The sequence below is a fragment of the Monodelphis domestica genome, chromosome 7, assembly GCF_027887165.1.
Source record: "Monodelphis domestica isolate mMonDom1 chromosome 7, mMonDom1.pri, whole genome shotgun sequence".
NCBI classification, from domain to species: Eukaryota; Metazoa; Chordata; class Mammalia; order Didelphimorphia; family Didelphidae; genus Monodelphis; species Monodelphis domestica.
In genome coordinates this window covers 220017807-220306164 of record NC_077233.1, presented here as the reverse complement: position 1 = coordinate 220306164, position 288358 = coordinate 220017807, and the positions used below count along the sequence as shown (strand labels likewise).

Sequence of the window (288358 nt, the reverse complement as noted above, 5' to 3'; positions counted from 1 at the left end):
CCCTAAGGCTATTTATCCAGCCCCCACCACACTTCTAGAAAGGGCACCTCTTTCACTGGTGGTCAATGAGAGGAGCACTGTATGTGGTGGCGCCACTCATGTACAGTACTAACATAATCCTGTGCGCTGAGCCTTGTTCTGAGAGTAACTGAACAAGAACGAGGCGCCGTGCAAAGGATTATGTGGTTGCACAATGGAAGATGTCAGCGTAGTGAGCAGTGATCTGGGGGAGGGGATTCCGCACTGTGTATACTGCTGCCCGATATAGTGGTGGCAGTGATGGGCCTGTGCAAGGTGTGACAGGCCCATCACAGCCAGCACTGCAGCCTCTGCTATCCCAGACAGCAGTATATAGTGTCACAGGCCCAGCACCACCTCCAGTACTGCATACAGGCATTGGATAGCAGTGATCTGGCCTGTGACATCAGCGGTGGGCCTCTACTGTGAGAAGCTGACCACTGACGCTGGGTGTTTTATGACACCTCCTGTTTTGGGGGATCAAATTAATATAAGACAGTGTCTTATTTTGGGGGAAACACGGTAGTACAATGGCCCTCATACTCCCCCAGATGCACCCTGTTATAGGGGCCATTATGTTGTCAGTTTGTTGATTTAAATTTACTTGTTCTTTATTTTAAATATTGTATTTGTTCCAGTTTTGTTTTGTTTTTTACTTTAAAATAAGATATGTGCAATATGCATAGGGACTTGTTCATAGTTTTTTTTTTATAGGCCTGCCCTCCAACAGTCTGAGGGACAGTGAACTGTCCCCCTGTGTAAAAAGTTTGGGGACCCCTGGCCTAGACTTACATAACTAAGGACCACTTGAGGCTAGATTTGAACCCAGGACCACCCATCTCTAGGCCTGGCTCTTAAACCATTGGGCCACCTAGCTACCCCCTACATCTATTTTCTTATTTGATCCTCATGACTTCTCTGTGAAGTAGGTTGGGATAGAGATTATTATTCCCCACTCTCATACTCTCCATTCTAACCCATAATACAGATGAGAAAACTGGGACCAAGAGAAGTGAAGTAAATAAGCTTATATGGCTAATAAGTGGTAGAGCTAGGACTAATCTCATTGCTGAGTTCATCTTCTAGGGGCTTTGATTATCACCTTTGGGCCTGATGGGTATCACAGCATCATATTTTGTTAGAGTTGGAAGGAGCCTCAGGGACCATCTTGTTGACCTCACATTTTACAGATGGAGTCACTAAGTCACAACTCCCATTGCCTAGCCCTTATTGCTCTTCTGTCTTGGAACTGATATACAGAGTTATTTTTAAGACAAAAGGTAAGGTTATTTGAAAAAGTGAATTAACTTGCTCTAGAAATCATGCACTAAGTTAGAAGAGATCAGACCTCAGGTTCCCTAATGTGACACCTACTCATTTTTCTACTACATCCTTCTTGTTCTGTTTCACGATTGTAACTTCTCCTCAGTGAATACGGGGCAGGGGCCACACTGTATACTTCTCCTTTCTCTTCCCACTCCCTCCCCCAAGAATCTTAAGCACAGTTCTGGGCAAACAGCAACAATTTAACATGTGACTAACTGACAAGATGACATCAGAGGAGGCTCTTGGATGACATTTGATGCTTCTTTTCCACTCATTTTCATTGTACAAACCTGAATTGCATAAAACAGACCCAGTGTTGAAACATTGTGGGAAACAGCATTACACCAAAAGGGAATTTCCTGTCCTCAGTGATATCTAAGCCTACATGGGCACAGGTTAAAGGAGGAAAGCAATTCAGGCATCCTCTTATAATCATTTCCTCCTTTATTGATTTAGTAACTGTAAAGCTGTGCTTGGTTTCCTTAAAGTGGAACTTTTCTGTACTGTTTTTGACAACAGCCTTTTCCTTTCCCTCCACAGCCTAAATGAGTCATCAGAATTAAACGTTGAAAAGGTCTGGGAGGTCATTATTGCTTCCCTAAGTCTTCTGAGGCCACTGATGAGAGAAAAGAACAAAATAAAAAAGGAAAGCAGGAAGGAAGGAAGGAAGGAAGGAAGGAAGGAAGGAAGGAAGGAAGGAAGGAAGGAAGGAAGGAAGGAAGGAAGGAAGGAAGGAAGGAAGGAAGGAATAGAGAAAGAAGGAATGAAAGAAAGTAAAAGGATAGAAAGAGAAGAGGAAGCAGGAAGAAGGAAGGAAAATGGGGAAAATAAAGGAAAGGGAAGGAGAGAATGGAAGAGAAGAAGAGGAAAAGAGAAAGGGAGGGAGAAGTGAAAGAAAAGGAAGGAAAGGAGGGAGGAAGAAAGAAAGAGAGAAGAAGAATTGGGGAAACACTTAAATGCTAAGTGCCTGGGATAACACAAAAATAGTCTCTGTCTTCAAAGAAATTAATTTTCATAGGGGAGACAGCATGTAGTGGTGGAGTAGTACCTAGGAAGATCATTTTGGTTTAAAAGTTACACGGGTGATGAGTGGGGCCCTGGGGAGTAGACTGGCACACCTCACCCCACCCCACCCAGGAACCATGGAAACATTAATCAGATCATAGTTCCTGGTTCCACAAGTAGAGGGAATGGAGAAGCTTGGCTTTTGCCAAGGCTGTGGAAGAGCTGGCTGGAGAGGACTAGTAAACTGATCTGCAATAATAATCCAGGAGAAGCAAACACCAAGCGAGTGGGGCTCCAGGGCAGACCCTGTCTCTGTATGTAGGAAGGTGGTTGTCAAGACTGTGGGCATGACTCCGGAAGGGACGGTTTGGTGCTCCAAAAGGGCTGACATGGAGAATCCCACCTCCCGTATACTTGTTCTCCCCATAACACGGTTGGAGAAACCAAGGTAGCTCAGTGGCATAGTGCATAGAGTACTGGACCTGGAATTAGAAAGATCCGAGTTTGAATGTCGCCTCGGATCCCTCCTAGTTCTATGACCCTCTGCAAGTGCTTTAATCTCATTCTGCTCAGTTTCTTCACCTGCAAAATGGAAATGTGAGTAGCAGGTCCTGACAAGAGGGTGGACTCCTCTCATAAGCCTGTATAATGGAGTCAAAGGAAAAGAAAATCGAGTTAAGTTTCGCGTTCCTGGCTTATGCTCCTTTTCTCCACATCCAGGTCAGCAGAAGACCACGAGGAACACGTGACAGATTCGTCCTTTGGCTAACAGGTGAAGGTGCTTTCCTTGAACTGGTTAAACCCACGCGCATGGCTGGGGTTGTAAACTGTGCGGCGATTAGCCGGTCCCCCATTAGATTACAGCTCGGGCAGTGGTGCAGGAGGAGGAACCTGCGTGCCCCTCCCTCCCCCCCTCCTTGTTCTTGCCACTGGCTCGTGGCCACCCAGTTTCTGGAGGATGAAGTAAAATAGCCATTGCTACGTTAATTTTGGAGTAGGTGGTCATCCCTCTCAAGAAATAATAACAACAACAGCAGCAGCAGCACTTCTTCATTTGCAAGCTCCTTGAGAGCAGGGACTTTTAAAAAATTCATTATAAATTGTATTCCTGGTGCCTAACACAGGGCTTGGCATGTAGTAGATAGAATTCAAAGTGCAATGTGTTTTATTCTTAATAATCATTCTCAGAAGCTCTCAGGGAGAGGTTCTGCCCCCTTTCCTCAGCCCTGGGTTGGAAACATGGAATCATAGAGCTCTAACTAAACCATCATCACTGGGACTTTGTTCCAGAAAACAACAACTTTAAAGGTCACTAATAGCACTTACAGGCAGGGAGGTGGCACACTCAATAAAGCATCAGGTCTGCAGTCAGAAAAATTCAACTTTTGAGTTCAAATCAAGCCTCTGAACCTTGCTGTGTGACCCTGGGCAAGTCACTTCCCCCCGTTTGCCTCAGTTTCCTCATCTGTAAAATGAGCTGGAGAAAGTAATGGCAAACTACTCTAACCTAATATCTTTGCCAAGAAAACTCTGAATGGGGCCATTCACTATTAAAATGACTGAACAACAAAATAGTTCCTCCTCCGAAAGGACAGTCTTTCCTGCAGTCATCTCAGGGTCTCCAGCTCACCTGCATGTCCCCTCCCCACCCCTTGCCCAAAGGAATGGGCCTTTTACGTCCATTGCCCACCACGGAAGGTTTTTGGTGCTTGCCTTCGTCATAACAATTCCTAGTTATAACTCTGAGTAGATATTAAGACTTTTCTCCTACCTGTCGACAGAAATTTCTCCTCCTTCTACACTCTCTCAGACAGGGGATTATCTAGCCTCTGCTTGACTACTTCTTGGATTCCCTGTTTTCTGAATTATGTTCTCTCCCCATCTTCCCCTGTTGAGTTCCAGCCATCCTTTATAGCTCATCTTAAATAGTTCCTCCTCAAGCAAACCTTCCCTTATTCTCTCAGAGTCAGTAATAAATATCCTTCTACCTGGCGCCTCAGCCACCAATTTCTTTGGCTTCTTTCTAATCCATTTGTGCAAATATGGGCCATTCTTTTTTACCATTATTACTACTAAGAATAACTAGTATTAATGTAGTGCTTTTTTTTTTGCAATAACTTAATGCCTCCAGGGAATTTGTTTATCAGATTAATCTGCAGAGGCTGGAAAGAATGAGACACAGGTGAGGTCTTTAAGGGTGAGGAGACATGGTTCTGGAATCAGAGAATGGGTGCAAATTTTACCTTTGATACATGACCTTGGGCATGTCAGTTCTATAAACCCATGGCAGAGGGTGCCGTGAAGACTCATATAGCATGAACAGCCATCAACCCACACTTCTAGAAAGAAGAAGGTAGAATGTAAGCATAGCAGTTCCATTAGGGAGCTGGCCCTGGAGTAAGGAAGATAGGGGTTCGAATCCTCCCTCCAACACATATTGTAAGGCAAGTCACTTAACCCCTTGGTGTCCCAGGTAATACTATAAGTCAAAGAGAGGTTATTGGTATAGGGAGTGCCTTGCTGGGTTCTTCATTTGGTGTAATAATGAAATTACCCCAATAAAATAAATTATCCCAATAAAAACTTACTCCCAGTGTCCTCCATGTTTGTATTTTATCCCCCAACTGTACCATCAACTCCATGAGGACCAAGTCTATATCTTAACTGAAAACTTGTAATTCCTGAAACAGTCTTTTGTACACAACAGGTACTCAGATGAATGTTTTCTGTTGTTCTGGCAGTACAGAATTCATCCTCATAAGATGGCCCCACCCATTCTTTTTTTTTTTTTTAATCCTGACCTTCCATCTTAGAATCATACTGGGTATTGGTTCTAAGGCAGAAGAGCGGTAAGGGCTAGGCAATGGGGGTTAAGTGACTTGCCCAGGGTCACACAGCTAGGAGGTATCTGAGGTCGGATTTGAACCCAGGACCTCCCATCTCTGGGTCTGACTCTTAATCCACTGAGCCACCCAGCCCCACCCATTCTTGAACAATTCTAAATGTTAATAAGTTTTTTCTCTCTCTTTTTTATTGCATTTCAGATTTAAATTTTTTCATCTTATTTTTCTTGATGCCATTTGTTTTTATCATATATTTATATCCAAATACATCTCTCCCTACCCTTCTATTTGGTAAGCCATCTCCATAACAAAGATGGAAAAAAATAAACAAAGAATGAGGAAAGAAGGTGTTATAGATAGCAAACTATCATGCCCTGGAGAGGACTAGGACCTGCGGAAATTACTTTGGTCAGCTAAGGACTAGACCAGTTACCCCCAGCATGCTTTCCTCTAACAGTTAGAATGGGCTGTGTTTAGTGGGAGAATTGGGGGGTGGGGTGGGAATAGGCTAGTAGTATTTATATTTATATATATATATATTCATGCATATATAAAAGTACATATGTATATGTATATTTGTAGAGTAGGACCTTGTTTTATGTGAACTCAACACATGTGAATTTAGGTATACTTGAGAGGCAATGAAAAAATAAAGGCAGAAAAATACATAAAATAAAAATGTTTAATTACACGCTAAATCTATGCCATTTTCCCAAGTAGCATAAAATATGGCAGCAGGTCACCAATCGTGCTCATTTTCATTCTAAGAAGCATTAGAGTGAGTCATTGTGTTGCACCAAGCATTAGGTCTCCAATCAGTTTTTGTCCCGAGTTCTAGCCTGTGACAAGTCCTGTCCGCATCAGAGCCCAGCTTCTCTTTGTTTCATTAGCATTCTTTAGTTATTAATAATAGCCCCAAAGTATAAGAGTGATGATGCTGGTAGCTCTGATGAGCTAAGAAGAGCTGCAACGTGCCTAGATAAGTTCATATAAGAAATATTTATTAAATAATTAGGGGGTTACTATTATGTATAATTTTTAACTTAGAAGAAATGTCTTAGAATGTATTATGTAAAATGAGGGCATGTGTGTGTGTGTATAATGCTTTAAGACGTTAAGATTTACAATGTGCTGAATACAGTCTCATCTGATCCTCACAACTCTTGTGAGGTAGGTGCTATTGTTATCTCCATTTTACAGAAAGGGAAACTGAGGCTGAAACAAGTTAAGTGATCTGCCCACAGTCCCATGACTAGCAAGCATCTGTGGCAGGAATTGAACCTGCATCTTCCTAACTCCTGGGACCGGTGCTCTGACCCACTAAGAAGCAGTTTAGTAAAAGTAACCACAGGTAAACAAAATACAATGTTCCCTAGCTCCACAAAGTAAAGTAGAATGGTGCTGAGATTTCATCTGCTTCCTTGTAATCATCTCCCTCCAGCGGATGGTCTATGGATAAAGTCATGGGGCTGGGAAGGATAATTTGACACCGAATCATGTTGAAATTCTTCCATATTTTTGCTATGACATGAGACACGTGGGAGGTGGGATCACCCCACGGAAAGCTTCTAGCTTTCCATAAAAAGACTTTGGATTCAATCCCACCTTCCCTTTCACACTCATGAGCTCAGCAGACTTCCAAAACAATCCTATAAGATCAACAAAGCTGGGTGTGAGTTTAGTAGCTGATAAAATTTCTCCTTTGATCCTTAAAATGACCAAAAATTTATTAAGTGTTTAGTGGATATATATCAGGCACTGTGTTAGGCACTAGGGGAAATGGATTCTTGCCCTAATGGAGCTTCCAATCTCATAGATAAAACACAGGTCCAGATGCCTACAGTCTGCAGTATTATTTATGGGCATCAGAGGGGCTCTAGGAGGGACTGAAGGGGGAGAAACAAGCATTAATTAAACATCTACTATGATGAATACTATGATAATCACTTCACAAATATTGTCTCATTTTATCCCAATGAGAGGAAGATGCTATTATTATTCCCATTTTATTGTTGAGGAAGTGGCAGTAGTCCAAGGTCAGATTTAAACTCACATCTTCCTGTCTCTAAGCTGAACCACTCAACTGAAAGGAGGAGATTTTTTTCTTTTATGGATAAAGGAAGGTAAGAGAGATATGGGAAAGCTGCATGGAGGAGATACTATTTGACTTGGACTTTAAAAGATAAGTGTGAGTTTAACAAGCAAAAGAAGAAAGGGTGGTACAGGAAACAGGGTCAGCAAAATCTGGAAATCCTAGAGAATACTCAAGAGAAATAGACGTTTACTTTATGGACAGGAAGATTCAGGAAAACTGACATGCAGAAAAGGGCTGTCTGAGCTGGGCTTCTGAAGGAGAGGAGTTCATTAGGTAAAAGTGGGGAAAGGAGAGCATTCCTGGTAAAAGGAACATGATAAAGAAAGGCCTCAACTGATTTATGGTCAAAGATATCAACAGGCAGTTTTCAAACAAAGTAAAGATCTCTATAGTCGTGGACAAAAATGCTCTAAATCACTATTCATTAGAGAAATGCAAATTAAAGCAACTCTGAGGTACCACCTATCAGATTGGCTACTTTGACAGTAAAAGAAAGTGACAAATGTTGGAGGGGATGTGGGAAATTGGGACACTAATGCTTTGTTGGGGGACTTGTGAACTGATTTAACCATTCTGGAGATTAATTTGGACCTTTGCCCAAAGGACTATAAAGCAGTACATATCCTTTGACCCAGCAATGCCATTACTAGGTTTGTATCCCAAAGAGATAAAAAAAAAAAACAAAAAGAGGAAAGACTTATGTGTACAAAAATATTTAAAGTAGCTCTTTTTCAGGAGGGCAAAGAATTGGAAAGTGAAGGAAAACCCATCAACTGGGCAATGGCTGAGTAAATTATAGAATGATTGTAATGGAATACTATAGTGCTATAAGAAATGATGAGTAGGAGGAGCTCAGAAAAACCTGGGAAGACTTATATGAACTGAAGCAGGATGAAATGAGTAGAACCAGGAGAACGCTGTACACAGGGACAGGAATCCTTGTATGGGAATGACTTAGCTATTCTCAGCAATACAATGATCTAAAACTATCCCAAAGGACCCATGATAAAAAATGCCATCTACTTCCAGAGAAGGAACTGATGGAGTCTGTGTCCCTACCAAAGCAAACTTTTTTTCATTCTTCCTTAAATTTATGGAGTTTCCTTCCATAAAAGGATTACTATGAAGAATGTCTTATTTACATGTATTTACACATGTAAAGTCTGTATAACATTGCTTAACGTCCTACCTGAAGGGTGGGGAATTCAAGCCTCAGGATTTAAAAAAATTTTTTTCTGCCTTAGAATCAATGCTATGTATTGGCTCCAAGGCAGAAGAGTGGTAAGGGCTAGGCAATAGAGGTTAAGTGACTTGTCCAGGGTCACACAGCTAGCAAGTCCCTGAGCCTGGATTTGAGCTTAGCTCTTCCTGGCCCCTGGCCTGGTGCTCTATCCTGTACCATCTAGAGGCCTAGATAATCGGTGGTCCTTGTAGATTCCCGATCACTCCAAGGACATAGATAATACGTAGAGGAAAGTCCAGATCAAGCCTTGTCTCCTCCTAAACACCACTGCCATCACCCACTTAAGCGAGACTGACAGTAAAAAGAGTGACGGGGAACTGAAACGGGGCTGGAGGCTGGCTAAGGAACGGGAAGGGGAGGATAGGATCTCCCTAGCCCAGAAGGACTGTTGGGCAGATGCTCGGAGGTCGCTCATTGGAGGTCCGGCCATGTGGCTTTGAGACTCTGACCTCCTCCTTAAAAAACAACAAACAAAAACAAAGAGTGCTCCTTCCTGGAAAAACCACTGCTCTCCAGTTATTCCCGATCCTCCTTCTCTTCTCTCCTCCCATCCCTTTGAATTACCAGAAGCCATAATGTGGAGAGAAAGAACATCTGGGCCTTTTCTCCCACTCCAGTGACCAGAAGATTCTTGGAAGACACACAGATGGACAGAACGACACTTTCCACAGTACTTGGGCTGAGCCCAGGCTTTCCCGAGTCTTCACGGGTTTATTACAGATGAAAAACTAGCCCACCCCCCTGCCCCAGTGCTCCCAGGAAGCCCAGCCCGGTCCATGTCAGGGGAAGAGCTCACAAGAGTCGTTGGCTCCGTTCTCAGCTGGCATCTCACCTACATACCTCCCAGGGCAGGACAGCCACCACCCATGACGTCTTTCCTTGTCCCAGGCTCCTTTGGTCCCAGGCAGTTGGTGGCACAGGGGATAGAGCCCTGGGCCTAGAGTCAGGGAAGGCATGTGGCCAGGGCCCCGTAGTGAGCCGGTGACAAAACAGGGAAGAAAAAGACCCAATACTAAACCGCTTCTTTCTTGGTGAACCTGCTGGAGTTGTGGCCCAAATTTTTATTATTGCTTGGAGCTTAAAGTTCTCCCTTCCTTTTTGGTTTATCAAGCAGGCCTCGGGGTCCTCAAGGAATAAGGCATAGGACGAGTCAATTTAAGGATGAGGAGGAACATAGAAGATGAGAAATGGAAAGATGATGACCTGGGTTCAAATCTTGCCTTTGATACTTGTCTCTAGGATGCACGCGAGTGAGTTTTCCCTGGGCTTCAAGTTTCATCTGTAACAGAGGAGAAGGGGACTAGATGGCCTCTGAGGTTCTTTCAGCTCTTAGATGCATCTTCCTAAGGCAGGAAGGTCTGGAATCATGTCCTTACCTTCACAAGTGGATGTGGGGTCTGTTGTCCTCCAAGTTCTTGCCTCCTCAGATGCTACTTTCATGAACCCCAGCCACCTTCCTAGATACCCTTGTCTGGGATAGGGAGGGGTCAGGAAATGGTTCCTCCTTTCTTTGACAGACCTCCAACTTTCCTAGCATCCAACACTTACCATCACCCCCACCCATATGCTTTCCTTTCTAAAAAAAAAAAAAATCCTTACCTTCTGTCTTAGAATCAATACAGTAGATCAGTTCCAATACAGAAGAGCATTTAAGGGTAAGGTTAAGTGACTTGTCCAGGGTCACATTTGAACCCAGGACCTTCCATCTCCAGGTCTGGCTCTCTATCCACTGAGCCACTTAATTGCACCCAACATCTATTGAAATCTCAAACTCTTCTGCCAAAACTAAAGACCAGCCCTATTCTTAGGCATAGACTCATTGCTGTGAGTTCAAATCCTACCTCAGACACTAACTGTGTGAGCTGGGGCAAGTTTATTTATTTCAGTATCTTCATCTAAAAATGAGCTGATGGAGGGCAGGTCAAACCACTCCAGTATGTCTGCCAAGAAAACCCCAATCATGGCCAGGAAGAATCAACAGGCCTGAAATGACTGAACAACCAAAAACTCTTAAAAGAGAGTGGAAGCTTTTTAAAGCTGTGACCCCCCTCTAGTGGTCATGGATGGAAAGCATGGGTCTGACCCCAGAAAGCACCCGATGCTGCCCAGTCTGTGCTCCCAGGGCCTGGTAGATGCCAAGGGAAGGAGGCTTGGAACAGTGAATTGGGCTGCCTCTACTAGCCTGCCAAGCTACTTAGAATTCCACCATTAGAACCACTCCTTAGAGGCCATCCAGCAACATGGCGGTCGATGTGGGATAGTGGGATAGAATTATGATAACTATGATAATAATTAATAAATAAGAATCTGTATAGCGCTTTAAGGTCTGCACACTTTATCTTGTTTTATCTACACAACATCCCTGGGAGGTGTTGTTATTCAGTCATTCTCAGTCCTGACTCTTCGTGACCCCATTTGGGGTTTTCTTGGCATTTTGTGACTTTTCTGACTTATTTTACAAATGATGAAATTGAGGCAGAGTTAAGCAACTTGTCCAGGATTATGCAACTAGGAAGTATCTGAGGCTAGATTGGAAGTTAAGAAGACCCAACTCTCTATCCACTGCACCATCTAGTTTCCAGAGAGATAGTGTTTGTTTTTACAGATGAGGAAACTGAGGGATACAGAAAGTTTAAGTGCCCAGGTAGGATTTAAACTCAAGTTTTCTTGTCTCCAAATCCAAATCCTCTCTCCATTATGCCATCCTGGCTGCTTCTTTGTTGTTTAGTTGTTTTTTCAGAATGACTCTTCATGACGTCTTTTGGGGTTTTCTTGGCAAAGGCATTGGAGTCATTTGCTATTTCCTTCTCCAGCTTATTTGTCAAATGAGGACCCCAAGGCAAATAGGACTAAGTGACTTGCCCAAGGTCACACAGCTAATAAGTAGCTGAGGCTAGATAGAGGCCTGGCACTCTATCCATTGTGCTTTCTAGCTGCCCTACCAATTCTTTTTGTCAGAAAAATTCAGGATGCTCTCAGGTAGGAAGAGGAATGTCAGAGGGCCCTCAGGATAAGTCTGGCAGTTAGGGCACTGGCTGGACACTGTGAGGTGATAAGGAATCCCTTTTTGGTGAAGGAATCCTGCCCATCTCCTCAGAATCCCAGGAGGCTGGCCCCTTCCCCTTGAGCTCTCTTACTAGCAACAACTCCTGCTAGGAGTGTGAGCAATGCTGTGCTGATCTGGAATAAGTTAGGGGTGAGGGGGGGTGGGGGGGGGGACCCTGGTGGGCATAGGCACTCCAAGAGTGGCTAACCAGCCTGCACAGGACAGAAAAGCCCAGCAGTGATCCCTCATTCAGCCCATGCCAGGCAGGTGTGAAATGTAAACCTCCTCCTTACCTAGCATTCCTCTCCTGCCCATCACCTTTTTCTTCCGAAGCAAGAGCCCTCCCAGCTTTCTGTGCTCCTCCCAATTCCCTTCCCAGTTGAGCTATTTCTTCACTTCAAAGAAATTCTTCCAGCAATTAGCAGAATGATCCGAGAACACAGATTGAATTTCTCAGTAAATATTTCTGCTAATGCATTCTTAGCCCTGACCTGACAGCTCTTCCCCCTCAGGGCATCTCCTCACCACTGGGCAGGGTTGTTTGGCCCTCTCTTCTGGAGTCTTAGGGTTCCAGTACCTTGGAAGCCTTTGGGAAAAAAAAAGACCCATGGAGTAGGATGGTGGAACGGGTTCAAGAAAAGGGCAAAGGCTAGTATTCCCTTCTGTAGGGTGGGAAGGAAGTGATGGGGAGTGCAGGTTGGGAAACTATGGACTATTTCCCTAATCCTTACTTCTTCAACAGGGAATTGAAAAACTTGGTTCCAATCTGAGTTTGGCCAAGGAGATGCTGTGTGTCTTTGAGCAAATATCTTCACTTCTCTGTATCACGCTTTCATTCCCTATGGAATTCCTTTTTGGCACTGAAGGGCATTGCTTTCAGGGAGGTGATTAGTTAACATGCTCCTCTGCCCTCCTCAGCTGGAAGGTGTCCAGAGGAGAGCAACCAGGATGATAAAGGACCCTGAATCCACATGATATTGGCAGCTGTGATCCTTCATACTAGAAGAGCAGAATGGTATCCCTGGGTGGGAATCAATGTATGTGGCTGATCAGATAACATGGGCTTGGAAGGCTCTAGCACGGGTCGGGCACAAAGAGCCCATGTGAACATTTGGGACAGAGATGTCTCTAAATCCGAGTATCTCTTGTTCCTTTTGAGCTGATGCAATTCTGCTTTGCTCATAAAGCCTTCTTGATTTGGGTACACCATGCTGGATATTCCTATGTCAGTATCTTCCATGTCTCACGATCCGTACCATGGCTCTTCAGAGAGACCTTGAGAGTGTCCTTGTATCACTTCTTCTGATCTCCATGAGAGCACTGGGCTTGTGCGAGTTCTCTATAAAATAGTCTTTTTTTAAAACCCTCACCTTCTGACTTAGAATCAATACTGGGTTTTAGTTCCAAAGCAGAGGAGTAGTAAGGGCTAGGCAATGGGGGTTAAGTGACTTGCCCAAGGTCACACAGCTGGGAAGTGGCCAGATTTGAAACTAGGACCTCCCATCTCTAGGCCTCTCAATCCACTGAACCACCTAAGTGCCCCCAAAATAGTCTTTTAGGCAAACTTGAGTCTGGCATTTGAACAATGTAGCCAGACCATCAGAGGGATGCTCAAATCAGTTGAAGAAAAGGTGGATTTTTAGCCTAGAGAAGACTCAGGGAGGCTTTGATAACTGCCTCCAAATCTGGAATGGCTGTCTTGGGGAGCATTTGAATTGCTCTGGCTCTAAGAAGTATAACCAGGAGAAATGGGTTGGACTTTGCAAAGAGGTCAATTTAGACTTGTTGTTAGGAAACCCTAACGATTCAAACTGTCAGTAGGTTGGATGGTGGGCTCCCCCTTCCTTGGTGGTCTTTAAGCAGAGGCTGCAGGGGATTCTTTTTTGTGTATCAGTTGGACTTCATAACCATGGAATTCCTTTTTGACTCAAAACCTATCAAAGAAAACTTATGTTTTCCTTCATTACTTTACAGAGCTATTTTGAGGTCAAAGGAAAAAATATGGAGTTCTTCCTTCCTTCCTTTTTTTCTTTCTTTCTTTCATCCCATCCCTAACCCCTACCAGCAAGGACCTCTTGCTATAGCTCTTACCCTTCTCCTCCTACTCTTGTTCTCTCAAACTTAGTAGGAAAAAACCACTAGATTTTAAGTCAAAAGACCTCCATTTTGATTGACCTGCCTGTATAACTTTTAGCCCCTTTTCTAGACCTTCATAAAATAAGTGGGGTCGACTATATGATCTCTAAAGTTGCCTGCTCTCTCTCTCATGGTTTTTTCTTTCTTATTGCTTCCCCTCCCAGCTCTGCTCCTGATTCTCTGGACCTTTCCACATCCAGGAGCTTCCTTACCTTGGAAGATGACTCTACTTCTACAGCCCCTACCTCCCATTGGTTAAGTTCCTCCCAGAACCTCCATTTTGAGGTTCTGAGGTTCTGAGCCCAGAACAGCCAGGTTCCTTCCTTCATTTCCCTCCTGGCTTCTTGGACTTTTCCACCTAATTGTTTCTTCCTTTTCCCCTCCTCCCCTTCTGCTTTTCAGTTCCCATTTCTGTATCTTCTCCATTAGAATGTAGGTTTCTTGAAAGCAGTCTTTTTTGTTTGTATTTTGTATTTCTGGAGCCTACCTCAGTGCTTGGCTCATAATAAGTGCTAATTTAATGCATGCTGATTCAATTTTGCATCCCTTTCTATTTCTTCTTTCCTCCCTCCTTTTCTCTTACTCCCATCCCTTCCTACATCATCTTGGATCACTTTTCCCCTGGCCCTTCAAAATAGCTCTTTTCCTGATGCTCCTCTTCATCTAAAAAGAAATTCAGAGTTGTCTCTAGTTGGCCTCCACCAAGGGGGTCGGGTCTCTGACCAATCATCATCTCTAGATAACCTGTATTCCCTGGAATTTAGATCTGGAAAGATCACCAGTCCCAGGTAGGTTGTATTTCCTGCTCAAATGTGGAGGCAAGGAAGCAGGGCAGGAAGACGGGAGGAAACAATGATCTAGCTGCTTCTCACCTTCATCTGGAGAGAGAAACTGGGTCCTTGCTACTTCCTGGGCTCCTAGCTAGTCTGGGAAGCTCAGCTGGTATTTAATCTCCCATTTTTCTTATTCTGGAATCATGACTGATTTGCTTTCTGGAAAGATCACCAGCCCCAGGTAGGCTGTATTGTCTCCTCAAACTTCAGAGAGGTGAGGCAGGAAGGAGGAAGGAAAATGGGATCCATGGGGAGAATTTGCTAAATAAGAGGTCTCTCAACTTCTATTGCCCAACCAATCACAGAATTTGTAGGCTGGAAGGGATCTTGGAGATCATCTAGGGAGCCCCTTCATTTTACAGTTGAGAAAAGAAAAGCCCAGAGACAGGAAGTTGCCCAATGTAGCAGAGTTAATGGCAGAGGCAAACATTCCCAGTTTCTACAATATGGCAAATGGAGGGGTTACATTAGCCAGTCGCCAAGACCCTTTCGAATTCTGGTTTTATGACCTAAAGGCTTAATATTAGATTGTAGGATTTCGAAGGGACCTTAGAGGTCATCTGGTCCAACTCTCTCATTTTATGTAGGAGGAAAGAGAGGAGCAGAGGAGGGAACTAATTTACCCAAGGTCAGCCTATGAAAGCACTGAGGTTCATTCCCAGGTCTTCCAACTTCCCAAAGCCATACCATGCTACCAATCCTATTTGAAACATCCCTAAAGACAAAGGAGTTCTGACTGGAAATGGAGTCATTGGAATTTTGTACAAGCAGCTTTTGGGATCCCCATCCCTCCTGCCCCCCAAAAATATAATCCTTTTCTAAGGCAAATATCATACCAATCAGAACTACTTGCAGTAGGTATCAAATATGCTTGACCAAAGGTTTGGAGAAGCCTAGGCCTCTACTTTGCCACCCACTCCCATCCTGAGGGAATAATGTTAGAGAAGAATGAGATTCTTAGCTAGCATTCCAACTTGGCTCACGGGCAGTGGAGAAGGCCGATGAGGCCCCTGGCTTTAAAGGCACAGGCGCTTTGTGCCTGTTTCCAGTTCCCAGGGCCACAGAAGGCTTCCCAATGTAAGGGAATCATAGAATCTTAGAGTTGTAAGGGACTTTGGAGGTTGTCTGATCCAACTCCCTCACTTTTCAGATGAAGAAACTGAGAAGGTAGAGAGAGGATGAAAACAAAGCTCATTCTTTCATAAACTGTTCTAGAAACTATGTGAGGCTAAGTGGATGGACAAGTGGAACACAGGGGTAGAGAGGGAAATAGCCCCTCATCTCCTCCCTAGTCAACAGGGATCTTCTGATCTCCTTTTTAAAAAATTCTTATTTTCTGTCTTAGTAACAACCCTTGTTCAAAAGGGCAAGGGCTAGGCAATCAGGGCTAAGTGACTTGTTCAGGGTCACACAGCTAAAATGTGGTCCTCCCAACTCCAGGCCTAGTGCTCTATCCACTGAACCACAAATCTGCCCAGTGTTTTTTCTACCATTTGGAACAGTAGACTATAAGAACAGAAGAGTTAACTGCACAGTGGACCTGAAGTCAGGAAGATTCAAGTCCAAAGCCTACATCAGAAACCAGAACCTCCAAACTAAACCCCTTTATTTACCTGTAAAATATGACTAAACAGGAACATCTAGGTGGCTCAGTGATTGAGAGTCAGGCCTAGAGATGGGAGGTCCTGGGTTCAAATCTAGCCTGACATTTCCCAGCTGTGTGACCCTGGGAAAGTCACTTAACCCCCATTGCCTAGCCCTTACCACACTTCTGTCATAGAACCAATACACAGTATTGATTCTAAGATGGAAGGTAAGGGTTTAAATAACAATTTACTAAACCTTGCATCTATTACATCAACCTTATACAACTATTATTGAGAATCAGAAGAGAGAACTGTATGCAAAGTTCTTGGTAAACTATAAAACTCTTCATGTCCATTATATGACAATGAATTCGAGACCATCATGGTCACCCACCTCTTGGATTGTCATGAGACCTCATAAAATACAGAATGTAATTCCAGATGTGGCCTTGTTTGGGCAGAAGACAGAAGGATTACTAGGGCATCTTTTTTTAAAACTCTTACCTTCCATCTTGAAATCAATACAAATATTGGTTCCAAGGCAACAGAGTGGTAATAGATAGGTGACTGGGGTTAAAGTGACTTGTTCAGGGAAGTGTCTCGACACCAGATTTGAACCCAGAACCTCAGCCTATCTCTAGGCATAGCTCTCTCTACTGCACTACCTTGCTGCCCCTCATTTTAGATATTACTTTATACAGCCTAAAATCTCAGTAGAGGCAGCATGATGCCATGGAAAGAACTAAAAAAGCCCCTGGAAATCAAAAGATTTGGAGTGGAGACTTGGGTTCTATACCTGCTTTGCATACTTGCCAGTCAACCTCCAGTTCCCTCATCTGGAAAATGGGAAGAATACCTGTAATAGCACTTACCTCAAAAGGTTGTTGTGAAGATAGATCAAATAACAATGCATGGAAAGTGTTTGCACACCTTAAATCAATCTAGAAGGGTCAGCTGTGACTATTAGGTTCCAATCTAGGGCTCAGGAGGAATTGTTTAGTCTCCACTCAGTGGAGCCATGCCTCCATTCTTCTCGTTTATCTCCTCTCAAGAGAGATAGTCCCTCTCGTGTCCTCTCTTCTTCGATTTGGCCCAAGGCGACCAACTTTGTAAACTGATCACAGGGTCCTGACACACGTCCAGCAGGGAGTACTTTTCCCAAAGTACCAAATATCACAGTTTTTGCAACCTTCTTACTACAAGAAGGGGGCTCTCCCTCAGGAAAGTACTTACTGGAGCTGAAGCTCTTTTCAGCTTTAGCTTCCCTTAATTTATAATTAACAGTAATTGTTCAAGTGTCTTCATCTGTTACAAAGCAGACACTCTGGAAGGTGGGCGTATGTTGCATCATTAGCAACTGCTCTAATTGCTCTATTTAAAAGATCACATTGCAAATCTGCCTTGATCTAGTTAAGTCTGCAGATCTCTCACCCTCCTCCTTTCACCAAGGCCCCCTCCTCAATCCTCCCTACATCTGTGTTCTGAGAGTCAGAGGAACCTGGCTACAACCTTAACTAACACAGCCACCTAAGAGGCAAGGAGAGCCAGGGCAGCTGGGGCTCCTCCACCTCTGGCTGTGTCTGGGGCAGCCTGCTCTGAGGACATCTCATCAGAGGGACTGCAAGGGGCTGTCCCGTGGTGACCATGAACACTTCTCGGGTATCTAGCTGGGACAGTATAGGGAGGCTCCACTCTTTACTATTCCCCATTTCCCTCACTCATCTTCCTGATAAAATCATCTTCCCTGGGAGCCTTGACCCACTCCTGAAGCCGACCACTAGGATGGAAAGAGACCTGGTGCTGGAGTCAGGGTGCCTTGCCCTGATGCTTAATACCTATCTAACCTTTGGGACAAATTATTTAACCTCCTTAAGACTCAGTTTCCTCAAATGAGGGGGTTGGATTAGATGACTTCCAAGCTCCTTCCATCTCTCTATGAACCTTTTCATTTCTTTTCTTTACTATGGATTGAGTCCAAGGCAGAAGAGTAATAAGACCTAGGCAATGGGGGGTTGGGAGTCACACCACTAGGGTGAATCGTATAATTTCTGAAGTAACATGTACATTTTAAAAAAATCCTTACCATCTATCTGAGGCCACATTGGAACCCAGGGCCTGCCAACTCTAAGCCTGGTGCTCCTTGCACTGTGCTACTCAGCTGCTCCACATGTACATTCCTGTATTACTGAATATTATAAGCAGACATGCCCACACCTATCTAGCCCTCTCTCTAGGGGAGCACTTCCTTGTTATGGTACTGAGACAATTCTGAACTCTCAAAGGTTGAGGCCAGGGAAGTACAAGCCTCCCAAACTGGGAAAGCTTCAGGTACTGGTCTAGTGCTACACTTGTTTAGTCTTTTTTCAGTGGTATGTGACTCTTCATGACCTCTTTTAGGGTTCCTTGGCAAAGATACTGGAGTTTGCCATCTCATCCTCTGGTGAATTATGGCAAACAGTTAAATGACTTGCCAGGGTCATGCAGCTAGGATGTGTCTGAGACTAGACTTGAATTCTGGTCTTTCTGACCCCAGACCCAGCACTCTATCCACCTAGATGCCTTCTGGACTTTATGCCTATCCCCTAAGACCCAGCCTGCCTAGCTAACTTAGGGGAAGTTCAGCATCACTTCAGAAGGATGTTTTTTGGTCCCAGCAACTCCCCAAGATCATCACTGTTCCCATTTTTTGAGTGAGAGAAAAGTCCAGAGAGGTTTGGTGCTTTGTGTCATAACTCGGCAAATGGCAATGCTGGACACAGCCTTCAGGACTCCTTCCTGACTAAAGTCCTCAAGCTCTTTCCTTTCTTTGTCTGTAAGAAACTTAATAAATTCAAACAATACTTGGCATTTCAGAGTTCCTTAAAATGGCAAAGTGCTTTCCATATACTAGCTTATTTGAGCCTAACAACCCTTGAGGTAAGTCAGAGAAACTAACACCCCCATTCTACAGATGAGGAAGCTGAGGCTCACAGATAGCACCCGAAGTGAGATTCCTAGCAAGGTCACTGTGACTCCAGCTCATTCCCCAATCTATTGCTACTATGCCACACTATTCCTCAAGTTCACTCTCAATAGTTTGAGAGAAAGTGGTTCCCTCACAAAGGGAGAAGTCAAAGAGGAAGTCTAGGCAGGAGTACATTAGGCATTAGATTTAATTTAGAAAGTTGTAAATAAAAACAACCCACCCAACCCTATGTCCCTTTTGGTGTTGACTCGGAGACTGGCTTCTCCTTGTGGCTGTGACATCTGGTGTCCCAGCAGCATTCCAGTCTGATGGGATGGCAAACAGTGCTCTCTCCAAACTGAGCAATTGGCAAAAAAATTGATGCCCGGGTTACCCAACCCATAGAAACAGGGGAAAGAACCACAGATGGCCACTCTTCACTGCTTAAAAGCCTTGAGGGTCCCCAGTGGGAAGTGCTTGGAATGGGTCTCCTTCCCTTTCCTTTTCCCACATTTACATGGCACTATGTGTGTTTCTCCCCCAGGAGGAGGTCACAAATAGACTCTGAAACTCTTGGGGTCTGACTCCTTGGGCCATAGTTGAATGTCTTTAAACCAACAAAAGGTCTCATTCCTGACCAATCACATTACAGCTTCCATATGCAGAATCTTCAAGGCCTCAGAAATCTGGGGACTGGTGTCAATCTGTCCATACATCCCAACCAAAAAGGCCCGATGCAGCAATACAGCTGCATGCTCTGAAAAAGGAAGCAAAGAAATAAAAGTCGGTTAGCCTGCTTTGGTTCTGAGGCTGCCCCACCTGCCTCTTTGGGGCACCTCCAAAGATTCATCCTGGAATGAAATACAAGCACAGGCCTTGGGCTCTGCAGCACCACTCTCCAGGGAACACAGAAGGTGCTCAAACAGTGCAAAACCAGAGGAGAGCAATGCTGATCAGTTTGTCAGAGTATTATTTCCCAAAACAAAAATTCAGCTCCTCCAGACCTTAAACCTTTCCTTAAAGAAAGAACAAGGGACTCCCTAGGACCATCTACAACACAGGATCCAGGGTTCACAGTTTTGGTCCACAATCCTCTCCTCTGATTTGCAGAATGATGTCCACTCCCACCCACTTTAGGCTTACAGGCCACAATGGGAGCCTTCAGGGGCCAAAAAAATAAAGGGGGACCCAATGAAGATCATTGGATCATTGGATCAGCTGGATGAACCCTGGAAAGGAAACAGCTCACCTTGGCACAGAAGGGTATATTCAGGCAAGTTCTTCAGTGCTGTCTGCATTACCTCAAAGTCCCGACTTCCAAGGCAGTACATGAACGTGGGCAGAAAATCAGCAGCAATGCTATAACACATAAGCAGGCTCCCATCAGCACCTATGGTGACTGATCCTGCCTCAAGTTTATCCTAACCGGGAAGTCCTCAATGACCCATTTAGTGAGGAGCAGAGAATAGAGCCTTTACCATTTACAAAAAAAGAGGGAATAATTCCTGGCAGGTTTGGATTCTAATCATATTTTTTTTTCTTGTGAATCTATGATGAACTTCCACACACATTAATGGAAACAAAACACAAGTTTTTTAGGTAAATGGAAGCAGGAGAACTTTCCTAGGCCTCAATTTCATTCCATATGTAAAGAATGGGTCGTATGGTCTCTAAAATTCTATGATCTACTCAAACTATACTATAAAGCAGTGGTCATCAAAACAATTTGGTACTGGCTAAGAGACAGAAAGGAGGATCAGTGGAATAGACTTGGGGTAAATGACCTCAGCAAGACAGTCTATAATAAGCCCAAAGATCTCAGTTTTGGGGACCAAAACCCACTATTTGATAAAAAAAAAAACTGCTGGGAAAATTGGAAGACAGTATGGGAGAGATTAGGTTTGGATCAACATCTCACACCCAAACCAAGATAAACTCAGAATGGGTGAATGACCTGAATATAAAGAAGGAAACTATAAGCAAATTAGGTGAACAGGTTATAGTATACTTGTCAGATCTTTGGGAAAGGAAAGATTTCAAGACAAGCAAGAGTTGGAAAAAATCACAAAATGTAAAATCAATAATTTTGATTACATCAAATTAAAAAGTTTTTGTACAAACAAAACTAATGCATCCAAAATTAGAAGGGAAGCAACAAATTAGGAAACAAGCTTCATTACAAAAACCTCTGACAAAGGTCTAATTACTCAAATTTACAAAGAGCTAAACCAATTGTACAAAAAATCAAGCCATTCTCCAACTGATAAATGGGCAAGGGACATGAATAGGCAATTTTCAGTTAAAGAAACCGAAACTATTAATAAGTACATGAAAAAAGTGTTCTAAATCTCTTATAATCAGAGAAATGCAAATCAAAACAACTCTGAGGTACCACCTCACACCTAGCAAATTGGCTAACATGACAGCAAAGGAAAGCAATGAATGCTGGAGGGGATGTGGCAAAGTTGGGACATTAATGCACTGTTGGTGGAGTTGTGAATTGATCCAACCATTCTGGAAGGCAATTTGGAACTATGCCCAAAGGGTGCTAAAAGACTGTCGCCCTTTGATCCAGCCATAGCACTACTGGGTTTGTACCCCAAAGAGACAATAAGTAAAAAGACTTGTTCAAGAATATTCATAGCTGCGCTCTTTGTGGTGGCCAAAAATTGGAAAATGAGGGGATGCCCTTCAATTGGGGAATGGCTGAACAAATTGTGGTATATGTTGTTGATGGAATACTATTGTGCTCAAAGGAATAATAAAGTGGAGAAATTCCATGGGAACTGGAACAACCTCCAGGAATTGATGCAGAGTGAGAGGAGCAGAACCAGGAGAACATTGTATACAGAGACTGATACACTGTGGTACAATAATCGAATGTAATGGACTTCTCCATTAATGGCAATGCAGTGATCCCGAACAACTTGGAGGAATCTACGAGAAAAACCACTATCCACATTCAGAGGAAAAACTGTGGGAGTAAAAACACTGAAGAAAAACAACTGCTTGAATACATGGATCAAAGGGATATGATTGGGGATATAAACTCTAAATGAACATCCTAGTTTAAACATCAACAACATGGAAATAGGTTCTGATCAAGGACACAAGTAATACCCAATGAAATTGTGCATTGGCTTCAGGAAGGTGGAGGGGAAGGAGGGAAATAATGTGACTATTGTAACCAAGGAATAATGTTCTAAATTGACTAAATAAACTAATTCAAATGGGAAAAAAATAAAAAAATAAAAAAAAATAAAATTCTATGATCTAAACTTACTTCAGAATACACTTTAGAGCTTCTGATAAACTTCCAATTTCTCTTCTTTAGACCCTCACAATCTCGTGTCACAGTACCCCACTGACAAAACTCTGCTAATTTCACTTTTTTAGAGGTCAAGATGTAAAGTTTATTTTAAAATTGTGATACCCAGATGGGATGACTTCACGAGCTGTGCAATCTTCCTGGGTTCATCTTTGGCTTAGCTTCTGGTTGGGCTGTTAATAACTATGATCTATTACAAGTGTTTTTACATTGGCCTAACTCCAATCCTTCAGCAAAGGAAGTAATTTGTCAGCAATTTCATCAATAAAAGATGAGATAATAGTAGGTGCAGAGTGAAATGCTAGTGAACTATAATTGTCCCTCATTCTCACCTAGGATTGTTTTGTATTGAGCGCAGGGCGAGGTTGAAGGCCAGGTTCCTACAGGATTCCTCAGAAGCAGTCATCAGCCTCTGCAGGTTGGTCTAAGAAGGAATAAAGGAAGAGAGTCATTCCCTGGGTTCCTATTTCTGTATTGGGAGGTAGACCCCTATGCTCAGCAGGCAATAGGTGAGGAAAGGAGAATCTTGATTCATTTGGGGGAATGGGCCAGTATAGGAACCAGTGCTTGTGCCTGAGATTCACAGGTGAAGGGCAGCCTGGTCTGTCTTAGCTAAGACTCCAAAGGCTCCCAGTCTTACTTCCTAGCATTTAAGAAGGAATGAGGGCTCCTCTTGATGACTAAAGGGAAGTGAGTCCTCTCTGAGGCAATGAGAACCCTGGGCTTTGGTTGGAAGGGATTAAGAAGCAAAAGGAATGGGCTAGCTAGACTAGACATGAGAATTCCTTTCCATGGCACTTACAGAAAAGAAGGACAAGATTTCTGGCCTCCGCCGGGACATCTCATCTATGTCACTCAGAACTTCCAAGATATCTAAATAGAGAAGAAAGTAAGCTGAAGGTGTGATAGAAACAGAAAAAGACACAGAAAAACCCCACTCACATGTAATGGATAATCAACACTCTTAATTGAATTAACAGAGGGGGTAGCTACATGGCACAGTGACTAGAGCACCAGGCTTGGAATTGGTAGAACCTGGTTTCTAATCTGGCCTCAAACATGTCCTAGCTATGTGACCTTGGGCAAGTCACTTAATCTCATTTGCATAGCCCATACTGACCTGTCTTAGGGTTGTTTCTAAGAAAGTAAGGGTTTAAAAAAAAAAAGTGAACACACAGATACCAATGGAGGAACCTAGAGCTCTGTGTTGTATAATGTTTCTTCAAAAAGCTACATCCAATGCAGAATGAAATAAGTAGAACCAGGAAAACATTGTATACAGTAACAGTAATATTGTGGAATGATAACTGTGATAGACTTAACTATCCTCAGTAGTACAATGATCCAGGGCAATTCTGAAGGACTTCAGACAAAGAATACTCCCCACTGCCAGAGAAAGAACTGTTGGGAATCAGAATACAGATGAAAGCATACAATTCTTCCCTTGTTTATTTGGGTTTATGTTTTGGTGTTTTGGTTTTAATAAGATTACTCACTTACAAAAATGAATATATGGAAATGTTTTACATGATTATACATGTATAACCTAGATTAAATTGCCTGCCAGCACTAGAAGAGGGGGAGGAAGATAAATTCAATCCTATAACTTAGGAAAACTTGTATGGAAATTTGTTATAACATGTAATTAGTAATAAATAAAGGTGAGGAGAAAAGCCACATCCAAAAGATACACCATACATCCCCTACTTCTATCTCAGTGCTCAATAATCTTTCCTAAAATTCATGTCTCTCCATTTTATTTAAGACCAAAGGAATGTGGGAAATTGGGAGTATAAAAAATAGGGGAAGACTTTCAGGTCATTTTTGTTTAAGTTTCTGTGTTGAGCTCTTTGAACATTTAAATTCATTCCTTGTCTAACCCAATTGCAAAATTCCCTGAAGATGGATAGCTCTACATTTTGGTATTAGAGTTTGGCCCATTAAAACCTAACCCCTAGCATTTTACACCAAAACCTTGTCTGTTATTGGAAATGTCAGTATCTTTTATTGTGCCTATGATTGCGGGAGATAAAATTACTTCTTCACTTGCACAATAAGCCCTTACAAACACTTCTGGTTTTGAAATTACAACCTAATCTAATAGGATAGAAGCTTCCTGAGGACAGGGGTTAGGCAGGATTTTGTTGTTTGGTTTTTTGGGGGGTTTTTTTTGCCTCTGTATGATATCATTGGCAGGCATAGTGCATTTCACAAAGTGAGTACTTAAAAAATGTTTGATTTTGATTCTAATTGCTGCTTTCCCCAGCTTTTCTGAGCATACATCTCAGACTAAAGGCAAAAGGCAACTGTCACTTCATCTTGCTCATATCCTCTCTCTCTCTACCTGCTTATGCTTCTTTCTACTATGGGCCTTATACCAAATTCAAAATCTCCTTCCTCAGCTGGCATTTCACATATCTTTTCTCACTTCTGTGGCTGCTGCCCATGCCCATGAAGGAAGGCCTTAGAGCTTTTCTACAATGCACACTGTTCTAGAAATACAGACAGAATACTGCCCAGTCTAGGTTTTAACTAGGCTCTTCTTCTTCGATTACCTTCTACAGTTTGGCCCCTGGATAATCTCTTCATATAGGGAGTCATTTCAGCTGCTGTCAGAGGAGTGAAGAGAGAGACACTGACTAGAGGCAGGGAGCCAGCAGTACTGTCATCTAGAAGAAAAACAACCAAAATTACTGACACTTATATATACCTGGCAAAGCACTTTATACACTATCTCCTTAGAAAATCATTACAATCCTGTGAAGTAGGTACTACAGAAATTATTTTTTCCTTTACTTGCCTGTTTATTTGTTATTTTTATGAAGATATTTTATTTTTATCTATTACATGTAATAACAAATCTCTATATAAGTTTTCCAAAGTTTATGATCCAAACTGTTTTCCTTTCTCCCTTCCCTCCCTATTCCCGGAGCTGGTAAGCAATTTCATCTGGGTTATACATGTACTGCCATGCAAAACATATTTCCATATTATTCATTTTTTACTATGGGAATTATTACTCCCCATCTTATACATGGGGAAAATAATATTCAGAAAAGTTAACATGCCTGTGGTTATACACCCAAATAAGTAGCAGAAGCAGAATCTGAATCCAGGTCTTCCTGACTCCAGGTTCAGTATATGGTATAGTTAAAATAGCTGGTGATTGGGGCATATGACACTGGATAAGAGAGCCAGGCCTAGAGAGATGTGAGGATCTGAGTTCCAATCTGGCCACAGATACTTCGTAGTTGGATGACTCTGGGCAAGTTACAACCACAATTGCCTACGCCATATGAGAGTTATTACTAAAATAGAAAATTAGGACTTAAAAAAAAAAAAGGTTGGTCTGATCTGGTCACTTAACACCAGTCAATAATCATAATGTAACAAGTATAACATAAAAGTTGTTTTTTAAACATACCAGAAGTTAGAAATATAACTGAATGTTATTTCTTTCAAAATAGTCACTTATTCCTCTGTTCAATATATTCCTGTACTCTTCTGAAACTGCCTTCAGAAGAGAGGGCAGAATTTTCTGAAACAAGTGACATATACAGAAGCCAATGTTTAAGGGTCAGGATGGTGACATCAAGAGCAAAAGAAAGTGCCTGAAAGTAAATCACAGCATCCCTACCTGGAATTCATCCTAGAATATACTGGCACATATAGAAGAAAATGTGGCATCCTGAATGTGGAATAAAACATACCATTTTTCACTTTATTTCTTTTATTGAGTTTTTTCTTATATGTGACATGCTTCTTCTTTCACAGCATGAGGGATATAGAAATATGTATTACATGACACCTCTCATACCACCTAAATCAGATTATTTACTGTCAGGGATGGGGGAGAGGGAAAGGAGGAGAAGAATCTAGATTGCAACATGTCAGAAAACTGTTAAAAATTATTTCTACATGTAATTTAAAAAAAAGAGAAAATAGGGGGCAGCTGGGTAGCTCAGTGGATTGAGAGCCAGGCCTAGAGATGGGAGGTCCTAGGTTCAAATCTGGCCTCAGCCACTTCCCAGCTGTGTGACCCTGGGCAAGTCACTTGACTCCCATTGCCTAGCCCTTACCACTCTTCTGCCTTGGAGCCAATACACAGTATTGATTCCAAGATGGAAGGTAAGGGTTTAAAAAAAAAAGAGAGAGAGAATAGATAAGTTTAAAGAAAAAGGCATGTGTTGGCCCATAAGAGAGATGTGTTTTGCTGAGCAGCAACTCCTTAGATAGGATTTTCATCCTGCCATTCTATGATCCCTTTTCTGAACCCATTCTCCTGTGCTTAGAGCAAAGTTTTCAAACACAAAGTAGAATCTCCTTTTGGAACAGTGGTTATTTCCCATTGTACAGGTACCATATTTATCCCAAGCAGGAAATTTGGTTCACAACTGGCTAAATTTTGGGAAATGAAGCCATAAAGTAGGAATAAAATGTCCAAACAAACTGATGGTTTCTCACATCCCATGTCTTAGCAATAAGTTGTGTCCTGGATGTCTCTTTTTTCAATACATTCTAAAACCTTCCTCATAGAAGCTGATACTTAGTTCACCTCATAGAATTGTTCCCTGTGATAAGCCTTAGAAAGGAGAAATCCCTAAACTCACCATCCCTCTCTTCATCTGAGCCATGATCAGAAACACTATTCTTGCTGGGAAGACTCAGCCCCGCTAAGAGAGACTTCAGCATCACCAGGTCACCATTGTCTGAAGACAAGTCGCTGTAGAAAAAAGCAAACACCAGTTCTCAGCTCAATAAGATACTGTCAACAGGCAGAAGACTAGGTAAAAAAAAGTTGCAATTGTAAGGATTAGAAAAGGAAGAACAACAGATTGTACTAGGATGTCATGTAGGCAAACCAATGTACAGAGAAGAAAAACAGGTTAAGTAAGAATATCAATAACACATAAAGAGAGCTGGACTATCTCTAGAATGGCCATAGTGGGCAAAGAAACATCTGCTGCTCATGCTCTACAATCGAGGCCTGAAAATCTTGGCTAAGAGTTCCTTGTCCTCTATGTGGGCTAGACCCTATGGTTAACATCTTTTCTTTAACTACTCTTCAGTCTCAGACTTGCTAGTTACTGATTTGAAGAGTCCTCCTTTCCTTGCCAATCCATCCTCACTGAAACTAGTGTATCTGCTAGTTTGGGAAGCTAGCTCTCAGCTTTCCACAGTGAGCTTCTATTTGTCTGGAATGTAAATATTCAGACCCTCAAGAGTAGGTCCAGAAAAAGAAAAAGCTGGTGGAGGGGATACTTACTGGAGTGAATCAGAATGCTTCTGCAGGAAGGAGACTGCAGCTGGTGCATTGCATGTGATATACTTGTGAATAAGTTGGACGAACTTGCTGATGAAGGCAGCGAGGTGACGGGAGGATTTCCTATAATTCTGAAGAAAAGAACCCATGTGACTGGCCACAGCACATAGCCCACATTAAACAGAAACAATACTTTGGTAGCCTAAAATTCTGCAGACACAGCTGCCTAGCTATATATTCCTGCATACACAAAGTCTTCCTTAAAAGAGAACACAAACGGCATGTATTTGTATACATTATTTGTACCAAGCCCCCACCTCAGACAGGGGCCTTTAGGAAATGAGAAAGAAAAGAACAAATCACCTACCAGGAGCAGCCGGATGAAGGAGAGAAGACAGTCCCAAAGCGCCCTCTGGTGTTCGTCTTGGAACACCTGTGGCTGTAGCAGTTCTATGATCCCCAGAACATGAATGAAAAACGTCAGGTGATTCTGTTGACGAAACTCCTGGAAGTTGAGATGGGTTCGCCCATGAAGTAGGGCAGCAATCATGGCAAGGTGCCTATAAACATGGGGGTAAAAGACGTCATGTTCAGCCTCACTCCTACTGGGTCACTACATCCTGTCCCTGACTCAGGCTAGAAACCAGACAGATCCTCCTAGCTCCTTGAGACCACAGATTAAACTCTACAATGAGGAGAGGGAAAAGTAACCACCCTCCTTCTTAGAGATAAATGCAGAACTTCTCTAACCCATACCCCAAGCAGCAAAGAAGAAAATGACTATAGGACCTCAGCAGCAGGATAGGGTGTGCCACAGCCAACTTCCTACAAGCCATATTGGCATCTGCCACTCGGCCCTCAGAGGATCTGGAATCACTGGTGTCTGCGAGGAGGAGGATGAATCGATGAACCAGAGCATCAAGCTGAAAGGAAAATGAAAGATTTGAAACTACGAGGAGTATAGCATTACAGAAGCAAGTCATCACTGATTAATAACCTATCTCAAACAATGACCAAGAGGCTAGAGGGCAGAGAGTACAAAACAGTATGAGGTTTACAGACTTTATAATGAAGCTTACCCTCTTTCCTCAATAGACACAGAGTTCCTTTTCTTTTTTTTTTTAAACCTCACTTTCTATCTAGAATAAATACTGGGCATCGGTTCCAGGGCAGAATAGTGGTATGAACTAGGCAATGGGGGTTAAGTGACTTGCCCAGGGTCAAAAGGCTAGGAAATGTCCGAGGCCACATTTGAACTTAGGACCTCCCAGCTCCAGGCCTGGCTCTCATATCATTAAGCCATCTAGATGCCCCCTGCAGTTCCTTTTCTTAGAGAAAAAGTTCCCTTGGTGCCACTGAATTTTCCTTTTTGTTGGCATTTAGTGGGCAGACTAGCTTTCCAGTTTCCAGCAGATCAAGTTCCCTCTAATTAAGACTATACAGAAGTCAATTTCTTTGTTGGACTAAGCAGAATTAAGGACAGCAGATTCAAATAGCACTCAGAAAAAAACTAATTTGCATGGACATCCATCCTCATCAACCCAATAACCTGAAGACTGTAGAGAAAAGTATGCTTCAACAGTAAATTCAGTTACCATGCTAGTGAGGAAATTTATTACAAGAGAGCAATAATCAAGGTCCAAATTCTGTCTTCAGGAGATAGAGGTGAGAATAGGACCATAAGGACCCACATCAAGGCCCCTAATATGTTAATCTATTTTTTCCCCTAATCTAGGCAAATATATTCTCCACTTTGAAATAGAGGTTTCCAACTCTGGAAGAGCTGAAAAAAAAAAGTCATTTTTACTTAAATTACCCAGATAACTTAATAGCACCAAATTCAAGTGAAAATGAAGTTATCTGGATACCAGAATCTCTTACTACATGTACAATACACCTACCTTTCCTCAGCTACAGGAAAAGGAATGGCTATGCCTCAGACCTACTCACCTTGCAGGTGCTGCTACTGGTTGCTCCTTCACTGTTCAGCAGCGTCTCAGGCATGGGCACCAGGAGCTCTGGTAGCTGCAGATAGAGCTGGAGGAGAAGGTCTTGGCAGCGTTTTCCTAATAAGCTGAAAGAGAAAGTATCCTTTCAGGTTATATCATTCATCGAAAGGTGATATCTAGAAGCCTTAAGATCCTTAAGGATGTCTGAAAAGCTCAATGCAATATTGGTAGGTGTGTGGAAGACAACTAGGTGTTAAATCAAGGCAAGGCTAGTGCCCACCAATGTTCAACAGCCCAATCCAAGGTGTTTTTTCATGAAATACATCAAGCCCAACCCTAAGCTACAACCAAATGCAAAGATACAATAGCCTGGTCATGACTAGAGACATCAGTCCCTGAAGCTTGAGTGTGAATCACATTCAGACTAAAACTCTGGGGCTAAGAAGATGCATCTTCTGATCAGTGGTCATAGTTTAAAATAAGCAGTCAGGGTCAAACTACAAAAACCCAACAGCCTTTGCAAATGACGTCTGCTATCTAAACTACTGATATTCAAAAGCACAAAGACATCCAAAGAATATTTAGGGGTCCTCACCTCTCTCCCCACTGCTGGATGCTGCTTGTCAGGTACTCTGTTACTTTTTTGATACACTCCACATCTCCATGACAACAGCTAAGCAACAGAGGCAGGCGGGACTGGATAAGGTTACATGTGGCATCTTCGGTGCTCTGGCTTCTGGTTTCTGACTCGGCTAAGATCAGTTCGACCAAACTTATCAGTTCTGGAGTCTGGACTTGAAGCACAAATTCTTCTCGTCGTTTCTGTAACACAGCCCAGAGGGCAGTCAGCAAAGTCTCTATCCCAAAGGGCAGAAATCCAATTTACTGAAGGATGAGGACTAAGATACTAGATTCCAAACATGAAAACACTCAGTTACATTTCTCATTTGCTCGTCTTGAAAGGCATCATTCAGTACCTGAGGAGTCCGCTGATCCCTTCCCTGCCAGATGCGAGGAACATGAATACAAGCCCATAGGAAATCCAAAGCAGCAGATGGGTCAAATCTGAGGGGAAAAAAAAAGAGAATTCAGAACAGAAATACCATTTTAGCCTAAACACAGGAAGTCATCTTTAGGGAACTGAATATGAAAATGTAAGTAAGTGCAAAGATGAGAGGGAGAGGTGAAAGAAACTCACCTCTAAGCAAAGAGAAAGGGATAAAAGAGATTTCATCTAGTAGAAAAAACATGGGGCTTTCTCCTTGGGGGCAATTAGTGTTCCCAAGGGATTCTTTACTTCAGAAGACATGAGTTCTCTGAGGTAGTATGTAGTTTCTTTTCCCTTGTAAACAGATTTACAGGTCAAACCTCAAATTATCAAAGCCAAAGAAAGCTAAACACATTTTTCTTATTAAAGCTTTTTTTTAATTCTCTAGCAGAGTGAGAAATGGTAACTAAAAAAAAAAACCCACAAATAAGGATTCAGTGAAAATGAACCTGCCAAAAAGATGTACTGTTCTCTCTACAGAAAGGAATCTGTGGTCTCAAGAACACCTTCTATGTGGACCCACTTCACCATTCAGGAACACCAGTGTCAGAGACCACAACTATACTCCTACTGGGTCTGCTAGCCATATTCTGTAGATGGCATACACAATATGCTACACTTAGAACAAGATCATGTGCCATCTTTTCATTGATGAAGTCGGGTCTTCTACTTATTGACAAACATTCGACCCCAAAGAATCTATAAGGCTTTGTCAACAAAAAGGTATACGGAAGCCACATCTACTGTGATGATACAAATTACTCTGTTAGCAATATGTCTCAGGTTCCAATAAGGAAGGGGCAAAATTCATTTAAGGATGAGAGCATCTGCACTGATGAGATAAAGTCATACACCCAGGTTTCCACGGATATACAAAGAGTGCTCAACTCACCTTTGCTCCCGGTTTTTGCAAAGTAGGATGTGGATACACTGATGAAGTGTACTCCAATTAGACTGGTGGGTAAGGAGAGCCAAGAGGTAAGGACGGAAAGACAGCATCTGAGAGCCAGAATGATTTTTGGACTGTGGAGAAAGAAAATCCAGAAAAAGCATTTACTAGTCAGTCTTAACACTGGAAAACAAAGCCAATTTATAAGAACATTCTGTGGCTACACTGAATATGAAGCAAGAAACAAACTGTTTTCTTTGATAACTCTTCAAAAAGAGGACAAATAAACATGAACTGGGGGGAAAAATACAAATAAACATGAACTGGGGGGAAAAATACTATCAGTAAGATCAGTGGAGTTTTCTCAAAAGATAACCTAGTACATACTGTAGGAATGTTTAATATGCCTTTATCAGAGGAAAATCAAAATCAATTCCTCTCATCTTGCTGCCCATTCAGAAATGAAGACTGAAGGATTTACAATAGATAGCAGGAAACCACACAGGAAATAAATGCTATAAATGGGAAAAACAGGGTCAGATATTAAGTTCCTAATTAGTTGAAAATACAAAACCCTTTTTTCCTTCGAGAAATCCACCCTACTCCTCCTTTCTGTGTATATGTATGATAATAAAGTCCTTTCACATGCTTCTGTTAATAACCTTCAAAAAGAAATGAGATCTTCCTAGATTTAAGCTCATTCTGAGGCAGGGTCTCAAACCTTATTCCAAGAGAAAAGGAGCCTCTGTTGGAGATCAGGACAGCTGTTGATCACTTCAGGATCCAGCATCTCAAGCCAGTCAATCAGAAGTCCTGAGGATGGACCAAGCCAGGCAGTTTCAGTGACACTGGGGAAGACAAAATAATCCTAGTGTCATAGAAGGTACTGCTAGAACCAGAGAGGTTTAGAGAGGATTAATGTTTTCCCCTTCCCATAACTCACCTGCAGCTATCTAATTCCTTTTTCCCTGAGGCATCCTCTCTTTCCTGAAGTAGCAAGGAACTTACAACAGCAATAGGCTTAGTGGAAGGAAACTTGGAGGTAGTTTCTGGGGTAGTTGAGAAGAGGATGGCCAGGAACTCCTCGAGGTAGGGAGATCTCGTTTCAATCAGACCTTGAAGGACTAGAAATATTAAAGAAAAAATACAATCAGAAATGTTAGCAACCAACAGCATCACATTTCAACAGACCTTTGGAGAAAACATGGCTAGCTTTCTCAGAGGGCTAAAGAACAGGAATGGGTAGCTTTAATATAAACCATTCCCTCATGGCCAATTAAGTTTCTAATGCTTAATAGACCATTCCAAATTGTAAATTACCCAACCAGTGAATAACCATTTTTGTTAGAAAAAGAGTTAGGAATTTTTATTTTATGATATTGCTCTTTTTCAAACATATGTTGCAAAGTTAGGGAATTTCCATTGAAACACAAATATGCTGATAAACTTTTACTTTTCTGTAAGGATTCATCTGCTTTTCTTTTTTGTAGCCCTGGGACTTCTCGCTCCTTGAGAGACAGGATAGTATAGTAGAGAAAACATTAAGCTTAATAGTCAGAACACCTGGGTTCAAGTTCTGGCTTCACTGCTTACTAGATGACTGTGACAATGGGCAATTCATTCAATAACCATTTATTAAGTACCTCCTAGGTACAGAATATTGTCCTAGGCATTGAAGATAAACACCAAAGGAGACAGATTCCTTGCTCTTGCTGAGCCAGAAATGGAAGTGGCATTCTTGAGTGGTAACTAAGAATACTCTAGTTCCTGACATGGCTTATGTGTCAGCTACCACTGTCCAATGTCATTCCGTGACCACCCAGCACCTGAGTAGGAGTGTTTTTGTACTCTCTGTCTATTGACGGAGAAAGGAGAAGTATGTCCCAAAGATGACTTCAAAGCCCCAGGAATACTTCTCCTTTCTCCATAAGAGGACATAGGAAAGAGGGATTTCAGACGAATAACCTCTAATGGTTCCCTTAGCCTGAAGACTATTGCCACTTACAGAAGAAACTCTGGTGTGAGTCACCAAACCATCTAAAAAAAAAAATAATGCTATAGCTCTCTCTGGCCAAAAAGCATCCATGGATTGAATTTAGAGACCTTCTCAAACCAAAATCTCTCTTTGCCACCAGATGTACAGGTACTACATACCCATATACACTAAACTATCAGAAATAAGCAATAATGTCTCAGTTCTCTGTATTCATTGAACACCCCAGACTCCAGGCCTCCTAATGACTGGACCTCAGACACCAGGCCCAATCAGGCAATAAGTATATATTCTATGAGTAAGGATTTCAGGATCTATAGTATCTCATTTCACCTTAGGATGATGGAACCAAATGGCACATAGACTAAATTCAGTCAGACTCCTGAGAACCCAAACATGTTATTTGCTCACCCAGATTTCTGACTCATTTGAGCCCCAGTCAACTGACACTTCCCCATCCTATGACTAGCAAACTCCTGCGTCTTCCTCTCATTATAATTCAGCCAAAGTGGGATGTCCTTCTCCCCCCACTAACAATTCCTTACTCTCTTATCTCTACTCACCTCAATCCTATTGTTTACTGCTATGCCTCCTCCTATTGTATTCTTAGAACTACAGTTCTTTTGCTAAATTTCCTTCATCCTAGAACTCTTCTTGCACTCATGCTATTGCATGCCAGGAAATCTCGCTCCTTCCTGAAGACAATGTATTCCTCACCAACCTCTTCATTAATGGTTGTTCCTTCTCTCACGCCCCACTAATATGCTGGGTCAAGAGGATTATCCCATTGCCATCATTCACTTGGCAACTCAACTCTCCCCTTTTGAGGAATACTCCATTTGCCTGAATCAACCAACCAATCAACATTTATTAAGGGCCTTCTCCATGCCAGGCTAGAGACACTTCTCACCATCCATTCATCTACTGATCTCCAAGTTATTCTCCATCTTTTCTCCAGGATTCCCAATCTGTCTCTGTTTCCCTTTTTCTGCCCCATTTCCCTTCTCCCCCATACATTCAAATGCAGGGACTTCACTAGGTCTTAACATCCCCAATTGTATTCCCATGGTTTAATTCCCAGTCCCTCCTCTCAGATGCATTTACCTCAGCCTCACTCCGAAATCTATTCTTCCCTGCACCTTCCAGTCCCTCTGCTTCTCCCTGTTTACTCAGTGCCTGTGCTTTGGTATTACTGTCCTCTCTTTACTGTTGAGTCTATGGCTGATCCGTTCAACTACACCACCCCCTGCCCTTGACTCTCTTTACAGCTATGCCCTATCACTGCATGTCTTATCAAACGCAGGCAAGCCCCATCATCCTCCTTTTCTCCTTGGACCCAAAGGCACCACAAACTGATGTCTCATAATCTCAACTGGGCCCTCAATGAGACGTCACAGGCTTTTCATCCTCCAGAGCAGATACTCCACATTTTCTTTCCTCAAGTTTCAACATCTCCTAGCTCTTGTTTAACACAGTTTAACTTACTTACGATCACTATCTTCAGCCTCTGACACTTGGAGTCCCTCACCCTGGCTACTCCCTCCTTCCCTGGCTTCCATGATACTTTCTTCTAATTCTTCAACTCTCTAATCAAAGGATCTACATCTTTGCTATCACGCCCAAACATGGGTATCACTCCATCCTGTACCCCCTACTCCACTCCTCTCTATCCTCTTACCTTCCCAGTTCAAAGAGAAAATCCAAACACATGACTTCCCAGTTCCTCTATTTGGTCCTTTTCTATCTCCGGAACTCCAACCCTAAATCACAAAGCTTGCTCCAAATCCATTCCTTCTCTAAACTTACCAATTTTTGGGTTGAGGGTCTCAGCATCCTTGTAGTCACCCACATTCCTGATTTCTCCCTCTTTCTCATCACTAATCAGTTGCCAAGTCTGGTGAAACTTTACCTCAACAACATCTCAAATCCATCTCCTCCTTCCCACGTAAGAGGACAACTGCCTGAAGGCAGGCCTTAATCACCTCTTCCTTGGATTGCTGCAACATCCTTATAATCATACTCCCTGTTTTTATTTTCTTCCTTTCCAATCCATCCTCTCCACAGTAGCCAAGTAGATATTCCTAAGATCTATGACCAACCATGTCACTCCTCTGCACAAAAAATTTTCAGGTGTTACCTATTGCCTCTAGGACAAAATACAAACTCTTGAAGATGGCATCTAAAAAATTCTGCTAATTAGCTTTTAAAAGTAACTAAAGATATGTTAATTAATATATTAAAGTTAATTTAAAATTTAAACACTGTAAACCTTAAAATTTCTTAGACTTATAAATGTTGGAAATTTCACCATTGGGAAATTTCATATTTGGAAAATTTCTTACTGATAGTCTATTGGAATGTGAACCCCATTGGCAAGGGAGGTTCCTCCTCCTCCCTTCTTAAGATTACTTTATGACAGAAACCTTTTGCTGAACAATGGAAAGGGCTGCAGCATAGATCAAAATTTAATTATTCCAATCTCCACCCTACTCAGGGTAACAGGATTTAGGAAGGGCTGTAGCAAAGGATCAAGATTTAATTATTTGAGAATATGACCTTCAACAGACATGTGCAAAGCCACAGACCTCTGGGCGGTCCTGGGTTAAGCTAGAGCCACCATTGACACAAGGAAAACATGGACAGTGATTGGTAGATGTGAGAACTGAGGGGAGGGAACTTGGATGGTTTCCTTAAAGATAGCAGGGTCTGAGGACTGAGTGTTAGTTGGAGAGGTTGTGCTCTGAGAGGCTGTGCTCTGAGAAGCTTGCTCTGAAGGAAGCTGGAGGTGGAGGCCCCTGAGACTGTTTCTCCATTTTGGTCACGTGAGTGATAGGGACTGATCTCTTTTCTTTGCCTCAGCTATCTAAGGGCTTGGGCCTTTTGGCCCAGCCTAAACAGAAGGGGTATTTAAGCCCTATTCCCTTCTCTCCCCTTTCTCTCTCCCTCTCTCTCTCTATCTATAATACCTTTCTTCCTCCTGTTTGTAATTAAACTCCATAAAAGGTTGACTGCTGACTTGAGTTTTCATTTAGGAATTACATAGCTGAATTCCTCAGCGACCTTAAATTAGTATATATCAGTCTTTTAAAGTAATTTCCTTGTCACAACACTTAATTCCTATGATTCTCTTTAATATACTCTCAATTCTAACCAAATTGGATACTATTCCTAGAACTCCATGTGCTATCTTCTACCTCTGGGTCTTTGCACAGGTTGCCCCCATACCTGTAATAGATTGTTCTCCACCTCTTAGATTACCTAGTTTTCTTCAAGATTCATCTCCAGTGCCAGATGCCAGCTCCCATGAGAAAAATCGGCCTTATCACCCTAACTGTGAAGAATTTCGCCTTCCTCCAATTATATTTATTTGTGAACATGTTGGTTCCTCCTATTAGAATAAAAGTTCCTTGAGGGGAGGAACTGTTTTTTATTTTGTATTCATACATTTAAGTCACCTGGCACAATGCCTTAAATAACACAGAACCATAAAAGTTTTGTTGGAAGGGACCTCAGCAGGCACCTGGGTCAATCTGTGCCTTAAAATAATCCCTACTATAACATATTTGAAAAGTCAGCATCTAGTTTCTTCTTTTTTTTCTTTTTAAAGCCCTTATCTTCCATCTTAGAATCAATACTGTTTTGGTTCTAAGGCAGAAAAGAAGTAAGGACTAAGCAGTGGGAGTTGTGACTTGCCAAAGGTCACACAGCTAGAAGTGTCTGAAGCCAGATTTGATTTAGGACCTCTCATCTCTAGACCTGGCTCTCAATCCACTGAGCCACCCAGTTGCCCCCTAGAGTTTTTTCTTAATGGTCTCCAATGAGAAGGAACCTCCTGCCTTCAGAGACTACTCTTTCCACATTTGGGCAACTGATTGTTAAGAAGCCTTTGCTTGTCTCTGAAATTTCCTTCTGGTTCTGCCGGTTGGGGCCAACATGAACAAGGCTAATCTTCCTTTCACATGATAGCCCTTCAAATATTTGAAGAAAATTATTATGTTGAGGGTCTCAGCATCCTTCCTCATCCCTCAGCATGTGCCCCCCATATCCTCCCCACTGAATCTCCTCTTATCCAGGCTAAAGACACCCATTCTTAAAATCTATCCAATACCTCATTAAATCGGGGCTCTTTACTATCCTGGCTGCTCTCCTCTGGACACTATTCAACATCAATTTCCTTCTCAAACCCAGAACTGAAGAAAATATTCCTGATATGAATGACTAGGGCAAAATACAAAGAGACTATCATCCTGGAAACTTGCCTCTTTTTATAGCTCAAGATGATTGGCTTTTGGAGGTGACTGACTGCTGACTCACACTGATCTTGCATTCCACTAAAACCTGGGATCTTTTTCCCATAAACTGCCATTTAAAGTGCCTCCCCAATCTCTACCAATGATGTTAATTTTTTGCCTCTAAGAATAAGACTTTACATTTATTCCTACAGAATCTTATTTGACACTAAAGCATGTCAAGATCTTTTGGGATCCTGACTGAGAAGCATGCCATTTAAGATTTATCCAAGTCATTGCTAAAAGTGTTAAACAGCCCCAGGCCAAGGACTGATTCCCAAGGCACCAGTCTAGCGAGCTCTTGCCACAGAACTATTCACTACCCATAGTACTTCTTCATAGCCTTCTGAGTCTGGACTGTGCTATCTGTTAGGCTGTAGGTCTCCAATTTTCCCATAGGACTGGTATAAGAAATTTTATTTAATTCATTGCTAAAATCTATAAAAACTAGCTATGGCATTCCAGAATCTACTAGTTTAGTAACTCTGTTAAAAGAGGAAGTGAGATTATTCTGGCAAGAGCTGTTCTTGCTGATCCTTTGTAATTACTTCCTTATCTATTTGCTCTTTTTGTTGCTTAACTGTTTTTTCAATTGTGTCTCACTCTTTGTGACCCCATTTGGAGTTTTCTTGGCAAAAATACTGGAGCAGCATGCCAGTTCCTTCTCCAGTTCATTTTACAGATGAGGAAAATGAGGCAAATAAAGATGAGTAATTTGCCTAAAGTCACACAGCTAATAAGAGACTAAGGCCAGATTTGAACTCAGGAAGAGAAGTCTTCCTAACTCCAAGCCTGCTGCACTATCCATTTAGCCACCTAGCTACCCATCTATTTGTTCACTTATCTCTTTAATGCTCTTTTTGGGAAATTTACCAGGAATTAAAGCTCACTGGCTTATAATTTGTATTCTCTGTGTTCTTTCCTTTTTCTTGGGCCAATTATTCCTCTCAATTTTATGGTACCTCTCCTCAAAATCTTTCAAATGTTATCACATAGTAACATATTATAATTATAACAACAGAATTACAACTCTATAATATGTAATAACAATATAACATTAAATTATAATGAGTTTTTTCAATATCAGGATCACCTTACAAAAACTGCAACTGAGCATTTACTAACTCCTTACTTATGTGAGTGTTTATTAAATATTTGTTGAATTAAAAGCAAGTTAAACCTCTCTGAACCAATTTCATCTATAAAATAAGGATAAGGATGCCTATGTGGCACAGGATTTGAGGTCATTTATATAAAGTACTTTATAACTTCAAGCTATATAACACAATATATATGCCTACATATGCATACATATACGCATGTTCCTATACACATATGTGTATGTATTAGTATGTGTATTGGGGTCTGGGATTTCATTAGTAGAAGGAATGCCTAATGAGGAAACTTCCTCTGCCAATACACATTAGCATCTGCACCACAAATTATAGCCTTAGAAAGCTGCTTGGGACATCAAGAGTTTAAGTGACTGAACAGTATCAGGCACAGAACTTAAACTCATGATCTTCTTGACTCCTCAGTCTACTCACTGTAATAGGCTGCTTCTAAAATTGTCAAAAAAATGTCACCTGCTCATTATTGGGACAGTACATTCTCCTTGGAGTAGGGAGAGATATAGCTAATTAAAAACCAAAAAGCACAATGAAGGATATGGGCTTACCCTGCCCCCCATTTCAGGACCAGCTTGGAATATGTTCCCATCCCCAATAACTGAAGGATTCCTTCTGCAAGGGAGTCTTAAGACACCTGGCACTCCCTGAAAATCATAAGACTGTACCTTTGCCAATAAGTTCAGGCTCCACGTTGAATTTTTCCCCCGACTTCAGGGTGGCAATGATGGCACGAACTGTGGAGCCTATCACATCAGAATCCCGGTGGAAAGCCAATGTTTCAGCCAGGTGCAAGAATCCACCTCGCACTGCAAGAAAATTTCTCAGCATTATCACTCCAGCCACAGGTAGGAAATTCCATCCCCATTATCTCCCCACCCCCTACTCCTTAAGACTGGTTGTGGCTACCACCATTCACTCTTGACAGTCCATTCCATTCAGGGGAATTCCCCAAGGGGGAGTTACTACAACTATGTTGTCTGCACTCAAGAGATGTCCCCTCTATATCACACTGGCTCTTTATCCCCCAGCCAAGGAGACCAGCTCTAAAGGAAACTCTGTCATACTCTATACTCTTAAATTACAAAATCATTCAGTCACATCCTTATTAATGCCATTTCAAAAGACTGTAGACCACACATGCTTTGACAAATTCCCTTTACCTAATGAGAAAAATTATTTCCTCCATATAAGGTAGGGAGAAAAAAAAACAGGGAAAAAAAATCACATCAGAGATATTTTCTGCCCCATACTTTGCTCCTCCTGGGCCCTTATACCATCACTGATCCTATGTCGTGAAGAGTACTGGGCAGCAAACAATTTGAGCTGGGCCTGAAGAGGGCCTTCTTCCACTGCAGGATTTTCCAGCCACTGTAGCATCTGCATGAGGACTTTGAAGAACAGTGAAGAGAAGGTGGTGTCCTGTGGAACACAACGCTGTAGGCAGGTGAAGGACCAGGAATTAGGAGTATAACCAATAGCACCAGATACCAACAAAGCTATCCCAACCACAGAGACAAGGCCATAATGTCTTGTAATTAGTGTATAAAATGGTATAGTCACTGTGTCTACCCATTATCCTATAACAACATCCTATTTTTTTTTAAATGAGAACAAAAGTACTGCCACTACCCAAGCCCTTGCTCAAAATTATACAGGCATCCCTTGAACATCTCAACTTCCCCCAACATGGTTTCAATATGCCATGGGTAGGCATAAGAAATGGGAATTTTTAAGGAGTTTTGTGGAAGTCACCAACAACATACAAAGGCCAGCAGACAACACAGAAAAAGTTTAGAAATTCAGAAATGCTTATTAACCCAAAACTTACAATAAGGTACTGTAAAGGAAGCAGCTAGGTGGCTCAGTAGATTGAGAACCAGGCCTAGAGACAGGAGGTCCTAGGTTCAAATCTGACCTCAGACACTTCCTAGAAGGAAGGAGCTCAACAAAAAATGCTCCTCACCTTTAAGGAAACTATAACCTAATAGGGAAGATAAGGCATATGCACTAATATTTTATAATACAAATTCAAATATGATAAGCTCTTGGTATTTAGAGTCAGGACCTGGGTTGGAATCCCAATTCAGTCACATAGTCACCTTTGTGATTATGATTTCATCTCTCTGGGTCTCAGCTTTCTCATCTACATAAAAGGGAACTACACCAGATGATCATTAAAAGGTTGTTGAAAGCTTTTAGGAATGGCTGTGAAAAATGGAAAGAATGTCAATGGCTAGACATCTGTAGGGAGGGAATTTGGGTATTGGGAACCATGTGAGCAAAGTTATGGAGATAAGAAAAGGCAAGCAACAGCAATGAAATGGTCAATAACAGTTTTTCTGGATTGTAGACTGAAGAATCAAAGATTGTAGAAGAATCAAGGATAAGGCAAGAAAAATAGTCTGAAGTCAAATGTCTTTGAACATCAGCCTAGCATAAAAAACACACTTTATCCAATAGGTAATGGAGAGTCCCAGATTTGGACAGAGGAGTGACATGACCTATTCAATAAGAAGATTAAATTAGCAGTAGTAGGTAGAATAGACTGGGAAGTGAAGAAATTAGAGGCAGAGAGATAGCTCAGGAGGTAACTGAAATGATTCAAGTAAGAGGTAATGAAGGCCTGACACTAGTGTAAGGGGCAGAGGGAACAAACAATATAAGAGATGACTCAGTTGTAGAATCAACTGAATTTGGTGACTGAGGCAGTCACCAAAGATGAAATTAAGTGAGGAAGAAGGCAGAGTCCACAATGACTCTGAACCAAATTTCCAGTCAATAATCCATTTTTTACATTGGTTTTTGCACTAAAAACTTGTGGCTAACACCTTTTTATACTCTTATGACCTTACTCTGCTGATTTTCCTAAAAACTATATGATGCATCCCCTAAAAATGTCAACAACTGTTACTTCATAAAGCTACAGAATGATAAAAGTTGGAATAAATACTGGATGATTTTCTAAGCTAGCCCCCCTAAATTGGATCAACTTCCTCTCCTTTCTTGTGCAACTTTATTTCAGGAATTCTTTTCCATGTACCCTGTACTTCAACCACACTGACTACTATTCACTTTTCGCTTATTTCAATCCTGCCCTTTTTCCCCTTCGGTGTCTTGACACCCAACATCACCTGACCCTTCCTTTCCCTTTGTAGCCTCCTTCCACAAAGCCTTCATTGATCCTAGTTAGAAGTGAACCTTCCCATTATGAATCTCTTACATCACTGTTTGTCCTTTCTAAGCACTTAATCAGGGCAGCTATATGGTGCAGTGGATAGGGTACTAGTTCTGAAGTCAGGAAGACAACTTCTGGAGTTCAAATCTGGTCTCAGACACTTACTAGCTGTGTGAACCTGAATGAGGCACTTAACCCTGTTTGCCTCAGTTTCCTCATCTGTATAACAAATTGGAGAAGGAAAATGCAAACCACTCTAGGATCTTTGCCAAGAAAACCCCAAATGGGGTCACAAAGAGTTGGACATGACAGAAATGATTCAACAACAAAGTGCACTTAATAATTTCCTAACTTCAACTATAGTTATCTATGTATGTCACATCAGCCTAGCTAGATTTTAAGTTCCACAAGTCATGATGTTTCTCATCTTTCTATCCCCAGGACCAAGTATTATTTTGTATTGTCACAGGAGCTTAAATAACACTTGCTGAAATCAGAAATGCTTACCTGGTATTGGTACAGTTGTCGCATCAAAGGGCAAGAGATGAAGTGGTTCCGATGCATTGATATCACCAAGGGCCCACTGTGTGGGGAATTCAACAGTGCTGACACAGCCTGCAAGAGGCGAACTGCTATGCCTGTCACTTGAGGGTTTCCCTGGCGTACCTTTGCCAATTCCTGCCCCAAGGCTTGCTGAAGGGCCAAGGAGATAGGTCGGGGGTTTGAATTCTGCCATCGAGGATCAGGATTTAGTGTAAAGAGCTGGGATAGGAAAAAAGGGGAAAGAGAAGTTTTAGGATGAGAATATCCACAAAGCTAGGAAACACTTCTTTCCCTCAGCATATCAAGGAGATTGGGAGATGTTCTAGCATGAGAATTGAACTCCCTCATTCACACTAAGCATTTGATATAACCCCTTCACCTAGTTCTGGCTGCCTATGAACATTCATTCATGAGCTTAAGCTCATCCAACTCTATGAACTCACTCTACCTCCAAAAGAGTACATGTGCATATGAAAATACAAAATATGAGTAATAAGCAAGGTGAATCAGAGCTACTAAGAAAAAGAAGCAAACTGGCCTCACAGGCTTCACTAAGACTTGGTGAAATGAGGTCCATAGCTAGAATATGACTACAAGGATATAACTTATTCAAAAAGAATAGAAAAGATAAAAAGGGACAAGAGGAACAGAATAGTATTATATTATGAACAATTCTTATAAAGAAATACAGGAGCCAAATAAGGGAAGCACAGTGGAGAGCAATGAGCAACTATCAAAAGAGGCAAAAACAGAAGCAAAACTGTCACTGGAGTATATTGTACATCAACACAAAGAAAGAGATAATGAATGAAGACTATTGATCACAAACCTAGCACAAAGACTAGAGTTCTCCTTCTCTGTCCAAAACATAGCAACTAATAATTTCCTGTACTAATGATCCTTTAAAGATAATATGGGTCTGCTTTCTCACCAAAAAGGAAGAGGAATGATTGATGGGGGTAATTATGGGAAGAGGAATTTTAGAACAATCTGACATGTACTAAAGATTAAGGAAAAGATTTAAAAGGGTTTAGAAAAAGGACATATAATGAAAATAGGTCTTGATCAATGATATATGTAAAATGCAGTTGAACTGCTTATTGCCTAAGGGGGGATATGAATCATGTAACCATGGAAAAATATTCTTAATTAATTAAAATTTTGTAGGAAGACTTACAAGATTATATGGACTGGCATTCTCCTGAGGAAGTCAATCTAAGAGAGGTGAAAACTTCTTAAAAAATGAAATTCTGAAGACACAAAGTGAAACACTTCTAATAAAAAGACTGATGCTAAAGCACAAAGAACTTGCCAACAAACTCAGAATTTAAAAAGATGTGAATATAAGATGGAAGAGCAAGGTAATAAAGGATGCATAACGGAGTATAGCCTGGTCTGGAAAGAACAGATAGGTCTCCCAAAAGATCAGGAGATTTATAAACTCAATAGAGACCCAAAGAAGACGATGATAACCTCAAAAGCTAGCGTAATCTTATATTACATTGAGAGGCTCAGTGTCAGTCTAGGGAGGTGACAAGCTCTTCCTCATCTACTTTAGACTGACAATACCTGGAACAGTGTTGACTTCTGGCTGCCAAAGTTCTTGAAGTACAGTGATAAGCTAGAGGGTGCAGAGGAAGGTTATCAGTATGGTAAAGGCACTTGAGATCATGTCATATGAAGACTGGTTGAAGAAACTGAGGATGCTCAACCTCAAGAAGAGAAGATTTAGGAAGGGAATGGAGTGGACTTCAAATAAGTGAAGAGCTGCCAAATGCAATTTTATTCAACATTTATTAAATGTCTACTATACAGAAATGCTGTCCTAGGCTAGTGATAAACAGAAAACAAAAATAGTCCCTGCCTTCAATAAAAGTACATTCTCCTCAGGGAATAAAGATTTGCCTTGCAAGTCAGAGGCCAGAACTAGAAGCAATGGACAGAGGAAGCCAAGAAGCAAATGGAGACCGAATATGAAGAAAAACATCCTAATAATTTCTAAAAGTGGAACACACTACCTCAGGAAGTCATATGCTCTCTGTCACTAGAGGTCTTCCTCCAAAGGTCACATGGAACTTCTCAGGAATGCTGGAGAACAGGTCTCTGTTCAGTAACAGGTTGGACTAGGAACAGTGAACATCCCTTCCCACTGTGAAGATCTGTGATTGTGACCTCAATAAATACAGGCCTTCTAAGCTAGTACATGACAAAAACGATGAGCACATCCTGTTGCTCACAGCTCTGTGACTGAACCAATGTCAGAACCCTAAAGAGCTGGCCCTGACACTTATATAAAGATTTATAGCTAAAAAGATTCCAACTCAAATAGTACTGATCCAATAAATTCTCCAATTTGGAAAAAAGCAAAAGTGTGTGTCCTGTTGGATCCCAGAAACAATCTGATGATACTCATTCAGTACCACAGGCCTGGTGACAACACAGACTTGGCTACAAGGAGAAGAGCAAGCCTACCTCACCCACTGGAGGTGAGGAAAAGGAAAAATGTCTTTTTGTTGCTTTTTTAGGGAGTCTTCAGTCAATTAAACACATTTGACCAAGAGCAGTTCCCTGTAAATAAATGGTGACAGCTTGTTTCCAAAATTAATCTAGTCTTCCCAAGGGGTCAGTTAATTTGTAAACATATATATTTTCTATGCACTTACTATATGCCAGGCACTGGCTAGGCAAAGGACAGTTCTTATCCACAGCAAGCTCACAATTTAATGTGAAATAATATGCAAACAAATATATGAAAACAAGCTATATACATAAATAAGAAATAATGAAGGGAAGACACTAGAATTAAGATGGGTTGGGGAAGACTTCCTGTTGAAGGTGGGATTTTAACTGGGACTTAAAGGAAGCCAAGGATGCCAGGAGGTAGAGAAAAGGAGGAGAATGACAGAGAGAACTTCCAGAATGTCTTATTCATGGAACAGACAAGAAGCTAGTGTCACTGGATGGAACAACAAGTGTTGAAAAGCAGGATGAAAAAGGAGGGGGTAGATTATGATGGACTTTGAATGCCAAAGAGAACATTTTTGTATTTGCTCATAGAAAGAGATAGGAAGTCATTGGAGTTTATTGAGTGTTTTTTGGGAGGGAGGTGACCTGATCAGATCTATGCTTTAGGAAAATCACTTTAGTGGCTGAATGGAAGATGGGTTGAAGTAGGAAGAGCCTTGACACAGGCAGACCCACCAGCAGGCTTTTGTGGTAATCAAGACATGAGGTGATGAAGGCCTGTACTAAAGGGTTGGCAATGTCAGAAAAGAGAAGGGGGCATATCTGAGAGTTGTTGCAAAGATGAAATCAATGAGCCTTGGCAACAGTTTGAATATGGGAAGGTGAGAGATAGTAAGGGGTCCAGAATGACTTCTAGGTTGAGCAACTAGGAGAATAAAGTTGCCCACTCTAGCAACAGGGAAGATAGGAGGGGGGAGGGTTTGAAGGAAAAATACTGAGTTCTGTTTTGAACATGTTAAGAAGTAACAATTACTTGGCAGGCTTGGAATCTGATTCTACATTATGAACATGGCTTCTTAACTTTAAGAAAATTAGGACTCAGATTTATGCAGTAGAACAGAATCCTAGAAAGAGTCAGAGGACAAAATATTTATAAGCCCTCTCTCTCTCTCTCTCTCTGAAGAGGAGGGGCTTTTGCTCCTCTCTTTGATCTAATCACAATACCTGAAGGAACATGCTGGCCAAGTCGTCCTCAGGGCCCAGGACCCGGATCTGAGATATGGCTCGAATCCTTCCCTGGCCCTGTGAATGCTCTGGACTGGTTTTTGGTTTGGGTGCCTCTGTACTGTCTGGAGGAAGATAAAAACAAAGAGGTTCAAAAGACAATCAGCTTCCAAGGATGGAGGAAATCTTTTGAAAACAAAAGCATAATGAAAAGAACACTGAGATTAGAGTCAGAGCTGTGTGACCTTGGGCAAATTACTTTAGCTCCTCTCTTTTAAGTCTCACCTATAAATGGAGATAAATATTTATACTACCTACCTCACAAAATTTTTATAAAGTTCCCACGAGATATCAAATGTGAAAATCCTTTGTAACCATGAAAGCCCACATAAACATGAATTAGACAAAGGATGGCCAAAAATGGAGGATCACATTCAGGTTCCACTCCAGAGCCTTAAATAAAACCCCTTAGTAATCCATGTATTTGTCCTGGCCTGAATCAGGGTACATGTGATAGATACTCAAGGGATAGAGATTAAACAGGGAACAAGAATGCCAGTTCAAGAATACAAGGTAACAAGGGGAACAGCTATAAAAAGTCACATTTAAGATGTTCATACGAGGCTTAGAAAACTGAATTGTCCTGTTAATATAGGGAAAGGCTTGAGGCATATGTTGAACTCTTACCTCGTCGAGAAGGCAGAGAGGCAGTGAGCAGAGAGTGGAAGGTCTGGCCTCCTGTGGCTCCTCTTTCATGCTGAACTTCCACCAGATGAGCCATATAATCTGCAAAGCAATATATCAGCAACATAAATGTACAAGCATGAAGCACAGCCTTTTCTCACAGGCTGGAAGAGTCACTCTAAAGCTGGTTTCCAACAATGTTCACCAAAAGTTCTTTAAGACTTCTGGATCCTAGAGCAACTAGGTAGCATAGTGGATAGAACACCAAGCCTGCGTCAGAAGGTCCTGGGTTCAAATCTGATCTCAGACACATCCTAACTGTGTGACCCCAGGCAAGTCACTTAACTCCTACTGCCTAACCCTTACTGCTCTAGGGTTTCGGTATTGATTATCAGTCAGAGGATGAGGGGTTAAAAAAAAAGAGTCTTTGGAAACTGAGCTATGAGATGTTCCTTCAGCAAAGCCTCAGCTGGTAGGAGAGTATAACAAACACAGCACACTGATAACAACAGCTTTTGTCCCAAGAGTAGGTTACTCATTAACCTGTCTGGCCCACCTGACAGCTGGACCAATGAAGCTGGCAATCTGGTATCATAATAGCAACTTCAGCTCCAGAGACCAGATTCTCCTTCTGCAAACCTTGCCTGACTACTCCAGATCTCTCTGCTCCTTTTTTTGGAACACCTATTGTACTTAGAGCCAGTGCCACATACTTAAGTATTGTTATTTTTTAAAAGCCTTACCTTTTGCCTTCAAATCAATATTAAGCATTGATTCCAAGAGTGGTAAGGGTTATGCATTTGGGGTTAAGTGACTTACCCAGGGTCACACAGGTAGGAAGTAGCACTTAATTATTCACTAACTGCTTCATGTAAGTTGTCTCCCCAGCTAGACCATATGCTCCATAAGGGCTTTGGCTGCCCAGTGCATTGTTCATCATTCAGTGCATGGTAGGGAAATTGAACTGACTGACTGATTCTCTGGTTGGGTTATAAGATGTAGGTGAAACAGCTCTTACTCTTGTCCATGATGTTTTGCTCCAGGGTCTGGGGATCATGAGACACAGCCTGGTCCAAGTACTGCAGGAGTTTACTCATGCTGGAGACAGGAATTCCAAAAGACTGAACAAAGAGAAGCAGCTGCTGAGGCTCCAAGTCCTGTAAGGCTAGAATCAACAGGTTCACTAAGCAAACAGCAGAGGAGGGTGAAGGCTTGAGCAGAACTAGGTGACTGGGATGGGGTATAAGTAAGGGCAGGAGAGGAATTTGGGGGAGTTTTTGCCTGTAGCCAGAACTGTATTATATATAGCCCAACCTCTCCTGCCTCTGGTGACTGGAAGCAACTGCGCAATGATTCACACAGGGAGGGGAAAAGGGAGAAGAAAGCTTACTGTGGCAGCAAGGGCTAAATCCAAATACTTCAAAGCCTTAAAAGGTCTGTGATTTCATTGAGATGCAACCTTTCCATGTCTTAGTAGATCATTTCATGAGTTCTATAGCTAAAATAATTTATCATCTATTGGCCAATCTTCAGTTGATGAACCTCTCCAAACTTATCTAGGCCAGTTCCTTAGAAGATGCTCAACTGCTGAGGGCCATTCTCAAAGCATTTTTAAGGGTAATGGATTCTGTCAAAGCTTATGCTTTCTTGGCACAGCTCCAAAGAATCCAGGCTCACTTCCATGCCAGGAGCAAGGCATAAACCTGGGACTTAATTCCTCTCATAAACACAAAGCCAAACTTTCTTCTTCATACAGACCCTGTGGGCTACATGATACCTTTTTGTGGGTCCTATTCTCTCCAAGAATACCTGATGTTGGGGGGCAGCCGGGTGGCTCAGTGGATTGAGAGCCAGGCCTAGAGATGGGAGGTTCTAGATTAAAATCTGGCCTCAGACACTTCCCAGCTGTGTGACCCTGGGCTAGCCCTTCCCACTCTTCTGCCTTGGAACCAATACACAGTATTGATTCCAAGATGGAAGGTGAGGGTTAAAAAAAAAAGAATACCTGATATTAATTTTTCATTTATTTTTGCCTGGTTCCCCTACCCTCAAATTGTAAAATGCTTCACACAGTGTCTGGGACACAGTAGAGGCTATATAAATGCTTGTTCCTTTCTTCCCTTCCCAGTCACTATGACTTGTACCATATGTATCCTTTTAGGCTATAGGCTTGCTTTTGGCTCTAGAGCCCTTAGAGTAATATTTTAAATGAAGTTAGCTTTTTTTTTTTTTAACTTCCCTTTGGGGTAGGATCTTACTTTGGTTGTTTTGGTTTTTTGAACATCATTTTTGAGAATGTCAGTTGTGGCTTCTATAGGGTCAAAAAATAACTAATGAATTTACCAAAATTTTCAATCATCTATGTCTGCAAGGCTTCCACTGGTCATTACCCATATTTGATCCTAAAATTCCCATAACTCTCACCATGCTCACTCCCTTCCAAAACTGCAGCAAGTCCAAAGCAGAGTGACAAGGATGGTGGAGGGATTCAACACCATGTTAGGTTTGGGTTGAAAGAATGGAGGATGTTACTCCTGAAGAAAAGATATAGGGGAAATGTGCTATATTCAAATATGTGAAAGGCTGTCATATTAAAAAGGGGGGGGGGGGCACAACAGACCATATTCTTTAGCCCCAGAGGGTAGAACAAAGACCAAGTTACAAAGAGAAGATGTTGGCTTGATATAAGGAATATCTTCCTAATAATTAGAGTGATCCTAATAAGGAATGGGCTTTCTCATGATGTGGTAAGTTCCCTGACACTACAGGGCATAAATGAAGACTGTGTCTGTTGCCCTACTCAGAAATGGTTTAGTCTAGATGACACTCTGAAATCCCTTTTCAACTCTCAGATTCTATGAAATATTATTTTTTAAAGATATTTTATTTTACCAATTATATGTAATAACAAATTTCCACATAAATTTTCTAATTATATGATCCAAATTGTCTCCTTTCCCTCCCCCTTCCTGGAGTTGTCAAGTAATTTGATCTGGATTATATATGCATTATCATGCAAAATATATGTCAATATTTTTTATTTTTATAAGAAAATAATCATATGAAACCAAAACCCCAAAATAAAAAGCCAAATAAATAAACTAAAGTGAAAAATCATATGCTTTGATCTGCATTTTGACTCCAACAGTAGCTAAGCCTTTCTGTGAAATATTCTAAATCACTAATCAAAGAAAACATAAAACATGCCTATAACAATAATACTAAGAATTGCTCTAAGGGCACAAGATCCCAAAGAACTCAATCTAAGAACTTAAAAAAAAAAAAGGAAAACAGATCTTGGAAACAATTGTCCAACAGAGCAAAAGCTTTATTCACTATTCTTAAGATAGGGGAAAAAACTCCTAGGAATAGTCCAACAAGTGTTAAATTCATACTCATAAACTAAACATGTATTCTCTAGAAGATAAAGTACTAAGGGCTCCTTGGCCTCTCATCCTCCTCTTCTTTTAGACTTAAACAACTAGGAAGGGTTCAAGAGCACAAATGAGTCCAAGGTTTAATACCCGGAAACTCTGTGTTATCTACTCTTTCCAGTAAAAAGCTCCTGAGTCCAAGGCTGGAACAGAGTCTGACTTACCAGCATCCACCAGGCGAGGTACTTCTGAGCGGATCATTCGAAGCTTCAGCCAGTCAGGAAGTAGCAGGGCTTCCTCAGATGTATCCACAAGGAAAGCAGTTGGCAAGGGCTTTTTCTCTGGGAACCAGATGTCCAGTAAAGCATGGAACTCGACATCTCCAGCTTTAAAAGAGATCATAACAAAATAAGCATTGTGGTTTAAGTCAATTATTAAATATAGTTCAATATTTACACTGGTACTGGAAAAACAGAACTGCTTCTATTTCTTTTATACCCATTACATGGTTTCTTTTAGACTCTAGGCACATGATTCCATTTTCTATCTCCTAGTTTAACCATAGAGTAAAAGCAAAATCAGAGCAGGGATGCCAGATCCACCTCTTTGGTCAATGAAGAAAAAATTCAGTGGGCAGGTAGGTAGCTCAGAGGTTTGAGAGACAGGTTCTGATATGGGAGGTCCTGAGTTCAAACCTGGCCTCAGACAATGCCCAACTCTTACAGCTCTTCTGCCTTAGAGCCAATACATGGTATTGATTCTAAGAAGGAAGGTATGGGTTTAAAAAGCAAAAAAAGAAAAGAAAAGAAAAAAATCCAGGACTCAGGAGAGCATCTCCAGTAATTTATAAGCAAAAATGATGGAAGACAATAGTATAGACTGAAAACAGTCAAATTTCAAAAGAAATAAAGTTGACAAGTAGACATGATTAAAACGAGTCATAAATAAATAAATAAAATGATTCATGAACTCCACTTTTCTAGATGGGGGTGGGGAACACTATCTTAACTATTCAAAAAATGGTATTAAGGGTTCTAGAATCCTATTCTGCCTCTTTTCATGGATCTAAGCAGGAAGCACAGCTCAAGAGCTCACAACTCACCTTGTGGAGGTCCCAGTGTCAGGAGAATGACCATAGCATGGACTACAAGTATATGCATAGTGGCTGTTTCTCCACTGGTCCATCGAAGAAAGACCTGGTCCTGGGACTCTGACTAGAGGGTGTAAAGGTGAAGTCAAGTGACCAAAGGAGAAGCAGTTGGCCCATCCCCATTCTATGCTTTCAGTGTTAAGATGAAGGAACAGGGGGCAGCTGGGTGGCTCAGTGGATTAAGAGCCAGGCCTAGAGATGGGAGGTCCTAGGCTCAAATCTGACCTCAGACACTTTCTAGCTGTGTGACCCTGGGCCAGTCACTTGACTCCCATTGCCTAGCCCTTACCACTCTTCTGCCTTGGAACCAATGCATAGTATTGATTCCAAGATGGAAGGTGAGGGTTTAAAAAAAAAAAAGATGAAAGAACAAAGCTACAAGAAACTATGCACTTACCCAGCTATAGACCTCTTCCCCCTCTTTGCTCTTGCGCATCCGCCTCACATAACGTGAGAAGATAGAGAGCAAAGCCACTAGTACTGCATCAGACTCTGCGCTGTAGGAAAGTTTTGAAAAGAGGTGGGACATGATGGTGGAGCGCTCAACAATTAGCCGGGCCACATCCTGGGGGAGAGAAACAATGTTGCCAATTCTCCTTGAGAGTGACTGTCCATCGCCACACAACTAAAACTAGACTTGAACAAATGGAAAAACATTAACTGCTCATGGATAGGACGAGCCAATATAATAAAAATGACCATCCTACCCAAACTTATTTATCTATTTAGTGCCATACCCATTGAACTACCAAAATACTTCTTCACTGATTTAGAAAAAACCATAACAAAGTTCATTTGGAAGAACAAAAGATCAAGGATATCCAGGGAAATAATGAAAAAAAACACATATGATGGGGGCCTTGCAGTCCCTGACCTAAAACTATATTACAAAGCAGCAGTCATCAAAACAATTTGGTACTGGCTAAGAAACAGAAAGGAAGATCAGTGGAATAGACTGGGGGAAAGCGACCTCACCAAGACAGTATACGATAAACCCAAAGATCCCAGCTTTTGGGACAAAAACCCACTATTCGAGAAAAACTGCTGGGAAAATTGGAAGACAGTGTGGGAGAGACTAGGAATAGATCAACACCTCACACCCTACACCAAGATAAATTCAAAATGGGTGAGTGACTTAAACATAAAGAAGGAAACCATAAGTAAATTGGGTAAACACAGAATAGTATACATGTCAGACCTTTGGGAGGGGAAAGGCTTTAAAACCAAGCAAGATATAGAAAGAATCACAAAATGTAAAATAAATAATTTTGACTACATCAAACTAAAAAGCTTTTGTACAAACAAAACCAATGTAACTAAAATCAGAAGGGAAACAATAAATTGGGAAAAAATCTTCATAGAAACCTCTGACAAAGGTTTAATCACTCATATTTATAATGAGCTAAATCAATTGTACAAAAAATCAAGCCATTCTCCAATTGATAAATGGGCAAGGGAAATGGATAGGCAGTTCTCAGATAAAGAAATCAAAACTATTAACAAGCACATGAAGAAGTGTTCTAAATCTCTTATAATCAGAGAGATGCAAATAAAAACAACTCTGAGGTATCACCTCACACCTAGCAGATTGGCTAACATGACAGCAAAGGGAAGTAATGAATGCTGGAGGGGATGTGGCAAAGCAGGGACATTAATTCATTGCTGGTGGAGTTGTGAACTGATCCAACCATTCTGGAGGGCAATTTGGAACTATGCCCAAAGGGCGACAAAAGAATATCTACCCTTTGACCCAGCCATAGCACTGCTGGGTCTGTACCCCAAAGAGATAATGGACACAAAGACTTGTACAAAAATATTCATAGCTGCGCTCTTTGTGGTGGCCCAAAACTGGAAAACGAGGGGATGCCCATCAATTGGGGAATGGCTGAACAAACTGTGGTATATGTTGGTGATGGAATACTATTGTGCTAAAAGGAATAATAAAGTGGAGGAGTTCCATGGAGACTGGAACAACCTCCAGGAAGTGATGCAGAGCGAGAGGAGCAGAACCAGGAGAACATTGTACACAGAGACTAATACACTGTGGTATAATCGAACGTAATGGACTTCTCCATTAGTGGCGGTGTAATGTCCCTGAACAACTTGCAGGGATCCAGGAGAAAAAAACACCATTCATAAGCAAAGGATAAACTATGGGAGTGGAAACACCGAGAAAAAGCAACTGCCTGAATACAGAGGTTGAGGGGACATGACAGAGGATAGACTCTAAATGAACACTCTAATGCAAATATTATCAACAAAGCAATGGGTTCAAATCAAGAAAACATCTAATGCCCAGTGGACTTATGTGTCGGCTATGGGGGGTGGGGGGGAGGAAAAGAAAATGATTTATGTCTTTAACGAATAATGCTTGGAAATGATCAAATAAAATATATTTAAAAAAAAAAAGAGAGAGTGACTGTCCAATCTTTCCCCTGCATGCAGGTCAGCCTGCTTGATCTTGCAGCTCTGAGAATTCTCCCTCCCAGTCCAGTCTCATTAGTATAGAAGGTTTCCCCACCTCTGTTGCATCCCTCATGGGTATTTCTACATGTTCAAATGAGTGTCTGATTAAACTAAAGGAATCTAAAAGATCACTGAGAGCAGGGATGCCACACAAAGGGATAAAAGGACTTTAGCACAAAGGTTCTTAACCTAGCCCCCATGAACTTTTCTAGAGTTTTCGCCAGATTGCCAAAGGCTTTATCAGAATCCTTGTTTTAACAGATACAACACTTAACTTGTTTTGCACACTAACTTATGGCAATTGTAAAAGTAATTTTGGAAAAGGAAGGTAAGAGGGATGAGATGAAGTTTTAACATTACACATATCATTGTCAGAACTATGAAAGTTAGTTATATGCTGGCCCAAGGACTTTTAGTGAAAAATCTGAGACCCAGAGATAAGGGATTTGCCCAAAATTATATAACCAGTTACAAAAGACTTGATGGGAAAAGAAGAAAAGAACCTTAAATAGTGAGGCTCTGTGTAACATGGCAAAATAGTTCAGGCCACTCAAGGGTTTCCAACTGATCCCAAATTCAATATAATGGCCTCTGAGATCTCTTCCAACAACAGACCTATGACTCTACAACCAGCTGGCACTGATACAGGATATAAGATCATCTTTTGGGATGGGGTCTCATGTCCAGAACCCAACACCCATGAAGCTAAAACATTCATCATACCATATATTGTGAAGGATCAGTTTTGTTCCAAGTTTCCCTCCACTAGTGTCCCTCCTCTATTGCCTCACCATGGCATGCAAGTTGACCCTGAAAGCAAGGCCAACCTTATGGAAGCTCTGGCAGGTTCCTACATACAACAAAAATCTGATTCCAATCTCTTCTCACCAAAGCAAGATCATTGTGTTGTCCCTGCTCCTCCACTGGGGCATGCTGGGAAAGATACACGAGGTAGGCACTAATGGTCTGAGGGTCCGTTTCCATATGGATAGCCTAGAATGAGAGAGGATTTCCTTGAAACTATCAGGTGAAAAGAGAAACTTAATCCCTTAACAACAGTTACTGCTATTTTCTCTAGGCACCATCACAATTTCAAGAGTAAATAGCATGTTTCTTCCCCTGACATGCCTCTGCATACTCTTACCTGCTGCAGAGCCAAAGCAGTTGTGTTTCTGACACTGTCAAACAATGGTAATCTTGGCAGATCTCTTAATAGCCACTGGTATCCCTGAAGCATTTCTGAGTCACCTGAGTCTTCTTCCATGGGATGGTCTTTCTCCTCTCCATCACGAAGCCCACCTTCTGACAACACCAATGATAATCCCTGCAAGTATATAAATAAGAGAATTACAACTGAGAGTCCAGGAGGGTCTGGTCTTTAGCCAGATACAAGGCTTTTCTAACAACCCAGGAGCATGACATGAAATTCCCAAATAGGATTCTGGGGAAAAAGAAATTTGTGCCACAATTTTTCTGTAAACCTATGGAAAAAATTTTAGGGGAAAAAAACTATTCTCTATCAAACTACTAGTGTGGGATATATACAAGATTTATAAGACAAGAGGATTTTTAAAAGTTTACATTTTCCCTTTTCCTTTCTCATCTTACTAATGATATCACCCCTATAAAGGCTGGCTCTTAATTTCTTAGTACGCTTTTACAAGACTTCATTATAGAGAACTCTACTGTACTATCAACTATAGCAATCATGCTATTGTATCTTGGATAACTTCCTAGCATGCTATTAAATAGAAAGTCAAAGGCTTAATGTTGCTAGAGGACAGGGTAACATGTTCTGAAGAACACAAATTCCTTTCCCAATTAGTGTTCTCATGTGAGCTTTACCTTCATGGCTAATACCCTGGAAGCCACTTGGGAGGAACTAAGGCGCCGCAGAAAGTAGTCCAGCACCTCACAGGTGGTCTGTTCATCAGCTTTGGGGCCTAGCAGCAAGTCCTGCAAGCGTCCAAGCAGCTGTCGCTGCTTCTGCTGTCTCTGCAGAGACAGGAGAGGTTGCTTCTGATGAGATTGGAGTGGAGTGGCTCGGTTCAGAGCTGAGCTCCTGCCTGAGGGAGCACTGACCTGGCGTTTCTTGGCCCTCTGCTCTTTGCTCTCTCCCTCCTCCTCTTCCTCCCCTGAGGTGGCATCATCGGCAGCATCATGAAGCAGGAACTCACACAGACACTGTACCGGCAACACATCCAAGGAGCCCTCGCTGGATTGAACCAGGTCTGCTAACCAGGGCATGGACTGGGAGGAGGCCTGTGAATAGAAAAGGGAAAAATATTAACAAAAGGATTTATTGTCTTCTCCCTGCAGAACATGAACATATACTTTCTTTCTCTCTCTCTCTCTGTCAGAAAGGAGGCTTACAGAGTTAAGTTAAAGTCATATAAAATAGTACATTTGGTAAGAAATAAATATTAAAAAGAAACAAGATTTTTCTAAGTACATAGGATGACTCAATGACTACAGTTGAACAGAAAAAAATAATATCACAGAGCTCTCTTAATTCTTTAAATTTTGACTGAAAATGATTGAACCAAATCCTCTATTACCTTCTACATCCATAAAATTAAAGTGACTTGAATATTCTTGTAGCCATCTACCCATAAACTTCAGAATCTCTGTTCACGTACCTGCCTTTGGATGATGTCAAGGAGGAAGTCTGGATTTCGGCTCCTACATAAGAGGTGACCCAGACGGAGGGACTGATTAAGACCTTTCACTTGCTCCAAGATGTGAGGAGGGGGTCTTCGTGGGGAACCCCTACAAGGGAAAAAGTGAATTAACAAATCTTGGCACAATTATAAATGAATCATGATGTCCTATCTCTCAATACTGTATGAAATATTCATCTATTTGCTAAGTGTCCTTTTTCTGCCTCTTTATATTTTCTTTTTTTTTTCCTTCCAAAAAAATTCTTTTTTACAGGGTTGGCTCTAGGAGGAGGAAAGATATACAAGATATGTAAAGATAACTTGTTTATCTTTATATTCGTATAAAGATATACAAGATATCTAGGTAATGATAAAAACAAACTATCAATAAAGCTCTCCTTTAAATAAACAAAAAAGGCAATCCATCTAGGGTAAAGGAAAGGATATTTAGAGAGAGGTGCTAGAGAATCACAGGCCATTTATGAGTAAAATCTACAGAACAAAAATTCCTTCCCAAATACAGATCCTCTTCATTCTTTTTTCCTATATAAGTTACTAACAAATAATTGTTGGATTTTTCCTGTATCTTAGATACAATTTCAGACAGGCGATTAAATGTTAGAAGAAAGGACAGTGTAGGGGAAAGGTAAGAGGTGAAGGATTTGCTATGAAGACTGAGAAAAACAGCCCTAGGCAGAATATCTTACTGGGGATCCAAGCTGGTAAGCTGAGACAAGAGGAGGCTGCTGCTCTCAGTGATTGTTTGCTTGGTAGATGCAGCTGCTAGATGTCCCTCGAATGCCAGGATTTCCTGCTTCTCCCGCTGGGAAATCTGGAGCTCTCGATTAATCATCTCAGTCCGGGTTTCCTCATCCGTCAGGGTGCAAGGAGGATACGAATAATTACTAGGGACCAAATAAGAAGGAACTTGTTATCATGCCCTATGTCAAATGCTAAGTCCCATTAGACAGAACTGAAGGTCAAAAAGGGTCAAAACTCATAATGATATCACTTACTTGGCACACAGCTTGAGCTGTCATCATGAAAGCCCCAATGGAACTATCAAAAACACTGACAAAAGCTAACGCTTTTCTAAGATTGTTCAACCATAGAGTTGAACTTCAAAAAGCTTACTATTATCATTACCACTACTGAAGGGGATTTTTGTCTCCTTATTCTGGCCCAGTAAATGTCATTCAATAGCACTTCAGTAATCTCCTATGTGTGCCTTTCTCCATAATCAATACCACATTGAGGGAAAGGAGAATGGAGTACAAACAGGACTTCTGAACTTGAAAATTCAGGATCTAAGACATGGTTTTTTTAACCTGGAGCCCAGTGAAAATTTTTAAATTGTTTGATAACTGTATTTCAACATAATCAGGTTCCATTGTAATTCAATGTATTTTATGCATTTTAAAATATTATTCTCAGAAGAGGTCCACAAGTTTCACCAGACTTCCAAGAGGAGCCATGATATGCAAAAAATGTTCATTCTGATCTATAGTGAAGTTTAAAAGGGAAATTAGATTTCTTACTTTGTCATCACCATTTCCATGAGCATCTTAAGAGTAGGGTACTCTTCCCAAGCTGCCAAACCTAAAGGATAAACACACAGCATCAAAGAGCAGACAGTTGAAATATTAGACCAGGTTGTTTGCAATAATAATATTCATAAAACCAGCTAATAGGCACTTGTGAATACTGTGGTAGAAGGGTGAGGTTTCCATATAGACATTACTTGGTTTAGATTTTTCACCTGCTCCTCATCTCCAGTAGATAATTCCCCTGAAGTTAGACTGTAGTCCACATTCTATGAAGCTAACACTAATCCCTTAACATTCTGAGAAGCACCATAACAAGTAATAAGTATATTTACCAATATTTTCAGGATTAAATGCAGCTACCACTAGCAAAAGAGGCCATGCCTTCCAGTAGAGGGTTGAAATAGCAAGATTTGGAGGCTTGTACCTGAAATAACAGTGGAGAGTGGCAATCAGAGGATAGCTACTCTGAAAACAAATACAAAAGTAAGCATGTGGGGATGGGGTAGGGGGTGGTGGCAATTAGGTAGTACAGTGGATACAGTGCCAAGTCTGAAGTGTTCAGATGTGACTTCAGACGCTTCCTAGCTATATAACCCTGGACAAGTCACTTAACCCCCATTGCCTAACCCTTACCATTCTTCTCCCTTATAATCAATACTTAGTACTGATTCTAAGACAGAATGTAAGAGTTTTTTGTTTTGTTTGTTAAATAAGTTAAATAAGCACAGTCCAAAGGCAATCTGTGACCTTGAATACAAAACTACCAATGTCCCAAGGGCCTGATGCTGGAATCTGAACCAGAGAGTGATTTTAGAATGAAGTAATTCAGATATTGCTACAGAGAATCTTGTATATTCATATTGCAAATTCATTATTTGCAAAATGTGTTCACATATTTCAGAGCTATGTACTTCACACAATTTAATTTTTACCCTTTTCCTATTTACCAAATTTCATCAAAATTCACTACAAATTTCAGAAGGTTCATATGCTGTTGAAAGCCATAAATATAACTTCAGGCATATTTTGATAGCTTTTGAGGCAAATACAAGATTTGTGCAAAATTATTCTTCAAAAGCTAATAAGGAAAAAACAAGCACAAAATTGTCCATTTGAATTACTGAATAAAGTCAAGTCAGGCTATCTCTAGGTATTTTCCTTTGAAGAGGGGTCTAAAAGAATTATTATCATTTTAGATATATATATGAGAAGACTGAAGCAGAGAGATTAAGCAATTTGCCTAAAGAAACACAACATGGAATAAAATCAAAGACTATTCAATCTAACCATTAGTTGAGTAACAAGCAGCCCGTAGCACCTATTATGTGCTATTGCTAGGTACTGAGGACACAAAGACAAAAATGAAATACTTCCTGCACTCAAGGAATTATTCCATCTTTTATCCTGGGTCCATTTCTAAGGGAGAAACATGTACAACAGGATATAAATCCAAAATAAATACAAAGAAGCACAAAGGTACTTCTACTTCTGCAAAAAAAAGAAAGTCATGGTTCATCTATAATCTCATATTCCATTTTCTTTTTTAAAACCGTAACCTTCTGTTTTACAATCAGTTTTAAACTTATCAGTTTTAAGGCAGAAGAGCGAGAAAGTCTAGGCAACTAGGATTAAATGATTTGCCTAAGGTCATCTAACTACAAGGTATCTGAGGCCAGATTTGAATTCAGGATTCCCCTTCTCCAGGCCTTCTCTATTTGTGCCAAATATAGTCTAGAAAGGGAGGCATATTCTACCCAGAAACTGGTTGACTTTCAGGTGGGATTTATACCAGGAATGCAAGGATGGTTTAATATTAGGAAACCCATCCACATAATTGACCATATCAACAAGCAAATCAACAAAAATCATATGATTATCTCAACAGATGCAGAAAAAGCCTTTGACAAAAGACAATACCCAATCCTATTTTTCAATACTAGAAAGTATAGGAAGAGAAGGGCCTTTCCTAAAAATGATAATCAAAATATATCTAAACTATCAGAAAATATAATCTGCAATGGGGATAAATTAGAAGCCTTCCCAATAAGATCAAGAGTGAAATAAGGATGCGCATTATCACCTCTATTATTTAACATTGTACTAGAAACACTAGCAGTAGCAAATAGAAAAAAGAAATTGAAGGTATTAAAATTGGCAACGAAGAGACCAAGCTATCTCTCTTTACGGATGATATCATGGTCTACTTAAAGAATCCTAGAGAATCCACCAAAAAGCTAGTGAAAATAACCAACAACTTTAGCAAAGTTGCAGGATACAAAATAAACCCACATAAGTCATCAATATTTCTATATATTTCCAACACATCTCAGCAGCAAGTTAGAAAGAGAAATTCCATTTAAAACCACCCTAGACAGTATAAAAGACTTAGGAATCTATCTGCCAAGAAGACAAAAACAGGAACTATATGAACACAACTACAAAACACTCTCCACACAATTGAAACTAGATCTAAATAAGTGGAAAAACATTAATTGCTCATGGGTAGGACAAGCTAACATAATAAAAATGACAATCCTACCCAAATTAATTTACTTATTCCGTGCCATACCCATCAAACTACCAAAAAACTTTTTTAATGAATTAGAAAAAAACATAACAAAGTTCATTTGGAAGAACAAAAGATCAAGGATATCCAGGGAAATCATGAAAAAAAAATATGAAGGAAGGTGGCCTAATAGTACCAGATCTCAAAGTATACTATAAAGCAGTGGACATCAAAACAATATGGTACTGGCTAAGAGAAAGAATGATCAGTGGAATAGACTTGGGGTAAGTGACCTCAGCAAGATAGTCTATGATAAACCCAAAGATCCCAGCTTTTGGGACAAAAATCCACCATTTGATAAAAACTGCTGGGAAAATTGGAAGACAGTGTGGGAGAGACTGGGGTTGGATCAACATCTCACACCCTACACCAAGATAAATTCAGAATGGGTGAATGACTTGAATATAAAGAAGGAAACTAAGCAAATTAGGTGAACAGGTTATAGTATACTTGTCAGATCTTTGGGAAAGGAAAGATTTTAAGACCAAGCAAGAGTTGGAAAAAAAATTACAAAATGTAAAATAAATAATTTTGATTACATTAAATTAAAAAGGTTTTATACAAACAAAATCAATGCAACCAAAATTAGAAGGGAAGCAGCAAATTGGGGAAAAATCTTTATAACAAAAACCTCTGACAAAGGTCTAATTACTCAAATTTATTATAAAGAGTTAAATCAAATTGTACAAAAAAATCAAGCCATTCCCCAATTGATAAATGGGAAAGGGACATGAATAGGCAATTTTCAGATAAATAAAAACTATTAATAAGCACATGAAAAAGTGTTCTAAATCTCTTATAATCAGAGAAATGCAAATCAAAACAACTCTGAGGTACCACCTCACACCTAGCAGATTGGATAACATGAAAGCAAAAGAAAGTAATGAATGTTGGAGGGGATGTGGAAAAATTGGGACATGAATGCATTGCTGGTAGAGTTGTGAATTGATCCCAGAAATCTGGAGGGCAATTTGGAACTATGCCCAAAGGGTGCTAAAAGACTGTCTGCCCTTTGATCCAGCCATAGCACTGCTGGGTTTGTATCCCAAAGAGATAATAAGGGAAAAGACATATACAAGAATATTCATAAATGCACTCTTTGTGGTGGCAAAAAATTGGAAAATGAGGGGATGCCCTTCAATTGGGGAATAGCTGAACAAATTGTGGTATCTGTTGGTGATGTAATACTATTGTGCTCAAAGAAAGAATGAACTGGAGGAATTCCATGTAAACTGGAATGACATCCAGGAATTGATGCAGAGTGAAAGGAGCAGAACCAGGAGAACATTGTACACAGAGACTGATACACTGTGGCACAATCAAATGTAATGGACTTCTCCATTAGTGGCAATGCAGTGATCCCGAACAACTTGGAGGAATCTACGAGAAAAAACACTATCCACATTCAGAGGAAGAACTGTGGAAGTAGAAACACAAAAGAAAAACAATTGCTTGATTACATTGGTCGAGGGGGATAGGATTGGGGATGTAGACTCTAAATGACCACCCTAGTGCAATTATTAATAATATGGAAATAGGTCTTGATCAATTATACTTGTAAAACTCAGTGGAATTGTGCATTGGCTATGGGAAGGGGTGGGGGGAGGGAAGAGAAAGAATATGACTCTTGTAACCAAGGAATAATGTTCTAAATTGACTAATTAAATAAAATTTTAAAAAAAGAAAAGAAAAATGGTTGGCTTCAAGGTTGACCTCTGAACTTACCCAGGAGGGAGCTGGATATTCTCTGGATGATGGTAGGTGCACAGGTTCAAAACAGCATCAATCAACTGGATCCTCTCTACCCTTAAGACTTCCACATCTAAGGAGAAAAAAAAAAGAGTAATCTGTTCAAATGTATATAACAATCAGGAGTGCCTCAAAAATCCTTCAATGGTTTGCCAACAGTCCTAAAATATGGGTCTGCAAGGTGTGGCAATTAAACAATATCCACAGGTTAAGAACTTCCTTGCAAAAGAGGAGGGGAGTTAATAAAGGTCTTGGTCATTTGCCTGATCTATCTCAAACAAGGCAAGTAAAAAAATCACAGAATTACTGTGCTTTAGACCAAAGTCTAGAAGGACTATAAAACTGGGGTTAAAAACAAGAGTCATAGTGGGGAGGCAGGTTTTGTCAACAAATCAAAGAAGTTTTGTGATAGCCTCAACAGAACTTACCATCTGCCTGCACAGCTGCAGCTCGCTTTACCAAGTGGTCAGCAAGCTCCATGGCATCAGCAGGGCCCAGAGGGAGCTCTCTAGACAGTCCAATCACTAGGATTCGCATCAGTGTGTCCTCCAAGATGGGAACCTCTGAGCAGAGGCGAAGAAAGAAACTGGAATTGTAGAAGAGAGAGGTCATTTATGTTCTGGTATAATTTCCAAACTATATGGCTAGAGCAACTTCAACAATCTCCATTTGGGGAACCCCTCCCCCCAAACCCTAGGATGCCATCAGTACAAGGTATACATTTTTTTAATAGGGCCACTATGGGAATTTGTTCATTTGACTAAGCATATTTGTTAGGAGGGTTATAGGCTTTTTTTTCCCTTTTTTCCAAGGGATGGGGGTGAAGGGTATGACAGAGGGAGAGAATAAGTGCTTATTAAGTGCAAAAAAAAAAACTTTTTAAAAAATGGGGGGATGGGGGGATCAGGCTGAGCTGAGAGGGCAGAGTAAAGGCAGAAACTCGATGAGCTCTCCCAAATCCACCTCCAAACAACTTAAAAATAACACTTCAAAATTAATTGTGGAACAACAGAACCAACGAAAAGACAGGGTGAGACCATTCTCCATCCCAAGACAACTTAGAAGGCCAGCAGGAAAGGTCTGTCTCACTGGGGTGAGAGTGGAGCACAGTCCAGCGCAGGCAGCACCCCGGCAAGCCAGCGGCAGGCTTTCATGGCAACTGAATCAGCAGCAGCGGCTTCTGGAGCTCTCAGCCCACAGACTGTAAGGGGGTCGGACAACTGGTCAGAAGGAGATTACAAGGGCCCCTCTGCTGGGGTTGGGTGCAATACTCTGTTGCACTGCCCATGCTTGGTTCTGGGTCACAGTCTCAAGGTGGAGAAAAGCACTAGCACACTACACTGTGAGACCACAAGAGAGAGGAGACCCTGGTCATAGTTTCAAAGTGGAAAAAAGTGCTCATGGCTACACATAGACCAGAGCACAAGCCAAGCAAATAGTAAGCACACCTCTCCTTAGGTCAAACCACCTTGGAAGAAATGAAAACTGACAGACTTCTAGAACTAGCTGTGAAAATAGCAACATGAAAAAAATGAAGTTTTGGATAGTGCCCCCTCTAGTCCAGGAGTATAGCCCAGCTTTAACACCACATTAAGGCAAAGAAACAGGTCAGAAAAAACAAACACAAAATAATAACCTGACCATATAAAGTTAGTATGAAGACAGGGCAAATCAAACTCAGACTCAGAAGGCAACAAAGTCAAAACTTTTATAGTCAGATCCTCAAAGAAAAATGTGAGTTTGTCTCTGGCCCAAAAAGAATTTTTGGAAAAGCTCAAAAAGGATTTAAAAAATCAAATAAGAGAAGTAGAAGAAAACCTGGGAAAAGAAATTACAGTGATGCAAAAAAATCATGAAAAAATAATCAATTACTTGGTAAAGAAAGCACAAAAAAAAACACTTAAGAAAGTAACACTTTAAAAAACAGATTAGTCCAAGGATAGCTAGATGATGCAGTAGATAAGAGTTCAGGAACACCTGCTTTAGACACTGTGACCCTGATCATGTCAATTAATCCTATTTGTTAAAAAAAAATCCAAATAGTAAAGGAGGCACAAGAATCCACTGAAGAACTCCTTTAAAAAAACAGAATTGGCCAAATGAAAAAAGATGTACAAAAATTCAAAACACTTTTGAGGAGACACAGGGTGAAAGGAGAGAAAGAAGAATAAAAGGGGGGAAAAACATGCAAGGAAATATATAGTAACTATAACTGTGAAAAAAATTTTTATAGCAAGTTTCTCTGATAAAGGTCTCATTTCCCAAATATACAAAGAATTGAGTCAAACATAAGAATACGAGTCATTCTCCATCTGAAAATGTCAAAGAATATGAACAGGCACTCTTCAGATAAAAGAAATCAAAACTACCTCTATAATCATTTGAAAAATGCTCCAAAACACTACTGATTAAAGAAATGCAAATTAAAATAACTGTGAGGTATCTCCTTAGATTGGCTAGTATGACAGAAAAGAAAAGTGACAAATGTGAGAGGGGATGTTGGAAAATTAGGATACTAAAGAAATGATGGTGGAGTAATGGACTGATGCAACCATAATGGAGAGCAATTTAGAATCATGCATAACCTTTGACCCAGAAATACCACTACTAGGTCTATATGCCAAAGAGATTTTTTTAAAAGGGAAAGGACAAGCATAATGACAAGCATAGATGCTTTCAGAAAAATCTAGAAAGACTTACATGACTTGATACAAAATGAAGCGAGTGAAACAAGAGAACAGCGTACACAGTAATAACAATACTATATGATCAATTGTGAAGGATTGTCTATTCTTAGCAATATAATGATCTAAGATAATTCTGAAAGGCTTATGATGAAAAATGCTATCCAGCTCCAGAGAAAGAATTGAAGTCTGAACACAGATCACTTTTTATTTTTCTTAGGGTTTTTAAAATCTGTCTTTTCTTTTGCAACATGGCTAATACGGAATTTTTTTCTTTTGCAATATGGCTGACATGGAACTATGTTTTGTATGACTGCAAATGTATAATCTATATCTAATTGCTTGACTTCCAAGAAAGGAGAAGAAGGAGGAAAGAATTTGAAACTCAAAATTTTTTTAAAAGTTAAAAATTGTTTTTACATGTAACCAGAAAAATAAAATATTATAAACTTAAAAATAAAAAAAAGGAGCCAAGATAAGTCAAGACTGGAATTCTAGTTAGCATCAAGCAGTTCTAAATGAAATCCACATTCTACAGCCACCCCACAGAATGTCCCAAGCTGGAAAGTGGGAAACAGACTTACTTTCGGTCACTTTCTGGAGGCCAATTATCCCATTTGTAGTAGGTCTCTGGCTGTTCTGTAAAGAGCACTTTATGGAGGCTGCACAGAAGAATAAAGGAATTCAACATATAAGAAACTACTGTTGTAGGCCATTCCCAAAGTTTTAAGAGCTCTACTAACAAGGCATTGGTAGACAGCTGGCTGAGGAGTCTTGAAGACCCTAGACCCAACGCCCACTTCTGGCACATCCTAGCTATATATCCCTGAACAAGTCATTTATCTTCTCAGTGTCTCGAGCAATTCTCTGAGGCTATAAATTGCAGAGTAGTTGCTGACCTTCATTGATGATACTAGGAAATTAACATTTATGCAGCACTTTTAAGATAGGATAAGATAAGATTTAATCCTCACAACAACCCTGGTAAATAAGTGCAATTATTATCTCACTTCACAGATGAAGAAACTGAGGCTGAAAGATGTAACTGGAGTTGCCCAGGGCCCCACAGTTAAGTGTCTAAGGCAAGATTTTAATTCAATTCTTTGTGACTCCAGGTCTAGTTCTCTATTCACTAAGACACCAGCTACACCAGGGACGTTTCATCACCTGGAGCCTTTATACAATGAAATCATAGATCCCCAAATAGAATGAAGAGCTCTATTATGGGAATTTCTGGAGACTGTTCTCAGCTTACCAAGAAGCTTTTTTTTTTTTTTAACAGGTATCTCCTCAAGGGCAGGATTGAAGCTCTGGAGCTTCTCATGGTTGAACCCTTAACAGTATCACTCACACAATGCAGACTAAATAGAAGTTTCCAAGTATTGACTATTAAATGATATCTAAGTTTCATCTGATGTATCAGGGTCATATAAATATAATTTCAAATAAGACACAGAATATTCCCTCCTGCCCCTGGAAAAAGAATGAGCTGTAAGAGCCTCCCAGTGATAAAGGTGATTCTCATTTAGGGTAATGAGATCATTTAACTTTATTATCACTAGTAGCTCCTAAATACAAAGAATCAATGGAAAGGTTCTGTGAATGGTCAAACTCCTGCTCCTCTAATTTGAATCCCATCATCTGGCTCAAAGTGCTGATGAGATGACACAATATTTGGAAAAAACAGCAAAGGGAAAGTAGTTGCTTTTGCTTTCCAAAGGTGGTTTTAACAGAAAACCATCAGACTCATACCAATGTACATAGTCTTTGGGAGCCAGTTTGCTGATAGAGGGGACAACAGTGTGGAGCCACCAAACAGCATCACGCTGAATTGCAGCTATCTGGTTCTGGAATGATCGTAAAACTTCTAGATCTGGAAAACAAACAAACAATCATATGTAACTTTGTGGTAGCTTAAAGGGGAGATTGCAATGTGTGGCTATTTAATTTAATTTAGTAAACTTCACTAAGTGACAGTGAGCAAGACACTGTGAAGCCCTGGAAGATAGTTGAAGTTTAAATAAAACAGCTAATACTCTCATGGAGTTTAGTCTAGTAAGTTATATACTGCAAGCACACAATAAATATAGAGCAACATACTATGTAAAACTTGCATAGAGGAGATACAAACCAATTGCTCTATGAGGTCTAACTGTGGAAAATCATTACAAAGTCCAACAGAGAAATCAGGGAAGAACAAAAACATTAAGTAAAAACACAAAGGGGTACAGTTTCATGAAGCTAGTAGCTCTACATCAAGTCAAGATGTTGGTTTGAAATAAAGCTGTAGTTACTGAATGTGAATTAAGTAAGCCTTGAATGCCACAATGTAAACCTTAAAATTTCTTAGACTTATAAATGTTGGAAATTTCACCATTGGGAAATTTCATACTTGGAAAATTTCTTAGTGATAGTCTATTGGAATGTGAACCCCATTGGCATGGGAGGTTCCTCCTCCTCCCTTCTTAAGATTACTTTAGAACAGAAACCTTTTGCTGAACAATGGAAAGGGCTTTGACCTATGCTTAAGCATAGAACAGGAATTTCTTTGAGTCATCATTGATTTTAGAATTGATACAATGGAGATACTTGGAATCAATCTCCACCCTACTCAGTCCTAACAGGATTTAGGAAGGGCTGCAGCATAGATCAAAATTTAATTATTCTAATCTCTACCCTACTCAGGGTAACAGGATTTAGGAAGGGCTGTAGCAAAGGATCAAGATTTAATTATTTGAGAATATGACCTTCAACAGACATGTGCAAAGCCACAGACCTCTGGGCGGTCCTGGGTTAAGCTAGAGCCACCATTGACACAAGGAAAACATGGACAGTGATTGGTAGATGTGAGAACTGAGGGGAGGGAACTTGGATGGTTTCCTTAAAGATAGCAGGGTCTGAGGACTGAGTGTTGGTTGGAGAGGTTGTGCTCTGAGAGGCTGTGCTCTGAGAAGCTTGCTCTGAAGGAAGCTGGAGGTGGAGGCCCCTGAGACTGTTTCTCCATTTTGGTCACGTGAGTGATAGGGACTGATCTCTTTTCTTTGCCTCAGCTATCTAAGGGCTTGGGCCTTTTGGCCCAGCCTAAACAGAAGGGGTATTTAAGCTCTATTCCCTTCTCTCCCCTTTCTCTCTTTCTCTCTCTCTCTCTCTCTCTCTCTCTCTCTCTCTAATTCCTTTCTTCCTCCTGTTTGTAATTAAACTCTATAAAAGGCTGACGGCTGACTTGAGTTTTCATTTAGGAATTACATAGCTGAATTCCTTGGCGACCTTAAATTAATATATATCAGTCTTTTAAAGTGATTTCCTTGCCACAACAAACATGCAAGATGAGCCCTAACACTAAGACAAAGCATAGTGAAAAGAGTTAGACTCAGAGCCAAGAAGACTCAAATTCAAGTTCTACATTGACACATACTAGTGGCAAGTCATTTTACCTTTCCAGAGTGCTCTAGGCAACTCCCAAAGACTATAAATTACAGAGGTGTTGACTTACATTGGTAGAGGGAATTTCCTCACCAGAATTTCCTAGATCAATGATACCTATCTCTAACCTTATATTAAAATTACATAAAACCACTATTTCTGGCCTCCATTTGTTCATCTATAAAAATGAAAGCGTTGGACTAGATCAGTGATGTCGAACTCTAACAGCAAGAGATCTTTTTGAACAGCATAACAATTTAGAAAACCACAACATTAACATCATCATATCATACTCTATTCCTACTAATTTTGTTAAACATTTCCCAATTGCATTTTGATCTGATTCAGCATCCCAACAGCTTGAGACCATAGGCAACTAGTCTGGACAACTCTTGCCTAGATGATCTTTAAGGGACCTTCAAAATTCAAAAATGCTATGATCCAATGATCAAGGTAATAGAAACAAGTTTAAATAACTGAAATCTATGAATAACCAAGTAACAGTTTTCTCCTTAAAGCTTCTATTAGAATAACTAATCAACAGCCAACTGATTTAGATGTCACCCACCCCATTTCAATTCCCTTCCTAAATTCAGCTGAAGTACTCATAAAGGAAGAAACAACCAAAACAGGAGCAGTAAAAGAAGCCAAGCCTGAAATGCGTCCCACCAAAAGAATCCATAAATTCATAATCAAAAGGCTTATGTTAACATTCTCTAATTATACTGGTAGAAAAAGGAAAAAAAGAAATGCTCTCTTTAGTGTTCTTCTTTGCAAACAGGTCCCATCATGCTTCAACTCTGAGTATAACTAATCAGCTGAACCCCTTTATGTGCTAATAGATTCTGAATGCCACTTGCAACTAGGTCCCTTGCCACTGCCATTCTTGATTTTTCCCACCATCTGTTATTCCTGCCTGTCCTGTTTCCAAAAGAAGTCAGCTCTCTAAGACTTACTCTTCTTTTCTCCTTTATCCCATGCAATGCCAGCTTCCTTCACTTGAGCCGTTATGCCTAACATCATCGATACAGCCAATAGGTCAGTTATGTGGATCACAAACCGCTCCTAGAACCAAAATATAATACAAATTCGTATCAAAAGAGCTTCAAAAGGATTCTGTCAAGTTATTCAGCATATATAAAGGAAAATGGGAAAGTCAATTATGAAGAAAATGTATTCGGAAAATAAAATAATGAAAAGATAAGGCAAAGAATGATTAAGGAATTCATCTAGAACTAGGGGAGTTAAAAAAGTAGTAAAGAGTGACCAGTTATCTGGTATATATCAAAAAATAAGGAAAGTATTGCATGAACCAAATAAAAGACATCTGCATAAGAATTCCAGGGACAGAAGAAAAATTAAGAAGGTTGTTTCTCAAATCTTGCCAAGAAGCTGACCAAAAAAATCAGAATGTATGAATGTAGTAGCCAAACACAGAAGGCACCAAGAAAAGATGTAAGTACCTTGAATTCCATTTCTAAATACTGTGGTTCCTTGCGTTCCTGCATGAGCCCAAGGCAAAATGCCTGGAAATTAATCTCATGTTTGGTCTGTTTGATTATCTCTCGAAGCAGAGCCCGGGAAGCCCTCAGGTAATCATCTTTATTAGTCAACAGGTCCTGGAACACCATTGCTAGGAACTATGGCCAAAGTCATTCACAAAGAAAGTAAACACAATATTCTGTTAAGATCATACATAATCCAGCATCTTTAAAAGTTAAGTGTTAAGTCTATGGAAGTCAAACATAGGAAGATTCCAGGTGGTCTACAATCTTAACACTGTGCCATCTGCCAAAGATGACAGAGGTCAGATATAAGACCCAACATCTTCTACTGTAAAACTAGAGCTTTACTTTAGTCCTTTATGTCAATCTACCATTAATCATCAACAATTATTTTCCTAAGGCCCTCCTAAGTAATTCTCAGGAAGAACCCATGGACCCAAGGAATTACTTCAAGTATATTAACAAAGACTATCCAAAAGTCAAAAGGCCATAACACAAAAAGTCATGTGTCAGGGCTGTGAAAATTACCCTAGTGTGAGATGCTGATACATGCAGTTATTGCACTTTGCCAGTCTATTAACCAGTTTGAATATTCTACTCCTAATCAGAAGCTGGATCTCCTCCTCAAGCCAGCTAGTCCCTGATGTGAAAATGGTCTGGAATCAATCATGAAGGAAAGCTATCCAAGAAGACAGTTTCTTCATACCTTTGGGGCCAGCTCTGAGCTATGCTGTAGCACAGTGTATAGGATCTGCATGTTGTTTGGGTTTCGTGCATTTGAAAGTTCATTGAAAATCACAAACTTGACAGTAGTGCCCAGATTATCCCTGTGAGCATTTAGTAGTTCCCTGGAAACAAAACCAAAGACCAGAGCGAATGATTATTAGGGATATATATTAGGACCAAATTTTTTCTTGCCCTATATCCTTGCATCCTCTTCTCAAGATTCCTACCTGACACAAAGCATGTAGTGGTTGAGGAGGACTTTGGGCTTGAGTCGGATTTTTATCAGGCTGGAAATGACCTCCATGTCCTCTGAACCATGAGTGCCACAGTTCATGCAAACAGACATCAACAAGTCCTGGGCTGGCCTGGTCAACTGCAGGGATGAGAGATGAGTGATAATACTGAAAGACATAATCGCCTTTCTGGGTCCATGAAATACATTGTGGATTCCAAGGGGAGTCCCTTCCCTTGCTCCAGTACACTACTCACCTTAGGGTTTTGGAGCCACATCTCCAGCCTCTGCACAGCCATCAGCCGCACTTCTTTGTAGCCACAGGTTGCAGTCAGGAGCCGAAGGAGATTTCGGGAGACATTGTCCATAGGCTGTCGACGGTTCAACTGGTCCCGAAGCATGTCAAGGACATATTCTTCCACACTCTCAGCAAGATCCTCATACCTGAGGAAGAGCAGAGAAAGTAATTCCAAGTCGGTCAAGTCCAATTCTTCCTGTTTCGTTCCAATTAAGAGCACAGGACACTTTAACTGACGGGGGAAGCAATGGTCTCTATTCTCAGAAGCAGTGGTCAACCCTCCCCTGTTCTGAACCCTTTTTCTCTCTGAATCCCAGATTCACTGGATGCAGTAGTGATCATATTCCACATACCTGGGCATGAGTTGTCCCTCTTGCTCTGGGCTCAGCTTCTCCTCTGCAATCAGCAGTTCAGTCTGACTGTCTTCTTCTTCAGTAAGGGATGGATGAGGACTGTTGCCTAGAGAGAGAGATATACCAGTGCTACAAATTATTTTTATCTTAGATTCTGAAGCACCTACAACACAGTACCTTCCACTAGAAAGTAGCCCCTTTCCTCAATTCAGCCTTTATTAATTAACAATAAATATACAACATCAAATTCAGTGCATGAGGTGGAGACCCAAAGCTAATAACACAGGCTTTGCCCTTAAAGAATATAAATTCTAGGGTGCAGCTGGGTGGCTCAGTGGATTGAGAGCCAGGCCTAGAGATAGGAAGACCTAGGTTCAAATCTAGCCTCAGACACTTCCTAGCTGTGTGACCCTGGGCAAGTCACTTGATCCCCATTGCCTAGCCCTTACCACTCTTCTGCCTTGGAGCCAATACACAGTACTGACTCCAAGACAGAAAGTAAGGGTTATTTAAAAATATATATATATATAAGTTCTACTAGAGGGAGACAAGAAGGGAGATTGCATGTATACAAAAAAAGTAGGCTATCCAGGACAGTGGCAAAGGAGAGATCCAGGCAAAGTCCTATATAAAAAAATGAGTAGAAAGAAAACACTTCATGCTCCATGAGAGAAGTGGGTGAGGAACATTCTGAGATGAAAGCAAACTGGAAAGGAAGAATTGAAAAGGTGCTACCTGAACTGAACCATAAAGGACTAAGGATTCTCAAAGACCAAGTAAATGGTACTGAAGCTCTTACATACAACCACTAACTCCTACCCTTAGCAAACTCAGTCTCTTCTGGCATCTTACCAGCACTAAGGTCTCCTCCACTGCGCCCCATCTCTCCTTGTAACAACATGCTTTTGGGAGGCATCTTGGTGTTAAATGCTGTCTGGATATTGTCAACAAATGTCTTACAGTGAGGGCTGTCCACCCAGATCCGCTCCCCTAGGGAATCTTCAATGTAAACCTGTACAGAACAGCAAGACCAGAATAAAATAATAAGCAGACAGAAGAAGAGAAAGAGATAACCTACTTATGACTGGTCCCATATCATTAAATATTTTCTTGATTTTCTCTTTTAATTGCTTCAGGAATAAAGGGCTTAAGTCTCCAACTAAGGCCTGTACTAGATGTTGGGGACACACTGACACAGAAACAGACACAGATACAGAGAATTAAGAAATAGTACCTATCCTCATTATGGTACCCACAATCTAACTGAGGGATCTGATTCAAATATATAACTGGACAAATGTCAACATACAATAACTAAAAAGCAGCATCAACTATAAGAATAGTCTAAGAGAAGTAAAGCAGTGTAGTACAATAGAATATAAAGCCAGAAGATGTGAGTTCAAGTCCAACCTCTATAGCTTAATATTTGTATGACCTGGGATAAGAAACTTAATTTCTGGCCTCAGTTTCTTCCTAGAACCTCTGAACTCTCTCTCAGCTCCAATTCTATAAGTACCCAGTGCTGTGTGGGATTCAATCATTACAAATTAAGGGGACATGAGAGCTGGTTTCCTAAAATGAAGTGTCACTTAAGATATCAATAAGTGGAAACATGAGATTGCACTCTAGGCATAGGGAACAGTATTAGCAAATGCAAGGAGGTGAAAAAATGCCAAATATGTACAAGGAGCAACTAGAAATTCAACTTGTTTATAGTACAGTGTGTATGTAAGAGGCCAGTGAAAAAAAGGGTAGAGAGGCTAGGTTTCAGAGTTTTCTTAAAATAGAAAATCATGGAAAGAAGTTGGGTTCCCTTTTACTGCAGATCTTCAAGCAGAGGTCAGATGACCTATCAGGTAGGATGAAAAGGGGATGCAATCATTTTCAGGTATTGGTTGGACTAGACAGTCTCTAAGCTCCTTTCCAACTCTCTAAATGATGTTATAAAGATTGTGAAAGGCCTTGAATAACAGACTAAAGAAATCAAACTTTGTTCAACTGGCAATAAGGAATCATTGGAGGACTTTTTAGCAGTAAGGGCTGGATCTAGGTATTAATATGGAAGTAGTGTGAACAAAGGGTTGAACTGAGATTAAGAGAAGGAAAAACCAATTATGAGGCTTTTAAAGCAGCTGAAGCAGATAGAATTAAGGTCCAGGTTTAGGGCAAGATGAATGGAAGAGGTAAAACAAACAGAACTTAGTAACTGTCTGAATTTGAAAAATGAGAAGGGGACAGGGAATAAATATATAATACCTACTATGTGCCAGTACACTTTACTAAGCACTACAAAAATTCTCATTTGATCCTCACAACCACCCTAGGATGTACTGTTATGATCCTCATTTTACAGCTGAGGAATCTGAGGAAATGAAAGGTTAAGTGATTTGTCCAGGGTCATATAGCTAGTAAGCATCTAAAGCAAAGTTAAAGTCAAAGATTCAAACATATGTGAAAAATGGGTACATCTGTCCACTGACTGAAACAGGAAAGTCAAGAGGTCTTAAAGAGTTAATTTTGGAGGAAAGCTAGAAAATTTTGTTTTGGACTGACTGGGTTTGAGGTGCTACTGGAACATCAGCAGCATGCTGGACTTGGAAACAGGAAGATCTGGGTTCTTATGTGACTACAGACAGGTCATGTAATCTCTCAGGGCCTCAAATCCTCAGCTACAAAATGAGAAGGCTAGATTGGATAGTTTCTTAGGTGCCTTCCAACTATTTAAATCTGTGAGCCTGTGATATGTAAGTCTCCAGCTCAGAAGAATTCAAGACTAGGTGCAGAGACTTAGGAGTAATCTGTATAGAAAAAAACAGTACCAAGAGCAAGCAAAAAGAATGTAAGCTCTATAGGATAGATATCACACACTTCACTCATCTCCCAAGGTTCCTCGTTAAGGAGATAGTCAACAAATACTTAGTGAAATCAAAGAAATGACAGTGTAACTCAGAGGCAAGTAGAAAGATAGCTTGTAGGAAACATGCTCATTCAGCCTATTATTCCTCCTGGAGCAACCAGGACATCAATTTTCCTTCACCTTGGATACTCCTTTCATTACCTAAACAATGACTTCACATTTCCTAAAGGGCTCACCTTGACAAAGATCTCAGGCCAGTTCTCATCCTCTTCATATGCAGCCATTAGTAGGTTACAAGCTAACACAGAAACCAGGCTGTTTCCTTTGGCTTTGAAGTTAATGGAGGCATCCCTGCGAAGAAGGCTGCATAATGCCTGGAAGAGATCACCCAGAGGTCAAACACCATCATATCATAACAGAGGAGGGTGATAGTTAAGGGCCAAAGAGGGGAATTCTCATATATCTTGTCATTTTATATGTCTATTAAAATATACCATAATGTATCAATGTAACTTTAATCAAAGAATATATTAGAGGACGAACCTGAGAGGATGAAAGTGAGAACATGAGTTAAACTCCATTAAACACTCTGTCACATGTCTCTTACCTCAATAACTCCCTCTGTGGCAAATATATTGGGCTTGATTTTCGCCAAGTACATTAGGCTCAAGTACAGTGTGGTGTCTGGTTTGGCTCGAGTCATTTTAAGTTGCTTCACAGCTCCACACAACACTCCCTCAATTCTATCATCATTTCCCTCTGACTCTGAAGCTTCGATCTCATCCAGCAGGACTGTGGGCAGAACTGTCAAAAGCAATCAAGTGCTAAGTCACAGTGAGAAACCAAAAACAGGCACAAAGCTGAATATTTCTTTGGCCACTACTATCTCCTGAGTAATTCTAACTCACAATTCGCTTTTCACAGCACCTCAGTGAAAATCAATGACCTTATGATCAAGAACTTAGAATTGTTTAGCACTTTATTCTCTTAAAAACACTTTCACATATTTATACATTGTTTCATTTGGGTCCTTACTACTCTGCACTGTAAATAGGGCAGGTATTTCTCATAGTCATCTAAAAAAAAATTAACCCTTAACTTCTGCCTTAGAATTGGTACTAAGGAAAAATTCCAAAGCAAAACAGCAGCAAAGGCTAGACAATTGGGGCTAAGTGGCCTGCCCATAATCATACAGCTAGGAAGTGCCTTTGGTCACACTTGAAACCAAGACCTTTGTCTCCAGGCCTGGCTCTCTAGTCACTGAGCCACCTAATTGTCCCTTATTTCTCACTGAAAGCAGTGAAGAAAGACACAGGGAGCTAATACATTACATTATATCTATATATGCTTTTAATTTTCCCACCAATTACCTCATTTGTTTTTACATTACATAATCAGCATGGCATTTAACAACGATGAGCAGACTTACATTTATTTCACAGTACTCCCATTCACACATTTTGTCCTAGCCAAACAGGATTCCCTGAACACTGAACTGAACTACATCTCTCCTCTCAAAAGAGTAGTCTTGGAGGGATTCAAGGCTCAAGCCAGATGTGCCACCTCTTCCATGAAGCCTTCTCTAATCCCTTTCAGTTTTTAGCACTCTCTCCCCTCAATTTACTCTACTTTTACTAATTAATTTATATGCATACTTATCTAGATAGAAGTATGAATACTTGTCTTATTTGTATGTATGCTGTACCCCCAATGATAAGGATCATTTTGTTTCTGTCTCTATCCTTAATAACTTGCTCATAGTTAAGTGCTTAACAAACATTTGTTAAATTGAATGAATGCCATATATTTGTAAAGTATTGTAAGGTTTATGAAACATTTCATGGATACATTATATCACTTGCTCTACCTACAAAAACTCTATAAGATGAAGACACAAATTATCAAAGTGAGGGTCAACAGGGAGAAACAAAGATATACAGAAAGTAACAGGATCCCTGAGCTAGGAGTCAGGTCTTGACTCAGAATCCAATGCTCTTTTCCCCTTAAAAGCTACCCAAAAAGTATCTAGATAAAACCACAAAACTGTGCTGACTGGGTTCAACATGCTTTAATAAAAATCCTTTTCTTCTCCCTTTAACACTCTATGAGATGCCTTATAATTGCTATTCCAAAACATTTCTTCCAACTCCCAATCCCTTCTACCACCTCTTCTCTCAAGTGGGGAACATCCCATGGGAAGGCAGTATTTTCTCAGTAAAGCAGGTGTGGCTTTCCCCCCCAAGTCTTTATTCACTCATTTTTCCTTCCTTCCAGGCTTGAAGGATAAAGTGGATTTCCTATCTACCAACGTCAATCCTTCCACTTGTGCAGATCTCCTCTCATACTCTCCAGGACTGTTGGTTGGTCTGCTAATCTCTCTTAAATCTAACTTCCCCATCTCTATTGACTACTCCTCAGTTTCTAATCCCTTCATTTTAAGGATGAGGAAATTGATGCTTAAGGAAGTTAAGCAATTTACCCAGTCTTCACAATCCTGCAAGAGGGTATTATACTCATTTCATAATCAAGGCATCTTCTGACTCCAAGTCCAATTCATATTTCCAAAGCACCCACACCATCTCTCCAGTCCCACTGTGCAGACACTCAGAACTTGCTGAGCTGATTATCTGTATGACATGATGCCTGAGATAGTCTAGGGGAAATTATTTTACCTTCAATTGGTACCACAGAAGGTTCCTTGATAGATGGGGAAATGGCTCGTTTTTCGGCCACAGCTGCCTCAGCTAGGCGTCCCAGGGCACTGAGTGGAGGAGTAGAGGAAAGCTTGGGTCGTTTTGTGAGACCAGTCAGAGCTGAGGCTCCAGATAAAGCAGATGCAGCATCTCGCTTCCGTTCAGAAGGTAAACCTGAGGGAGCTGGCTTCAGCAATGCTACAGTAGCTTTTGATTCATTAGCTTGGCCTTTTGAGCCCAAGGCAATGAAATCCCCTGGAGGAGGGTGCCCTGTGGCAGAGAGAGAAAAAAAACAGAGAGAAACTATAGAATCCAAAAGCTAGAGGGTCTCTTGGAAATCAGCTAATCATTTATTACAGTCAAGAGGTAAAGTAGCTTTTCCATTAAGTAATACAGGTATTAAGTGAGTTGGAAGTGGAATTCATGCCTCCTAACCCTCAGTCCAGTATTCCTTCCACTTTATCATGCTTCTCCTATATATTAATGTGCACTTCTGATAGAAGTTATGCCACTCTTCCTCCTCAAACTGCAATCTGAGAACGTTTCACAAAACATTTTTGGACATCAGAGAAACTCTGGACTTTCCTTGGGTGGTTTCTTTTGGAGGTTCATTTTCTCCTGTCTAGACATTTAAGTAAATCCTAGTTTATAATGAGCACCATGTAATTCAGTTTTATTTAAAAACTAGGAAGTTGCCTCAGCAAATACTATAATTTGTATGTAATAATATAAATTGTTTTGAGTGCTTTAAAGCTTACAAAACACTTTACAAAGCCTTACCTCTACCTCATGCTAAATCTATTATATAAATATATGCTATTATGTACTGTGGAACTACTATCTCCATTTTACAGATGAGGAAACTGAGGTTGAGAAAGGGCAGATGACTGCCTATAGTGAAAAAAATCACTAAGTGTCACAGGCAGAGAATCAAAACAAAACCTAAGGTTTTCCTGCCTGAAAGTCCAAAGCTGTGTCTACTCTACAGGTGCTGAAAAAGTTTTAATCTTGCAGTTTTAATCTTGAAATTACACCAAGTCTCCGGGAAATTGTATCAAAGTGCTTTGGTGTGGATATAAGGTGGGAAGTTTTACATTCATAGAATGCTCTTAAAAGTCCAAGTCCAACCCTAAAACTGAGGCCCAAGGAGTACAGGGACTTGTCCAAGAGATCACAACGTGCCAGAATCCAATCCCAGAGAGCTTTCCATTGCCCCAAGGTGTCCGTCACAGGCCGTCACTCCCATTTCACAGATGGGGAAACTGAGACCCCGAGGAGTTGGGCCCCAAGAGTCTGAGTGGTTCTTTTGGAGGACGGGGGAAGGTCTGACGCTCACCAGAAGGCTTGGCCACGGCGCTGGGCCTGCGGACCGTGGTCGGCTTTGCTCGGTTCATCTTGCCCAGTTTGGCGTTCCCGGGGGCTGCGGGGTCGCCTGCAGAAACAACAGGTTGTTGGGAGGAGGGGGTTAGGAGGTCCGGAGCCCGGACGCGGTCCCAAGCAGACCGCGGCGGGGGGTCCCGACGCCCCTACGGTGGCTCCGAAGGCCATCGGGGGTAGGGGAGGGGGAGCGGGGACCGAGAGGGGGTAATGGGGGGGCGGGGGAGTTCAGCACAGCTAAAGGGGAGGTTCTCCCGAGATGGATTATGGGAAGGTGGGGGTGCGCGCCGTCTCAGGAAGAGGTAGCCGGGCGGGGCCTGGGGGGAGGTGACGTCTCGGGCCGGCGAAGAGATCCCGAGGTCCGAGCCCAGGCGGCGGGGTGTCCCGACGAATGCACCCAGCTCACCCACCTACAGCCCACAACACGGACCCTCAGTTTTGCCGCCACCGCCGCCGCCGCCGCCGCCGCCGCCTCCACCACCACCGCCGCGCCGGATCCGGAAACTCATCTGTCTTCTCTCGTTCCCTCGCTCTCTCCGTCTCTCTCTCTCTCTCTCTCTCTCTTTTTCTCTCCCTCTCGCTCTCTCTTCCTCTCTCTCTCCCTCTGTCCTCTCTCTTTCCCCCCACCTGGAGTTCCGCGCCGTCCCGGAACCAAAATAGCTCGGAGGAGCATGGGATTAAGACGGAGGCGGGGCAGGGAGGCTGGGCGGAGTCTGCGCAGTACCTACAGCGCCTCCCCGGAGTCACGCGGCTAGGAGGCGAAACTGCATGTAGCCTCTCTCTAGTCCGCTCCGCCCCTTCCACGGGAGCTATCTCCCTGCCTAGACTGTCCAAGCCCCAGGGATGCTGCAGCTGTCCGGTGGTGGTGCCTTCTGCTCATGAGCACGCTTCCAGCTTTTCTCTGCCCCTGTGCCTCTAAGAACTCCATGGACCCAGCAATACGTGCTTCTTCTCATGCTTCCCAGGACACCTCCAGCAGAAAGATAAGGACCAGGGGTGACTAGAGGCATCAATGAATTTTCTCTTGCCAGACTTGAAGCAAGAATATGCCTCTCCTTACCTCGCCCCCCATCACCCACCACCACCACCACTAAAAATGGAAAAGTTGCTCTGTTCAGTAGAGCATAGATACCTGTGAGATCACAGTATTCTGAGGAGCAGAGATATCTTTAGCAGGTAAAATAGGGTTACTAAAGCAAGTTACAAAAACTTTAGGAGACATTAGGTTGGTGTGCTTACCCAAACAGATTGTTGTTGCCCATTGTTCTGGGCAATATTCTATTAAAACCAGTTACTTATAGGGGAAAGGCAAAAGACAATTTTGTCTTTCCAAGGAGCTCAGTCTATTAGAAGAGAGACAATTTACAAGTAACTAATTCACAAATTAGCTATGTACAAGATTAATTGGACATAATCTTAAAAAAGAAGTCATTGGAATAAAGGGGGGGAGGGAAGACTTCCTGATGGAGGTGGGAATTTAGCTAGAACTCGAATGAAGCCAGGAACACCAGGAGTGGAAATTAGGAAGGAGAATATTCTGAACATGGGAGTGAAAACCAGAGAAAATGCCCAGAGTGAGGAATGTAGTGTTGGGAACAGCAAAAATTCAGGCAAGGAGTGGGGTATAAGATGCTAATGTGGTAGAGGATGGGGAAGGCAATGAAGAATGCTTTTGTTTGGTGGGGGGCAGGGTTTAACCCTTACCTTCTATCTTAATAACAAATCTAAGACAGAAGAATAAGGGCTATGCAAAACAGGTAAAGTGATTTGCCTAGTCATACAGCTAGGAAATATATGAGGTCACACTTGAACCCAGGACCTCTCATTTCTTAGGACTGGCTCTCAAATCAATGAGCTATCTAGCTGCCCCAAAGAAGGGTTTTGAATGCCAGAGGATGTTATATTTGATCCTGGAGGTGATAGGGAACCACTGAAGTTTGGAAAGAGGACAGACAAGTCAGTCACATCTGTGCTTTATTTAGAATGATCACTTTGACAGTTAAGTGAAGGATAGACCAAAGAGAGAATTATGGATGTAAACAAACTGAGGTGAAGAGGGCCTGCACCAAGGTCAGAATGTGGGCTCTGAAGAATTTTTCAATGTTAATCAAACTATCAAGCAGAAGGAAATAGTAGATAGAAAGCATTCTTCCCTTCCTCAATCAGGAATAAGGATTGGATTCAAGTCCTGGCTTAGGTGCATTCTGGGGAAAAAAAAGACATATTAGTTCTGTGACCTTGATTAAATTTCTTAATACTCTTTTTTTGCCTTCAAGAAAAACGGGTGAAAAACTTCAGTGAAAAACTGGATAACAAAATGTCTTTTTTTTACTATTAGAGTTCAGTTTCCTACACAGTTATATTTAAGATATTCACAACTATTGCTCCTAACAGTTGATAATTATTGATTTTCTTTCTAATTCTTTGGATTTATTTGCTATATTCCATAAATTGTGTAGTAAATAAATGATAGAGGAAAATAGGGTAAGAAAGTGATTAAAATAACAAATTTTTATTCCAGTGGCCTTTTTTTTTTTTAAGGCTGAGGTGCCAAGAGTGTTTAGTGTAGACTCAAAGAAAGATGAAGTTATTGAACAGAGTTAGAGTAGTCCTTTTAAGTATGGAAGGGAGGTCTGGATATTGCTAATTGTGACCAATTTAATGAGTTTTAAACTAGAAGAGTATAATCCAACTTATTACCAAGTGCCATTGCATCACAGAATTGAAATGTATTATAATTTGAAAAATTAGAACTTGTTACCAAGTTGCTTGAGTAAAGACTTTCTTATCTTCATTGAAGTATGAAATGTGTTAGTATATTCTAAGGTTAAAAAAACCTTACAGACTGGAATCAAACAGTTCCTTATATCACTTATGTCATAAATCAGCAACCACTCTGTCATCCTTACTCCCCCCCCCAAAAAAAGCAGACACACAATGCCAGAAATGCCCAAGTTCAGCAGAAATACCATTGGTTTTTGGAATTTAAAGAGATCAATTCTAGTCCACTGCCCTAATTCAAAGCTTTCATTATAGTTCTTCTGGACTGTTGTAATTGTCTCCTTATTCTCATTTCTTCTCTTCAGTTCATTCTTTGGGGTCTAATCCTATCACTCCACCATCTTCAGTGGCTCCCTCTTGCTTCTAGGATAAAATGTAAATGCCTTACCCTGTAATTCAAGGTCTTCCACTATCTTACTCCAAATTAATTTTCCATCCCTTCTATCTTTAACACAATCTATGTTCCAGACAAAACTACTAATGACTTTTCCATCTTATTCTACTTTCTGTAGCACATGCTTCATCCCTGGAATGAATTCCTCCTTCCCCATCTTTGCCTGTTGAAATCTTTCTATTTAATGTCTGGCTCAAATACTACCTCTTCTCTGAGGCCTTCTCTGATTCCCCTATCCCTTTAAATGATCTTTCCCTCTTCAAATCCCTCATGCTGCTTTGATCTCTCCTATACAATGATTATATTCTTATTTATATTAAAGCTATATGTATGTTTTTCATGCACCTTCTTTTAGCTTGAATATGGGAGAAGGGGTGCAATGAGAGTGAGGAGTAGAGGATGACATCTAGGTTTTGAGCCTGAGGGACTGGGAAGGTAGTGGTACCTTTGACAATAACAGAGAAGTTTAGAAGATTGGGGGTGGGGGGGAGGGCAGGTAATGAGTTCAGGTTGGGGCATGTCTGGTTTAAAATATCTACAACACATCTAATTCAAAATGTCACATAAGCAGTTGAAGATGTGAAACTGAAAGTCAGCAGAGGGATTAGGGCTGGATAAGTAGATTTAAGAATCACCAATGTAGAGATGGTAATTAAACCATTGGGGCAGCTCAGTAGCACAGTGGATAGAGTGTCAGGTACTGGAGTCAGGAAGGGACTCATCTTTCTGAGTTCAAATCTGTCCTCAGACAACTTAATATTTGTGTGACCCTAGGCAAGCCATTTAACCCTTTTGGTCTCAGTTTCTTTATCTGTAAAATGAGCTGGAGAAGAAAATGGCAAACCACTCCAGTATCTTTGCCAAGAAAACCCCAAATAGGTCATGAAGAGTCAGATATGACTGAAACAACTCAACAATAACAAATTAAACATGAGAACTGATGAGATCAACATTAAATGGAATCATATAACAAGAAAAGTAGGAGAGAGCTTTATGGGACACCTATGCTTATTAGCAGGCATGACCTAGATGAAGATCTGGCAAAGGAGACCCAAGAAGTAGTCAGAGATTCATTCAATAAACATTTATTAAATATCTACTGTATTTCAAGCATTGAAACAATGGGAATAAAAAAAAAACCCAAAAGTTGTTGCTCAATCCCCTTTCTCATTGTGTGATCTTGGGAAAGTCATGGCTTCTTTGGGTTTTAGTTTTCTTATCAAAAAAAGAGATTGGATAGAATATTCTTTCTCCTATTTCACAACATTTGTGACTCACATGTCCTGGGCTAAGCTGAATTCTTCAAATTATAGTCTTGTACTCTACTCTGCATTGCTGAGATCTGGTCCCCAGCATTCCCTCTGCATTGAACAGATGAGCAGATCTGAGCACAGAGTGCTGCAATGGCAAGAGAGAATAAAGTCATCATAGGAGAAGATAAATTGGGAAACAGCTTAGGAACGAGGACTTTATCTAGAAGGTGAAAGCTGGACATTAGCCAACTCAACTGACAATAGGTAAAATGGGCGAGAAAAAGTTAGCCTGGTAGAGTGGCTAGATTGTTATACTTCATCCTGGAGAAAAAAGCACTAAACCTGAAATCAGAGAAGCTGGAATTGGAATATTGGCAGCTACGTGATACAGTGGATAGAATCCTAGACCTAGAATCAAGAAGATCTCAGTTCAAATATGACCTCAGACACACTGGATGTTTGCTGCTGAGCAAGTCCTTTAACCCTGTTTGCCTCAGTTTCCTCATTGAAGGAAATGGCAAACTATTCTAGTATCTTTGCCAAGAAAACCCCAAATGGGGTCATAAAGAGTCAGACATAAATGAAACCACTGAACAACACCTGTGCTAGCTATGTGGTCTTACACTATTGATTTCATTACTTTCAGTCTCAATTTCTCCCTCTATAATAAGGCAGGAGATTGGACTATATAAAGGCTGAATCTAGTCTTGTGTTATGGATCTGTCAATCTGAGAAAGCCACTGGGGGGACCCCTTCTCAGAACAGTGCTTTTAATGAACTGAAAGGAATGCTGGGAGCAGTGAGAGAGAGAGACAGAGACAGAGAGAAAGAGAAGAGAAAAGAAAGGAAAGAAAGAAGGAAAGAAATGCTGTTTTTCAGCTAGAGGTTAGTGAAAATTTAGATGGAATTTTTTTCCCCATCCAAATTCCTGAACCCTTGGAAACCTATTCATGAACTTTGATGGCATCTATCTATGGACCCCAAGTTAAGAATCACAGTGCTAACTACTAGGTCTATATACCAAAGAGATTTTTTAAAAAGAAAGGAAAGGACACATACACACATTTATAGCAGTGCTTTTTGTAATGGCAAAAAAATTGGAAATTGAGGGGGTGCCCATCAATGGAGAATGGCTGAACAAATTATGGTTTATGATCATGAAGTAGTACGATTGTGTTATAAGAAATTATGTGCAGGATGATTTCACAAAAAAACTAGGAAGACTCATGAACTTTTTCAAAGTAAATTGACCAGAAACAGGAAATTGTACACAGTAAAAGCAATATTGTACAATGATCAACTGTGAGTGGCTTAGTTATTGTTTTGATTTTTAGGAAAGGGGGAAAGGAAAGTTACACAGAGGGAGAAGGCACTTGTAAATAAAATTGAATTTAATAACAGATAAGGAAAAGGGTTTGGGAATGGAATAAGGGGGAAAGTTTAGCATTTGACTCCAATCCCTCTATATTTAATTATATAATTAAGCTTACTCTGACTGCCTATCTAACTAAAGACTATAAAGACTAAATCCTACAGCAAACCCAAATCTCACACACAGAGTCAGTGGTTGATCAGATTTCAAGAATCCCAGGTAGGGTGTTCTCAGATGGTCTCAGCAAAGTAGAGTTCTGCTCTCCAGTAACTGTCCACCAGAAGACTGGAGATTTCCTCTCACCACAGCCAGTAGCTCCTCAAAGGTCAGTTGCTTGATGGATGGATTTCCAAGATGTCTCAGCTATACACCTTCCTTCTTCACCTTTCAGCTCCAGAGTGGCAGTTGGCAAGACTATTTCTTGGAACTCTGATTCAACCAGCTCAGGCAAGATTCTATGTCTCAAGACCTGTCAATCATTCTCTCCCTTGCTACAGTCCCCCCTTTGCACAAAGCCTAAATAGTGTTGAAAACACAATTTTGGCATTTGTGCACTAACTTAATTACATATTACCTAAACTAAAATATCCACCCAAAATAACAAAGCCTAAACACTATTTTGGCATTTGTGCATTAACTTAATTACATATTACCTAAACTAAAATATCCACCCAAAATAATAAACAACCTACACTCAACTATCTTAACCTATCTAATACTATCCTATTCTAGGGATTTTATCAAGGAAAGGGAAAAAGGGACTTAAATAATAAACAAGTACAAATTTCAAACAGATCAAACATGCAAAAACACAACAAGCAAATAACATCAAAAGCAAAAATAAACACAACTTTCATGCAAATATTAAACACATAAATACTACTCTTATCAACTAATACAGAACATTCTACTACTATTGTAATGCATTAACAGCAAACTTAGAAAAATGTTTTGAAAATTACAATAAACACATGGCATAAGTTTTACAAAGAAAGTAAACAAAAACATTAAACTCACTTATGCAAAATACTATTTACATAAAATTTACATATATACATATAATATATACAGGCAGCATATACATGTATGCTATACATATATACACTTCATATTTACACATATGATGCATGTCACATATATACATATACTATAATACAATTTATTTTACCATCCTAACTATTATACATACTATTTACATTTATATTTACAATTTTGTGTGATATGTGATATGTCATTTGTGTTATATAATATATATTGTTATGTATGTTGTAAGTCAGTATCTTACCTTATTTAATTTACTTTAATCCTAATATTTATCTAACTACATCCCTATCTTCAAAATTCTCCTGTCTGCCTATCTTCCTATCTAAACTAAGTATCTAACTATTTTTGTTAGTAACTAGCTAATTTATAACTAATTATAACATAGTTAGTACCCTAACTATACATTGTTTCACTCATTCAAATAGTGAATCAATGTAACCTAACCTTATTTATGTATTTGTGTTAATGTTTTGTTATGTTGTTATTTTTGCTATGTTATGTTGTTTTGCTAGTGTTATGTCAGTGTTACTGTTATGTTAGTGTTATGTTACTGTTGCATGCATTATACTTACCACTCCTTCAGATCTTTCCTTCTCTTCTCATTTTATCTCAATTGAAGAATTATTCTTCTCCAATACCATGGTAGTAAATATATTTATGAATGGTTGTTTGTGAATATGTTATATTGTTTTTGTGTTATAATACATTACCCCAATTTTCTTAATTCATTAGTCCATTAATCTTGTAATCTTCTTCATTATAAATTCCATTCAAAGTCATTATCCCAATATTTGTAAGTCCTTCCAGTCTATTAACAATGTCCATTAAGTTCCTGAATTCTCCTCTTTATCTTCATTGCCCTCTTCCAAATGTCCTCTTCCACTAGAATGGTCCTCTCCTTACTGATCTTTCTGACTGCAGACTCAATTTGCTTGATGATTCTCAGTTTCCACAATTTATTCTTCTTCAATTTCTTCTTCAGTGATTTGTGCATTTTCATTATTAATACCATGTGCTAATTTTATATGTGAACAATGATACCATGAATCTTTACCTAAAACATTTACTGAAGATGGAGAAACTAACACAGTGGTGTAAGGACCTACCCAACTCTCTTGTGTTGCTGATGTTTTAGCAAAAATTTTTACATATACCATATCTCCTGGTTTGAAATTATGGAGAGAATAATCCAATGGATCAGCTTGGATCAATATTCCCATATCATATAATTCTTTGAGTCATTGTTGTAAAGCACTTAATTATGAAGCAAGTTGACAATCTCCTCCTAAGAGAGATGTATAGACTGTCTTACAAGTGTTTGCCTGTAGTGGAGCATGTCCAGAGCATACATGTAAATCTGTTCTTGGTCCCATAGGTAGGTAAAACAAAGCTATGAGAAGAATATCCGGCCATTTTAGATGAGTTTCAGCACAGATTTTCCCCATCTTACTGATCTTGAGTCTTGAGTTCCCTATTTACAGGTTCCACTTGACCTGAACTTTGTGGATGATAAGGAACATGATATTTGGGTGTTATTCCTAGATTCTCAAAGACTCTTTTCAGGATATCCTGGATGAAATGAGATCCCTTATCAGAGTCTATGGTAAGTGGTACTCCAAATCTAGGAATAATTTCCTTAATCAACACTTTTACCACAAAGCTATTTGTGTATTTGCATTTGATGGAAACACCTCAGGCCACTTAGTTAATCTGTCCACAATTACCAGACAAAACTTGTATCTTCCAGTTTTTGGCATGCTGATGTAATCAATTTGCAGAATCTCAAATGAACAATATGCTAAAGGTCTACCACCTAAACTTTTCTGTCTGAATGCCCCTTGGTTGAATTTTTGGCAAACAGAACAGCTTGTACAAATCTTATTTGCTACAGTACTTATTCCAGGAACTACCCATTGCCTCTTTACAGAGTCTTACTACAGCTTGAGTACCAAAATGACCTTCTGTGTGGATGGCTTGACACAAATAGGTATACAAGTCTTTCGGTAACAATGATTTCCTAGTGTCTGCAATCCATATTCCATGGTCTTTCCTTGCTCCAAATTTCTCCTTCCACTTCTGAATTTCCGAGTCTACATAAGCTTTTTCTAGATCATCAGATTCAATAGTTGACAAATTCATTACATACACTGGAGCCTGACAGCAAATTTCACAGTTATATCAGCTCTATGATTTCCTTTAGAGACTGAATCTCTGCCGTAAGTATGACTTCTACAATGAATCACCACTAGCTGTTTAGGTTTTTGGATAGCCTCCAACAACTCAGTTATTATTTCTGCATGAGCAATTGGTTTTCCCGATGTAGTAATAAAACCTTGTTGTTTTCAGATCTGTCCTGTAGAATGACATACAGAAAATGCATAACGAGAGTCTGTATAAATGTTTGCACTTCTGCCATCAGCTAGAAGACATGCTTGCTTCAAAGCAATTCTGTTCCTTGAGCACTAAGGTTACTAGGTGATGATCCATACCACAGTGTCTCAAATTCTGTGACAACTGCAGCACCTATACATCTAATTCCATTACACAAATATGAAGAACCATCAGTGAATAACACCAAGTCTGGATTTTCAATAGGAATATCTTTCAAATCCATCCTAAGCATATCCACTAGAACTACTACTTCTACACATTCATGAAATGGTTCACCATTCTTTGGCAAATCAGGAAGAAGTGTAGCTGGATTTAATATGCCACACCTTCTCAACTGGATATTCTCACTACCTAAAAATACAATTTCATACTTAGATATTTGTTGATCAGAATAGAGTACAAAAGTTCCTCACTAGTGCTTTTATTTGATGTGAACAATATACAGTCAATGGACATCCCAAAACTAAATCTGCTAACTTCTGGACTAACACAGCTACAACTGCTACACCCCTTAGACAAGGAACTGTACTATCAGCTATTGGATCAAGCTGACAACTATAATATCCAATTGGATGATAACTCTGTCCTAAAGTCTATGTCAGTACACCAGAAGCAGTATCTTTTGTTTCATTGACAAATAGTTCTGTATAGTCTGGGATACCCAAAGCTGGGGCAGATAAAATGACTTTTTAAAGCTTACTTAAGGCTTACAGATGTTTTTCAGGTTTTAGCTTCAGAGGTTCTGGTTCTATTTCTGGTTAAATCTGTTAAACACTTTGTTAGTTCACTAGGACATACCTTGAGGAATATGGTGAACAATATGTATGGGATGTGCAGAACACACTCCCATAATTCTACCAAAAGATCCATTAACATATCCCCAGACATGTTTACATTAATAGTCAACAGTGTATAAACAAGTGAATTTGTATTGTTATAATCCACTGTTATTACCTTATTAATATACAAGTAAGGAAAGGGAAAAATTTTTTTCAAAAAAAATTCAATACGGCCACTTAGACCATGTAGCAGAAGGTTATTTAAAGATTAAATACCTCTCCCAGCTCATTTAGAGTCTTAGAGTTTCATTGGGCCCCACTGTGAACTATTCCATTTGCTGACTGCCAGATAGAATCTTCCAGTCTAACTGATTTTCCCTATATAAAATTTAACTATTTATCTATATACCCTAATTTCCTATGGTTTCTTAATCCTAGCTAACTTTGCCAAACTGTTATTATGATTTTTGGGAAAGGGGGAAAGGAAAGTTACACAGAGGGAGAAGGCACTTATAAAAACATTGAATTTATTAACAGGTAAGGAAAATGGTTTGGGAATGGAATAAGGGGGAAAGGTTAGCATCTGACTCTAATCCCTCTATATTTAATTATATAATTAAGCTTACTCTGACTGCCTATCTAACTAAAGACTATAAAGGCTAAATCCCACAGCAAACCCAAATCTCACACACAGAGTCAGTGGTCAATCAGATTTCAAGAATCCCAGGTAGGGTGTTCTCAGATGGTCTCAGCAAAGTAGAGTTCTGCTCTCCAGTAACTGTCCACCAGAAGACTGGAGATTTCCTCTCACCACAGCCAGTAGCTCCTCAAAGGTCAGTTGCTTGATGGATGGATTTCTAGGATGTCTCAGCTATACACCTTCCTTCTTCACCTTTCAGCTCCAGAGTGGCAGTTGGCAAAACTATTTCTTGGAACTCTGATTCAACCAGCTCAAGCAAGATTCTATGTCTCAAGACCTGTCAATCATTCTCTCCCTTGCTACACTATTCTCATCGATATGAAGGACAGTTCTAAAGAACTTAGGATGAAAAATGCTATCTACCTCCAAAGGAAGGTCTGATGGCATCTAAATGCAAATTGAAGGATAACTTTTTCACTTTATTTTTCTTGCTTTCTTTTTTTTTTTTGCAATATGGCTAATATGAAAATATGTTTTGTATAATTTCACATGTATAATTAATTGATATCACATTTCTTGCTTTCATGATGAGTTGTAAAATGATAGAAGGGAGGGAGAGAATTCGAACCTCAAAAAATATTTTTAATGTTAAAAATGAATAATAAATTGGAAAAAAAAACCCATGAGCTAGATAATCTTTAAAGTTCCTTCCAGCTCCTAATACCATTACCTAGGCTTTCCTTTCAAAGAAGTCTTCAGACTTGGGGTCCTGGTGGGAAGAACAAGAAAAGGCTAAATCTCTTACCCTAAGGTTCCAGAAGACACATTCTAAGATCTGAGGATTTGAGAACTGGTGGAAAAGACCTTCTCGAATACAGAATTGTTTAGTAGAACTAGCTATTTTGTAACTAAATTGTAACTAAAACCCCCATCGCCATGTGGAGCACTTGAAGCTATAGGAGAAAAGAGATCTCAAGGGGACAACAGGTAGTTCAGTAGACAGTGAGCAGGACTAGAGACGGGAGGTCCTGGATTCAAATGGGCCTCAAACACTTCCTAGTTGTATGACCTTGGTCAAACCACTTAACCCCCATTGCCAAGCCCTTACCTCTCTTCTGCCTTGAAACTAAGACACAATATTGATTCTAAGATAGAAGGTAAAGGTCTTTAAAAGAAAGAAAAGAAAAGAGATCTCAAATGGCTGAGATGTGAATAACCCTTCAAAGGGCTTTATTTTTATTAATTTTACAATGAACAATCAGAAGAATTACACAAGTATATTTACAGTATGTTTCAGACCACATGAAGATTCCTGGCCCCAAGTCTGGCTTCCTTTGTTGTCTGTGTTCCTCAACTTTTCTAGGGTTGCATAGACTTTCATAGCTAGACCCTGATAATGATAAGCCCCTCAGTACAATAGCAAGCCCATCTGCCAGCATCCAAGGGCTATCAAGGGGAAAGGACATCTTCTGTAGGGGATATATACAGGCATTACTGGGGAACAGTCTGTGAAATCAAGTCAAGAACCACTAGGATCGGATGATTTGTTCCCCATGAAATGCCGCCATTCCATTAAATCTCAGCAGCAGGAAAGAATAGCATTTCTGAGGTTCAGTGAGGAGCACACACCCCACCTGGTTGCAGGGAAGGACCTATGCTTGTGGGTAAAGTGCAAACAAGTTTTGAAATGAAAAACCCTGGTTGGGATCCTACAGGGAACCCATCCCAAATGTAGGATCTGAGATAATCACAGTTCTGGGCCATGAGGAGAGAAGGGTCTTGGGGAATTTAAAGCTTTTAGCAATTGTTGGACAGTTGCAGTGTCTGCTGTCTGGTTTGGAGAGGGAGAATTATTCCTGAGCTGCCACAGATAGGGAGACCTTCCCGGGGCTACATGATGTGAGGCACAGAAGACACTGCAGCTCCTAGATTAGACTCTTTCGTTACTCACACATACAAGCACACACACATACACATATATTTGCCCTTGGGGACATAGGAAGCAAGGTTTGGGCCATCTTCCCTAGCCTTAGGCACCGGTTCTGGGATCTCAAATCCATTTGATGGAGAAGGACCGATTGAGGTTCAAATTAAGGCCACTCATGCTGAGAACCTGTAGGATAAGAGAATTCATTTTGTTGAGTCACATTTCCTAGTAAACCTCCCTTTGGGGCCATCACCTGACTCCACAGCCAGGTATGACTGATATGACACCAGATTCAGCAATAGCAAACTATGGTTCTCCTTGGTCTTGTTGGGGAATACCGGCTATCCAACAACTAGGGGATGTGTGGAGGAAACAGGGCATCAAAAGTTACCAAGGAATGGAACTAGGATATGTCACTAGGCTACTTTCAATTAATCCATAAACATTTATTAATGTGCTGGGAACTGTGCTAAGCGCTAGGGATACTTTTGCTAGAGTAAAAGACAGTCCTTGCCCTCAAGGAGCTTACAGTCTAAAGGAGGAGACACTATCCAAACAAATACATACAAAGCAAGCTATACATAGGATAAATAGAAAATAATTAAAGGAGGAAGGCTCTGGAATTAATAAGGGTTAGTAAAGCCTTCTTGTAAAAGATAATATTTTAGTTGAGATTTGTAAAAGGCTGGAGATCTCAGTAGTTAGAGCAGGGAGAGCATTCTAGGGATGGGAGACAAATGCTGGCATTATTTGCTTTGCATGTATTTTGTATTACATGCATAAACTATTTCTTTTAATATATGCCAGCTCCAAAAAAGGCAGGCATATTTCACTTTTGTGTCAAGTGCCTTAATTGTTCTGAGGGATAGGGAGACAATGGAAGGCAAAAAACAGTTCTTCACCTCAAGGAGTTTACAATCTTGTGTGAAGGACTGTTTCCCTATTCAACCTCTATAGCTTGCTATTTACATATAATATATATATACACAATACAATTTTTGTGTTTATATTCCCAGCACCTTGTATGTAGAGGAAACTTAATAAATGCATGTTTTATGAATGAATCAATGCTCATTGCAGGACTAAGTTTTAAAACTAGAATTATGGTCCAATTCCCCAAACAAGACAACTGCTCTTCTTGAGGAAAAAAAGCCAAGGGAGAAGAAACTTCAGATCATATAACAGTTATTGTAATTCAGAGAGAGTCTGTTAGGTGATCAAAAAGCAGAGGCATAGGGGCAACGAGGTGGTTCAGCTAGGCCTGGAATTGGAAGGTACTGGGTTCAAATTTGGCTTCAGACACTTCCTAGCTATGTGACTCTGGGCAAGTCACTTAACTCCCATTGCCTAGCCCTTCCGGCTCTTCTACCTTAGAACCAATTCACTGTATTGATTCTAAGATGGAAGATAAGCCGGAGGAAGAAAATAAGGAAAAGAAGGAGAAGGAGATGAAGAAAGAGGAGGAGGAGGAGACTCCTGCAGGTCATTTGGGAATAGGTTTGCTCAAGATCATAGCAAGATAAAGGGAGAGAGGGATATAAGGGTTATAGGGATAGTGGAAGCTAGGGATGAGAACTGAAGAAAGAGAAGGAAATTGGGAATGAGTTAAAAAGTTGATCTTACCTGATTCTCCAGGTAGGAGAAGGGAATTTCTTGGCCATTGACAGTGACCACTTGAGGCTGTTTCTGTATTCCATAGACTGTCAGCCCATCCACAGTGATGTAAATGACTTCTACGTTGCTGTGAAGGACCGTGGATGTGAAAATATTCTGTGAATGAGACATGAGTAGCCATTGAAATAGCTGTCAGAAATGTGGGATACCTTCTCTCTTTCATATTGAGTGCATGAGCTTCTCTGTTTGACCCCTTTCCCCACCCTGGATTAATATAGCTTCCCCTAGGAATGATGATTCTCGAGTATCCAAAATATCAGTGTCTGCAACCTTTGCTTGCAGTCTTTAATCAGAATGTTTTTCTGGCCCATGCTCTCTCCTGCTCTAATCTATATCCTACAATTCTCTCAAAATTAATAAAAAATAAAAAATTAATTAAAAAGAAGTTTAGACAAAAACTATCTCATGAAGACCTTCATGAGGTCTGTACATTCTTTCTCTCTAAATTACCTTGTATTATAAAAATTAGATTTAATATAGATTTATTTTGTACACAAACACACTATACATATTATTTCCCAATATGGATTGTGAGTTCCCTGAGGATGGGAACTGTCATTTTGTCTTGGTATCTGTATTTTCACAATATCTGACACATCTTGGGCACTTAATAAATGTTTACTGATTAATTGATGGAGTGATTCGAGCCTCATCTGCTTGATAAAACCTCCTTTCTTTTTCTTTTCTCTTTCCCTGCTCCAAATTCTTTTTTTTTCTCCTTAATATTAATTTAAGACAGAAGAATGGCAAGGAGAAGGCAATAGGAGATAAGTGAGTTGCCAAGGGTCACATAGCTAGGTCTGATTTCTGTCAAATCTGAGGTCATATTTGAACTCAGGTCTTCCTGACTCCAGGTTTGGCTCACTGTACTACCTCGTGGACCCTCTTCTCCAAATTCTTGTTGTCCAAACTACACATAACAATGCCATTTGTCTCTTGTTCTAGATAACCAACATTTAGCAAAAGGAGTGTCTTCTACTGGCCATACAATACTTTAAAAAGGATTTGACACTACCTGTGAGACATTAAACACCACATAGGAATAGTTGCCTCTCTCAAAGGTGTTCAGGCTCTCTCCATCATCCCAGAAAAGGTCCCCCCAGGCCATGCCCTCCTGGGACAAGGCAACCACCAGAAGCAAGGGGTTCCCACTGCTCATCCAGCTGGTGATATCCGGTTTCTGAGATTAACAACGGGAAACAAAAGTCAGGACTTGTGCTGAGATCCCTAGTTCTGAGTATGGATGAGCATCAAGGTCAGACTGGTCATATAGGAACTGAGAATATAGGAGACTGAAGATCATAACTCTGTCATTGCCTGTGTGACCTTAGGTGAATAACTTAACCTCTCTGACCTTCATCTTCCTCATCCATAATATGAGGGGGGTGCACTAGACTCAAACAGGGATGGGTGCTACTAATTTGTCCATAAGGATCCCTGAAGACCACACAATTGAATTTAGTTTTAAAATGTAATATTATCTATGTTTTACTGAATTTGCATTTATTTTGTTAAATATTTTCCAATTACATTTTAATCTGGTTTGGGTAGCACCTGGGAATGTTGGGGGCCAAGTGTTTAACATCTCTGGACTAGATAATCTCTAAATCTCCTTAATAAGACTTACATTCTGTGACCCTGATATGTAAGAACACAAAGATTAATACTATGAGAATTGAAGGACCTGTGTATTAGAAGGAAAAGTTGATGAGTCTTAAAATTAATACAGAGCTCTTATAACAGAAAAGGGCCAAATGTTTTCATCTCTCCTGATAACAGGAGAGGAAATGTACTTAAAGCACAAATGATACAAGCTAGAAATATGGAAGAATTTCTTCACTACAAAAGTTGTTTTAATTACCAGTGGAAGTCATGAATCTCCTCAAGATTTTTTCATGTAATAGATGTTTCATCTGACCAACACAGTCCAAGGAAAGAGAATAGACGCAAGGAACTATTAGGTTCCTCTCAACTTTAGGACTCATGATTGGGGGCTTCTATCCCACAAGTATGAAAACCACTCCGGAGGGGTGCAGGGAAGATAGTCTATGGAACTCTCCAAGGTACCAGAATCCTACCTGGGTGGGGATAACAGCACCTTCACGGATGTGTACATTTATATGGTCAAGAGGAGCTGCCAACTTCACTCTTTCTCCTTGGCTTTGCAGAGATGAGCCCTAAATGGATACAGGCAGAAATAGCAACTTGAGGTATAAAAATTGGGAGTTTTTCAAAGGGACCTCTTATAGACCTGTCCCTGTCTCTGTCTTTGTCTGTCTCTGTCTCTCTTTCTCTGTCTTTTCTATTATCTCTGTCAGTCTGTCTGTCTCTCACTTGTGACCACAAACACATGCTTGGAAAGCAGAATCTGTATGTGATTATATGAAGAAACCACTTTATAACTGTTTTGAAACCATTCTGTTCTCTCCCCCATGCAGCTCATTCTTCAAACAGCTGCCAGATTAATTTTTTTTCTTTTTTAGTCACAGACACAATCATGTTACTCCTGTGCTCCATACACGTCAGTGGTTCCTGATTGCCTACCAAATAAAATCTAAAACTCCTTAACCTGATATTCAAAGCCCTTCAAGAGGCCCTTTTCAACTCCACCTTTCCAGTCTTATTTCATGATTCCCCTCCCTCTAAGCTATGCTATATCATTCCTTAAACTCTATTCTGTCAATTTTTCAAGCCTGAAAAAACTAGACAGCTGACCCACAATGTCACAGCCCAAGATTACACCCTACTTGTAAGTATTCATGTTGAAGGCAAAGGAATGAATGAATAACAAATTTAAGTCATTGCATCTTAAGAAGCAATAATCATCCTTTACATGGATGACTTTATAAACTCACATAGCCTATAAAGTGACAGGTAATACCACTGTGTATGAGCCCATCTGCCATTTGATGACAATCATGAACATCTGTATGATATTCCACCATGTTGTATTGAGGCCTTCTATCTGCCACAGAGATCAAGTGAGACTATTAAGGAAAAAGAGATACTAAACTTTCACTTTATCCTTTAATTCATAAGTCTATTGTCTTTCTTGATAGATGTCTGAGGAAGGAAGAAACCTGCCAAAGGCCTGTGGGAGAAGTTTAATTTACACATCAGCCTGTCCAGCCTGTCACCCATTTAAATCCCCATCTCTGCCCAATTCCATTTTAGCTAAGATCATCTAATTCTGCTACTTACCGTATAATAGTCATACCACAGCCCCCTGGGGAAGTAGCCAGTTACAGAATCTACACCTGATTCCAGCACAGGGGTCACCAAGAGATTTCGTCCCCATAAGAACTGCCGATCCAGGGCATAGGTATTGGTATCTTGTGGAAATCTAAAGAAAAAGTCATGCCTTCACATACCATATTGTTTATGTATAAATAGAAAATACTTATCTATTTGCATATATATATTTGTACATACATGCATATGTAAATATGCATATGTGTTTTGCAAGTATGTGTTACATACTATACTATATATAGACTTGAAAGGCTGAATTTTGCACTTCAGCTGCCCCGCCATCCTTCCCCCATAACCAGTTCCTGTCAAGTGCCAGTTCCCATTATCTGTGAACTAAAATAGTATTCTTCCCACAAACCCCAACCCTAACTCATTTAAGTCCCTTGACAATCCTGAGACTTTAAGTCACCAGCAAACTGTCTCTGTGCATCTTAGCCCTGTCCTCACTCAAAGAAGAGGGGCCTGGCCACAGTGTCACCCCAGTGGTGGGCATGGTGAAAGAGGGTATAGAGGTAGGGCAGCAGGGCATATCGGGTCATCAGGGCTTCCTTCATTGCTGTTCGAGCCATGGGGCTGAATGCGACTGGATCCTGGGCCTAAGGAAATAGAAGCAAATAGAAATAGAAAGCCAAGTCAGTAGGATAAGTTCCACCTTGAAGCACACAGAATTCTGAGTTTAAATACAACCATTCCTTCCACACAAATTCTCAGCTTTACAGCAAATCACAGTTGACCTGGGCATTCTCACTTCTGTATCTTGCTGGACCTAGCACCTACCCAAGCCTGCAATGGACACTCAGGAAAGGGCACACATGCTCTGGCAAAGACACCAACAGATGCAAGGGCGGCCCTGGCCTCTATCAAGACAGTTAAGATGGTTCAAAAGGTTTTCTTCCTTTGTATCTGCTGTTGTCCATCCCCCACTCCTTCCCATCAAGCTATGTGGTAGAGCGAGGTGGAGTCTGGCAATGCCAGTATCTCTGTGTAGGCATCTGACGGGGCAGAAGCTGTGGGCCACAGCCTGACTCTAGGAGTAGGCATGCCATAGAAGCAGAAGGGCAAATACAAGTTGGAAAGGACCTTATCAAGAACAAATTCTCATTTTACAGAAGAGGAAACTAAGGCCCAGCAAAGTTTGGTGAGTGACAGGAAGGATTTAAAACCCTTTATAACTTGGCTTCAATGTGCCTTACCAATTCTGTCATATATTACTCTCTTTCCCACACTAAAGATCTGCCAAAATGGGCTTCTTGTTCTTCCCCAAACTTGACACTCATGGGCAGCTGGGTGGCTCAGTGGATAGAGAGCTAGGCCTTTTAGAGATGGGTAATCCAGGCTTCAAACCTGGCCTCAGATCTCAAATCTCAAACACAGCTTGCTGATTGATTAGTGGCTCAATAAATATTTTTTTGACTGTTGATTGATTGAGAAGATATGAGATATTAGAAAGAGTCATTTATGTGTTCCTCTCAAAATGCTATTGTCAGGGCTATAAAACTATGCAAACCCTCCAATCTAGTGATAGCACTACTGGAAAAGAGATAGGGGAAAAGGACCTATCTTTACAAAAATATTTTAGCAGTTCTTTGTAGTGGCAAAGAATTGGAAACTGAGAAGACATCCACCAATTGGTAAATTGAACAAGCTGTGGTATATGGTTGTAATAGAAACTATCGCTCCATAAGAAATGTTAAACAGAATGAGTTCAGAAAAAACTGGAAAGACTTATATGAACTGATGCAAAGTGAAGTGAGCAGAACCAGGAGAACAGAATACACAGTAATAGAAATATTGTACAATGATCAACTGGGCAGTACTAAACTATTTTCAGCAAAACAATGTTCCAGGATAATCATAAGGGACTCATGCTAAAAAACAACAACAACAAAAACCACAAAAAAAAAACCACTATCCACAGCCAAAGAAGGAACTGTTAGAATATGATTGCTGATCAAAGCATGTCATCCTTTACTTTATTTCCTTTATGAAATTTTTATTGTATATGTGGTATGTGTCTTCTGTCCCAACATGAGAAATATGGAAACATCTATTGCATGAAGATGCTGACATAAACTGATGTAACCTATTATCAAATTTTATTACCTTGGGGAGTAGGCAAAGAAAGGAGGGAAAGAAACTGAATCACAAGATATCAGAAAACAATTGTCAAAAATTCTTTCCATATGTAATTAAAAACAAAATAAAATTCTATTTAAAAAATTCTATTTTTCAACCCTGAGCTCTTCCCAGTGTTACCTTCTCGCCTTTGGTATTGTGGTTTCGAGCAAAAGGATAAAAGGCTCCAAGCTGCATCCATCTAGTACATAGTTCCTCGGTTGTAGATCCTGAAAACCCACAGATATCAGCTCCAACCAAGGGAATCCCAAAAAGATTGAAATTTAGTAGGCCTGGGAATGGAAAGAATGAGATAACCCACAGTCAAGACAAATGAAAATTAAAACTGGACTTGAGTGGCAAGAGGGGAAAAAAGGAATTTGGAAAAGCTTGGAAAACACTAGGGACTCAGATTTGGAATCCCACCCATCTAACTGGATGACTCAGAGCAAATCACTGCTCCTCTCAGGGTGACATTTTCTTCTTCAGTAAAACAGAACACAATGCTAACCTTCCTTCTTCTAGCCCCCATAGAGCTGCTCTCAGGGATAATGAATAAAAATGAGTGAGAAACAGTTGGTATTTATTAGCCATAAAGAAAAAACTGATTTGGACAGAAAGGAGACAATCAAGGTGGTTTCCCAGAGCACCTCAGCCTCAGAAAATCTTTTCCCTTTGCTTGTAATGAGATTTGGGCAGGGTATCTTGGGTCACTCTGGGAAATGTTTTGTGGAACACAGACTGCCAGGGCTGGAAGTAGCCTTGGACCCAGTAGACTTTCAATTGAGTCTTACCTGGGATTGACCAGTACATGTCCTTCCACTCACTCCTGTTGTCCCCCAGCCAGTGCCCGGAGTAGCGGCCCTGACTAGGAAAAGTGGATCGGGAAATGACAAATGGGCGCTTCCCACGGATTGCAATCAGGGCACTGAAAGACAAGAAGGGATCAGACCACAAGCCATTGCATTCAGTGAATGGGTTCCTAGTCACAATCTCAGACACTAGAAATTTCAAGGACTGGAGAAAAGCGGGAAGAATCAATCTGTCATTAAACCCAAACCCTGCCACACTGTTCACCCCGCTGGGCATAAAGATGAGTCAAGTAAATGACCTCCAACTATGTGCCAGGCACTTTGCTAAGTGTGGGAAATAGAAAAAAAGGCAAGATCAGTCCATGTTCTCTAGAAGTTCACAGTCTAGTTGAGAAGACAACATGCAAACAATTATGAACTAACAAAATACCCATTGAAATTGCTTGTCAGCTCCAGGAGAGGGGAGGGAAACAAGGATCATATAACCATGGTAAAAAATAAAAATAAATGAAGAAATCAACTGAAAAAAAGAAGAGGTATCTGGATAAACAGAAGAAATGAGATTATTTTGTGGAAATAGCTTATTTGTAGCAAGAATGGTGGTAGATTTTATCAAAAAAGCTAGCCTGCATTTGGTTAGGTTGGGAAAGAACTCTCCTGGGTACATGGGATAGACAATGTGGAAGTTGGGATGGAGGCTCTAGGCCAGAGACACTCCATAACAGATGGCAGCACCAGTGGATAGGACAACACATGGGAAAAATGGTTAGGAGTCATCATCACAGAGGGAGTTTGTTTACAATTTAAGTCTGGCCTCTACTGTAAATGACCTTGGGATGCCTCAAGAAAAGATGAAAACAAAGAGGCTATTGCTTAGGAGAATAAGGAAAACAGTCTAGGATCACTCTTATTCAAAATTCTTTAGTTAACTGAACTGTGGGTACCTACATTAGAGAAGTGATATTCTGGATGTAGGAGTCATCTTTCAAATTTCTAGTTCAGGGTTTGGAAAAAAGGGGAGAAAGTATAGTGGATAAGGCCCTAGATATGGGATCAGAAAGCTTTGGTTTCAAATCCTGCCTTAGATACTTACAAGCTAGATGAGCCTGGCAAGTCACTTAACCTCTTAGTTTCCTCCTCAGTTAAATGAAGGTGTTGTATTCAATGGTCTTCAAGTTTTCAGGGGCCATTAGGACTCGACACCTTTCCCATCCTGCTGATGCCCTTTCTATCTTCCAAACCAGCCCTCCAGAGGCCATGTTCTGGAGAAGCTAATCCTCTCAGCTCTGAATTCCATGGGACCATCCTTATTCATTCCAGCCTCCCTTTTCCCACCTTTTTTTTTAACCCTCACTTTCTTTCTTAGTAACAAGCTCTAAGACAGAAGGGCAAGAACTAGACAGATGGAGTTAAGTGATTTGTCCAGGGACACACAGCTAGGAAGTGTCTGGGCCAGATTTTATCCTAGGTCCTCCTGATTCCAGTCCTGGCACTCTATCCACTCTGCTACTTCACTGCCCCTATTAACCTCTTTTTGAAGAAATAGAAGAAAACATTATCATTGCTTCTGGAAAGGAAATTTCATTTGGCATCCCTATTATTTAACCCCCAATCCCTGAGACTTACTAGGCCAAACACTCTTCCCTAATAATACTGATAATATTTATCATTTATTTAAGGTTGCAAAGTACTTTATAAATATTATCTCATTTTATGAGACACACTATTCTCTGATGTGTTACCTCTCTCATGAGATCCTAAGATGCTTGAGAAAAAGGTCTATCTCACTTTTGTATTCATATCCCCAAAGGCTTAGCACAGTACCTGATAAATAGCAAATGATAAATGATTTTGCATTCATTCATTCAATAAGGGTCACATGAAACAAAAAGGGATTAAATTAGATGGTGCCTAAGGATCTTTCCACTTGTAAATTTTTATGGAGGGTAGAAACCATCTATAATTTCCTCTTTAGGGTCCTCACCTCAGTACCATTGAGGGACTTAACAATATAATGTAATGTTAATCCTGATGAAGATAATGATAATGATGCTGAACCCAAATGTGATATAATTAAAAGGGGGAAGTAATAGTGTTCATAATAGTCTTAGCAGTTTCCATTGTCAATCAAAACATCCCCAAAAATCCACCTAAAGGAGAACTAACAAAACTCCAAAGTTCCCACTATTCTCTCTACCCTATGATACTTGTTTCCAATTTATTACTATCAATGATGTGAAAGAGCAGATTTCAGTCAGCTGACAACCTCAGAGCCAACAATGTACTCCCATATCCCATCACCAAAACACAGTCCCAGAGTCTCACCTGGCAGAGGCTTTGGCCTCCATCAGCCCATACAGGTTATGAAGGTTATAGTGGGAGGAGAGGCTTTGCTTTGCAGAGGTGCAGATTGTCTTGGCAAATAAGGTTCCTCCCAGCACCGCTACCAGAGAAACAGATGGTTTGGAGCTTATAATTTTGGAAAACATATGTTGAAAATTATTATTATATGTAATTGGGAAAATAAACTATCTTTGAATTGAAAAGGGAAGAAGGACTTGGCTGATGAGTATAAGTTCATGAGGGAGAAACATCCCTCCCTCCCATCCCACCCTTACCAGGTTTGTAAGGTGGATTATCCAGCTCTCCAGAGGTACAGCCATCCACTGAACCATCCTTGAAGTTAGACGGTTCATTCATGTCCTAGACAAAGGAGTAGACATTGTGGACTCATGGAAAATGAGTCCTACCTAGACAGGATCTTTTAAAATTCACTTTTTTTAAACCCTCACCTTCCATCTTAGAACTGAATGCTCTGTTGGTTCCAGGGCAGAAGAGTGGTAAGGGCTAGGCAATAGGGGTTACATGACTTGTTCAGAGTCAGCTAGAAAGTGTCTCAGGTCAGATTTGAACCCAGGACCTCCCATCCCTGGATCTGGCTCTCAATCCACTGAGCCAACTAGCTGCCCCCTTAACATTTCCTTTTTTTTTAAATTCAAATATATTTTATTTTCCCAACTACATGTAGTAATTTTCAACATATGTTTTCCAAAATTATAAGATCCAAACCATCTCCTTCCTCTCTTCCCTCCTCTCACTTGGAGATAGTAAGCAATTTTATCTGGGCAATACCTGTATCATCATGCAAAATACATGTCTATATTGGTCATTGTTTAAGAGCACACTCGTATAAAACCAAAATCCCCAAATAAAACTGTAAATACACTCATGTGAAAAATAGTCTGCTTTGATTTGCTTCTGGCACTAACAGTTCTTTCTTTGGAGGTGAATAGCATTCCCTGGCATAAGTCCTTCAGAATTGTCCTGGATGATTGCATTGCTGAGAGAAGCCAAGGGTTCACCATGGCTCATCTTACAATATTGCTGTCACTGTGTACAATGCCCTCCCGGTTCTGCTTATTTTGTTCTACATCAGTTTGTGTAGATCTTTCCAGCTTTTTCTCAAATCATCCTGCTTATTGTTTCTTATAACTAATAATTGCTTTGAACATTAGATAGTAGGAAACTCCAGTAGCAGAGCTGAAATGGGAGGGCTCTGTCCACAGAGGTCAGCCCCCTTGAGTTCTGTGGTTAGTTTCCTTTGACTCTGACATCTTAGGCTTCTTTGGGATGATGATGCTGGGTGAGGGACACAGAGATGCTTGCAGTCAACAAGGTATAAAACAATATAAGATATAAAGGTAGATAAAAATGGTTACATTCTAGAGATTCAAAGCTAAGGAGTATCTTAAGGAAATTTTATTCATTTATTCATTTGTTTTTAGTTGAAGGATTTCAAGTTAGACAAGTGAAGGCTAACAAAACAGTTATAAATCCTCCAAATTATTCAAAAGATATCCTTCCCCTGGCAGAAGCACTGTTATTTAACAATGATCAAGAATTAATAGACTACCAGTGTCTATATATAGAGAGAGATGAGGTCAGAATTCTTCCCCTGTAACCCTTTGGGCCTCTAAAAAGAAAAGAAACTTACAATCCACAGTCCATCAAAGGGAATTCTTGCATGGAATGCATTCAGGTTCTCTAGCCACCACTGATGAGTCTCCAAGTTTGAGAAGTCAGGGAATGCAGTGAGGCCTGGCCATACCTACCACATAAGCCCAAGAAACCAGGTGTAAGCAAGCATCTTCTTCCACACCCCCTAGCCTCTACCTTTTTTACCCCATTCCCTTCTTTCCTGAGGATAGGAGTACTCAAGATGGAATCTAGAAACTTTTTTAAAAATTCAATTAATTAATTAATTAATTTCTTATATATAATTATAACTATATGTAAACATATAATAAAATTTATTTTAAAACTTAAAATTAAACTTAAAAAAATTTAAACTACATTTTAATATAACTACCTCCCCTTTTCAACCCTACATATGCTATTTTATGCATTTGAAAACAATATTTTGAGAAGGGGTCCACAGACTTCACCAGACTGCCTAAGGGGTGAACACTATAAAAAAGGTTAAAAACCTTTGGGCTAGGGCTTAATCTTTTAGACCTAGACAGCCTTTAGGTACCTTTAGGACATATTGTTCCATCAAACTTAGAACTCTAGAAGCAGAAAGGGGAAGAAGGATGGACATTAAGTTACTTGCTATTATTTTTTGGGAAAGGCAGCTAGGTGGCGCCGTAGATAGAGCACCAGGCCCAGAGCCAGGAAAATCTGAGTTCAAATCCAACCTCAGGCACTTATTAGTTGGATGACCCTGGGCAAGTCACTTTGTCCTATTTGCCTCAGTTTCCTCCTCTGTTAAGTGAGCTAGAAAAGAAAATGGCAAAGCATTCCAGTGCTTCTTTGCCAAGAAAAGCCCCAAATGTTATCATGGAGTGTTGGATATGACTAAAACATCTTAAGAACAGCAACAATGCTTTTGGATAAATAGCACCAAACTATTCAAGTTTAACAGTGAAATCGCTAGGGGGCAGCTGGGTAGCACAGTGGATTGAGAACCAGTCCTAGAGACGGGAGGTCCTAGGTTCAAATCTGGCTTCAGCCACTTCCCAGCTGTGTGACCCTGGGCAAGTCACTTGACCCCCATTGCCTAGCCCTTACCACTCTTCTGCCTTGGAGCCAATACACAGTATTGACTCCAAGACGGAAGGTAAGGGTTTAAAAAAAAACAGTGAAATCCTGATATCTAAGGCAGCTAGGTTCTATCCCTTGACACTTTAGCCAGTTTCTGGAGCCTCTTTAATGACTCTGAGGCTTTCCATCTCACTGGAGCCACACTCCAGGACCCTACATAGATTTCTGAGAGGTGAAAGAGAGTGACCACCTCATGCCCTAAAGAAAAGGACTATAGCATCATTTCACTGGAACTACTTTTCTCCCTAACCATGCCCAGAATGCTCCAGCCAGTTCCCATCAGTCTGGGGCAGGTGCCCTTCTTAAATGTTACTAGTGCTGCATACTTATCAAACTCAACATTTCTCTTACCTCTCCAATCAATGGCTGTCCATGGGTGTTGTTAATGAAGATCCCCTTTCTTAAACCTTCATCATAAGGTGCATAAGAGCCAGGAGTCTGACTGCTGCTGATGGCAGGGTCCTGAAAAGACATTTGGTAAGGAGCATGTATGATTTGGGACAACATTTGGCAAAAATCTTGGCCCTAAAAAGGAATATTACAATTCCTTGGAAGTTTTAGTGAGCCCATTAGCTAATTCTCCTTATTTTGAGGAAGAAACAGCTCCCTTGATTTAAAAGAAAAATGAATTAAGGTGGGGAACATTATTTTTCAAAGTATCATTTGGTTTATTTTAATTTTTGTTCTCATCTCATCTTTTTCTTTTTTAAAAATCTTTGTTAAAAGATATGGTTCTACAATGATCCACTGTGAAAGACTGCTGCTCTCAGCAATACAATGATCCAGGAGAATTCTGAAGGACTTAGGACAAGGAATGCTATTCACCTCCAGAGAAAGAACTGCTGGAGTCAGATGCAGATCAAAGCATACTGTTTCTCACTTTAGTTGCTTTGGGTTTTTATTTTGGGGCTTTGGTTTTCTGTGAGTGTTTTCATTCAACAAAGACCAATATGGTTAGATGGTTTGCACGATAATACATGTATCACTCAGATCAAATTATTTATCATCTCTGAGGGGGAGTAAACAAGGGAGGGGGGAAGACTATTTGTATCTCATAATTTCAGAAAAATATACATTCAAAATTATTACACACAACTGGGGAAATAAATTATTTTTTAATGAAGAAGAAAAAGTGATGGTTCTCAGGGGCAGCTAGGTGGCTCAATGGATAGAGAGCCAGTCTTGGAGAAGGAAGATCAGAGGTTCAAATCTGAACTCAGATACTTCTTAGCTGTGTGACCCTGGGCAAGCCACTGAACCCCCATTGCCCTTACCCCTCTTCTGCCTTGGAACTGATATTTAGTATCAGTTCTAAAAATGAGGTAAAGATTTAAAAATAAATAAATAAATAGGTATAGCTTTCTAAGAAGAGGTAGGAATACAGAAGGGGAAATGAAATATATCAATAAAAACTCATTATATAAAAAATAAAGAATGCAATCACAAGTGTCTATGAGAATATCTTTATGTTTAAACACTTCCTCCCACAAAGCTCATGAAGGGGGGCAGTTATGTGGAATAACAGGAAAAGTCCTAGTTGCCCAAAGGAATAGGAACTGGGAAGAATTCTAATCTGGAAATGGCCCATTTTAAATCAATTATGAATTTCCAGCCCATGAATCCAGTTAACTTTGAGGTCATGAGAGCAGACTGCTCGGCCAGCACGTGGTTCTTTGTTTGGTGTTTGCTTCCTGTTACATGAGCCATTTAAGGCTTGGCTGGAATTCTGATTGTGCAAGAGGAATATTGAGTGTGTTTTCTTTTTGGAAAGTAGTATGCTGGGGAAATCCCTAAACCACCCAAACTGGCGTGTACTCTGGAGAGGTGAGCACGGAGTAAATGAAAAAGCAAGGAATGTACTGGACCTCCCTTGGGAAAACCCATAAAAAGAAACTGGTTATATCTTAGAGGTTCAAAGCCACAGGAGAGTTTATTTATTATAATTGAAGGATTTCAAATTAGACAAGCAAAGGAACCTTAAATTTAAAGAGAAAGACCTTTGATATCATCTGTGCTGTCCCCTTTTAGAGAGATGTGAAGTGATTTTCCCCAAGATCATGCAACTAATTAGTGAGAAAGCTTTTAAATCTATGATCCTATGAAGCCAAGGGCAATTCTACCTATATTAAAGTCATTAAAGTGGGGGCAAGATGGTTATTTCTGTGGATAAATCAGCCAAAGCTTCTCTTCACAAGAGAAATTTCCAACTAGTATTAAGATAGCCAAAATTGCTACTAGTAGTTAATATTGGGAGATACAATAGTAACAACATGGAATCTAGAAACTCCAAACTTGTGGCCTAGTGGGATCTGGTGAACCCCAGGTTTCAGGACTAGCTTGTAGGTTGGAGACCCCAAAGTTTGTACTTGTTCCCTGTTCCCCGGGAATCCACCCTGACGGGAATCCCAGACTAGCAGTTTCAGACTGAGTTGTGGACCCTCAGGTGTAGGACAATCCTAGTTAGGTGGGACTAAGCATATGCTAAGGACCCTCTTTGTTTTAGGTAGTCTCCGCCTTATATCAGAGACCTTTTCCCAAGAAGACCCACACCTGGGCAGGGACCACCCATTTAGTATCCAGTGTAAGTAGCCCCTTCTCTTACACCCCGCTTCTAGCTAGGATTCCTTTCCCAAGCTTGATTGTATCCAGTCAATGTAGTCTGAACACTCCCTTTTTCTTTGTAGCTATCGTGATGTCAATCATCTTTCCCTGCCTCTGGTTCCAACCCCCCCAAATGGTATATAGGTTCCTCAGGAATTGTCCAATCTAGTGTGTTTGGCTTTCCCAGGAGTCAGTGTCCAGAGTGGCCTGAGTTCAATCCTTAGACTCTATGCAGTCCTGTGATGCACAGCTCTGTGTTGAGGCCTACTATTGCATTGAACCCCTTTCCCCTGATTAAAGAGTAATATTTTATTATTTAAAAGTTCTGTGTTTTTCCAGTCAACAATAGTATAGTGGAAATTCCATTTCCTGACTCCAGAACTGATCCTAGAGTCAGGGGAGTGGAATACCAATCCTGCCTACGACACCTGCTACCTGTGTGGCCTCTGGTAAGTCACTTATTCTCCTTTGACCTCAGTTTTTCTCATCTGTAAAGTGAGGGTGTTGAATGAAATGGTCTCTGAAATTCCTTTAATCAACTAGTTAAGTAGCATAGTAGCTCCCATTTAATGGTTCCTTATGGGTTAATGACATAAACTTTTTATAGTTTTAAGAGGTTTGTGATAAAAATCCTTTAATGGTGCCTTCAGCAGTACATAATTACCCAATTTTGTTCCAAATATATTTTTCCTCTGTGCTAACATATATGTGCATGTTTGAAACATAGGTTTGTTTTTGCAATGATTTGAAACCATCTTTATCACACACAAAATTATTTTAGTGTTCATACAGTAGTTGTATCAAACTAATTCTGACTGCTTCTGACTCCATGAAAGAGTTCTTTCAGTTTCTCAATCTATCATCAAATTGTTTCCCAACTATCACAAGGGTTTAATATTTGAGTACAAAGTGATTCCCAACAGATGGTCAGATGATTGTGTACACCCTCCTTTATATATTCTATGTACTACGCAGAGTAGCTCCTTCATTCCCTTTTGTTACTCTGGTATCACCTCATTGCTTGTGTAAACATGGCATCAATACCTTATGAACATTTGCATTCTTGAAATAAAACTAAAGGCTGTTCCAAAGTATAATTGCTGGGCATGGACATTACAAGTCATTTTGAAACCATAATGAACCATCACAAACATTCTGCAGAAAGAAACCTTACAATGGCTTTTCATTGCAATATCAAGGCTATTTTCTCATTCAGATTTACTCTCTACATATTTTATAATTCTCTCTGGTGATTTTTCAAATGAATTGGTTGACAACACTGATTAGTCATTCCGTGAAGAAGTTTCTATGAGAATATAGCTGATGTGTCAGTGGTACAAAAGAGGAATATCATATCTAAAGAGATTCTTTCCTTACAAAGACTAGTTTATATTTGCTTATTGCATTGCTTAAAAATAAAGTAATGTGCAATTGATCATTCATTAACCAGGAGGAAAATAAAAATTTCAATCATAACTAGCCATTCATTTTTATCAACTGATGAGGTAGCTAAAATTTAAAAATAAATTTCCATCTCTCAATATGAGAGTCTGTAAAATTGTCCTGCCATCCACCACATATTTGTGCAAGAGAAAATTTTTACTTTTTTCTTGTTTTAACTCAAATTAAATAAACTCAATGTGAATCCAGATTTAAGACCATTTGTCTGATTTTGAGCCAAGGAGTGCAAACCTTTGTTAAAAAAATCCAACATAAAAATTATATTTATAAGTTATAACTTATTTCATTAAAATGTTATTTATATTCAATAAAACATGTAAAATAAAGAAATTTAATAAAGTCTTGCAGGTAATAGTAAGTAAATAAATTGGGTCTTACTTGATCACTTCTTTCAATTCTTATAAAATGTCTCAAAATATAATTATTAGATTTTTAGAATTTTATACATTTTCATCATTAAGAGTCAAATAAAATCTTATTTTTTAATAATTTTATAATATAGATTTTAATTTAGAGTTTTTGAAGACAAACATTATTCTAAGTAACATAATAAATTACCCTCAGAATTCACAACACATTTTATCAAAGTAAAAAAAGGTCCTGGAACAAAAAGAGCTGGGAACCATTTATTAACCACTTACTCTGTGCCAATCACTTCTAGCTGTAACTGTATGATCCCATGATCTCTTCTAGCTCTCAATTACAGAATTGATTTTTACTTTATCCAAGAGTAGATGTGACTATGTTTTTCCCTGACTGCCAATGGCATTATGCTATTTTTCTCACAAGGCTGAATGAAGTAGCTTGATCTTCGATTTGGATGGAGGTATCCTAAGCTCACTGAAGAGGAAGCAGCCCTGACTCTCACCACAAAAAGGTCAGAAGTTACCTTACCAGAATTAGGACATAATATTGCCCATGCTTGTGAAGGTCCATCACTAGCTGTGGGAGTGTGCTGAAATGCTCTGGATCAACTGTGAAATCCCGAGATCCTTCCATGTAGTCAATGTCATTCCACTGAGCATCCTACCAGAAAAAGTTACATTAGTACACTCCAAAAAAACCTGTCCATGCTCCCCTCAGTTCCTTATTGGATAGAACAAACAATTGTACTTTACTAAGATATTCACATTTTAAAATTTATTTTATAAATTTTACACATAATTTTTCATTTAGAAATAATTATTACTTATAAAGTTATTATGTATAGATTTATTACTTATAAATTATTACTTACAAAATTATTTATTATAAAATAAACATAAATTATTACTCATACATTTATAAAATTTTATTTCAACTAACAAACTTTTATTTTTTGTCCCTCTCACCCCATACCCATGGAAAAAAAGAAAGAAAAGAAAAAATCCACTAGGGTAGAGGTATCAAGGGCCACATATAGCTGCAACATCCCAGAGTTCTGACCAAATCAGATTAAAATGAAATTGGGAAATATTTAACAAAATAAATTAAAATGTAATAAAACAGAGAGATAACATTACTTTTTAAAACTATGTCAATAGTCCTCAGGTAGAGATCCTTCTGAAAGGATTAGTGGCTTCTATTTCTATTTGAGTTTGATATGACTGCACTAGGCTATTCTGGAAAAACTTATCCAGTATATACCTGGAAAGGCCACAAATTCAGGTTTGTATAGAATGAAAATCAGAACAAAATAACTTTGTCTTTTCTTTAAACCCTTATTTTCTGTCTCATCAATTCTAAGACAGAAGAATTCTAACCACTGGACTACCTAGCTTTCCCAATAACTTTGTCTTGATACAGGCTTTATTTCCCAACTTTTCTACTTTTTAACTCCTACTTTTTCCACTTCTTCCCTTTTTGGAACTCATCTCAAGCTTTACTGAGGAGGAAACTATCTGGTATGGGAAGTTGGCAGTGTAGTACCATGGAGAGCTCATTGGGTTGAGCAGTCCTTGCCAATGGGAGGTTAAGCCTTGGGGGGATACCTGAGCTGCAGGAGGGCTAAAGGCAATTGGTCTTCACCTGCTTGGGGCAGACATTCCCCTAACTCACCAATGGGTTTGAAGCTGTTGGTTACCCTCGACCTGGTTTAATCCATCTGCCAAGGCAGTTTTATCAGAGTATGACCACTGTGGAGCCAGAGGTGAGAGCTCAGTGACAGGTGATTACCAAAGGCGGATGAACAGCCTTGAAAAGGACTTGGCAAGCCCTCATTTCAGAGATGCTAGTCCTCCTTGAACATCCCAAACACCTTTATTAAAATATCTACAAGTTATATCTATAGTCCTTTCATGATTTACTTTTTAAGTAGGATTCAGAGACTAGACCTATGATTTCATTAGAATATGTAGCCTTCCGACCAGCAGGGGCTACAAAAAGAAATTTTTCCTTTGTGGGTTGGGACTCGAGAAGGAGCAAGGAGTCTGAGACTATGGGTGAAGAATGAGAGACACAGACAAGTCAGTATTTCTGAATAGGGAAGGCACGATCCCCTATGATATTCTCCTTCGTAGGAAAATATGAGAACTAATGGAACACGTGGAAATGAAAGAAAATAGGGTAAGTGTATCAAGAGTGAGAATGCAAAGCCCAAGAGAGGAAAGAGGACCAAGAGGAGAGATCACGGGGCCACCTTCCAAATTTATTTCAGTGTGGCTTGGGAGGTACTCAACGAATACCTAACAAAGCATAGATAATTCAGATTGGACAGGATGGTAATGATGACACCTTTTGGGTGTGTTGACTTCAACCCATGCTTTTACAAAGGAATTTGACTCTGCACCAAATGTTAATGAGTTTGCCTTGAACAAAGGCATCATGGCTAGGTCAAGAGTCCATCCACAAATATCAGAGTTCAAACCTTGTGTCTGAAGACACAATAACCATACATCATTTATATTTCTTAAATGTAAATATGCTTGGAATGCTACAGAATAGAAAATTCCCAAATTTTTAAGTAAATAGAAACTTACTCTACCTGTATAGATCAGCACCTTCTCTGTAATTTATAGTCAGACAGCTGCTATCTAGGGTTCTGGAAGGTTAATTGACTTGACTCAGGATCATGCAGACAGTGTGTGTCAGAGATAGGACTTGCACTTACTTCTTCCTACCTCCTGGGCCAGTTCTTTATTCACCCATGAGGCCATGCTACTTTGCACTAGTTTAGTAACCTTACCCAAAAAGGAACTATGTTAATTCTGGCATGACTCGTTCTTGATAAAGCCATACTGGCTTTCTGTAATCTGTTTCCTTTTTTAGATGCTCACTAACCATCTCTTTAATGACCCATTCTCAATTTTCCTTGGAACTGAAGTCTGGCGTCCTGGCCTATAGTTTGTAGATTGTGTTCTATTGCCTTTTTTGAAAATTGGAACAGCATATGCCCTTCTCTAGTCCTGTGGTACCACTCCATTTTTCCATCATCTTTCAACTATCACTCACAGGGATTTGTAATCACACTCACCAGTTATTTCATTACCTAAAAATTTAGTTCATAATGGCCAAGGGGCTTGAATTCATCCAGGGCAACTAGGTGTGTTCTCACTAACTCCTTACTTAGCTTAGGTCTCAACTCCATATTGACCTTTTTTAAAAATGTGTCATTTTCATTGCAAAGGATATGACAGGAAGTCAGAAGCAAAATAAAAAGGAAGCAGCTCCCCATTCACACCAAATAGCAGTCCTATCCATTCTTCAATTCCCTTCTTTCCCTACTATAACTAAAATGATCCTTTTTGTTGGCTCTTGCTTCGCCAGACAAGCTTAGCTCATCCTGGACTCTGGAACTCCTGATGTTCTTTCTATAGTATCAAGACATGTTCATATTTATCTAATGCTGCCTATCTTTGTTTCCTACTTCTAATAACTTGTACATATCTGTTTTTGCTTCCTACTTCCAGAGATAACTTTAAAAATCAAAACTGGTTAGTCAGTTCCCTATCTTTCCTCTTCACTGGAATTATTTTCCTTTGTGCTTCCAGAATTTCATTCTCAATTATTCCCATTCTGCCTGAGCTGATTCTTTTGTAGATGGTTAGTCAAAATGGGAGTCCACAGTTAAGATTTTCAAGGGATCCATGAACTTGGATGGAAAAAAAAATACATCTTTATTTTTATTATCCTTTGTAGTTCTCCATTACTTCCTTTTAATTGTTTAAAAATTTTATTCCAAGAAGTCCATAGCCTTTGCTAGACTGCCAAAGAGGTGAAGGATCTTTTCCCTGCACCTTTTGAAACTCACTTTTCCAAAATCTCAGATGTGTGTGTGACTAATGCCTAATTTCTGTCTCTAGCACAAGAAACTTCATCTCTCAACTCCAGGCATTTTCTTTGGCTCTCCCTTATGCCTAGAATTTTCTCTCCTTATCTTCACCTCCTGGCTTTCTTCAAGGCCCAACTAAAATCTCATCTTCTAAACTTTCCTCGCTCCCTGTTAATGCTAGTGCCTTCCCTCTGTTGACCATTTCTAATTTGTCACATGCATATCTTGTTCATATGTGGTTTTTGCATGATGTAATCCCCCATTGGGCTGTGAGCTCCTTGAGAACAGAGATTGTCTTTTTGTCTGTCTTTGTATCCTCGGTGCTTGGCAGAGTACTTGGCACAGAGGTGTTTATCGACTTATTGACTCTATCTAACCCTGAGAAGGTTTTGTGTTCCCATCATATTTTTCCTGGGGTCCAGTTCCTTCTTGTTAATAAAAATACCATTCAGTCCAATGTTCTCCCTTTCTTGGGTCCCTCTACCTTATATGTCATTAAGGAAAGTTTAAAAAAATTACTAGTTGTCATATAGTGTGTTCTCTGTTTATTCTGCTTTGCTGTCAACAGAGAGCTTCAGCAAGCATCTGGACAACTGAAGTTTCCCATCCATACCATAATTTCTGTCAGATTTGTGATCTGATTCCTAAACATTTCATCTCATTTCTCTTTCTGTCCAGGTAAGTTCATAGCAATGATATCACATTCAAATGGAAATGGATCCCTAAAACCACCTAGAAAACCACAAATTAACATTATCTATCTTGTATTATATTTTTATTTATTTTGTTAATTTGTTAATACACTTAAAAAAAAAAACCTTTACCTTCTGTCTTAGAATCAATATTGTGTATTGGTTCCAAGGCAGAAGATCAATAAGGGTTAGGCATTTGGGTCACCAACAGGGTCACCAACTAGGAAACCAATTACATTTTAATTTGATTGCCCCTTACCTGGGAGTTTTGTGGTTACCTGAGTTTGACACTGCTGGGCTATAGTATACTCTAATGACAAAATCGTTCTTTTTCTACCTCTGCTGATTTTTATACAAATTCTCTCCATTGTCATCCTTACTCTTATTGCTGAATTTCCTCACATGAGTCAACTTTTTTTAACATACTTTAGTCCTTTGTTTTTCAAGAAAAAAAAGGATAGTTTATTAATGAGTTAGTAAGAAGTTGAAAATAAATTATATTTGATTATTAGAAGAGTTGATCTGTATTGTAACTGATTAAACACACTTTCATGGGGAATTTTTAGTTCTTTGAAAGGGATGGATGTGTGCTTGGTCTGCTTTATGGGCTGCAAGTACTTCCTGAATTCTTTCATTGAAAAACTTAGTTGCCTCCAGCCCTGCTTCATACTCCGTCCTCTCTGCTAATTTTTCTGCATCTCACTTTTGATGCTGGTGTTCAATTTTTTTTTTTGAGATAGCAGTTGCATCCTATGGTCTATTCTCTCCTTTTGTTTTCTCAAAAAATTTTCTGTACTTGCCCGCTCAAGTTCTTCAAAACCTTTCATTATTAATTCACGATCAATATCTTTCTCTTTTGCTTCTCTTTCCAACTTTTCTATAACTTGTAGTTTTCTTGTACACAGGACATCATCCATTAATAGTTTTCTTGCATCTTTTTCAAGCATCAGTTGTGCCTCCTTCTTGGCTTTTATCTTTGCCACATCGGCTGCCTCGTCTTTTGTCTTTGTGATTTCTTTCAGCTTTCAGCTTCCTGAAGCTCTTTCAGATAGGCTCTTAGTGTCTTCTTTCTTTTGCCTCATTTCTTGAGCCTCATCTCATGTTTCTTGAAGAGCAATTTCTAAGAGCTTGTTGTCCATGTAAAAGTCCTTGGCTCTTTCCTGAGCCAGGCGCACATTCCTTTCTTGGAGGGCTTTCTGCAGGATGTCCCTGGTCTCAAGCATCTTCCACTTCTTCTCCTGCCTTGCTCTGTCCTCTTCTAGTTTCAGCTGAGCAACTCTCTTTTCCAGTAATAGAGCTTCTTCCATCTTTAGATGCCTGGCCTCTTCTTTCTGAGCATTCAGACTGGCCATCTGGGCATTGAGATATAAGACTATCTGCTCCTCTCTCTTTGCTTTTTCACCAGATTCCTTAGCTTCTTTCCTTTCCTTTGCTAATCTATCACTTTCCCAAAGTGCAATGAACATGTTATCTTCTATAATTTTTTGTTTTCATGGTTCCTCATTAAATGCTAGCTGTGCTTTTCGTTCTTCACACGCCTTCTGCTTATCTTGTAGGGACAAGAGGATACGCAGCTCTTCACACTGTTTCAGTGGGGAACAGGTCCTGACAAGATGGTGAACTTTTTTTTACCATACTTTAGTGTTACCCTTTCACATGCCCCCATTTCCTCTTTATCTAGTCTATTTACTTTTAAAAAGTATACTGATCAAGACATTATCCTGTCCCACTGAATTTCATCCCACTGAGAAGTTTCATTGTTCTCTATACACACCAGATGATAACTAACTAACTAACTAACTAACTAACTAACTAACTAACTAACTAACTATATATATATATATATATATATATATATATATATATATATATATATATATATGTCCTAAGTGTCTCTGTTTCTATGACCCCCAGGCACCCCGGTGCATCACTCTGGAACTCCCTCCCAGCTTTCCCTTTTCCTCACCCTCCACATAATAAAACCCTCCACAGTCAGCTGCCCATTCCTGTCCTGTATCCCTCCGAAGGTCTCTTGGATCTGGTTCCTCCTCTCTGCATCTAACTATGCTAGTTTGGGCTTCTCATCTCTGCTGGCCCAGAAGATTTTGCCAGTCTCATCAGGCATCTCTTGTCTGTACTCTCTCACTCCAATCTAGTCATCTTCACCATATTCTCTGAGTAACCTCCCTCGTGGCAACTATGTGGCAAAGCAGGCAGAGCACCGAGCATAAGGTCAGAGTGCATAACTGGCCTGAGACACCTACTCACTGGATGACCTTGGACCAGTCACTTCACCCTGTTGGCCTCAGTTTCTTCATCTGTACAATGAGTTAGAGAAGGAAATGGCAGACCATTTCAGGATCTTTGCCAAGAAAATCCTGAATGGAGTCCTGAAGATTTATACACAATTGAAATGACTCAACAACAAAAACTATAAGGGAGGTATTATTATGAGGCACCTAGATGGTGCAGGGGATAGAGTTTGGGGCCAAAAGTCAGGAAGATTCCTCTTCCTGAGTTCAAATATGGCCTCAGACACTTACTAGTTGGGTGATTCTGGGCAAATCACTTTACCCTATTGGTCTCAGTTTCCTCACCTGTCAAATGAGCTGGAGAAGGAAATGGCAAACCATTCTAGTATCTTTGCCAAGAAAACACTACGTAGGGCTATGAAGAGTCATAAAGGACTGAAGCATCTCAATAATAAACTTTTTCATTTTTAAATTTATTTATTTAATTAATTGATTAAGAGAATTTTTCCATGGTTACATGATTCATGTTCTTTCTCTCCCCTCTTTCCTCCCCCCTCCCATAGCCAATGTGTAATTCCACTGGATTTTACATGTGTCTCAATAATAATCTTCTTAATGTTCTGTTGTGATTATGTCACTTCTCTCCTCAAAATCCTTTCATGGCTTCTCATTTTTTATTGAATGATCCTGGCTCCCAAGACCCACTTCAACCTTCCTCTATTCTGCCTGCCCACCTTTCTCTCATATATTGCACTTTAATCAAGCCAAACAGGACCAAACTATTTCCTGTTCTCATCCTGCCAGTGCTTTTATATAGAAGTCCCCCATGTTCAGAAAAGACTTCTTCCAACAATTCATGAAGCATTTATTGAGTCTTTACTATATGTTATCACTCAGTATACACTGAGGAGGCATAAAGAAGATTGAATAGTCCCTGGAAGATATGTACATAAATGTTTATACAGAATAAATTAAAAATAAAAGTGAAATTTTTGAGGGGGAGCACTGGTAACTGGGAAAATGAAATGCATCATGCAGAAAATGTTGTTTGCACAGAATTTTGAAGGAAACAAGGAATTTCTAAGTGGTGGAAGGGAGGTAAGTGCATTCTGGACACCAGAGTGTGCCAGAGCAAAAGACACAGGGCCAGAGACCTAATGTTATATGAGAAGCTGTAAGAAGAGCAAAGTAGCTGGTCTGTAGGGTATAGGAAGGGGAGTGATGGTTCATAAGATTGGAAAGGTAACTGGAGGCAGCTTGTGAAGGGTTTTAAAAACTAAATGGACCCAGCTGTGTGACCCTGGGCAAGTCACTTGACCCCCATTGCCTAGCCCTTACCACTCTTCTGCCTTGGAACCAATACACAGTATTGACTCCAAGATGGAAGGTAAGGGCTTAAAAAAAAAAAAAACTAAATGGAGAGGCAGCTAGGTGGCTCAGTGGGTAGAGAATCAGGCCTGGAGATGGGAAGAAGTCCTAGGTTCAAATCTGACCTCAGATGTTTCCTAGTGGTGTGGCCCTGGACAAGTCACTTAACCTAATTTAACCTAATTTTTTAAATTGATCTAACTTTTCTAAGATAGAAAACAAAAGGGTTAAAAAAATACAACCCTAAATGGAAAGATAGATTACAACCACCACCATGGTTGTGTATAACTATTTAACACCTGGACATTTAAGTGTAATTTGCATTATTAACATTTTCTCCATCACTTTCTTAAGTCTAGACAACCCACAAAACAACAAATGAAGCCCTGATTTGGGAGGTGTAAATAGTCACACTAAAATTTTAACAGTAGTCTCTTCTCCTTGGAGCTGGCTACAGCATACCCCTAATTGCAATAAAAATGGAACAATATACAATTATAATAATCAGAAGAGAAGAGAGGAGAAAAAGAGACTTCTCTCTCTTCTTTGTAGAAGTGGAAAACGATGGGTGAGGAACATGCTACATAAACTGTCATTTGTTTTTCCGTTGTGCCCAACTCTTCATGACCCATTTAGGGTTTTCCTCGGCAAAGATACTGGAATGGTTTGCCATTCCTTCTCCAGTTCATTTGACAGATAAGAAAAATGAGGCAAACAGGGTAAAGTGACTTGTCCCAAGTCACATAGCTACTAAATGTCTAACATCAGTATTAAAGTCAGGAAGATGAGTCTTTTCTGATTCCAGGCTCAACACTCTATGCACTAGGGCAGCGCCTGTCTTATGGATAGCTCCATGGATAGTACAACCAATGGCACTTTAGAATCTAGATAGTAGGGCTCTTCATCCACTTAGCTCTTTCTATGTGGGTAGCTGAGGTATTACAGATCTCATGGAGAAGACTGCAATGATATGAAGTTTATTGCAAAAAATACAATGTTATCCACAAACATAGGTATATAATGGATCCCTACTAGAGAACCTTATCTCTATACAAGAATTCTTAACCTGGGGTTATGGACTCTCAAGGAAAATATTTCTGAAGGTCTATGAAATTGGATGAGGAAAATACAAATTTATTTCCACAAACTTGTAGCTGAAAATTAGCATTTCCTTCTACTATGAGTTAAAAAAAATTCTGAGAGGGCATCCAGAGTAGTGAATGACCTAAAACAGGTTAAGAACCACTGATTTATAAAGAATCCCTCTTCCATTTGGCCTCTTTGTAGGATAGACATTTTTCATGATAGTGGCAAATCCTTTTGGCAAGCATATACCTTCTTATTTTCTTCTCCACTTGAGCCCAGAGAAGCATTAAACAAAGTTATTTCTGTTGCTACATTTTTTAAGGAAGTCTTATATGATCCTAATTGAATGAAGCCACTTTACTTGGAAGAGAACCTTTAAGGTTGCATTTTTCTTCTACCCAATCAACCAAGTATAGTAGGATCTCAAATTTTCTAAATCTTTTAGGTCAATTGTTATGTTTGTTAAGATGTGGGTCTATTTACAAAACTTGCAAATGGAGTTTATTTTAAGTAAGTGGCACTGCAAATAGGATTAAAAATAGAAACATGTGAGCAATGGGATGTTGCTTTAGTTTTCTCATTCTAATTCTAGGTACTTTATTCTTTCTTGAAGAAATACATTTTTAGTATATAGACTGTAAAATGGCCTACAATGCAGAGTCAGAAACAAAGTTTACCAACTTTTCATATTTCTAACTGTTTTGACAAGTATATTAGAGAGCTGAGGTTACCGCTACTGACAAAGCCGGCTATTAAGAATCTAGAAAGCTACACATTGGCTCTGCTTGCCCAGGCCCAGCCTAGCTAAGTCCACAGAAGGGCCATCACTAGGACTGCAATTTTGTGATGAATTCTTTGACCATAGTAACCCATAAAACAAAAAAAAAAAATTTTAGCTCTTTGGAGCCTCCTATATTTTAATAGATGATGGAAGAAGTTTGCAAAAGGGTCCAGAGGATCAAGATTCACACAGGTTTTAGATAGAATCTATATTTCTTAAATATTTTATTAATATTTTTGCATTTTAAGTTAATTTTTTAACTCTTCCCTTCCATCTTAGAATCAATACTAAGTATTGGTTCAAAGGCAGAAGAGGGGTACTGATTAGGCAATAGGGATTAAGTGACTTGCCCAGGGTCACAAAGCTAGAAAGTGTCAGAGGTCAGATTTGAATCCAAGACTCCCATTTCTAGGCCTGTCTTTCTATCCATTGAATCACCAAGCTGCTCCTGATAATATGTTTTTACAGCACCATAATTTCCTTTAGTATCTTTCTCCCTTCTCCTAGGCAGCCATCCCATATAATAGTATTTTTAAAGATGAAAGAGAGAAGGGAAAAATTAGCATAAGTGGTCAATACGTAAAAAAGTCTGAAAATATTTTAATACTTTAATTCAGTGTTGGTGGAGCTATGAACTTGTCTGGAAAACAATTTGGAACTATGCCCAAAAAACAATTAAACTATGCATACCCTTTGACTCAGCAATACTGCTAATAGGTTGATCCCCTCAAAGAGATGAAAGAAAGAAAAGAACACATATATAGAAAAATATTTATAGTAATTTTTTAGGTTTCAAAGAATCAGAAACAAAATGTATTTCCATCAATAGGAAATGGCATACTACTGTGTTATAAGAAATGATAAAAAGTAGTTTCAGAAAAAATAATCACTTGTGAAAGAATTAGTAATTGACCAACACAATGACCAGACACAATTACAAGGGGCTTTTTATGAAACATGCTTTCTGACTCCAGATTGAGAAATGATCAATTCAGATTATAGGTTGAAGCATATTTCTCTTTTTTCTCCCCTTTTCTTTTCTTTCTTTTTTTTGGATGACTAATATGAATTTTTTTGTATGACTACATATTTGTAATGGGTTTGGGTTTGTTTTTTTACTTCTCAGAGGGAGGGAAGGGGGAGAGAATTAAGAATTGAAAATAAAGTGAGAAAATTTTAAATAAAATTAGATCAATAAATACCTTAATGATGAGATTTCAGTGCAAAGGTTTGTATAAGAGAAGAGAGCAAAGAATATGTTGGAAAATGTTTCATGAATGAGAAACAAGAGAAACTAAAGGCTTTTGAAAAATACAGAAATCCTCAGAAAGAACTGGAAAGATGTAGGTGAACTGATGCAGAGTGAAATAAGCAGAACCAGGAGAACATTATACACAGAAACTGAAATATTGTGGGACGATCAAATGTGATAGACAATGCTACTAATAGCAATACAATGATCCAGGACAATTCTGAGGGACTGATGAAAAAGAATCCACCTCTTAGGAAAGAACTGCTGGAGTAGAAGTACAGATGGGCATGAAGATTTGGGGTGTTGGTTTTATAAGATTACTATCTTACAAAAATGAATAATATGGAAATATGTTTTGAGTGATAATACATGTATAACCCAGCAGAACAGTTTGTCAACTCTGAGAGGGGGGAGAAAAGAGGGGAGGGAGACAACATGAATCATATAACTTTGGAAAACTTATATGTAAAGTTGTTATTGGAATAAAATAAAGATAAAATGAAAAATACAGAAATCATACACTTATCTATAATGAATACTTTCTTCAAGCAGGCAACTAGGAGTTAATGAAAACACTGAGCATCAAAGAACAATCACAAAAAAATAGAGGTTCATTATTTTAATAGACTGGAAATGACAGGTTAGTGAGGTGGGAATCTTTTCCAAGTCATCTATCTATGTATAGTCAGACCACTGACATGTCAGATCATGGATCAAAGCCAATTCCAAATTAAAAGAAAGAATAAAATTGACTCAGTGATTAAGAGCTTTGGATCCAGAGTCAGGAAGACCTGAATTCAAATCCTGCCTCCAACACTTCCTAGCGTGTGACCTTGGGCAAATCACTTAACCTCTGTATGCCTAGAAAGCACCTAGGCTCAGTGGATTGAGAACCAAGCCTAGAGAGGGGAATTCCTGGGTTCAAATATGGCCTCCAGCACTTTCTAGCTGGGTGACCCTGGGCAAGTCACTTGACTTCTGATGGCATGACAAAAAGATCCATCAGCTCCTCTGGAGAAGGAAATGGTAAAGCACTCCAGTATCCTTGCCAAGAAAATCCCATGGAGAGTTGTGATCCACATACATATATAAATATATAAAAATACACACACATATTCAATTCTTGTTTATATGCCAAATTAGCCAAGTTAGTAGGATCTATCCATAAGTTTTGCACTGCCTAACACCCTGGTCTCAGCTTCTCTGCTGCCTTATATCTCATGACCTCAACGTTCGCTACTCTTTGGCCATCCTTTAGCACATCACACTTTAGAGATCTCCATTTTACAGATGGAGACGTGAGAGTTAGAGATGCTACTAGACTTGGCCAAGGTCACAGACCCAAGAGAGTATCAACTTGGTTCTCGGGCATTTGTCAAACTGAAATATTATGACTCTGCATGTTAGGACTCTTATTTCTGGATTCTTCTCCTCCTCGTTCTTTCTTATCCTCAAAAGTGCTGTATATAGAAAACCCTGCCTGATTCTAGTTTAGATGCCTATTTGTCCTGTTCTAGCTTATATTTGCTACTCATTTCCTCCCGTCCTTTCTTCCTGATTCCATTTCTCTACCTGCATCTCTTTCCTTGAACTTTGAGACTAATTCCTCACCCTTCCAACCTGAGTTTTAGCCCAGGCTGTGCTCTAGATCTATACCCATGAGGCTTCCAGTTTTCTTGGTAGAGAGAGCTGAATGATCTCCTGAGAAAGCAAACAACTTTGTCTTCATTCTAGTCTAAGGAAGAAATTCTGGCTTCTATTCATCATCACTAATGCAGAAAAATGTACTACAAAGGAATGAGACATGCATCCAGGGCTGGAAATATAGTAGGGGAATTGCACTGGAGTCATTGGAGATCAAAGGCTTAGAAGTAGCAGGGATCCTAGAAGCCAACTAAACTAGCCCCATCTTTTTCCAGTTGAGAAAACTGAGGGCTATAGAAAAACTATTGCAGAGAAGTAAGACATATAGTTAGAACTAGGCAGTTAAGTGGCACAGAGGAGTCAGAAAGACTCAACTTTATGAATTCAAATCTTGACTCAGATACTTCCTAGCTAGGTGATCCTGGATAAGTCACTTAACCCTGTTAGCCTCAGTTGCCACTTTTAAAATTTGTCATATTTTTAAAAATCATATTTCAACTTTATTGCAAAATTATAAAACACTACTCTGTAACAAAAAATACACACTTCAGCTTGCTTTAATACTCATTAGAAGTGAAAGAAAATCTCAGTATCAGCTATTTCAAGTATTGGAACTTTCAAAAGACTTAAATTTACACACTGTACATAAAATAAAGCACTCATTTCCTTTACAGTTTTTTCTTGGTTTGGATCTATCTATACCACTAGTCTGTGAACCAGACAGGTTTCTAGAAGTCTCATTAACCAAAAATCTCATTGCATTCATATCAAAAGTAAAAAAAATATATTGGAAGGATAATTAGCCATTGCTGTGAAAATGAAATACCCAAGGATGTGGGAAATGAGGCAGGTGGTAATTCAAGAGTAAAATCAAATTTCTCATTTGGATGACATACATGAGGTCTTCAGACCTCCAACTTTACTTTTGTGTAACAGATGAGGAAATTGAGACAAATGGGCTAGCGAAGGAAATGCAAAACACTCCAGGATCTTTGGCAAGAAAATCTCAAATGGTGTCATGAAGAATGAGACACAATTGAAATAACTAAATGACAAAGGGAGAGTGGAGAAATCTCACAGAACACCAGGAATCTTTTTTGGAGACATGAGGGATCCTAAGTTTAGATCTGGCAGGGATCTTAGAAGTCCACTAGACTAGCCCACTTCACAAATGTATTTGTCCAAAGACACACAGGTAGCAGGGCTAGAATACAAACTCCAAATCCAAATGAGAGGATTTAAAGAACCTTTATAATTGCAGCATGCTAGAACTGAAAGGATCCCTTGAATTCAACTCAAGCAACTGCATCATTTGAAGATAAGGAAACTGAGGTCATGGCTAGACCAGAGGTCTCCTCACTCTCAGGCCAATGTTTGTTTTCTGTTAAGCCATATGAGACTGTCTGCTTTGTTCTGTTTCCTACTTGGCTGTCCTATAGCTTTTCCCTGCCATTTTCCCACTCCTCCTGTCTCTGAATCACAAGAAGATGAGCCAGAGAAGTCCAGATTGATGGGTCCCATGAAATGGAACCACTTCACGGGTTGGCCTTACCTGTGGGATGAGATAGTTCCTCATGTTCTTCACCGTCTGCCACGTCTCGTTACTGCTACCATAACCCCAGCGACAGAGATGGAAGCCAAGGCCCCAGAAAGGCGGCATGCTCGGGAAGCCTGAAATGATGATACCTTGTCAGGAGGGCGAGCATCCCAACTAGAAGCGCTCCTGATGGGACGGGAAGGAAATGAGACTCCATTGCTCCTGAGTAAAGGGGGCAGTTTAAAATTTAAAGGAATAATCAGCCTTCTGCATGCACCACTATGTTTCTATCAACACTTTTTTGTGGTAGCAAAGAATTGGAAGCAAATTAGATATCCATCACCTGGAAGCTGACTAAATAAATCATAGTACAGGAAGAGAATGGAAAACTGCTGTGCTCTAAGAAATGACTATGATAAATCTGGAGAAACACAGGAAGATTTCTGTGAATTCATATGAAGTAAAGTAAGTAGAATGAGGAAAACTATATCCAACATCTAGAATGATTGAAAGAATAACAACAATGCAAAAATAAAACTGAATGCTCTGAGAATGTATTGAACGGAGGCAACTAGGTAGCACAGTGGACAGAGAGCCTACCCTAGAATCTGGAGGTTCTGTGTTCAAATCTGGATTCATACACTTCCTGGCTGAGTGACCCTGGGCAAGTCACTTCAACCCCATTGCCTAGCCCTTCCTGCATTTTTGTCTTGGAGCCAGTATTTAGTATTGATTCTAAGATGAAGGTAAGGGTTTAAAATTAACAACAACAATAAAAAAAAGAGTTCATGGCTCTGCCTTCCAAAAGGTACTGATGAGATATGAGTATCAAGGCTGATTGAATCTTTAAAGATCATGAGATTTCCCAATGATAAGGTTCCTAGGGGCAGGAGGAGAAGTCAAAGAAGTCCAAATATCAGCTAACCTTTCCTGACTTTGGGAGTTAGGGAAAATGTGATGCTATAAACAAACAAATGGTCCTGGGAAATAATAGCAGTTGTCCAAAGAGTCTTCAGAGATCAAATGGATCTTCTCATCAAATAAACCACCTGGGTTCCAGTGTTCCTACCTTCTCTCCTGGGGATGGGAAGACTCATTCTCACAATAAAAAGAAAGCTGTTAACAGCACCCCGGAGACAAGACTTCTCTGGGGAACACTTCAAAATGCCAATGTTCCAAATTCTCTTTAAAATCCCTGGGGACATTCACACTGCAAGCATCCTATTTGAAAGTTAAATTATGGATCTTGTGAAGGGAGAAAACATGATACAGATTTAAAAAAAAAGGTAAAAGATTTGAAGTCTTAAGACCAAGTTTCAAATTCTTACTATTTGACCTTGGACAAGTCATTTTAATGCCTCTGGGTCTCAATATCTCAACTCTAAAATTAGGAAGCTGAGCTAGATGAGCTTCCAGCTTTAAATCTACGATCCTCTATCAAATTGCCTCACATTCGGATCTTCCTCATTCAGTCTCACCACCTCCAGACAGCACTATCTCTTTTTCAACTTTCCTTCCTCTTTTAATCACCACTAAGAATCACCACCCTAATCTCCAGGCCACTCCTCTTCTATTTTATCTACTTTATCTATTTTATCTATTCCAGTTTATCCACTTCATAGATTGTTACACCATAACCTTTGGAGTTCCTGCTCTCTTCTCAACAAATTCTCTTACATTCTTGAACTTTTCAAGCAATGTTTCTTCTACTTCCTTGCTTTCACTCAAATCTGAGCGTGCTCCTTCTCTTGGAATTCTCTTCCTAATTTGCTCCTCCTAATTCATGGGGGCTAGTTGTTCTTTGTCACATGTTCAGACCATTTTTCTACCATCATCTTTCTTTCTTTTTTTAAAAAAAAACCCTTACCTTCTTTCTTAGAATTGATACTAAGCTCTAAGGCAGAAGAGCATACATAAGTGGAAGCTAGACAAAATATTTGATTGGAAAAGATCTGGGGATTTAGTGAAATGCAAAACCAATATGAGTCAATAGTGTTACATAGAAGCCCAAAACAAAATAATAAAAAACAAGAACTTGGATTGAGGCTGCATCAGGAGCAGCATAATGTCCAGAAGGAGGGTGATAATCTCACAAAATGTCCTGGTCAGTAAGGATGACGTAGAAGGATGGTTGGAGGAACTTGAGATGTTTTACCTGGACAAGAAAAAACTTATAGGACATGAGACCTATTCTCTGGTATGGCAATGTGGAAGAAGGATTACACCTGCTCTGCCAGATACCATTGGGCAGAGCTCTTGGCAGAAAGACCTGGTATAAGTGCCATCCCTGCCTCAAACTGGCCGTGCCACTTCTCAATGTCCAAGGCACTGGCACAAGAGGGTCCTCACTGTGAAATCACAGCTACAGTCTCATCCCAACCCATCCCATATTGGAGAGTTAAAAAGCAAAGTGCTAAGTGAAGGCAGTGGGTAAAGCTTATTACTCATCTGGGTGGGAGGAAGAGAAAGAAAGTAGGGGAAGCCCTGAGGAAGGCTTCATGGAGGAGGAAGCATCTGAGATGCTTCCTGTGGATGTCTAGGAATTCAGCTGGGTGCAAAGAAGGGGTAAAAGCTCAGAGGGGAAGGGAGGGCACAGTGGTATGGTCTGAGACCACATGGAGAGCAGTACTATGAGATAAGATGGAAAAGAATGGAGGAGGATCCTGAAAGAAGGCAAAGGAACTGAACCTAACTGCATGCACTAGTGAGCCTCAGCAGGTTTTTGAGAAGAGGAATGCTGTGAACTGCTAGATGCATAATGAAGATTATTCTGGCAGCATGATATGAAGAGTAGCTAGGAGGGAAGAAAGGCCAGAGGCAAAAAAACTTATTAAAGAACTCTGATCAATGCAATGACCATGCTGCCCACCTCCTGACAAAGAGATAATAGGATTAGGGCACAAAATTAGGCTTTTTAAAAAATAACTCCTACCTTCTGTCTTAAAAGCAATACTAAATATTGATTCCAAGGCAGAAAAGTGGAAAGAATTAGTCAATAGAGGTTAAATGACTTGCCCAGGAACAGCTAGTAACTATATATTGCCAGAATTGAATCCAGGTCCTTAACAAAACTAAGCTGGCTCTATCCCCTGAGCCACCTAGCTGCCCCACATATATCGATGTGGGAAAAGACAGGAGGTCCTAGATTCAAATGTGGCCTCAAACACTTCCTAGCTATGTGACCCTGGGCAAGTAATTTAACCCCCATTGTCTTGCCCTTACTATTCTTCTACCTTGGAACCAGTACACAGTATTGATTCTAAGATAGGTGAGGGTTTTAAATAAATATATTTACATTAAATATATAAGTATTATATATTAAATTATATATAAATAGTAAGTATATAATATGTAAATATATATATAAAAATCAGTGCAGAAATTTGTTTTGCTTGACTATACCTATTTATTAAAGTCATTGCTATTGTTTTCCCTGTTGGGAGAGAAGTAGGAGGGAGAAAAAAGAGATTTTTGTTATCTAAACTTTGCAGTTCCCTCAACATCTAGTATAACGTGCTCATAAATGTTTGTTGACTAGATGAATGATGGAATGATTTCTCATTTTCTCATATCCCTCTATGGGCAAAAGCCCATGTTAGGCAGAGGGAAGCTAGGAGAACATTTTCATGTAGGATCATCCAAGGACATGCTTTCCAGACTCCTCATGCCCATGCCTGGGGTTTGTCCTCCACAGAGAAAAAACGAGCCAAAGATGCCAGTCTGCCAGCTGTCGTGCACTCCTGAAATACTACTTGAAGGGATAGCTAGCTCATCCTCTAGCTGCCCTCAAGAAACAGGGAGGGAGGTGCTCCCTTTGGCACCATATTCTAGGCTAAACTTGGAACAATACAGAAAGAATTAGCATGGCCTCTGCACAAGGATGGTGTACAAATTCGTGAATTGATCTGTATTAAAAAAGAAAAAGAAAGAGAGACTTCCTAGCTGGGGACCCTGGGCAAGTATCACTGAACCTCCACAGCCTAGACCTCAGCGCTCTTCTGCCTTGAACTGTTACACAGCATTGATTCTAAGGCAGAAAATAAGAGTTTTAAAAATAAGAAATACAAAATTGAAATATAGTGTCTTCATATTAGAAATATGTATTAGAATTTAGAATATGGAATATTCTGTAGAATATAGAATTAGAAAGTATTAGAATATTAGAAATAATTACTTGTAATATGAGAAATTAAAGTTATTAATTAGAAATAAAGTTAAGGGTGGCTGTATGAATAGACAGCCAGGCCTGGAGATGGGAAGTTCTGAGTTCAAATCTGGTCTCACTGATGTAGGCAAGTCACACAGCCCTCATTGCCTAGCTCTTACCACTCTTCTTCCTTGGAATCAATCCCTGAATTGTTTCTGAGATAGAAAGTAAGGATTTTGAAAGAAAAAAAAGGAAGGGAGACTAGACTCATTGAAGGTCAACTATGTAGGGGAAAGGGAATTGTTCTCCTGAATCTTTCACTTATATATTCAATTCTTTTCCCACACGCTTGACCTTCAATGAGTCCATATTGAGCCTAATGGACAAGGATGGAGTCCCTGCCTTTCTAGGGCCACTACATTGAAAGAGTTCAAGGGGCAACTAGATGGCTCAGTGGATAGAGGGCCAGGCCGAGATGGGAGGTCCTGGGTTTAAATCTGGCCTCAGATTCTTACTAGCTGGGTGACCCTGGACAAGTCACTTATTCTCCATTGCCTAGCCCTTATTACTCTTCTGCCTTGAACCCAATACACAGTACTGATTCTAAGACAGAAGGGAAGAATTTTTTTAAAAAGCATCTAGGTCACTGAGCAAACACCAAATTTCCTTTCAGGATGCTCTAACTTCTTAACTGTTTGGGAAAGTTTAGACTGTGCTCCAGGGTACTCTGCAGTCCCAATCAATGGGCCAGACAGCCCTCTGTCCTTAGAGCCCTGTTAGCTTCTTTCCAGCCACAGCTTGTAAACTGATCTGTAATCCACTTATTTCCTGAAAGATACCTGAATTGCCTCCTCTCCCTTCTCATTCCTCTTGTCTTCAGGATGGCTCCTAGCCAGCTTGGCATTTCTACAGTCACAACCACCTTGACAGGGCCAGGGAGAGAGTGAGCAAGCGATCCCAACAGTCTTGCTGGCAGCAGTGATGACGAGGAGAGAATCTGAAGAGGGTGACTGCATCGTGATGGATGACACTGAGGGCGGGCGCCAAGGACGCTCCAGGAAAGCTTTTAGGAAAAGGTGACCCTGAAGATGGGAACCAAAGGGAGGAGAGGCAGGCGGGGTGACTCACCTATGACCTGTTGGTATTGCTGGACCACAGAGCTTGGATCCGGCCCCAAAAAGACGTAAAAGTCCAGAATCCCCCCCACAGTCCTCCAGGTCAGGGCTGGAGCAGGCTGTAAAACCACCTCTTGAGAAACAAATAGAGAACAGGAGTTAGTATCATCTGACTACAGTTCAAACACCCAGAAAGTATACTATTCTTTCCATTTTAATTTAATTTAAGGAAGTGGACTAGACTAGTGATGGCAAATCTTTTAGAGACAGTGTGCCATGCCCCTCCCCCCATGCATTCCAGGTGTGCCCTGCCCCACCCTCACCCCCACACAGGAGAGGGAGGAAGCACTCCCATTGGCTAATGGGCAGAGGGGCAGGGGATGTGAAAAAAATGTCTTCAGGCAGCATGGAGAGGGGGAGGGGAGCATCTCTGCCCTAGTCCCTCTGCCTTTCTAGTAATGAGCTGTGGAAATTGGTGGGGGGAGGGTGGCTATATGCCCACAGACAGCACTCTGCATGCCATCTTTGGCACCTGTACCATAGGTTCACCATGATTTCACTTGAATAGGGCACTCACAAGTTGGCAGTTTTTCTACAAAATTTTCTCCAATTTATTCTCTAAATGGAGGGAGAGGAGGGGGTGCAGTTAAGTGACGCAACGGAGAGAGGGCCTAGCCTAGAATTAGAGACTCGAGTTCCAATCCAGTGTCAGATACTTACTAGCTGGGTCACCCTGGGGAAGTCACTTTACCCTGTTTGCCTCAGTTTCCTCATATGGAAAAAGGGCTGGAGAAGGAAATGGCAAAGAGTCTTTGTCAGTATCTTTGCCAAGAACACTCTAAATGGGTTCATGAAGAGTGAGACATACCTGGAAATGATGTGCCATTTCCTTCTCCAGCTATGTCAATATATTTGCCAAGAAAACCCCAAATAGCATCCCAGGGAGCTGTATATGACCAAACAAGAATGATGGCATCATCGGAGTGGGTTTCCTAGAGCACAGATGGGTAATGGATGGGCCCAGGGCCCCACAGTCAGCCTTCCCAGCTACGAGTGGACCATGGTGGCCCTGGCCCCCAGGAGATGAATCATGGATGTACCCTGGGCATGGCAGCCATCAGGGAGTGAGGAGGGCCAGGTGGGGAAGGGCTCAGAAGCCAGGCTGGAGGAGGAACAGCTAAAGGAACCAGGGACACCTGTCCTGGAGAGGAGAAGACTAGGAGGGGACAGGAGAATCGCTGCACCAAGGAGAGCCAGAATTGCCTTCATTTGGCCCCCAGTAGCAACAGTGAGAAGGGAACTCAAGCCAATATCAGACATCCTGCACAGGAGGGGACTGACCTCAGGTTTGTCTCTTAACCAAATATGGCTCAATTAGGAGATGACAAATGGGAAAGCACCAACTTTAGGGTCAAAAGTTAGACTCCTGACACTGGGAGTACTGGGTCGCAGGGTCAACTTTGCCAGTTGTTCATAGATCACTTAGTCTCTCCAGGCCTCGGTTTTCCCCATCTCTGAAATGGGAATAATAAACCTTGATCTCTCACTTAAATAGGCCAATTCTGAGGATATTTAGGATCCCGCAGTTATACTGGAAAGGGAACTGGATTAGGAGCCAAATCTAATTCTGGTTCTGCCACTAAATCAGAACCATACAATCTGGGCAAGTTACTTTCCTCCTGTTTCCTCATCTGTAAAATGGGTATATTAAGGGGCAGCTAGGTGGTACGATAGATAGAGTCAGACCTAGAGTTCAAATCTGGCCTCAGACACTTCCTAGTAGTATATCCCTGGATAAGTCACAACCCTGTTTGCCTAGCCCTTGCCACTCTTTTGCTTTTAATTGATACTAAGACAGAGGGCCAGCCAAGTGGCTCAGTGGATAGAGCACTAGACCTCTGACCTCAGTCACTTCCTAGCTGTCTAACTCTGGATAAGTCACTTAACCCTATTTGCCTAACCCTTATTGTTCTTCTGCATTGGAATTGATACTAGCAAGAGTGAGAAGAAAAGAAAAGAAAAGAAAAGAAAAGAAAAGAAAAGAAAAGAAAAGAAAAGAAAAGAAAAGAAAAGAAAAGAAAAGAAAGAAAACAAAAGAGAAGAGAAGAGAAGAGACTTGATACTAACCCCAAAGATAAGGAATTTTAAAAAAAGAAGAAAAGGGGGCAGCTGGGTAGCTCAGTGAATTGAGAGCTAGGCCTAGAGACAGGAGGTCCTAGGTTCAAATCTGACCTCAGACACTTCCCAGCTGTGTGACCCTGGGCAAGTCACTTGACCCCCATTGCCTAGCCCTGACCACTCTTCTGCCTTGGAACCAATACACAGTATTGATTACAAGATAGAAGGTAAAGGTTTTAAAAAGAAGAAGAAAGGGAGGGGGGGGAGGGAAGAAAAGAAAATGATCTTTGTTTCCAATAAATAATGTTTGGAAATGACCAAATAAAATTTTAAAAAAAGAAGAAGAAAAGAAAGTACCTGAGACAAGATTTGAATATGGTTCTTCCTGACTCCAACTCTAGTACCATATCCACTGCCCTGCCTAACCACCTACATGCATTCATTCTTTCCACAAGCATTTATTAAGAGCCTTATGAATAACAGGCACCATAGCCCTGTGAGGATCAAAAACAACAAGGTATCCCCCACTTTGGAGGAGCACCTTCTGGGGGTGGAAGGTAGAGCCCAGGAAGGCACAGAGCAGAAGGCCAGGCCTCATCTGTGGCCTCTTCTCTGTCGACCTAAGTCTGGGGGGTTTTACGGCAGGACACCTATTGGCTAGCAGGGCCGGGCCTGGGGGGCCAGAGACTCCTTCTCTGGAGAGGGGCTCCTCCGGGAGGGCCCCACTTGCCTCTTCCCAGGCCTGAGAATGGGTCTCCTCTGAGAAGAGGCGAGGGGGAGCACAGAGAGCCATGGGGAATTTTAAGCAAATGATTCAGCATTGTCCGTGTGGTTAAACTGCTCACCAATTGCCAAAGAACCGGGCCGGGCCAGGAAACAGATGTCTCCGCTCTCTGAGACAGCCGTGCAGCCCCCTTTGGGGCTTGGGTTATGTTCTCTTGTCCCAAATGGGCTCTGAAGATTCAGCCCCTTCTCTGACTGAATCCAGGCCAGAAGGCCTCTGCAGTGAGGGTGGCAGACCCTTGACCAGATCGATAAACACTGCTTTGGCTGGGACCCCTAACCAGCCTTTCTTTCAGCCTCCCCCACAAAGAACGTTCTCTCTCCCTCCCTTCGGCTCTCAGGCCTCTGTTTTCCTCCTCTGTGAAAGGGGACTCAGAAGCCTTTTCCTGCATACTGAACAGACCCATTCTGAGGATTTCATGGATTCCTTCACCCAAGAAGCATTTTATAACAGCTCTCTCCCTCAGGCTGCCCCCAGCCTAGCACAGGCCCTCATCCCCTCGAGCCCATCCATCCCCTGGCCTCAAGCCTCTCCCCCCTCCAGTCCACCTTTCCCCAGCTAATAATCTTCCTCAAGTGCTCACTGACCATCACTCCTCCTATTCAGTAACTTCCAAGGGCTCTCCATCCCCTTCAAAATCAAATATAAACTCTGTTGGCATTCAAAACTCTTCACAAAGTAACCCCCACCTTCTACTACCCACATACTCTCTAATTTTTTTTTTTTAATCCTTACTTGCTACCTTAGTAACAACTCTCAGACAGAAGAGCAAGGCTAGGCAGTTGGGGCTAAGTGACTTGCCCAAGGTCACACAATAAGAAGTATCTGAGGTCACATTTGAACCTAGGACCTTTTGTCTCTAAGCCTAGCTCTCTACCCACTAAGTCACCTAGCTGCCCCTATTTGGTTTCTTCTTAAAGACCACCATGGACAGAGAACTTACTACCCACCATAAGCAGCTCATTCCATTTCTGGATAGCTCTTAATTGTTAGGAACCCTTTCCTGTGCAATCTTCCACCCCCCTTCTTCCAGGTCCCCACACATAGGCCTCTGATTGATGCTTCTAATTCTGCCTTCTTGGGCCAAACGAAACAAGTCTAATCTCTTTCATGGAACCCAAGTTCTCTTCCACATAATCTAATTTCTCTTTCACCTATGTCTAATGGCATCTTTCATAACGTCTTGTATTGCTATGCAACTTTCCATGCATGTAGGCCTTAGTACCATCACCCAACCGGAAGCCTTGAGGGAAAGGAATCGATGTCAGCCCTTTGGTCTGGCTCATGGCTCACAGCGCCTTGTTGATCTGCTGCGATGGATTGCTGGAATGGTGGGGGAGCTGTCATCCTCTGAGGATTCGGCTTCCCTCGAGGAGTTGCTCCAGAGCAGTGGAAGTCCCCGCTTACCCATGGCATTGCTGTTCAGCAGGAAGACACCATGAGCAGATCCCGCCTCCTCCAAACTCAGGTAGAAGGGGTGCGCCCCATAAAGATTGTACGACTCCTGGGGATGAAATCAATTTGGTCAGAACACCTGCTTGCTTGTCTTTTACCCCGTCCCCAAAGTTATTCAAGAGTTTTGGAAGGAAATAATTAGGTCAAAAATTGCCAACAACATGCTTCTCAAAGCTCATTCAAGCCCCAGTTAACCCAGATAGAGACCCCAATTAAGATATCTGATTCTACCACTGAAGCGCAGGCAAAGGGAAAATATAATTCAGTCCTGGGGCTAGTGATCCAAAGGCAGGATTGAGTACAATGTGAGTTATTTCTTCTACAGGGAGTGGACATGGATATGGAATTGCTTTCAGGACTTAGATGGAAAAAGAGAGAGGAATGAGTTTAAAGGAGAGCAAGACAATGGAAAGAAAAGGAATGGAGAAAAGAGAAAGAGGAAGAAAAAGACAATCACTGGAGGAAATAGAATATACTGGAACCCAGGAAGGACTGTAGCTTCAATACATCCCAATTCTCTGGTGATCTTCCTTTTTCTAGGCTGGGTCTTTTTTCATCTACAAAATAGAGAGGCTATACTAAATGATCTCTAAGGTGCCTTCCAGCTCCAAAATTCTGTGACTATCCCAAAGGGGAATGTCAAAGAAGATTGTATGTGCCTATATTCTGAAAGATCCTTGATACTAAGAATGGATATGTATAACTATGGAATGGGATACAGGCCTGGAGATGTAGGAGCATAGCAAAGTATCCAGACTAGGAATGTCGAGAACCCAGGAAGGTTCTAGTATCATACTTCCAACTGGAGCACCAAATGCCTCTGGTTTTGAAAGACTCAAGAGACTTTGGGGAAACCAGAAAGCTACTTACCAGAAGCTCCCCTCAACTCCCTTAGACCACTAGAAGAAATACTGTCATCTTAGCTGAGAATTTCACATCCCCACACCAATACTGACCATATCCAAAATGCTCATTAGAAATAATCTCATCTGGGGGCAGTTAGGTGGCTCAGTGGATTGAGAGTCAGGCCTATAAATGGGAGGTCTTGGGTTCTAATATGAACTCAGACACTTCCTAGCTGTGTGACCCTGAGCAAGTCACTTAACTCCCATCACTCAGTCCTTAAGACTTTTCTGCCTTGGGACCAATACATAGTATTGATTCTAAGATGGAAGGAGAAAGAGAAAGAAAGAAAAAAAGAAAGAAAGAGAGAAAGAAAGAGAGAGAGAGAGAGGGAGAAAGAAAGAAAGAGAGAGAGAGAGAGAGAGAGAGAGAGAGAGAGAGAGAGAGAGAGAGAGAGAGAGAAATAGGGAGGGAGGGAGGGAGGGAGGGAGGGAGAAAAAGAAGAATCCCTTCCACCAAGAGGCCCTCTAGCTCACTACCTCTATCAAGGAGTATATAACCCAAGGGAGAGAGAGGTGGGAGGTTAGGGGGAGAGAAGAGGAATGGGGATAGAAATGGACAGTGGAAATGGCTACCGTAGGTGGGACATCCCGGGCCCAAAAACTCAAGGTGGTCCAGTCGAGGTGGTGAAGAAAGCCCCGGCGGTGCTCCCCCAGGCCATAGAGGAACTCAGATGGGAGAAGGGTAGATATTTGGAGGAACTGGTCAGCAAAGATTAATGGGGCCACAGTTGTGTTCAACCTGGAGAAGAAAGGTTTGAGGAGGTGGGGAAGGATGAGGGAGAAGGTGTGGAAGGGCATATGACAAAAGTTGGGGGAGTTGAGACAGAGAAAGCAAAAGACAGAACATGGGAGAAAGGGTTTTGGACAATCAAAAAATGTGGGAAGCACAGATGGGAGATGATGGAGGAAAGTGGGGTAGACAGGTAGGGGAGAGGGAAGAAAGTAAAGTGTGAATCTACCATTCCATAACACAGTATCTCAGTAAGCCTACTACATTTTCTGTAAGAAGAGCTACTGAGGGCAGCAAGCTGGCTCAGTGAATTGAAAGCCAGGTCTAGAAACAGGAGGTCCTGGGTTCAAATCTGACCTCAGACACTACCTAGTTGGATGACCCTAGGCAAGTGACTTAACCCCTATTACCTGGCCCTTATTGTTTTGCCTTGGAAACAATATTAATTCTAAGACAGAAGGTAGGGCTTTAAAAAAAAAAGAGCTACCACATTTCTTTTGCCAGTGTTTCCACCAATGGCTGGATGTTAACTATACTTAGTAAAGACTTCATCAATTGTTGAAAAACCAGCAGCCATCACTATTTGGGTTTCCAGCCTCTGACTCAGCAGTATTAGTAAGATTTGGACTTTCATGTTTAGAGGATTTGGGGGTGGGGAAAGATGGAGCTGACCCTAAAGCTAGAAAGCCTCAGGCCTAATCTCAAGTGGAAGTGTCAAATGTTTCCTCTAAAGTTTCTGTGGAAATGGGTTTTTAGTTGGAATTGTGATGACAGGAATTCCATTATCATGAGCCTAACTGGACACTCGTGGCTCTGGGGGAAAGATGGAGAAAGGGAAGGGGTGGGGCAAGGAAGGAAGAATATTGATTTCTAACAAGTCAATGCAAGAAGAAATTGATAAGAGGAAGCAGCTCGGTGACTCAGTGGATGGAGAGTCAGGCCTAGAGACAATCCTAGGTCTAAGCTTCAAATGTGGCCTCACTAGGCTCACACTCCCTAGCTGTGTGACTTCATTTCACCCCCCATTGCCTAACCTTTACTGTTCTTCTGCCTTGGAACTAATACACAGTATCAATTCTAAAATGGAAGATAAGGGATTAAAAAAAACGGAAACTGATATACAGAAAATAGAGGGGGAAAGTCAAGAGTTTTGTTTTCTGGGCTGATATTTCTGACAACTACCGGGGTGTGCTTTTGTCTTGGAGTGCCAGATGAGATGGTTCCCCAAAATGGAGGATCTTTTCAGGTAGTGGAGTTGGTTGGGATAAAAGAAGATTAGCCTGAAGTTAGCTTCCTGGAGAGAAGACATAGACATTGACAGAAAGTGTTCCCTTCCTTTCCAAACTACTAATAGCAAAGGGGAAAGATCACCAGACTGGAAGGAAGTCAGCAGACTTGGCTCCAAGAACCAGCTCTTCACCACTCAGCTGGGTGACCCTGAGCAAGCCATCTATTTCTCTGGGCTTCCATTTGTGCTGTAAAATTAGATAGGGGAACCCCACAGCCTCTGGGGGTCTTTCCTGGCCCCAACAGTCTGTGACTCTGATCTCTAAAGTCCCCTTCTACTCCAACTGATAATAAATAAAAGCTAGCATTTCTATGGCATTTTAAGGTTTACACAGCACATTACTGATATTATCTCATTTGATCCTCAGAATAACCCTGTAAAATCTATGCCATTGTTATTCCATTTTATAGATGAGGAAATCTTAGAAGTTAAGGGACTTATCCAGGATCATGCAACTAGCAAGTGTCTGAGGTAAGATTTGAACTCAGATTTTCCTGATTCACTATACTTATTGGCTGCAAAATTTTATGAAAGTAATTAGCCCTCCAGGTAGTAAAAGGCCTGTAGTGAACTTAGTCCATTGATGGAAAGCAAATGAGGTCTTCCATAAATTAACATAGTTCAAGAGAGAATGGGAGAGACATGCCCCCTAATGCATAGTTCTAAATGCCCCTAGAGCAGCATTGGTGAACTATTGGCCAACTGCTTCATTCCCTCTCTTCCCAGTGCCCAAGGATTTTTTTTGCATGACCTCTTGCCCAAAGCAAGCACTTCCTCCCTCCTCTCTCTCTCTTTCTTTCTTCCTTTCTTTCTCTCTCTCTCTCTCCCTACCCTCTCCTCCCTCTCTCCCCAACTTATCTCTCCCTTCCTCTTTCCCCCCTCTCTCACTTTCTCCACCCCTCCAGTTCTCAAGGGGGGTGGGGGGGCTCACACACAGCTTGAATTTGCCCTCTGGGCACTCAAACTGCCAACAGAACATCCATCCTGGATCACTTCATACTCTACTGCAATGGTGTCAAACTTGAATAGAAATAGCTCCCTGCAGGTTGTCTCATGGCTTAGAAAACCACAAATTAACATTATATATGTCTTACAGTATTTTTAAAATTCTTATAAACATGTCCCAATTCCATTTCGATCTAGTTTGGGTTTGGCATCTCTGCTGTAGAGTACATTGTGCTAACTGGGCAAGATGTGTCCAAGGCTGATAACAAACTAGTCCTCTCTTTTCAGGGGCATGCTCAAAACAGGTAGGTGGGGGCTGCAGGCCCCACCACGAATGGTGGAAGGAGAACATATGCAAACCCTTTCCAAAGGAGAAAGAAAAACCAAAGAGAAGTCTCACAGTACAACTCCTGACCCCCGACGTTTCACCAAAATCCCAAAGGGATCCCTGGAGAAATCAAGGCTGTAGAGGGGATTCTGGGCTTTTTTCGTGGCGTTTGGAACTTCCAGAGGTACCTCGTATCTGGGGTTGTTGGGGTCGGTGAGCTGCAACCAAGAGAAGGACAGCGGAAGTAAGTGGGCGGCATGCAGATGCTGAGGAAGGAAGGGGGCCAGGGAGAGAGCTTGCAGGAGGAGGCGGGTGGGGGAGAAGGGATCTGCTGAGTCTCTCTGGGAGGCAAACAGATGAATCACTCCCCACCTCGTCCCCTCTTCCCCAACGACCATCTCCTCTCAGCTATCTCCTGGGAACAGTCTTCCTGACATCCCCTTCTGAAAGTTGCCAGTCACCCTGGCAGTGTGGAGGGGGAGGTAGCTGAGGCCAGACACAAGGTTGTCTAAACTGCCAATTGTGGACAAAAGAAGTGGGGCCTCCTCAAAGCTCAAGGCTGTGCGGCCAAAGGCAAGAGAGTTCCTGAAGCTCCGAGTACCCCCACACACCTAACTCCAAGAGGACTAGACCAGTGGCCTGTCTATAGCAAGGAAGAGCCTTTCTAGGTGTCTCGGGCCCTGACGAAATCATGGGTGATCCCTTTGTCATTGGCCTCATCAGGAAGGGCCTGGGTTCAAGCTCTGACACACAGTGGCTTATAGGACCCCAGGCAAGTCATGGCGGGCCACGGAGTAATGAGACTAGAACGTGCATCGGTCAACAATGTACCTTCCTAGAGGGAATTTCCTCACCAGCTGTTCCTTGTTGTTGATGGTCAGTCCTGCTGGACTTTTCATGACCTCGTTTGAGGTTATCTTGGCAAAGATAGTGGTTTCCATTTCCTTCTCTAGCTCATTTTGCAGGAGAGGAAACAGAGACCATCAGGGATAAGTGACTTGCCCAGGGTTTCTCAACGAAGATGTATCAAATTTGAACTCAGGTCTTCCTGACTCTGGGGCTGGGGCTCTAGAGGCCTTGTGCAACCTTGGGCCTCAGTTTCCTTATCTTTAAAATGGGGGCATTGGACTAGATGGAGATCCCTGATACTCCTCCTGGCCCTGCATCCATGATCGGGCTCTCCTATGACCTGGAGAAGCCCAGGGTCCTCCCACCTTGATGTGCAGCCGGAAGTCTGTCTCCAGATCCACCTGCAACTGCAGCTCCAGCACATCCTTGGGGTAGTGGGCCTTTGTGGTCCTGGTCAGCACCCCCAGGAAGCCCAGGTCTGTACGGTTCAGAGTCGTCAAGGCATAGCTGGGAAAATCAGGGGGGTAGAAGCACCAGGGTGACCCTCCCTGGCTGCTCTGCAGGAAACAGCAGCCTCTCGCCCCACAGAGCTCCGGGGTCACCACCGTGTCTCGCTCCGGGTAGCAGTCAAATCTCTGGGCCTCAGGGACATCACATTTCTCCGGAGGCCCCGATGGAGGACTCTGGGCCCGGATGACCCAGAAGGTCCCCACTAACACAACGGCCCCCACTATCACGGCGGCCCCCAGCCACCGCTTCCCCAGAGACGGGGTCTTCCGGGCAGCCTCCAGGGCTGGTTCGTTTCCCTCATCTTCCTCTTCTTCCTCCTCCTCCCCATAAGGCCCAGGGGTGTGAGTCAGGCGGGTGGGCAGCTTGCGGTATGATTTCATGGTCTGTGTTGAGAATGGAGGAGAAGCCTAGGGAGCAGGGAAATTGGGGGAAAACATAAAAGGAAAATATCTTAGCTTCGCAGAAGTGCAATCAACAGAAATAGAAAACCATGATTGTTCGGGGACACTGTGTATTTCCTGTTGGTGATCCGAAAGTATGCTACCCTTAAAAAACAAACAAAACCGGGGGCCCTGCCCTCTCAGGACTGGAACACACATTGGCCTGGAGTCTAGACACTCTGCTTCTCCATCTCCTGGCCTGGGAGATGAGTGCACACAGGTCCCTCTTCTTCAAAAAGGGCTGCAAAGTGTCATTGGCCATAAGCATCCATGTATGCCTAGAAATAGCAAAGCAGGGGAATCTGCCACAATGTGTCCTGCAAACCCGAAACTCTGCCCCCAGGACCCATAGAATCAAGCTCCTCCGTATGGCCAGTAACATGGGAGAGGGGCAGGATGGAACTTGGGGCTTTCCAGCTCACCTAGAAAATTCATATTAGCCTTCCCCTGCCCCGGATTGGGACCGGCTGAGTTGCAGGTGGATGGGCTACAACTTGAGGCAGATTGTGAGCTGGTCACATAGATCTGCATCTCCTTTCTGTACAGGTCTCCCATCCACTTCATGCCTTTCCAAGGCAAGGGAGAGTGTATCTTTACATGCATTCAATGCAATTGAATCCTATTCCACAAATATTTATTAAGAAATTTCTACATCCAGACATTGTCCTCAGTGCCAGAGACATGAAACCAAAAGGAAAAAGAAAAGAAATAATCCTTATTCTCAAGGAACTCACACTTAAGACTGCCCCTTTGCCATTTCTTTTCCTCTTCAAGGCTGCCTTTGATATTTATTTGAACCTAATTTTTTTTTAACTCTCACCTTTTGTTTTAGAATCTTTACTAAGGGGGCAGGTGGGCAGCTCAGCAGATGGAGAGCCAGGCCTAGAGACAGGAGGTCCTGGATTCAAATCTAATAGACACTTTCCAGCTGTGTGACCCTAGGCAAGTCACTTCATCCCCATTGCCTAGCCCTTACATAGAATTGATTCTAAGGCAGAAGGTAAAGGTTTAAAAAAAAAAAGCAATCAATACTTAATCAATAACTCCAAGGCAGAAGAGAAGTAAGAGCTAGGCAGAAAGAGTTAAAGTGACTTGCCCAGCATCACACAGCTAGGAAGTATCTAAAGTCAATTTTTAACCCAGGTCCTCCAGATTCCAGGTCTGGTGCTCTATTCCAGGTCTGGTGCTCCATTCGCTGAGCCACTCAGCTGCCCCTCACAAGTTCTTTAACTCCAGGGTCAATGCTCCCTCCATTGCTCTGTATTCAGCCTCCTTGTGACAATGGGAATGTAACAAGGGCAGGTATTTCATTTTTGCTAAATAAACATTATCTTCTGTTTTAGAATCAAGGCAGAAGAATAGTCAAAAGGCTAGGCTGCCTTTGATGTTTATTTGAATCTGATCTTTTAAAAACTCTCATCTTCTGTCTAAGAAGCAATACTAAATAGAAGTTCTAAGGCAGAAGAGCAGTAAGGGCTAGGCAATTAGAGTTAAGGGACTTGCCCAGGGTCACACAGCTAAGAAGTATCTGGGGCAGCTTTGAACCTATGTCTTCCAGACTCCAGGTCTGGCTCTCTATCCACTGACCTACCTCTGAACCTGATTTTTACTGAAAAAAAGTGATAAGAGGTGGGTGAGGAGAAAACAAGTCATAATTTGAACCGGGTTCCCACTATTGAGAGGCTGCTTTGTAGAGGGGAATCAGAGGACTTGGGTTTTAATTCTGCCTCCAATAGTGCCTGTGTAACCAAAGAAATGTCACTGAATCTCTCTTGGCCTCAATTTCCTTATCTGAAAAATGAGGGGCTTGGATTCAATGACTTCTGAGACAAGTCTAGAGCCATGATGCTATGACCTCAGTGGGGTCCCATCTTGCCAGGGATGCTGGGTGAGTGCTATCAGGAAGATACATTCTGTAAACTGTATAAACCACATCTTCTATCCTTTTGCTGAATTCCCCATCAGTTAGGGCCAAGATACCCTCAGAGAATCTCACTCAGAGGCACTTCTGGGCTTCCCTGTTCATCTGAAGTTCTGTCGCTTCTCCCTGTTTCCCATGCCAGATTAAAGGATGTTCCTCCTGTGTGGGGCTGTCAGGGGACATTTGCTACCTGGGTGTGCTGGGCATCTTGTTCCCAAACAACAAGCCTTATCACTCCATTCACTCAGTCAAAAATAAGTCTTTGCTAATTGAATGAATCTTTTGTAGACAGAGAAACAAACTTCCATCCTCTCTCTCCCCACCTTCCAGACTGAGCTTGCAGTGTAGGGTTAGAGCTGTACCCTAACATCTGCCCTTCCCAAACTCAATCTTGATCTGTGGAAGAAGGAAAACATCCTGTGAACAACCATTTAGCCTGCCTAACAAGCTGGTACTTAACCCTGATGCAATGGACAATATGGTTTCAACAGTGGCTCCCAAACCCTGGAAAAGGGATGTGATGCTGGAGAAAGAGACACCTCCTCCTCCCTCAGATGACCAATGAGAAAAACCTCTAAAGAAGAAGGTGGAGAAATATCTTTTCCTGGGGCCTCATCTGACCTTCAGACATCCACTTCAAAGTCGGGTAAAGAGGGGAACTTGGGAAGAAATGAACATTCACTGAGATACCTAGAGTAGCTTCATTGGGAAGACAAGGTGAAGGAGGGAGTGGGAATAATTACAATTAGTACTGACGCAGCCCTCTAAAGTTTGTAAAATGCTTCACTCATGTGGTCTCATTTGATCGTCACAACAACCCTGGCAAGAAGGTGCTGTGATTATCTACATGTTACAGATGAGGAAACTGAGGCTGAGAGAGGTCCAAGGACTCACCCAGGATCACAAATCTAGTATGTGAAGTCAGTCACCATCAGTCAAACTCAGATATTTCTGACTTCTTGCCTAGTACTTTATCCTCTGAGCCAACTCACTGCCCTTTTATTCCTAAGGGGGAAAAATCCACTTTGGAATTCATATGTAAGGTTTTTGGCCCATTTGTTTAGTTTGGGAGATTTGTTGTCTTTGGGTTTCTTAAGTGACTGTCTCAAGGAGAACAGAATGGACCACAACAAGGAAGGAAATCTGACCAAGTCAGCCATACAACCATGGAATGTCTGAGTGGCAAAGGACCCCAGAGACCATCCAGTCCTGGATTTAGTTGTTTTGCTTTGTTTTTTAAAAGAGTACAAAATCCAGTCTACTGTCTGTTTTATATAAAAACTGACTACATGGGTTATTGAGCTAAGGATTAAAAAAAATTTTTTTAAATATCATAACATTTTTTAATGTAAAAAAAAACAGACACCAAAGGACCTGGGTTCAAATGTGACCTCAGGCTCTTCCTAGCTGCGTGACAAGGTACTTAACCCCCATCCCTTAACCCTTATTGTTTTTCCATCTTGGAACCAATAATGGTATTGCCTAAAATATTCATTTATTGACGAAGACACTGAGACCCAATGAAGATTCAGTGATTTTCTCAAGATCACCTGGTAGTAATTAATTATAAGAGTTACAAGAGAACTCTGGTCTTCTAACAACCAAGATGGCACACACTCTCTCTCCCGTGCCATGGCCTCCTCTCCTCATCCCCCTTTGCCACTTCTTGACCTGGAGGGTCGGTTCCATCAAGAGGTCTCTTTCTCTGTCCTAACTCCTCTCCCCTCTTTGAGTTTAAGCTCCTTTTCTGAAAATGCAGCTATCCCTGTTGGACTCAGGAAGAGAGTCAGAAAACCATCCTAGCTTTAGGTGCTTTATTTGAAAGTTTATTCTGTCGTCATCTGTTGGCCAGACTTGGCAAAAATGAAGTGATGTTCCATGTTTGTTAACTCCATAGGCTTCTCCATTGGGAACAAGCTTTAAAAACTTTGCAAGGCCAATTCAATCAGTAAATATGTGACCTGTATCTAAATGAACTATGATGTAAAACTCATTTAAGAAACATGAGGGATGGAGAAACTGGTGTGACTTTATAGATCTGTAACAGGCATTATTAAACAGGGGTTCTTCGCATGAAGTCTGTGAATTTTTTTTAATGTGTATTTTGATTGTAGTGGATGGAGAACCATATGTGTGTGTGTGTGTGTGTGTATTTTGATTGCTGTATTTCTTCAGTATTTTATTTTATGCATTTAAAAAAATTCTGGGATTCATAAGCTTCACCAGACTGCCAAAGTCCAGGACACACGAAAAGATTAAGAATTCCAGTATTAAAATAGTAACTAGCAGTTACAGAGGATTTCATAGTTTACAAAGCATTTGTGATATTGTAAGATTATCACATCCCATTTAATAGCTGAGGAAACTGAGATTCAGTTAGGGGAAGAGATTTGTTCCAGAGGAGAGGCTAGATTTGAACCCAGGTCTCCTAGCCTCCATAATTGTTGGAACTCCAGGTCTTTATCCATCCTGCCACACATCTCTACTCTAATTAGCAAACACTAATTTGTGCAAATTAAGTCCCTAAATTTATCTGAGCCTTTATTTCCTCATCTGTGAAATTGGTATAGAAATGCTTCTACGACATTCCTTACAGAGCTGCTGTAAAGGAAAGTATTTTGTTAACCTTAAAATCCTGTGAAAAAGGAAAGCTATTATTTGAGAGGGGAAATGGTTCATAAGGAGTGGAAGGAGACTGAGGAGAGTGAGCTGGGCAACCCAAAGTCCCTGCAGAGTCCCTCAATACAAAATCAAATGGAGCCAAACAAAAACTCTTCTTATTTCTTTTCTCCTTCCCAAAGCTTTCCCAACTCCTTTATTCCCCAGAATGAGGTGTTAAGTTTTCACTCTGACTGGAAAGGGATGGGGTGGGGATGTGGGAAGAGAAAGAGTCATTCAGTAATGCCTGGAAAACTTTGACTGGTTTAAACCAGAAAATGACTTTCAAACAATTTTCATAGAAAAAAAAAGTTAGGGATTGAAGTGGTAGACTTCAGTGGAAGAAAGCATACTAATTCTAGGAAAATAGCCCCAGTAGGAAATAGCTTCAAGCTTGTATTTCCTGTAGCTCTATGATCTGTGAGCTGGGATCCTTAATTCTCTCTTTTCTTGGTTTTCTCCTTCACTTTGCTTTGGGGCTAATAATAGGACAAATAATGGGAATTTGAGTTACAAGGGACTTTGGAAGCCATCTAGTCCCAAGGCAGCCGGGTAGCTCAGTGAGTTGAAAGCTAGGCCTAGAGACAGGAGGTCTTGGGTTCAAATATGGCCTCAGACACTTCCTAGCTGGGTGACTCTGGGCAAGTCATTAACCCCCATTGCCTAGTTCTTACCGTTTTTCTGCCTTGGAATCAATATACAGTGTTGATTCTAAGGTAGAAGGGTTAAAAAAAAAGTTATCTAGTCCAACCTGACATTTCCCAGGTGAGTAAATTTCATCCTGGAAAAGTGAAGTAATTTTCCCAAGCTCACCTAGTTAGCTGGTGTCATACTCTGCTTTTTAACCCTCTCCTGGAAAAATCTAGCACCATCTACAAAACTGTCTCCCATGAAGGGGAGTATTGTGAGATTTGGCTATAGGGAGGGATTGGTGCTAAGGTCTTGAATGCCAGGATCAGAACTTTATGTTTTGTAAAATGAGAAGGGTATCCCAGTGGATAGAGCATCACACCAAGAGTCAGGAAGAGACTCATCTTTATGAGTTCAAATCCAGTCTCAGACATTTACTGTGTGACCCTGGGAAAGTTACTTAGCTTTATTTGCCTCAGTTTCCTCATCTGTAAAATGAGATCTACTCTCTTGTCAGGAAAACCTCAAATCAGGTCATGATATACTGAATAACAAAATCAATATTTTGTAATCAAAAGGGAGCTATTTTTTTATTTAATTTAATTTTAAAATATTCTTTCCATGGTTACATGATTCTTGTTTTCTCCCTTCCCTCTTCCCTCCCTCCTCCTGGAACTGACAAGCAATTCCACTGGGTTATACATCTATTATTACTCGAATCCTATTTCCACATCATTCATTTTTGCAATAATCTTTTAAAACCAAAACCCCAAATCCTATACCCATATAAACAAGTGATAAATCATGCTTTCTTCTGGATTTATGCTCCCACAGTTCTTTCTCTAGCTGTGGATAACATTTCTTTCTCATCAGTCCCTCAGAATTGTCCTGGATCATTGCGTCACTGTTAGTAGCAAAGTCAATCACATTGGATCTTCCCACAGTTTCAGTTACTGTGTATAATGTTCTTAGGGAGCTATTTTTTAAAAGATAATAATAATAACTAACATCCTTAGAATGCAACGTTTGCAAAGTTCTTTTATAAACAGTGTTTCATTTTATCCTCAAAAGAACCCTGGGAAATTGGTGCTATCATTATCCCCACTTACAGATGAGGAAACTGAGGCAAGCAGAGGCTGAGTGCCCAGTATCACACAGCTAGCAAGTGGCTGGGGCATAATCTGAACTCAGGTGTTCCTTAGTCCCAGTCTACCACACTCTCTACTGTGCAGCCTAGAGGACTAGCACTATTAGAGAGATCTACTAGAAGAAAACAAAAATTGTCCCTTGTGCACCAGCCGCCTCTAACTTGGCCCAAGACCAAGGGATGATAAAACTACAATTAAAAAAGTGTTTCCTGGGGAACACATGAGAAAAGCAATTCTAGCTGGGAGGAAGGTCTCACATCCTTTAGATCCTAACCTCTCAGAGGTCCTAAACAGTAAGGACACATTCTATGTTTTCTGTAAGTACTCATTGAGGCTGCTGTTGATTACAAATGGAGGGGCAGCATCTAAGGACTCCTCCATGAGCTTGGGCATTTTTGTACCCAGGCTTTGTTATGGTTCAGTTGTTTCAGTCGTGCCTAGCTCTTTGTGACCCCATTAGGGGTTTTCTTGGCAAAGATACTGTAGCGGTTTGCCATTTCCTTCTCCAGCTCATTTGACAGAGGAGGAAATTGAGGCAAACAAGGTGAAGTGACTGGCTCAGGGTCACATGGCTAGGAAGTGCAGATTTGAACTCAGGAAGATGAGCCTCCCTGACTCCAAGTCTAGGACTCTATCCACTGCACCACCTACCAACCTAAGTGATCTTACGTTGAGGCATGTGTATGTATATATATACAAAGATAGGTCATATATATCTTTGCATTTATATAGTTTCATATATATTTTATGTGTCTTTGAATATATATTTGTATTTGTGTATATTAATTAAAATTTTCCCCAGTGGACTTTTTTAAAAAAACCCATACTTTTTGGTTTTAGAATTAATACCCAGCATTGGTTGGCTAGGCAATGAAAGTTAAATGACCTGCCCTGGGTCAAATTTGAACTCAGGACCTCCCTACTCTGGGCCTGACTCTCTATGCACTGAGCCACCTGGAGGATGCCCACCAGTGGATTCTTGAAAGAGCAGTCAGAATGTGCAAACCCCTTGGAAACAGCTAGATAAATGTTGTCACACTTACCATGTGGGAGGGTGCATGTTACAATTGCTAGCTCCTTTGTATCTCTTTCTATCTTTTAAAATGTAAAGAATTGTTGAATCATTAAAATAGCTTATTTCATCCGAGAGAGCAATTTAGAAATGCAAATGCCCAACTGAGGAAGCTTTAGAGCAGGACACTGCTCTTTTAAAACAACTGTAACTTTGGACAGTCACAAAATAAATTAATCTCAGAGCTGGGATGGATCTCAAAGACCATCTAGTCTGATCCATCCCTAAAGGAGAGCCTTCTCAGACAAGTGGCCAGCCAGTATCTCCTAGAAAACCTCCAGTGAAGAGCTCCTCCCAGGTATCCCAGATCCTAATTAAAATGATTTTTTTTTTCCTTCTAGCAAGGCTAAAACCAACTATGTGCAACTTTGCCCCCATTCTTCCTAGTTTTGTCAAGATGCTGTGGCCAGAGTGCCAGGCCTAGAATCAGAAAAACTCCTCTTCCTGAGTTCAAATCTAGCTCCAGATGCTTACTGGCTGTCTGACCCTGAACAAGTCACTTAACCCTGTTGGCCTCAGTTTTCTCATTAATAAAATGAGCTGGAGAAGGAAATGACAAACCGTTCCAGGATCTTTGCCAAGAAAACCCCAAGGGCGGGGGGACAAAAAAGTTGGACATGATGGAAATGACTGAACCACAACAGTGTAAGCCTAATTCTCTTTTGCATGATAGCTCTTCAGATACTTGAAGGCAGTGACACCTACCCTCTAAGTCTTGTCTTTGGACAAAACATTCCCAGTTCCTTCATAGGAGATAGAATACTTGAAAAAACGGGAAGATTTGAGTTCAAATCTTCATTTAAATAATGTATAGCTATGAGCCCCTGGACAAGTCACTTCAGAGGGAGGGCACTAGAATGAAGAGAAATCAGAAAAGATTTCTGCAGACAGTGGGACTTTAGCTGGGATTCTGAAGGATGTTGAGGAAGCCAGGAGGTAGAGATGAAGAGAGAGAGCGGTTCAGGTATGCACTGGTGAGTGTGGTGGGGAGACAGTGAAGATTCCCAGAGTTGGGAAATGGAGTGTCTTATTTGAAGGAGAACAAAGAAGTCACTGCTCCTGGGATCTCAGACTCCATGGGGTTTGGTGGGAGTGAGGTGTAAGAAGGCTCCGAAAGCTTCTGAACACCAAACATATGTGATCCTCCAGGAGGCAAGGATTGGATGGATCTTATTGCATAGGGGAGTGACAGGATCAGATGTAGGATTCAGGAAGATCTCTGTGATGGCCGACTGAAGTCAATACAATATTGATTCCAAGATGGAAGGTAAGGGTTATAATAATAATAATAAGGAACCTTGAGGAGAGCAGAAGGAGGAAGGGAGAGAATTTATATTACAAAATATTAGAAAAAAATATTACAAATTTTCCCTACCTGTAATTGGTGGAGGGGAATACAATAAAATATAAGATCTTAAACATTTTTTTTTAAAAACATACAGAAGTTAAGAAGAAGGAAGGGTTTTGAAAAAAAAAGATAATGCATTCAGTTTTGGACATGTTGAGTTTAAGATGTTTATAAGATACTCAGTTCAGAGATATTCAATAGGCAGTTAGAGATGTAAGAATGGAGGCCAGTAGAGAGGTTTGGGTTGGATAAGCAGATCTGAGAATGATCAGCATGAAGCAGATGAGATCACCAAGTGAAACAGTATAAAGGGAGAAGAGAAGAGAGCCTAGGACATTGCCCAGTGGGGCACCCAGGATTAATGGGCATGACCTGGATATAGATCTAGCAAAGGAGACTGAAGAGGAGTCAAAGAGATAGGAGGAGAACCAGGAAAAAGTAGTCACAAAAACATAGAGAATAGACAATATCAAGTGGAAAAAAATGATTGATATTGTCAAAGGCTGAAAAGAGGTCAAGAAGGATGAGAAATGAGAAAAAGTACATCAGATGATTTGGCAATTAAAAGTTTGTTGTTTTTTAACTTTGGAGGGGGTACAATTTCAGTGGAATGAAACTACTATGGAGTTAAGAAGGGAGCAAGAGGAAAGGAAATGGAATCATATACTCTAAATGATCTTCTCAAGGAGTTTAGCCACAAAAGGGAAGAGGGATATGGGACCATATCTGGTGGGGATGGATAGTGGATTTTTTCTGAGTATGAAGAAGGAGACATGGGTGTGTTGGTAGGCAGTAGAGAAGCAGTCTATAGCCAGAAAGAGCCTGAAAGTCAATAGAAGAGTAGGGATGATGGAGGAGACAATCTGCTGGAAAAGACTGTAGGGAACGAGATCCCTTGTGTATAGAGAGGAATTTGCCCTGGCAAAGAAGAATCTCATAGGTCTGGTTAATTTCTGCTAATATATATTGGTCATCCCTCCTTCTATATCTATTTTCCCAGACTTACTTTTCCTTCTTTATTCTCCACTTCCTTTCTCTTTTAATTTTCACACTCTTCTTCTTTCATTTTTCCTCTTAGAAAAATCATTTTTTAATTCAATCAATTTAATTAATGTCTTTTGTTTTTACATCATGGTCATTTCTGGAAATAATCTCTTCCCCCCTCCACAAATTGAGCCCCTGACCACTTCATAACAAAGAAAAACAGTTAAAGCAAAAACACTGGATACAATGACCCACTTCCAACAATATACGCAACATTCTGCCCTAATGATACTCATTATTCTTAAACAAAAAAAAACTTCACAACTAAAAACTGAATTAGCAGGTTTTTTCCTTCCCAGCTTTCTTCTGGTCTTTTCACTACCAGTACCTAATCTTCCTTATGAAAAGATTTGGTAATGACATTCCTTCCCCCCAAGTCTTTCAAGGTCTCCCATTGGCCCAGTGAGTCAAGTTCAAATTTCTTACCTTATTTTTCTCCAAAATCCTTGGCAGAATAGTTCAAACCAGATCTTTTCACTCTTTATAAAATCTCATGCTCTCCTTCTCTATGTTATTTTATTATCCAACAAACTGGACTATGTATAGTACCTGTTAAAGACCCTATATTCTACCCTCCTTATCTTTTCATGTTGTTCCTTTCCATCTTCCATTCTCCCTTTTTTTCAGCTCCGTTGAATTCTTAGCCATTCTTTGCAGCTAAACTGAAATATCACTTCCTTATGAAACTTTCGGACTAGATAGCTGTATGGATTTCCTTCTATGCCTTACTTATCGAATCTATTTTACTAATCAACTTTTATTTTTAACCTAACTTTTTATTCTAACTTTTCTCATTAAAAAAGTATTACTTTATAAAATAATTTGAGACAATATATTAAATTTCCTCCTTACCAACTTTTCTTGGTTATTTCCCTAAATATTTATGAACTATTTTTTGGGTTCCCCTGCATTTATTATTTTGTCTTATTATATAAAATATCAGTCAACCAATCAATCAACAAGCATTTGTATATGTGCCAAGAACTGTGTTAGAAATGAGGTGATCTTACATTCTAGGGAAGAAAATATATACATATTCATCTGCATAAACAACATATATATGTATATATATGTATAAAACTTAAAACCAAGGCAACTAATTACATTAGCTACTTGGGGAATGGAGGGATAGAAAAAAATCTCATGAAAGAGGCAGCATTTGAGTTGAGCTTTAAAGGAAATTATTGATCCATTTGGGACAATTGGGCCCAGAGAAGTGTAGATAATGATTCCCCAGAAGTGGCCTCACACATTCAAATTCAAAGTATTCAAATTCATAATTATGTAAAATATAGTTACAGTGATTAGCATAGCATTCACTCCTTACATTAATATGGATAGTCAGCCAGGTCATAAACATTGACTTTCTCCAATTATTTAGGTCATCCTTTATTTCAGTGAAAGTTGTTTATAGTTAGTTTTACTTAAGTCTCCAGTCCTGCCTGTACTTGGTAGGAATGAAGGACTTTCCAATTGCCCTTGGGCTTAAACAGTAACACTTTGCACATATGATGTGCATCCTTTAGATTGTAAATTTCTTAAGGACAGGAATTGTCTTTTGTCTCTTTTTGTATCCTCAGCACTTACCACCATCCCTGGCACATAGTGGGTGATTAATAAATACTGTTCCTTGAACACATACAACTCTTGACTACTAGACTAAAAACTTCATGAGTTCAAGATGGAGAGAACACAACAAGATGTAAAATAGATAGCTTTGACTACATTAAATTAAAAAGCTTTTACAACAAACAAAACCAATGCAACCAAGATTAGAAAGGGAAATTTTTTTTATAGCAAATTTCTCTAACAAAGGCCTCATTTCTCAAATGTATAGGGAACTGAGTAAAATTTATAAGAATACAAAGCATTCCCCGATTGACAAATGGTCAAAGGGTTTGAACGGGCAGTTTTCAGAAAAAGAGACAAAAGCTATGGATAGTCATATGAAAAAATGCTCCAAATTACTATCAATTAAGGAAATGCGAATTAAAACAACTCTGAAGTACCACTTCACACCTATCAGACTAGCTAATATGACAGCAAAGGAAAATGATAAATGTTGGAGGGAATGTGGGAAAAATCAGGACACTAATATACTGTTAATGGAGCTATGAACCCATACAACCATTCTGGAAACCAATCTGGAACCATGGCTATAAAACTGTGCATACCCTTTGACCCAGCAATACCACTATCAGGGCTGATATCCCAAAGAGATCAAAGATAGGGGAAAAGGACCTATGTGAACAAAAATATTTATGGAAGCAATTTTTGTAGTGGCAAAGAATGGGAAACTGAAGGAATGTCTGTCAGTTGGTGAATGGCTGAACAAGTTTGTGGGTGATTATAATGTAATACTATTGTGCCTTAAGAAATTATGAAAAAAACTGGAAAGACTTGTACGATCTGATGCAAAGTGAAGTGAGAAAAACTAGAACTTTCTACACAGTGACAGCAATGACATATGTGCTGAATGACAATTATTATCAGCAATTAAAGGATCCAAGTTAACTCCAAGAGACTAATGAAGAAAAAAGCTATTCACCATCATAGAAGGAACTGATGGAATCTAAAGGCAATTTGAAGCATACGATCCTGCACTTTATTTCCTCCATTAATTTTTCTCTAGTATAATGTATGTATCTTCTTTTACAACATAACGAACAAGGAATTATGTATTGCATGATAGCATATGTACTACCTATATCATATTACCTGTCATCTCAAGGAAGATGGAGAGGTGGGGGAAAGGGAGAGCACATGGATCTCAGAATGTCAGAAAATTATTATTAAAGTTGTATCTATTTGTAATCTAGAAAAAATGTAAAAAATAAGACATGCATTATAAAAAAACCTTTATAAGGCCTTTAACATATAACTTATCATATGTCATATAAAGTAAATATCCTAATACTATGCCTAATGCCTATTTCTCTGGTGCCTGATAGGTATTTAATAAGCCTTTCATAGATTTAGAACAGTAATATAAGATGGTTAACTCCAACACATTCATTTTATAGATGAGGCAACTAAGAAGTAGAAATTACCTGAATCACCGAACATCAAACAAATAAGTAGCCAAGTCCAGATTCAAACCCAGGTTCTCTGATTCCAAATCCAGTGTTTTTTTTCTGTATCATTTGACTTCCTTGGTCTATATACCTCTCCTACTTCAATGGAACCCCTATTCAGTCAAAAGACTTCCTTTAGAATCAGAAGACCTGGGTTCAGATTCTGTCTCTGATTCGTATGTGTCTTTAGGCAGGCCACTTAACTTTATTTTCTCATCTGTAAAGAGGTAGGATTGGACTACATTGCTTTTAAAGTCCCTTCCAGATGTAAATCTATAATCCTAAATATTTTCCTTTTCATATTTTTTTTAACAATCTTTAAAAAATGTTCTGGGGGCAGCTGGGTAACTCAGTGGATTGAGAGCCAGACCTAGAGGTGGGAGGTCCTTAGGTTCAAATCTGGCCTCAGACACTTCCCAGATGTGTGACCCTGGGCAAGTCACTTTACCCTCATTGCCTAGGCCTTACCACTCTTCTGCCTTGGAACCAATACACAGTATTGATTCCAGGACAGAAGGTAAGGGTTTAAAAAAAAATGTTGAGTTCCAAATTCTCCCCCTCCTCCACCTCTTGAAAAGGCAAGTAATACATCGATTTTTCATGTGAAGTCAGGCAAAACACTTCATATTAGCCATATTGCAAAAACCAACCACAACAAAAAGCAATAGGCATAAAATGAAAAAAAAAAATATGCTCCAGTTCTGAGCTCAGAGTTCATTAAGTCTCTCTCTGGAGGTGGATAGTCTTTTACATCAGGGACCTTTGGAACTGTCCTGGATCATTGTACTGCATAATCCCAAGTATTGAGGGAAAGTATGGTGTTAGAATAAGGAGTCCACCTTCAAACTAGGAGCCCTGGGCTGTATCCAGTCTTGAATACACACTGTGTGACCCTGGGCAGTTTTCTGTGGATGTCAGAGCAAGTGCTAACTAATCTCACATGGATGAGGGAGTTTCCTCAATCAGGAATTATCTGTTAGCAAAGAAGTGGCAGGTTCAGTTTTTACCCTAAATCTGTGATGGTGAACCTATAACACATGTGTCAGCACTGACATGCGTAGTCATTTTTGATGACATGTGTCCTTATGCTGACTCAGCATGCCTCAGGGCCCAGGAGCTGCTGGAGCAGCAGCCTGGGCTGCTCGACAAGCTAGAAAGGGGTTCCTACAGAGGCAGGGAGGAGGAAGAGCAGGCTGGCAGGCAGGCTGACAGTGAGCAGGAGGGGTGGGGTAGGGTGGGGCCAGGCCTGCAGAAGACTGGGCAGGGTTCCAGCCCACATGCAATAGAGGAGTGCCTGGAACCCATTACCAGACACTTTTAGCACACTGAAAAATATAGCAATGGCTTTACTCACAATTTTTCCCTCTATGTACCTTTGGGAGACCTTATTCTCAGCATTAAATAATATCAAAACCAACAAAAGAAAAAGACTGACAGATGACATTAGTAGCCCTTTCTTAGGCTTGAAGTGTACAAAATACCAACCTTCAATTGAAGATTTAGCCAATGAAATTCAGTAACAAAAAAGCCACTAATAGACAGGTTAGTTAAAGAATTTTCCCTCCCCCTCACTTATCTTAATTCACAGCACCCCACACAAGTTAAAGAATATCAAGACCAACAAAAGAAACTGACTGACAGATGAACAAAGAAGTCACTAAGCAGGTAAGTTAAATAATTAGTTTTTGGTTTATTAACTAGAGTTATATATTACAATTATACATTTTTGTTGTTTAAACTATAACTATCACAAAGTTATGTGTTTTTTTCTCAAAGTGACACACCACCCCAACTATGTTCGGTTTTTTGGCGAATTTTGACACACCAAGCTCAAAAGGTTGCCCATCACTGCCCTAAGTAGAGTGGAAACCAGAATGCCCAGGCTTCCCTAAGGAGATCTAAATTCCAGAACTGGCTCAGATACTCAGGCAAGCCATTTCTTGCCCAAGCCCCCCATTTCCCAGGGCTCAGTTTCCTCCTTTGTGAAATGGACATAACAGTAAGTAAGCCCTAGCTGTGAAGAAAGCACTTTGTGAACCATAAAGCCCTATAAGAATGCTGAGGTTTTTGTTATAACTTTATTATTGTAATAATAATCATGTACCTGGTCCTATGATGGGGTGGGGGCTGGGGCACCCCATATGGTGCTGGCCTTCCAGCGCCTTACACAGGTCTTTTCCCCTCCTAGCTCTTTTTCCCTTCTCTCCTCTCCCCCAACCCCGCCAGTCTGGACAAGACGGGCCCGGGAGGGCCCGGAGGGGGCGGGGTGTGAATGAATGGGGCGGGAGGCGCGAGGCGGGCGGTGTCCTCCTTCCCTCCCTCTGCGCTCGCCGTCTGGGTGAACCGGAGAGGGAGACTTGAGGGTGGGGAAAAGAGGAGACAAGGAGGCGTGGCCAGATGACGCGCACTGACGCGCGATCCCGGAAGCGGAGTGTCAGATGCTAGGGACTGGGGGGGTTGTTTTTATTCCTGAAGTCGGAGAAGGAGGAGGAGGCAAAGTGGGAAAGCGCGTCCCCGCGAGGAGCCGCCGGAGCCGCCGCTACCGCCGCGCGTCCCCGCCGCCGCCGCCCCCCGCCAGGCCCCGCCGCGTGCCCGCGCCCCAGGTAAGAAGGCGACTGCTGACGGTTGGGTTGGGAGAGCGGGGGGGAGGGGGGTTAACGGACAGACCGCTGGACTGTTGGGCAGGGGGGGGCGGGGCGCTTAGGGACGAGACCCGCCCCGATACAAGGCTGGTGGTGGCGGCGGCGACGGGGGCGTGGTGCCCCCCCCACACTCTCCTGGGTCTGGGGATGTGGGGCGACGGTGGCCCCTTCCCCCTTTCCAGCCCGACTCCCTGTCTCAGCTCTGCTCGTGCTGCCCGCACGTGCTGCCTCTGTCCTGCCCCGTCCCGCCTGGGCAGGGCCGGCGCCCCGCGAGCCCGAGGAGTGTCCCCACCCGCCCATCCCTCCTGCCCCGGGACCAACTCCTTCTCCACCCCCACCCCCCCCAACCCCCCAAATCGCTGAGTCATCCTTCTGGGGGAGACACGTGCCTGGACCAGGGGGCGGAGGGGGAGACACGTGCTGACCGCCCCGCGTAGAGACCCGGGACTTGCACGTGGCGCCCCCGGACCTGGGCTGGACGTGTAGGTGAGAGAGGTGTCAGAGACACCTCCAATTACCCCCAGGAATAGCCCAGGGTCAAGGAAAGCCCGCACCCCAAGAAAAGGGGAGCCAGGCGATGGAGAAGAAGGCGGGCAGGGTGGGGTTATGAAGGGGACGGGAAGAAAAACTACTGAACCACCTCCCCCCAATTCCGAGAGTAAAGGAAAGCAGAAAGGAATAGGCATTGGGCCATGCCAGAGAGTTGGGGTGAAAACAAGGGAGGCCGTCACCGGGGCAGGGAGCATGCATGGGAGCCGCCGGCTGGAGGGTTACCGCGGTGCTCCTGTGGGCAGACGGGGCGCTGTCAGAGGCAGTGGGGAATTTCTCAGCCTTAGTGACAGCTGAACTCAAGTCGGAATGCCACTGGGTTGTTTCTGTTGGGCTGGTTATAACCCATCCGGCTGGCCACCCCCCTGGATTCTTAACGAGTTAGGGGAGCCAGCTATCAACCAATCCAGCTGTATTTCCATATGCGCAAAGGCCTGGTGGTAGTACCCAAGCCAGGGCAGGACTAGGGCTGGAACTTAATAGGATCTTTTCTGGCCGGTTACCTGGGCTTTTTTGTTTGTTTGTTTAGTACAGCTTTTGCCTCTGTTTGACACACAAACTTCTTTTTAGAGATCTGATGGCAATTAATAACAGTAGTGTATGGAGGCTTCTCCCCATATTACATACATCTCTAGTGTCACCACCCTAAAAACTGCTGTTTGTCAAATGGTGAGGAGGTTCAGCTCAAGAACAAGTATTCATTTGAGTAATGTCTGTTGTCACTTGCTGCCTTAGTATAAGCAGTTGACCCAAATACAGTACCAAAAATTTATGCCTTCATTAGAGACCAATCTACATAGTTCTAATCTGTTTAGGATATTAAAAATGGTAGGCTGTGAATGGCAAGTTGAACTTCAGAGGCCTGTGCCTTGCACTTAAAGAGCTGCCACAAGATAAAAGTATGATGGCTTTAAGTACTAACAAGAAAGCTCCTTGGATTCTGAGGTGTTTCATTTCATTTCTTTATTTTTTTTTTAAACCCTTACCTTCTGTCTTAGAATCAGTAAGGTGCATTGGTTCCAAGGCTCAAGAAGGGTGCTGGCTAGGCAATGGGGAGTTAGGTGATTTGCTCAGGGTCACACAGTAAGTGTCTGAGGTCACATTTGAACCTAGAACCAACAGTCTCCAAGCTGGACTCTCAATCCACTGAGCTGCCCTCAGGTTTTAATTTAACAGTTTAGAAAAGTCTAGGTAGGCAGTTCCAGGTTTTTTTTTAAGTGTCTCAGAGCCCTGGTAATGTTTGTTTCTTTTCATTAACCACTTTTAAAGAAAGAAGTTGTCTTTTCTAAATATTCTCATGCAACCAGAGTGATCCATTAAGAAAATGGTTGTGCTGACAATCATTTGAAACCACTTTTGACTAATGTTTACTCTTAGAATCAGTCTGGGATATATGCTCAGACAGGAAAGGGTGGATTGAAATAGAATATTCATACAGATTTGTATTTGGGTGTTCTATGAGCTTAAAGAGATTTTAAAAAACTTAGTTTTTTAAGCATCACATTTTACAGATGGGGATACTGAGGCATAAAAAGTACATCAGTGGTGAGAAAAAGGAATTTCCAATTCCAGTCCTTTTATCAGAAGTCATTTCCCCCCCCAAAATGAGAGATTAGAAAACTGTCTCAGACAACATCTTCAAAATTAAATGTATTCATGTAAGCCTAGAAACAAAGCCCCAAACCTCACCATTTTAGGTACCGAACTAATGTTGCCATATATTTAGAAAAAGGGGTTTCTGTTGTGGGCTGACAACCCCGGAGACAGTCCAGCCTTTGAAAACCGGAAATAGACTCCATTACCTTCTTACCATTCAGACTAACCCTCCCGTCTCAGGTTAGCCCAGAGGCCAGATTTGCTCGGAGAGAGGCTTAATGAAAAATTAAGGGGAGTTGGCTCTCCTTCCATATCACCATGAAGCCTTTTGAGGTCGTGTGTATGTGTGAGGTTGGGTGTACCCCTCACCCCCAGAGCACTGGCAGCCTCCAGCCTGGCTTAGTATTTAATTTATTTACCTTGCTGCTTCCGCACTGAGGGAGCCGGTTCAACTTGTACACTCTCTTCCCTTGGTAATGCTGAAAAGCCTTCCTACCACAGTCACTTCCTACAAATGACTGGCATTGCTCCTGTCCAATGGCATTATACGACATCAGCTGGAGGAAAAGAGAATTTAACCCTGCTCTTACCAAAAGTCACACTGGAAGGGGAATGAAGTAAGTTTGGAAGGTATTGCTTCCATTGTTGGTTATTCATAAGTGTTTGAATCTTAGTACTTAACTTGATCTATGTGCTTTGAATTAAGGGCTTTGGATTGTTCCATTAGTATTCTAGGGTGACTACATTAAAAGTTCATAGGAGAGCAAATATGATCTTTCTCTTTCCTATCTGCTAAATCTTTGAAGGAAAGACATCCCTCTTAGTAAAGTTTATTCTTGAATGTCAGAAAGAGCAAGGCCAATAATGTTGCTATTCCTCTGGCATTTTATGCAGGATTTTCTTTATACAGATTAGCCAATTTTTTATTTGCCCATAATGGAGGTGGGGGATGGGGTAGGGAGCAGGTGACTTCATTTTGGAAAGACATGTATTGTGTGTAACTTGTAGTTTTAATTTTGTGATACTGCTTTGGTTGTTCTTGTGGGGTGGAGGGGTGGGGGGTTAATACTGCTTTTGGCAGCCAAGACAGAAACTAGGACATCCACTCTTTAATAGAAGGGGAGGTTCCATTCCTGTAAGCAGTGGATTTTTATGAGTGCATGCAATTTGCCTTATCCACTGTCCTTCCCTCCACCTTTGTTTGTCTGCCATAGTCCTACTTGTTGGCTTTTAGAGGGCTCTGCTTTATTGGGATCAGCTTTAAAGGACATCCTGCTACGTGCAGATGCAGCTTAATGTCACACCATGTTCAGCTCATTTCAAACCCAGTGATTTTTTTTTAGATAGGCTTGGTAAAAGATGACTGGATCTTTTTAAAAAAAGATCTGACCTAGTAACAACTCTGAAGGCAAGGGCTAGGCAAGGGGGATTACAATGACTTGCCCAGGTTCACATAGCTAGCTAGGAAGTATCAGAGGGACTGGATCTTTTTAAAAAAGAAAACACAAAACAACTTTAAAACATTGTCCATTTGGGGGGAAAGGGGAGAAAAGGGCATTTTATAGAGCTGTGTGAATGTATGCAAGTAGCTGGAGCAGCACCTGCAGCACATTGTCCTAGAAGGAAGAAAGAAGAAATGGCCCCTGCCATTTACAACATCTGTACCTCCCTGTCCACTTGCCATGCTCCCTTCCCTCCTGAGATTAAATAATAAAAAACTTTTCATTAAAATTTTAGAGGGAGTTTTATAAACTAAAACCAGAAATTCTCCCCAGAATGAAATTTGCCTTCTATACTTAAACACAGCATAAGCTTTAAGGGAATCATTCCAAGTATATATTGACTTACAAGATGGTTGCTAAAAATGGGAGTTGAACAGAGATTTTGGGGGGAAGGCAACATTTACTATGTGTCAAGATTTGCTGATTCCAATTTCTTTCTCTGACACTATTTGGGTCTTTGTCACAAGGCTTTTTCAAACCGTATTTTATCTACCGTAATTCTCACCTTAACTTTAAGTTCTCTGGTAACTCTGAGCTTGTATGCAAACTCAAATATGACTGTGATTATTTTCCAGATATTTATTAAAAAAAAGAAAAAGTCATGTTGATAAAGTTCCTGAGTCTGAGGGTTCCTGAAACCATCTTACTGGATTCAGGTTCTGGTCCATAAAGGAAATGGAAAGCTGGCCAGCTGAGAGAATGTTCTGCGTAGCTTCTCCTTGGAGCAGTAAACAGTGACTCACCCTTCTCTCTACTCCCCACCCTCCCTGTTCTGTTAATGGGAATTATGGCTTGATACTTACTCTTGCTTTCCATAATTCACAATGTTGTGTTTCCCCTTTATTGTTCTAGGAAATTAACAATTGTCTTGTCTTGGGGAAAAGAGGACACTTCTAAAAGAGCATAAGGTGAAGGTTCATGGGATCATAGATTTAGAGGCAGAGGAGTCCTTAGAGGTCATATAGTTAGTTCAATTCCCTTGTTTGGCAAATGAGGAAGCTGAGGCCTAGACATGGAGAACTTTATGATGGAGGTTTTTTCCTTATAGTAGTCAGAAAATAATGTGGCATGTCTTGGGAACAGAAAAATATTAGCATATAAGTGAACTGTTACCTCTCTCCTCCTCTGCCTAATGGTTAGTACATGCCTGTGCTGCATTAATTTCCTCTACATCCTGGGTGGGAGATTGGGCTGAATCTTGAGGATTTACCCAGGTCAAATTGAACTTTTAAATGAAATTACAGTGTAGGTGCTAAGGATGGAGCTTCAACCTTCTGACAGCAGTAGCAACCAGGCCTGCCTTTGGACTCAACTGAAATGCCATGCTGCTGTGACTGCAAATGCAAGGTGACCAAATTCAAGTAGACAGACATTTCTTGAAGGAGGGCAGGCAGTCAAAGCCTAATATCCAGGCTGCAAATAAGCTGGTCAAGGTGTTAAATGATAATGATGCTGGGGATAGACAAGACTCATCCCTAACATCCATTGTTGTAAGACTGAGGCAAAGCAGAAACAATTAGGACTTGACTGTTAAAGAATTTTTTTCCTACCTTTTATCCCAAAGGGTCATAGTAGTACCTTACTACTTACCTCACTTGGTAGTTCTTTGCTCAGTTTGTGGGGTTATTCCCAGTCAGTTGATATTTGTTGAATGTCTAGCATTTTTTGTATTAGATCGGTTTAAAGTATCTAAATCTCAACTTTTTATTGCTTGCTTATCTAAACACTTTGCAAGAGAAGAGTGTAACTCATCCATACTGATTTCATGTCTTAATTATTTGTAGCAAGTTACTGTTCCACATATCATCTGAGGCTTTGGCCCTAGTTTAAAAAAAATTTTTTTTAATTTTTATTTGGGGCCTTCTTGATTGTTAATGTTGTGTACATATCATTCTTAGATCAATACTTATTCTTCTCCAGTGTTTTATGCTTCCATCTGATACTTGTAATGATCAGAACAGCTTCTTTCCACTTCTAGTAAAGGGATTCAGAGTGATGTATGTGTATAGAGGGGTGCTAAATTGAAACTAAAAATGTATACATCAAAAATAAGATATTTTTAAGCCTTAAAAGTACATGGAACTTTCCTTTTCTCAAGTGGCTTCAGCATCTCACTATAGAACTTGAAGTATTAGAGACTATTGATGTATAATCAATTACTTGATTTTCTTTATAAGGAAAAATCCTAATTCTTTGAGCTTAGAAGGCAGAACCTTGTTTGTCAGAGTAATTGTCACAATAAGAGGTGGGACTATGTTTAAGATGTCTATATATAGTCTGCATAGTTTTCCATTGTAAATGTCCCTAAAACTAAGACTAGAAAGGTCACAGAAAGGCATCTATAGTAGCCATCTCCAGATTGGCAAGATTGTGCACTTAAATTACTGTAAGATGAGTTATCTGTCTTTAAGGGAAGGAAATTCCTTTTCTACTATGCTTTTCCTTTTTTGTGCACAAACACTTCTTTCCAGCCTTGTCCTTTATTATTAATTTCTAAACTGGCCCTCAGCTCCTTCAGACTTTACTAAAAGACCCCGAAGAGCATGCATGAAGCCTTCTTTTGGATCTCGCATTTATTTGAGTCTTTGTCACATAATGACCAGAGCTTGTGATTTCATCAAAGCCTATTTATGAGATCAAAGTCTGTTTATGAGGTCCCTTTTCTTCCAAAGCAAATTAATTGCCCTGTGAATACTTGTTGAATGTACAGTGACATTTAGATGCAGTTTCTGGCTTAAAATTAAAAACCCAGATTTCCTTCATGACCAACATTGAAAGATTTTCCTTGTTCAGAAACTAGTAGCATTCAGTTAATACATTATAGTAAAAGTATAAACCTTCACAAGGTTTGCTTCTGCAGAACTAGAAGATAAAGAGGCAGGTAAGCAACTCAGTGGATAGTAAGCCAGGCCTGGAGACAGGAAGTCCGAGGTTCAAATGTGGCCTCAGACACTTGGGTGGGTAGCTATGTGACTCTGGACAAGTCACTTAGCCCTTACTGCAGAAACTGATAGCATTGAGGGGGGGAGGAACTAGAGGGTAAATAAGCCCTCTTAGTTATTAGCTGCAAAGAAGAGAGAAAATGGCTTGCTTAAGTGCAGGAAGAATTAGAATTTTTAATTCCATGGTCCCCAACATGGTGATTATTCTAAAATATAATTCTAAAAAGAACTAAAATTCTCTGGCAACATCACTAAAATCCAAAAATATTTTCACACTTATGCTTATTCATGCTAAAATTTTGCCAGTAGATTTAAATTAGACACAATAATAGGACATTGATACTGCCAATAAGAGCTTTGGTATCTGTGAACAGTTGCTAATGCAGCAGTCCCTTATTTTAAACCAATGGTGAAAGGGAAAACACTTGTTTGAAGAATGTTGGCAATTTATAATATCCTGCCCTGCTTTGATTTAAATTCTTCAAAATGTTGACTCTAAAACCCTTTTTTTGAGTCCTAATTAATGCTCCTGTTATGTACCTCCCTGACATATGAGACCATTTATATGGCACTTCCCAAATGGCAGTGGTTTCCAAGTTCCATTTCAGGGATTTGCCATTGTGGCATTGTTCTCCATACTGATGTGGGATCATCGCCCCTCTGTACTGCACTTGGTCTTTGTGAATTGCTATGTCCAGAAAAATTTCATCTTTTGGTGGTCTGCCTCATGGTAATAATCCTCTCTGACCTTAAAGAATCTGGTCCTTAGCTGACTCAAAGCTTTTTGACAGACCCTCTACTCAAAATTATCCTAGGTTTAGTAACAGCTGTCAGAACCTGATCACCTTTTGAAAATCTTTGAGAACTGAGGTGAAAAGTAAGTGTAGGATTTAAGTGAAAAGACTTACAACCAAAGGAGGGAAAAGAAGTAAGCAAAAGAGGACTTTTTCAAGGCCCTATATTTGGAAACAGTACACTTTTGACTCCTTTAATGAGGAACTATTAGAAGAGAAGTATGAGAAGAATCATGGTTTGATTCTGGAGGGCAGGGAAAATAGATACTGTTGTGCATTTAATCCTTAAAAATAAATGCTGTCATCCTGATTTATTTCCCAAGATGAGTCTTACTTTCTTACTTTTTACATAGTTTTATATGGAAATTGAAAAATGGCATATTTGGATGACAAAATAAAGTAGAATGAAAATACCAAGAGAGAATCTGAAATTGGCAAATCCTCCCTAACTTTCACAAATCAAGGAGCCTATCTTTTCTATTTGCCATTCTGACAACATGATCCTAGATAAAAAATGATTTTCAACTTTTTCTTGAACTCTTATCTGGTCTATACAGGGTTAAGATAGTATAAGTCATTAATCAAGAGCTCTACTTTAAAACCTAGTTGCTGAGTTAGGTGAATAACAGTCTGGTTACTAGAAAAGCTAGAAATTGGTGTATTCTGCTGCAGCATTAAAAACCTTTCGGGAAAAATCTTTGCCCCATTTTAGTGTCTGCCCTGTCCAAGGAATCATGTCTTATCTATCTTGTTTTCTAAAAGTAAAATTTAACAAGGTGAAGGGAGAAGCTTGCAGGGGAGACATTTGTCTTTCCTTTAGACTTGGGATTTCTTAACCTTTTGTGTGTCATGGACCTCTTTGACCATCCAATGATATATGTGGGTCCCTTCTCAGAAGAATATTTTTATTTTTATTTATTATTTTAGTATAAATATATTTATTTGAATTTTTTTCATGGTTACATGATTCATGTTATTTCTCTCTCTCCCTCCTCCATCCCAAGCAATTCCACTGGATTTTACATGTATCATTGATCAAAACCTATTTCCATCTTATTAATATTTGCAATAATATCTTTAAATAACTGAAATTAATGCTCAATTTCAGATCGGTCCTAGTGAAAATATTTTTTTTTTCCATTTGGTTTCACATACCTTTCTGAAACCTATCCACAGACATCTTTGGGTGGTGGTGGGCAGGTATATGAGAGCAAGGTAAAAACAAAAAACATCATGTTTTAGACTCTGATTCCCAGTCCATTTACGTGACTCTTCTCTACTCTCACCTCACTTCATCTGGGCCCCCAGTGATGGCTTCAAGGCCCCAGATTCCTTTGTCTATGGACTTTGGGGTTCAGATTTTTTTCTTTCTCTTTTATGTTATGTTCAAATAGCCTGATCATCAAAGGACTTGAGTACTAGGTACTGTAGAAACAGAGATTGGTGCTTTTCATAGTAAATGGCTAGTTGACTAACCAGTGTTTAAAGGACATCATTAGGATATCATCGGCCCCTTGTGGGCCTAAGATCAATTTTGCCACTCAGGATGAAAGTAGCCCACATATATTGGAATATTTTAATCTCTTTCTTTATTACTACCTCCCAATAGTTTCTCTTTGTTGTGCAATTAATAAATTCCTTTGAATGAAATCAGTCCAGACACTGAGGGATATGAGCTGCAGTTCCAGTGTCCTCAGCATTGATAGAGACAACTAAGGAAGGGGCAGTAGATACTTAAATATCTTAGGTGCAAATTCCTCATAGGATAGCTAGTGCTTGGCAAAGGGAAGGACCATAGCCCTGTCATAGGATCACAAAGGACAACCTCAGATGCCAGCTAGTCCAGCCTCCTCATTTTATATAACAGGAAACTGAGGCTTAGGGTGGGTAAATAACTTGTTTGAATCCTCTGTCATCAGGATGAAAGGGAGATATATGTACTCTGTGTGTTCTCCACAGAGGCCTGTGGAAGGTGGGTCATCTTAGAGATAGAGAATTCACAGTGTGGACTAACCTATCCTTATACTGTCTACTTTCTATTTCTACTTCTTGTAACAAATATCCTGGCAATAAAATGTATTGTACCACATATTCAAAATTTATGGAGATATTGCTATATTGACCACATCTCTCAAGCTCCAAAGCAGCAAATCACATTTTCTGCTTTTTCATTGAACTCACAAGTCCAGTGAGTGAGAATAAAAACCTTTTTTGTGTATGTAATCTGTGGATTTAAATTGCATTCCCCTCCTCTTCACTTTGACTTTCCTTTTCCGGTTTACCTCTGCCAAGTGCAAGCAGTGGGGACTCAGCATGTGTATCCTTGTAGGGATGGGAGGGGTTTCTGGTTCTGTGGGAATGTGAGCTCTCAAACTCTGTAAACAGCTGGTGACTCATTGCATAGCTATGTCACAGACTGACTGCAGGGCCTTATGCTCTGACGGTGTGTGTGTGTGTGTGTGTGTGTGTGTGTGTGTGTGTGTGTGTGTGTGTGTGTGTGTGTGTGTGTGTGTTTGTTGAAGCCTGTTCCTTTTCGACATGGAAAAGTTTTTCATCACTTTCCCAGCTGCCAGGCTCTAGCAGGTCGGTCACTGGGGCACTTTGAGCAGTGCTGATTTCCTGAGTATTTTCTCTGAAGCCATTTTGACTTCTAGTACCAGGTGGGAGGGGGGAAAGGTCTCAGAAAAGCAATTATCAAGCCAAACTGATGGGGATAAATTTGAGGTCCCAGAACAGTTTTCTAATCATTTGTCAACAATCACTCCACTACATTTTTCCCATTTCATCCTTATATAGGCATATAATTGTATTTAATTTAAGTCCTTTCTGACCATATAAAAGTACCCCTAAGATGTCCATCTGAACCTTTATTGCGGTATGATTCTACTCATTTTCTAGTGGGTGTATGTCATTAGCATGCTCATAAAGAGAGCAGTCATGTTTTTATTAAGGGCTATTCTATTAGGGTTAGTTTTGTAGGTTCTTTTTATGAAGATCTGATTGAACCACTTTCTTTTCCCTATTTCTTTATAACTCCACAAAAGGGGAGTCCTCTGGTGATGAGGTGCAGAAAGGACAGATGGAGAAAGAGTAGAATGCAAGATCAGAGGGCAGAGGGTCCCAGGTGCTGCTGCAGCCAAGGGATTCTGTGCCAGGGGCTCATTTATCACAGCTTGTCTCCTGGCAGCCTGTGCTACAGGAACGAAAGTGAGACAGACGAAGAGAGATCAAAGCAGGCGGGGGAAATGGAAAATTACCCACCCTGTCTAGTCCATATCAAAAATAGGAGAGATTTCAATGTGGCCCTATCCTTTGGAGTTAAAGGATTCTCTCCATCTCCACCCTGCCTTCCTGTCTCTTTCTGTTTCTTCCATCACATTTTGTCTTGCATTTGGATGCAGGCGGGGAAGGTTAAGGGAGGGCGGTGGCATCTTGGTTAGTAGTTGTCAGGCTCAGGCAAAGCAGCTTGCAGTTAAGTCTAGTTCATACCTTTCTTCTTTATCCCCTGGCCCTCAGCCCCTTCCCCAGTTTTTTTGGGATGTGAATGAGTTTGTTTACTGTCTGTCGACCTCATGATGTCTTTGCACAGACATGACCCAAAGTCATTATTCCTTTTGGGCTTCTCTGTTTCCATGACTACCATCTCAGGGTTGGCTACTTTCCCAAGGTCACCATGGCAACTATCAGAGGGGAATCATGCTTGGGATGCTTTGGCTGGGTTTTTCATGAATGATTAGAATGTGTGACACAATGCAGACGTGAAAATGAGAAGGGAGGGTGGAGGGACTGGTTGGTGGGTGGCTGGGGGAAGAACTCCCGCCAGACACAGTCTGTGTGCTCCCTCCAAACACCCAGTGCTGCTGCTGCCCATCTCACTCTCCAGCTACAGGCTTCGAAATCCAGCTCATTGACTCCCTTGCTCATCAGGGACCACGGGGTAGTCTCAGCCGGAGTCCTTCCACGCTCTTCAGATCGTGGGGTCAGGATGTTGGGGGCAGCATAGGAGGAGGTGGTGATGTCACAACTGCAGTGCCCTTTTCCGCGGTAGGTACTTGATGGGCGGGCTCACCTGGCAGCATCGATGCTCTGGAGACAGGGTATCAGGAGGAGGGGCCCAGGGCTAGCTTTGGGATGAAGGTGTTACAAACCAGAGTTCATTGTGAGAGGGCAAGGTGAAGGCAAAAGATGGCATCTCACTGGAGGAACTGCCTTTGTGGTTGCAGTCAGGTCTCTGGGCTTCTCAGTTTAGATCTTGGGAAGGTGGGAAATGATGTTTCTCAGGGTGTAGTGTGCTGTAAAATATTGAGCAGTGCTGCTCCTTAGGCAACAGGTTCAGGTATTCACCCATTACTGTTCTGTAAATTGTTGCTTCAGTTCTCAAAACATGCTGTCAATCTCCATTACAACTGAAAAGTTCCTTGTTTGTAGAGGTGGAATAGCATGGAGTGAGGAGTGTCCATGGATAGTGTTTCATCTAAAAAACAAGACACTTTCCCTACAGTACAGACCTAAGAGGAATATTGATAAGGCAGTGAGAGGGATTGCTGGTGCTTTGAAACAGAATGTTGTTTATCAACACTCATGGGAACCCCTTAGCACCAAGAGCAAAGTATCCTGGACTGTGAAAGTTATATTGTAGTAGCATCACTTTGGGGTTGGTGCCTTTAGAATAAAATGTCCTTTCTGGACCTGCTTTTAAAGAATACAAGAATTGTGTGGCCTTCATGACTGTGGGTCTCCCTTCATCCTGGTTAGAACAATGTTTATAGTTAGATCCTCTCTGGAATAGAAAACATCACCCCTCTGAGAGTAGCATATAAGAAGATTCCTGTAGTGTTCTGAGCTTGGGCATTATTTAACCTGTATTTGCTTGTGTGTTTGTTTATTTTTCTTCCAGTTGCATTTTCCAATCAGTTCTGTCCAGGTGACTGTGCCCAGGTTATGACGACTAATCCCAAACCAAACAAGGCATTAAAGGTAAGAAGGAATTCTGTTTAGATGGTTTTAGGTAGATCCCAAGAGATTTCCAGAAACTTGTGACAGAGTTGGGTTAATTGATCAAGGATCACTTGTATGGAATAACACTTTGCATCCCATAAGAGTCTGGGTTGGGTTTTTTGTTGTTGTTTGTTTAACCCTTAACATTTCTGCCTTTCTTGGAGTAACAACTCTAAGACAGGTAAGAGCTAGACTCCTCCCAATTCCAGGCCTGGCATTCCATCCACTGTGTTACTTAGCTGCCCCAAGTATAGGTAATTTATTTCAGAACTCTCAGAGTACTTTTCATAGCAGCACATGAGTATAGCATGAGTGTTATACCTTCCCTCATAACAAAGACCTGTGCTCAGGTTTTGTTGAATGAGAATTGCCAACCTAGAGAAATAGGAATCCCAGTGAGGGTATCCAAGGGTACCTAATTTAGAAGGTAGGAAGGACCCATCCCTTGCCAGGCCAACTCAGTGCCAGTTGTTGTTGATAGAATATTGAGGCCACTTAGATTCTGCTTCCTGAATGCTTTAGAATTCAAGCTTGAATACTGCTTTTTTAATCTAAATCAGCAGTTTGACTTAGCTCTTTAACTGTTACAGACACTGTTGAGTTTCTGTTTTTGTATCCCCTGCACCTAGTATAGTGACCAAACACATGGCAAGTCCTTAGTAAATGTTTGATTGATCCTGTTCTTTTGAAAAAGCATTCACACTCTCTCAGATGCTCTAAGAACCTCTGGAGCTTTTCCTCTAGAGCAGTAATGATTAGAAACATGGAGAGAAGCAGGGAGAAGAGGATGAAGGACAGTGATTTAAAAGCAAAATTGTTGTTTGCCATGTCTCAATCATTTAGCTGATTTTTATATTTGATTGGTTGGGTTTAGGGGTGTTTTTTTTTTGTTTAAGTATAGAGGCTTCTGAAAAGCATATGGATTTAATAGGATTCTTTTCTGGAAGTGGAAGGAGGTATTTTCTTTTGCTATGGGATGTGTAACTTCTCAAATAGAGGCTTAAAGTTGACTTATTACCTATTGATGTTAGTGGAAGATTCTAAAACAGTGTGTCATATACATATTTCAAACTGACTGACCAGCCAAGCTGGATTCCATAGCTAGACACATTCGTATTTGTTATTTACTCAGTGAAGTGTGAGCAACTCTGTGGTGTTTTCTGTGCATATTCTTCATGAGCAAAATGCTCTTCAATCCTGGCCATCCCTGCAGATGACAGTACAGCCAAGATGCCATAATTTACCTTTGAGGAAATACAGGGAATAGCACCACATATTCCTTTGTAAAAGCCCACTGTAGGTTGGAGGCTGTATGCTCCTTAGTCCTGGCATTTTCCTACCTGCTAACCCCACTCCACTGATTCTTACCAGGTTAAGAAGGAGTCAGGAGAGAATGCCCCAGTGCTCAGTGACGATGAGCTGGTATCAATGTCTGTGCGAGAGCTCAACCAGCACCTCCGGGGCCTCACCAAGGAGGAGGTGATGCGCCTGAAGCAGCGTCGGCGCACACTTAAGAACCGAGGCTATGCTGCAAGCTGCCGCATTAAGCGGGTGACCCAGAAGGAGGAGCTGGAGCGGCAGCGGGTGGAGTTACAACAAGAGGTGGAGAAACTGGCCCGAGAAAATAGCAGCATGAAGCTGGAGCTGGATGCCCTCCGCTCTAAATACGAAGCATTGCAGACATTCGCACGCACCGTAGCCCGTGGACCCATTGCTCCCACCAAGGTTGCCACCACCAGCGTCATCACCATTGTCAAATCAGCCGAGATTTCGTCCACCTCGGTGCCCTTTTCAGCTGCATCCTAGTGTTCCAGGCAACTGTGGGTTAGAGGGTTGGCAGGGTGAAGGTGGACGGGACTGGCAGCCCATTGAGAAGGGGACAAGGAAATATGTCTCTTGTGCTTGGTCAGTCTCTTCAATCCTGTTGAGTTGATGTGTCTCCTTAAAAAGAGTGCAACTACCACCTGCAAAGGGACCCTCAGTGGCTGCTTCTTGGTGGCCTTTGATAGTTTATGACAGCAGTTTGGCTTGGGTGTAGGATAAGGGAAAGAGCTTCTGTTGAACCAACCCAATTCCACGCCCCTTTCCAGCTCTCCCTCCTTCCCCACCCCCCATCTCTTTGTGACTACATAGCAAATCTTGTTATTGAGGCAAAGGTTATTTCTCAAAGTGCCTCTTGGATATTTGGCAGACAGGAAATGAATATGGGACCCCAAGATTAACCATACCAAGGAGCATTACTCCAGCAGATTCCTCTGTCATCCTAAGGCCACTCTTGTTCAAAGGGATCGCTGAACCATCTCCTTACCCACCTGAAGAGGCAGCATCACATATGTTTTGTGCTTAAAATGAAATTTAAGCAGAGATTCTGTAAACATGATATATTTGAGATATATCAGGTAGAGAAGGCTCTCAGTTTTTAGCTCATATTTTGAACAAGTTAATATAGTTTCAACTTTCTTCTATTCCTCCCCTCCTCCAGTTTCTCTTCTTTCCTGCTCCCCCCTGTTCCCCTGGCATGAGCAGTAAGTTTTCAGGTTCCTGACATGACTAAATGCCTGGCTTCCCTCCCTGAGCAAGACCTGAACAGAAGGCATGTAGTGCAGCTTAATTCTTCCAGGTGTTCCACATTTAGAACGCACTCACAGCCCTGTTTTAGCTGTTAGCTTAGGATTCCCTGGTGCTCCAATAAAGGAGGTGTGGAAAATATTAGGCAGGCTTTTGTGTGTGCACTCATGCACACGCGTGCACAGCATTCCCCAAGGGAGATATCAAAGCAGTATTACCAGGCTGAAACAGAGCAGTGGCAAGGGATGTCTGCTCCACAGAGGACTGATTGAGGTGTTACTGAAGGCAAAGCAGAATGTTCAGAATGGTCTCAAGAGCATAGACAACAGCAGAGCTTCAGGAAGGGGGAAGTAATATGTTCTGAGGAAGCTGGGGCAACCAGACACCCCCTTCTCTGCAAATGGGTGCCTGCTAGAGCCTGGTGAGGCAGAAACAGCCTCCTCTTGTTCAAATGGGGAGCCTGCCTGCTCAGCTGCCAGAGCAAGGAGGGAAGCTTGGAGGAGCTAGTGTGCTTGTTCGCTGATTTAGAGCAAATCTACAGGTAGACATTTCAGAGCTGATGTCAGCTTCCTTCCTTTGACCTATGTGAATAGTCTTGTGTTTGAGAGATCTGCTTGTGGTCAATTCTTCTCCTCATAAATGAGAAGACAGTGAGTATCTGAGACATGGGAATTCTGAGGGACCCAGAAAGGAAATAAGGGGTTTTATGGAGGAGAATACTTGAAGAATATAAACAAAGGCTTTGGTTCCAAGGAAAGGAGGTGAGAGGGTTTGAGGATGGTGTGGAGGGAAGGAGAGAGACAAGGAGGCAGGCAGATGTCAGATCTTGGTGCTCTGGCCCAGATGAGCAGCAGTGTTTGGTGTCAGTAGAGATGTCACATAAAGTACACTTGATGTTGTAGTAGTTCCTGTTTGAGATGAGACAGGAAGTAGCCTTGGGTGGGCCAAGAGAGTGGTGTGGGAAACAGATAGGACCTAGAGAGAAAGGGGGTCAGGTGTAGAGGTTATCTTGTGTTATTGGAAGATATAGAAAATGAGTATTTAAGAAGAGACCTAGAATGTGGTGTGAGGAAATTATCATTGTGTTGATTGAGTCAAGAAGATAGATTGTACACTCTGGAGAGGAAGTAGGTTTGGGACTTGATTACTGAAAGCTTGAGGTTTCCCAGGTGGATCCCTGAGACTCTTAATTGTACTCTTTTGCCACTGCATCAAAGATGAGAGGAATCTGTGCAACCTTGGTGCTCAAACATCGTCTGAAGCCTTTAACTTGCTTTTTTTTTTTTCCTGAGCAACTGAGCCATCAAAGATCCCACAGTGATGTTTTCCTGGAGCTCCTTCCCACTGGAGAGTAGTAAAAGCAACCTCGGATAACTTTCTGGATGACTCCATTAAACATTTGGGAAGGTGTTTATTTAGCATTGCTACTTCAATCTCTCCTACCTGCCCTGCTAATAGATTGGTGTCGACTGTTAAGGTTGGGGAATGAGCCTGAGTTAGGGTCACATTCCCCAGTCAGAAAGCCTGTCCTATAAAGTTCCCTGGATCAGCTAAGTACTCTGGTCTACTAGGGTGTCTGGATTCTTTACCATATACATATATACCTGTATGTGTGTGTATAGAGCTAGGAGGTGGGGAAGAGGAAGAGTGGAATGAGACTCCTCTCAGTTGGCTTTGGGGAAGCTTAAGTACAACCCAGCTCAAGAGCAACCCCACTCTTAGAGAAAGCTTTGTTGGGTTCATCAGAAAGAGGCCTTCCTTTTATCCCATTTCCCCAGCTCCTTGCTCCCAGTTTCCCTCTTACTGTACTCTCCCTACCCCTGAACAAAACAAACAAGCTGCAGTGGCCCTTAAGGGCCCTTAACCACATAGGGAGGCTACCATAGAAGTGACACAGGCCCCAAGGGCTGAATCTTTGTTCTGTGTCCCTGCTGTTGGAATAAAACAAGAAGGATCTGATCTTCTCCAGCAGCACTGCCATGTGGCTGAATAGTTTTCCATTTCCTGGAAGAGTGCCAAAGGGTTTGGCCAAGCTGAGAGCCAGGTCTCTACCAGTAGATGCTTGGATTCTTTAAAACAAGAGGCCTGAGTGTTAATAAAGCTGTTGATACCATAGCCATGGTAGGTAATCCATATTGGATATCAATAAGGACCACGTGGAAATATTTAAAGAGAGAGAGAAAAAATATATATATATATAATTATATACACATTTTATCGTACAGATTTTTCATAAGCAAAATTAATTTTTTTTCAAGTTTGATACTGTAAAAATCTTTATTAAAAATAATTGTCAGGTCAGGAGTGCCTGGCCTGACAATTTGACTTGGGGATAGAGAATGGGAGTGGTTTCCCTTCTTTATCCCTAACTTCTGCAAATGAGTCCTAACCACAGGCTCTATGGAAGGAGGGATCTCTTGGTTGCTCTCCACACCCAGTTTTCCCTCTTCCATTCTGAGTGGGGCTTTGGCTCTAAGGCCTGTGCATTCTAAACTCTATTCTGCATGACATTCCTCTGAACCACTGCCCTAAGGCTTGGGGGATGACCCCAGCCAGGGCTACAACCTCCCCAGATGTCATGCCTTGGTATTTCATCCCCCAGGTGCACCAGCCAATTCCTCTTCCCAACCCTGCAATGTACCCCATAGATTCCATTCCCAAGCAATAGGATTTCTTGCCAACCCCTTTTTTCCAGGGTAGGTTTCATTCTGATGTTCTAGTGTCCAAGGCTAGAGTGTTTGTATTGTCAACTGTTTCACATGTTGCTGATCCCCCTTGGGTTGGGAGAAGCAGCATTTTGCATGGGCAAATAAACTTTTCTATGGAATTCTTGACCTATATAAACTTCCCAGACTGCAGGGTGGAGGGCCAGGAACATTACACCCTGGAGTTAAAAGTAGATTAATAGTTGTGCTTACCTGGGCACCTGAAAGAACTTTGGAAGTATGGGGGAAACAGCTGAGGAGTGTCTGAAATCTGAAAGCTCTAGGCTGAGTAGGGAGCAATGTATTTATAGTAGAAGAGGAAGAGAAAGCAAGGCCCCATTCGGACCAGGAGATAGCCTAAGAGAGTTTGGTATATCACCAGGAGATTCTGATGGCCACAGTCTGGTCTAGGGGAAAGGTGACATTTTTTCTCTCTCTCTTGCCCTCCCTTTCAAATCATTGAAATTTCATTGTCACAATTTTAAATTTTTTTAATTTAAGAAAAAAGTCTATGATCTTTTTGTAATGTGGGTTTGTTTTCTTTATCTTTTGTGCTTTAATCCTCTGGGACCTTTCCATAGAAGACGAATACTTTGCTTACTCTTTTCCCCCTCGATAATAGGGACAGTCTAAGTTTTTAGCACCAGCTCATTCTGTCCTCTGTGGTTATTCAGTAATTTCATTTCAATATTTATTTTTGTGCTGCTTTTTTATTATAATATAAATTATTGAGAATATACCAAGTAATGTGGATTCCTGTTTGTATGGCGTATAGCCTAGTGTTTGTGTCCATCACTTTGCTCTTCTGACAGCCACAACGTAATTTATTGCTGTACATTTAGCTGCTGTGACTGGTTTTGTACCTTTCCAATAAAGCATTTTTTCTGGTTTTGGATCTGTCCTGGCGTGTAGTTATTGTTTTTGGACTTCGGGTGGAGAGGTGTTCATGGGCTACAGCTGCTTTATATTAACCTGTGAAGAATGTTCCAGATTTCTAGTACATCTGCCAAATTCACTGCTTCGTCGCCCTCACTCCACCCTAGGACAGTAGCAAACACCATCCTCACCACACACACACACACACACACACACACACACACACTGGAAAGGTGGGTTCAGGGACATGGCATGGATTTAGCAGACTTTTAGAAAATAGCTAGTTAGTTCCCCTCATTACATAGTTTACAGTTTGTAAAGCACTTTTCACAAGTCATTTCATTTGGTACTCACAACCCCGTGGTGAAGATGCTTTCCTTATCTTTATTTTATGAGTGAGGAAGCAGGCTGAGAATGGCTAAATGACTTTCTTAGGGCACAAACCAGTGTCTGAAACATATCTGAGCATCGGTCCAACACTATTCACAGCAACATTCAGCTGCCTACAAGATGAGGAAGCAGATGCCAGGAGGTTAGGTGACTTCTTCAAAGTCACACAAGCAGTAAGTGGGAGAGCTGGGGTTCAGACCAAGACCCTCTGCCTCCAGTTGTGGTGCCTCTTCTCCTGCCCCATAACACTAACAGGATCAGGGCAAAATCTCATTATGTGACATTTGAAAATTTGTCAATCTAGTCTGAGAAAATCATTGTCCAAATTGTCACAGCTGAAGCAGGGATGCCCATTATCACCTCTTTTAATTCAATATTGTACTAGAAATGCTAGCAGTAGAAATTAGAGAAGAAAAAGAAATTGAAGGGATTAAAATAGACAATGAGGAGACCTAGCTGTCACTGGATGATATGATGGTCTACTTAAAGAATCCCAGAAAATCAACTAAAAGGCTAATGGAAATAATTAACAACTTTAGTAAAGTTGCAGGGTACAAAATAAACTCACATAAGTCATCAGCATTTCTATATATTTCCAGTAAAACTCAGCAGCAAGAATTGGAAAGAAATTTCATTTAAAATCACCTTAGACAATATAAAATATTTAGGAATCTATCTGCCAAGACAAACACAGGAATTATATGAACACAACTATAAAACACTTTTTATACAATTAAAAGAATCTAAATAATTGGGAAAACATTAATTGCTCCTGGGTAGGACAAGCTAATATAATAAAAATTACAATCCTACCCAGTGCCATACCTAGGTGGAATCATGCGTTGGCTATGGGAGAGGTGGGGGGGGGGGGGGGGAGGAAAAGAAAATGATCTTTGTTTCCAATGAATAATGTTTGGAAATGACCAAATAAAATAATGTTAAAAAAAGAATTAGAAAAAATTATAATAAAGTTCATCTGGAAGGACGAAAGATCAAACTGTCGCAGTTAGGCAGCTAGGTGGCACAGTGGATTGAGTGCCCAACCTGAGATCAGGAAAGATTCATCTTCCAGATACTCACTAGCTGTGTGACTGGAAAAATCACTTCACCCTATTTGCCTCACTTCCCTCATCTGTAAAATGAACTGGAGAAGGAAATGGCAAACACTCCAGTATCTTTGCCAAGAAAACTCCAAATGGGAATATGGCTGAAAAACAACTCGGCAACCACCAAATCAGAACTGCATTGACCTACCCTAGTAAATTGCATCCCATCTGTACAAGAGGAGACGGCAATAGCATTGTCTACAGCTACCTACAAGTACTTTCATTTTTCTGTATCAAAGAACCAGATTCAGAGCTGATAAGGATCTTAGAGACCATCTAATCCAGCCTACATTCCCTCCCAAACCATGTGGACATATTTGGAGCTGAGGGGTACCACAAGAGTAGTTAAGTGACTTCTCCAGGGAAACACATCCTTAAGTGCCTGATATGGAATGTGAACCCATATTATACCGACTTCTGCTTGATTCATGTGTTACAATTAGATGAAATTTCTATTCTAGCCTTTTTAGAAGTGCCTCATAGTTTAGAGCCAAATTTTGACTCTCATCTTTCCAATTTTTTTAATTAATGCCTGTATTAGTCATCTTTTAATGTAAGGGTTAGGGGATGGGTTAGATGAGAGCCTCCATTCCAAGTTTGGGGTTCTATAAAACCAATAAATAGTTCAATGAATTTGTGACCTATCAACCCATGCCTGTCCATCCTGTGTTATCCAGATTCTCCCATAAACTTGCTATAGCCAACCCACCATCCAACATGCAGGAAATCTTCAAGTTTTTTTGGCTTTGGGAGGATAAAGCTGAAATTCATTTCCATTCCATCAAGGGCAGAAGCAATGATTTAGATTCATTGGCCCCATTAGATTGTAAGCCACTTTCAGCAGGAAACGTGTCCCTTTTATTCTTTGGTCATCTAGCCATAGTGCCTGGCACTATATAAACTAGAGGCGATGATAGGATGAGCTCCAGTAATAGGTGAGGTCTAATTTATTAGGGAATTGAATCAACCATGAATGAAGATTTGTGAAAGCCACAAAAGCTTCCCCAAATCTTGAATTTTAAAGCCATTAGGGTCAACTTGCTGGGCCTGCAAAGAGTGCTTGGTTGTCCAGGACTCTATCCAAAGGTTTGGGAACAAAGCTGGGCCTGTCCCTTCTTGAGCTGCTGCCCGAAGCCCCGAAGTCACAGGAAGGATCACATCCGGGGAGTTGAAAGAATATGGATGCTCTAGTAGGCACTCAGTGGGCAGGGAAATGTCCCAACATGAGTTGTAGAAGGTTTAGTTCTCCCAAGCCCTTCCTGAGGAGACCCAAAGCTAGACAAGATGATTCTTAGCTGAGAACTCCAAGACAAACCATGTGGACACGGCCGCTGAATATTTGAGGGTCCCAAGCTAAAAACTCCATCTTGGGGACAGCTAGGTGGCTTGTGGATAGAGCACCAAGTCTGGAGGCAGATTTTCCAGCCATGAGACCTTGAGCAAATTACTTCACCCCAATTGCCTAGCCCTTACTGCTCTTTGGCTTCAATATTTATTACTGATTCCAAAGCAAAGGTACGGGTTTAACAAAGAGAACCCCAAACTCCATCTTTGTCATGTGCTTAACTAAGTTGAGAGTAAGAATTTGGGAAACAGCTTGATTTTGTTTTGAATCCTTACCTTCTGTCTAAGAAATGATAGTATGAGTTGATTCTAAGTAAGCTTAAGGCAATTGGAGTTAAATGACTTGCCAAGATCACCTGGTAAGGCAGAATCTGAGGCCAGGACCTCCCATTCTCAAATCCCGTACTCTATCCACTGAACCACCCTGCTGCCCCTGGGGAGGCTCCTCTAATAGAATCATGGGATCCTTGAGCTTGAGTCAACCTTGGAAATCATCTAATGTAACAGGGTCATACTCATCCCAAAACAGGGACTGCCAAATGGGGCAAGAAGATGCCTGTAGGCCACATAGCAAGAGGAAGACACGACTGTTTTATTTTATTTTTATTCACTGTGTTCAACATCTCCCAATTCCATCAACTACAGTTCAGGCCCCCTTTGGGAATGCTGAGAGAGAGGGCCTACAGGCTGCTGGACACCTCAGATCGGGTTTAGAAACACAAAAGAAACTAAGGAGGGGAAAACATCCAGTTAATGACTTAGCCGAAGTTCTACCTCAGTGCCTTGGATAAAGGCTCATGGAACAACCCAGGTAGAAGGGGCTTTAGCAGGTATCGGGCCTGCCCCCTCCTCTTATAGATGAGCCAGCTTGGGCCTCCTGGGCCCCTCCAGAACCCCTCTCACTACCTCCCAGTAGCAAGATTCAGAGCAACTAGGGGTTTAGCCATTGACAGCTTAGGGGCACCAGACTTAAAATAGGGCCTTACTTTCTCTTTCCCCCAAGAGCAAAGCCAAGATGGCTAGAGGAAATGAAAGAGACCCCCTCCTAGGCCACACTTCCTTTTGAGACAAACCTGTGGTATTCAACACACATGGGTGAATTGGGGGCTCAGTGTCTGGGGCTGACGCAGAGCCAGTTTGGTTCCATTTTAGGTTATCTAAATAATACTAACGGGCCCCTCTGTATGGCTTTAAGATCTACAACGTGATATCTCACTTGTCCCTCATGACAGCCCTGTAAGTTAAGTGCTCTTATCCCCATTTTACAGACGAGGAAACTGAGGCTGGGATGGATTCAGTGACTTGCCCAGCAAATTTCAAACATCTTTCCACCCAGGCCTTCCAGGGACAACGATTCAGGGTCACCTTCGGAACACGAGTCCCCTTAGTCTAGGCCCAGAGCCTTTTCCAAAGCCCAGAGGTTTCATTTGCCTAATACAGCAGGGCCCGCCCCCATTCCACCTCAGAAAAGGGGTTTTATTGCATCCTCTCCAAGGAAAGGTATTCGGCGAACTGAGCTAAAGCCCCCCCTCCCCGCCTCCGAAGGACCCGGCTCCTGGGGAACTGCGGAAGACCAGCGTTTCCCGCGGCACCTGCTGCCATTCTTGCCGCCTCGGGATGAGAGGACCGCGCGGACCGGTCTTTCTTTCCTGTTGCCTTTCCGGCCCCTGAACGTTTCGTGTCCGGCGGGGTCTCGGACAGAAGCCCGCCCGACTTGGCTGGTAGACTTTGGGGCACGGCGTCTCCCCTCTGCCGATCTTGGGATCAGGGAAGCAGAAACATGGGTGCGGTCCCACCCGAGAGGGAGAGGGAAGGGCAGACTCCCCGGCTGGCCGCCGGCGACTGCGGACATGCCGCGATAAGGGAATGACTTTCCCAGGCGGCGGAGCAGAGAGGCTGAGCAGAAAGTCTCTTATCTCCGAGTCCGGCTGTCGGTACGCGAGGGGGCCGGCCTGGAGTGGGGGAGGGGTGGGGACCGGCCGGCTGCTTCGGGAACGGAGCAGGGTGGATTCCCACTCCCCCGGGTGCCCCTGGGAATCGGAGTTCTTTGCTCTCGAGACTGTCATTTCCGCTTCGACTAACTCTGACCCGAAAACTGACACTGACCTAAAGAATTTGAGAAGCAGCCCGGAGAACTCTCTAGCCTCCAGGTAGTCCCAGGGGTCCGCTCCTAATCCGCTCGCACTGCCACTCTCGTTTCCCCTCCCCTCCGGCCCTTCACCGGGGGTGGCCTTGGGCACTGCTCAGAACCGGTTCTGAGGGTTCGGTTTTCTCCCAATTAAAAAGGGATAACAGTCTCTGGCCTCCGAATGACCTTATAGGAAGAAAATGAGATCACCTCCCCAAACTATCGCGGAGTAAAGGGGAGGTGGGGCTGCCTCTCGGGCTGGGAGCGCCTCCCCGCGCCCGGCCGCCGGCAGAGGACTGGGGAAAACCAGGGGAGGGGGTGGCCGAAGAGAATTCCCGGACTTCTCCCCCACCCCCTCTGACCCCCCACGGGACGTTTTCCTAAACCGAGGAATCGACTGGGGGGGAGGGGCGGGGAATGATTGATAGGTAAATAAAAGCCATCACTTAGAAGCTAGTGACTCGAGGGGCATTTCTTTCGCTCCTCAGCTGGGAAAGGAGAGCAGGCTAGGAAGCACCCCAGGATTCCCAAGCTGGCGACTGGCGAGGGAGATTTCACCGGATCGTTGCCATTTAGGGGTTGCCCAGTCTTTAGAACAGAATTCAAAAGCCTGTTCCCTCACGCTCACTTCCCCATCACTTACCAATCCCCCCAGCACCCCAATATTAACGTTGGCCAGAAGTCTGTCCGCCTTTGGGGACAGGAAGAGAAAGGGCTCCGGTTCTGGGTTTTGTTTTTAATCCTCCCTAAATGCACCCGGAGTAGAGGCATCTGTCCAGGGGATAGTTCTAGGTCCCCAGCACCCACATCTGGGAACATCTATTTGCCCATCCTGCGCTCCATTCTCCCCCCTGCCTCCTCTACACCTTGGCGTAAGTTGCCCTCTCCCCCATCACTTGGGACCCAGTTTCTTAGGATCCCTGGCTCATGAGTGCCACTACTGGCTTTGGAAGCCTAGTGGTTAGTGCTTATTCTTTCCCCCACCTATCCCACCTTCTTGTTTACTTGTATTTATCCCCCAGTAGAATGGAAGTTCCTTGAGGGCAGGTGCTGTTTTTTCATTTCTGTCTTTGTATCCCATAAGCACTTAGTAAAATACTTGTGGTGTTGAGTTGAAACTGAACTGAATTGGTTGATCCCAAACAAGTTTTCTCCCCCTTCCTTCCTGCTTCCTGCTACATCTGTTTATACAGCTCAAAAGCAGCAGGAATGGGTTCTTGATTCACCTGTGGTTCTGCTTTTAGGCAGATCTAGACAGGTTCATCTTGTAGAAGGCAATAGATCTCCAGGAGATACAAACCTCTAGTTGGGACAGCCCTCCCTCTCTTGCTCATGCATTTGAGGTCTGGGTTCCTGGTTCAGTCCACTTCAGGATGTGGAGATGGAACAAGTCTTGGGTGGCACCTAGGACTAATCCCAATCCAAAGCTCCTTGCTTGGCTCATGCAGTCCCTCACCATGGTTTAGTTCTTGGTGGTAGCTGGGGGTGGAACTTTGAAAAATATCTTCCAAGCCCACTGGCTTCTGGGTAATCCTGCTTCCGGCATGTGAGAAAGTCCTAGCATCACCCTAAATTTAGGGTACCCCACAGATTCTTCTCCTTTCCTCTCCTGCTGCCACCTGTAACTCTCCCAAGAAAGTGGCCAAGCAAAAGATCCCACGTTGGGATCTCTGGATCAAAGGTGGAGTCTTGCTCTCACATAGAGAGAAATCAGATCAGCTTAGAGGTACCCCAGTTCTTAGACTCCCTATTAAAAATCAGAGGTCCTTTTATGAAGAAGAATGTAAGTTCCTTGTGGGTGTTAAAAACGGTGTCATTTTGGTCTTTGTATACTCAGCACTTAGCTCAGTTCCTGGAACCCACTAGGAGCTAAATAATGAATGTAAAGGAAAGTGTGGGTCTCTCTTGGCTTCCTGATAAAGACACTGACCCCAGTAAAGCTCTGTGCCAAAGCAGCTCATCAGGGAAGCACAGTGTAGATCACTGAAAGAATCTGCTCTTTGGGAGAGTTGGTCAGATATGAGAACAGAGAAGGACTGCAGGCTCCATGGTCACAGTAGGATGGAACTAGTCTTGGAAAAGAATAGCTCCTGAGTAGTTTCATGTTCTTCCTCTCCCATATTCAGGACTGGTTCTTAGAACAATCAGGTTGAGTTGTTAGAAGGGATGGGGGGGGGGGAGGATCACCACCCTCTCCCCCACAGTTCACATGAACTTGGGGTATGTTGACTACTGTCCAAGAGCAGCTCCTTGAGCTAAAGGGAAGTCCCTGGAAGGCTCTCCCTGGGTCTGAAGTCCTTGCTCCCTTGAAGACTCCTCTACAGCTCATCGGTCAGGATCAGCATCCTCTTCTCTATGTTTTTGCTCTTTTTCCCCCCAGGAAGATGGGATGTCAGGGTTGAGTTCCCATTCTGCCCCTGTATCTTGACCTCCTGCATAGATTGCTGAGTGTACTGCTGGTAGGTAGGTGAGAAGTTGTGGATAGCATCCTGGACAATATCTTGAGGGCTTATGGTCTCCTTGAGCCCACTGGAAATACTCTGCATGGGAGCCACAGCCACTGAAGGCAGAAAATTAGAATGAATGCAAGGCTAACATGAGGGGGTAGAGGTGCCCTCCCACAGTCTGGAAAAACATCCTTACAATTAGAATTGAGAGCCCAGCCTAGGGCCAAGAGGTCCTGGGGTCAAAACTGGCCTCAGACACTTCCAGCTGTGTGACCCTGGGCAAGTCACTTAACCCCCATTGTCTAGCCCTTGCCACTCTTCTACTTTGGATCCAATACATAGTATTGACTCCAAGACTGAGGATTAAAAAAAAAAAAATAGACACACACAATTAGAACTGTCCCAAAGTGGAATTGCCTTGCCTTAGAAGGTGGTAGAATAATAGGCTCACAAACTTAGAGGCCATCTAGTCCCTCTCATTTCCCAAATGGAGGACCTGAGGTGCAGAGCATTTAAAAGATTTGAGACTAAGCATCAATTGCAGCCCAGGTCCTCTGATCCCAGTTCAATTAGGGGTCTTCAGAGATTGTCACATATTACGCTATGACAGCTTTGTGGGGACAGTTTGGACTGGATGGCTGCTGAGGTCCTTTCTAACTTATAAAGTCACTGATTTTGTTTCTGGGTCTGGAAAGGGCACAGTGGCAGTCCTCTGTCTCCTGGTCCAGCTCCCTATCTCTGAACCAATCTCAAATGGTTGAAAGTCTTATTTTACTCTAAAAGATAATGATAATTGGCATTTTCATAGAGTTCTAGAGTGTGTCAATTTCATAGAGTTCTAGAGTGTGTCAAGCGCTACCCAAATTTTCATTTGAGCTTCTTAACCTAGTGAGAAAGGTATTACAGATATACTTGTTTTACAGATAAGCAAACTGAGTCTCGGGGTGGCTAAAATGATTGGCCTTTGGTCACACAGCTAGCAAGAGTCAGAGATGGCTGGCTAGCTATTACTACATGTAAAATAAGGACAGTAGTGTCATATTTATTTCACTGAGTTGTTGTGAGAACCATATAAATGAACTTCTTCCCCCTTGGGCCAACCCAGTCCAGTGACTTAATAACAACGCTTGCAATTCTGAAAGCGCCATAACTTCTTGAAAACCCTCTGACTACAATTTGAGCTCATTACCTCCTCTTCTGAATGGATGGGAGACGGAGCAGCTCAGCTGGTCTCCAGCCTTTGTACATAATCTTTTTTTTTAAACAAGCTCTTCTGAAGAGGCATCTCTCTAAGTGTGACCCAGAAGGACCCTATCCACCCCTTTCCTTACTCAAGTGTTCTGTGAGTTTGGCTCTTGCTACATTCCTGTCCAAAATAGGACTATCTCTATACTTGTGGTTCTGGGCCAAAGCAATTATTTGCTTGGGATTTTTAATAGAAAAAAACTCAAAAACAAACAAACAAAGAAGCACTTCAATGAAGTTTAAACAAGCAACTCCTTCCTTTCCCTTAGCTGTTTTCCTTCCCATTTGGTAGAAATGATCCACAGACATAAGAATTACGACTTATGGGGCAGGGCAACTAGGTGGCTCAGTGGATAGAGAACCAGGCCCAGAGATGGGAGGTGCTGGGTTCAATACTTCCTAGCTGTGTGACCCTGGACAAGTCACTTAACTTCTCCTGCCTATCTCTTATAATGTTCTTCTGCCTTAGAACCAACACCTAGTGCTGATTCTAAACCAGAAGAAAGTAAGGGTTATTAAAAAAATAATAATTATTAATCAAGATCCTTGTCTAAGGCAATTCCAATTGGGACCTCCCATCTTCCCTTTCATTCCAGCCATCAGGGTCATTAGCCTTTGAGCTAGGTTCCTTCGCTGCATCTCTCTGTCAGGATTTGGTGTGGTAGAAAAAACAAACAATTGGATTTGGAATCAAGAAATAGGGATAGGAAACAGACCTCTGATTTCATCAACAAAGTGAATTCTTGGATGAGGAAACTCCCTCTACCCCTGCAGGTTGGGCACCTTCTCTACAACTTCCAATCTTAGAGAATTTGGGTAGAGCACTGAAAAGTTAGGTTATTTTCCAGGCTTATACAGCCAGTATACAGCATCAGAAGTGGCACTTGAACTCAGGTTTCCCTGGCTTAAATGCCAATCCTTACCCACTGTGGCATAGTACCTCAAAGAGTAAGAGGAACTAGGTTTGAATCCTGTTTCTGTCACCTCTGTAAATTTAACCTTTGGGGCTATAGATTCCATAACTGTAAAATGAGGAGTTTGGGATTAAATGACCTCTAAAATAATTTCTAGGATGAAATCCAATGATCATTTGCTACAAATGAAGTTCCGGCTCTAATTCCCATTTTCTGCTTCCTGGACCAGCTGTGAGATTCACTGCTGTCCAATCTCAACTCCATCCAGCCCCAGATAAAATGGGTCCAAGATTTTCCAGATAAGGAGGCCAAAAGCCCAGAGAGCAACAATTTTGTCTTTGCATCCTGGTTCTAGAGCTTGATAGTACATGCATGTCAGTCATGCCATGTACAAACTGGGAGGTCCCAACACTACCCACTTGCCTTTGGGACATTTTTTTTTTGAGGCTGAAGTCTGAACAAGGTACCTGGTGAGTTGTCCTTCTTCTCCGAGTACACTTGGCATGTGAAGGCATAGCGTAAAGCAATGGATGCAAAGAGCATCTCGATGCAGATGATAAAGTTCTGGTAGCCAGCAGCCACTGTCCCAGCCCCCACCTCATTCCCATCAATGATCTGCACTTCTGGGATCACCCCACACTTTTCCAGGATGGCCAACAGCATCCCTATGGGAGCAACATTGAGAGTCACGTTAGAGCCGGAGACAGGAGAGGAGAGATAACGTGACTGATGGGGAGACACAACTATCCCAGGCACCATCATGATAAAACATGAATTTAGGAGTTATTTCCATAATTGAAACTGAAATCTCTTCATTTCATTTGGAATGGCCTTTCTGGTACAAATTTAAAACTAGGAATTTTTACACCTGGGACAAGGGAGGGTGATTGGTGAGTGTGTGGTGTGATAGAGTTCTAGGATATAGAAGAAAGTTCATCAGGGACACCAGGATATGGAGTGTTTTTAACCTACAGGCAGTTGGGATACTGTTGGGGATGGAGGGGGAAGACTGGGTCAGGATGTAGTTGTTGCTAAAAGAACTGTTTCCTGAGTCAATACTATTGACATCCTCAAAATTTCAATAAATCAAGCCATTCTCCAATTGAAAAATGGGCAAGGGACATGAATAGGCAGTTTTCAGCCAAAGAAATCAAAACTATTAATAAGCACATGAAAAAGTGTTCTACATCTCTTATAATCAGAGAGATGTAAATCAAAACAACTCTGAGGTATCACCTCACACCTAGCAGATTGGCTAACATGACAGCAAAGGAAAGTAATGAATGCTGGAGGGGATGTGGCAAAGTGGGGACACTAATTCATTGCTGGTGGAGTTGTGAATTGATCCAGCCATTCTGGAGGGCAATTTGGAACTATGCCCAAAGGGTGATAAAAGAATATCTACCCTTTGACCCAGCCATAGCACTGCTGGGTTTGTACCCCAAAGAGATAATAAGGAAAAAGACTTGTACAAGAATATTCATAGCTGTGCTCTCTGTGGTGGCAAAAAATTGGAAAATGAGGGGATGCCCTTCAATTGGAGAATGGCTAAACAAATTGTGGTATCTGTTGGTGATGGAATACTATTGTGCTAAAATGAATAATAAAGTGGAGGGATTCCATGGAGACTAGAACAACCTCCAGGAAGTGATGCAGAGTGAAAGGAGCAGAACCAGGAAAACACTGTACACAGAGACTGATACATTGTGGTACAATCGAAGGTAATGGACTTCTCCATTAGTGTCAATGCAATGTCCCTGAACAATCTGCAGGGATCTATGAGAAAAAAACACTATCCTCAAGCAGAGGACAAACTGTGGGAGTAAAAACACCAAGGAAAGGCAATTGCTTGACTACAGGGATTGAGGAAATAAGATTCAGGAGAGACAATAAATGAGCACCCTAATGCAAATACCAACAACAAGGAATTGGGTTCAGAGCAAGGACACATGTGATACCCAGTGGATACCCCAGTCAGCTAGAGGAGGGGTGGTGGGAGGAGGGGGAAGAAAAGAAAATGATCTCTGTTTCCAATGAATAATGTATGAAAATGACCAAATAAAATAATGTTTAAAAAATTTTTTCAATACTCTGACCAAAGTTCTGTTCTCCCTACCCTAGTTATGGATCTGCCCTTCCAGGTATCATACTGTTCTCTATTTTCTTCACCTCTCTCTACAAGTTGAACTCCTTCCCATCTTTCTTTTATTTGTTTGTTTGTTTGTTTTTTAAGCCCATACCTTCCATCTTAGAGCCAAAGGCAGAAAAGCAGTAAGGGCTAGGCCATGGGGGTCAAGTGACTTGCCCAGGGTCACACAGCTGAGAAGTGTCTGAGGCCAGGTTTGAACCTAGGACCTCCCGTCTCAATTCACTGAGCTACCCAGCTGCCCCTTTCTTTTATTTTTTAATTAAACATGTTTGTTGATATCTCCTAATTACCATCACTTATGAATATATCCTCTCCCTTCCTCTCATCTTTATGGCAAATCATATCTTAAAACAAAAATTAAAAAGAAGAGAAAGAAAAAAGTTGTTCAGCACAACCAGTCAATAAATATCCAAGTTTGATGCTATGCAGATTATTCTACAGCTACAGTCCCCATCTCTGAAAAGAAGGGATGGAGACATGTTTTCTTAACTTTAAGACCAAGCTTCTTAGTCATTCCAATTACACAGTATTCAATTTCCTTTTTTTTTTTAATTTCTAGTAATATTTCTAGTTCTTGTGTATGTAATTTTCCTGGCTCTGTTTACTTCTCTGTATCAGTTCATATAAATCTTTCCATTCTTCTCTGTAGTCATCACATTCATCATTTCTTACAGCATAGAACGTTTCCATTACATTCAGGTACCACAGCTTGTTTAGTCATTCCCCTACTCGATGACCATCTGCTTTGTTTACAGCTCTTTCCCACCACCAAAAAGCACTGCTACGTCTATTTTGGTACCTATATGGGCCCCTCTGTTTTGTCTTTGGTCTCCTTAGTGTACACCTTAGCAAGAGGATGTCTGAACTCATGGGTATGTGACATTTTAATAAACTTCTTAGGATGATTCCACATTGCTTTCCAAATTCATTGGATCAAGTCACATTCATACCCAAGGGCGCGCTCGAGTGTGCACACACACACACACACACACAAGCATGCATTGACCCTCCCCCCACCCCACCCCAGTGTCTATACATTCATCTTTGGTCGCCTTTACCAACTTCCTGGTATGGCATAAAAATCCTGTCTACCTGGGGATGCTCTCCACCTCCAGAGAAAGAACTACTGGTGTCGTTTCCACATCAGTGTATTTAGGGTTTTATTTCGGGGTTTTGGTGATGTCTAACGTTGCTCTTACAACAATGAGCAACATGGAAGTGTGTTTTGCATGACAATAAAAATAAAATTTAAATCTTTTAAAAAAGAAACTCCTGTTTAATTTATAAGACTTAGTTCAGGGGCAGCTAGGTGGCCCATTTGATGGTTCAAATCTGACATGAGATATTTCCTACCTGTGTGACTACACTGCCTACCTGTTACCCCTCTTCTGACTCGGACCCAATACTTAATAAGCATTCTAAGATCAAAGGCAAAGGGTTAAAAAAAATCTCGGGAAGTTAAAAAAGACAATTCAATGCCTCCTTTAATTATTATGGCCAGAAATGACCTCCCCTTCTTATAACACTCATATACTTATATCACTTCTTCACTCATACCACATTCTACTTCATAATCTACTCCCCTCCCCCAGTCTTCTCTACTAGACTACAAACTCCTTTAGGGCAGCAACAGTTTGGGATTTCTTGTTCTTTCTTTAAACCATCACTTTCTGTCCTAAGACAGGCTTAAGCAATGCAGACGGGATGAAGTGACTTGCCCAGGGTCACACAGTTAGGAAGTGTCTGAGGCCAGGTTTGAACTTAAGCCCTCCTGAATCCAGGCCTGGCTCTCTATCCCTTGTATTACCAGCTGCCCCTTATTTGGGATCTTTCCTCAATGAACGTAGCTCCATTAGGCAATCAGTAAATATGTGTTGAAAGAATGCATGGAGTTGATCTTCCTTTCCATAATCTAACATTTATTCCAAGGCCCTGATCTGGAGTTTGTCAGCCCTCAGAAGGTATAAAGAGGGGGAAGCTGGGTAGCTCAGTGGATTGAGAGCCAGGCCCAGAAATGGGAGGTCCTAGGTTCATATCTGGCTTCAGATACTTCCTAACTATGGGAACTCTGGGCAAGTCACTTAATCCCCATTGCCTAACCCTTTTGCTTTTCTGCCTTGGAACAGATACTTAGTATTGATTCTAAGACAGAAAGTGAGGTTGTTGTTTTTTTTTAAGCATAATTCTATATTAGCCATGTTACCATTCCTCCCCAAAAAAAGAAAAATAAAGTGAAAAAATATTTCTCAATCTGCATTCAGACTCCATCAATTCTTTTTCTAGAAAGTCCACTGCCTGCCAAAAGGAAACCTTTTCCAATTCCTCCCCTACCCCCCTCACCCCCCCCCCCCACTACCTGTCCAAGTGCTGGGCATATATAACTTTCGAGGGCATTTTCCTGGTGACTCTCCCTCCAGAGTCACGTCCCTTCTTCCTATGCAGAAGAGGAAGGTTAGCCACCTCACCTTACCTACCTTGCCAGAAGGAGAGAAAAATGACGGCCTTGATGGTGAGGAACTTGAGGACGGGCTCGAAGGGTTGGAGAAGGTCACTGGTGGCAAAGTAGAAGAGGAAGAGGGCATACAGGGCCAGGCTCACCGAGAAGTTGTAGACAATGGTGACATAGAGGTAGCCAGTGCGGGGACTGCCAGGAGAGAGGACATTCCCAGATCACTCTTCCTGCCACAAAATCCACAGCAATCCCCACTTTCCTGAACTCCTGTCCTGAGGTCTGGCTCTCAATCCATGGAGCCACCTCACTGTGCACCTGCTTCATAGTTACTGTGGCATTCTAAGCCTTCCCCTTCCAGCTCCATCCCGCCTTCTGCTTTATTGCACACTCCTCCCTTTCACACGTGCAGTGGTCCTTCCTACAGGGCCATCCGTCATCCATCTTCATCCCAGAATGCATCCTGATCCTCACTTTGCCCCTTAGTCTCTTGTCTCCTTTAAGGTGCAGCTTGTGTCCCCTTCTCCAGGAACTCCTCCTAAGCTTCTGGTGACCAGTTAAGTCCTATCTATTTCATTGTTGTTGTTTAGGCCTGTCTGAATCTCTGTAACCCCATTTGGGGTTTTCTTGGCAAAGATACTGGACTGGTTTGCCTGTTCCTTCTCCAGCTTATTTGACAGATGGGGACACTGAGGCAAACAGGGTTAAAAGACTTGTCCACAGTCACCCAGGCTGGGTTTGAACTCCGGAAGACTCCTCTTCTTGACTCTAGGCCTGGCCCTCTATCCCCTGTGCCAACTAGCTGCCTCTTAACCTACTTCACAGATAACAGTATCTGTGCATGTTGTTTTTTCTTGCTAGACCATGTGCTTCTCTAATAGCACGGCCTATTATATTTTTGGTTTTGTATCCCAACACCTAGCCCAGCTGGACACACATTGCTGGCTGAATTGGATGAACTGAGGAAGTAGGGAATGGTTGAAAGAGTTCCAAGTCTGGAGTTAGAGGATATCCATCCAGTCCTGCCTCTGACACTACCTGTGTGGCCTTGGATAAATCACATAAGCACACCGTGACCCAGAAGGGATAAGATTAGGTAGCTTCTGAAGTCTCTTCCAATTCTAAATCAATAATCTTATGAACTGAATGGGCAGCTAGATGGCCCATTGGATTGGAGCACAGGGCCTAGAGTCAAGAAGATCTGAGTTTAAATATGATAATTATATTAAAATGTTAAAGTAAATAGAAATTATTAAATACTAATACAAACATATTTGTACATGATACATATATGCATATAATACATATATATTTGTACACAATACATATGTGTACATAATACATAATACAAATAATAGAAAAATATTAAAACAAATATAAAACAAATAATAATGTTAGAAATTATAGAAATAAATGTTAAGATAAATATATCAAATATTTATTTATCTAAATATATTATTTTATTTATTTTATATAATAATTTATATTATTCTATTAAGTATATTATAAATATGTTGTACTTATAGGTTATATATTAAAATGTTTATAAATAAAATATTAAATATTTAAATAAATATTATCTATATAAGTTTATATTTAAAAAGACCTCAGACATTTACTAACTGTGTAACCCTGAGCAAATCACTTCTCCCTGTTGGCCTCAGTTTCCTCATTGGTAAAATGAACTGGAAAACTAGTCCAGGATTATTGCCAAGAAAACCCCAACAGGATCCCAAAGAGTCAGACGTGACTGAGGGGACTAAACAACAGTGAATTGAAAGAAATGATGAGGGCCTGAACACTGTCCATGATGTAACTGCTCAGAGAGGTAGTCCCCAAGAGTTCTCATTTCTAAAGCGATGGCTTCCTCCGTTCCTGCTCCCAACCTCAATCCCTCTCCTGTCACCCCTTCCCTGGACACTGACCTCTCACCCAGAGCCCCCTACTCAGAGTGCCATCCCCCGGGCCCTCTCCCACTCTCTTTGTCTCTTTTCTCCTTGTTCTTACTTAAAATCTCCATCGTTGAATTTGCCAAACCCCTGCAAGATGATGGTGATGAGGGCCATGATGGGCTTCACAATACAAAACTGGAGTGTGGCCTGTGGAAAGGGAGAGAGAGGGATCTTCAGCCAAAGGCAATTCCATCCTTCTCCAAGGGCCGGCCCATACCCTCCCACCAAGCCTGACTGGCCCCAGGACTCACCTGTTTACAGAACCGGAGGAAGCCAATGGAGTAGGACATCCCCTGCAAACAGCAGGTGCCATAGAAGCAGCTAGACCTAGAAGCCAGAGTGAAATAAAAGACACTGGAGCCGACCATGAGGCTGCTTAGCCACTGGAGGGCCAAACAAGGAAGAAAAAACATGCATGCATGGAAAATAGCCCAAAAGGTTGGATTCACACTCAAAGGGAACTCTGTGATAGAATGGTGAGAGAATGAATGGGAAATCAGAAGAACTGGGTTCTAATCTCAGCTTTGACACTCAAGTTTTTTCTGTTAAATGAATTAGAATGAATGAAATTAAAGGTCTCTTCCAGCTTTTACATTCTTTGAAATCTTAAGAAAAATAGAACTAGGGGGTAATTAGGTGACTCAGTGGATAGAGAGCCAGGCCTTGAGATAGGAAGTCCTGGTTTTAAATTTGGCCTCAGACAATTCCTGGCTGTGGGACCTTGGGTGAGTCACTAAACTCCCATTAGCTTAGCTTTTACTACTCTTCTGCCTTAAAACCAACACATAGTACTGATTTGAAGATAGAAGGGAAGAGTTTTAAACAAATAAACCTAATTTAATCATTTTTGAGAGCAATTTGGAATTACACTCAAAGATGTATAAATTTCTGAATAAAAGAATGATATCCACCTCCAGAGAAAGAACTGTTAAAGAGTCAGAATGAAAATCAAACCATATAATTTTGGGAGGTTTAGTTTTGGGGCTTTGGTTTTGTGTGATTGTTCCCTTGCAAAAATGAATAATGAGGCAATATGTTTTGTGTGATAATACATGTATAAGCCAGATGGAATTACTTGGCAGCTCTTGGAGGGGAGAGGGGAAGGGAGACAATTTGGATCATATAACTTTGGGAAACTCGTGTGGAAATTTATTACATGTAATTGGTTTTTAAAAAATCTTTATAATAAAAAGTAAAGAAAAGAAAATTCGTATTCACTTTGACCCAGCAATACTACTATTAGATCTGTTTCCCAAGGTAATCAAGGGAAAAGTAAAGGAGGACCTTTATGTTCTTCACTATTTGTAGCAGCTCCCTTTGTGGTGGCAAAGAACTGGAAAGAGAGAGGATGCCCATCAATCAGGAATGGCTAACGATGTTGTGGGATATGACAATATATGTATAACCCAGATCATATTGCCGGCTAGCACTGGGAAGGGCAAAAGAAGAGAGGGAGGGAGGGAGGAAGAGAAATTTGATCATATAACTTGGGAAAACTTGGGTAGAAATTTATTATGTGTAATTGGTAAAAGTAAATTAATAATTAAAAATAAAAAGAGGTTGAGGGGAAAATACATCATAAAAATAACTATCCATTTTACTTCTTAGAAAGTCACGGAGGTATTTCTAACTCCTTGAAAGTATCTACTATAATATGGAAATATGTTTTGTATGATAATACATGCATAACCCAGATCGAATCTCCTGCCAGCACCAGGAAGGGGAGGCAAAGGGAAGGAGGGAGGGAGATAAGTTTGATCATATAACTTAGGAAAACTTTCTTGGAAATGTGCTATTACATGTAATGGGGAAAAACCAACAACAAAACATGGCAAGACCTCCATGAGAAGATGAGGCGGGAACAGACAATGCTGTATACAACAAAAGCAATATGGTTTGAAGAGTAACTCTGAATGATTAGGCTATTGTGAATATTTGAATATTCAGATCAACTCTAAAGGATGTCAGAAGGAAGATGCTATCTGCCTCTAGAGGAAACTGATCCATGAAAGTATGTATTGTAGAGCACATGTGGGAGAAAGGCTGGCTTTCTCCAGCACAGAGTTGGAAGGAGAGGAAGGAAATAGCTTGGAACTCAGAATGTAACCAAAAAAAGATAAAAAATGAGACCCCAAAAGTAAGGGGGAGAAGGAAGGAGAGCCCTCTTCTTCTAGCACTCTTCCTTGCACCAGTGGGCGGTCACAGATGTGTAATAACACACATACTAGCAGCGCAACTGGCATGCTGGTTGGTTTTGCTGAAAGTTTCTTCCTTCCCATTTTTTCCTTCTTTCCTGCCAGAGATGGCTCCGTGGCTAGAAGAAGTGAGAGATTCAGCCCTGAAGGTGATATTTAAACCAAATACAAGTCTAATATTTTTTGGCTGGGTTTTATTAAGACTTGGCCTCAGCTCGCCCTCTGTTTGCTTTTCCCAGGACCCAGGACAAGTGGGTCAAAGCTAAAGCTGCCCGAGAAAATCTCTATCCACCCAGGGCCTGGCACAGAGAGGGTGCTTAATCATGCTGCTGTGGATGGATGAATGACTTACTTGATGGGCTTTCCACGGATCTCAGCCATGATGGCGCTCTCACCCCCAAGGTACTCAAAGCAGAGGCTCAGGAAACTGTAAATGACAAATGCTGACAGGACAGACAGATGGAAAGAAAGAAAAACAGATAAGCAGCTGGGAGGAGAAACAGTCATTCCTGGGGAGGCCAAGCCCCCAAAAGTAGGTGGCATACCCCCAAACAAGAGATTCTTCAAATCTTCTCAACTTTCTGCCTTGTGGAATGAGGGTTATCCATTTTAGATGTCATCCTGAGCTTCTCCCTTTGTTCCTTTTTGTTTGTGCCCCTTTATAGAGTGGGTTTTCTTCAACTGATCAGACTTCTGTTGACTATTTAATATATAAAAGTAGGGGCAGTTAGCTGGCTCAGTGGATAGAGCATCAGGATTGGGGGGGAGGTATCCTGAATTCAAGTCTAACCTCAGATATTTCCTAGCTGTGTGACCCTAGGCAAGGCACTTAACCCCCATTGGCTGGTGGTAACTGCTCTTCTGTCTTAAAACCAATAGTATCAATTCTAAGATGGAAGGTAAGGATTAAAAAATAAATAAAAATAAAATATAACATTACTTTACCAAAAGGCAGCTAGTAGCTCAGTGGATAGAGTGTTGGACCTGGAGTCAAGAAGACTTGAGTTCAAATCTAGCCTCAGACACTTATTGGCTGGGTGTCCTTGGCTAAGTCCCTTAACCTCTATTTGCTTTAATCCCCCAGGGGGAAAGAAAAGGCAAATTACTTCCGTATCTTTGTAAAGAGAACCCTATGGGCAGTATTGTCTACGGGACTGAACAACAAGAAGGTGCACCAATGAGTTCCATGCACAAGGACAGACTGCACAAAGCAGCATCTTTTCCCTCTCAGGTTTCTCATGCTTTCCTTACTGTCCCTTTTTCTTTGCTCTCCTTCCTTCCTTTCTTCCCTTTCTTTCTCTAGCTCTGTCTCTCTCCCTCATCTTTTTTAGTATCAATTCCAAGGCAGAAGAGCAGTGAGGGCTGGGCAATGGGGTGAAGTGACTTGCCCAGGGTCACACAGCTGGGAAGTGTCTGAGGCCAGATTGGACCCAGGACCTCCCATCTCTAGGCCTGACTCTCTATCCACTGAGCCATCCAGCTGCCCCCACTTTTTAAAAGTGAGCTATGTCTCTTAAATGCCCATTGCCTTCCCTTTCTTCCACACACAAGTACCCCACAGATGACATGGACAGCGCTTTTAAGTTGGCAGAGTGGGGGTGGGCCTAGGCTTACATCGTCAGAGGTGCCCCCTACAGGCAAGTTCCCTGTGAAAGATTTGCCAGAAAGCCTTGAGGGAGGCTCTGTTTGTGGTCAGCACCAGCCTGTGGGTCTTCCTGGCTGCCTCTAAGGCAGAATTCAATGCACCATCGTGCTCCCTCTATGCTCTACAGGCATCCTTCGACCACCTCAGCTCCTCTCTTCCATGTTATGTGTGATGTCATGTTACACCATGGCGCTTAGGGTCTGTAATTCATCATGTAATATACGATCTGATATATACATGCTCTATGAGGGGGGGTGTGTACTAGGATAGATGGCATGACATGGCCTTTAACAGGATAGGAAATGATATTACCTACATGGGGAAACCGATACCCACAAAGAATGGGCAACTTGCCTAGTGGGTGTCAGAGGCAGTTTTCCAGGCCTAACCACCTTTTTCAGCCCAAATTCAATCTCCACACGAGATGGCACAGTGGACAGAATCTAGCCTCTTGGTGACCCCATTTGGAGTTTTCTTGCGAAAGACCCTTGAGTGAGCGGTTTGCCACATCCTTCTCCAGCTCATTTTATAGACGAGAAAATGGAGGCAAACTGGGTGAAGTGACTTGCCCAGGGTCACATAGCTAGGAAGTGTCTGAGGCCAGATTTACCATGTCCTTCTCCAGCTCATTTTACAGATGAGGAAACTGAGGCACACAATGGTTAAGTACTTGCCCAGCGTCACAGGGCTGGTACATGTCTGAGTTCAGATTTAAACTCAGAAAGGTGAGCCATCCTGACTCCAGCACTTTATCCACTGTGCCACCTAGCAGTGCTGGAGACAAGAAGATCTGTGTGTATGTATGTGAGTGTGTGGGGGCCCCTAGAAGGCACTTTTCCTTCTCCTTTATGAGTGGCCTCTGTTCTTTAACAAAGAAAAGGGGGAAAACCACCAAACATTTCTTAGATGCCTACGCCGAAGTCAAGTTCTTTGCACAGAGTATCTCCTTCGATCCTTATGATAAATCTGGGAGACAGAGCCTATTAGTCTTCCCATTTTACAGATGAGGAGACTGAGGCAGAGTATTAAGCGACTTGCTCATAGTCACACAGCTAGTAGATAGATATCTGAAGCTGGATTTGAACTCAAGCCTTCCTGACTCTTGGAACAGCACTCTATTCACTGAACCACCTAGCTGCTTGTGGTAAAGATCCCAACCTCTTCAGAAAAATTATGATATATATAGACATATGCGTAAATGAATGTGTGTCTATATCTAATGTGTATACATGCATGTATACATATATATGCACACACATTTATTTTCATACATATATGTATGTACGAATATCTCCTGATAGACTTAAACACAAAGCCAAAGTTCCAGAGACCTGCTGGCCCTAAAAGCAAAGTCAGGGAGTGAGGATACTGGCCCCGATCCATCTCTCCCAGGGTGAGCAGAGAACCAATAGGTACTCATGGGAAAATGTGGCTTTGGGTTGGAGGAGCTGAGTTCGAGTTCAGCTGTGTGGCAGGGGCCAGATACCCTCCCCTCTGCAGACCTCCGAGTCCTTCCTTTATAAAAGAAAGGGTTCAGAAAATATCCTCTTTTTTTGGTGGTTGGATATCAGCTTGGAAAGGAGACTGCAGTGGAGTTTTGTCTTGGATTTGGGCAACAGTTTGTGTGTGCAGGTGACCTAAAAAGAGGAGAGAGAGCAAAAGCCTTGTAGGTGGCATCTAGGATCCAAATGCTAGAACATCATGCTGAATCTAATTTTTTTTCAGTCCTTACCTTCCATGTTAGAATCAATACTTTGTACTGGTTCCAAGGCAGAAAAGCCATAAGGGCTAGGCCATGGGGGTCAAGTGACTTGCCCAGGGTCACACAGCTAGGAAGTGTCTGAGGCTAGATTTGAACCCAGGACCTCCCATCTCTAGGCCTGGCACTATCTAGGGGCTCCTTTGCTATTTTTTGTTAAAAGATTCTCACCTTCTGTCTTAAAAATCACTATTGTGTATTGGCTCCAAGGCAGAAGAATGGTAAGGGCTAGGCAGTAGGGGTTAAGTGACTTGTCCAGGGTCACACAGCTAGGAAGGGTCTGAAGCCACATTGGAAGCTTGGACCTAGGACTGTCTCTGGGCCTGGCTCTCCATTCACTGAGTCACCCAGCTGCCCCCATCATCACACTGAATCTAATAAGATGATGTGTAATGGGGATAACAGCTTTGTGAGGACAAGAGAGGAGAATAACCAGAGGGTATAGAAAAAAGGGTTTAGGGGTTTGACCACAATCTGTGGTACAGTGGGCACCCTGGTACAGGACCTGAGAGTGTGACAACATGCTGGCATAGGGTGTAACACAAGATGCCCAGCATCAGGATGGAGGGAGGTGATAACTGCACTTTGCACTTATAAAACCATGTCCCAAGTCCCATAGTCACTTCTTCTTGGCCCTTTGCCCAAGGGCTGCTGATAAGCTACCCATCAATGTTTTTCATGGCACCATGTGTGACTGATATCCTATTGGGGGCTGGGGAGGGAGAAATAGGGCTCAGATAAACAGAGAGGAGGGGGGAGAGAGAGAGAGAGAGAGACAGAGAAAGAGAGAGAGAGCAGTGAGGTAGCTCAGTGGGTTTAGAGCCAGGTCTAGAGATGGAAGGTCCTGGGTTCAAATATGACCTCAGACACTTCCTAGCATGGTGACCCCAATGAGTCACTTAATCCCCATTGTCTAGCCCTTACTGCTCTTCTGTCTTGGAACTGATATTGTATTGATTCTAAGACAAAAAGTGTTTCAAAATAAATAAATAACATTAACAGAATGAATGAATGATGAGCTGGAGATCATTCTCCCCTCCAGATCATGTTGATTAACGAAATCGGGGATGTTTAAACCTGAATCGGGGATGTTTAAACCTGAGGAATTAGAAGGAACAGAAGATGAAGAGATACAATGAGAGCCCATCCAAAATCAGAATGAAGGTTTCACTTCACCAGAGGTCTTCTTCATTTGAAGTCATCTTTATGAGAGGCAGCTCAGGGAAGCAGAGAATGTGGGATCTAGAGTCAGGAAGACCTGTATTGAAATCTGGCCTTGGATAGTCACACCTGGATGACTCTGGGGAAGTCATTTAATCACTGTTTGCCTCCGTTTCCCTAACTGTAAAATGGGCACAATAACATCAGCTGCCTCCAAGGGCCATTCTGAGAATCAAATGAGATACGCATGTCTAAGGCATCTAGAACAACATAATAGGTCGAATAAATATTTGTTTCCTTCTTTCGGGGAAAGTCTGAGTGTTCCCCTTTGGGGTATGTTGCAGAGAGATGATTTGGATTAGCTAGGCACTTCCCTGGAACCCTCCTGGGCAAACTTCTCCTACTCCCTTGGGGGCAGGCACTCCCCAAGCCAGAAACCCTTGTTCTAGGTGGTCCCTCCTTTAAAAAAAAAATGTTAAACCACGATTCATTTCTTCTTGTAAACAAACAAAAAACCCAACTCCTATATGGTGGTCACCTGCTCCCCTGCGAGGCTCTTCCCGATTCCCCCTAATGGTTTTGAAGCGTCTGTTCCCCCCGGGGAACCCCCAGGACCCCCGGCTCCTCTGCCCGCCCCATCCCAGGCTCACCCTCGTAGCAGTCCCGCACGGAGTTGAAATAGACGTAGTACTGGTGGCTTCCCAGGAGGAGGAGGCTGAGCCATGAGTCAAAGGCGTAAATGGGGACGATGAAAAGAAGGCGGATGATGTAGCGCTGCTCATTGGGCACGGTGTAGAACCTCAAGTGCAAGTAGATCTGATGGGAAGGGAAGAAGAAGGCACGTCGGGCTAGGTGGCCCCCCAGACCCTTCATGCTCCGGATGGCTCCTTGACTTCCCGTTTCTGTCAAGCTTTCCCATAAGGCAGCCCCCAAAACCTCATGGGGCACCCACTGCATGCTTAATGTTTGAAACACCTTTTCTGCGGCCCCAGGGCCACAGGAAAGGCGCCTCGCCCCTGTTCCACGATGGCTTAAAGTATAATTTCCTTCCTCCAATGAGTTTAGACTCCTTTGAAAGTAATCCTAGTCAGAAGGGAAGAACCTTGGTTCTAGAGTTGGAGGACCTGGATTGAAACACCATTTAGACATTTACTACCTGTGTGTCAGTGGGCAAATCACTTAACCTCTCTGGGTCTCAGTTTCCTCATCTGTAAAATGGAGGTGAAGTAAATGACCTCTGAGGTCCGATCCAAAGCTCTGGTCGTCCATGCTCACCTCTATTTCTTAGAGAGGGGGGAATAATCATTTCTATAGTATCTACTATGTGCTAAGTCCTTTGACTATTACAACATCCCTTCCAAACTGCTAGGGCAGCACCCCCTCCATCCAGAAAGGCTACATAAAAAGTTTTGGCCCTCCTTGAAAAGCAGAGAAAACGTCTGAGTTTTATCTTTTTTCTTTTATGGGGTGTTTACAGCACCTCATTGCCAAATTTGAGTCAAGTATTTAGTCTTAGGCTAGATGGAGATTCAGTTAAGTAAAAATACTGTATGAGAAAAGACATTTTAAAAATGCAAGAAATGAAAATTTTATTAAAAAAATGAAACAAATTTGAGGTGAATGATACCAAAAATACTGCATGTATAATTAAGAGACAAAAAAAAAAAGAAAACCTTTGAAATTTCCCATTGGTACTCACCAATTTTAACTTTTTTGTTTATTTTAACATTAAAAAAATAAATTGTGTCTACTTATGGTATTAAAAGATAAAAGTATGTTGATATGATACAAGACTATACATATATTTTATGGACCCCTGAATTTTTAAACTTTTTCCTCTGTCATCTGCTGGCCTTTAAGGAGTGTCATATGCTACTTCCACAAAAACTCCCCCCAAATTCCCATTTAATTTCTTAGGCCAGCTGTGACATAGCAATGTGGAAGGGATGCCTGTATTTTCTCATCCCAACCTCACTACAATCCTAGGAGGCAGGTACTATTATTGTCCCCACTTTACAAATGAGGAAACAGATAAAAAGTAATTTGTCCAGAGTCACACATCTAGTAATCATTAGTCTGGATTCAAACTCAGGATTTCCCACCTCCAAGCCCAGCACTCTGTCCACTACACTACCTAGTTACATCTGTGGATTCATAATTCAAGGTTCAGGTCAAATGTCAACTCTTCCACAAGGCTTTTCCTGTTACCTCTAATTGTTAGGGCTCCTTCAAATTACTTTATATTTACTTGAAATGTATTTTATATTTATCTCCTGATCTAGATATATTTTATTATTATTTATAACATGTTTATATGAATATATTAATATCCTGATATAATATTTGTTTTAGGCTTATTTTATATTTATATCAATATAGAACAACATTTATCATGATATATAGATATTTATATATTATATTTATATTCTAGTTATATTGATCCAGTAATATGATAGAATATTATTTATCATTATATAGAGATATTTACATATTTATATGTTTATTTTATATTTCTATCAATAGAGTAATATAATGGTATGAAATATTAATTGCATGTAGAGATATTTATATATCTATGTTGTGTTTATTTCATATGTATATGAATATAACACTATGATATCAAATATTATTTATTATTACATAGAGTTATTTATATATCCTTATAGATATCCTTATCTCTTAAAGCTTTCTGAGGGGAAGTACATTTTAAAAAATCTTTATATCCCTGGTGGTAGCACAGTTCTTGGCACATATTAGAAGCTGGATAAATGCTTGATGAATTGAACCAGACCTTGCCTTGTATTATAAATATCTGTGTATGCACCATATTGACCCTGAACCCCCATCCCACCACCTCATTTGCATTCACACTCCTTCCAGGTAAAGGACAAAGGACTGAGTAAAAGACAAAATATCTACGTATTCCCAGGGACTCACAGTGTTTTGCACTAATCCTGTAAGCATGGCCTTTCTTGATCCCCTGTTGATAGGGCTTCCTCACCAAAATTCCCTGATATCTCTCTGGAATGTATTTTGCATCCACTTCAACCTGAAATGTACATGTAGTATTCCTGTTCGAATATAAAATTCCTCAAGGGCAGGTACTGTGTTTCCTTTTGGTCTTTGCATTCCTAGCACCTGGCAGAGTGCCTGGCATACAGTAGGCACTTAATAAATATTTGCTGATTGAATGACTTATTAATAAATGTCTGAGAACTGAATTGGATGAAAGCTCAGAGAACCGACTTTTAAAGGAGAAAGGACAGCCAGAGCAAGAGAATACTGACTGCCGCCAACTCTCTACCCACCCTGCTGGATGCCAAGGTCCCTAATCAGCTTTCAGTCATACCAAAATGAAATATGCTGAACAAAATTCACTAGATGATAGCCCAGTTGAGGACTAGCTGAAAGGCCAGACTGAAAAAGATGCCATTAATGGCTCTTTGGAAGGAAGTCTCTAGTAGCATGGACCAAGAAATCTATACATAGCCCTGTGCTGCTTAACATTTACAAATTTTCCCCTCTTCTTAAAATTAATATTTTGTTTTCTTCCCAACTAAATGCAAAAATAATTTCCGATATCTGTCCAGGGGACACTGTTGGTGGAATTGTGAATGGATCTACCATTTGGGAGAGCAATCTGGAATGATGCCCAGAGTTATAAAATTGTGTATCACCTCAGACTCAACATTGTTAGGTCTGTTTCCCAAGGTGATTAGAGAGAAAGACAAAGAGTTTATAAGTTCCAAAATATTGATATCAGCTTTCTTTGTGGTGGCAAAGAACTGGAAACAGAGGGGATGTCCATCGACTGGGGAATGGCTGAATACATTATGGCACATGACTGTGATGGGATGCTACTGTGCCACAAGAAATGATGAGCAGAGCCCAGGTGGGTGATAAAGTGGATTAGAGGGTCATCCCTGGAATCTGGAGGTCCTGGGTTCAAATTTAGCCTCAGACACTTCCTAGCTGTGTGTCCCTGGGCAAATCATTTAATCCCATTTGCCTAGCCCTGGCCCTTCTATCTTCGAGTTGTTACTAAGACAAGAGGATATGGGTTTTAAAAAATGATAAGCAGGTTAATTTTGTAAAAAACATGGAAACTCCTACTTGAAATTATGAAAAGTGAAATGAGTAGAACCAGAAGAGCATTATATACAGCAAGAGAAATAATGTTTGAAGAATATCCACCCCCAGAGAAAGAACTTAACTTACAAAGAGAAACATGCAAAATAGTTTACATATATTATATTATGTATTTATATATAACTTGTATACATTTTATAGAATTATATAAATATATATTTAATTAAATTAAATAGAAATTTAGAAATAAAATATAAATTATATATTTATATCTCATATAAATATGTAATTGTATCTATACAAATTAAACATAAATGAAATATTTTAAATTATATATATGTATTTATCTCTTCCTGTCTGTCTTAGAATCAATACTTTTGTGATGGTTCCAAGGCAGAAGAGAGGTAAGAGCTAGGTAATGGGGGTAAGGTGATTTGCCCAGAGTCACATTTGAATGCAGGACCTCCTATCTCTAGGTCTGTCTCTTAATCCACTGGGCCACCCAGCTGTCCCTTAATATCTGAACTCTTTCATTAAAATGTTTTTAAATTTAATTTTATTTATTTAGAATATTTTTCCATGATTACACATTTCATGTTCTCTCCCTCCCCTCTTCCCAGCCCCTGGGGCTGACAAGCAATTCCACTAGTTTATACATAATACCTGAATTCTTAGTGTGCCTCCTGCCTTAACTATCGATGCTTGGAAGATCACTTAATTTCTCCTGAACCTTAGTTTACTCATCTATAAAATGGGGATGATAATACTTCTAGATCTTCTCTTCTGAGAGGATGTAAGTCAACATGCTTTGAAATGTTCTTTATGATGAAAATAGTCTCCACAGCTAAAGAAAGAACTGTTGGAGTCTGGGTGCAGATGAAATCACTCATTTTCCCCTGTATTTTCTTCATGAGATTTTTATGGCATATGCGACCAGTGACTTCTATCACAACATGAATAATATGGAGATATGTATTTCATAACAGTACTTGTATAACCTATATCGACTATTTGCTACTTGGGGAGGGGTGGAAGGTAAAGAAGGAGAAAATCTGAACTCTAAAATATCAGAAAAAAAATTGTCAAAAATTCTACATATAACTGAAACACTTTAAAAAAAAATTGTAATTAAATCACTTTTAAGTCACTTAACCCCATTGCCTAGCCCTTACCACTCTTCTGCCTTGGAGCCAATACACATCATTGATTCTAAGATGGAAGATTAAAAAAACAAAAAAAGACAGAAATATTCTATACGTCCAAGAAATGAAAGAATCAGAAACAGAGTTGGGGCTCTGTTTCCAGGGGAACTCGGGGAGGGGCTCCCAAAACATATCTTGGCTTCAGGGGCTACATCTGGTAAGGAGGGGCCTTCCTTCGTGCCCTGTTTACTTCATAGGGATGCTCTGAAAGTGCTTTGCAGAGCTCCTGAAGCTGCAGAAATACAGGGGGCAGATTCTTTTCAGCTTCCAGGTGACGGTATGCCACATGCTCAGACTCTTCTCTTTGCCCCATGGAAGGACAGAGAGGTGGGTGTCCCCAGCAGGGGCTGAAGGTTCCTTCCTTGTCAGCCAGCTTGCCTGGCACCAGAGGGCCTCCTCCTCTCTGCCCTCGGACCTGATGACCCATCTGTGCCTAGGGGAGGGAAGCTAAGGAGGAGGGGCAGATGGCATCCTCCCCAGCACTCGGGCAAAGTCCTTCTCACCAAGCGCTATCACCCTGGTGGCAGCTGGAGCCTTCCCCTTCCCCGTGGCACTCGTCCCACCCCCCACCCCCCAGCACAATACAGGGCCCAGATCCAGCAGCAGGTGCTCCGTGCTGGGCTTGCCTCCTTTCCCTCATGCTCCTTGCTCCAGGGTTTCAGAGTCCCCCAAGCAGGTGGGAAGCAGGGAACAGAGACGCTGGCCGACACAGGGTGGTAACAACCACTTGCATTTAAAGCCTCACTCAGCACTCGGCCTGTGCTTCTAATCTTTCAATTAGAAAAAATGCATCCTTGAAATCTCCCCTCCTTTGCGACCTCAGGAAAGTTACTAGAGGTCTGTGCCTCGGTTTCCTTGTTTGTAAAATTGTACTACCTACCTTACATGCTTCTTTTTTTTTCCTTAAACTCTTCCCTTCCACCTTAGATACTGTGTATTGTTTCCAAGGTAGAAGAGCGGTCAGGGCTAGGCAAGGGGTGTGAAGTGGCTTTTCTAGGGTCAAAGGGCTAGGAAATATTTAATGTCATACTTGAACCCAGGATCCCGCATCTCTAGGCTGGCTGGCTGTCAATCCACTGAGCTACCTAGCAGCCCCCTCAGCATCTTTCAAATACACTTCCTTCTCTCCCATGACACTGCCTTCCCTCTGGTTCAGGCCCTGAGGGTGGATCTGGCCATCTCAAGTCTCTTCCCTCCCTAATCCATCCTCCAATTAGCCATTAAATGACATTTCCTCACTAATTCCCCCTCCTTCTCAAATTCCAGAGGCTTCCTATGGCCTCTAGGAGAGAATCAGAATCCTCTGTTTGGCATTCAAAGCCTTTCATAACCTAAGTCCTCCTAGCTTTCCAGCCTTCCATCTTATCCCTGATATGTATCCACTGGCCTCCTGGCTATTCCACAGACAAGACACTCCAGGCACTTCCTCTGGTGGTCCCCCATTCCCAAGATGCTCTCCTTCCTCCCCTCCAGCCACTAAAATCCTGAAATCCCACCCGGTACAGGAAGCCTTTCCCAACCCCAATCCCTTCCAGGGCTTTCCCTCTCTTAATTATTTCCTCCTTCTCCCATACATAGCATATATATCCGTTTGCTTGGGGTCTCATTGCCAGGTCTTTGAAGGCAAAGGTTGCCTCTTTTTATCCCCAGAGCTTGGCTCGGTGCATGGCACATTATAGGCACTTAAATGTGTATCGATTGACTGACTGATAAATCCTCCAGCTTCTCTACTACAATATATATTCCTAGGGAGTCGGGACTTTGTCTCTCTCTCTCTCTCTCTCTCTCTCTCTCTCTCTCTCTCTCTCTCTCTCTCTCTCTCTCTCACACACACACACACACACACACACACACACACACACACACACACACACACACACACACACAGTGCCTTGCCTTTGCTGGGCATTGAGTCAGCACACCCAGGCGCCCAGGACACTCTGGGTATGTCCCTTCCTCTCTCTAGGCATTTTTCCTTATCTGTCAAATGAAAGGGTCCATCTCGATAACCTCTAAAGTCCCTTCTGGCCCTAAACTGTGCTGTCACAGTCCCAGCCAGATGCTGATTCACCCACCATCCATGGCTTGTCCTCCCTGTCCACGGCTCAGATGTGGGGAGCATCTGCTCAGAGCTCTGCTGCGGGTGGTTTACAGGAAGAGATGAGACGTGCACCTGGAGGACTCACAGTGCTTTCCAGGCCCAGGGAGCCTGGAGAGAGAGAAGGGGGAAGCTTACCTGGTGGCAGGTGAGCACCAGGGCTGACCACACAAAGAATCCTGAGATGCCCCGGGCCAGGGGGGTGGTGAGGAAGAGCTGCTGGCTGTCCTGGGAGCTGTTCCAGGCTCTGCTGAAAGGAGGGCCATCCCCGCTGGTGGGGAGGCCTGTGCCAGCAAGCGGGAGGATGCTGGTGGGAAGCAAGCCCTGGGCCATTTGGGAGGTCAGCATGGTCCTGGGGATGGTGGAGTTCTCTTGGACAGGGAGCCCGGTGTCATTGTCCATCTACAGAGGAAAGGCAGAGAACAGAACTAAGGAGGCCGGGAGGAGCTGGAGAGAGGGAAGGGCACTGAATGGAGATTAGAGATCAAAACTGAAAGTGAACTTGGGCCAGGGTCAGGGAAGATTAAGAGAAAGTGAAGGCCAAGGGAGATGAATGCAAAGGGAAAGGGAAGAGAGGGAAGGAGCCAAAGTCATTTCAGGGTGAATTCAATGGTTCATCACCAGCTGAGACCCTGTGCAGCCCCATCTCTAATCATTTCAGTTCAATGGGAGTTAAGTGACTTGTCTAGGGTCATAAAACTAGGAAGTCTCATCTCCACTGAAGCACCTAGATGCCCCCAGTTCAGAACCTGAACTTGAATTCTGCTTAGGACCCTCTTGGATTCTGCTTAGGGTGCTCTGCATGCCCTATTTATCCTACCTAGTCCCAGACCCCTCTAGACACTCCACCCTCATTTGGGAAACAGGATGGGCCAGAAAACTAACATTTTCATTCTTCTAGGGGACTGTGGGGCCCCAAACATCCCCAGGGTCCGGCGGTTGGCTCCTTGCTAAGGGCTCCGTAAGCTTGCTCCTCTTTAGTGGGCAGCACAAAACCCTGGCCCCATCCCCCAGCCCCCCAATGTTACTCTGGATCTGAACACTGAGATCCCGGAAACAGAAAAATCTGAAAAGCTCATCCTAAGAAGGAGCTTGAGGTCCAAGGGAGAAAGCTCATCTCCAGAAAGATCTCCACACACACTGTATGACTCCAGGCAAGTCAAAGTCTTGGTGCCCCCAGTCAAATGTCCTGAACAACTATAAAGATGTAGAAGCGTGCTAAGAAGAGGGTTGTACAATGGATAGAGTGCTCGACTTGGGGCCAAGGAGTCCAGAGTTCAAATCCTGCCTCAGATATTTGCTAGCTATGGGTCTAGTGGCTTAATATCTCAGATTTCTCATCTCTAAAATTAAAGAAATGTTGTAAGGATTAAATAAGATAATATTTATAAATTGCTTTGCAAATTTTAAAGTGCTATATAAGTTCTAGCTATTATTATTATATTGATGCTAATTTATAAGTATAGTTTAAACTCTCAGTAGGCTGGTTGTCCAGGTTCACCTAATCTCTCAGAATTCCAGGAAACCTTCCTTTATTCCCAGTCCTACACCCCCACCCCCCCCAAAAGAAGCTCCTTCCTCCGATCTACCTAAAAGCATTCTGCTTGCTCCTCTGTCCAGCAATTATCACAAGGAAGCTGAATACAGAGCAATAGAAGGAGCATTGGCTCTAGAGTTAAAGGACCTATGAGAGGCAACTGGGTGGCTTAAAGGATAGAGCACCAGGCCTGGAGTCTGGAGGAACTGGGTTCAAATGGGACCTCAGACACTTCCTAGCTTTGTGATCCTGGGTAAGTCACTAATTGCCTAGCTAGCCCTTATTGTTCTTCTGCCTTAGAACCAGTACTTAATATTGATTCAAAGATAAAGGGTAAGGATTAAAAAAATTTTTTTTTAAGGGACCCATGTTCAAATCTCTCAAAATCCCAAATCATAGTCATAGTGCTTGCTACTTGTGTGACCATAGGCAAGTCTCTTAGGCTCAGTTTCCTGACATCTATAAAATGAGGGGATTAGATGGGCTGGCTCTGTGTGATCCAATACAAATAACAATTAAAAAATATATATATATAATATATGTATATATAATTGTATATATATATATATATATATATATATATATATATATATATATATATATACATATACACCAGATCCTATTATAGAGCTAGAAAGAAAAGGCCCTCAGAGGTCATCTAGTCCAATCTCTACACTTTATGGATAAGGAAATGGAGGTCCAGAGGAGTTAAGTGAATTATCAAAGGTGACAAAGGAAGCAAGCATAGGAAGTAGACTACCTGGGACAGTTGGGTGGCTCAGTGGATTTAGAGACAGAAGGTCTGAGTCTGGTCTCAGACACTTCCTATCTGTATGACCCTAGAAAAGTCACTTAACCCTCATTGCCTAGCCCTTATCCCTCTTCTGCCTTAAAACCAATACACAGTATAGACTCTAAAAGGGAAGGTAAGCACTCTTTGTGGTGGCAAAAAAATTGGAAAATGAGGGGATGCCCATCAATTGGGGAATGGCTGAACAAATTGTGGTATATGTTGGTGATGGAATACTATTGTGCTCAAAGGAACAATAAAGTGGAGGAATTCCATGGAGACTGGAACAACCTCCAGGATTTGATGCAGAGTGAAAGGAGCAGAACCAGGAAATCATTGTACACAGAGACTGATACACTGTGGCACAATCAAATGTAATGGACTTTTCTACCAAGTGCAATGCAATGACCCAGGACAATCCAGAGAAAAATGCTATCCACACCCAGAGAAAGAACTGTGGAACCAGAAATGCATTAGAAAAATATATGCTCATGCAAGAACATGTGATTAGGGTTTTGATGTTAAAGAATCACTCCACTCCAAATATGAACAACATAGAAATAGGTTTTGAACATGAATAACCCAGTGGAATTGCTTGTCAGCTTTCAGAGGGGGGAGGAGAGGGGGAATCATGAATCATGTAACCATGGAAAAATATTCTAAAAAAAATTTAAAAATAAAATAAAATGGAAGGTTAGGTTTAAAAAATATCTACTAAGGGGCATAGTGACAGAGATAGCTCTGGAATCCAGACAACCTGAATTCAAGTCCTACCTCTGACACCCACTAACTACATTTCCCTAGTCCAGTCCAGTCCAGTCCAGTCAATTACCTAGGCAGCCCTTTAAGACTATCCCTTGCAGGTAAAGTACCAACTTGTATTGGTAGGGGTAATTTCCTCATTTGGGTGTTTACTAATGGAATTGAAAGTTCAGTCCCTATTTCCTAAAGTCTGTATGGCACAGAGCATTTAGGTGGCTTAGTGGATAGAGAGCCAGACTTGGAGCCCAGAGGTCCTGGGTTCAAATTTGGCTTCAGACACTTCCTAGTTATGTGTCCTTGGGCAAGTCACTTAACCCCCAATTGTCTAAGACAGAAGGTAAAGGTTTTTAAAAAAAATGTGTCACCATATCTATGTATGTCTAGCTATGTATGTGTGAATGGATATGTACATAGGGATTTTAATATATATTAGTATATTTAAGTGTCATAATATCCCCGTGAGGGAGGTGGTACATCTATTATTAGCCATACGTCTAGGGAGAGAAGTGACCCCACTTTCAAGTGGCTATGGTCTGATACTCTGCACTTAAAAATATTTGTTCAATCAAATTGTTGATCAGCCTCCTAGAAAGTGGAGATAACTGAGCCCCTTCCCCCTTTCTCTTCCCCCGACGCCCAATATCGTGCACCGCTCCCCCGCCCCCCGCCCCCCGCCCCCCGCCCGGGGGTTTAGGAGCAGCCTCAGCAGGGGAGAGAGGATAGGATACCCCCGCAACCTCGGAGAGCGCCCAGCAAGAGCAGCGAGGAGACTGAGGCGGCGGTGCTGATTATTCGTTGCTAGGACTCTCGGACCAGCCACTTGTGGCTCCCTGGGACTTTGCCCTTCCTCCCTCAATGAAGCTGCTTTTTCTAGCTGGCTGCCAGGCCACCCCGCTCCTTTAACCCGTTCTGCGGGCTAGCCAGCCACACACGCCGGCCACGGGTGGGGTGGGCAGATGTTGGAAAGAGATACCCGGAGGGACTCTGGTCTGAGAAAACCAAACCAAGAGACCCGGCCCTTCATTTAGATTGTCTTGAAATTAAATCAGCCGCCCCCACCCGGGCCTCTCCTCCTTTCCTCTGGCCCTCCCGATTCTAGTGCCTATACCTTACCCCAACACTTACCTTGCCCGGTAGAAAGCTCCAAGAGCGTCACCGCCTGGGAAACACTCGCATCCCGGGGTCCCAGTCGGGGCGAGCGCAGGCATTCACGTGGCACGGGAGACAGCTCCGCGCTTCGCTCAGAAAGTGTAGACGAGCCCCAGGTGAGACTTCAAAGCTGTGCCCTCCCCAAGTGCCTGTACCTAGAGAGTGGGGGAGGGAGGGGCGACGAGATCAGCCGAGAGGGTAGGGTTACCAGGAAGTCACCTGCTCGCCAGCTTCGCCCGTCTCACAACTCGGTACCAGGAGCCCCACCTCTAAGCCCCAGAGAGCGTCCGGATGCGCCTCCCAGGCGGAGGCTGGGCACGGGCCGAGTGCGAGGTGGGGAGCCTCTTCGCTGCTGCTTCCTCTGTCCTTTCATTCTCTTGACACACTATTTCCCTTCCCGGTTTGTTAGCCCTAGCCGGACTAACCAGGAACCTGCTCGCTCGGGGAGATGTCCTTTTCAGCCTGCAGATGGCAGCTGCTTCCCGGGCAAGTGTACGCAGGATTTCCCCAGACCCCTTGTCCCCGGACCCCCCATCCTCGAGGAGAGCCTCGGTGGGCTGAGCTCACTTGTACCGCGGTGGAAGGGATGGATGGAGTCATCTGGGGTGTAGGGTCGGAGACCTACTGGGTAGGATATGGAGGTCCCAAGAATAAATTAAGGACTGTTTTTTGTTTTGTTCTTTTTGGTAAGGAGGGAGGGAGAGAGACTGAGACAAAGGCAGAGAGAAAGGGGGTCTAAAGCTGAGCAGGTCTGTATCAAAGACTGAGGCAGCTTTGGGGTTTTTGTTGCTGTTTTAGGAAGAGAGACAGAGACAGAAAGAGAGAGACAGAGAAAGAAGGGGGGTAACGTTTGCATTAATCCACTGGAGGAAAAAATGACAAATTATTCCAGTATCTTTACCAAGAAAACCCCTACAGGGTCACAAAGAGTCACCCATGAACATCAACAACAGAAATAATAAAGATTACTAGAATGGGAACTTTTAAAGTAAGAGCAAAGATCTCTTTTAACAGGATGGTATGATGCTCAGGAAAGAGCCTTTGGATCGGGGACCTGTGTCTGCCTGTGGAATCTTGGGCAAGTTACTTAATCTTCCTTTAAAATGAGGAGGTTGACTCTGAGATCTCATTCTGCTATTGATCTGTCAATGTGGAATCTTCATTTTACAGATGAAGGAACTAAAGTTAAGTGAATTCTTTAAGGTCACATGGATATTTACATTTTATTAAGATTTTCAAAGAGTTTTACATCTTTATCACTTTTGATTTTCTCCACAAACTTGGGGGACAAGTACAGATTTTATTGTTGAGTGTTTGTCATATCCAACTTTTCTTGACACTGTTTGAGATTTTTTTTAAACCTTTACCCTCTGTCTTAGAGTCAGTACTGTGTATTGGTTCCAAGGCAGAAGAGTGATAAGGACTAGGCAGTGATAGGTCTAGGGAGTTAAGTAACTTGCCCAGGGTCACACAGCTAGGAAGGGTCTGAGGCCAGATTTGAACCCACCTCCTCCTGTCTCTAGGCCTGACTCTCAATCTACAATCTACTGAGATACCCAGCTGCCCCAATTTGGGATTTTCTTGGCAAAGATATTAAAAGTGGTTTGCCATTTCCTTCTCCAGCTCATTTTACAGATGAAGAACTAAGGCAAACAGGGTTAAGTGGCTTGCCTATAGTCATAAACATCTGAGGTCAGATTTGAACTTAGGAAGATGAATCTTCCTGACACTGTGCCACCTAGCTGCCCAAAGAACGATTTTATACATGTTGAAAAACAGATTAAAATTCTTGACCTTGGAAGCAAGAGTCAGAGCCTAGAGATTTGAAGTCATAACTCTTCTCACTTGAAGTTTACCATTACACACACACACACACACACACACACACACACACACACACACACACAATGACATGACTTCTTTTGTAAGTAGTAAGTAGCAAATGTAGGTCATCTGGTTCTTAATCTAGTGAGTGCTCTCCCCACCATGACACTCTGTCTTAAATGTCCCCAAACCTGCAGTAGAGTTCTAGTACCTGAAGTAGACCAGGAAAGACATTTTCATAACACAGTCCTACTGACTCAAGTTGGGAGAGAACAAGCCAAGACTTGAAACCGAGAGTCCCATATTTATCTCTCTGGTAGTACTAGGTTTTCTTCCAAGCTTCCTCTGGGATAGTCCAGGATTTGGGGAATAGAGAAAGGTGGGGAGTGGAAGGTTTGCTGGGAAAAGGGATTTTTATTTCCGTTAAGGTCTCATCTGGACAGTTAGATGGTGGAGTAGATAGATAGGTCTGGAGTCAGGAAGATGTAAATTCAAAGGTGGCCCGAGCTGTGTGACCCTGGACAAGTTGCATTGCCCTATTTGCCTCAGTTTCTTCATCTGTCAAATGAGCTGGAGAAAGAAATAGCAAAGCACTCCAGAATCTCTGCCAAGAAAACCCTAAATGAGGTCTGTGAAGAGTTGAGTCCAAGGGAAAAGGCAGAACAACAAAAGCACCCCATTCATTGCGTTCACAATAACTTCACATCTCTCTAGTGCCTTGAAGCTCAAGCTCACAGCAGATATGAGCTCATCCCCCAACACCCCTGGGAGTGGCCTGGCTACATCTATTTCATTTCCAAGTGGGGAAACTCAGGCACAGCAGCCCCGTGGGGCTAGGCCTGAACAACAGGTCTTGTGGGTTCTCGGGGAGGGCCACCCTCGGATGAATTGGACAACAGAAAAGGGAATCCGATGTTTCCTACACATTGAGTCCTTATCCTGGCCCTGAGTGTGTTCTCAACATGGAGAGCTTCCACCTTAAATTAAACTGGTCTGTCTAGGTTGTGGATGAAGGAAAATAGCCCGGAGATGTGTTGATAACACTTTCTGAGATAAGACCCAATGTAAATCTATTCCCTTTGCTCTGGTGGAGGGACACCACCCCTTAGCAAAAGGCAAGCCAGTTCTCCAGCAGGTTAGGACATGAAGCCAGACGTAGTGTTTACTAATGGGGCAGTGTGCCCAAAGTCATCCCCAGTGGTGATTCAGGCATTCAAACCAGCCAGATTCCCAACAGGCCCAATGAGGGACTCTCAGGACCTTGAATTTGCTGTGTTTCTGCTTGCTTTCTCTTGCGTCCTCCTCAACCCTCCTTCTGAACCTCTGGTACTCCATACCCATCTCAATTCAATTCAATTTGATAAACATTGTGAAGCACCTATGTATATATATGCTAGCACTGTGCTAAGGGCTAGAGATACAAAAAAAGACCCTCAGAGAGTTTACCTTCTCAAGGGGGAGACATCATGCAAACAAATATGTGCAGTGTAAAGGATGATAGATTTGGAGACAGGGGTCTTGAATTCAAATTCTCCCTCTGCCTCATTGCCTCTGTAGGGCAGTGAAAGGGATGGTGGATTTGAAGGTAGAGGGTTTGGGTGCAGATCATAAGATCTGTCATTCGTTAGCTGTGTCAGTTTGAGCTGAGCCTTGACTTCCCCATCTGTAAAATTGGACTAGATGACTTTCAAGGACCCTTCCAGCTCTACATTTATGACCCTATGACACATCCTTAATGGGGAAAACACTGGTCAAATTCCTGATAAGTACTAGCAGCCCACACTGCCTTATTTTCCTCTCCCCAACTAAATTTAGTGGCATGCCGCTCTTCTGTAATGCCCCCTCCTTCTTCTACCAAACACATTGAAAAGTCTGCTGTGCCACTCAGAAGTTCTGGCTCTAAATTTCAGCTTTGTTCTGCCTTTTATTAGCCAGGTGATGGATATTCATCTCTGTGAACCTCAGTTTCCTCACCTGTAAAGTGGAAATTTTATATTACCTATGTCCCAGGATTCTTACAAGGGAAGTCTCTGGTGCCATGTGAAATATGACCTCTCATTTGGGCATTATTTAATGTGGTTGAGTTCACTGGTATGGTAGTGGACAGAACATGGTGGTGGTAGAAGGGAGGCAGGGTTAACCAAACAAGAGTTTGATTTCTACCCCCACCCCCTTGGTTAGGGATTTATAATCCAGTGGTGAAATGGAATAGTCAGAAAACTCACTGTTTTTCTTAATCTACATAGCCAGCCAGACAAATATTGGAGGTTTCCTATTTTTCCTGGCTTTTACCACCCCTTCCCTCAAGCCCATTAGATGTAACAACTGGGAAATCCCCAAACATTCTCTACTTGGATGGAAAAAAACAAAAAACAAAAAACAAAAAACCAGCCCTTTCTAATACATCTGATTAGGAATAGGAGAAGTTCTGAGTTTTGGAATATGACAGTCCCAGGGCAGATTTCCATCTGCAGAACAATCAGTGCTAGATAACTGTGGAGGACTCTGGGTAGTCAAACAGCTAAGCCAAAGAGGCAGTTAGATCATTCCCCAGACTGAGCTAACACTAGCTAGGTTGCTGATCCTCAGGACCCAATCTAAGTCAGAAACATTGGAGGTGAGATTCCAGAAATGTTTAGCACTAGGGATCACCTCCACAGAGCAGGCCAGAGAAATCCCCAATGATGCCAGGACTTCTAGAGGCCAAGACTCCCACCTTGCCAGGTTCCCAAGCCATCTTGAGCACCACTAACCCAAAGCTGATTCAGGTGGCTCTGCCCCAGAAACACTTCCAGCATTGGGCTGCCCTCCAGGGACAATATTTCCTCTATCTTCTCTACTCTCCTGTCTCACCTCCCCCCAGCCCTCCTCCAGGATAAACAAGGCACAATGGACTCCTGACCAGACTCTCATATCACTGACTCTGCCTTACTTGCTAAATATAATGGTTACTTCTCAAGCCCCATTCTTCCAGAGCTCCCCCTGAGTATTCTCTCCTCTGAATTTTCATGACTTTGCCCTTTACTGGAAACGAGGCAGGTTGTTAAGGCCTCGAAATATCAGGCTGAAAAGGTTGTAATTTATCCTAGGGATCCATTAAGGGTTTTTAGTAGAAGAAGAAAGACTTGTCATAGGTACATTATTTTGATGGCTCTATGTACAGAAGACAGACTGGAGAGGAGGGAAGAGAGAAAGAGGTGGGAATCAGGGATGCCAAGTGTGTAACTTCCTCCTTTCTTGAAACTTCCGTTCTTTAGAGTTCATGATAATAAATGATCCTGGTTCTCTTCCTAATTCACTGACTATTCCTTTTTTCTTTCCTACCATGACTCCTCTGCCTTCTTGGAGCATTTCTCAAGTCTGGGTCCTCTGCCTTTCACTCTTATCTGTGCATTCTTCTTTAAAAACTCTTGGGATCTCAAAGTTCCAATTACCATTCTTTATGCTGATGACCCTCTAATCTTCTCTAGCACAGATATCTCACTAGCCCTTCAGTTCTCCCTTTCTGCCCCCTCCATTTTGAGTTGCCTCCAGGATATTTTTTTCATGTACTCCTCCCAGTGATCTCAAGGGTGATGACTTGGTGGCCCAGTAGATTAGAGCACAGGGCTGTCAGTTAAGCTGAGGTGATGGGTTTGATTCCCACATAGACCAATTAGCTTTGTTTTGTTCTAAAGTCTCCATTTGTACCCCAAATTCCTGTCAGCTGTTTCACAAAGGTTTGACGTTTCCACAAAGAAAACCCAAGGAGTGTAGATGACTCACTTCAAATACATCCCCACTACTGGAAAAACCACTCCAAGCACATTTGGTACCCATGGTGGGTAAGTAGATTGTGTCATCTATACATAAAAGGTGGCATTTATTGTTGTTGCTAATAACATTACTATTATTCCTTCTCTAATTGGTTGGTAGTTTTAAAAGGGTGGAGTCCATGAATCTTATTCACTTTTTATTCCACCCAGTGTGTTATGATTGTTTAAATCCTATTCACCCATGAGCTGTAACAGGAAGTACTCTGATTAGATGTTAGTTAGAACTCTCCAGCACAAGAGATGTCAGGCACTGGGTCATGTTACCAGGAGAAGCCAAGGACTTCTTAGTCCTGAAGCCCTGTGGTGAGCAGTAGGATGACCTGTGTGAAATGGTTTTCAATGAACTCACTTCAGTCACTTTTTTTTTTTAATCCTTACCTTCCATCTGTTAACTTGGAAAAAACACAGAACTATTTAATAGTCAGAAAAACTGAGTCTTTAATCAGGAGAGGGAGAGTGTTCAATAGTTAGGCCTCCACATGGAGTCAAGTGCCCAAAACGACACAGAGCCCACCAAGGCTCTGGCACTCTGGCTGTGTATCCCTGAGAAGGTCACTGTGCTAGATTATCCTTCGAAACACCAAAGAATCTGGGGAACCCATACTTGTATTGATGGTGGGCAAATAGATTGCATCATCTTCAACCATTCTCCCCATCTTCCAGGATGTAACCTTGACAGTATATTCAACCCTTCACTTTTCCTGATCCCATATGTCCAGTCAGTTGCCAGATTTTGCCATTTCTATCTTTACAACATTTCTCATATCTGCCATATAGGATCCTTTTTTTTTTAATGGAATGAATTTAAATTAAATTGACTTTTTTTTAAGCCTCTTTTTATTCTCATAGCTACCATCTAAATCCAAGCTTTCATCACCTTCTGCCTAGGTTATTGCACTGGTGTCCTAAATGGTCTCTTTGCCACTAGTCTCTCCTTTACTTCAGTCCATCCTACACACTGCTACCAAAAAGATTTTCCTTAAGCTCAGATCTGAACCTGCCACTTCCCTATTCAATCACCTTCAATGGCCAACTTTTCTGTTTAGTTTTTAAATCCTTCATAACTGAACTCTAGACTGTCTTTCTAGTCTCACTGGAAATTATTTCTGTCTCCTGTATTCTGCAATCCAGCCAAATGGCACTCCATCTCTGTGCCTTTTCAATGTCCATCTCTTATGTCTACAGTGCACTCCTTTCTCAAGAATCCTTCTCTTTGGGGGCAGCTGGGTAGCTCAGTGGATTGAGAGTCAGGCCTAGAGATGGGAGGTCCTAGGTTCAAATCTGGCCTCAGCCACTTCCCAGCTGTGTGACCCTGGGCAAGCCACTTGACCCCCATTGCCTAGCCCTGACCACTCTTCTGCCTTGGAACAAATACACAGTATTGATTCTAAGACAGAAGGTAAGGGTTTAAAAAAAAAAAAGAATCCTTCTCTTCTTTTAAGATACAGTTGGGGGAGGGTGGGACAGTCTCAGTGCCTAGAGAGCCAGAAGGTAAGGAGGTTCTGGGTTCAAATCAGACACTTTCTAGCTCTATGACCTTGTGCAAGTCACTTAATCCCCATTGCCTAGTCTTCCCACTCTTCTGCCTTGGAACCAATATATAGTATTGATTCTAAGATTGTAAGATAAGGGTTTTAAAAAATTCTTATCTTAGAATTAATACAAGTACTAGTTCTAAGATAGAAGAGGAGTAATGGCTAAGTAGCTGGGGTTAAGTGATTTGCCCAGGCTCACACAGTTAGGAAGTGGCTGAGGTCAAATTTGAACCCAAGACCTCCCATCTCTAGGCTTGGCTTTCAATCCACTGAGCCATTTGGCTATTCCCAAGCTAAATGATCCTTTAGCTAAGAACAGAACAAAAAGGGTTAATAAGGAGCTGAAACTGAAGATAATGGAAGGTGGAAAAGGGAGAAATGCCCAAAGGATCAATGTGGATGCGTAATTATCTCATCAATAGACTTGGGCTCAGAGAAAGACATGTACAGAAGATGATGACAAGGACAGGTAACAGAGGATGAATACCAAAGTGTATGATAGTCATGAGAAAATAGTGTCCAGAGTACTAAAGTACAAAATGACTAAAGCCAGTGAGGGAAGCAAAAAAAAGAGAAAAGATAGCATGGGACTGATGCTTAATAAGCACCCATCAAGTGCTTATTTTGTGCCAGAGATTTATAAATATTATCTCATTTTATCCTTACAACAATTCTGTGAGATATGTGTATTATCCCCTTTTTACAGTTGAGGAAAATGAGGCAGACAGGTTATATGTCTTGCCCAGCATCATACACCTTGTTAGTGTCTGAGGTCTGATTTGAACCAGTCTTCATGACTCCAGACCCGGTGCTTTATCCACTGCCTGCCTAGCTCCCTAGCTCAGGGTGGAAGGGGTGATGATCTTCAGAAGGGAAATAATCAAATAAAAATGGCAGATAGGAGTTTGGAACTTCTTTGATGGAGCTATGATCTCATCCACATGGGGATTTCCTCCAAAGATGCAGATTGCAAACTTTCCACGGCCTCCCCTTCTTGGTTCTCCTTCTCTGTGACTCGTCCATGTCCTCCCATAAATCTGCCACGAGAGACTGACCCAGTATTCTGAGTATGGATTATCTGATGTATCTTGACATTGAGTGGATACCATGAACGAACGTTGTCTCTCTGTTGTTAACCTTTCACTCTTGCTACACAACTTACACATCTCTTTCTCATCACACATTCTTCACACTGGTTCACATGAATAATTCCTCGTGTCTACCATGTCCCTCTCGGTTGCTCTTTCAGTGATCCTTGATTTTGGGTCTTTGAAGACTGTTACTCACTGATTCAGAGCCACGTGACATCCTTGGAAAGAGCCTGGTACTAAAAAGATGAACTTCTGAAGTTTGGTATCAGTGAAAGACCTGAGGAGTTTCCCACAGGCAGTCCAGCCCGTTGGCTTTCTCTTGTTTAATTCTGGGCCAGGGGTCCTAAACCATCTGTACTGTTGCTGTCTATACCCAAGAGAAATGAGAAATCAGAATGAGAGCACCAATGAGCTCAAGCCACTAGCCTCTGGGAATTATGGTGCCCAAGTCCTGAAAGAACTGGCAGTGGTGACTGCTCAGCAGAACCAGAAGAACAACTGCCATGATGACTATGGTGTTATAGTGGAAGGTAGCCAGCTAGCACAATGGATAGAGGGCTGGACTTTGTAGTCAAGATGACCTGAGTTAAAATCCTCTCATAGTCGTTATCAATGAGATGCCAGGCAACTCACTTAACCTTTCATAGCCTCTGCTTTTATGTTGTTTGTTCAGGTATTTTCAGTCATGTCTGACTCTTAGTGCCCCTTTGGATTTTTTTTTTTTGGCAAAGATACTGGAATGGTTTGTCATTTCCTTCTCTAGATCATTTTCTAGATGAGGAAACTGAGGCAAACAGGATAAAGCAACTTGGTCACAGAACTAGTAAGTGTCTGGGGTCAGATTTAAACTCAGAAAGAGGACCTGACTCCAGGCCTGGCACTCTATCCATTGAGCCACCTAGCTGCCTCAGTTTACATATTTATTAAAAGAGGATAATAATAGCATCTATGTCAAACTTGTGAGGATCAAATGATATAACATTGGCAAAGTGTTTTGCAAATCTTGCAATGATATAGAAATGATATTATTATATAGATATTATTATTAATACTATTAATATGATATATAAATATATTTGTTACATCTATTTTATATAACTATATATTTATACATGATATAAAAATAAAATATATTTATATAAACATATTAAAATAAATAATATAAATATATAAAATGTAAACATATTTTGATATTTTAAAAAGCCCTAACCTTCCATCTTAGAATTAGTCATTTGTATCAGTTCCAAGGCAGAAGAGTGGGAAAGGCTAGGCAATGGTGGTCAAGTGGCTTGTCCAGGGACACAGTTAGGAAGTGTCTGAGGCCAGATTTGAATCCAGGACCTCCCATCTCTGGGCCTGGCTCTCAATCCACTGAGCTACCCAGCTGCCCCCTTTGTTAGATAATTCTTAGGACATTTTTGTGATGGGAAAAATGGATTATATTGTTGTTTACTTATCTCTGATTCTTTAGGACTCCATGGACCATAGCCATTAATGGGGTTTTCAGAACTGATGCTGAAATATACTTCTCAACTCTTAGAACATATACAATGGACTAGAACCATGATGGTGAACCTATGGAACGGGTGCCAAATATAGCATGCAGAAACATCTCTGTGAGCATGCGTACCCTTGCTAGGTAGAGTTAGTTACTAGAAAGGCAGAGGAACTTACCCTGCCCCTCTGCCCCACAGCCCAATTGGAGTACTTCCTCCCTCACCTGAGTGGAATGCTCTGGCCACTCCCTCCCTTTCTCCCTCCCCTGTCTGGGGTAATGGAGTGGGGCAGGGGAGGGAAGGACACTCAGCCTCTAGGGGTGGAACCAAGCACACAGTCTGGAGGACAGGACCAGGAACACAGTTGGGGGGGGCAGGGCATGCAGTCTCTAAAAGGTTTGCCATCACTGGACTAGAGAGACAGAAAGATTCATACATTAATAGACGTAGCTACTGTTTTTTATTTGCTTGGCTTTATTAGAGTTAATGATTTCAAGCTTTCCTGCCATTAAATTTAATATACATGTAAAATGTACATAACAAAAAGTCACAGTTTCACATATAACTGCCTTTTGTTTTTTGCTTATTGAAATTTTCCCAGATTAATAGTAGAAAGAAAATAGAAGAAAGAAAAAACTAAGGGAAGGGGAAGGGAACAAGCATTTATTAAGCACCTATTTTGCCCACCAGGCAGGTACTAAATGCCACTGAGTACTAAAAGTAGTAGGTGCTTTTTGAATATGAAATTTGATCCTCAAAACAACTCTATGAGGGAGGTGCTGTTATTATCTCTATTTTACAAATGAGTTGGAGTGAAATGATTTGTTCCAATCAACCAGCTAGTAAGTGTTAGATATTGGATTTGAACTCAGGTCTTCCTGACTCCAGGGCAGCAAGGTTGGCACAGCAGATACAGTGCCAGACATGGAGTCAAGAAAATTCATCATCCTAGGTTCAAATCTGGCCTCAGACACTTCCTAGTTGTGTGACCCTGGGCGAGTCACTTAACCCCCATTGCCTAGCCCTTACCACTCTTCTGCCCTGGAACCAAGACGTGGTATTGATTTTAAGACAGAAGGTAACGGTTTAAAAACCAAACCAAACCTTGGCATTCCAGACTAATGAGCTTCCTTTTTGGCAGTCACATTATGAGTAGATCAGATGATAGAGGTCGAATCATAAAGTCAAAAAGCTCTGCACCCAGAGTCAGGAGAGCTCTGGGTTTGGGTGGCACTTCTGACATTTATGTGCCATACTGTCATGGACCAGTTACTTAATCTGAGGCTTGGCTTCCTTACCTTTAAAATAGCAATAATAGGGGGCAGCTGGATTGCTCAATGGATAGAGAGCCAGGTCCAGAGACAGGAGATCCTGGGTTCAAATCAGATTTCAGATACTTCCTAGCTGTGTGACCCTGGGCAAGTCACTTAACTCCAGTTGCTCAGCCTTCACCACTCTTCTACCTGGGAACCAATACACAGTATTGATTCTAAGATGGAAGGTCTAGGTTTTTTTGGGGAGGAGGGGAGAATACTGATAACAATACTTGTTGCAAAAGTATGCTGGGGCCAACTCTGCTTCTGAGAGCTAGATCTGATTATTAAATGTTTAGTGTGAACATTTATATACACTTTAGAAATATCTTCAGCCTTCCTAGGTAAATGCAACAGCTAAGTGACCCAATGGAAAATGCCAGACCAGAAATCAGATACCCCGAGTTCAAATCCAGACTCCGAAACTTACTGTGGAATGCTAGAGAAGTCACTTGACCCTATTTGCCTCAATTGCCTCATCTGTCAAATAAGCTGGGAAAGGAAATAGCAAACCAGTTCAGTGTCTTTGCCAAGAAAACCCCAAATGGGGTCTGGGAGAGTCTGGCTGAACAGCTAGACTAAGAAAGTGTTAATAATGCAGATTAAACTTCCAAGTCTGTTTGGCTACATTATAATATATTTGCCTATATTGCCTGCCACAACCCTTCTTCCTCCACCCCCCAGCCTGATCCTTAAACATTTCCCAGGATACTCCTCTATTGCTCTATAAACTTGCTTAGAGCTCAGCAGCAGAACATTCAGTAGAAGCCTCAGGGAATGAAGTCCTGGAGCTTAATTAATACTAATAGAAATAGAAATAACCAGCATTTCTCTAGTCCTTTAAGGTTTACAAGGTGCTTCATTTAGACCTTTTCTGGTTTTGTGACCCTGGGCAAGTCGTTTGACCTTCATTTATCTGTTTCCTCATCTGTAAAATGGGGATAATAATAGCATCCACCTCCTAGGGCTGTTGTGAAGATCAAATGAAATAATATTTGCAAAGCACTGGCACAATGGCCGGCACATAGTAGGTGACATATAAGTGTTAGCCATAATAATAATAATTATGATTATTCTACCCATAATTTCATTTGGGCCTCACAACACCCCTGCCAGAAGCATGTATGCCTCATGGGCTAGTGGTAAGAAAGGAGGCAAAGCACTTGGGAAACCTGCCTATGTAAGTGTCAGTTTGGGGTTTTGGTTTGTAAAAACAAGATAATGCCCTCGATATTTTATATCTGGATCTCAGGAAAGCATTAGAAAAGGGCTCTCGTGCTAGATGGGTTAAATAATAAGCATAGTTAGGTGGCATTGGCCACCTATAATGCATAACAGAATACTTTATGTAATATAGAATACACATAATTTTAAAGTTTGCAAAGCACTTTACAAATCATAATTCCTTTGTTTTTGTCCCCATAATTCCTTTGATTGATCTCCACAACAGCACTGTGATAGTTTACACATGAAGAAACTAGGGCTGAGAGAGATTAAATGATTGATTCAGGGGCAGCTGGGAGGCTCAGTGGATGGAGAGCCAGGCCTAGAGACGGGAGGTCCTGGGTTCAAATGTGGTCTCAGACACTTCCCAGCTGTGTGATCCTGAGCAAGTCACTTGACCCCCATTGTAGCCCTTACTGCTCTTCTGTCTTGAACCAATATATAGTATTGCTTCTAATGGGGAAGGTAAGGGTTTAAAAAAATATTTTTAAAAATGATTTATTCAATCACACAGCTAAGTAAGTATCTAAGTCGGGATTTGAACTCTGGTCTTCCTGACTAGAGGGCAATTAGGTGGCTTAGTGGATAGAACACTGGGAGTGAAGTCAGGAAGACCAGAGTTCAAATCTGGCTTCAGACACTTACCAGCTGTCACCCTGGGCAAGTCACAAAACCCTGCTTGCCTCAGTTTCCATATCTGTCAATTGAGCTGGAAAAGAAAATGGCAAACTATTCCAGCATCTTTGCCAAGAAAACCCCAAATGGGGTCATGAAAAGTTGGACATGACTGAATAGCTTCCTGACTATGAGATCAACACTCTATCCACTGTAGTTCCTAGATGTCTGGTTGAATGAGCAGACTCCCAGAAAAAAAGACTCCTTCAAGCCCATCTCAAGGATGAGAACTGCCATGATTACCAATGCAATTCTCAGATAATCTCAGAATTACAGGGAGCCTTAAGAGACTAATGTAGTTCACACCTGAACAGGAATTCCCTCTACAAACATGCCCAGTGAGTGACTATCTAGGTCTATGATGGCAAACCTATGACACACATGTCAGCACTGGCATGTGTAGCCATTTTCAATGATACGTGGCCTCATGTGGGCTCAGTACGCCTTGGGGTCAGAAGCCATGGGGAGCCACAGCTGAGGTCATGGCCATGGCCATGCCCCCACCAGGCCCAGGGGAGGGCAGCTCTATGTGCTGGCCATGGGTGTGGGGGAGGGAGAGGGCAAGTATGGGGCACCTTGGGTCAGGGGGCTGGGGCACATGGGACTCCTGTGGAGGTAGGGAGGAGGATCCCATGTGGGGGCAGGCTGGCCAGTGGCAGCTCAAGACACCTCTAGGCTAACCAGCTGGGGAGAGGAAGGGCAGGGAGGGGCCTAAGGAAGACTGGGCAGGGCTCCAGCCCACATGCAACAGAGGAGTGCCTGGAACCGATTACCAGACACTTTTAGCACCCTGAAAAATATAGCAATGGCTTTACTCACAATTTTTCCCTCTAAGTACTTTTGTGAGACCTTATTCTCAGCGTTAAATATCAAAACCAATAAAAGAAATAGACTGACAGATGAAGTTAGTAGCCCTTTCTTGGGCTTGAAGTATACAAAATACCAACCTTCAATTGAAGATTTAGCCAATGAAATTCAATACCAAAAAAGTCACTAATAGGCAGGTTAGTTAAAGAATTTTCCCCTCCCCCTCACTTATCTTAGTTCACAGCACCCCACACAAGTTAAATAATATAAAGACCAACCAAAAAAACTGTCTAACAGATGAACAAAAAAGTCACTAAGCAGGTAAGTTAAATAATTAGTTTTGGGTTTATTAAATACAGTTATATATTACAATTATACATTTTTGTTATTTAAACCATAAATATCACAAAATTATGGGGGGTTTTTCTTCTCAAAGTGACACACCACCTGAGTTATGCTCGGCTTTTTGGTGAATTTTGACACACCAAGCTCAAAAAGTTGCCCATCACTGATCTAAGTGACAGTGTCATTGGTGGTTTTACACTTGGTGTGACTCCATTTGGGATTTTCTTGGTGAAGGTCTTGAAGTGGTTTGCCATTTTCTTCTCCAATTCATTTTATAGATGAGAAAATTGAGGCAAACAAGGCTAAGTGACTCACCCAGGGTCACATAGGTAGGAAGGCTCTGAGGCTGGATTTGAACTTATGAAGAGGAATCTTTCTGATTCTGGGCCCAATGGTCTATCCATTGGGCCAGCTAGCTTTTTCCAGGGGACATTCATCCTTTTGCCTAAAGACCCAACCTACTGGGTCTTAAGGTAGTCCATTCCATTTTTGGATATCTCTAATTCTTAGGAAGCTTTTCCTCATTATGAGCATAAATGTGCCTCTCTGAAACTTATCCATATTCCTCTTCCATCTGTCCTCTGAGGAAAAGGAGAACAAATGGACTCAGTAATTTCAATATTTAAAGATAGCTGTAATGTTCTCCTCCCTGAGTCCCTAAGCTAAAGAGTACCAGTTCTTTTAAACAGTTTTAATGGGAAATGGTCTCCCATATCATACACATCTTGGTCGCCCTCCTCTGGATACTCCAGTTTATCAGTGTTCTTCCTAAAAATGTCCCAACCCCCCCAGCTACTTCCGCAACCCCTCATTGACCTGAACTCCGTATTCCAGATTTACCAGGGCAAAGTACAATGGCATCTCACCACCCCTGTTCTATAGGACTTTGTAGACTTTTCTCAATTTGATTTCACCTTCCTAGATTTGGCTTGTCGTATTGGTCAAACTACATATTTTCAGAGTCTGACCATCACCTACAAATTTGATTAGCATGCTCCCAAAGCCCCCATTGAATAAAAAAATATCCATGGCTAGAATCAGACCTGGAGACAGGATGTCGTGGGTTCAAAACTGACCTAAGACACTTCCTAGCTGTGTGACCCTGGGCAAGTCACTTAACCCCCATTGCCTAGTCCTTATCACTCTTCTACCTTGGAAGCAACACACAGTAGTGATTCCAAGATGGAAGGGAAAGGTTTAAAAAAAAAAGTTAAACAACATAAGTGTCCTTCAGCCATTCTGCAAGAATCCTGCTTCTAACTCATTCCCAAAGATCTAAGATTTCTTCTGTGTAAGGAACTCCCAATAGATGAGTGCTAAGAATTTGTTCAAGCTATTTCTTAGGAGGTTAAGTGACTTGCTTGAGTTCACAGGGCTTAAAAGGGTCTGATGTTGGGCTGCAATCTAGTTCTCTCTGATTCCAAGACTAGGGCTTTGTCTCAGCCAGAGATCAATATTGTTTGTTTGTCACTGGCTTTCCTAAAAATATAGTGTTTGGGCCTGGATACAATGGTTCTGGAATAGACTTGCTAAGGTAAAGTGTAGGGGGACAACCACTTCCCTAATTCTAGACACTAATTCAATATTCAGTGAGCATTTATTAAGCACCTGTTATATGCAAAGCAGGCATTTAGGTGGTGGAAAGGATGGGGGCCAGCTATAGGGCCAGAAAGACCTGGACTTAAGTTTGACCTCCCACATTTACTGATCCTGGACAACACCATGTTTGCCTCAGTTTTCTCTTCTGTCAAATGAGCTGGAGAAGGGAATGACAAACCATTCCAGTGTCTCTGCCAAGAAAACCCCCAATGGAGTCAAGAAGAATTGACCATGACTGAAAAATGACTGAACAACAACAAAATGAGTCTGTAAACTATAGTTTGTGAGCTTGGCTTCTATTTCTGGCAAAGGTTTAGAAGAGGGTAGCAAATGAATGGTTTGTGAACATGCAGAAAGGGAAGTGGTGATGGCCAAGATGGCGCCATCCAAAACAGGTCATGCCAGACTAACCTCATTGCCTTTCTTCAACAAAGTCACTAGACTGGTAGATCAGGGGAATGTGGCTGATTGGGTTTCCTGAGATTTCAGCAAAGCATTTCAAAAGGCCTTTCGTGCTGTTTTTGTGAACAAGATGGATCGATAAGAGGCAGATGATTACAGCTCCTTTGACTTAAAACTAGTTGAATGACCAGAGTCGAGGAGTAAGTCATTAATGACTCTCTTTCAAATTAGAGACTAGGTAGTGAGGACGTGGAGGCTAATGGAAATGTAGGCTTCATCAAGAGAGGAGCCTTGTCTGTCTAGGAGGGAGGTGCCTCTAAAGCTGAAAGTCTAAACCTTGCCCTAATCAAACCACACCTACAATACTATGCTCTGTTCTAGACACATTTCTTATTTTATTTTATTAAACCCTTATGTCATAGAATCAATACTATGTTTTGGTTCTAGGCAGAAGAGCAGTAAGAGCTAGGCAGCAGGGTTTAAGTGACTTGCCCAGGGTCACACAGCTAGGAAGAATCTGAGGCTAGATTTGAATCCAGGATCTCTCATCTCTAGGCCTGACTTTCAATCCACTGAGCCATCCAGCTGCCCCTCTGACACATTTTTAAGAACACTGACCAACTTTTTTTTTTAATAGAGAATAGTGAAAACCTTTTATTTTTATTTTTTTAAAAATGTGATATTTTGTTTTTTTTCTAATTACATATAATACTTTCTTTTCCCCTTCCTTCTTTTTTTCTTTCCTCCCTCTCCCTCTCTTTCTTTCTCCCTTCCTTCCTTCCTTCTCTTTTTTCTTTCTTCCCTCTTTCTCTCTCTCCCTTTTTCTTTCTTCCTTCCTTTCTTTCTTTCCTTTTTTCCTCCCTTCCTTCTTTCCTCCTTTCTTTCTTTTCTTCCTTCCTTTTTGTCTTTGTAATAATTCTAAGATAGAAAGGCAAATGAGGTTAAGTGACTTGCCCAAGGTTTACACAGCAAGTGTCTGAGGTCAAATCTGATCTCAGGTTTTCCCAACTCCAAACCTGTCATTCAATCCACTGTGTCACTCAGCTACCTCTATAATTTTTAATTATTCATTTTCTAAAATTTTATGTTCCAAATTCTCTGCCTCCCTCCCTCTCACCCCTTTGCTTTCCCTGAGATGACAGGTTATATATGCTCTATCATGCAAAATATATTTCTATATTGGCCAAATTGTAGAAGAAGATTCATATAAAATAAAAAAGAAAAGAAAAGAAAGTGTGCTTTGATCTACATTCAGACTCCATCAGTTTTTTCTCTGGAGGTGGATTGCATTTTTGATTGACAAGCTTTGGAGGGAGGGAAGGAGTTATCTAAGGCTGTGATTTCATCATTATGGGGGGTTCTCTCCACTTATATAGATAACAACCTAATGATAGTACAAGGAAAGAGTGGCTCAGGGACCCTGTGAAATTGTGCCTGACTTGCCCCAAATCACATAGATAGCAAGAAGCAATGACAGGCCTTGAATTCAAGACTTCCTCACTCCAAGGATGGCCTTTATCCACCATGAATATAGTCTTTTAGAGGTCTTTCTAAAATGAACATGGTTCAGATAAGGATAGTCAATATGGTTAGGGGGCTTGGACCTATATGGCACAGTGGATAGAGTGCTGGGCCTGAAGACCTCAGATCAGGAAGACTCATTTTCATAAGTTCAAATCCAGCCTCAGATACTTACTAGCTGTGTGACCCTGGGCAAGTCACTTAACCCTATTTGCCTCAGTTTCCTCATCTGTATGATGGGCTAAAAAAGGAAATGGCAAACCACTCTTACATCTTTGCCAAGAAAACCCCAAATAGTGACAATTTACTAGCTATGTGACCCTGGGCAAGTCACTTAAGCCTGTTTGCCCAGTTTCCTCATCTGTATAATAAGCTGGGGAAGGAAATGGCAAATCCAGCCTCACTTTCTAGCTGTGTGACACTGGGTAAGTCACTTGACATATATATATATATATATATATATATATATATATATATATGCTTCAGTTTCCTCAACTGTAAAAAGGGGTTAAAAAGAGTGCTCACCTCTGGGGGTTGTTGTACTATATTTGTAAGGGGCTGAGCACAAGGCCTGGCACACCACAGGTGCTACATAAATGCTTGTGCCCTGCCCTTCATCTCTTTCCTAGAGCACAGGAAGTTTTGCTGAAGAAAATACGCCTCTTTAGGCTGAAGAAGGAAAGTCTTAGGGGAGATGTGATGGTTGCCTTCTAGTGTTTGAAGGACCATGTTGTGGAAGAGGGATTAGACATGCTCTAATTGGCCCCAGAGGGTATGACCAGCAACAAAGAAGCAGATTTCTGCTCAGTTATCAAGAAGAATTCCTTCACAAAGTGAGTGATCTCCAGTGCAAGGGCAATAGATGGGTTTCTTTACTATTGGAGTGTTTCAAGCAGAGGCTTCAAGCCCTTACATTTGAGGCTGGATTTGAATGTCCTGCTCGCTAAGATTCTTTTTCAACTCTGAGGACCTGTGTAGACCAGAATTTAGAATCTGGGAAGCTAACTCCGGACAGCTGTAATTAGGTGCTTTAATGTATGTCTTTTTTTTCCTTATGTTTTTCTTTTATGTAATAATATAATAACAATAATTATAATAGCTAATATTTATACGGCACTTACAAATGTTATCTGATTTGATTCACACAGCAACCCTAGGATATAGGTACTATTATTATCCCCATTTTTTATAGATAAGGAAACTGAGGCAGACTCAAGAGAGGCATAGCGCCTATCAAAAGGGTAGTGGTTATTCCTCAAAAAGACTTTCCCAGGGGTTACTAAGTGGCTCCCTGGATTGAAAGCTGGGCCTAGAGACATGAGGTCATGGGTTCAAATATGGCCTCAGGTACTTCCTAGCTGTGTGGCCCTGGGCAAGTCACTTAACCCCCATTGCCCAGCCCTTACTGCTCTTCTGCCTTGGAACCAATACTGAGTATTGATTCTAAAATGGAAGGTAAGGGTTAAAAAAAAAAGAACCAGAATATCTACCTTGTATTTTAATCAAATTATTTTGTTCAAGTTCATTTGACAAGCTTTAAAAGCTTGGTCATTTTTGAGCACAAGGCTTGGCCCAAGGCAGCAATTTAAAAAATAAATATTTGTTCACTTGGGTCATATGGTCTTTTATTTAGAGTTAGGAGGGACTCTGTTAGAGGTCATTCAATTTTAACACCTTCATTTTTTTTTAATCTTTACCTTGCATGTTAGAATCAATACTGGTTCCAAGACAGAAGAGCGGTAAGGGCTAAGCAATGGGAGTTAAGTGACTTCCCCAAGGTCGCACACCTAGGAAGTGGCTGAGACTAGATTTGAACCCAGGACCTCCCATTTCTAGACCTGGTTCTCTAACTAATGAGTAGAAGCCCAGTACCAACAGAACCCCAGATCTTGCCTCCCAGGTACGAGTTCTGGCCTCCTGGCATATATATCCTGTAGATCTGGGCAGCTGGGGACAGAATAGATACCCTGTTCCTCTTGGAGTTCTTTTAAAATCAGAGAGAAGTCGCTAGGCCAGTGATGGCGAATCTATGGCCTGAGTGCCAAAGACAGCATGCAACCTCCCTCCCCCACCCAGAGTTAGAAAGTCACTAGAAAGGCAGAGCTGCTCCCCTCCCCCTCTCTACTTTGCCTGTACCCTCCTCTGCCCAGCCAGGTGGGTGGGTCACAGAGGGCAGAACTGGAGGGGAGCAGAGTGCTCAGGCCACTCCCTGCCACACTTGCTGAGGACATTTCTCACATGACCCTCCCTCCTCCCAGAAGCCCAATAGGAGCGCCTCTCCCTCCCTCCCCTGGTAAGGTGTGTGTGGGGGGAGGCGCATCCAGCATTTGGGGGGAGGGGCACAGCACTAGCTGGGGTGGGGGCGGGGCCAAAAGGTTCCTCATCACTGCTCTAGGATGCGTCATCCCACACCAAAGCTGAGGTGGGCAGCAAGCGGCTCAACTGCTCCAGCCACTGTGGACTCCATTGCAAAAGGGATCATCTGCGATTGTAAAACTTAATTAACGGTTTATAACAACACTAATTAAAAAGGAAAACCTCTGGGTCAGGCTGAGCCAGAATCCCTGCCTTTGCCACATAATTAGAAGCCAGCTGTGTTGGGAGGCCAGTCAGTTGGGGGTAGCTAATGACCCATTTGCCTGCAATCTGAACATGGATTTGGGGAGTCCCAAGGAAGAGAGCAGCTGGGCAGCCATTTACAGGGGGACTAGCCCACAGCCTAGCCAGCTACAATTGGCTATGGGGTCGGGCATCAGGTGGGTCCATTCCCCTCACCATCATTATTGGAGCTGATGTGTGCAAGGCCTATAAGGATTTTAGTGTCTGGGAAAAAAGGGTTCTAGGTTACAACCGAAATTTATTCTTTCAAAAAAAAAATAATAATAAAGAAATGTATTATTTCATGATACAGTGAAAAGAACATGGGCTCTAGTCACAGAACTGGGTAGGGGAATCACTTAATGGCTTCCAGCCTCAGTTTTTTCATCTGTAAAATGAGACCAGTAAAAGCACTTACCTCATAGGATTGTGAGAATCAAATAAGAAAGCATTTCAAATGGCTTGTTTCAAGTAGAGTTCTAGAACTGCCTAGATTTTAAACATTTCGATTACTTGGCTAGAAATAGGTAAATAAGACTGTGTTGACAAGCTCTTCCTACTGATTTTATTTACTGCCATCTTTTTCCCTTCTTAGGTGACACAGAAGATAAAATAGTGGGCTTCAAGTCATAAAGACATCTCCTGGACATGAGCTGTGTGACCCTGGGCAAGTCATTTAACCTCTATTTGCCTCAGTTTCCTCAACTGCAAAATGGGAAAATAACAACAGTTAGCTCTCCAGGTTGTTTTGAGGCTCAAATGAGATACTGCGTAATGTATAATGTATAATTACATAAAAGGAAACTATGCATTTACATGTGAAATTATATTACATGTATCATTACAAATTATACGTGTAATTGCATTTTTTGCATAAATGTGTAAACTAGAACTATATACTACACAGCAGGGATACAACAATCAAATGAAAAACACTCCATGATCTTGAGAAGCTCACATTCTGCTGTAATTTAGCGCCTCAGGAGGGAGAATTGCCTTAGAATGACAAATTCTAAGCTGAAAGGGACTCAGTGGTCATCCAGTACAGAAACCAAGTTAAGTTACTCATCCGGAGTCACACACAGTAAGTATCTGAGGCAGGATTCAAACTCAGGTCTTCCTAACTTGAGTCCCTACAATTTATCCACTAGACCACCTAGGTCAGGGCTGTTCAAGTGCCCTCAAACACCAGGCCTGAGGCTAGGCTTTGGCAAAGTGGTGAATTAAGTGTGTATTTGGCACCCCTTGACTCCTGGTAGGGGCAGCTAGGTGGTGGAGCGGATGGAAGGCCAGGTCTGGAGTCAGAAAAACCTTCCTGATTTCAAAAATGGCCCTAGACACTAGCTGTGTCCTCGTCACTTGACCCTGTTTGCCTCAGTTTCCTTATCTGTCAGATGACCTGGAGAAAGAAATGGCCAACCACTCCAGCATCTTTGCCAAGAAAACCCCAAATGGGGTCCCAAAGAGTCCAATGGCACGGAAAGCCTGAGGAACAACTCTTAGAATGAGAATTTTCCCCTTGTTTTCAGCCCTGAATTCCCAAGCTGTACTCTCTCCCTCCTAGGGAACAAAATCATCTGATAAGTGCGGTTACACTTCCCTGTCAGGAACTTCATGTGACCTTATTCCCAGTATTTGCCTTTTTCCAAGATGATCTCAGGGAGAGGGCAATGCTTAAGCCAAAAGGAATGGATTATGGCAGGGCTGCTGGGGATGCTTAAATCATCACAGTGCCAAGCCCAGCAGACCAGAGCTGCAGGAAGGAAGGAATGAGTTAATGAGTTGGACACTCTCAAGACCTTCCTCCAGCCCCAGCTCTTTGCCATAAAGGCACGTCCCCATCTTCCCTGAGTCAGTCTAACCCCAGCAGCAGGAACCACTTCCCCAGATCATCCGGTCAGAGAGTCGGGGCTAAAAGCGTCCTCTGAAGTCCAGTCTAACACTCTCACTTTACAGGTAAGATAACTGGGATCCAGAGAGTTTTATTTAATTTCTCAACTGCACACAGTTAGTATCTGGGAGGATTCAAACCCAGGTCCTTCCTGAGTTGAAGTCCAGCACTGTGCAACTGTAGGAGTCTTCTTCTTTTTTTTAAACCCTTACCTTCCATCTGAGAAGCAATACTATGTATTGTTCCCAAGGTAGAAGAGTCCTAAGGGCTAGGCAATGGGGGTTAAGTGACCTGCCCAGGGTCATACAGCTAGGCAGTATCTGAGGCCAGATTTGAATCTAGGACCTCTTGTCTTTGGGCCTGGCTCTCAATCTACTAAACCACCCAGGTGGCCCCTGACTCTTGGATTCTGAGGGCAGATCAAAGCATGCTATCTTCCACTTTCTTTTCCTCATGAACTTTTTAAGATGTGTTTTATATCATGAGAAATATGCAAATATGTCTTGATAACCTTTATTGGTCTATTTGCTGCCTTGGGCAGGGAAGAAAATATGAATTCCAAGATGTCAGAAAGCAATTGTTAAAAATGGTTGCTACATGCAACTGAAACGATAAAGTTAAATTAAAAATTAAAAATAAAAAAAGGAAGAAGTCCAGCACTGTCTACTGCACTGGTGAGTTCTGCAGAGAGACACAGCCAGATCTGTTCTTTCTGAAGGCATGGGTTGCGGCAGATCAAATGGGATGGAGGAATTCCCTCACCTCTTGCTAACATTTTTTAGTTAAGTGAAATCTGGCTACAAATGAACATCAGAGGCAGCCTTGATCTCAGCACAAATCAGAGAGTAACTGGAAAGACAGTCGAGTCAGAAGTTCATTGGGGTAGGAAGCAGCCGCTAAGGAGAACATGGGACCATTGATTTGGGGATGGAAGGGCTCAGAGATCACGTAGTCCAACCCCTCCATTTTATAGATGAGGAAACTGAGCCCCAGAGAGGTTGAGTCACTTATTCAGGTTTGCACAGAGTTGATATTTTTAGGAGGTGGAGTTGGGAGAGATGTAACACAAGGACAATATCAGGCATTGTTTCCAGGTAAATCAAGCCCAATTGTGCCTAATGGTTATATAAGAGTTTACTTATTTTTATTACATACTTATTCATATATTATATATACAGAAATAGGTCTTGATCAATGACACATGTAAAACCCAGTGGAATTGCTCATTGGCTATGGGGGGAGGTGGGAAGAGGAGAGGAAAAGAATATGAATCCTGTAACCATCGAAAAACATTCTAGGGGGCACTGGGTGCCTCAGTGGATTGAGAGCCAGGCCTAGAGATGGGAGGTCCTGGGTTCAAATGTGACCTCAGACACTTCCCAGCTGTGTGACCCTGGGCAAGTCACTTAACCCCCATTGCCTAGCCCTGACCACTCTTCTGCCTTGGAACAATACACAGTATTGATTCCAAGATGGAAGGTAAGAGTTAAAAAAAAAAAACATTCCAAATTAATTAAATAAATAAAGAATTTTTTCAAATATGTTATATATTATAATATACTTAGTTTACTTTTTTCTTTAAAGCACTACCAGTTTTTCTCTGGTTAAGTGGTAGGTAAAAAGTATTGGACTCCAAATCAGGAAGATGCATCCAAATCCTGTTTCTGACATTTACCAGGGCATGTCCTTTCATTTCTTTGGTCCTCATTTTCTTCATCCGTAAAATGGGAATAATAATAACATTCACCTCTCCAGGTTGTTGTAATGAGGAAACGATATGTAAAGCATGCTGTAATCTTTAAACTGCTGTGTAAATCAGGTTTTCACAGGAATCTATGAACTTAAAAAATTTGGTAATTTTATATATATTTAAATATAAAATATATTAAAAAATTTAAAAATACATATTTTTTTAAAGCCTTGCCTTTTGCCTTAGAATTCGTCCTAAAGGTGGCAGCTAGGCTCAGTATTTAGAGAGCCAGGCCTGGAGATGGGAGGTGCTGGGTTCAAATCTGGCCTCAAAAATTTCCTGTGTAACCTTGAACAAGTCACTTAACCTCCAATGCCTAGCTGTTTTTCCCTCTGCTACTTTGTTCTTTTTTAAAACTCTTCTTTTCTGTCTCAGCTAACAATTCTAAGACAAAAAAGCAATACATAGTATAAATTCTAACATGGAAGGTAAGGGTATAAAAAAAAATAGAATACAGATTAAGTATAGGTTCCAAGGCAGGAAGACTAGGCAATGGGGGTTCAGTGACTTGCCCAGGGGCACCCGGCTAGGAAGTGTCTGAGGTTGCCTTTGAACCCATCTCCAGGTGTGCTCTCTCTCTCCATTGAGCCACCCAGCTGCCCCAGTAATTATGTTTCAATAGGATTGGTTTTTGTACCTCCAGGTATATATGTATACATTTAAAAATTTTATTCTGGGAAGGGGTCTATTGACATTAGGAGTCTGCCAGTGAAATCCATGACACAAAAAAAGTTAAGGACCTCTGACATATGGAAATAAGTTTTGAGTAATACGATGTATAAACCAGTAGAATTGCTTGTTAGCTCTGGGAGGGGGGAGGGAAGAGGAGAGGCAGACAACTAGAATCATGGAACCATGGAAGAATCTTTAAAAATTAAAAATTAAAAAAGATCCTCGGACATAACTGTTATTGTTAACACTAATTATAATAATAATAATTATTATTATTAATAATAATCCATCCTTTCCCATTTAAAATAAAATAATCAAATGAAATGAAAATAAACAAAATGTCAAAAAAGACCCTGTTATGGGCTACCTGGCCTGGCACTCTCCACCTTGCCTGCCCCCACAATGGAGGGGTCGTCCAAGCCTGGCCTCAGGGGAGGACTGATCCATCTGCTTTATCCCTAGAGCAGCTCCAGTCACAGGAAAATGAAATTCTTCCTTGAACCCTCAGCTCCAGCTCAGGGAGTATTCTTTTCCCCTGAGAATGCCATTCCCCTCTCCCAAGGGATCTGACCCCAAATGGGGGAGAATTCTCTACCCATCAGCCCTGGGGCGCAGGGAGTCGGGAGGCCCCAGGGGGAGCGGCATTTCTCCTTTCTCCTTCTCAGGTCCAACTTCCCAGGGTGGTAACGGCAGCCACGAGAAAAGTGGGTGCGGTGCCAAGAGCCATTCACAATGAACAAAGCAGGCCCGGGTTGGGAAAGTGAGAGGCCTGGAACATGGCGCCCCTGGGGAGGGGGCAGGTGAGAGGGTGGCCATTCAGAGAGCACCACCCGAAAGCATGAAATCCTAGACCCTCCCTCGAACAAGGGCCATTTCCCCCAGGCAGGCTGTCTGGGAACTTTCTGAGAATCCTGAGAACAAATGCTGAGAGGAGGCGCCAGGAAGAGCCATTGGTCAGATTTCCCCCAAGCTGGCCTGGGGCTCTCCCAGAGCCCCCTCCTTGGGCACTGACACAAAGAATGGGCCCTGTCTAGTTAGAAAGGCCCTCCAGCTCCCTATCCTGAAGCCAATCCTTCTCAGGAGAAGGTGGCTGATACCCCAAGGCAATTCTTCTGTTTCCTCCTGACCCTAGAACAATTGCCAGTGCCCAAGAGAGATCTCAGAGAGGTGTGTGACAGGGCCCAGCCCCTTCTCAAAGGCCCAGTGATAGCTGCCTGGCCCATTCATGGTTTACATTTCACTGGCTGACCCAGCACCCGATGCCTTTTCACTCTTCCAAAGACTATATTTTATCAACACATCTAAACACACTTTCAACCTCCATACATGGCCAACAAGAAATCATCAAAATGCCCTCTTTGGTGCTTTCCAAAACTGGCTCCCTGCAGCAGTCTTTTCAGGCCTGGTCCCATCTCAACTCCCCCCCACCTCCCTGGTTAATTGCCCAGATAAAAGGACTTAGTCGGAAAGATATTTTTATTTTCTCCACAATTCCTTTAAAAAGCCTCCGGTCTCCTATTGCTCTTAGAGCTAGTTCCAAGCTCTAGACAGCCCCAAAGATTGTGTGCTGTTCTGGGACTTTATTTGGTCACTGAGCATTGAATTAAGTTCAGTTATTTTCATTTATATATATTTATTTATTTCTTATTAAAACCTTAACTTCTGTCTTAGAATTAATATTTAGTATTGGTTCCAAGGCAGAAGAGCAGGAAGGTCTAGGCCATGGGGTTTAAGTGACTTGCCCAGGGTCACCCAGCTAGGAAGTATCTGAGGCCAGTTTTGAACCTAGGACCTCCTGTCTCTAGGCCTGACTCTTAATCCACTGAGTCACCCATCTGTCCCCCAAAATTTTGGTCCCAGGATGGAGCATTTGCAAGGCTGAAATCAGGGTGGGAAGCTTGAGATAGGAGATTAGGAGTATGGAAAGAGAAGTGTGAAGATAGTATTAACTCTTCCCTTGTCTACTTTTAAATTTAATCAATAGAAGTGAATACATCCCTACTTAAATGCCCAAGTGTGGGAGGTATTGGGTGACAATTCAGAAACAACTGATTGCCCTTTGGGCAGTCCTAAGCAAATTTAAAGACTACAATTGGTCCCTATAAAGTGGAGGTAGGAACAGGAAGTGACTCAAAGAAGGGTCTTTAAAAGTGGCTACAACCTCCTGTGGTGGTGGAGGACCTTCTTCTTCAGCATGGACCTGAGACTCTAGCATTTGGAGAGATTGCTCTGGGATATTCTCCCCTTGGACTTCAGATTGGTGAGTGGAAAAAGCTGACCTTCCTTTCCTGACTTAACATCAGAGAGCCCTCCCTCTCAGAGAAGGCCACATGGGTGAAACCTCTGGGCCCTCTGGCTGGGGCTTCTGGAGCCCTGTTGGAGTAGAGCCAGGTGCTGGAGTAAATATTTAGCTTGTTAAGTTAGATAATTTTTCTATCCTCTTTAACATTCTTCTCCTTTCACTCTTTCCCTCTTTTTGTAAATAAACTGTTAAAAAGTCATATTATTGACTTTAGATATATTAATTTTTATAATATCGACAACCACATTCTCTTAGATTTAATTCAACCTTAATTTTAATCCCTATAGAAGAGATGAAGACAAATACCCAAACCACTCTGCAACCTGGCTTTTCTTGTTTTTTTCTTTTTAAACTCTTACTTTTTGTCTTTGTACAAAAGACAAAAGAATTGTTTGTAACAACTCTAAGACAAAAGGGCAAGGTCTCTGTGGGCATGCAGCCACACACCCCCACACCCCTCCCTCCCACCCTAGTTAGGTACTAGAAAGGCAGAGGGACAGGGGAACTGTTCCCCTCTCCCTCTTTAGGTGCTTCATGACATTTTTTCATATACCCCACCCCACCCCTCCACTCAGCAGCCCAATGGGAGCCTCCACTGTTTGGGGTAAGGAGGGTGGGGCACACCCAGCATAGGGGGAGGGGCATGGCACTAGGTCTGGAGGGAAGGGGCAGGGCTTGGCACTCCATCTCTAGAAAGTTCACTATCACTGGATTAGGCAAATGGGCTGAAGGAACTTGCCCAGAGTCTCATAGCTAGGAAGTACCTGAGGCCACATTTGAAACCAAGTCCTCTGGGCTCCAAGCCTGACTACCATCCACTGTCACCTAGCTGCCCAGCTACCTGCATCTTCAAAACCCAAAGGCTGTATCAACAATCATTCCCAATCAATAAGCATTTATTTTTATTTCTTTTAAACCCTTACCTTCTGTCTTGGAGTCAATACTGTGTATTGGCTCCAAGGCAGAAGAACGGTTAGGGCTAGGCAGTAGGGGATTAAGTGACTTGCCCAGGGTCACACAGCTAGGAAGTGTCTGAGGCTAGATTTGAACCTAGGACCTCCCATCTCTAGGCCTGGCTCTCAATCCACTGAGCTACCCAGCTGCCTCTTCAATGAGTATTTATTAAATACTTCCTTATTTAATAAGAGTTCCTTGAGAGCAGGAAGTGGTTTTTGTATTTCTTTTGTATCCTCAATGACTTGGCATAGTGCCTGGCAAATAGTAGGTGTTAAATAAATGCATACTGGGTGGCAGCCAAGTGGCTCTGTGAATGGAGAGCCAGACCTAGAGACTGGAGGTCCCAGTTTCAAATTTGGCCTGAGACATTGCCTAGCTGAGTGACCCTGGGCAAATCACTTAACCCCATTGCCTAGCTCTTAGTGTTCCTCTCTGCTTTGGAACGCATACACAATATTAATTTTTAAAAATCCTTACCTTCTATCTTAGAACCAATACACGATATTCTAAGACAGAAGATAAAGGTTTAAAAAAACAGCAAACTGACTGATAAAAATCTGTTAAACAAAGGCAAAAGCTAATCTCTCCTCTCAAGTAACTCACAGGTCTAATGAGACCATCTTCTACTTCCTTAGTACTAAGCCCTGTCACAGGAAATGTGCAGGCGTATATTAGACAATAACTTCCTGTTGATCAATCAATTTGATTATGATTGGCACCTATCTTTGTCCCCACAGAAAAAAGTGGATCGGTTTCCGTCCTTCCAAGGATTATAGTGTTCGAATTGGGAGGAATTCTGCAGGTTATCTAGTCCAACTCCTCATTTTACAGATAAGGAGACTGAGTCTCATAAACATTAACCTGTCCTAGGTCACTCAGGCCATCAGTAATTAGCCAGAGTAGTACCTGGATCCAGGTACTTGGACTCCAAAATCTAGAATTCTTTCTACTGAATTGAAAGCTTAAGGACTGTAAGTGAGGTTATTTACCTCATTTGAGGACCAGCATTGTCTTGTTCATCAGGGCTATATGCCAAACTTTATTTAGCTCTCCCTCAGTTTAGGACAATGGAAATAGTGCTAGATTTGGAGTCAGAAGACATGGGTTCAAATCCTGATTTTGCCACTATTCCTTGTCCTAGGACCTGTTCCCTCTATAGACAAGAGTCACCAGCACCATTCATTGTGGAACTGGTTTGGAAAACAGTATGGATATAGTTATGGACATCAGGGGTCTCAGCTGAGGAAACAGGAAAGAACTCATCGCTAGCACTGACAGCTTGAAAGCCCCCATGGTGTTCTGGGACAAGAACTGAATCCCTGAACATCCCTGGGCTTGGGAGAAAGAACCTCACACCTCCACGGAGCAGCCCTTGTTTCAAGTTTCGGGGAACCTTGACTACATATTACTAGCAAACCTGTGGCTGTCCTATCTGCTCAGTTTTCCATCTGCTGCACTGTGCCCCTGGCTACCATTGGGGGAAGAAAGGATGAATCAAACCAATGACCAATGTAACTTCTCAATAGCAGGGACTTACTTTCCTCCTTTTACCTGAGGACATCTTTTCTTTAGGTCTTTTTTCCTTACCTTCCCCCATTTTTTTTCTGTCTCCACCTCTCCTACAGTCTTCCTTGCTGCCTATTTGTCTCTCTCAAGATTTGTCTCTCCAAACAACTCTTCCCTTCTTTCTGTCTTCAGGTCTCCTGCAAAAAGGACATTCCTCAATCCACTCCCCTTTGCTCCTAAAAGCCACAGTGGTCCTGCTCTGGGAACCTATGGCCAATTTTCAAGAAGGTGGCAGCCCCAGGATGTATCCCCACCTATTAAAGATGTTGCTCTTGGTGTGGATGACAGGAAGCAGGAGAGGTGCCTTTCTGATGTGTCCAAAGGGAGGGAAGTCAAAGGGTTTGGGGAAATGTCCTTGTAAATGGAGTGGGAATGAAGGGGCCAGTTCCCCAGCTTGGCTTGGGGCTCAGTGACAAAAAACTGGTACTGAGATGGAGTTGGCCCATCAGAATCATGGGATCCTGATGTTTCACAGCTCTGCTTTGGGGAAAGACAAGCTCTCAAGCCTCCTCCCTGCCCCGCAGCCCCCACCCTCTTCAAACACCTAGGGAGTCCTGGGAGCCAAGATTCAGAGGACAGCTGTGAGCCAGGCACCCAGACCCACCCAGTTATCTCAAAAGTAATCCCCTTTCCTAGCTCCTCTCTCTGCTGGTAACTCACCTTACTGGCCACAGCCTGATTGCTTCTTGCAGCTCCTTGAGGGTTCAATGCGGGACCCTATGGTCCTGCAGAAAGGGTGCAGGGGAGGGGAATGCTCACCATTCAACCAGCCTCCATCTGAAGCCCCAGCTTCCCACTCGAGGTACCCTGGAACCCTGACTTGCCTTCACAGGAAGCCTTAGTGCCCTCCCAGTGGTTTCTGCTCCCTACAAGCCTCCCAATAGTGCATCTGCTTTTCCCCCCGGAGACCAAGCTCCTCCCAGCCTTGGACCTACCACGTTTTCAGGTACATCCAACTCCTCCCTGCCTGGCCCGAAGTCCCTCCCTTCCTCTTCCCTACTCCCTCACTTCCCAGCTCCTGTCCTGAGGTCTGTGGCAGCCTAGGCACCTGGGTTCTGTCACTGCATTCTTTCCTCTGGATAGCTCTCCTCCCTTCTCAAACTGATTGAAATCCACTTGTCCTTAAGCTTGTCAGTGATTCCTAAAGGGGGAGGGGGATTCTTTCTCTATTTACCGGCTAACAAACATGCCCTGTGCTCTCCAGTTTGGGCAGGATTCTCCCCTTTGCTGCCAGGGGCCTTTGTTAGTTCAAGTCTTGTCTCCTGGAGCCTTTTTCTTTCCTTATGCTACTTTCCCTTCCCTCCTCCTGCTCTTCTCTACTTCTTTCCCATTCTACAGCTTCACATTTCTCCTTTCCTTGGAGGACACTAATAATAATAGCTCATGGGGCAGCTAGGTGGCTCAGTTTTTCCTAGAGGTGTGACCCTGGGCAAGTCACTTGACCCCAATTGCCTACCCCTTACTACCCTTCTGCCTTGGAGCTGATACTTGGTATTGATTCTAAGGTGGCAGGTAAGGGTTTTTAAAAAGTAATAGTTCAGATTTATTTAGTACTTACTATAGGCCAGGCACTAGGATAAGCACTTCACAATTATCTGACTTGACTATCACAACCAAGGGAGGTAGATGATATTTTTGTTTTCTAGATGGGGTGCCTGAGGCAGGTAGAAAGTTTGCCCAGGGTCACTGAGGTAAGAAGTGTCTGAGGCTGGATTTGAATTCAGGTCTTCCTGATTTCAGGTCTAGTGCTCCTGAGCCATCTAGCTATTTTCACTTTTACCCAGCACCTTCAGAGCCAAATAAAGAAAAATAGTATACCTGGGCTTCTGCTATTATTCACTGTAGTAATTCAAAAGGGCACATAGTTCAAATTCACTCATTTCCATCAGTCTTGCTACCATTAAATAGCAAAATCCTCATTAAAAAGTTAAATGATTATGCTGCTTTCTGCAAAGTTCTTACCTCTCCAAACCACTGCATGCCCTCTACCTTTTCACAATCTCTCTGGAATTTATGAATCCTTATTTTAGACTGAAACTATCCTTCATCCACACACAGACAGAGTTTGTCCTCTATTTTTCTTACTGTGATGCCAAACTATAAAACGAAGATGACAGAAAACCTTTCTGTAGTCATCTTTCCACATCATTCAGTTTTTTTTTTATTTCATTCCCATCGATCCAGTCCATCATTCTAGTCACTTATCTGGTCACTGTTCTCCTGATTTCCAATTTCACTGTGAAGTTCCAAATAACAAAAGCCAACACACTCTTGGCCTACCTCCATGTGTTTTCTATCTTATTCCATGGGTTATTTGTTATGATTTGTTCTGGTGTTCCTAAGGTTCCCAGATAAGATGCTTGAAAGCCCATCACAGGCTACAAATGAAAATTTGGTTTTCTTTGTTTACAAGTAGAGTCCCCAGACCACTGAAAGTCAGTCCCTGAACCCTTATTCCCAAAGTCCAATTTTTTTTTTTTTAAGTGAATCAGGGGACACCAAGGTGGCTAAGTAGATTGAGAGCCAGGCCTAGAGACAGGAGGTCCTAGGTTCAAATCTGGCCTCAGCCACTTCCTAGCTGTGTGACCCTGGGCAAGTCACTTAACCCCCATTGCCTAGCCCTTACCACTCTTCTGTCTTGGAACCAATACAAAGGATTGATTCTAAGTTGGAAAGTGAGGGTTGATTCTATGATGAATGGTACTGGTTCCAAGGCAGAAGAGAGGTAAAGGGATAGGCAGTGGGGATTAAGTGACTTGCCTAGGGTCACACAGCTAGGGAGTGTCTGAGGCCACATTTGAACCCAGGACATCCCTCTTTAGGCCTGGCTCTCAATCCACTGAGCCACCAAGCAAGGGTTAAAAAAATAAAGAGGTGAATCTGAGCAGCTGGGTCTGCCTAATAGGAGTTCTGGTTAGCAGTTCAGCATAAAATAGGAGTTGACAAATCACACCCTGTTTGTCCAAGGGCACTGCCTAGAAAAAGTCAACCTGAATCTAGCAGCAGTGCTATAGGGGACAGAAAATTAGCCAGTGCTCATTATTTACCCTTGGCCATAAACCTGCTAAAAGTTGTAATTACAGTTTGATCACTGGATAAGCGCCATATGCAGGCTTTCCTGTTAAAGGAATAACGATCTCTAAAAAGCAGACAGCTCCTTCCTGTGGAACCCGCCAGGTTTATGGATCTCTTTATTGGTGCATGTAGCTCACCTTCTGAATTATAGCAGCTGTGAGCCGAGCACTGATGGAAATCAGGGGCCAAGTGCTTTTTGCACACCAGTCACATGCCCTGATTTATAAGGCAGAGTAAAGCAATGAGGCATTGGCTTAACAGACTAAGGCATTTAGTAGCGGATTTGATTTTTGTTTTTAATAGTGACTGTCCAGCTCTGGGTGGCTTATAGATAAACATGGCTTATGCCAGGTACTCGGGATATCCCAGTTTCAGGTCTACATCTATGATAAGGGTCAGAATCATGGGGGTACATCTATCTTTCAAGAGCTCTTGTGTAATGACCGTTTCCTTGATTCACGATTACAGCTTAAAAATCTAAAAAGGACAAAAGGCTTAAGAGCCTTGTCTAGGTATCAAATAAGAGCCCAGAAAATCAAAGACAGCAAACTCTGCCTAATCCCTTTCTCTCTGACACACTGTGTTTTAGGCCCTTCATCTGTTACACAGTAATCAGGGTACAATGGTGAAAAGCAAAAAAACTGTAAATAAATCAAACTCCAGAAATCATAGATTGATATGCTGAGAGAGATAATCAGTTTTACTTAGTTCCCATCTGCTACAAATTTGCCACTTTTTTTCCTTTGGTCTGCACCAATGGTTTAAAATGTCTATCTCTATCACATGAGACAGTTTACAAAAAAGGCAATCCCAGGACAATCTTAGAAGCCTGAAATCTGAAGAGAATATTATTCCTGAGTATTGCTTTGTGACCTTATAAAGGAATGGAGGTCAGATAATTCTATCTAGAATTGTTAAAAAGATTATTGATGTTTTTTGTTTATCACTTTTGTTTATAAATATATTACTCCCTACTTCCTCAGTGAACCCTGCCCTTGAAGCAAAAATTTTAAGGAAAAAAAGCAGTTCAGCAAGCCCAACACATCCAGTGCAGCTGGCAGTATATATAGAATCCCACACCCATAGTTCTCTGTCTTGGCAATGAAAGGATTTTCCCAATTCTCTGAAGCCAAGCTCCTCACCAATATATTTCAAGGAATATAGTCTTAAGTTTTATTTCCTATGAACAGAAGACAATAGTTTGAAGTCAGTCTATTTCTTCCCCATTCATGAGAAGCATGGATTTTAACTAAAAAGCAAGTTGCTATCACTCATATCCTAACACTGCCTACTTTTTTATAAAAGGCTTTTCAATTTGCATGAAGGCCCAATTTACTGGTTTTTAATTTCTTGCTCTTGGGAACAACCATTCTACATCACTACTTTTTTTCTACCAATAAAGGCTTTGAGAGTCCTAGATTACTGTAAGGTTTAGTGTTCAATGGGATTAAAGGACAATAGAGGGGCAGCTAAATTGCTTAGTGGATAGAAAGTGCATGAAGACAGGAGATTCTGGGTTCAAATTTGACCTGATTCTTCCTAGCTAGGTGATTCTGGTTAAGTCACTTAACTCCAATTGCTTAGCCCTACTACTCTTCTGACTTGAAATCAATACTTGGTATCAATTCCAAGACAGAAGGTAAGGGTGGGGGAGGAAAAAAGCACAATGGAACATTAGACATAGTCTGGACCAGTGGAAAAGGTGATGGCTCTGAATTTTATAAGACTTGGCTTCAAATCCTACCTCTGACACTCCCTGTGAGACCTTGGGCAAGTTACTTCATTTCAATGGGCTTTAGTTTTCTTATCTGTAAAATGAGGGATGCTAGATCAATTGGCCTTTGAGCTTCCTTTTGGATTTATATAAGCATTCCAACATCTTGGCATGGTGGCAGCTATTGTCCGGTTTGGCAGTGAGTTTTCCCTTGATACTATACTGAGAGAAGCTGAGTAGCTAGTTCAGGTTCAGGCATTTTAGCTGAGCCCTCTTAGAGTTTAGGCTGATTCCTTTCTCCTTTACCTTCCAACACTATCCTCTTAAAAGCCACTAATTTGAACTCCCCCTGGCACAGGCCAAGCGGGAAAAATCCTACACCTTTTCCCTCTCCCTTCTCCTTAATTTCTTTCCTCTATATTAATTAAGATCACCACAAATTTCCAGCTGACTTTGGTATTTTATTTGGGATATCCCCTGGTGATCAAAATTAATTTAGTTTAGGTCACAACCCTAAAATTACCCTTATAGATCCTTATGCATGGAATTACCATTCTTAGTTAGAACATTTAATACTGAAGTTTCTATTTTATTTTAAAAAATAATATCTTATTTACCTCCAGTTACATGTAAAAACAAATCTTAACATTCATTTAAACATTTGAGTTCCTTGGGGGCAGCTGGGTGGTTCAGTGGATTGAGAGCCAGACCTAGAGACAGGAGGTCCTAGGTTTAAATCTGGCCTCAGATACTTCCCAGCTGTGTGACTATGGACAAGTCACTTGACCCCCACTGCCTAGTCCTTACCACTCTTCTGCCTTGGAACCAATACACAGCATTGATTCCAAGATGGACGGTATGGGCTTAAAAAAAAATTATAAATAAATAAATAAAAATAAAAATTTTGAGTTCCAAAATTTCTCCCTCCCTCCCACCTTCTGTCTCTCCCTCTCCCCCTCCCCAAGATGGTAAGCAATCTGATAAATTCTATTGTTTAAACCATTTTTCCATTAATATTGGATTTTCAGTAGTATTTTGAAGGCCCCTAAAAAGAAACCTAGGGAAAAAAATGGCATCTAAAAAGTATAATTTTTGTGTAATGACAAGACTCAGTCTCAGTATTTATTTTAACAATGTCACATTGAAAATTTTAATTGAACAATGTCACATACCTATTTTTCCTTCTCAAACAAGTTTTCATACATTAGGATACTTTCAATTACATTCATAGTTAAGGAATGTAAGAGCCAGAAGGGGCTTGTGTAATTGAAATTTTTACTATATTAGAAAAGAAAAGGTGGTAAAGTAAAATGAGCACTGACTTCTACTTGGCTTAGTTTTCTCTTTGCAAATTCCTCCTTCAACTAATACTATTCTGAGAATATAGGGAATCCCATTCAGCTTGATGATGCATGTAATTCTGTGGACATCAACGGAAAACTGTATACAAATTTCCAAAGAAGTAGGCCCTCCTCCCACCCCACTCTATTAGTATCAAAACCAAACTGAGTTTGTCCTGAGATGTGAAAATAGTTCTCTCTGAGTTGCATGGGCTATAAGCCATAAGAAAATGAAAGATTCCTTCAGAAGAAGGGTTATGAGTTCTTGATTCAAGAGCTTTCCCCTGGAGAATCCAGCTGGCAGATAGAGCCTTGTTTTACCACACCTGGCAGCTCCGAATCACTTCCTTCAGGGCTCTTACCCCTTCCACACTTTTGTCCTTCAAGGCCAAAGCAAGGAGAATAGGCCTGTTTCCTGCTTCTTGGGACACGAACGTCACCAGGTTCTTTGCAAAGACATGGATAAGGGGCTGGAGAGGCAAAGGAAGGAGAAAAATCATGCAGAGAGTCACTTTACTGGTAAGAAATTGTGCCTTTCTTCTTACTATCTTCATTAAGCATCCTTTATTTAGAAACAGAGACAGGTTTCCTGGACCACTATTAAATTACCATACATTAAGTCCAATGTGACCGTGATTCAGCAATGATGAACATACACTTAAGATAACCAGGCACAAACAAACTGATAAAGCAGCATTATTAAGTATATTTTCCTTGTGCCTTCCAATCCCCAATGCTTATCTTTAGTCTGGGAAGGGTAAGGAAAAGGCAAGTCTGCACAGGGGGATCTCCATTAAATCTCTCTAATTATCTTTCCAGACTGGAAGAAGCTGGGCTATTCATTCCTAAGTCACAATACTAGGAAAGGTTCAGAATAAGAGAAAGAAAAGACATACATTATAGAGCCAATATATTTCCTCTTCTGTCAAACAGAAGACCAAATGAGTGACAAAAGCATTTACTGAGAACTCAGGGGACATTTCCATACAAAGAAGATACTTGGAAATAATAAACACATGTCATCATGGTAGTGATGCATAAATATATCAGACATTCAGCAGCCCTAAAGTCATCTTAAAATCTACTAAGTGATTTCTGTAGCATCTCTGAGATCCCCTACTGACTACTTTACCTCATCTTGCCCAAGGAGCACTCTGGTACTGATTGCAGGCTTGCAGATATCATTGGCTACCACACTAGGCTCCAGAGAGACCAGGGTACCCATTTTTCCATACTGGGTCACCACCACAAGGATGTGACTGCTGAAAGCTGTGCAGACCACCTGTGTTGGGACACCACAAACCACTTCAACCTTCTGTTTCGAGGTCACAATTGGTCTGGCTTCCATGGTTGAGTCTTTTAAGTGACAGCTAAAATAAATTAAGGAAAGGAATACATCAAAACATAAGCACTGTGGTCTAACATAATGCAAGTGCATACCCATAAGAGCTGAAAAATGAACATTATTTGGTAATGACAATGAAGTACATACACAGAAGGGAAGAGACACAAATAGGCCCATTTAAAAGCTGACACACTGGAAACAGGGAACTTTTCACCCTGTAAACTTTTTTTTAAAGGACCATTTTAATTGGGTATATGTATGTACACAGGCACACAACAGGAAAGCAAAATATAGAAAGATGATTTGCATCACCAGAAGATGCTGGCAGCAGAAGTGGCTTGGGACATATTTAACTTCCCCTTCAGAGACCTGTATGTTCACATCCCTCGGCAAATTCACCTGAAGAAATTTATTACTTTTGTGGTTTCCTACTGATCTTAATTGTCCTCATTTCAATCTGGGGAGGCTTTTAGTCATTTAAGGGCTATTTGTTTTGAATGAAAGCACCCTAGATACTCCTGCTTAACAGCCAGGGCATAAATAAAACCTGTTTTTTTACCCCAGGACTGAGGCTACAGTTTACTGACTAAATTTTTCAAATTTCATTTTTTTTTTCAAAGCAGTGGGACCAGCATTTAAAAACCCCCAACACCTACTGAGCTATCTAACCCAGAAGTCAATTAATAAATAATAAATAAATAGCAGTTATTAAGTGTCTTCAATGTGCCAGACACTGCTAAAGGTGTGCTTTGGGGGGGGGGGAGCCATAAACCCCATCGCCTATAATAAAAAGAGGAAACCTGGGTGAGGATGGGATGTAGGGAGTGGTTGTACTCAAACATAGGGGATGTACAAAAGGATGAAAAGGTTTGAAGATCAAGAAGAGAAAAAAGGAGGCAGACCCAAGGGCACAGAAGAGGGAAGGAAGGGGCATTTGGGCACAGAAGAAAGGGTGTACAGAGGCCAAGGAGTGGGAAAGAAGGCAAGAAGGCACAGAGGAGAGAAAGTGGGCATGTAGTTCTGGAGGGGAAAAAGGAAGGGCTAGAGGAGGGGGCACAGAAGAAGGGAGGGCTAAAGGGAGGAAAAGGGAGAATGGGGATAGTGGGGGGGGACATAGAGAAGGGGGGCACAGGGTTGCTTGGAGAGAAAGGGGGCATACTGGCACAGGGATATACAGAAGAGAAGGGGTGTTTGTGGATTGGAGGGAGAAAAGGGATGGAGGAGGGAACATACAAAGTATGGGGCACAAAGCCTGTAGATTGGGAAAGCGGCTTGTGGGCACAGAGAAGGGAGGAGGACACCCTGGCAAGCACAGAGGTGGGGGCTCAGTGCACAGAAGGGTAAAGTGGGCAGGGAGGGCAGGGGCAGAGAGGACGGAAGAGGGCACATAAGCAGAGAAGCGAGCAGGGATCCCAGGGCTGGGAGCACGTGGGCCCAGCCGGGTTGAGACCCCGCGGGCCCGGAAGGGGGAGGACCCACGCAGGTCGGGGAAAGCCCCGGGGAGAGGCGGGGAAGCGGTCCCCCTCTGACAGTACGCAGGGCCACCGGACACAGCCTGCCTGGGTAGGGAGACAAGAGATTCCTAAGAGGCCGCCCAGCTCGGGGCCCTGGCGGGACGCAGCGCTACGCGAGGCCGGGGCTTCAGGGCCCGTAGCCCCGGCTCCTCCTCCTGCTCCCCCGCCCCGCCCCGCCCCCGCCCCCGCCCCCGCAGCGCCGGACGGGCCCAGCCTAGATTTTTAGGCCCCAGCTCTGGCCCTGTTTCAGCCCACTGCCAGGCTCAGGCTGGCAAGCGGCGCCGCTGCCCCGGTTAGGAGCCCAGGTGTGTATGGGTGTTTTGGGGGGGCAGAGGGGGAGCGCAGTGAGAAGGGCCAGACCCGCGGCCGTCCCCGCCTTACCTCTCCATAGCGCGCCCACGTGCGGAGCGAAGCGGAGCGCCTGCCGAGATTCCTGAGCACACGCCGGGGACGCAGTGCCGCCTGGGACCAGTTGGGGGCGGAAGAGCACAATCCCCAAGCCCCAGACTGTTGAGAGCCTTGGTACCTACCTAGCCTTCATCCCTAGGGATGGAGAGGGATGCTCCAGGCAAGTTTATGTGCTACCTTTGCATTGGAAGCTGTGAACCTCTTCCGCTGCATGGACCTCTTTTGGCAGTCTGATTAAGGTGGAACAATGAATTGTACAGCTAGGCCTGAAGTCAGGTAAACCCGAGTTCAAATCCAGTCTCCGACCCTTACTAGCCAAGTGACCCTGGGCAAGTCAGTTCACTTTTGTTTGCCTCAATTTCATAATTTGTAAAATGGGGATAATAAGAGCACCTACCTCCTAGGGTAGTTGTGTGAGTCACAAATGAGATCTTTATAAAGCTCCTAGCATGTTAGCTATTATTAGATGAATAAGTAAAAAGATGTAGGATGTCCAAGGAAACCGATTATTTTGAAATACAGTTGTCAGAATTAAAAACAAACCACATTCAGGGACCCCAGGTTAAGAATCTCCTCTTGCCCATCAATAAAATACAAACTCCTGGACCCTTGACCATTCTGCTTTTTGAAATTCTATCCCTGAAGCATTATTCCCTAAGACACATTCAATGAAAGTGTGTAAGATAGAGATTAAAGAGTGATTTTTGACTATTTAATAGTTCTGTGTTTTTTCCTAGTCAACACAATCAATACATAATATTGATTTCTAAGGTGGAAATTGGGCTTAAAAAAAAGTAATAGTAATGGGGCAACTAGGTGGTAAAGTAGACAGAATGTCAGGCCTGGAGTCAGGAAGACTTATTTTCCTGAATTCAAATCTGATCACAGACACATCCCAGCTGTGTGACCCTGGGCAAGTCATATTGCCCTGTTTGCCTCAATTTCCTCATTGGTCAAATGAGTGGGAACAAGAAATGACAAACTACTCCAGCATCTTTGCCAAGAAAACTCCACTATGTAGTCACAAAGAGTGAGACATGACTAAAATGACTGAATAATAACAAAGAAAGTGGTAACGGTATAGTGGGAAGAAGCTGGTCCCCCAATCAATTGCTTTTTCTCCTGTCACCCAGCCCAGATAGTGAAATTATAGAGACCGATAACAAAGAGATGAGATGTTCTTGTCTCTGCCTGGTTACCCCTTTTTCTCACTAGTCAAAGATTGCCTAGGCCATGTTCCCAGAGGCCCTGGTCAACTTGGAATCTAGAAACCCCAAGTTTGCCCTTTTGTCCCATGAGAATTCGCCCAGGGGTAGATCTTAGACTCTGGAGTTTCAGACTAATAATAGAACTTAAAGTACTTGGTGGTCCCAGTTAGGTGGGGCTAGCCTATCTAATCAAATGTTAAGTACCCTTTTTAGTAGTTTCTCCCATTTCATCAAAGTCCTCTCCCAGGTACCCCAGCCCTAGGCTGGATCTTCCCTTTTGTATCCATTGTAAAGCATCAGCCTCTCCCTGATAATCCTGTCTAGTACTTTTCATTTCCTTTTAGCCATTGTAAAGTTTCCCTGTCCCTCAGTTTCCCAAAAGGTATATAAGTTCCCCAAATTCTATTGTCCTTCAGAGCCATCATCTAGCAAGGTGATATTCCCAGGGATACTTTCCCAGAGTCCCAGGGTTTAGGCCCTGTGAAGTTCTTAACACTAGGCTCTGTGTAGTCTATCTCTTTCCTGATTAAAAACTTGGTTTTTCTGACTACTTAATAGTTCTGTGTTTTTTTAAGTTAACACCCTTAAAAAGCAAACCTACCATCTCTACTTTACAGTTAAGGAAGAAAGCAGTTTCATGGAGTGTGATCCTCTACCTCTACCAGAGGTCCATGAGGGGTAGAAAGGAATTTCTTTTTCTTCTCCCTGTATCATTCACAATGAGTTACTCACCCAGTAGGAGACAGCATACCCAGGAGTGTCAGAGAGTGTAGAGAGCTTCAAGGAGTGTAACCCCTGGTAGCAAAAAATCTAACCATAGATTCAAAGGAAAATTAGTCCTTGCATTTGTGACTTTAGCTGCCAAAGGGAACAGTCTCCTTGGGTGCTTAGCTGAGCAACCTACCCAATAGACACTGCCCCTATTAGGAAGCAGCATAAACACACAAAGAAAGGGAAATGACTGCCAAAGAAAAAGTATATAACTTAACTTGGCTTGGCCATATCTGTTCCCTACATGTGTGCTTCTGTACCAGTGTATTTAAAGTTTGTGCCCTTTCTTTCCAATGATTCTGTATAAATTGATGGGAGAGTGTGCCCCAGATTTATGGGGAAATTGTAGCTCCTGTGCTTATTCTGAATTTGGAAGATAACCTGGGGTTATTATGCCCTCTTACCATAAGACTTTGCTTTGTGCTAACTGTGTCTATTATTAAAAGCAAACACACCAGTAGGGGCTCATAGATTCTGTTCTCAGAGCACAGATCCACAGTATTGTGAATCCCTGGGGACCTAACTTACAAACCTCTCTGTCTCTGTCTCTGTCTCTCTTTCTGTCTCTCCCTCCCTCTCCCTCTTCCTATCCCTTTTTTCTCCCTCTCTCTTCCTCTCCCTCTCTCTCCCTCTTTCCCTTTCTCTCTCTCCTCTCTCTCTCTTTCTCTTTCTCTCTCTCTTCCTCCCTCTCTCTCTCTCCTCTCCCTCTCTCTTCTTCTCTCTCTGTCTCTCACTTCCTCTTCCTCTTCCTATCCCTTTTCTCTCCCTCTCTTCCTCTCTCCCTCTCTCTCTCTTCCTTTCTCCCTCTCTCCCCCCCACCCCCCTTTCCTTCCCCTTACCTTCTTAGAATCAATACTAAATATTGGTTCCAAGACAGAAGAGCAGTAAGGGCTAGACAATGGGGGTCAAGTGACTTGTCCAGTATCACACAGCTAAGAAGTATCAGATTTGAATGTAGAACCTCCCATCTCTAGGCCTGACTTTCAATACACTGAGGTACTTAGTTGCCCTTCTTTCTTTTCTTTCTTTCTTTTTTTTTGATGCTGACTGTGGTCCATTGGTGCTTAAATAGCTTTCTTTCTGGATGCTCACTAGAACTCTTTCCTTAATAATCTAATCGATAACAAATCTGTATATTAAAAATGCAAATCTCAAAGCATTCATGAAAATTGAACAAATAGACCATACTAGAATGAAAGTATTATAGCATACCACCTCACATCTATCAGAATGGCTGACCAAGAATGAAAACGATAAATGTTGAAGGGGATGTGGGGAAATTGAGACATTAATGTACCATTGGTGGAACTGTAAACTGAAACAGCCTTTCTGGGGAGCAAAACCATGCATACCTTTTGACTCAGCAATACCATGACTGAGTCTATATCTCAAGGAAAACAGAGATAAGCGAAAAGGACCTACTTGTTCAAAAATATTTTAGCAACTATTTTTGTAGTGGCAAAGAACTGGAAACTGAGGGGGTCCCCCATCCATTGGGGAATGACTGAACAAGCTATGGTGAATGATTGTAATGGAAAACTATTGCTCCATAAGAAATGGTGAACAGAATAAGTTCAGAAAAACCTGTAAAGACCTACATGAAATGAAACAAAGTGAAGGAAGCAGAACCAGGAGAACAGTGAAGAAATATTGTATGATAATTGTGAATCTTAAAACTGCTCAGACTATACCTTAGAAGATTTGTTTAAGCTATTCCCCATTTAAACAATGGAGGTACTTGATCAGGAATGTATTGGGAACTTTAAAATTACTCCACCCTGCTCAGACAGTACCTTAGGGGAAGATAAAGTTGTAAACTCCTGACTGAACAATGAAAAAGTCCCTAACTCATAGTAAAGCTAGAACCTTAAGCCAGGTCTATTTTTAGATCTAATACAAAAGGGTGCTAAGTACCTATAAAGGTTAAATTAATCACTAAAAGGTCAAGCAACTTATAAAAGGCAAGCTTAACAAAAGAGGTGTGAAGTTTTAGTCTACCCAGAGAAGGTGATAAAAAAAGATGTGAACTAAGAATGGTCAGTCCTGGGGAAAATCTCTACTGTGATTGGTAGATGTGAAAATTTAGGGGAGGTGACACAAGAGAAAATTTTCTTTAAAAGGAAGGAGCTCGAGGTGGAATTTTTTAGTTGGAGTTTGGAGTTAGTAGGAGGAGCTGGGTCTCTGAAACTCAGTTCAGGAGTTGAGGATTTCAGTGAAAGACTGGAGTTTTGTTTAGGATGATCTTGTGGTGAGTGATTAAATACTGACTGGTCTCTCTTAAGGCTCACACCTAGGCCAAATGGCCTATTCATACTATTTTCTTCATACTATTTTTCTCTTATTCTCTCTCTCTTCCTTTCCTTAATTCCTTCATTTGTATAAATTAAAATCTCCATAAAACCCAGCTGACTTGGGTATTTTCATATTTGGGAATTTTTCCCATGGCGACCACTTATTTTTTATTTAAATCATGACACTAAAAATTATCTTTACAGTTTTGTCAATTCACAGTCTTGAAACCCACATTTTTCGTGGTTACATAATCAATTGTGAAGGACTAACCTATTATCAGCAAAACAAGTTTCCAAGATAACCCCAAAGGATTCATGTTTAAAAAAATGCTATCTACAACCAAAGAAGGAACTATTGGAATCTAATTGCAGATCAAAGCATACTATCCTTTTTATTTTCTTCATGAGTTTCTTTTAAATTGTATCTGTCATATGTTATCTTTTGTCCTGAAATGGGGAATATGAAAATATGGATTGCAAGAAAGCACTGATATAACCTATATCTAGCTTATAGGTTGGAGATCCCAAAGCTTGTCCTGAAACTTGGGGTTCATCAGATCCCATTAGGCCACAAGTTTGGGATTCCTAGATTCCATGTTGACAAACCAATGCACAGTATTAATTCTAAGATGGAAGGTAAGGATTAAAAAAAAAAAAAGAATACAGAGAAACATGGGGAGAGTCTTATGAACTGATATAAAGTGAAACAAATAGAACCAGGGAAATCTGAATGGAGTTCCTCCTAATTTCAAGTCTGGTGCTCTATTCAGTAAGCCACCTAGCTACCCCTGTAGTTTAGTTTTGATGATCATTTTTCTCTTCATTATGAGGGGAGGCTCTTGAGTAAGAATACTTTGGGGAATGTAGATGATGTAAAAACAAAATATATTCATAAAAATTTGTTTTTTAAATGGTTGTCCTAATTGCTATATATAACATTGACCCTTAAAAATTAGGAATGATGTTAATAGTTGTTACCATATTGGATATTCATAATCTCTAAACTACATGGAACAAAAAAAGCTAAAAAAAAAAAAGAGACCTAGTAGAAATAATAAAACCCATGCAGCAATGAGATGAATTCCTTACTATCTTTGCCATCCTATCTGCCACTGGAGTTATCCCAAAGATGCTTTCAGTGAGCTTGCAAAAGATGAGCTTACATCCCAACATTATTATTCAATTACAAAAAGCAATCATTTTATCTACCTGTGATATAGTCTGCTGAACATTAAACATGAAAGGACAATAGTGCTGATAGCAAGTTGTCCCAGAACCATTTACATCTGAACTGAATCTAAGATGAGAATAATGAGAACAACAATAATGATGATAATGGTATAACATCTAACCCAGGACCCTCCAAACAGTAGTTAGTAATCCTCACACAGACTTGTCAGATCCTAGGAAGAGACTGATCTAAGAAGATCACTTTTTCTTTCTTTGGTTTCTCATGGTCCTTATCTTGATTTTTCTCCTGGAAAATCTCTAAAGGTAATATAGGTCTTGGTTTCCCCAAATATACTTCCTATTGTCAACCTGAAAAAAGTATAACTACTAATGTAGACATAGCAGGTCTTTAATTGGGTCAAGAGATTATAATCTTGGAAGCCACACAGATACAGTATTGGGATTATAATCTGGGAAACCATGCCGAATTTCAGCACTGGGACTTCCACTGGTAGAGTAGTGTGTGTGTGTGGATCTTTTGGAAGAGAAAGGTCAACAGCAAGTTTTCTTGAGCTCACAAAAGCTTGGGAAAGATGCAATAACCAAGCCTTAAGTCTTTTTTTTTAAACCCTTACCTTCCATCTTGGAATCAATACTGTGTATTGGCTCCAAAGCAGAAGAGTGGTAAGGGCTAGGCAATGGGGGTTAAGTGACTTACCCAGGGTCACACAGCTAGGAAGCTAGGAGGTCAGATTTGAACCTAGAACCTCCCATCTCTAGGCCTGGCTTTCAATCCACTGAGCTACCCAGCTGTCCCCCAAGCCTTAAATCTTGAGAAAGAGGTGAAATGGATTTATAGTTAATCCAATCATTATCTGACTTTTGTATTCTTTGTTTTAACACCCTGGGAAAGCCAGTAAAGAGATTCTCTGAAATTAATGTCACGGCTCTATAGTCAGTGAAGGTAGCAATCCACATTAGACTTAGGACAACTTTTACCCACCCCACAGAAAACACAGATGATACAAATGATTCCCAGAAACCCACAAACTCACAGAAACACAAAGCATTCAGTTTCCTGAGAAGGAAATTGAATTTGGGGCTGCCATTGGGAGAAATTCTTTGACTTTTTGTTGAGTGTCTATTCCCTGTAGTCCTATAGTCTCTCCAGAGTTTGGATTCCCATAAATGTAAACATATTTTGATTGTAAACATGTGAATATAAACATGTACTGTTTGAATGTAAACATAAACTGAATTAGTAATCCTCTTCCCTAAGGAGCTACTATATTTGAATCACTCACTATAATAATAGATTTAGGGAGTGGCAAGGGTTGCCTTAGGAGGTGGCAAGAAGAAGAAGACTTGGAAGTCTTCTAGAAAAGGTTGATGGACCACTCCTGAAGTATGGGATAATGTGATTTTCCTTTTGGTTGTGATGTAGACTGAGGACCCACTGAGGTTCTTCCCAAATCTCAAATTCTGTGATTCTATAAATTTGTGATTTAATAAAAAAAAATGTGTTGGGGGGCAGCTAGGTAATTTAGTGGATTAAGAGCCAGGACCTGGGTTCAAATCTGACCCCAGATACTTCCTAGTTCTATGACTCTGGGCAAGTCACTTCATCCCCATTGTCTAGACCTTACTGCTCTTCTGCCTTAGAACCAATATAAAGAATAAATTTTAAGATGGAAGGTAGGGGTTTAAAAAAAAAAGTCCATTGCTATAGGGAAATAAAGGGGTAGGGGACAAATGAAGGTGAAAAGTGAAGGATTACTCCTGGATTGCAAATCTGGGTGTTTGAAAGGATGTGATACCCTCTATAGAAATAGGGAGGTTAGAAAGAAGGTTGGGTTTGGAGGGAAAGATAATGCGTTTTATTTGGGAAATATTGACTTTGAGGTTCCTACAAAACATCCATTCTGGAATGTCCAGTAGGCAGTTGGTGATGCAGGACCAGAATTCAGCTAAGAGAGAACAGATGGATCTGAGATCTGCATAGAAACAGAAAGATGGCAAGGATGAGAAAAGATGGAAATAATCAGTCGGCTGAGTCTTAAGAATTTAAGCAAACTTTAAACACTGCTGATAGAGATGTGAAATGGTCTAGCAATTATGGAAAACAATTAGGAATTATGTGAGAAAAGTTACTAAAATGTTTGTACTCTTTGATTCAGCAATCCGACTCTTGGGCATGTACCTCAAAGAAGAGAACAACAAAAAGAAAGGTCTCTTCCAGTTTTTACATTCTTTGAAATCTTAAGAAAAATAGAACAAGGGGGCAGCTGGGTGGCTCAGTGGATTGAGAGCCAGGCCTAGAGATGGGATGTCCTGGGTTCAAATCTAGCCTTAGACATTTCCTAGTTTACTACTTAGTAGCAATGCTAAGACAGAAAGTAAGGATTAAAAAAAAAAAAAAAACCCATACCTTCCATCTTGGAATCAATACTGTGTATTGGTTCCAAGGCAGAAGAGTGGTAAGAGTTAGGCAATTGGAGTTCAGTGACTTACCCAGGGTCACACAGCTAGGAAGTGACTGAGTCCATATTTGAACCTTCCAAGACATTCTGTCTCTAGGCTTGGCTTTCAGTCTACAGAGTCACCTAGCTGCCCCTGTTGTTTGTTTTTTACATCTTGATAATTTCCCTACATACTCTACAATATTGCAGTCTTGAATGATCAGCTTAAAAAACAAAACAAAACAGAGAATAAAAGTTTTAAGGAGAAGAAAGAAAGAGAAAGGGGCTTTAATTTGGACCCAACTACTTTGGGAATTAATTGGTGGTCTACTTTGGGTCCTCTTCCCATCTGATATAATCTTTGTGATAGCAAATCTGAGCAGGCTCACTGTTGAAACATTTGGGCCTGTGGTGATTTAGACATTTCAGGAGCATCAGGTGTATGAACTTCAAAGACTTTATTTCTAAAAGGCCTTGACTCTCTTTTAAATTACGTTCTACATGTTTTAAATCTGTAAATTGCTCCCCTGGGACATTTAATCTATTCACCAACTTGCAGTGAAAACTGCCCATAAGGCCAAAAAAAAAATCATTCATTCTTTCCAGAGAGTAATGATGTCCCAGCCGTGACCAAAATATGAAGGCTGACATTGGAAGATGGAATACAGAAAGTTAGGCTAAGTAAGGTGAATTGCAGATCTAAGCAGATCATTCCCAATCAGTAACTCTTTTATCAGGTTCTGGGTTTTTCAACTCAATTGTAAGAACTTGACTGAAAACTGCTGAGCAAATGATTTATCAAATGTTACCAAAGGTAAAGAAAACATATTCAGTCTTCCATTCTATCAGTGATAATGGCAAGAACCATGAATAATTGATACATACATAGTATTCACTGCAATTGTGCTATTAAAAATAGTTGTATTGATTTTTCTTATTTTTACATCGCCGCCATTTTCATGGGAAAAGGAGATGGGAATAACCATTTATTAAACACCTATGGGCCAGACGTTGGGCTAAGCATCCATGTAGTCTCTTATTTGATATGTGGAGCTCTTCCTGGGAAAAATGCAAGAAAGCAGAACCTGAACAATTCAGACTGTAAAAATAGCATTCCATGCTCATAGCCCAACCTACTTACTTAAAGGAGGGAATTGCATTTCACCATCTGTTCTGATGGACCAAGAGTGGTCATTGTGATGACCCACAGTTCAACTTTTTATAGCATTTTTCTCATTGACATTATCATAGCCGGTGGGTATTTTGTTCTGATTCTGCCTTCTTCACTCTGAATCCGTTCATAAAAGTCTGCATATTTCTCTAAATCCTTCATATTTGTTGTTTCTTATTATACAATTGCATTCCATTTTATTCAGTGTTTTCACTCATTTTTCAGTCAGGTGTGACTCTCTGTGACCCCATTAGTGTTTTCTTGGCAAAGATACCAGAGTGGTTTGCCATTTCCTTTCCTAGCTCATTTGACAGATGAGGAAACTGAGGGAACTAGGGTAAAGTGACTTGCCCAGGGTCACAGAACTAGGAAGTTTCTGAGGCCAGATTTAAACCCAGATCCTCCCTGTTTCCAGGCCTGATGTTCTATCCCCTGTGCCGGCTAGCTGCCCCCTGTATTTTAGTCTTAAAAAATTGCTCGCCATTCTAAGAGATTAAGCAGGTCTTGCAAGTCAGTGTGTGTCAGAGGTGGGACCAAAATCTGTGTCTTTCTAATTCCAGGGTTGACTCTCTGGCTCCTCTGGTTTTACCAACCTTTTGGCAGTGGATAAAATCAACTTGTTTGAGTTTTGTTGGTTTTACCAACCTTTTGGCAATGGATAAAATCAATTTGTTTGCCTTTTGTTACCTTATTTCCTTAAGAGGAACAGAGAAAATAGTGAGGCAGTAGAAGCAGTCAGAGGTAGGAAGGAGAGCTGAGGGACCTGGAAAGTCACCTAACAGGATAACCAGTCACAACATCACTAAGGCATGACTGCCATTACCATTTTCTCTGAAAGTCGAAATACTCAATTTTCATGAGCCTCGTCTCTTGTGGCCCAAACTCAGTTGAACAGGGACTTGGAGACTGACACACACAAATTATAAATATCAGAGACAGTAATGTAACTATCTACCTGCTTTCCATAATTTCCCTTGCTGTGCCTGGTAATTATCAAAATTCCTTCCCACTGATGCTGTGGCTGTGAAGTTATAATGCCGAATCTGAGACAGCACAATCACATCCCTGGTAATAGGCTGTAATGATGTGAAAACCAGATCATGACTCCCTGGCAATGTTCAGTGTGCTGTGTTGTGACAAGAGCTTATAAACAGACGAAGAGAGCTGCAATGAGAGCAAAGGGAATGTGAATTATTACTGGCAAAGCTAATTACTTTTCTACACATTTCTCCTTGGAATGACTTACAACATAGCTGAGAAGCTTTGGTCTCTGGATCAGAATTTGATTTCAGTTTCACCCGAACCCTGGCCCTGTTCTTTGAGCCAGGAGAATATTCTTCTTTGTCAGTTCAAACCTGGCCTCAGACACTTACTAGTTGTGTGTCCCTGGATGAGTCACTTAATTCTGTTTGCCTAAGTTTCCTCATCTATAAATTGAGTTGGAGAAGGAAATGGTAAATCTGACCTCAGACACTCACTAGCTATGTAAGCCTGGGTGAGTTCTTAACCCTGTTTGTCTCAGTTTCCTTATCTGTCAAATGAACTAGAGAAGGAAATGGCAAACCATTCCATTATTTTTGCCAAGAAAATCCCAATTGGGAACATGACTGAAAATGACTTAACAACAGTTAAAAAAAAAAAGAATCTGAGAGGCAATGGGGTAGAGTTGGGGAAAAGCCCTCTAGAGTCATGGGATCTGAGTTTGAATCCCATTCCTCATGATTACTTCCTAGGTGCCCTTAGCTTCCCTGGGACCTGAATTCTCAGTAAAATAAAGAAGCTGATTTCATTTCTGAGATTTCTTCTGTCTCTAGATCTATAACCTTATATTCAATTCAAGGCATAATTTATTATTAAGTGCTTACTGTGTACTAGAGAGCAAGGATACAAAAGACAAAAGTCTCTGACCTCAAAAGAACTTATAATTTTAAATAATTTTGGACCAGGTGTAGAGCGGAATAGAACATTTACACAGATAAATAAATTCAAAGTAAATAAAAACAAGAAGGGTCAGAGAATAGTAACAATTCAGAGGCAGGTATCAGGAAAAGTCTGATCTGATTCCATAAACATTTATTATCTACCTAGGAAGGGCAAGGCCCCCTGTGAGGCACTGGCATTACAACCACAAAAACCTAATCCTGTGGAGACCTTGTTTATTCATTTACAAAACTGGCAACAAATATAATAGTGGTCCCAAACAATAGTTGTAAAGCTCCTTGAATGTACCCCAGGATATAAATATAAATAATTCTAATTAAAGTTCTTTGTAAGACAAAAATTATACTTAGTGTACCCAGTTATCTGTAGAAAAATACAGCGAGCAAATTATTTTTCTACACTATATCAAATCAAGGGGGAAAAATACAACAACAACCCAAGCTAAGAAATTTGTTTACCTCTGTGGTTTCCAGAGAAAAAGATTAAAAGCAACCAATTTAAAACTACATGTATTTTATTACAAAACAAAACTCAGAGTCATCTATGCAAAATCCAAATCTTTCCCAAGGGAAATTAATGAATACTATTAAAACCGAATCCAGTTTATAAGGATCCAGGGAAAGGTTCATTTGGGAAAGGAATAAATAATCTTTCCATGGAACATTTGTGACCCACCTGTAGTGCTTAGCCTCCTAGACTCAGGTAGGAAAAGAATCCCATTTCTATGGTTCCTAATAACATTGTTTTATGGTCTCTCCAACATATATTCTTTGATCTAGCTAGGGACACTGGCTTTCTTACATCTCCATCTCTTGGTTCTGGACATTTTCGGACTGTCCCCATCCATGCCTGGAATGTTCCACATTCTCAATTCTGTCCCCGGCTGTCTGCAACCCCTAAATAAAATGCTATTTTCTACAGGAAGCCTTTCCCAGTTCCTCCTAATTCGAACCCTTTCCTATTTCCTTTTTTACTTGTTTATACACATTTACTTGTTGTCTTCCCCATTAGGTTGTGAAATCCTTGAGGGCAGGGATTATCTTTCGCCTCTTTTTTGTGTCTTAGCACTTAGCACAGTGCCTGGCACATAGTAGGCACTTAATAAATGAGGGTAGACTGATGGCTTTTTTTTTTTAGCTCTCCCACAGTGTGGGTGTCTGTGTCCTAGAAATGTCCTATTTTCCCCATTTTTATGTCAATGAGTATTTTTTAAAAAGTTAATGCTATGTATTAGATGCATGAAATATAAATTTCAGTTTGACACATACTAATCATGTCAGAGAATTTGAAGTTTAATGTGTCATTCTATCCTTTGATAAATGTAATTAAGCTCAAGTATTGCCATCTTTCTCTTCCTAGGGTAAGGTTTTTTGTTCTAGTTTGGAACATCTCAAACAAAAGCACCCACACTATAGTATTTGTTCATTCCTACAAAAAATGAAACTTTCCATGGGCTTTTCCTTAATGCTTCTTCTTCTCCTTCCTCCTCCTCCTCCTCCTCCTCTTTTTCTCTCTGTCTGTCTTTCACTGTCTCTTTTTTCCTCCCTTTTCCTCTCTCTCTCTCTCTCTCTCTCTCTCTCTCTCTCTCTCTCTCTCTCTCTCTCTCGGTCTCTATTGCTCTTTTTCTACGCCCACACCTACTCACTCACCCACATATTTTTAAACCCTATTTTCCCTGGCAAAGAAATCCTTTGATTTCTCAATTTGATAATTGCTTTGTACATTTCATGTTTCAACAAGAGAATTCAAAATATAATTCTCTACTCAATAGACATTTGTAGGTTGCATCCAAAGAGTAGGAGGTTTGGAGTCAGAGGACCTGGGTTTGAATTCTGCCACTGCCAACATCTATGTGACTCAGGCAAGCCACACAATAGGGCACTAGTGTATAAAGCAACAATCTGTAATAGTCTCATAGATTTAATAACTAGCATTTATGTAGCTAGGGAAGCTAGGTGGCATGGTAGAGTGCCAGGCCTGGAGTTGGGAGGACCTGGGTTCAAATCTGGCTTCAGACACATCCTAGCTGTGTGACCCTGGGCAATTCACTTAACTCTGGTTGCCTCAGTTTTTTCATCTGTAAAATGAGCTGGAGAAGGAAATGGCAAACTACTCCAGTATCCACAAAGAGTAAGACATCCCTAAAAAACCCTGAAATGTCTATAGCACATTAAGGTTTGCAAGATGCCCATTTTGTCCCTATTTCATAGATAAGGAAACTTAGACTGAAAGAGGTCTGGCTTGCTTGGCTCAAGTCACTGGAGGAAGCGAAAGGTGCAGTGCATAGCGTGCTGGGCTGGAGTCAGGAAGACCTGCATTCAAAGCTGACTATAGACATTTACTTACTATTTCTATGATGCCGGTTAAGTCAACCTAACCTCTGCCTCACTTTCCTCAATAGTAAAATGGGATAATAGCACCCATCTCCCAGGGTTGTTTTGAGGAACAACTGAAATAATATTTTAAAGCATTTAGCATGGTGCCCAAATCTTCCTGACCTCATTTGGGGTTTTCTTGGCACATAGTAGGCATCTAGTATGTTTGTTTCTTTCTTTTACACAGTATCTGAGGCAGGATTTGAACTCAGATTTCTTTGCCTCCAAGTTTAGTGCTTTACACACCATGCCACTTAGTTGCCCCATCATTAATATTACTACTGTTATTATTTTTTAAAACATTACTTTCTGTCCTAGTAACAACTATAAGGCAGGAGAGCAAGGGCTGGGTAAATTTGCTTCAGCCAGGAGGTGTCTAAGGCCAAATTTGAACCCAGGTCCTCCCGACTCCAGGTCTGGTGCTCTATCTACTGTACTACCTAGCTGCCCCTAGCTGCCTGATTATTTGGAATGCTCTTGTCCAATCCTTTCATTTTTCATTTTCTTTTCTTCCTCTTCCTCCTTAAGCCTGAGTTCTCTGATTAGTGGATTACCTAAAGTCCTGTAGACATCTATGTGGATTGGGAGGGATAGTTATGGAAGGCTTTTTGGCAGAATAAGGGTATTTTTTTTTTAACCCTTTTTTTAACCCTTTTGTCTTAGAAATCAAGAGTGTGTTTTGGTTCCAAGGCAGAAGATCAGTAAGGGCTGGGAATGGGGGCTAAGTGACTTGACCAGGTTCACACAGCTGGGAAGTGTCTGAGGTCAAATTTGAACCCAGGACCTCCCGTCTTGTGGCCTCGTTCTCAATCCACTGAGCCACCCAGCTGCCCCTCTGGGATAAGGATTTGGTACAAGTTAGTTATGTAGAGAAAGTAGGAGAGGGCATTATTCCATTCAGTGGAAACAGGATGAACAGAAACCAGAATGTTTCAAGAAACAAAGAATGAAATGGCTGAATACATTGTGGCATACAGTTGGAACAAAATACTATTGTGACATAAGAAACGATAAACAGCACGATCACAAAAACCTGGAAAGAGTTCCAAGAAGTGATGCAAAGCGAAATGAGCAGAACCAGGGCAACGTTGACACAGGAACAGCAATAATGTGCAGTGATCAACTGGGAATGACTTAACTGTTATGGAGGAGGAAAGGGTCCAGGACAGCTCCAAGGAAACAGTGAGGAAAAAGACCATTGACTGCCAGAGAAAGATCCGATGGAGTAGGAATGCACATTGAAGCAGACCATGCTTCACTTTCTTTCCTCCATGAGTTTCTTCTTGGATGTGTGATACAGGCCTTCTTTTACACCATGGTGAATATGGAAATAGGTATTATATGATAACATGTGTATAACCTATATAAAATTGCTTCCATCTCAGGGAGGTGGCAGAAGGAGAGAATTTGGACCACAAAATGCCAGAAAATAAATGTTAAAAATTATTTCTACTTGTAAATATAAATAGTAATTATAGAAAAACCACACAGTATAAAATATAATTGGAGAAAGTTAAAAAAAGGAAACAATAAATAAGAATCTGTCATTAATGGATCAGGAGCCAGTTTTTGACTGAGGAAGCCCTGAGTGTGAGTATTTTCTCTGGCCAGTGCAGAGTAGGTGACCTATGAGTTACTTGTCTCAATGCTCCCAGATTACTCTCTAAGATGAAAAGTTAGACAACAATCGTGCAAGTGTGCTGGTAAATAGAGTCCTTATACCCCAATGTCCTGGGATCTCCAGCCACAAGGGTAGTGTCCTGGATTCTCTACCTCCAGGGTCTCCCTCCTGGACTAGAAGTCTTGCCCCAGCATTTCCCCTACCAGTGGAATTTATCTTAAAAAGTTGATTTGATGGTAAATGTTTAACAATCAGCTCTCTGAAAAGTTCATGACATACTTTTAATTTTAAGTCTAATCTGAATTAATAACATTTTTTTCTATTATATTCTTACATCTAATAAAAATAAATAAATCAAGCCCTACTTTGTAGCATTTCCAAGGTAAAAATGGTCACACTGAAAATTTGATTATTGACTAGAGCCAGTAGGAGTTGACTCTGTCATAACACTGATTTGAGGGCACTTTTATGCTTTTCGCTTTAGGTACATTTTTGTGGTGCTTGGTCTGGGCATCAAAAATGCTAATTATGGCTCTGATTGTCATAAAGCTAGTTGAAAAAAATCCTATCCCACTAGGCCTTTAAGCAAAATGCTCAGCAGCAGGTGCAAGAGGCCACTGAGGTTTTCCCCTAGTTCCTTACAGAGTAGCAGATAATTCAACAACCCATGAGGTAGATGCCTGATCTTTCTCTGGAATAGATAATGGTTTCTCTCTAAGTAAATCTATTGCATTTTCATTGCTGGTAATAGGAGACTTGGCAGCCTTGTATATTATCTAGGTGGGGAGCCTTTGGGAAAGAGGCAGGGGAAGGGGAAGTGAATGATACCTGGGGAGGAATCCAGGAGCTCAAAAGAAGATTGATAATGATAAAGTCATCTGAGAGTGATTCAAACTCAGTAGTCCCTTATGGGCCTTGGTTTAATAGAGTCTTTCTTTTAAAGGAAAGAAGAAAATCTAGTAAACTAAACCTGTGGAGTCAATTGGGAATGACTGTATGCCTTTCATGTTTCTTATTTTTGAGACTTTGCCTGCTTTAATTAGTCCTATTTCCATCTGATTGGGAGGGGGTTCTCCAATGGTTCTGTGAAGGAGCTTCATCTACTTGGCCCATTTCTACTTGCTTGGTTCCTTGGAGGAGAAGAGGGGAGGGGAAGAGAGGAAAAAGATGGGGAAGGAAGGGAGGGGAGGGGAGGAGAGGGAGAGGAGGAAGAAGAGGTGAAGAGGGGAGAAGGGGAGGGCAAGAGGGAGGAGAAGAAGGAGAGGAAAGGAGGAGGGGAATAAGGAGGAAGAGGAGGAGGGGAAGGAAGAGGAGGAAGGAAGAGGAGAATGGGAAAAGAGGAGGAAGAGGAAGAGAAGGAGGAGAGGAAGAGAAGAAGAGAGGAAGAGGAAGAAGAGGAGGAGGGAGAGGGAGGAGCAAAAAGGGGAAAAGGATGGGAAGGGGGAGAAGAGGAGAGAGTAGAAGGAGGATGAAAATAAGGGGGAGGAGGACAGGAAGGGGGAAGAAGAGGAGGAGGAGGATGGGGAGGGGAGAAGAAAAGGAGGAGGAGAAGGAAAAATTGGGCATAACTTGTATTTGAACCTTATCTCAGACATATACCATCTGCAGGACCCTGGACAAATCTGTTAACTTTTCATTCCCCCCCAGGCAACTCTCCAAAACTAAGCTGCATTTCCTTATGGAAAATTCCCTAGTGAAATCACAAGTCTAGTCCAGCAAGTTTGAGAGTTTTATTCATGCTGCTTGTCCCAGGTACAATAGTTGCTAGTCTGAATCTAGGCTCTGAATCTAGGCAAGGACACTGTGAATCAATGCCTAAGGGCTGGTGCAAAGCTTAGAGGAGTTCAGAGCAGAGGAGGTCTTCTAGAAGTGGGATTTGAGATAAATCCTGAAGATTTGTGGAATTTTCTGGGTATTGTTGGTAGGAGAGAGCAAGCTTCAGTAAGTAAAAGAATGGGTTCAGGTCCAACCTAGAAGGTTGAGTCTGGAAAAAAGGGATGGATTTTACTTGTGTAGAATTGTATATTGTAAATACCTCTGGAGGGCAGCAAAGACTCATAAAAACTCTGAGCTGAGGCCCGTTAAATAAGGTAGGGCTGATGCAAGAGCCATCTTATTATCACTGTTCCTTGAAGTCTGATAAACCCTTCAAAGCTTTCCAGAGCTGGGAAAGACCTGAATCTTTTTCTTCATTCCCACCATCATTCAAAGGCTCCTCTGCTGAACTGAGATAATCAGTCACTGTCAGGGCAGCCTGATGTTCAGAATCAGGCTTGTATCCCGGCTACTTTGATTTGGGCCCAGGTCTTCGGATTTTCCTATGAACCAAACCTTATATTGCTAACCTTCATAATACTCTGTTTGGTCAGAGAATAGGGAGGTCATTTAGACATTTTGCCATGGGATAATGTCTTTACTTTTATAATAAAAGAAACTTGGGCCTAAATAGGTGTTGAGAATCCCCTGCTTACCAATCCCTGGAGAATTTCTGACTCCAAAGCCTGAGATGGCCAGCTAGCCAGTATTTTCTCCTTGTTTTCCAGTTCATCTCTCTTTCTCTCTTCATCTTTCTCCTTTTCTCTTTCTCCCTTCATTTTTTCTTTCCCTCTCTCTTTCTCCTCTTCCCTCCCAATCTCTTCCTCTTTTTCCTCATCTCCTTGTCTTCCTCCTCCTCCTTTTTTCTCCCCCTCCTCCTCTTTCTTCTCCTTTTCTTCCTCCCTCCTTCTCCTTCTTAAACTTTACTTTCTGTCTTAGAATCTATACTGTGTATTGATTGGTTCCAAGACAGAAGAGCAGTAAGGGCTAGACCATGGGGGTTAAGTGACTTGCTCTACACACAGCTAGAAAGTGTCTGAGGCCAGATTTAAACCCAGAACCTACAGTCTCTAGACCTAGCTTTTGATTCACTGAGCCACCTCATTGCCCCTCTTCTTTCTCTTCTTCCTCCTGGCTCTTTCTCCTCCTCCTCTCTTTATCTCTTGCCCATTTCCTCCCCCTCCCCCCCACACTCTCCTATTCTTGGTCTTTTTCTCCTTCACCTTTCTCCCTTTCTCCTTCCTCTCTGTCTGCCTCTTTCTCACACACCCCTCCAGCCTAATCCAATCAGCCACCAAACAGCATTGCTTTTTCCTTTGTCAGGTATCTCACATCCATCCCTTGGCTAAGGCCTTTATTACCCTGTTGCAGGTCAGCTTAAATAGCCTCTTAACTGGTCTCCTTGCCTCTCAATCTCTCACCTCTTGACTCGAGTTTTCAGAGTGCCATAATCTTCTCAAAACACTGCTTTCATCATGTCACCGATTCTCAGACATGTCAAGGACTTTCTGTTGCCTGCAGAATAAAGGCAAGCCAACTTCTCAGCCTGCCATTGCGGTCCCTTCCTAACTTGGCCCTGATCTGTCTTAGTACCAGGAACCCTGGACATCTCTGATCAGAGCGCTCAGCTCTGCTCCCCAGACATGCCTGCATTTTCTCATCCCTCCCTCCCTTCCCTCTCCCTCTCCCTCTCCCTCCAAGGCTTACTTCCCCAAGGCGCTCCTTCCTCCTTTAGGCATCTATCTGGCAACATTAAACTAAGTGGATGTGTGTGGTGGTGGTGAACCTCACTTAAAGTGATGCATGTCACAGACCAGCCGGTGCCACCCGGCTTCCCACGTGCCCAGTTAGTCTAAGGGCAATCGACAAACCATTCCCCCTCACCAGACGTGGACCTTTGTAGTCTCTTCCGGGGTAGCCAATTTCTCTGGACTTTGTTAAACTTATAGATCTCCACAGCACTGTGGTATGGGGGAGAAAGAGCCAGGAAAATCAGGGCTGACGTTCAGCCTTGGACTTCGGGCTGGGTGACTTTGGGCACCTTGATTAACCTCTCATGGCTCATCTGGGCAGCTCTCTAAACTGGGCCTTCAGCCTTGGGTATCCTGGACCCCTCTGACAGGCCAGTGATGAAGCTGATGGCCTCCTTTTCAGAACGTTTTTAAGTGCATAAACTAAAATACGCGGGATTACCAAGGAAATCACTCGTGAAAATGTAGTTACTTAAAAAGCCTTTTTAAAGCAAGTTTATGGAGGGCAGGTGAAGAATGCCTGATCTAAGACTTCAAGGGACAAAGAACTGGGAGAGGGGAAAGAGGAGGGGATCCCCAAATTGCTATACTAATGAAGTATATAATGAAGGGCATATTTAGAGGGGTAGACACACATCATACACTACTATGTGCCAGGTATTAGGATAGGAGGTAGGGATACAAATACAAAAATGAAATGCTCCTGGTTGCTAGTGGTGTGACCTTGGATAAATCATTCACCTTTTCTGGGTCTTGGTTTTCTCATCTAGAAGGTGAAGGGGCTAGAACAGCTCATTGCCCTACGCCTCTTCCATCTCCGCTCTCTAGGATTTTTGTGTAAAAAGTTAGGAGTTAAAAAAGTTAAAGAGTTAGGAGCTCTGATTTTTGAAATTGAGAACTCATGCTTCTTTTTTTTAAAAACCCTTAACTTCTTTCTTAGTAGCAAGTCTAAGCCCTATTCTCCAAATTACCTAGCTTCCCTGACTTCAGAATTACCAGACATCCTAGTCTATAATCTCGTAGGACTGTTGAGTTGGAAGGGATCTGGGAGGCCATCTAAGTATAAATTCTTCATTTTATAGTTGAGGAAACTGAGGTTCAGGGATATGGTGTTTTCCCCCAAATCACAGTTAATAAGCACCAGAGGCAGGATTTGAACCCATAATTTCTTCTTCTTTTTTTTTTAAACCCTTACCTTCCGTCTTGGAGTCAATACTGTATATTGGCTCCAAGGCAGAAGAGTGGTAAGGGCTAGGCAATGGGGGTTAAGTGACTTACCCAGGGTCACACAGCTAGGAAGTGGCTGAGGCCAGATTTGAACCTAGGACCTCCCATCTCTAGGCCTGGCTCTCAATCCACTGAGCCACCCAGCTGCCCCCATGAACCCATAATTTCTGGCTCTATAATCAGTGCTTTTTCCTTAGTACCAGATGTCTCCCTCTTTTTACAGCTCTAATCTTTAGTAGCTAAATGGAACAGTGAATAGACCAAGCTGAGAGTCAGGAAGACTCATCTTCCTGAGTTCAGATCCAGCCTCAGATACTAACTAGCTGTGTGACCCTGGGCAAGTCACTTCACTCTGTTTGTCTTGGTTTCCTCAGTTATCAAATGACCTGGAGAAGGAAATGGCAAACCACTCTAGTACCTCAGCTAAGAAAAAATCCAAATGGAGTCACAAAGAACTTTAGACACAACAACAAAAAGACCCAATCATAGAGTGTATATATATAAAATATATATATATATATACATGTATACAAACATATATACAAACATACACACATGCCTGTCCTTCTTCTTACTATCATAGTTTTACCTTTGGTCCTCATGTTCTTCCTCCCCACTTGGGGCAAAAAAATAAGCAAAGAGGAACAAGGAAATACAAAATGTTTAATACATCAAGGAAGACTTTCCTTTCCCCCCAGATGCCAGTACCTTCCTCTGTGAGATTGCTATTCATCTATTCTGTATATTTCTGATTATTTATATGAATGAAAGGTAAGGATTTTAAAAAGAGGAAAGAAAATTTTGCCCATGGAAAGGGGGAAGAATAAGAATTTATTAAGCATTTACTATTAGCATTGTGCTAAGCTCTTTACACCTATTATTTCATTCAAACAAGGGAGCAAGTGTTTTTGTCTACTTTTTTCTCTCTAGTACTAAGCTCAGAACATGCTTTGCCTCAGTTTCCTCATCTATTAAATGAGCTGGAGAAGGAAATGGCAAACCGCCCCAGAATCTGCCGAGAAGACCCCAAATGGGGTCACAAAGAGTCAGAAATAACTGAATGACAACAATAAATTTTGACGTCAAGAGCTGCAGTGGAGGATGTGAGGGATGCCATTGGTTTGGGGATAGATGGAGAATGCTACTCTATCCCAGCGTGCCCCAGAGAGTTAGCATGTGTGGCAGCTAGAAAGAGACAGATAGATTGCACAGTGGTTAGAGCACAGGACCTCATAACATGGCCACATGGACACAGTAAGGGCAGGGATTTGAAACAAAGAATTTAAGGTACAGGAAGATAACCTCGCAACAAACTCAAGACTATAAAATGCTTGTTGACAGACTGCCACAACACTAAGGTGTTCTTAGGCTGTTGAGAAACAGTGTTAAAGATTTAAGATTAAATCATTGATAGTAAATCTACTTTCTCTTTGGACTTAATATTAAAGTTGGCCCAGGACTGGAGATGATGGTGATCAAGGTCATAACTAGAATCATAAAACTGTGGTTTGGATCCAAAGCCATAAATAGAAAATTTTGCATTTGGGGGTAGCCAAGTAGCAAGGTGGAGAGAACACCAGATATCAGGAGGAGGGGGGTTTCAAATTTGGCCTCAGATACTGCCTAGTTGTATGACCTTGGGCAAGTCACTTAACTCCGACTGTCTACGCCATACTTCTGTCTTAGAATTGATACTAAACCAGAAGGTTAAAAAAGAGAAGGAAAGAAAATTTTGTGCATGGAAAGGGAAAGGAATAAGCATTAGCACCAACTATGTGCAGGTATTGTCCTATGCTCTTTACAAATATTTCATTCAAACCTGGAGAATATAGCTAGTAGAAAGTGAGAGAGAGAGAGAGAGAGAGAGAGAGAGAGAGAGAGAGTGTGTGTGTGTGTGTGTGTGTGTGTGTGTGTGTGTGTGTGTTGGGATAGTAGTATAGCCACCTTGGAAAGCCTAAGTTGCAGCCACCGAGGAGAGGACTTATGCCCTAAAACAACATAGGAACCACCACTCTCTAAAATTTCCCCCTTGGGACAAAGTTCTGTGACCCTGCCCTAGGTACTCCTCAATTGTTGTTATTCAGTCACTTTCAGGCATGCCTAACACTTTGCAATACCTTTAAGGGTTTTCTTGGCAAAGATGCTGGAGTGGCGCGCTGCCATTTCCTTCTCCATCTCACTTGATAGATGAGGAAACTGAGGCAAACATGGTGAAGTGACTTGCCCAGGGTCATACATCTAGTAAGTGTTTGAGTCTAGATTTGAACTCAGGAGGAGTCTTCCTGACTTCAGGCTAGGTACTCTATCAATGTCATCACCTCTCTCAATGAAATAGCCCAGGAGAGAGAGACTTGATACTCAGCAGACACTTCCTAGCCTTGTGACCCTAGTGAAGTCATTTAGCCCCAGTTGTTGCACTCTTCTACCTTGGAACCAATACTTTGTATTGATACTAAGATAGAAGGTAAGGTGTTTTTTTTTAAACCCTTTACCTTCCATCTTAGAATTACTACTGATTATTGGTTCTAAGGAAGAAGAGCGGTAAGGGCTAGGCAATGGGGGTTAAGTGACTTGCCCAGGGTCACCCAGCTAGGAAGTGTCTGAGGCCAGGTTTGAACCCAGGACCTCTAGGCCTGGCTCTCAATCCACTGAACTACCCAGCTGCCCCCATCAACCACATTTTGTTGTTCAATCATTTTAGTGTGGTCTGACTTTTTATGACCCCTCCACTGAGATTTTCTTGACAAAGATACTGGACTGGTTTGCCATTTCCTTTTACAGCTCATTTTTTAAGAAGAGGAAACTGAGGCAACCAGGGGAAAGTGACTTGCCCAAGGTCACACAGCTAGTGTTTGAAACTGGATCTGAACTGAGGAAGAGGAGTCTCTCTGACTTCAAGCCTAGAACTCTAACCACTCTATCACCTGACTGCTCCTCTCAATCAAATAGTCCAGGAGAGAGAGTGACTCAATACTCAGCAGAGAGCAACAGACGTATTGTGATGCCCGACTGGTAGGATGTCCAGGTCTAGCAGAGGGAACAGTCCAGCATGGGGAGCATGCCCAGAGAGAGTAAGCATGATTAATAAGAACAGGAGACATCAGTGTGCCATCACATGTGGTTCCTATCTGTGCTCTGTCTTTCCTCGGAATTATTCTATTGCTTCTTCTCTTTGAAATTTCTTAAATGCTTTGCAGCACAGTAGAGTGGGTAGGGTATTGGTCTTGGAGTTGGGAAGATATGGGTTCAAATCCTCACTCTGATACTTACAGTCTGGGACCAATCACTTGCTCTCATTATGTCTCAGTTTCTTTACTGGCAAACTGAAGGGATTGAATTTAATGACATTTTCCAGTTTTCAATCTATTATCTAATGATGCCTCTCTGAATAACTTTTTTTTTTTAAACCCTGACCTTCTGTCTTGGAATCAATATTGTGTATTGGTTCCAAGGCAGAAGAGAGGTAAGGGCTGGGCAGTGGGGGTTAAGTTAAGTGACTTGCCCAGGGTCACACAGCTGGGAAGTGTCTGAGGCCAGATTTGAACCCAGGATCTCCCACCTCTAGGCTTGGCTCTCAATCCACTGAGCCACCCAGCTGCCCCCTTGAATGATTAAAAAAAAAAAACAATCAGGGGCAGCTGGGTAGCTCAATGGATTGAGAGCCAGACCTAGAGATGGGAGATCCTGGGTTCAAATGTGACCTCAGACACTTCCCAGCTGTGTGACCCTGGGCAAGTCTCTTAACTTAACCCCCACTGCCCAGCCCTTACCACTCTTCTGCCTTGGAGCCAATACCCAGCATTGACTCCAAGACGGAAGGTAAGGGTTTATAAACAAAACAAAACAAAAAAAAACCTTTACCTTCCATCTTAGAACTGGTACTAAGTATCAGTGCCAAGGCAGAATGCTAGTGCAACAATTGAAATTCTGGAGAGTCAGTATTTCTTAATTTTAAATTAATTTATTAATTGGCTGGACAAGACATACTAATCTGGTCCATTGACTTTCTCCATGATCCAAAAAGATATCCCCACTTCCCTGTCCCAGTTCCATATATACCCTTGCTGAGCTCACCACTCAGTTCCTCCCTGGGACCTCCCACAGCATCCTTAGTGGTGACTAGCCCTTGAGGAGGTAGTCTTAGAGCCCCTGACTCCCCCCTCATTATTTTGTCACAAGAGGAGTGTGTCCCTGCCTTGATGGAACCCAAAGCACATTCTTTTAAGAGCCAAGCAGCTTCTTTAGGTACTTCAGTCAGAACTCAACATGGCTGCCCCCCCCCCTTTTTTTTTAAACTCTTACCTTCTGTCTTAGAATCAATGTTGGTTCCAAGGCACAAAAGCAATAAGGGCAATGGGGGTTACACAGCCTGGAAGTATCTGAGACCCGATTTGAGCCCAAGTCCTGCAAGTCTCTAGGCCTGTGGATGTCTATTAAAAATTCTATTAAAAGTAAAAAATAAAAAAATTCTATTAAAAATGGAGCTTGGGATCCATGAATTTAAGGGACGATGGATCCACAGAATCCCTTGAATGTACAAACTGGAGAGCGAGGAAACTCCCCTGTAAGAGGAAGGAACTTCAGATGCCCCACATTTCTTGTGCCTAAGAGAGCTCCTAAACTCAATGGCATTGAATCTTATGACAGAAGAGGAGGATTCCTCTCCTACCCATCACCTGTCAGGGATGCCATAGCCTTGGATTCCTGCTTAGAAAGGGAGCATGGGCCTCCATGGCCACTCCACATTCTAGCATTCTAATCCTACGCAGCTGAATTTCTGCGTTTGGGATGCTTTGTTTCCTTGACCCTTTCTATTCCTGATTCTTTTTAAGAAGCATCGATACTTTGTGTGTCTCTTTGTAGCCATGACTAACACTGCTGACACAGTAGCCTTTCAGAGACACCATCTCTCTGGGATGGAGGCTCCCAGGTGGGGCCACCCTTTTTAGGGACCTTCTCAAGGGAAGGGTCTCCACATCGGTAGAGGGAGACATCCTCTGATTTATCATTGGCCACCAGAGGTCCAGGGAGACAAAGGGATCGGAGAGGGATGCTTGGCTGCTCAAATGTCTGTCCAGGTCCCTGGCAACTTCTTTGTTTTTCTGTGCAATTCATGTTCCCTTGCTATCATTTTTGGCTGGCCCTTTTGTCCTTAGACGCCCATGGGGGAAAGGGTCCAGTTGGTTTTTCCTGCTCTAAGATGGCACGAGAGATCTCTCGGTAGTCTTTGCCCTTGCTCCAAATGACACTTCTGGTTATGTATTGGCCCCATACATGCACACCAGGGCAGTCAGGAAGACAGGACTCAGAGACAGGCACAGAGAGAGAAGATCTCTGGTGCTTATGAACACTGACTTCAGGAGAATACCGCTCTTCTCTAATCAAGAGGGACTCAGCCTTTTTTCACATGATTATGGATAGCTTTGATTTCTTCTCAGAAAACCACCTCTTCATATCCGACAATTGCGAATACTGCTCTCATCCATGGTGGCTTATTTGTTCAATGGAGCTAGGCTGAACATCTTGAATGAGAGAAAGGGAAGGACTGTCCTTGGTAGGTCCCTGGCATCGGACCGGGGAACATCTGCACAGTGACAGCCTTCCCCAGAAGCCCCAGGGTTAGTGTAACAAGATCCAGAGACTTGGCAAAGCAGGCTGGCCTTGGCTGGAAATGATCTGCCCTCTTGATGGGTCAGTCGAGCATTGAACCCAAGTGAGTGTTGGAGGATGCACTGGTACGGATGGATGTGTTGGGAAGGAGGAAGGGTGATGGGATGTGAAGTGATCACTTTACATATCTCCTTGGAAATCAGGTTTGAACTCACCACTGGGGAAAACAATAACATTTTCCCATTTTCTCTCCTGCACATAAAAGGTGGACACCCATCCGTCGCCCCTCCACCCGCAGCTCGCTCGCTTGCTGTCTTGGTGAATTGAATCTTGTTTCCTCTCTAGGACATTCCCCAGGATAGGATTTTTTTTTTCTTCTGCTTGTTTCTCAGCTCCTTAAGAGAAAGCTTTCAGGGAGCAGCTTGGCCTGAAATCAGAGAAGACAGCATGAAGGAGGGGGTGGGGGTGGTGGGGGTTCAGATTTAAACTGGTTAAGCTCAATGAACCCTCCCACCCAACCATCCCAGCCCGTGCCAGGCCTTTTAATCTCGTTCAGCCTTCAGGATAATTTGTTTAGCTGTGCTGATCAGCTGAAGGTTAATTCAATTGGACTTGAGTTATTTATTTGTGGCGGGATTCGCTAAGTGTCATTGTTAGATACATGAGGTCTTTATTACAGCCATGAGATGGCTTCATTAGTGTGATGGCCACTCCGGTGAGACCCCCTCTTCTCCTTCTCTCAGGCTCACTAGCTACAGTCATCTTCTCAGCGAGCCTTCTGGGCGTGGTGCCTGGATGCTCCTGTCATCCAGAGACACCGAGGGTCCTTCTCTGCTTTTAAAGGAGTTGAATAGGGGGCAGCTGGGTGGCTCAGTGGAAGGAGAACCAAGACTAGAGATAGGAACTCCTGAGTTCAAATCTCAGACACTTCCTAGCTGTGTGACTCTGGGCAAGTCACTTAACCCCCATGGCCTAGCCCTTACCACTCTTCTGTCTTGAAACCACTATACAGTATTGATTTTAAGACAGAAGGTAAAAGTTTAAAAAAAAATAATAAAGCAGTTGAATAGAGAGAAAATCTTCCCTATAAGGTTATCTTCCATCTCCTATTCATTCATTCATCCATTCATTCATTCATTCTTCATCCATTCATTCATTTGTATTTTTAATATTTATTATTGTTATAATATAAAATATTATTTATTTACTTGTTTACATAATGTGGACTCCATTAGAATGTTGGTTTTTGTTGTTATTCAGTCTTATCTGACTCTTTTTTTTTTAATTTTTAAACATTATTTTATTTGATCGTTTCCATACATTATTCACTGGAAACAAAGATCATTTTCTTTTCCTCCCCTCCCCCCACCTTTCCCTCTCCCATCTTATCTGATTCTTCATGACCCCATTTGGGGATTTTCTTGGCAGAGATACTAGAATGGCTTGCTATTTCCTTTTCCAGCTCCTCTTATTGATGAGAAACAGAGGCAAACAGGATTAAGTGACTTAACTAAAGCTGCACAGCTAGTAAGTGTTTGAGGATGGATTTGAACTTAGGAAGAGGAACATTCTCTGTTTTCACAGAGCTTCCATCCTGAAATGACAGAAGGTTAAGAGAGGGGAAGTCTTGGGTTCAAATCTGGCCTCTGATACTTCCTAGCTGTGTGACCCTGGGCAAGTCACTTAACCCCCATTGCCTAGCCCTTATTGCTCATCTGCCTTAGAATTGATCATTCGTATTGATTCTAAGATAGACTATAAGGGTTAAGAAAAAAAAGGATCTGGTGTGGAGGCAGTTGGTGGACCTCTTGTCGAACTCCCCTTTATAGGCTCAGAGTTGTGGAATTGCACCCTACTTTTAGTGTGTCTGATGAGGAGCTAGCTCCCCTGGGAGGTTGTTTTCCGTCTCTTCTGTAGGCTTTTTGTCTGTCTCTGCTTGCTCACATGACATGGCTCCCACTAAAACGGAGGTTCCTTCAGAGCTGTTGTTGTACCCCAATACTCGATTCAGTGGCTGGTGCCTATCCTCGCCACATAGACGTGGTAAGGATTTAGTGGAGGAGAAGGGTGGTGGAAGGAGGAATGCTTTGACTGGGAGTTAGGAGACCGAGGTTCTTGTCCAGCTCTGCCTCTAAAGAGCTGGGTGACTTTGGTTAAGATGCTTTCCCTCTCTGGGTTTCAGTGCTCTCATCTGGAAGCCGAAGGGGCCAGGCTAGGGGATCTTCAAGTTCTAACGTTCTTTAACTCTAATGGTCCAATAGCGCTAGGAGTCATTGTGGTAAAGTGGTTAGGATACTAAGCAGAAGACCTGGATTCAAGACCCAATGCTGTCCCTCGTTATCTGTATAACCTTGTTCAAGTCACTTACCTCTTTTTGTTTCCTTATCTACAAAAAAGAGAGGGGTTGGACTAGATTGCCTTAAAAAAATCTTTACTACCTATTTTAGGGTCTATAAGGCAGAAGAGCAGTAAAGATGAGGCAATTGGGATTAAGTGACTTGTCCAGGATCATGCACCTAGGAAGTATCATGAGGTCAGATTTGAATCCAGGTCCTTTGTACTCTAGGCCTTTGGCTCTATCCACTGTATAACCTAGCTTTTGCTCCTGGACTAGATTATCTTTAAGAATTCTTCCAGATCTCAATTTCTGATCAGGATAGAAGACCCATTTCTATGGAATCATTGCCCTAAAGAGGGTCTCAAAAAGTCAGCTGAGGGGAGCAAATAGGTTACTCAGGGGATTGAGAGCCAGGCCTAGAGATGGCAAATCCTGGGTTCAAATCTGATCTCAGACATTTCCTAGCTGTGTGACCCTGGGCAAGTCACTTAATTCCCATTGTGTCTTGAAATCAATACACAGTATTGATTCTAAGATGGAAGGTAAGGGCTTAAAAAAAGTCAGTTGAGCTTTTTGTATTAAAAAAAAATCTTTACCTTCCATCTTAGAATCTATACTGTATATTGGTTCTAAGGCAAGGCAGAAGAGTGGTAAGGGCTAGGGCATGGGACTTGCCCAGGGTCACACAGCTAGGAAGTATCTGAGATCAGATTTGAACCCAGGACCTCCTGTTTCTAGGCCTGGCTCTCCATCCACTGAGCCACCCAGCTACCCCCTTATATATTTTTTCTAAATATAATTTTTATTTTTTTAAAACATTTTTCTACGTTTCCATGATTCATGTAATTCCCCCTCCTGGAGCTGACAAGCTTTTTATATTCTTGATAAGGATAATAGGGTACCTGCAGAGTTCACTTGTCTTGGTACAATCTGGCTCCAGTTTCTATCCTTCTATGTAACCCTTCATGTCAGAAATGGTCCTTTATTTCACCTTTGCCAGTTCCCTAGCCTGCTCTGCCTCAGGATATACCCTGAAAATAATCACTAGTTTTTTTAATAGTTATTTTCATTTTTATTTTTTTAGTTAAAGCACTTCCCATAAACGATCTCATTATTCTAGCTGGTTACAGAATCATCATCCCCTTTTTACAGATGAGAACACTAAGGCTTAGAGATATTAATGGCTCGGGCAAGGTCACAGAGCCAGGAAGTGGGAACCGGGACTAGAATCCAAATTTGATTTCAAGTCAGGTGCTCTGCCTACCACACTACAAATCACCTTCAGCTTCAGTATGGATGTGTGAGGAAAGGGACGTGGCATCCATTTTCTTCTGCCCAGTACAATTCCACCACCCGGAGCCTCCATAGACAGGCGACCATAAAGAGGAGTGGGGTAGAGGAGGGGACGTTCTGTTGTGGCATCCTTGTCATTTCAGCAGGGAGGCTCTGTGAAAACAGGGAACCTTCCTCCTGCATGTTCAGCAATAAGCTGGAGGTGGTTTATAGCATTAATAAAGCCAATAAGGTTGGAGGGGCAGGATGCAATTTCAGAATTTTTCCCTTGCACTAAATTCAGAGCAGTGAATGGAAAAAAGAAAGAGAAAACCACTTGTTAATACTTCTAAGTGCTCAATAGACCCAGCCACTGGGGAAGAGCTCAGCGTTTCAATGTTCTGGAATAATCAAATTCCAGAATGTGCGAGCTTAAGGGGTCTTAGAGATCATCTGGTCCAACCCTCTCATTTCACGGTAGAAGAAACAAGAGGTCTGAGTGGAGAAGGTCAAAGTCCCTTTCCTTAGCTGGCAAACCCGGGACCAGAATTCAGCTCTAGTCATGTCTGAGTGGAGAACAGGCCCTCATTAACTTTTATTTGGGAGAGGTGGGTAATGGTTAGGAGGAACTCACTGTTCTGCCACCTACTAGAATAGGAGAGGGACATGGATTATTGGATCCCATTAAGACCGTCATGATCACAGAGCACAATCTCAGGAAGATTCTATCAAAATAGGAGAGACTTCAGATAGAAGTCAGGAGTTAGACTGTCTCTATTCGAACAACAAACGACCTAGACATTCTGGAAAGATACATTACCAGGAAGTCAGATACCAGGTGATGAAATTTGAGGGCCGTAACAACTCAGAGAAACACACTAAAGCCAGGGAACTTAATTTGAAATTCTTGGAAAATTCTAGAAGGAATAATTAAAGAAATAGCGAACATCTTGGAAAGGCAAGTTGCAATTGCAAAGATCCAGAATGGCTTCATTAAGAACAGATCATAGGGGGCAGCTGGGTGGCTCAGTGGATTGAGAACCAGATCCAGAGATGGGAGGTCCTGGGTTCAAATTTGACCTCAGACACTTCTAGCTGTGTGGTACTGGGCAAGTTACTTAACACCCATTGCCTAGCCTTTTACCATTCTTCTGCCTTGGAACCAATATATAGTATTGATTCCATAGTGGAAAGTAAGGTTTAAAAAAGGGGGGGGGCATTGACAGTTTGGTAACTGTCCAAATGAGGGCAACTGGTAGGGTAAAGTTTCTTGAATCCTTGTATTATGAGGATTAGGTGAAGGAATTGGTCATGTTTAGCCCAGAGATTTATAGAGGACATGGTAGCTGTATTCAAGTATTTGAAGCTACCAGGAGAAAACATTAGACCTGATTCATTTAGCCAAATAGGACAGAACAAAGAGAAATGGGTGAAAATCCCAAAGAGGCCAATTTAAGCTTGTTGTTAGGAAAAAGTGACTAATAATTAGAGTTATTTATAAGAGAAATGGACTACCTCAAGAGGTGGAGGGTTTTCCGTCCTTGGAGTCTTCAAGTACATGCCAGAAGACTATTTATCAAGTATTTTATAGTGAGGATTCCTTTGGTGTATGGGCTGGACTAGATCATCTCTGAGGGAGTGGATAGAATGCCAAGCATGGAATCAGGAATACTCATCTTCATAAGTTCAAATCCACTCAGGTACTTATTAGTTGTGTGACCCTGGGCAAGTCACTTCACCCTGCTTGCCTCTCAGTTTCCTCATTTGGAAAATTGGCTGGAGAAAGAAATGGCAAACTCCTCCAGTATCTTTGCAAAAAAAAAAAAAAATCAAACAAACCCAAATGAGGTCAGGAAGAGTTGGATATAACTGAAACAACTAAACAACAAGAGATGATCTCTGAGATAAGGGGAAAAAATGAGAAAGGACCTGTTTGTGCAAAAATATTTGTAGCTGCACCTTTTGTGGAGGCAGACTTGGAAACTAAAGAGATATCCCTCACGTGGGAATGGCTGAACAAATTGTGGGATATGATGGTGATGGAATACTATTGTACTATAAGGAATGATGAACAGGATGATTTCAGAAAGAGCTGGAAGACTTCTATGAACTGATATAGAGTGAAATAAGCAGAACCAGGAAATCATTGTACACAGTAACAGCAATATTGTGGAATGATCAACTGTGATAGACTTAGCTATTATTGGCAATACAATGATCCAGGACAATTTGGAGGCACTTAAAACAAAGAATGCTATCCTCCTCCAGAGGAGCATGTTGGAGTAGAACCCCAGATGAAAACATATGGTTTATCACTTGTTTACTTGGGTTTATGACTTGGGGTTTTGGTTTTATTAGATTATTCACTTACAAAAATGAATAATTTGAGAATACATTTTGAGTGATAATACATGTTTACCCTGTGGAATTGCTTGTCAACTCCAGGAACAGGGAGGGAAGAGGGGAGAAGGGGAGGAATCATGTAACTTTGGAAAACTTACATGGAAATTTATTGGAATAAAATAAAGATAAAACTAACAAAACAAAACAAAAAACAAGAGATGGTCTCCAAGCACCCATCCAGCTCTCAAATTCTGTGATTCTGTGTGAGGATTACTTTCTGTGCTAATGGAGAGAGTACCCATACTGATAAAATCAAGGGTCTTTTCAAGGATTCAGATAAAATCAAAGGAGTATCCATGCAACATCCAATTTGTAAGCATGTTAAAATGTTTAGATATGTCCAAGTCAGGAACTTTTAAACCTGACCATTTTCGTTATTCCTCTCTGTAAGACATAGATACTTAGAAAGGGTATTTTTTCCCTTTCACAGATGAATCTTGTGTACCAGCAAATGTGGTAGAAAGGAAGGAATTGGAATTCAGCTTGAATATAAAGGTTAATGCCAAAGTTAATGAATGCTGCTCTCCAAATACTATAGTGTCAGCATGAGATTGTTGTTTAGAACAGAGCATAGGACAGACCCTTGATCCCCTGGGCCTGGGGTCAAAGCTCCCAGAGTTAGGTGGGTGCTGAAATTTTGGATTCCTCTTTTTGCATGTAGAAAATAATGAGTTTTGGCTCTGCTAACCAAACCCCTGGGGACGAGCCTGGGAATGGTGATTACTAATTCTTCTCCCCTGTAGTCAGACACAGTTTTCTTTCAAAAACTGAATCTCTCTTCAGCTTATCCTATGGCATCCTTGATGGACTGGCCAACATTAGCATGGATCCTGGGTGGTGGCAGCGCACTGTCCCCATGATTAATGACAGAGTCCGTCATCAGATCCTCCTCAGCTGGCCATCACTTACAATTACCTTGCAAACCCTTCTGGAGGATGGGCTGAGCATCCTCAAGGAGCAAGGCACGTGCTTACCTGACTGGTAAGATGATGAGGTTTCAGGAATGAAGAATGAGGACATGACTATAACATGGCTAACAAGGTTAAGGTGGACAAATGGACATTCTTTTGAGAGATATATGCTTCACTCCATGGAAAAAGCATCTGGCTATGACTGCCTGGGCTTCCCCAGAGGATGCTTTGAACAGTATGCAGAGGAAATGTTTTGTTAAACAACAATGAAACATGATAACAGCGTTTTAAAGATTACAAAGCACTTTATAAATATTATCTCAAGGAAGTAGTTAGGGAGCACAGTGGATAGAGCACCAGATCTGGAGTTGGAGGACCTGGGTTCAAATCTAGCCTCAGATATTTCCTAGCTGTGTGACCCTGGGCAAGTTACTTAACCTCCATTGCCTAACCCTTACTGCCCTTTTGTCTTAGAATTAATAGTAAGACAGAAGGTAAGGGTTCAAAAAAAGGGAGAGGCAGCTAGGTGGCTCAGTGTATTGAGTGTCAGACCTGGAGATGAGAAATGCTAGTCTCAGACATTTCTTAATTATGTGACCCTGGGCAAATTACTTCACCCCAGTTGCTTAACCCTTACAGTTCTCATGCCTTCCTTAGTACTGATACTTAACATTGATCTCATTTGAGCCTCATAAACCCTCTGAGAGATAGGTGATAATCTACATTTTCATGATAAGGAAACTGAGGCAGAAAGCATTTAAGTGATTTTCTCCATTTTACATATAAGGAAACTGAGGCAGAAGGCATTTAAGCAACCATCTCTACTTTACTGAGAAGAAAATTGAGTCAGAATGCATTTAAACAATCATCTCTTTTACAGATCAGGAAACTGAGGCAGATGGCATTTAAGTGATCATCTCCATTTTACAGATCAGGAAACTGAACCATAAGGAATTTAAGTGATTATCTCCATTCTACAAACCAGGAAACGGAGGCAGAAGGAATTTAAATGATTTGCCTCAGGTCACATAGCTATTAAATGTTAGTTAATTAGTAGTAGTCTCTCTAGGTAACCTAGGATGATGATTGTCTTTGTGCGTTTTTGTGCACAAAGACACTTGTGCATGAAGATTTAAGTGGAAAATTTGATGCACAGAGATAGTCCCACTCTCTCGGCATTGGAAGCCTGGGTCCAGTGGTACGAAAAGTCATTACACCTGGAGACTTCCTCAGCTGCATTGAATGGCTGTGTTGTCTTTTGTGCTCTAACACGCCCTAAGCACTCCACAATGCCTTGCTGCATCGCCATCTCAGCCGTTGAACCTTCTTGTTGGTTTCTTCTGCCTGTTCCCCGCCAAAACAGTCTTCACATGCTGGGTGAGCAAAGCCCTAGTTCACCAGGGGTCTATGACCCAATGACTACCCTCACAAGGTTTAGCCGGCCTGTCGAAGCCGTTGCCCAGGGTATGGCCGCTGCCGCATGCTAGCAGCTACTGGAAGCCACAAGTAAGAGCTGGGTGTCAGGTGAGGGTCAGAGGCTGGAGAGCTGCCCTAGGAAGGCAGGACAAGCCCTCCATACCAGAGATATTACCCCTCCCTGCGCACCCCATACACCCCTCTATTAAATGTATGAAAGTATATTTGAACTCAGATCTTCCTGACTGGGCAGCAGTGAGGTGGCAAAATGGATAGAGAACTGGATCTGGAATCAGAAGGCGACTTGTGCCCAGATGGCTGGGAGGTCAGCATTTTATTCATTATTTCATGTTGTTTTTCATGGGTAAAACATACTCCACGGATAGAGTATGTGCTGGTACAATTTTCATTTCCACTTTACTCATGGAGAAGTCACAGAATTTGAGGTTACAGTAGAAAGGAGACAATGTGTTTTCTTGGCTTAAAAATTGCCCATGGAGTCAGGAAAACCTGGGATTAAGAACTACCTTGGATACATACTAGCTGTTTGATCATTCCCAAATCATGTAACCTCTCAGTGTGCCAGGAAACTATCTGATACAGTCACTAATCTGTATCTGAGCAGGGAGTTTTCACATTCGGAGTTAATGATAATAGCTAGGGCCAGCTAGGTGGCACAGTGCCAGTCAAGAAGACCTGAGTTCAAATCTGGCCTCAGACATTTAGTAACTGTGTGACCCTGGGCAGGTCACTTTACCCTGTTAGCCTCCCTTTCCTCATCTCTAAAATGAGCTGGAGAAGGAAATGGCAAACCACTCCAGTATCTCTGCCCAGAAAACCCCAACTGGGGTCATGAAGAGTCAGACATGCCTGAGCAATAACAACAGTAGCTAATGTTATATATATATATATATATATATATATATATATATATATATATATATATATATATATAGCACTTACTTTACTGTGTCAGGTACTGTGCTAAGCACTTTATACTTATTATCTCATTTGAGCCCCCAACAACCCCAGGAAGTATGGGATGTTATTATCTCCATTTCACGGATGAGAAAACAGAGGCAAACAGAAGGTAAGTGACTTGCTTAGGGTCACAGAGCTAGTAAGTGTCTGAAGTAAACTATGAACTCAGATCTTGATTTCTGTCTATTGCACCACCTATCTGCTCTAGTTCCTTATACCTCTGAAATCCTAGATCTGGGTTTTCCTTCCTCCTTCCACCTGTAAATATATGGGCAGGAGGAACCTTAGAGATCATTGAATCCCAATGCCTCATTTTATAGATGAGGAAACTGGGAAGCAGAACTTGGTCTAGAATTCTAGGTTTTTTGATATCTATTTGACATTCTGTAAATTATATCATACTGAACAGAGAAGCTAACTTTATATGCCATTCTTAAGGAAAAACAGCTAAAAAACTTGAAAGGCAGAACAGGAATAGAGGATCTATTAAAAATGATATACCTGGGGGCATCTAGGTAGCTCAGAGGATTGAGAGCCATGCCATGAGACAGGAGGTCCTGGGTTCAGATCTTACCTGATACTTCCTAGCTGTATCACCCTGGGCAAGTCACTTAACCCCCATTGCTTAGTCCTTTTACTACTCTTCTGCCTTGGAACCATTATATAGTAGTGATTCTAAGATGAAAGATAAGGGTTATTAAAAAAATTTTGAAGGGGTAATTAGATGGAACAGTGAATTGAGAGCCAGATCTAAAGATAGAGGTCCTGGGTTCAAATCTGCCCTCAGATATTTCTTAATTATGTGACCCAGGGCAAGTCACTTATCCTCCATTGGCTAGCCCTTACAGGTCTTCTATCTTGAAACCAATATACAGTATTGATTCCAAGATGGAAGGTGAGGGTTTAAAAAAAAAGAAAATGATATATTCTTTTTCCTTGGTTATTCTGTAGACAAGCTATCAGACAGTCTAGTCTATATAAACTGAGGTCTTTGAATATGCTAATGCATAATGGGAAGGCAAGGACATTGAGAAGTTAAACTGGTGGGCACAGAAAAAGAATGATTGAGAAGACAAATCTGAGTCTTCTCTGAGGGAAAGGCAGACCGGGGAAGAAAGAGGATGAGTCAGAGGAATAATAGGTAGGATGGGTCATCAAAGAGGTGGGGAGTATGAGAGCTTGACAGGAGAAACCAGAAGAAGGTAGTGGGGGGGGGTGTGTTTCTAAGTGGGGGACAGGAGTATGCTGCTAATTAGATGAGAAGAGGTACTTTTGTTATTGCTTAGTAATTTCAGTCATGTCTGATGTTTTGGGCCCCATTGGGGGTTCTTGGCAGAAATACTGGAGCAGTTTGTTATTTCCTTCTTCAACCCATTTTACAGAGGAGGAAACTCAGGCAAACAGGGTCAAGTGACTTGTCCAGAATCACCAGCTAATGAGTGTCCGAGGCCAAATTTGAACTCAGGTCTTCCTGACTCCAGGCCAGAGTTCTGTCTATTGGGCCACTTGGCACTTTGGAGAGAATCTGGCTAGAATGTAAGGGGAAGACCTATTGAAGCCAGAAAGAAGAGATTTTGTTCCCTTGGTGATTAGTAGAGATTTAGAGACACTAGATTTGCTTATACCGGGATGAACATGTCCAGTTAGTGAAGAGAGGAAGAGAAAAACATTGTGGAATTGGAAAGGGAAATCAGATTTCTTAAAGAATATAGTAGAGAGGAGCAGTTAGGCTCAGTGGATTGGGAATCAAGTCTAGAGATGGGAGGTCCTGGGTTCAAATCTGGCCTCAGGCACTTCCTAGCTGTGTGATCCTGGGCAAGTCACTTAACCTCCTTTGCTTCACCCTTACCTTTCTTCTGCTTTGCTGCTACTGATATTTAGTATGGATTCTAAAAGAGAAGATAAGAAAAAAAGAATGTGGTAGAGGAGGATTTGTGCCATGAAGAGATTGGAGTTGGATGATTGGAAAAAGAGATTCAGTTCTGAGAAATCACTAAGGCTTATATCAGGAGATAAAAGAAGTGAGAATCTGGACTAACTAGGTATCTATAGGTTTATGAGCCTATATAGTATTTGTACCTTGTCTCTCTTCATAGTGAAGCAAAATATGCAATTTCTGCAAGCCAAAGTGGCTTGAGCTGATGACTCACTGCTAAATAGAGAATCATAGAAATGAGAAAAACACTTTATTCCTGAGGCCGTGCCTCAAGATCTAGGCTCTAGAATCATACCGAAAAAAGCTTTGCACCTAGAAGCAGATTTTGGTTCTAGTTCTAGTTTTGCCATCAACTAGTTACATGATCTTGGATAAGTCATTTCCCCTGTCGAGGCTACAGTTTCCTAAGGGGGGGGTGTCAAACTTGATGAGGGATAAGATTGTTTCTAATTAAATCCTATTATTCAATTCACTAAGCACATTATTCCATACCTACTATGTTCTATACATAGCTATGAATCCTCAGGTGGTGGCAGTAGAAAGGACAATGAACACAAAGAAACACAAATCTGGTGTTTGATGATGTATTTTAGTTTTCCAGACTTCTAGTCCTAAACTTCTTGGTCCTTCAGAAAGTCATTGTGTTGCCTGAGGAAAAGCCCATCTTGTTGGTAGGAAATCTGTCTCCTTTCAGCATTGCTAGGCCCTTCTTCATTTCTTTCTCTCTTTTTTTCAAACCTTTACTTTCCATCTTAAAATCCATACTAAGTATTGGTCCCAAGGCAGAAGAGTGGTAAGGGTTAAGTTAAGCAGTGGGGTTAAGTGACTTGCTTAGGGTAACACAGCTAGGAAGTGTCTGAGGCCATATTTGAACCCAGGATGTCTCAAATCCAGGCCTGGCTCTCTATCCACTGAACCACCTTGCTGCCCTTTTCATTTCTTTTAAGGAATGTGGTAGCCCAATCAGGTCATATTATAACTGAGGTGCTATGTTCAGTTCTGAGTACCAGAGTTTAGGATGAATGGACTAGAGAATGTTCAGGGAAAAGTAACCAGGATGGTGAAAAGGTTCAGATCTATGAGGATCCATTGAAGGAACTGTAGATGTTTACCCTGGAGAAGAGAAGACCAAAGGAGATCTTGATAGCTTGATAGGTCAAGTGTCGAAAGATGAATGATTAGACTTGTTCTTTTTGGCCCCAAAGGATAGAACCAGGATCCCCCCCCCCCCCCCCGCAGAAAAAATAAAGACACTCAAGTCACAGTCACTTTTGTCCTTAAAACAAAACAAAACAAAACAAAACAAAACAAAACAAAAAACTAGATTTCCTACCAACAAGATGGCAGTCTATTTTCCCAACATATAGTGAACTAAGTCAAATATGTAAAAACATTGTCATTCTCCAACTGTTAAATCATAAAAGGATATGGACACATTATTTTCAGACAAAGAAATCCAAGCCATCTATAGTTACATGAAAAAATGTTCTAAATCACTCTTGATTAGAAAAATACAAATTTAAACAACTCTGAAGTACCCCCCTCACACTGATCAGACTGGTCAATATAACAGAAAAGGAAAATGATAAATGTTGGTGGGAATGTGGGAAAATTGGGACACCAATACTTGTACATTATTGATTTAATCATTCTGGAGAACATTTTGAAACTATGTCCAAAGGTTTCTAAAACTGTGCAAACCCATTGTTCCAGCAGTAACATTACTAGAACTGTATCCCAGAAAGGTAAAATAAAGAGAGAGAGAAAATAGAATCTATTTGTACAAACATATTTATTGCAGTTCTTTTTATGGTAGCAAAGAATTGGAAATTGAGAGGGTTGTCCATCAGTTGCAGAATGGCTGAAAAAGTTGTGATGGAATACTATTGTGCTATAGAAGTGATGAGCTGAATGATTTCAGAAAAATTTGGAAAGACCAACGTGAACTGATGCAGAGTGAAGTGAGCAAAAGAACATGAACTGTGAGTGACCTAGTAGACTCTCTACAATGCAATGATCCAAAACAGTCTCAGAGAAAAATACTGAAAAATACTATCTGCTCTTCTAAAAAGAACTGATGGAGTCTGAAATCACACTTAAACATACTATATTCCACTTTCTCCCTCCCTTCCTTCCTTCCTTCCTTCCTTCCTTCCTTCCTTCCTTCCTTCCTTCCTTCCTTCCTTCCTTCCTTCCTTCCTTCCTCCCTCCCTCCTTCCTTCCTTCCTTCCCTCCCTCCTTCCTTCCTTCCTTCCTTCCTTCCTTCCTTCCTTCCTTCCTTCCTTCCTTCCTCCCTCCCTCCTTCCTTCCTTCCTTCCCTCCCTCCTTCCTTCCTTCCTTCCTTCCTTCCTTCCTTCCTTCCTTCTTTCCTTCCTTCCTTCCTTTTCCTTGTCGTCGTCGTCCTCCTCCTCCTCTAACACCACTACCACCCCCTCTTCCACCTCCCCATTCTTTTCATTTGAGGTCTCTTCCACAAAATGACTATTATTGAAAATGCTTTACATAATTACACATGTAAAATAGATATTGAATTGCTTATCATCTAGGGGTGTTTATGTTGGTAAGGAGTGAGAGAATGAGGGTTGAAAGGACAGAGAGAATTTGAAACTCAAACTTTTTTAAAAAATGAGTGTTAAAATTGTTTTTAGATATAATTGGAAGAAAATAAAATATTATATTTAAAAAATCCTTTGCTAGACTCTAATCTTCTCAAGCTATCATCTGTTCTTTTCTTTTCTCAACTAAAATCCTTGAAAAAGTCATCTATACTCACTGACTCTATTTCCCCTTTTTAAACTCACCCTCGGCTCTTTACAACCTGGCTTTTGACCCCATCGTTTGATTGAAACTATTTTTTTCCAAAATTGATCTTTGAATTAAAAAATATGATCGTCTTTTCTCAGTACTCATCCTTCTTGACCTATCTGCTGCACTGGACAATGTTTCCCACTATTTCCTCCTGGCTGCTTTCTCCTCTTTGAATTTTTGTGGCATTACTCACTCATAGTTCTCCTACCTCTCTGGTGATCCTTCTTTACTTCTTTGCTGGATCATCATCCACTTAATCAGCCCCTTAATTGCTGCTATTCCCTAAAGTTCTGTCCTAGATCCTCTTCTCTTCTTCCTCTAATCTCTTTCTTGGTAACCTCATCAGCTCCAATGGATTTAATGATCATTTCTAATCAGATGACTCCCAGGTTTAAACATTCAGCCCCAGTCTTTCTCCCGAACCCCAGTCCCACATAACCAGATGCTTATTTGGACATTAAAACTGGAGACATAACAAACTTACAAGTCAAAAACAGAACTTGTTATTTTCCTCTCAACCATCACCCTCTTCCAGATTCCCCTCTTTTGATAGAAACTTTTGTTTCAGTTCCACCTCTAGTTATGCAGCCATTATTGAAGATTGAAATTGCTGTGGAAAAGGGATTCACCTTCCTTACCACCACCACCAACTGACCATCTGCCACTGATTGGTAGGTAAACCCAAGAACCTTGGGAAGGACAGTACCTCCCAGACCATTGGTCCCACCTTTAAAAAAATTAATAAATTAGGAATATTTTCCCATGGTTACATAATTAATGTTCTTTCCCTCCTCTCTTCCCTTCCCCCTCCTGGAGTTGACAAGCAATTCCACTGGGTTTTACATGTATCATTGTTCAAAACCTATTTCTATATTATTCATATGTGCAATAAAGTGATCACTTAAAGTCAAAATCCCCAATGGCATCACCATCAAACCACATAATCAATCATATGTTTTTCTTCTGTGTTTCTACTCCCACAGTTCTTTCTCTGGATGTGGATAGCGTTCTTTCTCATACATCCCTCAGAATTGTCCTGAATCATTGCATTGCTGCTGGTAGAGAATTACATTCGATTGTACTACAGTGTATCAGTCTCTGTGTATAAGGTTCTCCTGGTTCTGCTCCTTTTGCTCTGCATCAATTCCTGGAAGTCATTCCAGTTCCCATGGAATTCCTCCAATTCTTTATTCCTTTGAGCACAATAGTATTCCATCACCAACAGATACCACAAATTTGTTCAGCAGTTTGTAAGAGAGAAATGCAAGGAGCAGCTCATGAATGGGAGGTGCAAAAAGAGAAAAAAAACCCCAAAGATTCCAGTGAGAGAACAGAAGCTGAGAGAATTCAAAACTGCCACCTCACTACTTCTTCTTTGTCTGGGAGCCTGAGAAGCAGATCTCCTAAACTGGGATGAAACCTTGGTCTCTCTGGAGATCAACTGCTTTCCCTTTGAACCCCTGGATACCTCTCACTCAGCTTAAGATATTGTAGACTGGGACTTTGAAGAAAGCCATCTAAAGAGAAATCCTCTCTCCAAAGATTTATTCCTCATCTCTCTCCCTAACTTGTAGTGGACTCCAATACTCAAGCTAGTTAGCTCAGGAGCAGGGACCAACCCAGCAACTGACCAGAAGTGTCATTTTACCAAAATTTATCTCTCTAGTTCTTAATCTCCACCTCTCAGAACCATTCTCTGAGGAGACATACTCCTTCCCTCAGGGAAACAAGATTGGGTTACTTTCTCCTAAGGGAAAAGAGGGGAAGATCAATCTCTTCCCCCTCTCCATTCTTGCAATGGTCTCTCTCCATTTCCTCTGTGTGTGTGTGTGTCTGTGTGTGTGTGTGTCTGTGTGTGTGTGTGTGTGTGTGTGTGTGTGTGTGCATCCTTTCTGGCCATACATTACACATTCCCCAATTGAGGGACAACCCCTCATTTTCTAATTTTTTGCCACCACAAAGAATGTGGCTATAAATATTCTTGTGCAAGTCTTTTTCCTTATTATCTGTTTGGGTACAAACCCAGCAGTGCTATGGCTGGATCAAAGGGCATGCATTCTTTTAAGGACCTTTGTGCATAATTTCAAATTGCCCTCCAGAATGGTTAGATCAATTCACAGCTCCACCAGCAATGCATTAATGTCCATTGGTCCTACTTTTAGCCCAGTGCCTGCAGCCATCATAGAGGGAAGCAACCTTCATGGAGATATAGCCTGGCTTTGAGTATAGTCATTTCAGTCTCTTTGTGACCCCATTTAGGGTTTTCTCAGAGAAGAGCTTGGAGTTCTTTGCCATTTTCTTTTTCAATTCATTTTACAGAAGAGAAAACTGAGGTAAACAGAGTTAAGTGACTTGCCCAAGGTCATTTAGCTAATAAGCATCTCAGGCTGGATTTGAACTCAGACTTCAAGCCTGGCTCTGTATCCACTGTACTACTTAGCTGCCCCTCTGTAGAATCTACCACCATCCTTTGTGGTAACCTAGGTTTATAACTTTAGAGTTATCCTGAACACCTCATCCCCCCCCTCACCTTGTATATCCAGTCTGTGGCCAGATCTTGCCATTTCTGTCTTCACAACATCTCATCCAACCCCTTATCTCCACTCACAAGTTACCACATTAGTTCAGACCCTCATCATTTCTCATCTGGACTATTATAAAGGCTTCCTGATTGGTTTTCCTGCTTCAAATCTCTCACCACTCCAGTTCATCCTACACACTACTATTAAAGTAATT

At 41.7% G+C, this 288358-nt stretch overlaps 5 protein-coding genes and 1 non-coding gene across 13 annotated transcripts; 2 read left to right on the top strand and 4 right to left on the bottom strand.

Moving 5' to 3' along the window:
• Nucleotides 1-19265: 19265 nt before the first annotated feature.
• On the bottom strand, nt 19266-79406 carry INTS1 (integrator complex subunit 1). Of its 3 annotated transcripts, none has more exons than XM_016423911.2 (48): nt 79147-79406; nt 78676-78771; nt 77319-77609; nt 75254-75450; nt 74883-75020; nt 72642-72801; nt 71790-71895; nt 71396-71582; nt 71134-71279; nt 70887-71028; nt 70139-70315; nt 69632-69740; nt 67005-67125; nt 65837-65914; nt 62997-63154; nt 62545-62641; nt 58586-58677; nt 58245-58305; nt 57414-57611; nt 56686-56815; nt 56129-56308; nt 55892-56041; nt 55191-55370; nt 54935-55039; nt 51978-52145; nt 51533-51644; nt 50655-50816; nt 48075-48221; nt 47060-47158; nt 46373-46497; nt 42647-42901; nt 40215-40398; nt 39630-39770; nt 32496-32676; nt 32274-32400; nt 31556-31686; nt 30593-30680; nt 30211-30437; nt 29617-29740; nt 28456-28589; nt 28034-28226; nt 27670-27797; nt 27014-27126; nt 24959-25072; nt 23206-23276; nt 22736-22827; nt 20325-20434; nt 19266-19832 (listed from the first exon to the last, which is right to left on the bottom strand). In XM_016423911.2, the coding sequence occupies exons 1-48, from the start codon at nt 79223-79225 to the stop codon at nt 19717-19719; spliced, it is 6720 nt and encodes a 2239-aa protein (XP_016279397.2). In that variant the 5' UTR covers nt 79226-79406; the 3' UTR covers nt 19266-19716. The 3 variants fall into 3 exon arrangements, with proteins under 3 accessions (XP_016279397.2, XP_007498381.2, XP_016279399.1); XM_007498319.2 differs by having other exon boundaries at nt 40239-40398; XM_016423913.2 differs by having other exon boundaries at nt 79127-79404.
• Nucleotides 79407-90572: 11166 nt separating this feature from the next.
• Nucleotides 90573-156986, bottom strand: LOC100028995 (lysosomal alpha-glucosidase-like). 2 transcript variants are annotated; one of them, XM_007498324.2, is made up of 20 exons: nt 156892-156986; nt 138206-138757; nt 137064-137209; nt 134274-134439; nt 132748-132844; nt 128452-128571; nt 123192-123310; nt 109210-109341; nt 104605-104715; nt 103145-103258; nt 101769-101853; nt 101476-101593; nt 99133-99266; nt 98480-98631; nt 96671-96819; nt 96173-96314; nt 95050-95148; nt 93987-94151; nt 92921-93067; nt 90573-91483 (listed from the first exon to the last, which is right to left on the bottom strand). In XM_007498324.2, the coding sequence occupies exons 2-20, from the start codon at nt 138728-138730 to the stop codon at nt 91421-91423; spliced, it is 2784 nt and encodes a 927-aa protein (XP_007498386.2). In that variant the 5' UTR covers nt 138731-138757; nt 156892-156986; the 3' UTR covers nt 90573-91420. The 2 variants fall into 2 exon arrangements, with proteins under 2 accessions (XP_007498386.2, XP_001378877.3); XM_001378840.5 differs by having other exon boundaries at nt 155102-156902.
• Nucleotides 126981-127091, top strand: LOC130455660 (U6 spliceosomal RNA). Its single transcript, XR_008913769.1, has one exon. It is a non-coding gene; the product is annotated as a U6 spliceosomal RNA (small nuclear RNA).
• MAFK (MAF bZIP transcription factor K) lies at nt 154090-172876 on the top strand. 5 transcript variants are annotated; one of them, XM_007498320.2, is made up of 4 exons: nt 154090-154288; nt 165566-165754; nt 166608-166687; nt 168080-172876. In XM_007498320.2, the coding sequence occupies exons 3-4, from the start codon at nt 166652-166654 to the stop codon at nt 168512-168514; spliced, it is 471 nt and encodes a 156-aa protein (XP_007498382.1). In that variant the 5' UTR covers nt 154090-154288; nt 165566-165754; nt 166608-166651; the 3' UTR covers nt 168515-172876. The 5 variants fall into 5 exon arrangements, with proteins under 5 accessions (XP_007498382.1, XP_007498384.1, XP_007498385.1 ...); XM_007498322.2 differs by having other exon boundaries at nt 154095-154288; nt 165638-165754; XM_007498321.3 differs by having other exon boundaries at nt 154100-154288; nt 165594-165754.
• A 3389-nt stretch (nt 172877-176265) lies between these two features.
• Nucleotides 176266-237660, bottom strand: TMEM184A (transmembrane protein 184A). The gene is made up of 10 exons (XM_056806493.1): nt 237412-237660; nt 207345-207523; nt 203269-203532; nt 196392-196557; nt 191529-191619; nt 189233-189308; nt 189037-189128; nt 187055-187224; nt 182899-183096; nt 176266-180385 (listed from the first exon to the last, which is right to left on the bottom strand). Exons 3-10 carry the CDS (start codon nt 203530-203532, stop codon nt 180144-180146), a joined length of 1299 nt encoding a protein of 432 aa, XP_056662471.1. The 5' UTR covers nt 207345-207523; nt 237412-237660; the 3' UTR covers nt 176266-180143.
• A 5001-nt stretch (nt 237661-242661) lies between these two features.
• PSMG3 (proteasome assembly chaperone 3) lies at nt 242662-246310 on the bottom strand. The gene is made up of 3 exons (XM_001367623.4): nt 246121-246310; nt 244013-244250; nt 242662-243350 (listed from the first exon to the last, which is right to left on the bottom strand). The coding sequence occupies exons 1-3, from the start codon at nt 246126-246128 to the stop codon at nt 243198-243200; spliced, it is 399 nt and encodes a 132-aa protein (XP_001367660.2). The 5' UTR covers nt 246129-246310; the 3' UTR covers nt 242662-243197.
• Nucleotides 246311-288358: the final 42048 nt, after the last annotated feature.

Excerpts from the sequence above, each read along its gene's own strand:
- INTS1 (XM_016423911.2), bottom strand. The coding sequence starts at position 79,225 with ATGAGTTTCCGGATCCGGCGCGGCGGTGGTGGTGGAGGCGGCGGCGGC. Across the intron at positions 50,817-51,532 it reads GACACTGGGACCTCCACAAG|CTGGAGATGTCGAGTTCCAT; the intron begins GTGAGTTGTGAG and ends TCTCTTTTAAAG. Across the intron at positions 19,833-20,324 it reads ATATACCCTTCTGTGCCAAG|AGCATGCAGCTGTATTGCTG; the intron begins GTGAGCTGTTTC and ends TTCCTTTTTCAG.
- LOC100028995 (XM_007498324.2), bottom strand. The coding sequence starts at position 138,730 with ATGAAATCATACCGCAAGCTGCCCACCCGCCTGACTCACACCCCTGGG. Across the intron at positions 109,342-123,191 it reads GGAACTATCTCATCCCACAG|GATGCTCAGTGGAATGACAT; the intron begins GTAAGGCCAACC and ends TTTTTCTGGTAG. Across the intron at positions 99,267-101,475 it reads GAGGCCAAAGCCTCTGCCAG|TGCCCTGATTGCAATCCGTG; the intron begins GTGAGACTCTGG and ends CTTGTCTTTCAG.
- MAFK (XM_007498320.2), top strand. The coding sequence starts at position 166,652 with ATGACGACTAATCCCAAACCAAACAAGGCATTAAAG. Across the intron at positions 166,688-168,079 it reads AACCAAACAAGGCATTAAAG|GTTAAGAAGGAGTCAGGAGA; the intron begins GTAAGAAGGAAT and ends GATTCTTACCAG.
- TMEM184A (XM_056806493.1), bottom strand. The coding sequence starts at position 203,532 with ATGGACAATGACACCGGGCTCCCTGTCCAAGAGAACTCCACCATCCCC. Across the intron at positions 183,097-187,054 it reads TTTTCTCTCCTTCTGGCAAG|GGATGCTGTTGGCCATCCTG; the intron begins GTAGGTAAGGTG and ends TTGCTCCCATAG. Across the intron at positions 180,386-182,898 it reads GAAGAAGGACAACTCACCAG|TGGCTGTGGCTCCCATGCAG; the intron begins GTACCTTGTTCA and ends TTCTGCCTTCAG.
- PSMG3 (XM_001367623.4), bottom strand. Across the intron at positions 243,351-244,012 it reads TGCTCCTTGGGCAAGATGAG|CCCCTTATCCATGTCTTTGC; the intron begins GTAAAGTAGTCA and ends TTGCCTCTCCAG.